The sequence below is a fragment of the Danaus plexippus genome, chromosome 7 (assembly GCF_018135715.1).
Source record: "Danaus plexippus chromosome 7, MEX_DaPlex, whole genome shotgun sequence".
Lineage (NCBI taxonomy): Eukaryota > Metazoa > Arthropoda > Insecta > Lepidoptera > Nymphalidae > Danaus > Danaus plexippus.
Genome location: NC_083541.1, coordinates 7,644,154 through 7,869,874, shown reverse-complemented (window position 1 = coordinate 7,869,874; position 225,721 = coordinate 7,644,154). Strand labels below are relative to the sequence as shown.

Here is a 225,721-nt window from a genome sequence, read left to right as displayed (position 1 = left end):
AGACATCGAGATAATTAAAGTTTACTTAGTGAGATTTTAATTTAAGTAACATGTCGTGGCCGCCGTCTAAAATTTAATCGAACAATAACTTAATATATAGCAAATCGGTCTGTCTGTTGTATTGTTACATTATATATTACATACTTGTAAACTCCGTGACGTCATAACAGCACTCCGCATTCATTACGACCGATACATGAATCAACATTTCGAAACGTGAAAGTCTTGAATTCCAACAATCACGCCATTAAATTAACATTCCTCAGGAAATAACTAATTCTTATATATTATTATTTACATTTAGTTTTCGTAGTCCTGGGGTTAACATGATGTATTGTATTAACGTACCGACTTGTGACTGCTATAATTAAGACATACAAAGCGACGTGAGCCACGCGCTGCTACTGGAAGAAATTGGTCTTTAGTGATGCTCTCTTAAATCATCACGTAAGTTATTTATTTCTTGGAAAAATCTAAATATCTTTTTCCATAAGACACACCCACGTATTTAACATGCGTTGCATGCATTTAACATGAATGTAAGACATATAACATCTGAATGGTTTGTTTAAGCTGTAACTACGTAAGGATTATTCAAAATTTGTAATCACTGTCTCATACACACGGGCAGGTAAAGGTATTCTCTAATAAAGGGTCCTTCATCAGGATCCTAGCCGTTCCATATAACGTTAGCTGATTAATGTTTGTATATTAGTAGTATATGTCTGGTTCACGTCTCTAAAGTTTTCACCAGAAGACAATACAAATGACAGAGATATTATAAAACCTACTCCGTGACGACACCGCTCAGTTGACACTAGTGTACTAGACGACGATGGTGAGTAACAAACAACAGTTTTATACAACGTTTATATTAACAACAGATTCATTAACTCATAAACAACATCCAACAACAGCTAGGAACGTTATAGCGTTATTCTGGATTATGAACACTCATCGAGTCTATACAATAACAGTAAAATCTAAATAAAATCGTTTTAATACGAAATAAGATCAAGTAACATTTAAGGTCGGAGCTAACCGTCTCTATGACGTCGTGATGTTACAACGTGTAACTTCTTAACAGACTGTTTGCACTTTATTTGATGTCAGACCTTCGTTTTACGTTTATTTTTATTATTTCTAAGCGAAATGTATTCAATTTTATTGATACTTAATGGTTTAAATCTAATTTAATGTCTGTGTACGTTTCGTAATACTCACGAGAAGCTTCTTCGTGTCAGTTAAAAGGTGATACAGTTTATTGCTGTCTGTTCTGTTTCAATTATTTTTCTCTATGAAGTTATGGAGGAAGTTGTGGTCAAAATATAATACAAATAAATGGAAATTTGAACAATAATAACACAATAAACTGATATATTTTTTGTTTTAAAGTATTTGTCAGTAAGATCACGAGTGGGACGAGACTCTCATCCCACTCCATGGACGGCCCGTGTGTTCGCTATGATCAATATCTGTGAAGGGTCTCCATGTTAACGTAGATGGAATGCCGTCAGTCAGAGCCGCCTCGTCTCGTATCGATAACTAATCTTACGTAACAATGGTGTCTCTTGTACTCAGCAACACTTTCTCCGCCTCACACCTGCAGGCTGTACTCGCGGTTACAACACACAGTTCATTCTCATCAAACTTACCATAACTTTATTTAAATCTCTTCTTTCTTATTATAACTAAAAGTAATGTGATTTTAATCATCCTGTCAACTTCTATTATGTTAATCATTCTATAATAATACAGTGATATATTAGAAAAGGTCAAAAGAATCTTTTTTTATAGTTTTTTTCTTAAAAACACATTAATCTATATACAGCTATGGGTTATATGTAGACATATTTGTTTATAAAATACGAGTACATGACTTTTTTCATCTTAATTAATGATTGTTGTTTACTCTGTGACAAGAGTTAGTTACACAGCTTATTTTAACACCTTTTTTAATATTAATTTCTAAACATACACATTGTTTAACATTTCACTTAAGTAAATATCACATAAAGATTCTAGTCGTCAAATAATCCTCTTAATTTGACCGTAATCAATTGTTTTCTTTTCAAACACATGTAGCCTAATCTCTATTTGGATAATTAAACCTTTTTTAGTGAATTTTGGTCGGTATTGAAACTGTTGTCATGCTTCTAAATGTTCCTAAACAACTCGATGACAGAAGTAACAAATTTCATAATAAATTTGACTTGCGACGCCGCCTTGTCTGCCGGAGGACTGAGGGCACGGGAACCGGAATCGTCTCAAATTCCACAAGTCATTTCACTTCTGACCGTTCGTAACACGTTTCCACGTAGCATCCGACAGTTTAACATACATAATATGTACTTTTAAACTCAGCCGAGCCGCGGATCCTTGGTTGGGAGTTGTTTTGCAATAACACGCTATAAAAATTACAATTAACTTTATCGGTACTCGTGATGTGCATCTTAAATTTAACGCCAACGACGTGAACCTTGAGAGAGCTTAAGACACCGACAATATAAATATAACATTGGATTTGTAATAGTTAAATTTAACTGAAGTTTAGTTTCTACTCTAAAACGTTAAACTTATGAATCAGTTCCACCGAAACTGATATCACTAACTATTAAACAGCTCTCCGCTTTCTACAGATGGCTATCTACGTAACTTAAAAATTCCTGTCTATGAACCGTTACAAACCGATTGTTTAAACCGAATTTTTGAATCTCCGACTTTCAAAAGTATCTCCGATAATGATACAATTATAATAAAATGTTAATTATTATATAAATCGTGATCATTGACCCAAATAATACATATTATAAACACAAGTTATGTATGAACGTGTCGCGAGATGTTGCGCAACGATCACTTTCACTCAAAACAGTAAGTCACTGACCGCGAAACAGGAACCGAACGATTGGGATTATTAATTCATCAATATCTTGTATATAGTATAATATATATATACTCGGTGAAAAAATGTATATGTATTCTTAGAAACAAGGTAAGAATTGACTTTTTAAAAAATAACATTCGATACAATTCCACTGCAAATTTATTAAATTTACACAAAAATAAAAACAATTCTAAATGAATAACTTTCAACTATCTTGATTTAAACTAATCGTTAAATGAAATCCGAATATAATACAATCGAAAGATTTAAACACACTTCGAAAATCTACTAACGACTAAACTATCACACCAACGCGCGTTACGAACGAAAAAAGAGCCCTGATGTCCTCTGACAACGGCTTATATGTCGTTTGAGTCTCTCCTACCCTCTCATATTCCTACATTGATTCTCTTCTACCCTCTCATATTCCTACACGGCCTTTCCTGACATAAGCACGTCCCCGGGCTCCTTTGTGTTTAACTTTCTTGACGTCCAAAACGTAGTATTAGCACCAAGGGCAGGAAATTCTTTTCATTCGCACTAGAAGTATTCAGTTTTGAATGTCTTGACATTCCAGACGGGCTTGATTGCGGCTCAGTCCCCTCCACAGGCAGGTCAACCTCCGGAGGCAAGTTGGCGTCATGACACAACTCTTCTCCCTCATTGTCTACGTCTGAAATTGAGAAATATAACGGCAGAAATCTTTTCGATTTTTGATTTAACTCAACAGTAACATCATGGTTAACGTCAATGTAAAGTGAGCTAAACAAACATAGCCCACACAAAGTGGTTGTAAAACATCCCAATAACCAACCACTTGGGGCGGGACTTGTCGGAAGATCGCCCCCTCACACCTCGTCAGAGACCCACAAGGAATTGCTTGAGGCATGACTTGGTGTGTGTGTGAAGGTTATTATAAAAACATATTCCAAAACATACCATCTGATACAGGCAATGTTGGCCGACCAACATCCCATAAATAAACTCATGATCTTTTACAACCACAGCTCGATAGACAACTCACTATCAAAGTCAAGCTTCCGAACATACTAAATTAATTCCTAACCAAGAGACCAGAACCTCAGGATAACGTATCCGATGCACTCCAAGATAAACAATTATCCCAGGCCTATGGTCCCTCCTGGGATAACCGAACCCGATGCACTCCAAGGTAAACGGCTATCCCAGGCTCAACGTACCTCTTAGGATAACCGGCCCGATGCACTCCAAGGCAAATGGTTATCCCAACCTAAGCGTCCCCCCCTCCGGGATAACCGGCCCGATGCACTCCAAGGCAATCGGTTATCCCAGACACAACACCACTTCTAGGACAACCGGGCCCGATGCACTCCAAGGCAAACGGTTGTCCCAGGCACAGCGCCACTTCTGGCATAGCCTGTCCGATGCACTCCAAGACAGCTATCCCAGACCCAGAGATCTAACCTCTAATACAGCGTGTCCGATACACTCCAAGACAAACGCTCACATCGTAACAAGAAACTCATGTCTCCTCGCTTTAACCCCAATACATTTAGAGATTTGTGTCAAAACAAAATTAAAATAAATAACACAATGGGATTAAGTTTCAATAAAATCTCAAAAGGAGTTTTAGTCAAAATTTCAGGCAGAATAAGGCAAATACCTCACCATCAAAGAAAGCAGAACACACATCGGGAGTCCATTCTCACTTCCACGGGACCATATATTCCGCAGCTGCTCGAGTCGATTTGCCGTATGAGCCAGCTAACATCTGCAGCTCATATCGGCAGTGTGATAGTGTCTTCATAATCCGGTATGGTCCCCGCATACATGAGTCCAGCTTCCTTGTTGACTGAGCCACCTTGGTAACAAAAATTAAGGAATTTAGTTCAAAAGAGTGAGCTGTTTACGTCTTTAGTTAGCATAGGCATCTTGACGAGTTTAGTTGGCACGAAGGAGTTTAGATGCCCTCTGACGACTCATTTGACGAAGGACTTCTCGATTACCACTTGAGCCTTCAACAGTAACGTCTCGTATCAAACTACGTATGAGCGGTGTGGCAGCTTCAGCACCTATAAGCAGGTTTAAAGCAGAATATTGAGTTGTCTTGCGTTTTGTTATGTTTAGGATTAGCTGTAACCTCAACAAAACAGCTGGCCAAGTCCTTGACCCAATTAATAAAATCAGTGCTTTGAAACATTGAAACATGCGTCCCCGATCAGTGACAATTAATTTTGGAATTCCAAAGAGAGACACCATGGTAGTGAAGTGTTGCTTTAGTTCGTCAGTGTCTTGTCGGAACATGGGATACAATAAACAAAATTTTGAAAACGCGTCTATAATAATAAGTACATGACGGTGACCGTCAGTTTCTGGTAGGGGGCCCAAGGTGTCCATATGGACTGCCTCAAATGCTACGTCTGGTTTTCTCCCATGAATGAATGAGCCGTGAAAGAGCACGAGCTACCTTTTTATGAGAAAGGCAAACCAAACAATGGGAAATGTATTTTTTTTTCTTTGCAAATGTTCTCAACCCTGGGAACTAAAAGTGTTTTGTTATCAAGTCTACAGTTTTATCAACCCCTTGATGATCATGTTCGTCGTGAAAATACACATAAGACAGTCTATGGCCTTTTGGAATATAACAACAAAAATTAGGATTTTCACCAATAGGTGAGAGCTTGACTTAAAGGATGTCATAACGACTGAGGTTTAACTGCCCATTCACCAGTTTTTGTCTTAGAGAGTGAGTTTTCTCGTCAGAAGCCTGAGCAACTTGCGCCCAATTTAGCGGTCTTTTAATGGTACATAAGTTAACCGGATTGCGGCTAAGATAATCTGCATGGGACAAAAAACAACCTTTTCTATATTCCAGGTTAGAATCGAATTCTTGGAGGTATACCCACCACCGAGCCACCCTTGGCAACAAGTCTTTCTTACGTTGGGTAAGTTTTAACGTTTTACAGTCAGTAGCCACGATGAAGTGTGCAACCACAAGATAATGCCTGAAATACTCTAATACCTTAATCACTGCCAGCGTCTTCAGTTCGTACGAGTGCTACTTCCTCTCAGCCCCCTGAGTGAGTCTACTACAATAAGGCAGTACTCGTTTACGATTTCCCTTATGCACTCTCATCATGACGACTCCGTAACCAATCAAGCTCGCATCTGTGTAGTATTTCTATTGGCAGCGTAGGATCATAAATGGCGAGTACTGGCTCACTTGTAAGACAATCTATGATGTAGTCACGAGCGGCCTGTTTTTCAGCACCTCAATGAAAGTTAATTTTTAGTAAGTGCCGCTATGCAAGCAGCCCTTTGGGCAAACCCAACTATATACCGCCTAAAATAGCTAGCTAACCCCAGAAATTGCCTTACTTGCTTAAGATTTTTTTTGTTCGGCTGAATCAATTAAGGCCCGCACTTTCTGACGACTTGGCCTATCCTGACCTTTACTAATCGTACGACCCAGGTATTCAATAGTGGTAGCTAAAAACGAGCATTCCTTTATTATTTGCTTTTCAAGCAAATCTGTTATTATGTCACGACCACGGATCGTTTCAGCGTGTGAGAGTTGATATGACCGATTATACACAGGAATGCTGGATTTAAGTTTAATTGACATGCTACCTATGTTTACGGTTGATGTAGCAGTTCCCGTAATCAAGTACCGAGAGAATTCATTAATTATCCTCTTAGTAACCCTCTCTAAATAGTTACCTACCAGAGGTGTATCAATTGTCATCGAAACATCAGACTGAACAATCATCACCATTAATTCATAAAATATGTGCATGATTCGAGCCTAGATAACTTAACGCCCTCACTATTTGATAAACTCCCTGATAACCGTTCGATTTTGGGTCTCTTACTACACAAAGCTTCTTTTTGCCCCAACTGCCCACAGAAAAAGCACCTGATATCACTCAGATTACGTTTACGTGAATACTCCAGAGATCGTCTATCTGTCGTAACGTTTCACAATTCCGAACGCGAGTATAGTTGTCTCGAAACACTAATTGTATTTGGTTTAACATAGATTGAAAAGAATTCGACTAAATCATTCGGAAATAGTTTAGCATTTGTCGCCGTAGCCCTAATATTTGGATCAATGACACTGCGAATAATTATAACCGAAATAAGCTCCTCATCGAGTCCTTGCACTATACGTAAGCAAAGTATCGACCGGCGTACATATTACGCGTACGTTGGATAGTGATCGGAATTCTTAGACATAACTTCAAACAATATTCCAGCAAAATCTGGTACTTCAGGACATAAAGGTTTGAATTCTTTCTTAGAATTGGTCCAACTACGGTAGCTAGACACCCATTTATTGAGCCAAGATTTCGCATCCCCTAACAAACAATTTCCTATTCGTGAAAGGCATTCTAAATCATTCCAATTGTTTAAATCTTTCGCGCAATCAATTTGTATGCACTAATCGTCAAAATTGTGTAGATTTGGGTCAAAGTTCGAAATATAGTAATACCGAGATTTTTCAGCCGTACTAATTGATCTGATGGCACTAGCAATGCAATCGGTAACACTCGCCTGTACTAATTCCAATGGTATACCCGCGTCGCCTACTTGTCGTGATCGAGCGAGGTCTCGGATCCTGATGATGATAACATTCTGAATGATAGCTTCACGTCAAGTCACATGCGTCGAAGAAACCAGATGCCCTATCGACGATAATTCACGCATTCTATAGGGTACACGACGATCGGAAACGCGAGATATATCGCGGACGCGCGTTGGTGTCTGCAACTGTCGTGATGACTGCCTATTACAAACGCTACCGGGCGTCAAACCTTTGTAACGCAATTTCTCATAGTCGTGTGAATTCACCGACGCGCGGTGCGGCATGGACGAAACCCTTGTTTTCGCCTCTAACGTTTTAAGACGAGACATCATTGCCTCCATATCAAGTCTCAACATGTTATTCTCATCAAAGGATTACTCACGGGAACTATTACCCTGACTCTAGCTACGATCACGACGAGGATTACTATCAAGACCCCTGCGGCTACAATTGCGTTCACGTTCAGACATTTTAGTAACAAAATAAAATAATTAAATAAGTATGATCGCTAGAAATTAACGTATCAACAAACTAACGCAATAAAAGCTTACTCACCGCTTAATCAAAGTAATTAACACAAATTAATATTCTCGATAATAACGTAACACGATATTTAAAATAACTCAGTGTCTAAAAAAAGTTATAAAGAAATATTTAATAAAACACAAAAAAAAATAATGTGTGGGTAAATTGAAATAACAAGGCCTTACCAAACGGGGTTCTCAAGGTACGTATCGCACTTCTGATCTTAGAAACAAGGTAAGAATTGACTTTTTAAAAAATAACATTCGATACAATTCCACTGCAAATTTATTAAATTTACACAAAAATAAAAACAATTCTAAATGAATAACTTTCAACTATCTTGATTTAAACTAATCGTTAAATGAAATCCGAATATAATACAATCGAAAGATTTAAACACACTTCGAAAATCTACTAACGACTAAACTATCACACCAACGCGCGTTACGAACGAAAAAAGAGCCCTGATGTCCTCTGACAACGGCTTATATGTCGTTTGAGTCTCTCCTACCCTCTCATATTCCTACATTGATTCTCTTCTACCCTCTCATATTCCTACAGTATGTATATGAATATTTTGGCTATTTATTATTTAAATATTTATAAAAGTTGATTCGAAATTATACTCGCGTTCATACTAGTTACATAAATGATAATTTTCTTTGAAATAAGATCATCGCATGTGGGTTAGTTAATATTATAAAAGCTTCTGGTAATATTTACAGTTAGTGCCTAAATAAAATGTCTTTATCTTATGCGTGCCACGTATACTAGTATATGGTGATTATACTAAATTATGACTAACTTTACTGTTCCATAAACCTCTATAAAGCAAGCGTAATAAGGGTACCCTATGAGGTCTGCCTGTCTGCACGTTAACAGCCGTTCTTAAAGAAAATATAAATATACTAATAATTAATATCTAATATTAACATCAGTTTCTCCTTAAAGCAGTCGAAAAACTAAACTTCCAAGTCAAAGTTAACTAAAAATTAAATGTTACTTAATCTTTATTCATGTCGACTGTGTTTGTTTTATCAAGAGAATGATAAGAAAATATGATCTAGGAGAATAACACCAAGAAAAAATGACATACACAAACAAGTTGCGAGGGAAACAAAATAGGCTAAATGGCTAGCGTCGAACACTGAGATCTGCTACATAACATGAATAGCAGATGATTTGCTTGCCTTGATTTTGTAGAAGAAACCTATACGCCCCACTATTAAAAGATCCCATGTTGTATCTCTCACAGAAAACCTCAGGAAGGTGAGAATTTCATATCCTATACATGCGGCGAAAGGAGGGACTGAGACGTACAAACTTTTCTGCCATTAAATGAGTCCAGAACAAGTGAGTGACAATAATAATCGATCCTAAGGCCTAGAGTAAGGCGGCAGAAGTGGATTGAAGGCACTATGTCTAAAAAACATCATACTATATGTATTTCATATAAGGTCTGTCTTTCATACAGAACTTTTCACAAATACAAAATGAATGTCAAATTTAACAGCTAAAAGAGTGAACAAAGAAATCACATTCGAGAACAGTCACCTCGAATATATCAATACAAAAGATAAGATAGTTTTACATGACTAAGGAATAAATGCTTACAGTTAAAAAGCATTACGGAAACATAAACGATCTGGCTATAGCATACATTAACAATACACAATATAACAGCGGAAAAAATATTCACACCAGTGACTTATGTTGACGCTGAATGAAAAATAAAAATTGCAAATAAGCACGCATTCAAACCCGTTCTATACCCTTAAAAATATAAATTATTTATTTCACTTTTGATAAACAATTCAAGTAAAAATAATAATTGATTATCTCTGGTGTCTTGGTTATTAGTAAAATGATTATTGTATTTAGAGCTGGGTTCAGGTCTTTGTAAGTTGATATCGAGACGGCGATATGACCCTTGCCCTTCACATTTTCACCACTTTCTAGACTCCTTCGGTGGGAACAGAACTTACGATATCATCCAACGAAAACGAAATAATAGTGCTTAATACAAATACGCCTTAAATATCACGAAAATGGAGTGAAACAAAATGGCCTTTTGTAATTTTTACTTTGAATTTTAGTGAACAGACGGATGAACTTAAGATACTGCGACCTATAAAACAATCGCCTCAAACATTAAGCCCACTATTGAAAAGGTTTCGAAATCAAAAGTTCAACATTCTTCCCTCCTGACTAAACTTAATTTTACTTCGTTTCTAAATCTCATAAGTTCAAAACATTTAATCAAAGCTGCTGAACTTTACCAAACAGCGTTTGTTAGTTGTTTCATAACTCAGAAAATATAAAATGTATATAGTGAACTAGACTACAATGAATTCTTCAATGGTATTTTATAAATACGTCGCTCTTCACATCATTTTCTATTGAGTATATTTTCAGAGAGCCATAACCATAATTTGCCTTATAAGTGTGTCATCTGGGGGTGACATCAGCGGAGATGTAGACGTCAAGCATGAAGAACAAAATACAACCACGTTGTATCCAATCCAAGCCCTTCCTAATGATCTAAAGTATGGAGAACCACACGTTTATAATAATAGCGAGACACGAGAGGAAGGTCCCGAAACTAGAGCTACTTCAAGCTCAGATAATTGTTTTCATAACAAGGAATTCATGGAACCAAGTAATACAAACAATGATAAGACTGTTAAGAAATTAAATGACAGCAAAGATGACGGAAACGATGAAGTTATCTCGAATAAAGAAGAAAACAAACAAGCAACAAATAAAGAAAGAACATCGTGGAAAATCAACGCGACCTACGCTCCATCTTCTAAAGATGAAGAAAGCTACCAAACTAAGGAGGTGCTGAAAGACTTCAAGCCCAGTCCCCACCTCGGAAGTTTTTATGATGGAGACAGTCTCTTCTCACCTCCTCAGCCGATTAAAGACTCGTTTAAACCTTACTCGCCTCCACATTTTACAAGGTACCATTTTTATGTTATTATAGATAAATATTATATCTGACACGAAAGTTTTATTTCACTAAAATGTATATACCTATTGAGTATGATATAATAAGTTTCAGATGATGACGATTTTTTTCATTTTATCTTAAAAAAAAACCTGGCACTCTACTTACACAGTGTTATTTTCTTAACAACAGTAATTTAAGTATTTCAATATCAATATTTCATACTAATTTTAAGGAGGACTGAGAAAACTTAGACTGAATAGAAACTTGAAAAATCACTCAAAATGATTACTCAAAGAAAAACTATTTGCCACATAACTAGAGACAAGTAAAGAGCTCTAGAAATAAAGAAGTATTACGACAAAAAAAATTGAATATAACACAAAATATACTTTATTTGATAAATGAAGTTTTATATTTACAATAATAACAACCTAAAATATAACGACATCAAAAAACCTATAACTATTTTCTCTTTTAGTTTTGAAAAAGATTTCTATAGACTTAATTACAAAGCTCCGCTGGACTCGTACCGAAGACCAGTAGACAACCCGTATCCATATGAAGACGTGCTGCCGAGAACCGAAGATATGAAGTTTGACACTGGTCTGGAGCCCAAACCGACCGTGCAGGCGCCGGTGAGAGTACCAGCCGGAGGGTTGTATAAACTCCCGGATGCTTTCCAACGGACACCCAGCTCTGACAGCGGCAACCAAGACTACGGGCTCCAGTTTAAAGAACATAAAGACACCTCCGTTAAGAATCGGTAAAGGAACAAAATATTTATGATAATAATTTCCGTGTTTTTGTAAACAAGCCTGACATGACGTGCCAGCAGCTAGGTTTCCTTTCATTCACTGGACAGAATTAATCACAGGTGGCTTTTGAAAAAATCTCACTGCAGGTTAGACGTTTTCATATTCTAGCGTTATTGTCATTTTATTTCTTAACACATGTTTATTTTCTCTCAAATTTTTAAGAGATTTTAAAATCGGTTTTTATCATTGTGTTGTCGTTTATCACTGTATCTGAAGTAATGAGGACCATTCATCACGTTGATTGCCATTGATACAACCAATGTAATTGTCACACTGAACATTGTTAAATGTCATGAGATTTGATCGATCACACACTGCGTGGCCTCGGAGTGCTCGCCGCCGCTACTGCCTGGCATTTCAATAATATTATCTTTGAATTCATTATGTTGCACTCTCGATGTTAGCTTTCATCTTATCAAGATCGGAATGGCTGGGAACCATTTGTCGCGTTTTGTATGTATTAAAAACAGTTTATACTTAGTATACCTCCATAGTGGATCCTGTGAGTTTAGAGTATTGACAAAGCGTCTTGGAGTTTAGTATTAAAAAAAGTATGTAACATCCTCTTTCTTACGATTTTGCAGAGTACTGTTCCTTAAAGTATCAACACCTTTCTCAGTTAATAAATAAAATACTTCTTCCAGGGTGAATCCCTGGAAAGGTCTGCTGCACTTGGTGACGTCTCTTCTGCCAGTTGGACTCATAGTGTCGGCTCTCACCCCCCAAGTCATCAAACTGGAAACTACGGCCAGCAGTCCACGGTGAGAGAAATACGCAGCATTTATGACGACTTTATTATAATTAATGTAACCATTTACTAACAAACGCTCGAGAGACTCGACAGCAGCTATACTTTAACAAAAATAAAATCCAGGAGTGAGTGTGCCGGCCAAGACAATAATGAAGCTATCGCATCTCTTTTGAATAATCCAGCTTGTCACTGGAAGAAAAAACTATCTGCTTGGAGAAGTAAAGCGAGATGACAAAATGCTAACGATTAAAACATTGAAACATAAATCCGTCAGCAATTAAGAGAGAGTTATATTTTAATAAAAAGATCGATCCGCGAGCTCTCGGTCCTTATGTAACATCATTATTAAATAACCGAAAATATTTTCCCTCCTCAGTTTCTGTCCACTCATTGTAATCTTATTCAGCCACACGCAAGCAAATTAATTTAATTAAACCGTCATCTCGAACTCTAATAGTCAGAAACTATCAAAAACATCCAACAAATAAAAACTTTCTACTAAATATATTGCTGTTAAATTAGTATCTTAATTTTTTTATTATTTTCCTTAATTTCTCGCAATATTTCTTAAACATGTCGTTTCTATATCGAAGTGTCATGCTGATGTGACTTCCAAAGTCATGATCCGACATCTAAAAGCCGTCCAACGCACAGACGGACACCTCGCTAATAGAATATTAATCCGGAGTCCGCGAGCGCTCATTAATGATAAGCGATCACTTTCAGCGAGTTACGTAAGACGCGCGCGCACATCCGCCGCTCGGAATACACTTTATATCGGAGCGAGTTGAAACGCGTGTTTGGAAATAAGGAACTAACAAGTGGTCAGGATATAGAAAAAAACGTATTAATTTTATTTTATTAATAGTAAAATACGAGGAAATTTTTCGTTTGAATTGAACTGTAATTAGCAATACTGTAAGTATTTAACGCTATATATAAAAAAAAATGTCTTCAGTGGACATACAATCATATTTAGATTTTTTGTTTATTTTTCGGACACAATTAATAGTTTATAAAAAAATAACAAATACACTCTATCTTTCATTAATATCTAAATCAGTTTTTTGCTAAGTGTTCTGATTAAAACTAATTCGCCCTCACATTGACGACTCGATGTTTCTACAGCTTCATAGGCTTATCAAATATGCTCATCGTGAGTGTACTAGCATGATATATATTTATTTACATCCGGCGAAGGCAGCTTCAGTGGACCAGGTCGGGAAACGGGCAATGAAGAGTGAAAACGTAACAAATCGAGTTATAACATAAGACAATTTAAAACTCGGTACGTTACAAGTGATATAAACCTACTTACGGTTACGTAGAAATGCGGCGGAAGGACAGACATCCGCGTGTTATACAACCGCGAAAGCAACGGAGTGTGTTTATGAAGAACAGCAAATAAAAAGTTTACCTTGTACCTGGTTTGAGGCCACGGAACAATTGACTCGCGAGTTAATGCGAACAATATTACATGCATATAAATATTATTGATAATGAACGAGAAATGATATTGAAATAAAACATTTCTTAAGAAAAACACAAGCTTTTCTCATTGCAAGTACTTACTGTCTTTAAGTGTATAATGTACACGACATTGAATAGATTTAGACAACTGACGAAACATACGACTAAAATAACTTATTTAAAAACTAACAAACCATAATAGAAGTATTAAGATATTTTATTTGTTGTCGACTTAACGTATTTTTTCTTATAATTCTCATGGAAAAGTATAGTACTTTCATTTTGAACCCTTGTCCGTTAGTATGGTCCTTACAAACTTCTGTAACTTTTATAAAAACACTTTGAAATTATTGGAAATTTAAAAAGTTAGTCAGAAGAGACGTCCGTGACTAGGTACATGGTCTCTTAATAAAAATAGCTAGACGACGAACAAAATGTTCAAAATGGATTCTCAACTACGAGGTGGTTTAGGAAACTTTTCAAGACAATCATTTTATGTTTAGGCTAAATAATGATTGAACTTTTTTCTATCTCTTATAAGTACGTATTTGATAATATTCCAGCTTCCGCGGCCGCATCTCTCGTCACTCGGAGGACGTGTCATCTCTCCCCCACATCAGCGATGGCTGTAAGAGACGGCTCCTGTGTGAAATCCATTCTGATCAGGAGTACATGAGGTCAGACATTAATTTGCCGTAGCTATATATTTATTTAATACAACTTTCCGCTACTCAACCAACTATTTTTATCACCTTTATATGAGTTTTTTTTAACCTCTGTGATCTGACTTCATAGTTCAAACGAGCTTTTCTTCAAATATAAATGAGAATAATAAGGAATTAAATGAGGCAATCTTATATTGGGATAAATCGACCAATGAGCTCGTGGATAAGTTTATGATGAATTCATCGAGGAGGGAACGCGTAGTACGTACTTTACATATTTTTGCAAACCCACAATGTAAAGATAATAAAAGTGCAACTTAATCTACAAAATCCGTTATTTTCCAAACGTCTTTGTAAAACGTTGGAAATGTGACGTTTAGAGGAAGTATTTTTTCCCCTCAAAAACTGTTCTTTCCTTTCTGTCTGCGACTATATGAATCTTTTAAATAAAATAATAGCTTCACCCTAGCTATGTGGACCGCAGACCATGCTACAAGATCCGCTGTGAGGATCCTCGCTCCATGGACCGGCTGCTGCGCTGGTTACTGGACCACCACAGACCCGGCTACCAGCCTGGCGACCACGACCGCCGAGGTTACATTATAACATGAAGATAGCACAATCAATTAATATATTAATTTCACAAACGTTCTCTGCCTCTACATCTATATTGAATGATATACCTCTACTTTAATCTATTTCTTAGCAAACTCTTTTTTTCTCCTGTTATCTCTCGCATACTTACAATGAATGATTTTGGGTTTTATTCCAAATTTAAGAACACTTTAAATAACTCCAAAAAGATATTTTGTAAGTTGAAAATCTTGTAAAGATAATAATTTTTTTGTTAAAGTGAATTTAAGGTTTCCATAAATGAGAATGAATTAAATATACAATCAATAAAGATATTGTTTAAAGAAATAAGACATTTGTAATAAGCATGTCGTAGTTAAATTAAGTAAGCCTTTGGAATAATCATGAAAACAAATACGTTTGTAAAGTGACTGATAATTTTTAATTTAAAATTAGTGTTTTATTTATTTTTTAATATATTTTTTTAACCTGCTTCGTATACGTTCTATTAGAAGGACGGCTACAGAATTTTATGTACTTCGTTTCAATGTATTTCAATGATTCTTCCGATATCCATCAACATCGTTTGAGCATCGATATGAAATTACAATTTCGAAGGGACGTTTCCTTAAAAACCTTGCTATCCTTTCTATTATATGAATAGTTTTCGAAAAAAATCCTGTTTTATTACTAGTTTTTGAAAGATTATTTCTTACTTCTTTCATTTTACTCAACGAGTTGACTATTATATAAAAATATATATAAGTCACAAGACCCTAGCCACCTGAGAGTGTTAGCCACCTAAAGAGAACTCTTCGAAGTATACTCGTGTATTACAGTTGTGCTCATTCTGCTTTCAAACTGCCTTCAAATTTCAATTTCACTGAAAAACAAGATACAAAAAAAAATAACCATTTCAATAGAAATTAAAACAAAACATTTGTTATTAAATTTAATACGCCTGTTGTACGTCAGAGAGAACGCATGCTGCGAACCCCCTTCTGAATATAGCAGACTGTTATTAGATCCATTCGTATCATCATTACGGTCCCGTCCGACTTTAAGAGTCATTCGACAACTTGACATCTCCGCAATAATAGTTGTGTGAGAGAAAGCCAACAGTCATAATTGCGGAAGAATTTGAATTAAGTACCGATCTACTTTCAATGATCCGGCGATTGTCCGCTCTCATTGATAAGAACACAGCCTCCGGACGGTTACGATCTGTTGGTTTTAAATGAGATACTAGATCTTTTAAAGAAATTTCTTTTAAAGAAATTTCTTTTAAAGAAATTGAAAGCAATATTATTGGACTCTGAATTTGTAGAGTTATAATCACTTTAAAATGTGTTTTATTTTCAACTATGTGCGTTGCATTATGTCTTTGTGACACAGTTTTTTCCTTTGAACCAACTTAGTACTTACATATCATCATGATTGACTTAGATCCATTTTATAAAACCCTTCTTTTTTCATCCGCATAGTGAAGTAACGAGAACTGGACTCGCGCCAAATAAGTACAAGCTATTTGAGAACAGTCGTCTATAATGAATTAATATTTTCTGTGACATTTATTTCTAAAACCTTATAAATAATTCATATAGTTTGTAATTCCAATAGTAATTCAGATTCCGCGCGTGTTTTCTTCGATATTATTATATAAATAGTGAGTTTAATTAATGATCGAAGTGCTAAGAGTTTATGACAGTCTCAAATTTCCCTCCCCGTCTCAATGACACGAGACGTTACAGTTTTTAAAGAACATTTATCCAGAACATAGTCTAAGTAAGCGATACACACTAACGCCCGTTACATGTCTATCCGCATTCAACTTTCATTTCCATATATTTTATAAAGAATTAAAATAGAAATATGTAATGTATATGTCGGCAAATATCGCAATAATTAAACTTAATTAATGAGCTTTCAATAAATCAGTCATTCGAGTCACAAACGGACGTAGAAAACGTCGTGTCCGGTGATTATTATACATTAATAATGGCATCATCCTGTCAGCTGAGGCGGTGATGGAGGTGATGGAGGTGATGTAGGCCGCTGTAATTACCGTTCCAGAGTTACATTCAAAGATAAATAACACTACATTGAATCACGAAGTCCAAATAAGGCGGGAGTGCTCAAAAAGTTAAAAGAAAATTGTAAAGAGAATAATGTAATCTGTTTTATGAATGGTTTGTTTAAAAAGTCTACTTTTGACAATTATTACATTTTATAAGTACATTTATAACATGAAATTTATATATTATTATTACCCCTACCAACATCTTCTAGATATTTTCCCGATCGCTCGATTGAGTAATGAAGTTCATTGTTGTTACACTTACCTTTAATTTTCAGTCATCTCGTACGCATGAGATAGCTGAGCGGAGAAGTCCTCCAACATGTTGTATTAAAAATATCATTTGAAAGGTGATGTTTCATTTCATACACGAGTATATGATTTTATGATTGATATTAAATTTAACAAACGAAAGAAAGGCGACGTCTGAAAATTAACGCTAAAGTAATAAAGAACCCGTGTGAAGCTGACCTCCCTGATAACAGAACGTCAAGTGTCATGATGTAACGAGTGTTATATGTGAGGGTGGTTGTATAATATCCGTCAATAAAACAGAGAAATACAGCGCGCGAAATTGCTTAGAAGATTGTATTCTAAACTGAATTGAAAAAACTATGTGGTATGAAAATGAAAAAGAAAAGTTTGATTAAGATTTCATTGACATTATTACGAAGGTGGAAAACTATGATCTGTTTATGTTTATAAAGCTGCGTAAAGGATCTCTGAATACCGACTGTGCCGTTCGTGACGTCATAACAACATAGAAATACTTCATTAACCATCTCGTATTGAAAAGAGTTAGAGCACGTACAGTCAGCAAGTGACGGTGTCTGAGCGATAAGTTTCCCCAGTACCAGCTACCGTGTAACTTTCCTGCAACAGACCAGCTTGACTATGTATGAAGTGTCAATGGAGGTTAGAGAAGCTTTCTTATTTCGCAACATTATCCAATGATACGTTGACTCAAGGAGAGCTTGTTTATTCATGATGCGTTTGTCGATTGGATAGTTTTATAGAAAAAATATATCATAATCACCCCGGAAAGAGGACACCTTCAGGAGACGATAAATATTGTCATCACGACTGACAAAACTGGAAGAGATTCCGATGGATCTGTGTTTTTTGGCAAATACAAAAACATATTGACAATAACTATAAATAATATGAATATCTTTCCCTGGCTGTATCTTCTAAAATAATGGAATTAATTCACTTAAAGCTCAACTATGATATGTACTTCTAAACATATCCGGGACGTCAAGCTGTCTTAACTATTATCTTCAGAAATCAACAGGTGAAAGGCTTCATAAGAGTCACATCTTCATTTTCTCAACTTTTTAAAATAATATTAATAGCAATTTCTCAATTTTTTTTAGTCTGTTGTTTTACATCGGGAATGGGTGTGACTGAAATATAGCTCGGGAACTGAACGTTGGCTTGAAAATAACATTTCTTTAGAAGTCATAAGAAATTTATATCAAGAGAAAAGATTACAAGTAAATAAGTATCATGTTTATTAAGTTTAATTTAAGAGATGATATTTTATATATATGAGACGGGAATGAAACTCTAAAATACTTTTCGAACACTCTACTGTACACAGTCATATAATATAGAAAATATTCAGCCATCGAGTGTAAATAAAAAATCAGCGAAGTAGGTGGTTTAGCCCCACACGTGAACCCGCCACCGTCTCTGCCACCACCAGAGCTCACCGGCAGAACTCTCACCGCGGACCACAGTCAGTTGCACCTGACACGCCGACATCGTCACCACCACGCGAACAGTGAACTATTGTGATTCGACATCGAAATCTCATAAATTTCGATTTCAAGTATTCTGTATTTTTGTTATTCTGTGTGAGTGGCGCGGAGCATGAGACCAGATTCATTCTGAATTACGACCAGGAATACTTTAGACGGTGAGTGAATAGAGTGCAGTTCGTTTCAATACACTCATTAGGTATACCTAGTAACAACCACACAACACTGTCATTATATGAGGCCAAGTGACAAAAAATACCTTTTTCTGTACATGTGTTTCTTGTAATAATAAACAAATGAGCACATGAACAGCGCCGTGTATATTATAGCTGTAAAACAATACTCACTCATTACAACCAACTATCAAGGAAATAATTAATTATCTATTATTCTACGAATGGAATGCATTTACCGGGTTCATGATTTATATTTATATAATATGTATTATATATAACATACATTTTATTATTCATTTTAATAGGTTTATAGATATTAATTAAATGATTTATAAATTGTCATTAAAATTTATTTACCAATATTTTAATGGCAACACTGTAACATAATTTTTAGAATATTTTGTCAAACCGTATCGTACTGTTCACGTGTTAATTAATAATTTATTTAACTCCAGAGAAAGTCGTTCGGAATTAAAAAGATTCCTATTGAATAAAAAAATAGTTCGTAGATTTATATAACTCAGTGTAACGTAGTAAATATAAATGGGAAAGTGATGTCTGAAACTTCCCCGCGGCCACTTCTAAGACGATTACGAAATTTTGCATTTTAACTATCAAGAGATAAGAACTTGCACCCAGTGAGACGCACCTTCGACATACTTTAAATAGGGGAGGAGATTCCCCGATCAGTCTGAATACATACATACATATAATGATCACTATTAATCACACTTGACATTCAGAAAATTAATTAAAGCTGACTAGTTGCGGAAAGTTTCTCAGTCACAGCGAAAGTATTTTACAAAGCTGAGTCCCAAGTAAACAAGTATGCATTTTATATAAATTACTGAAATGTATGTCTTAAAAGTTATAATACAAAACGTGCTTTTTTATTCACATATAAAAATATATTGAACTAATATTTAAATAGCTTTCGAAGAACTAGGCCGACTGCGAGACATGCTCGGAACAAGTTAAATCATTGTCGCAAAAGAATTACGCACCGAAGTACAATTTCTTTGCATTGAAGGTGTTGCCAATGTATAAAAAAGTACTATGACAGTACTTTATGAATATGTTGTACTTTTCTTATTACACAATCTGATCAAAGCGTACTACCAATACTGAATAAGAACTCAGTTACGTTATACTCAGGACAATGTGTCTTATGTAACATTGTTAGGGTTCATTTTGATCTGTTCCGTCGGGTTGTGTAAGCCTCCCAGCCTCTCAGCCTCCCAGCGTACAGTCGTGTAAACTGGAGCATCGATTCTTTCCGAACATTCAACACGTTCATTGTGTCGTATCTTTGTCACACCATGTTTGTTTATTGAATGTCGCATGTCCCACATACGACGGTAATTATATTATGCCTACTATATTGTCTGGTGATTTTACTTTCACACTATTTAAGAGAAGGTATAAAGTTAATGTTATCTTAAGTTAAAACGTACAGGAAGCAGCTGAGCCACAAACATTTTACTTCTTGGTTACGTTCTCAATTTAATATAAAGACGAATTTCTATCATTGAATAATAACGTGATTGAGAGCTCACTGGTCTCTCATTATTTGACGATGTTCGTTCATACTACACTCAAAGACCATCAGTGACTTTATTTTAGTAGGTTTCATTTCTTTTAATTACATAAACCTATATATATATAATACGTTTTAATCAACACTAATAACTGTTTTTGTCATTACACTCATGCATGAGACGGAACCCTCAGCATGCCATGGGTTCACCGTGCGGCTGCCGGGTCCGTCGCGACACAGTAATAGATTTCTACTTTTAAAACGTTTTTGTAGTAAATGAAATTGTGTTTCGATCCCAGTCCAATAAATGCTTTAAACATCCGAACAATTGATATCGTTTTTTTTTAACGAAATAATCAATCAATCTTTTATATAATTTTACCGTCAGCTCTGAGAACTAAAATATAAAATAATGTGCGGAAATTATTATTGAAACGACGAATAAAAGAGTATAATAAGCAATTAATTAACAAAAAATATACGACGGCAAGGCATATTAAAACGTCAAGATTCTAAACTCTCAAATAATAATGACTAACCGTGAGATGGACGCTTCACTCACTGTGCGATACTTTCTTTCTCCATTGTGTGAAGTGAGTTTAGTTCTTGTGACTCCTTAACAAGTTTTTTATATCATATTAAGAGGTGAATTGCTCTCATATAAAATTATAATCTCTGTAAAACCCCTATTTGTAATAATTTTGCATAATTAAAATTCAAAATTCCTCGTCATGTAAACAGTAACACGTAGATTATACACTTAGGTACTCGTCTACAAACAGCAAAGAAAATAAATGAACTATTATCTTATAACATTGAAATAAGCGTTATTATATGTAAGCGGAGACTCATTACATCACGCGGAACGCTGATTGGAAAATACAGCCTTTTATGGCACCACCAAGGTTCATTCTAATAACTTGCGCTTAAGACGGAGTCTCTCAAATATTTTCAAAACTTCTCTAACCAAGAAATATAAATGTACTACACGCATAAGACATAGGCTTTAGTCGCAGTCGGAAGTATTCAATGTAGGCATTTGATTTCATTGCTGTCTTTTATTCATAATAACGTCATGCTCGGCACGCGACGCTCGGCACGCGACGTTCCAATATATGTGGCTTTGTTAATTGAACTGTAACTATAACCGAGGCTCGCTCAAACTATTAATATGACAAAAAGTTAGGAGTTTAAGTTTACAAGTTTGTTAGAAACCAAAGACGAGCTCACTGCTCTCATCTCTGTATCATTTTTAACAAAAATACTACAGTCCGTTTTGAAACGCGAGAAGTATCGAGTAATTTATTTTCCTCGTAGTGTTAATGTTTTAAACGTGCTGTTAGGAGCTGGCGAGTGACGTAAGGCTTTCACTGCGTTCGAATACTGACGCGGCTCTGTAGAATTGGACGCGGTTTGATCGTTGCATAACATCCGTCCGGCCAGACCTCCGGGGACCGCGGACCTTGGCCCGAAAATGACGCCAGATCACACATCATGATATCACATAAGGCTCATCAGGCCGCAGCCTAACATTCAATTAGCAGGAATTGATATTAAAACACGTAATTATTCTTGAATTAACCATTGTCAGTTTATAATCTATAACAAGCTGTTATTATGTCTTAACGACGTGTTAGGCATGTATTCCGCGCGTCAAGTAGTGTGTCAATGGGTGACAAACAGACAGTCAAGACATAGAAGTATTAGTACTCTTTAATGTTAAATCCCGGAGCATTACGAGGGGATGTTGAAACTTAAATGAAATGAAATTAAGATGCAGGGAACGTTGATGTTGAGAAATTAAGTGACGCCTGTACCAGGGATAGATTGTAATGCTGGGTTGATTTTCTACCGACCTTATTCCTCACCGAGTGGTTGGCATCAACTCTCTGACCCTTACCCATATGCTTATTTACAGTGACTTTCGTTTATACACGTGTATTTTTATAAAAAATAAATTCTCAATTTAATTTTCCTCGACGTATTTTAATTTTATAACTTCTCATACTATGTAACGGTTCCTTTAAAATTTATCATGTAAGTTAAAAAGCAATTGTATAAATAAAGGTTTTTTAATTGTATATAATGTAAACACATGTGTGTGTGTGTGTGTGTACAGCACACAGCCTCCGGTTCCGTCGACTGGACGTTCAACTTGAGATTTCACTTTCGTGCTCGGTCATTGAACCCAACATCTCTCCTTATGATTCTCATTCATATATTTGTCCATGAAATGTTATATTTTTTTAAAAATTTTAATTATAATTTATTGTAAATTATCACCTCGTGTCACAATATGAGATATTATAGATCGAAGTTAAGTTAAGGAAATCAATAGGAAACATATCTTGCTTTTAACAATCTCTGTAATTGCGTTTAAAAATCGTTATTATATGTCAGTTGGTGTATAATTTTCTGCAATTTAGTTCAATATATATTTACTCAAATGAATATTATTTAAAAAAACAGACCTTAAAATAGGTCAGGGTTTCTCAACGTAAGTAAACAGTGTAATAATGTATTGTGGTGACGTCGGCAGTGCACGTAGCTAAAGAAAACTGCGTGAAAATAAAGATGGCGCGAAAAGCGGCCTACTTCGATAATTAACGGCTCGGTAACGGTCTCTCTGTTACATTAAACTCGGAAAATATATCGGCGTTTCGTTTTAAGAACGGTTTCGCCACGTTTACGTAATCAGCCTTTAAATTTCATATCTTTTTTGTTTCGTTTTTATCTTTCCAATTTCTGTTGAACATTCAGTTGCGAGTTCGACACAGATCTGGCCGTGTAGATTATATTCAATGACATTTGCAAATATATATTTTTATCTAAATGAGATCTCGACTCATAAATTATTCGCGCTCTAGTAAGTACGCACTCGAACAAATAGCACTAATGAGTTCTTGTAATGTAATTAGCGTTTAATAACACAGGCGTGACGCTCCAGCCTTTGTTAGTTCCTTCTAAGTACACTCGCACAAATATTGTTTGATTCTGTTAGGCAATGTCGCTATTGTTACTACACGTACCTGTGCATTACGCAATGGTGTTAATACGCAGCACGAATAGGACACGTCTACGAGACTATTCCAATTATTTTTTTTATATAATAAATTAATTAAATTTGTCACCAATACAAGAATTCCAATTGATCAGTTATAACCGAGATAGCAATAGATGACCGTCATTACATTTTATTACGAAGCAAATCATTGCATTGCACGACTCCATAATCTAAGACGTTGTTATTTGGTGAAGAACATGTCTTGCGATTTCTACAAATTAATGCAGCTATGTGAAACTGTCCATTCCCCGATACACGCGTGATGTTTTGTAACAATGTTGCTATTTATTTTATTTAAAATCAGCATACGAGACGCGTCGCGAGGAAAACGACAGTTTTATTGACGCCAACACTTGACTAGAAGTAAAGTAGCGTGATACAAATAAGCTTGCGACCGATTTTTTTTTTATAAACATATAAAACTATAAATTGTATAAATGATTTTGGTAGTTTTTCCACAAGAACAACACAGAGCTTACATTGAACTGTAGTACTAGAAATGAAAGTAAATTATAAAACATAATTTAGCCGTCATTGCTCGGAAAACTCTTCGAAGCAATAAATCGATCCTACACGACCCACGGTCCTCGGCCGGCGCCGCATTAGCTGCACTTTCATTTTAATCAATTCTTGTTCTTTTCACTTGTTACACTCATTATGCCATGTAATATAACAGATGTGGAACATTTAAATGATTCACTCGAAACTACCGTGCCAAATGACTGTTGTCGTGGAATTGAAATTAACTGAGAGTAGAATGTGAATCGTATTGGAACAGTTTTTTCTGTTACGTGTGATGGAAGGCTATGAAGCGCGTGCCTCAAGAGATGTCGGTGGCAGAGGTCATCTATAAAGATTACACGCGGTGTTTATCACCGGACTTGTTACCAGCCTCGGGCTACTTGTACAGCGGACAGACAGATGCCCTTAATTGTATCAACATTCCTAACTGTTTTAGTCTTAAAACATTTTTATAAACAAAGTGTGTTACTCTTGTGTGTGATATACTTTACTATATGCACATAAAAAAACTATAATTTTATTTTTAAATCATATAACATCAACATAAAGTCAATAATTTTTAATCTAAACTACTGCTCACACATCTTAGGAACAGGGTGTTTTTATACCACTCAACATAATGTAAAATAACTTAAAAGGGATCTTAAAATTTTCCCTCATTTAAGTTAACCCCAGTGACAAATAATGACAGGAACGCTTTAATCATTATTATTAATAACGTAATCGTGTATCATTCCAGATGGCTCCCGTAAGCCCAATACGGACTTGCGCCATTTTGTGGCTGTTCTGCGCAATAGCCATCAGAGCGGATCATGGCGACAACTCGACCACAACCACGACCAAAACGATCCGAACGACCCTCCTGCCTTCACGGACCACACGCACAGAACTGAAGGTTTCCAGAAGTCTGAACCCTCATGAAACCCAGACCCTAAATGTGAGGTCCAAGTCGGGTCATGTGACACAATTAATTGTCAAGAAAAAAGATGGCAAATCGACGACACAGGGCCCCAGTACGACACCAGTACCTACAACTATGTCGGTCAGAACTACCCTCACAACTTCAAAGGCAAACATAACAAATGAAAATAAAAACAAAACCGAGTCAAGAGATCAAAGAAAACTTAATTTTGGAACAGTCAGTAGCGACCTAGCTGGCTTTGATTATTATCTTAACAGACATAAGCATGACGACTTTGCTGATGTTAAAGCTGAATACGGGAACTGGTCCCCTGTTTCCGTCTACCCTGAATCACATATCCAAGAGGACGGTGGGAAACCAGAGTCCGACCCAGAAACTTATAATTACTATCCAACTTACGATAACGAAAAGCAAACGGAGAACAAAAAAGTTTATATAACATCGAAGAGTTACACGGACTACAGCGGTCCTATTAAGAGCTACAGGTTCGATCCTTACAACCCAGTTATAAAGAATGACAGAAACCCCGTCTACATAGAAGTTGTTAGTACTAAGGTGTCCGACGAAGATACGAAACCGATCAAAGTTCCTGACCCAGTAGTAATAAGCTCTGAGCCCATGTATTTAAAGAAAGCTATCGACAAATACAATAATAAACGCGGCAGATCCATTCTTACTTTGGGTGATGATGGTATTCCAGAAATACAAGGAATAAGAATGCCAGACGATGAATCAGACAAAAAAACATGGAGAAATGCAAGGGTAGTTAACGGGGAATTGATACCCTACCCCGAAGGTTACACACCGCCGCGAGCTATCCCCGAGGCTGACGTTTACCCTGATATAGCGGCAGAAGAACCATCACAAAACTTGGGACCATTTACGAAGGAAGACAATTTTGAACCAGTAGATGGTCCTTTTACAAAGTTTGATAACATGAAATTTGAAAATCAGGACTTTATTCCCAGCTACTCATACAAGCCAAAAGAAGAACATCACTTTGTTAAAACTGGATACGGTCCATTCACGAAAGCTGACAACTCAAAGGTTGCTAATTCCAAACTGATCGAGTACATCAAACAAATAAATGAACAGGAATCTAAACGGGATTACTTTAGTGGAAGAAGCTCAAGAGCTCATAACGGCGACTTGGACTACGCTGAGAGTCACATTCAACGAAGAATGTTACAACACCCAGGAGAAGCCAACTTCCCAAACTCACTCATGTACACTCCGAATGACGCCAAACCTGATTTCGATGAAAGTGTAAGAAATCCTGTACTGCAATATGCTCATCCGGAACTTGGAGTTCAGCCTGCCAAAGCTGGCAGAGATAACGCCGAAAACTACGACAATAAGGAACGAAAAGTAAAGTATTACACGAACGTTCCAAAGAGCGCTCATCCTTATCCGATGGAACCCATCAACGGATACAATCAACAGCGCAGCCAAAACACAGGGATCAGCGCCAACAGGTACTATGAGGATGAATATAATAAGTTTTCATATTACGATCACTCTCACAACAAGTATCCTTACGGTTACGGCTACGTCAAACGTGCTCCTGAACCGTCATTCTGGCAAAGAATTACCGATTCAATGAAAGATACCATCAATACTGCAAGCCAAACGGTGCATCAGTTTACGAGGCCGCTTATCGACCCAATAGCGAGAGTCACGCAGCCCGTTTTGGATCCCATAGTTGAAGCCACCCATAAAATATCTCATAATTTGGGACTTTACCCTTCGAATTCTATTCAAAGTCAAAGATACGCTCAAGATAAAATTGGAGTAGCCGCAGCAGCCGGAGCGCCCGCCATGCTACCGGCTTTAGGTTTAATGGCTGGTGGTGCTGCGCTCGGATTAGGCGCAGTGGCCGTCGGTAAACTTCTCGACGTCAACATCATGCGCAGTGCGGGAGAAGACACACAAGACGATCTCGAGAAAGAACACAAGAGAGCATTCATCAACGCGCCATATGATATCGATAGAAAAATATTAAGCAGACAGAAGTTTTACGACGACAACTACAAAATGCCGAGCGAAAACGTGTATGTGGTGATGTCACCAGAAGACAGTGATGTGAGTCGATCGAAAAGGAACACGGTGACCTATTACAATCCTTATCAAAACTTTGTAAGGAGGAGACGGAGTGTTAAAAGATCTCTAGGAGACGACACGTCGGGTGATTTACAACATTTGGAAAGCATTTCCAGTTCTTCGAGCCTGACCTCCGCAGCCCTGGAGCTGGTCAAACAGACGGACTGGAGGGACTCACAGTGCGCAAAGTTTACGTTCTGTAAAGTGTTAACCTCGCAATCCTCTGACTCCCTGTTTGGTATGGAGAAGAAAATGGAATCTCTTCTCAAAATGTAAGCATTACTTTTTGTATATCGTATAAAATTCTTAGTACAGCGAGAGTGTGCGCATACAAAATATTCAACATTCAATATATAATATAACACAGCCGATGATGAACAAACAACATTCAAGGTTACTCCTCGAGTATTTCCGGATGCGTTCACACAACTTTCTAAAGGTCAATCGACACCGTCCGTAAACAATACACTTGTCTTGTGTTGTGTAACCGTAGACACTTTCTTCACACGAGACAAAACTTAAAACATGTGAGAAGCACTTAATGAATAATGTAAATAATACCTGCATATGTTGCCATATTTAATTACAAATAGGTTTCAAATTCAAAATCTATATTATTAATAATAAAACATTTTGATCTAAACTTTTTTTCTAATAAAAGTAAAAGTCATGTAATGAGGTGGTTAGTATTTTAAAAATTAATAACATATGTACATAATGTGAAAGTTATTCGAGTGTCTCGACATTACATTACAGGTAACAATTTACAACCGGCGTCGTATATTTAAATAGTCGAGAAACTTATGAATCATATCTTTGTTTTTTAATTGCTAATCAAAAATCCTTTACTTACAAAATATAACGTCGTTTGGGTTAAAATTTAGATATTAACTAAATAAAAATATATACAACAAATTCCTATCAAATAATTATCTTAGCGTATGTATGTCAGTAGATCAGTGCGTTCACTTAACAACAATTACTATGAAGATGGTTCTCGTTAACACGTCGATGGCTGCACCTCGTTCCACTGACACTTTAAATAAAACGAACTCTTATTACGACATTATAAAACGAGAGAAGATTCGTAATCACAAATAAATACAGACCGTTTGCCGCCAAAATGAACGTCAAACGGTAACAGTTACGCAACGTTCGGAAACACGCACCAGAGGTGAAAGTGATCGGAGCGCATTCTCCATGTCATACACAAAACGTAAATTATAATTTAGAACTGATATATTCATGCCGAGTTGCCGAGTGAGCCAACTCCGGCACCGGTCATAAATCAATGCGTGTAAATGTTATAATAGTAAAACAAAATACTTAAACAGTTATTGCTTTTTTATGTATTCAGCAGCGCATCATGAGTAGTGCTAAATATGGAATAACGGCTTTAGTCACTTAATTATCAAAAAAACACATTTTAGATAAGTTGGTTGAATTAAAATGAATGAATAAGATGGCTTTCTGTAGTTAAGTTCTAATACAGAGCGTCGCATCGATCTTAAGACGGATAAATATATAAGAAAATTTATGAATAAATGAAATAAATTTAATTTTAATTTATACGGAAAACTAGTCTGGGCCTCTCAAGAACGACCGCTTTATGAGGACCAGACATATTCGTGTCAGTGGAAATATTCATGCATTCACATGCTTTTATGGTCACAGATTACTGAGATGCGGGTCTGTGAAGGAGTCGATTCTCGGCTCTAGCCTTTATTAAAACATTACTTGATACGGCATTGAATCGTTTAAAAACCCTCTATTACAATGTGAATCCGGGAACTATGGAATGCTTTTTTACAACTTAAATCTCAAGTATCATCATAGTCCGTTCTTTATATTGGTCAAAAAGATTTTAACAAATGATTTAATAAAATGAGACACGCATACATGATAGGAGACAAATATTGTGGGTATTGCCGTAACGATAGCAATACGTGCTTCTTAAAGAGTATTTTGTCGGGTAAATTATGTATTATATAAATATATTAAATGTTCCAGGATATCTCGCGGGAACGCGGCGGGAGCGGCCGCAGTGGCCCACCAGCTCGGGGACGTGATGTCGGCCAGCAGAGATCACGACTGTTACAGATTCCATTGCGATTCCATCTGATACTTCACCCTACCAGTCCAGACCAGTCTATAAGTACAAAGTGTCTCGACGGACGCGTCTGAAGGGCCAGAGACAAGTATTAGAGTTAACATGTCAGCAGGATTTGAACGTGCGCGCTTTATCAATATGGTATTTTTGTGATAAAAAATACTCGGCGATAAAGCCGCAGGCACACATTTATTTATCTTAATGACGTAGAAATACTTCGATATTCTAAGTTTTTATGATTTTATTAGGTTTTATCGATATTAAAGTATTAGCTAACATAACACATGATGGTAATTAATAATATTGTGTTTTTGAGATATAGCTCAGACGTTGTAAGAAAAAGATAGTTATATTTTTACAATGTCGTCTCGATGAAGGAAACCGTTGCTTCAACGTCTCATATGACTAAACAATGCGAGTGTTGTGAATCTATTTATTCAACTTATTTATTTAAACCGTTTGTAGATCAAACTATAATTTATTTTAATTATTACTCTCGCGCTGTAAGTTGTAAATACGCTTGGACCAATTGTAAATTATTTATTTATTAATAATAAAAATTGTAATAACAATATTACGGCTTTTACTTATTTTATCACAATTTTTCAAATGATTTTGTTTTAAATTTTCAATAAAAATACTAGGTTTATTTAAAAACACAGTACATATGAGTTGTTTTTCGTGGCATAATAAATGATATTTCTTTCACTTCCGAAAGAAACGGATATTACGATCGAAAACAATATTATTGAATTAGGCCAGAGACAAGGAAAAATAAACGCAAGCCAGTACAACTACCCTCACAGCTAAAAGCCTTTAATATCTTGGACTTAATAAACTGATGATATTAGGATTAAAATTCATCTTCCTACCAGGCTCACCAATCACAATATAGTGTGATAATTATAAAAAGAGGGACATTTCAGCTTCTATATTAAGGATATTTTATAGTGTTTAATTATTTAAAGTATTAAAAAATCATTTTATAGTAACTTTCTCTTAAATTAGGCTTAAAAGAAGAACATAACATTTGAATTTCATATACATGCTCGAGGTCCGTTATTTTGATTATTTCCATATTGTTGAGAATCCTCCTATACACAATAATGAATATTTATAATATGTTGAAATATAAAACAGTACCTTTTAATAATTGAATGCCTTTCACTCAGAGTTGTTAGTAAATAAATCTGTATAGATACGACTATATATTACTCAGTATAACATAAGTCTGTTACATAAAATAAAGTTGTGTACAACTCTAGTCACAAGCGTGTATAAGAGTGTATGTACTATACCATATGGTTACTATTTAAAGGCAAAAAAACAAAGGTCAATAAGATCATTGTATTATATAATTAATAATATTTTTCATAATGCAGATTAAACATCAGCAATTTGTAAATTATTTGATAACATGTTACTCTAAAGATACAATTAATCAAAAATAAACATACACGTGTATATACCGCGTGTGTGTTCGCCCGTCAGTGCGTGTCGCCGGCCTGCGTTCCTTCTGGAGGGACGTCCGTGGTGAGCATGTTGCATTCAACACACGGCTTGAGATCCTCTTCCAACATGTACAGCTTGAAATACGCAACACAGAAATTAGTACAACTCTTATAATCGCAACAAATCATTCACTAGGAGCGAATTTAACTGTAGAGAAGGTGCATATATTTTTTCTTTATTAATTTAAAGTTTACTTAAACTTATTGACAAAAATGAGAATGTATTTCGTATCAAAATAGCTTCCCAAAAATGTCAATTAACATTGGTTGCTAATCCTATTAATATTATAAATGTAACAGTTTACGACAACGTATGGGCGTTTGTTGCTCTTTCACCGAAAATATACTGAAAAGATTCGGACAAAACTCTGCAGTGCAGCAGTTTAGACAGCAAAGTGCAATGGACGTCTAACCCGTCCGTCCGTGCCGTGGCCTGTATACTTCATGGTGCGGATCTCACTGAGGTCCAGACTCGGTGCTCGCTCGTGTGTGGTCGCACTCAACAGCGTGTGGGACCCTCCCGCCCACCGGTGACACACGTGTCTGCTGATGATTTACTTTTAGTATAATTAAGACCTACCACTTGCATTGAACCTGTACAATAAAATTTAATTAGGACAATAAAAAATTACTGTCCTCAGAATAGTATATTTTTTAAATTATTTCGCTTGGTAGTCGATTTTATATTAATAAGAATTTTTCAAATACATTCAAACTGTAGTTATTATATTTTATGTCCGATTTAAATTATAATAATTTCTTTGTTGAAACATCGAGTATCCGCCGCTGTGTTGCGCGGGTAGTCTTACGCTCGGAAGCTGTTCAATAACTCCAAGGCGCGTCTCCATCAAGGAATGTTAAAATCAGTAAACGTATTCTCGGGAAACATAAAATGATCCCCCGATCACATATATTCGAAGATATGAAAGAACAATGAATTGATGTAAAAAGTTATATGTGAGTGAAATGACCTCTCAAGCGGAGGCTCAGCGACGATCCATCGATTGCAGGGCTCCGGCTCGGGCTCCGCTCGGAGCGGCGGCAGGCGAGGCGGAGCACCCGCGTGGGAGTCCCTCGGCTCCATGAGCGCGGAGGCTCCGCAGGCGCCGCACACTGCACCACGAGCTAGTTGGCGAGTAAGCAGCGCCGCCTGCACGTCGGAACAATATACATAACATGGAATAATCATACAGGATTTGCTGGAACAAAGTAACACACAGGAACTGGAACGACACAACTAAGTATCGACTTTTCATTTTGAGGTAATGAGAGATAATCAATTTTAGTTATATTAATTAAATAAATAAAATTGGACATTTGCATAAAAACACAAGCATTGGCAAAAATCTAAATTACCCAAATATATGTAGAGTACCTTTGGCTCTCCCAGTACGACGGCCATCGTGTGCAGCCTGTCTTGTAACTCTTGCAGTTGTTTCTGTGTGGTGTCTCGTAACGATAGCAACTCGATCAGTTCCGCCTTCTGATCCGTCAGACGGGACAGGTCCATGACTGCCGACTGATAGAACAAGTAATATATAAACATTAATATAGTATTAATAATATCCGGCATCGGAAACCTCCTCGTATTATCCTCATTTTGTTTCAGGACAAGTTTGTTTGTCATAATATCCTTTTACCTTTTTTTGTTCGAAGTTTAAAATATAATAAAATCTAAAAACTTTTCCACAAAAACTTTCGCCAAACCTCGACTGCGAAGATCGAAAACGTGGAGATATCTGAGACCTCGCTTCAAACAGAAGTACTTGATGATTATGATATATATATACCGTCCACATTGCATCCTGTCTGTTGAATTTGTCGTGACAGAGGTCTAGCCGCCGCTCGAAGTCAGTCCGCGCCGTCGCGAACTGTACCTCTGACAGCAGACCCGCCAGACGTGATATGTCGGCCTTTAATAGAAATTGGTTTTATTGATTTGTGGTACATAATAGAAAAAAAATGTTGAAGAATATCAACGAATATATTTCTTGGCCGGATTAAGTTCCCCTTTGTAGCATTCAACTTAATCGATATGAACAAAATTCATCGCTCCGATAATACATTTTCGACGTACGCAAACTCCTCACACTTTTATGCATTGCTTACTTGTTTGGACGAACAAATCAAAGGAACTATTGCGATAACGTCGACATTAATTTATCTATATGTGGGGTTTCGGATGGAAATGGAGTGTTTTCCTTCCGAGAACTCTGTTCGCTGAGCGAAAGGTAAATCTTGCAAAGTGGGCTTACTATAAACTCTTGGAAATCATCGTGGACGGGTTAAATGTAAAACCAAACAGTGGTTAAATGTAAAATTCAAGGCATTATCCAGTCTTACATAGCAATTCAGAACATTCCTTTGAGACCACATCCGTTGAATTATCTAGAACCTACGGCCATGTTTGACCTAACCGAAGACCAACAATGCTCAAAGTAAACCTTATCCCGGAGTCCATCCAAGACTTCATCTCTGTCGCATTTCTGTTCGCGCAGCATTTCCACACACTCCACCAAGCTCTATAAAAAAGGAATTATATATTTAAAAAAAATCACAAACAATAATACCCGCTAAATGAATACCCGCTTTAAATAATAAGTCCATCGACAGTTTTAAATTAAAAAAAAGCAATATAAATGGAAAGTGACAAATACTCTTGGCAAATGATATTTTTTTTACAAACTTTGATTGCAACAAGAATGAAACCTTATTGACAAGGAAATAAAACTGTTAATAAATTGTCTGTTATGTTAACGTGTACCTTCACACAACTTTTCATTTTCAAACTTAATTCCGAATGTTTTCAGTGTTTCAGTCATGTATGAATTTATTAATTAAAAACCTTTATTTATTTGGACTGTGCAAGCTTCAGTTACCTTACCAAAATTAGTCAATTAGTTAAAAATCTTTTGATGGCGTTGCTGAAATGGAGTTGCTGAAAAATAGTATTTTTTCCTGAGACCCAATAATGAGCGACGGTTTCGGTCGAAGCGCCGAATATTTGCCACAGAAATTTGATGTGGCGATTCAACTTTGATGTAAACAAAAAATATACATCTTCTATTTTTAAAAAGTCGCGACAGATATGTAAATTGTGATAATGACGAGGACGTGGATCACCTAGACCGAAAAACTGGCCCTTACCAGCGGTGGTCGGCAAACGACAAACACTACCCAAACCTGAAAATTTTGCTGATGTTTATTTGTCTCTTCCTGGGAATACAGTTTATATGAAAGGTTATTGTCTGAACCTGGTTAAATTTACGACGATAAGCGTATCTTTTGTTACCAACATATACTGAAAAATTGTTTTTATTCATCACAGCTTAGCACTGAAAAATTTAGCTTACTTTGCTAAAACATGGAAATTAACATAACATGTGGACTGATTAACACGTTTATATGAATATATATTGCGTTTTTGTCTCTTTCGCTATTTGAAGGAATAGCACGATGAACCAATCGAACATTGACTACCAAAATCGTGATCGAGAAGGCCAAGGCCGAATAGTCGAATATTCGTAACACGGCTATAATCATTAATGACTAACATGCATCTCCCCAGCCAGCTTTGACTGTAGCTGCTGCAGCGCCGTGTGCGCTGTCATAGTGGTGTCCAGGTCTACGACCAGCTCAGTGTAGCGCTCCGTCAGCTCCATCACAGCTAGAAAATACACATTAAAGATAGAGTCCTAAATAACAAAAAAACTAAAAGCGAATCCTTACAATTACTACATTTATGTACTTTCCCTTATTAATTTCAATATTCACCTGTACATATATAGCCTTATTCAACAAACTTACAAATATAATTGTTTAAGTGAGTCTTTATAATGTATTAAGTAATTTCGAACCAAAATGTAGGAAATTTGAAAAAAAAAAAAAAATTAACCAGCTGTTTCGGCGTTATTGTTAACATTGTCCAACTGTTGAAGTCCTTTCTTGAGATCCGAACGCATTTGGGCGATTTGATCTTTGAAACCTTGCATCTGTTGAAAATCTCATAAACGGTCGGACAAACATTCCAGACAACAACAATAAAACAGTTAGGTGTCCTCATAAAACAGAGTCGACAGGCTTTTAAAGAACAAATTTTATTAATTTCTAATTCTTTACTATCTTGTATCATCGAACGAGAGTGCACTAGTTTGGTTACATTTATACATACAATAATATAAATACTTGTGTCGTGAGCCCGGCGTCGAATCCACTCAACTGATCTGAGTAGTCACCGACGATGGCGTACAGCGCTGATATACGACTATCCAGTTTTAGAGCTACGTCTAGTTTATTTGCTGGAAAAATAAAACTAGAAGGTGAGGCAGACCAAATTACCAAAACATGTATTAAAGTTGTAAATGATCTGACCGACATTGACAGCAGTGTGGAGGGCCGTCTCCGCAGCAGTCGCGGCACGACTCACGGCCGCGTTAAGAGACTTGGATATTTCGTCATGCAAACCTCTCAGGGCTGACCTGTTATGTAAGTTTCATTGATATAACAAAATATAAGGTACTACTAGTGCTAGCAATAGAGTAAAGAACATTACTAAATACTGACGTCAAAATACGTACTTTTTCAATTTAAGGAGATAATATTTAATTTAGACAGATTTTTTATGTCCCAGGAATTTTATTCAAGACAAAATTTATCGGCTTAATATAAATTTATATTAAAAATGTTTACTCCATTTCTTCTTGGGTGACACTCGGGCCCATAGTCACGGAAGAAGCTTTGGACAACACCGACGGTTTGACCGAAACTTGTGAGGGTCTGGGAGCGGCCACTGACGAGGCCGACGAAGGGCCGGTGTCTACATAGGAGGCTACTGACGGCTTCGTACTTATATGTGACACTTGAGAAACCTTCGGATCGATCATTACAGACTTCCTCGGAGCGACAGAAACTCGAGATTTGATGGTCTATAGTGAAAGCAATAAAAACTTACTGTCCTGGGTGTGATTAAGTGACACTATTTGTTTAAAAAATATGAATATTGAAAATTGTAACCACCCACAATACAAGAAAGCCTTACTTATGTCAATTACATGGATCACTACACTAAAACCTGCAAAACCTTCAGAATCAATCAATACCTTTTGAACTCATCCGTTAGAGGTATCAAGATCTCTTTATTTCTGACCTTTAATAATTTATTTGTACATTATCAGATCCGTGAACTGTATGATATTTTCATCGTTATGATTTAAATTCATATTTTCAAACTAAACTTGTGAAAAAGTGTAATTGCTCAATAGTTATTTCGTATTATAAGTATGTATTGAGACCTCTTCAGGGAGTTTCTCTTCCCTCTCATCTGTCACATCTGAGACATCGCCAACATCGGCGAGGTCACTTGCACCTGCCAGATGTGTAATCAGGCCTGACATGCGCTGGATAGCGGCTTCTGCTGCTTTCATACGAGCTACTACCTGCAATAAGCTGAACGAGCTGTAGCTTCTAAATAAAATTAAATTATACATGAAACAAAATGTTCCAAATTTTTAAAACTTGTTCAAATCTAAACCAAATCATGTACCATGATGTATATAAAACTCCATTATATTACCGAGTTAAAATATATCTCAGATCAGATTCAACAAACGTAATCTATAATTATGGGATTATTGCAGTCCATCCTTCTACTATAAACCTAAGTCATCACATCTATTTGTAACCTGCATAGCCTCCATAGCATCAGGCAAAGTCGCAGTGCCTTTGGCGAGATCTTTCCTCAACTTCTCATTTTTTGGCATCGAGAGGGGTTGTGGAGCAGCAACGTCCATGAGGTCTTTTATCGCCGCTTCCAGAATTGCGAATTGTGACTGAGTTACCACATCGATGTTTGTCCGGCCATGGGAATCTAATTATTAATAATTACCAGATCATATCGAAATAACTATAATTAATTATTATATAATTATTTTAAAAAATTCTAAATAATTTCATTTTGAATGAACATACTTACCTGTACGTGTAGTTGGACCTTTTTCCACTGTAAAAAAAAAACAAACATTGACCAAGATATTTTCAACATATATCGCAAAAGAAATGTAAGTAACAATATAGATATATATATATATATATTACTTTTATATAACTATTAAATAATATTCATATTATTAACATAAGTTTTTTACATTGAGTAACATTCCATATGTCATACCTACAATCACATTTTCTTTATCCCGCTTCGTTTCTGTAAAAAATATCATATTTTAATACTTAATTATTGCAATGGATAGTTCATAAACCTTTCCAAGCATTGCTTTAGGACACTTTAGGAACCACATTAACTAAGTATAGGAGATAAGGGTTTGAAACTATCTCTGTGGGAGGCTTGACCTGTCGTTATTTATGTTTAGTGAAAGGCTGTCTAGATTCGCAAACTTTTTACCGAAAATTCAGGCGATGATACACTTTATTCCCTCACTAACTTACCTTTGAGTGGCAAAACTCACCCATGGTTCACAACTGAACCCGGTCAGGCTGAAAGACACAAGATTTTAAGTACTGTTATTGGTACAAGTTCGAAAGTACAAAGTCCCAGAAATTAGTTTCACAGAGGGAATCTTTTAAAAGCCACAAAGTTCTGCAAGAGGCCATTAAATTTGTATTCATTAACCATCATGACGCGAAACTGCTCAACCTACTGGTAGGAGAGCTTTCTGGTCCCTAACCAAAACGTAGATGAAAAATCTCTTTCAGTTCTCACTACCTCCTTTGGCTAAAACTGTTTGGTTATCCAATCATCTTTAGCTATTATCAGCTCATTCGGCAAAGGAGGAAGTAGCACTGTTATCATATATCATATAACACATAATCTCGTTTAAATCGCTGCGGTCTCTGGTTCTCATTTTTGGCACAGAGCCCAGTAAAAAGGCTTATTGTAGAGTACCGTTTGGCTAAAACCAATTTAGTTAGTCTGTCTGTTCAATAATACAGAACACACTTTTGCATAATTGCACAATTCATTTCTTCATTTCATTTTTACCTTTGGACGACCATCCGAAAGATCCATACATCCTTTTTAGGGCTTCCTTCATCAATCAAGGGAACAGAACACTTTAACTGCGTCTGCTCTGCGTTCACTTACAATATTAATGTCTTCAAAGGAAGACTTAGTTTACACATAGCATAGTTCATGTACTGTCTTGGGCTTCATCACATCTACCAGGTGGGATAGTAGTCAAGCACTTATTTACTGCCCAATTAGCATTTATAAAATGATAATTAAATTGTATCCAAAGAATTAACTGATATGTCTTTTATCTACATTTGGATTATTTTATTATAAATATAAACTAGACTGCAAAATTATATCATTAATATAAAATATTACCCGTGACAGTTAAAGTGGTACCAGCTGAGTCATCAGGTTTCTTTCCTTGTTTCTGCAAAATTTAAGCTTAAATTAATAGAAAATGGAATTAATTTTGTAAATAGAAGCTAAAGCACAAGGTTAATGTCCCCGAAAATTAAGGACGTCAGTTAAACTAACTTGTCAATTTCTTTAATACTGATGTATTACATTCACTTACAATTCACAGTACAATTCTTTCTTCAGAATGAGATTTCTCCCATCGTCCAAGAACAACTTTCCCGTAGTGTTGAGTAACATAATGCAGTATTTCACTTACTTTTTCGTTATCTGTTCTTACCTTTTGAGTTTTTCCCATATCCTTCTGAGATTTGCCTTTTGCTGTTCCCTTTTGGCCTTTTCCAGATTCTTTCTGTGGTTTGCTTTTGTCTTCTTCCTCCTTTTGAACTTTTTCAAACTCACTTTGTGACTTAGTTTTGCCCAACTCTTTTTCAGTTGTGTCTCCGTCTTTCTTTGATTTAGCTTTTTCTTTAGCAGATTGTTCCTGTTTACTTTTCTTATCAACTTTTTCCTGATCGTCTTCTCTTTGTTCTTCTTGTTCAGTTCGCTTATCATCGTCCATTTTTTGTTCTTCCTTTATCTTCGCCATGTGAGGCTTCGCAAGAGGACGAGGACTTCTAGAGGATGAACTTTCAGTTGATTCTTCCGAAGACTTTCCCTTAGACTTCTTAATAGGCGTTACTTCAATAAATTCTGAAACCTGGATTTCTACCTTTTGTTGCAGCATTCGCTGTTGACGTGCGAGAATTTGGAGAACCACTTGAATCAATTTGAAGTCCACTACATTCCCCTAAAATGAAATTATTGACATCAAAATAAATTTTTAGCCTTTGTCACATTTTATAAGAAAAAACTTCTTTACTTTTTTTTAAATGAAACTTATATTTTTCGGATATACTACGCGTGCTTTATTTTTGTAAAAAACAACATACTCCTGACGTTTCGGTTACTTTTCAGCAACCGTGATCACGGGCAGACGACATGTGAAAATGGCAATGAAAAAAAAACATGTATCGATCAGCTATCGATCGTAAAAGCTTTACAGTGGATGACTATTTCAATATTTTCTATCGGTTTAGATTCTTTTATTGAGAAAAAATGACGCAACCTTTTAATTTATAAATTGAATTGACATTGTGTGTGTACCAGGAATTTTCATATTTTTGAGTAACTTTTATCGGTGGACATTGAATTTATTCCACCATTTGTTTACCCTGATTCACAAATCATATTGAAATGTTCTATGGGCCATTTGTGAATTATACTATGACAATAAAAAATTCTATCGACTCACACCAGGTGGTCCCATGGCTTGGTTTATAAGATCTTCTACGGTCACCAATAAAGTGGAGTCACTCATATTCGGTTCGTCCGCAATCTTAGCCATTTTTGTTAATAAATAAAATTACAAAATACTGGAATAAAGAGGATTATCTTGTTCTCATCAAAATGTTGCGTTTTGATTACACTTATTTATATGTCAAAAACACTAATTAAAGACTAAACATGGCCAGTCCGAAAAGTAAGAGGAAAGAGCAATTAATAAAAGGCTGATCCTATTCATACGGTTACTGTTCGTATAATTTATATCTATTTGTCCAGTAACTGTATGAATAATTATCAATCCAAATATATTTAATATTTTTTGAATTATAATTTCCTTCAACGATTGGAACATTTTTTTTTTAATTAGAACAGCTTAATATTTGTGATTTCAGTCAAAAGTATATTGTTAAACTTTGTCTAAGCTCGTCCCAGTGAGACGGACGCTTTATGCTACATCTGCGGAGGTAGGGTGCATCCGCCGCAGCCTCCCTTTTCCGCTCAGATGCCTCCTTTGTGTACATGACCGTCTCACAGAAGGAGGACACCACCAGCCAGGACCCGTCACTCTCGAGCATAGCTTCTCCACGATATTCGAAAGCGACAAGTCCACTCCGCCGAAAGCCGACGCGAGGTCTTGGCGCTGCACAGCCCATCTCGTGCAAACCTCGACGGTGGGCTGGGGCGAGTCCAATAAAAAAAAAAAATTAACCTAACCTAACCTAACCTAACTATCCTTACCCATTATAATTTAATGTGTTATATAATATAGATAAGGAAAGATTTTTTAAAATTAAATAACAATTGATCAAACATGTAAATAATTTCAAGTATATTTCAGTTCCGAAAAGTGTGTGTAATATTTATAGTTAAAGGTATTCTAACCGTCCAACAAAACATATCTGGACTAATAATTATATATTATTCATCGGATTGCTGTATGAACAGTCACTGTGTTAATTGTGTTAATAAAATTTAAAGTAACTTTCCAATTCATAGCTGTGTTGTTCTATTCAAACATTTTTTTCTGTGCAAACCATTATTGACATAATTGTTGAGTAAAAATTAAACCAAACCAAAAGAAATTATAGAAACAACTGCCTACAAAAACATCAGTTAGTTATCACTAGTCGCTATAAATTGTTAAGGCATCATAAAAAACGACAATCAGAAGTTGTGAAATGAAAAACTTCATTTTTCAGAATTACAGAATATTTCATTCACACCCTTTGGCAATTTTATGTTAACATACTTTTGGTAAAGTAATACGAAGTTTCAACTAACATGAAAAACATACATAAAAAATATATAGGTCCTAGACATCGACTAGTCACTCACAGAAGATCGGAGGAGTCAGAGGAGTGAGGGTTCCGGCAGCCTTGTCCAAAAATGTTTTCTGCATTATTTTGTATGCAATAGGATTCTGTCCTGTTTCACACTAAGTGGGTTTAGAGAAGTGATATGATTTGACAAATAGATCGCAGGACCAGTAACATCTTTCTTTCCGTCTTTCCTCCATAGAGAAAAAAACATTCAAAATTACATAAATGTCAAAAAAGGTTCACAAAAAAGTAAGGGATTCAAGAAGAGGATGGAGACCAGCTGCACGTTATGTAATGAGACGGTATAATAGCTGATAGAGGAATTAAAGTGTCCAAAGCCTACGCAGCCTGTCTGAAGTATATTCAATGAAATACCGAGAGGTCGACTACTTCACGCATGGACTCAAAGTAGTGGTCACCTATAAGCCTTTCCCACGTCCCTCCACGGAGCATCAAGCAAAAAAATACTTTGTCTTGTTCTGAACAGTTTCGTCACATTTTTATTTCTTTGTTAAGATAGATTGATGAATGATGCTCAAATACTCTTATTTTTTCGGGGGAAAGATACTTCTGTTACAAAATTCAAAATTAATGAGAAAAAAATTAAGATTAAGGGCGAAACACTATGGACTTTCGGAATGTTCACTTTGCGGCCACTAAAGTTCTACATGTGTTAATATTAAAATTCGAAAGGAATTTGACTTTCAGCAGGTTCATGGCAGTTAGGAATTAAAGCTTTCAATTTAACTTTTATAAAGAGTCCATAAGATGGAAGGCACATCCATGGACTTAAGTCAGAGTCCTTCGAATAAGTGACCAAAGCTTCCGAAGAGATCAAATACACGTACATATATCATCCGTTTGGGAAATATCTTGTTACTCTGACGACTCCCTTAAAGCGCCGTAATATATGTGGGAGGTGTGGATAACAAAGAATGGTTGAATATACATAATCTTACTTTTATTTGGCAAACACAACAGTCGTCTTCACATCGTCTTTTATTCTCTATTGACTTTTTTTTTTTGTAAATGTTTTTACGGCTCTGGATACGAGTCCTTTTGAGCCTTTCGTTACATTTAGAGCTAAAGCGTTGCTAGCTCAACAAACCCTAGCCTTTTCTTCTCTATTGACATTTCTTTAGTGTTGCTATAGACAAACTCTGGGTTAACTTACAAAAATACAAAGTGGTAGAAAATAATAAAAAAGACTTAAAAATAGAATCCTCTTCCCATATATATATAGGTATGTATTGTTTAAATACCAGTTAGTAACATCTTATTGAAGATAATGAAACGGCATTTGTCACTTGAGTCAGTTTACGCCTTCACTAGAGTGTATATGTACTGTACTGGATTATACTGGCCGACGCCGGGAGGGGCGCCAGCAGCGGGAGGGGTAACGACAAAAACAGACTTCAATAAAATTAATATTTTATTCATAATAAGTTCATTCTATCAACATCGCGCGGAGACCGCCGGCTGGTAGTAATACTGCGACAAGTTACAAAGGAAACGCCGAAGGAACGAACAGAGCGGATCAGTAAACTAACAATAGGTTGGAATGCACCGGGCTCGAACCGGGACGGCTCCAGATAAATATAATATTATAAATAACAGCTAGGGGCGGCCGGGGATATGTACAGGCGGCCGCCCCGCATCGTAACTAGGACCTCAAGGAGCGAGACTAACAACAACAGCGAATATCATAAGGTGTCATATATCTAATCCTCCAGGTTGCGGAAGGCGGCCGACATGTCCTCCAGCAGCTGGTCGAAGTCCGCCTTGATCTTGGCCTCGCCGTCCTTCACCGGGTCCTGCAACACACACGGGGTTACGACCTCCGACACCGCCGCCGCCGGTCAAGCTTTAGCTGTCCTGTACTCACCTTGAACTTCATGGAGGACAGCGTGTACAGCACCGAGGACATGGCGTCCCTGATGACGTTCCAGGTGACCTTGTTGTCGGACTGCGCCGTGGACTCCACCGCGTGGCGGGACATGTCGTAGAAGGCGATGATGTTCTTCAACATGCCCACCGTCTTATAGAACGGGCAGAAGCGGTCGTACGCCGAGTAGCTGCGGAAGAGCGGCGGTTTAGGAGTTGGGAGCACACCAAACTCATACTCTATCCTTCAACACATTCCCGAGCCGCGGACTGACCTGTTCTGTTGCAGGAAGTCGTCCTTCAGCAGCTTGGCCACCTCGAGCGTGATCTTGTCGGTCTCGGCCAGCGACGCCTTGCCCACCAGCTGCACGATCTCGGACAGGTCCTCCTCCTCCTGCAGGATCTCCTTGACCTTAGTCCGGAGCGGGACGAACTCGGGGTAGTTCTTCTCGTAGAACTCATCCAGCGCGCGCATGTACTTGCTGTAGGAGATGAGCCAGTTGATGGACGGGAAGTGCTTCCTCTGCGCCAGCTTCTTGTCCAGTCCCCAGAACACCTGCACGATACCCAGCGTGGCGGCCGTCACGGGGTCCGAGAAGTCACCTCCGGGGGGAGACACGGCCCCCACGATGGACACGGAGCCCTCGCGGTCGGGGTTGCCGAGGCACTTGACTCGTCCCGCTCGCTCGTAGAAGGAGGCCAACCTCGCCCCCAGGTAGGCCGGGTAGCCGGAGTCGGCGGGCATCTCGGCCAGACGACCGGAGATCTCACGCAGAGCCTCGGCCCAACGGGAGGTGGAGTCGGCCATCATGGACACGTTGTAGCCCATGTCGCGGAAGTACTCGGACAGCGTGATGCCGGTGTAGATGGAAGCCTCACGGGCCGCCACGGGCATGTTGGACGTGTTAGCCACCAGGGCCGTTCGCTTCATGATGGACTCGGTGACTCCCTCGATCTCCACCGTCAGCTCGGGGAAGTCCCGCAGTACTTCAGACATCTCGTTACCTGAGTGCGTCGATCACGGTTAGATATATCGCTTCTAAACTAAACCCGTCACCCCTAAATTTCTACGTAGCCTTGTACATGGACAATATTCAAACAAGTGTAATGAGCCACGTACCACGCTCCCCGCAGCCGACGTAGATGATGACGTCCGAGTTGGAGTACTTGGACAGAGCCTGCGAGATGACCGTCTTGCCGCAACCGAAGGCGCCGGGGATGGCGGTGGTGCCTCCCTGGACGCAGGGGAACAGCGAGTCCAGCACGCGCTGGCCGGTGAGCAGTGGGTGGTTGGCGGGAAGCTTCTCGGTGACGGGGCGCGGCTGCCTCACGGGCCACACCTGCAGCATGGTGTACTGGTTCTTCTCTCCGTCGAACTCCGTCTCCAGCACCACGTCCGTCACCTTGTAGTTGCCGGCGGGCGCGATGTACGTCACAGTCCCCTTGGCGCGGGGCGGGATCAACATCTTGTGCTTTACCAGAGTGTTTTCGTGGACGATACCGTACAGGTCGCCCCCGGTGATGTGAGACCCGACCTAACAAAACATCACTCCAGATTTAGTTGACACTGAATGAAAAAATCCGATGAAAACGGTCTGTACAATAACAGAATAACGTTCCCACCTTAACATTGAGGGGGTTGAATTCCCAGTCGACCTCTCTAGCAAGACATGGGACGTTCACTCCCTTGGGAATGTAGATGGAGTTGGTGAGTTCGTTGATATCTTTAAGGGGACGTTGGATCCCGTCGAAGATGGATCCCAGGATACCCGGACCGAGCTCCACGGACAGAGGTTTGCCAGTACGGAGGACGGGGTCACCTACTGTTACTCCTGAGGTTTCCTCGTATACCTGGCGGGAGTGATGTTTACATTTAAATCGAAAATAAATTAACAATATAAATGTTAAAAAAAATAAGGAAATATATATTTTTGAATAGTCTCAGATTTAAATTTTCCTTTAAAAGAACATGAAGCAAGATTTTAACCATTTTTACAAGAGTCACACTCACTTGTATAGTGGCCATGTCACCCTCGAGACGGATGATCTCTCCGACCAGCTCGTTGTATCCGACACGCACCAACTCGTACATAGCAGATCCAGACATCTTCTCTGCCGTGACGACTGTGAAACAAACACATTGAGACATTTTATCACCTCTTGCACAACAGTAATTACTGTTATATGTAATGTCATTAGAATGTTACTTATAATGACGTACCAGGTCCAGAGACAGCAAACACAAAACCAAATCTTTCTTCATTTTCCTCCCCGGCGATCGTCTTCAAACCGCCCTTGGCCGCCATATTGAACCTTTATTCTTCGTTCCTGTGGAGATATCAACAAAATTATTTATAATCCAATAAAAACAAATCAAATATGCATTAACTGCATGTTGCTAACATGAAAAATATCGTTACAGATAGTTGCAACACTGAAAACAAGCCACCAAACTAAATGTAATACCTCCGGTTAAAAACAATATTTAGGTAGTAATCAATTAGTAAACCACATTAACCCAGAGATCACAAATTTGTACTTGTTGAGACGAGCGATCGAAATGATCACAGAAATAGAGTTGGAAGTCAGCTGACAGTCGCTATCTCACTGATAACCATCATCAATCACTGTCAATTGAGATAGAAAAGTAAAACCAGGAATATCGTTTAACACTTATTTTTTGAAATCAAAAATTTCCCAACATCTAACTCATGGCAGATAATAAACACAAAGGGAGATTCAGTGCAAACCATATTTTAAGATAATAAACAGGGATGAAGCAAGGTTTGCAGATGCTATGCATTTCTTTTCATTTTCTAACTACATAAATCCTACGTTTCAATTCCCTCACAGCAACAGCACTTTTCATCTGCCGGTGATCATGGTTGCGATAAGAGACCGCAGTGTTGGGATACTGTCGTTACAATAATTATCAAAATGTCTAGTATTTGACAAACTTAGTTTTATTAAAGTGTGAACATGCAAAAATCTTAAATACCATTATGTAAACCGGGGATATTAAGTCCTGTATTACATAAGAATTACTCAAATACGCTGGTGCTTAACACATCACACACACACAAGTTGGTATTCTTAATATAGAGATCTACTTCCCCTTAATATATAAAATATAGTAAAAATATATCAACATATTAATTAAAAATTAAAATATGATGGAGAAGGAGTTATTATATATAAGAATTTATTTAAAATAATATTACCAAAATCAATATTATGTACTTTTTTCTTTCTGTTTTTCTAACATAATAAATTTATAATTGTAAGAACAAAAATACTGCTGTACTTAGTGAGTTTGTACATTTTAGTGAAAATATAAAATTACTATATATTTGCTTCATAATAATGCATAAATCTTAAAACTGAAAATTCCTCAAGACCCATATAAAGACAAAAATTTTGATAAAAAAAATAATGAAAGTAATAGAATCTTTTCGGCCTTTCACACGCATTTTAAGTTTATTTTATATGACGTAAGACGCAATGGAATTAACCCTTTTTTTTTGGATGGTTTAGGAACGAAAATTGATTTATTAATCAGTCACATGATGAATGGGTGGTATCAACATGTAAGGGACCCGAATATATCTGGAATGAGATTATTCGAAAACGATTAGTCTTCAAACGTATATTTCACGTATACATAATAATTAAGAAAAAACAAAATATTACAAGAAACTACGTGCCATAATATGTCGCGGTAAATTACTTGAAAAAACTAGACAAATACATTTAAGCTTACCGACAATACAAAATTTTAATCAATACTACACTAGTACTAACACAAACACAAAGAAGGAAAATTAAAAAAAAGCAATATATTCAGCATAAGAGTAAAAATGAACTCACGGGACAACTATGATGGAAAAGACGATCCCAGAATGGCGGAGTAACACAACTTATCACAAGACCAATGATAAAAAATATGTCAGCTGACCTGAGTCTATGACTTTAGTCTAGTGTTTATGGTACGATTATTGATTTTTGCTGTAAGCAGTTTAACAATTCGTGTAAGAAGAAAATATTGTAATGATTGGATCTGATATACAAGATTTATAAAATAAAAAAACACTCTATTGTATTTCTAAATAGAAAAAATATTTATACATATATTTGCATTTTTTCACTTATAGCACTTATTCTAATTATCTTATTTTATCAAATGTATTTAGGTATATAAATTACGATACATAATAATATGAATATTACATACAAAATCATTAAGGAATTCAAAGTTCAGCGATAAAATATGGTCTTAACTAAGAGACTTCAGATGGGTTTTATCAATCTAGCTTAATCGGCCCACATTTCAATGCTTTGTTTCCTCACCATTCTATGACCAACCTTATTATAATACCCGTTAAATTTAATTCAACCCTTCTCCGTCCTAATGTTCAATGAATTTATCTTTAGATGTATAATTGAAGAAAAAAATTAACGTAGAGAAATAAGTGTTGAAACATATATTTAAAACTATTCAAATGAAGTAGAAATAATAATTGAAATTTTTTGGTATATATTCCACGAAATTATTTTTTGTTTATTATTTTCGTTTTTTCATTAGTTATTTTTATAACTAAAGAAATGATAAATAATTTTCCAATTAATATTGATTTTGACATTTGTATTTTTTGTTGCAGATTATAGAGTTAGGGTAGTGCGATACAATTTACAAAATTTTATTTGGCATTTGTTCATTGACATACTGAATTGTATGTGACGTATGCTGTATGTGGTATGTTGTTGCAATTATTTCCACTTTCTATTTCTTATTTAAATAATGTTCATTGATCAGACCAATAAAGGAATAATTAGATAAAATTTATTTTCATCACTATTTCTAAGACATATTTTTTTAAATAACCGATGTTAACGCTAATAGTTCTGCCAATTGCAAGATGTAAAGATTGATAAAATATAAATGATAAAACTGAAAACACGATTAGTAGTTCTTGTCACTAATATCACTCGATTATGAAAACACATTAGTTACTAATCCCATAATCGATTATCAACATTAGTAAGACAAAATAAATCGATTATGCCAATATCTCATAATCGCCCACCTCTAACAGATATGTATATTACAATCTTGCTATTTAAGCATTTTTGAAAAGACATCTCCAAAAGGTGCTAACTTCAAGGTAAATTATTTCTTACTAATACTCCCAAAACTTTATGCAAAACTTTGTTAAAACATATATATTGTTTTATTAACATTTAAGAACCGATACGTTATATTTTAATAATATCGTATAATGCTTTTCATTAACTTTACATTGTAATTTGTATTACGAAAATATCATTTCATTTTACTGAACATTAAAATTAAGACAACATTAAATATAAGAGAATATAAATTGATTTCGGGGATATCCCCTAACATAAAATGGAGTTTTAAATCCTCATTGCGTCAGTGAGTTATTTTGTGTGATATAAAAAGACAATTATTAGAATAAATTAGTTTAAATATTAGTTGATTATTTGTGACAACTTTTTTTCTATCTCGCAATTAAAAAGTACTGAAGGTATGTAGTGGTGATAACATTATTATTTATCAAAACAGGGTAATCTTTATTGGTAATAACTTAATATTGTCTTTTCTGGGGAATTTGTTCTTCGGTTGGTTTTGTGTTCAAGTTACATCATGTAAGTCTTTATAAATGTGTGATGCACATATCATTATATTGATAATGCTTATAGTAATGACGGGAATAAAATAGTTTCACCACTAAAACTGTCAAGGATTTTTAAACAATGAAACCGTCCAAAACAACCATGTTGTAAAAATATCAACAAAACTATGTTTATATGATATTGGAGTCCTTTGGTTCAATTAATTGTACCTATACATTAAGAGCCCATATTACATACAATTACATTTAATTATTTCAATGTATATATTTTTGTTGTCAAGTACTATATCGTTGTTTATAGTTTTGTTATCAGTGGGTTCCGATTCATGATCTGTACTGAATTAACAATCTTGACAATGAAGCAAGCAAAACTAATACACCTTTTCTGAATGCAAACAATTGGATTCTGTTCATATATATCTGTGACAAATGGGTTCCAAGTAACAAGAGAGTATGGCTTATAGATTAACATATAACACTAATTAATATAACGAAAATTCTGCCGATAGATAAGAAGCTCCGGGAATCCGATAAGCTGTAAGCCTGTGAGATATGAAACATTCTGACTGAAGCTGGCATTCTGTAAGAGGATCATGTTTTTGATTTTATAAAGATTATAGTACAGGTGACGGAAGTGTATGTGTTGTTATGGATGTGGTTGTAAATGTTTATAATTTGTATTATTTAAGTTCCTTTTTTAGGAGCTGCCAACATGGATCCCAAGCGCATTTATGTCTCAGGTATTATAAAGCTCAAAGTAATTGACACATTGGAACTTAAAACAATTGATTTTTATTAAAAAAAAAAAATTTTAAATATAAGTTTTCAACATATGCTGTATTAATTGTTGTAAATGAGTACTTTTCAGGGTTCCCCAGCTTTACACAGTCCCAGGATCTTATGCAAGTTTTTAATCAATATGGCACAATCAAAGTAGAAAAAATCAATAAAAAATATGCCGTAGTTTTGTTTCCTGATGAAGAAAGTGTCAAGGAAGTCATTGAAAGATCAGGAAAAATTGTGAACTATGGGGAATTTCTCACCATCAAACCTTACAACAGGAAACTTGAGACGACTGCACCAAAAAGAGAATTCACAAGAAGTAAACAGAAAGGTAAATAAACAATTACCTTTAAATATTGTAGGATGCAATGGATAAATGATCTATCCAATGTTCACCCAAGGAGCCACAGCTCTGATGCTCATGGAACAAGGTAAAAAGACTAAAAAGGGAAGAATAAAAATGGTGGGTTCTACAAGTTTCCATCCATCACAAATAATTTAATTTATCACTTTATTATTGCCGGATCCTATGAATCATTGAAAATAATTTAAATAAAAACAGATTTTCATGTGCCCTTACAGGCGTCTTTGATTAAAAAGAAACTTCTTGGTATGATATGATTGTAACAATAACAACAATTATCTATTAAACTGACTTCACAATTGTAATGATATTTTTTTCCTATAAACAATATTTCAGATCACAATGTCTCTTGTTTGCAGAGTCAATAATCGCACCGCAGATGTTGGACCTGTCTGGTGATTTCTACCAACAGTTGGACAACGTGCTCTCCGCCGTCCGTCTGACCCAGCAGGAGGTGTGCGCCGTCAGCTCGCTCTACAGTGACCTGCAAGATGCGCTCAGGACACTGTGGCCCGGTAGGAAGAGTCCAGGGAAATATTAGCTGGCCAATTGCATTACGTTTCTTACTTTTTCTTCTCCTTTGTACTCTTTGAGATGTCCATGTCTCATATGTCCCATGTTTGTAGGCTGCGTGGCAACACCGTTCGGATCCATCACCACAGGGCTGGGGATCAAGAGCAGTGACGCTGACTGCTTCGTGTCTCTGGGAACAGAGCGCATCACCGATGCCGTGGGTCGAGCCAAGCGCGCGCTGCTCCGGGAGCCGCGACTATTCGCGGAGGTGCTGGCCATTCCTCAGGCCCACACGCCAATCGTAAAATTCTTCCACGTGCCGACGGGTACCAACTGTGACGTGACGTTCAAGACGCCGCTCGGCACTTACAATAGCCGACTGGTGTCGTTCATGTTGCACGCCGACCCTCGCCTCGTGCCGTTGGCGGTCCTGGTCAAGTACTGGGCGAAGGTCCATGGCTTCTCCGGCAGCGGCCGCCTCACCAACTACGCTCTGACGGTGATGATCCTGTTCTACCTGCAGCAGCCGCCCGTGTCCGTGCTGCCGTCCGTCCGCTCGCTGCAGGAGGGCTTCGACCAGATCGTGGACGGATGGAATGTGGCCTTCGACGACCGCCTGGACCGCCTCCCCGCCTCCACCAACACGTCTTCCATCCCGGAACTGCTCGGCGGTTTCTTCCAATATTACTCTACGTTCGATTTCGATCGGCTCGTCATCTGCCCTTACTTGGGTCGGCCAATAACCAAGGAGTCGTTCAAGAGGCTGTCGTCCTTGCCGCCCGAGATGAGTCTCTACAGACGTAACCTAGAGAGCGGCGCCGCGGGGGCCATGAGGTTTACTACCTCCATATGTGTGCAGGACCCCTTCGAACTGTGTCACAACGTAGCCTCGTGCGTGAGCAGCCGACTGTACGAGGAGGTCCAGGCCTACTTCCGGTTCGCCGCTCTCGCTTATGACACGGAGAAACTGAAAGATTGTCGACAGCTCCTGAGAACGATCCTCCTGCGAAAACCGAAGATACCTCGCCTCAAAGCAAAAACGGAATTCAAGGCTACGATATCGTCCTACGTCATACAAAACATCGAGAGTCAGGATCGGCGGAGTGTCATCAGAGACGAGATGCTCAGGATGTTCATGGAAATGTGCAAGATAGAACTGAGCGAGCTGGAAGCTGACGATAAAGGACCGACGAAGAAACGGAAAGACAAATATATGGGGGTCGTCACCGGGGCCATATGGAGGAGGAAGCAATACACGAAGACACACAACGCCGCCCGGCTGGGGCTCGTGGAGAGGCAGGCGCAGATCACGGAGGAGATCATGAACGCGGAAAAGGAAAAAATCAATTTGAAGTTCTGTCTCACTCTCGCTTTCACTTCGGAAAGTCACGCGAACGCTACCGTTAAATTAAAAGAAGGGGACGCGGCGGTGTTTAAGGAGTTCGGGACGTTTTTCCTACATATTATGCAAAATTGGTTCGGTAACTTACTGAAACCTTACCTGAAGCCCAAGGAAAAGAAGAAATTAAAGGAAGATAAAGAGGGCAAGGAGAACAAAGAGACGGAACTGGACGTGACCCTGGGCGGGGAGAGACAGGGCGGAGCTGATCAGGAGACCAGCCCCACCAACGACACGAGCGAGACACACGACGACACGACATAAAGTGTCGAGACCAAAGTGCCATTAACGTAACGCAGAGGTGACATTAAAGGTGATAAACAAATAAGGGAATCATGATTCAGTGCGTGCTATACATATTTAGAAATATCGTGTTTTAGATGTAAGGGATCGTGAATATATTTCTTTTTTACATAACCGAGAGATCCTCGCGTCCAGGCCTTTCATTTACATTTACGCTTTCGGTTTATTTTTTTAAAGGATTAGTCAAAGTTCGTAAACAGTTCAAATGATCTCCTCAAACGAAGATAAATTCATATTGGATTCTAAGAAGTGCTCAGAATGTTTGTTGTTGCTTATAACAAAACATACAAATATGTTATTTTAAATTCAAACAATATAAGATCTAAGATTTTCGCGAGTATTCATTTCAATGAAACTAGTATTATTCGGATTTACTACGCGGATTTTATTATTTAAAAACTACATAATCCCGACGTTTCGGTTACTTTGCAGCTACCGTGATCACGGGCAGACGAGGTGTGAATGTCTGTCAGTTGGTCCTTGTTATTTATCATCTACCGCCATCGATTTCTTAATTTTCTGGCGTACCGCTCTGGATGCCGGCAGAATGCGCTCACGGTGTCTTGATGTCCTGGGGTGTGGTTACGGACATGGGATTTTATATTTTTAAGAACGGGGTCCCAGGTGTTTGATAGATTCCAGCCATCTTCTCTATTGAAATTGGGATGTTTTTTAATTTCAATAGCCTCGCGAATTAATCTCGGTATATACTTGTCTTCCCGAGCGAGGATTTGAGATTTATCAAACCGAATGTAGTGGCCTGGTTTGTCCATTGTGTGTTCACACACTGCTGACTTCTACGCGCGCCTGTTTTTGATGTCTGAGATGTGTTCCTTAACCCTTGTACCGATGCTCCTCTTCGTCTGTCCAATGTATGACAAGCCATAGTCACAATCGAGTTTGTATACACCCGCTTGTTGCAAAGGAATGTTACTCTTGATTGGTCTCAAGAATTGACTCACTTTCTTATGTGGTTTGTAAATAGTTTTAATGGAAACCTTCTTCAAAATGTTGCCTATTCTGTCAGTAACTCCTTTCACATATGGTAGTATCGCAGGTTGTCGTTCAACTGTGGGTGGCTTCAGGTGGTTCTTGCGACGCTGGCGAGGCACGGGCAGGTTGTTGATGGTGAGAGCATGTTTTACATGCTGCAGCTCGGCCTCTAGGTGGTCAGCATCACAAAGGTGTTGGGCTCTCTGTAACAAAGATTTGCCAACGATAGCTAACTGGATAGGGTGGTGGTGTGAGTTACCATTAAGCGCATTCTGCCGGCATCCAGAGCGGTACGCCAGAAAATTAAGAAATCGATGGCCGTAGATGATAAATAACAAGGACCAACTGACAGACATTCACACCTCGTCTGCCCGTGATCACGGTTGCTGTAAAGTAACCGAAACGTAGGGATTATGTAGTTTTTAAATAATAAAATCCGCGTAGTAAATCCGAATAATACTAGTTTCATTTCAATATAAGATCGTTTGATTGTTGAGGCGGGAATGGCGCGCTGTTAACGTACGACAGAGGGCATTTGCAAGAGTCACTTTAACCCATTGAAATATAAATAAAACACTCTAATATTATTTAAGAACATTAAAGACCATCCCTTAGTGTGAATTAAAGATGTTGAGCGTCCTTGATACAAGTGCATATAACGAAAATATGTCAAGAGTGCTTCAGATTTCGGTCAGCCGTAATAGGTCGCATCTCACAAGTTTGCTACCAATCGTAAATAACTTTAATGGTCACTACGAGTGATTTTTATCCTATTTTGCCTCTGAACAGACTTCATTTTGTGGAAGTAACACTTTTAGCAAAAGTATCCCTTAAGAATATGACAAAAGTTATAATTAGTCTATCTTTAGTTGTAAATAATATCTTTAAATTTTTAATTGTTCAAAATGACCTAAGAATTAACATGACATTGAAAATGATTTTATAAATAAACTGACTGGCTGACCACGGTCGTTTGACTTTGGTTATGATAACTGCAAAAATATAATTTAAGGAGCATCGTGATATCCTTCCTCCAAAGTCCTACCGTTTGTCACCCATTAAAAGTTGAACGCTACTGTGTAATCTGTATGACCTTTAGTATATAATAGTATATACTGATTTTATAGTAAACATGAAAGCTTGTTAAAAATACATAATTTTTTTTATTAATAATGTTTATGTATATTTTAATACAGATACTTATAGCCTCCATGTTATTACAATGAATACGATTGAATAACCGAGACATGAGTTAAACCGATACTTACTATACCCGACCACAATCCATGCTTTCCCGAACCATCTCCACTACATTCACAAAAAATATAATTCAAGATTAATAACAAACAAAATTTATAACAAGAGATAAAAAACGGAACAGAACCTATATTATATCTAAATATACTACATCCAAAGAGATAATTTAATGTAATGTGAGAATACTTCTTAAAGACCACATAGAGTAGCATTAATATATTATAAGGAGGCATCGTCACGCTAATTACGGAGTGTTAACAGTTGTCCAATCATAAATCCTCGCACAGTATAGTAATAACGTAGGCTATTGAAGTAATCATACTTAAACACAAAAATTTTCATATAACATTGATGTTTATCAACATGCAGGTCCATAGAGTCAGCTTTCACAATAATAGAATACGACATTATATTAGTTCAGAGTTCACTTTTACTCCATCCTTCGGCCTCACGACATCTCACAATTAAAATAATAAATCCTTAAATTTAATTATATATAAGTTTTTCCACTACAAGGCTTTACATCCTTATAATCGTCAACCTCTACAGAATCATATTCAACTCTATGGCAAGTATTAACCTGTGGAATCTGTTATGACATTGAACGTTCGGTTATGAGTCTTAACACCGATGAACATTTGTAAACAAGAAAATATAGAAACATTCATTATGAATATATGATATTAAAATATCTTATAAATTTGTTAACTGAAACCCAAGCAAACATAAACTAAATGGAGGCCCAAGGTAATTAATTTTTAACTTATATTTTACTGCTGACATACTGAGATATTAACAATATATATTAATTCAGATATTCTCGACACATCAAAATTAACTTTTGAGGGCGACTTTGAACAGCAAGTAGAAGAAATTTTATTACACGTAAGACTTACTAAAGAAGAGGTGCTGAGATTGCAAACGTTATTTGACGATGTCTACAATGCTCTGAACAAAGTTTGGGATGGTCAGTATTCATTAAGATTCATACGTAGACTTACAGACCAATAACCATTCAAGTTAGCAATATTATGTATCATTTATTGTAGGAATCAAAGTTCATGCATTCGGATCAATTGTAACAGGATTGGGAATTAAAGTGAGTGATTTAGACTGTTATGTGGAGCTTCCGAGTTGGCTCAGTCCTCCAGAAAAATCGTTCGTATTCAAAGCTAAGAATATATTTAAACAAGAACCCTGGAAATTTCAACAGCTGCTTGCAATATCCTATGCAAAAGTACCCATTCTCAAATTTTACCATACCCCCACTCAGTGCAACTGCGATCTTAGTTTTAGTAATCCTACAGGAATTCAAAACAGCAAATTAATAAGTTACTTTTTAAATTTAGATGTAAGAGTTTTGAAACTAGCAGTTCTCATCAAATATTGGTCCAAGATACATGATTTAACAGGCACCAATCTGATGCCTAGCTACTGCTTGACTTTGATGCTTATATTTTATTTGCAACAGATAGGTCTTGTGCCGCCTGTTATAACACTACAGCAAAACTCTACCGAGCTCCTGATAAATAATTGGAATCTTGCATTTAATGAATTAGAACATCAAATCTCCACTGACCAAACATTATTCCAGTTATTGGAGGGGTTTTTTAAGTTTTACCACACTTTTAAATTTGACAAATATGTAATTTCTTTATATTTAGGTTGTGCTATTGAAAGGGAATTATTTGTCGATGTGAAAACAGTCCCATTAGAATTTTCCTTTTATCATAGAAATATATCTCAGAATCTCTGTCAGCAGCTCAGACTGGACACGGCCATGTGTGTTCAGGATCCCTTCGAGCAAAGCAGGAACTGTGCTGTACGCGTACATCCTAAACTGTTCCAACATGTTATGAATAAATTTAGAAATGCCGTTTCAGATTTTGATAACAATCATGAGAAAGCTGTCCTGAAAAAATTGTTATTTAGAACAATTGATAACCCTCCTCCCGTCAGTAGAGACGGTCACAGAGTGCGTCTCAAGGGGGTGCAGAAGAGATTCAATAATAATAAAAATAAATTTCAACTCAATCAGAGAAATAAACAAAATGTACAACATCTTAAAAGTCAGCTCCAGAAGAAACAACAGACTCAAACATAAAATGTTGCCGTTTGAGTTTGGACATCCTTTCAGAGAATATAACTTGACATGTCACTAAAGCTATTCACGAAAAAACTTATAATAAGTTTTAATTACAAAGTCGGATCTTACTCTTACAAGCTCTGTATTTATATTTTACTGGCTGTTGTGATTTTGTGTTGGTTCAGTTACTTTGGCGTAATGTCACTCAAAATATGAATTGCTTCAAGTTAGTTGTATGATCGTAATCATTACACACAATTAAGACAGCAACACTAAACCATATAATGCGTGTAGCAACATGAGCCTCTGTCTGTTTTTCTATTGGTTCTACAAAAATTTAATTAATTCAACGGTTATCGTAACGTTACTACGCTACTTTAATATTAATGTCTATGACTTTGAGGTGAAGTCGTGTGAACAATATTCAATTGTAAATACATGTTACAAACATAAAACAGAACATTAATAGTGTAAGGAAATACAAATTATATTGATCATAAATCATAATTTATTGAGAATAAATAATTGAGTTGTGTAAAGCTTGTTATTTACCTACGTTTTAACTTTTACTATGTTATATTACATATTACAACACTACTCCGACAACCTTTACGCTATGGTTCCCGAAACTTTAATTTGTAAAATAAAACTTTATAATTTATACATTCAAATATAAATGTTGGTTAAAATTTGTGACGTATTTATATTTTTTATTTAACTATTTATATTTAGGTTTTAGAGCGACATAATATCTTAATTGAAATATCACAAAGAAGTCATGACAGAAAGCTTTCGTTTATTAATGTTGGGATATTAAAAATATATTTAATTCAGCTACTAAGTATATGTACGCGAGAGGCAGTTATTCTGTACTTCTAAAATTATTTTGATCACACCACAACATATGTAAAAGAGCCAATACTACTAATTGTAAGTACTAATACTAATAGAGTATCTATTAATTATATTAGAATGAATAAAGTAATTATTCATAAAAACGTTGTGTTGTTTGTCTTTATTAACCAGAAGGCGTCTATTACTTGTCCATTCAAATCCACGGATACCTGTAAAGACAAAACCGTAAGTAGATAAAAGAATCTTATATAAAATTTCCATAATCTGTATTAAAAATAAAATTTAAGTGTCTGTTGGAGATTTCAATTTTTCATTCATAACAATTAAAGTATATTCATCTCCGTCCTTTAAATACCGAGTCTTTGCTGTTGTTTGTGTGTGATCCCTAAGTTAATCCCGGATCGTGTCTCCACCACTCTAGACGACATTGGCAGAATATACTGTGCACGTCTTTGCACGGATGAAGGCCATATTTAAAACATTCAACCAAAGTACATTCATTACCTATGTAAAAAATACAATTTGACAAAATATGTCCGCTTGTTGTTACGCTATTATTTCTTCGATTAAAGGCCGTTTTGCGAAATTATTGTTCTAATCGTAATGCAAGCTGACGTAGTTCCATGGACACAAAAAACCCGATGATGATGATACGAGTATTTCACAAAGGGTTACGAACAGAGCCGCGGGCGACGCCTACTTGTGGTAATTCTTAAACTAATTTTACTCGTGAGTCGTGTCATTGTTTTAATTGTGTCCGAGTGTTTTACCTGTTCGATATGAACATGCGTCTTGTTGTAAACTTTGAGTCTCGTGTAGCCGTAGTCCTGCGAGCGGAACGCGGACCACGGGGCCGGATCGTCTGGAAAATGTCGCATTATTGCCGCACTCACGCTAACTGGGTATTGTAACAGATTTATATTTGTCTAAATGCTAGAGTTCAGGTTGGTGACGGATTGTTATAATATTGGGGGAGATTTAAACAGCCATATGAGGCGTCCGGTCTTGACAATCGACACATACGTTTGAAGTGATCTCTTCCCTCCTGGCAGCCCGCGGAGCCGGTCACCAGGTGTGTGGGCGCGCTGCAACACATACATCACACTGATCTCAATTCTATTATGACAGTCCACGAGCTGAGGAAGACTCTCGGAGAAGGGCGACTGAGCCGCCACCGGGTCCGGTGATATCGTTAGAGCAATTATTGCATGCATGTTAACTAACATTGTGAGGATTACTTTATACGAAACGATTACGGCTCTTCCATAAGTAAGATTTAAACGCCTCGCTTTGATAATTTTAGCGGTAAAATTTTACTAGGAATAATTAAGATAATGGCGGACCTTCAATGAAAAATAAAACACTCATCAGTTTAAAATCTTTATTTGTATACGATATGTGACGCACACCTTCACAATTAACATTGTTAGAACTGTGTTAGACATTAAGACCTAAATACTTATTGATATATCACGCTCTTTGGAAATAGTTGAGATTCAGTAGAGATATAAAACGACTGGAGACATCACAGGCCGCGTGACCTATTCAATTCGTTTTCAATATGTCACACATCAAAGGGCACGTGTCGGTCCTTCACGATGGTGAAGGAGTCTATGACCTGGCCCCTCAGGTCCACGTCCACCTGTAATCAATATTCTCCTTACACAAATGTTAGTGTATCGGACGACTGTCGAAGGCCGCGTTCCCCACCTGCTGTATGTGTATGGCGGTGCGGTCGGCCGCCAGTCTGGTGTAGCCGTAGTCGCTGGACCTGAAGGCGGACCACTCCGGGGGGACTCCTGGTAAAGCAGTCCTCACCGATTAGACACAGCCCGACCCTCTACACCGACAACACTACCCTGGCTCAACATGCTGGCTGTATACAAACTGCACTTACGTTGGAATTTATCAGTGTCCTCCTGACATCCGGCGGAACCTGTCACCACGTGGACCGGGGCCCTAGAGGAGGGGAGGGAGAGATTGAACATAGAAAAACAGCAATCATAGAAGAGAAAAACAACTAAAAGAAGCCGAGTGAGCAAATGTCAATTGATAATATTAACTTCAAACAACGTGCCACGGAAAGAGTGTACAGAGTTAGTATAGTGTGTTTGACTTACCGCGAGTCATGGAAGCTGAGAATAATTTTTAAGCACTCCAGAGATCTCGAGAGGTAACTCTCGATCTCAAATTTCGATGAAGGATTCGATTTAAGGTAATTTTGAGATTAAGTAAGATAGTTCCGTCCTGCTGATTTATCTTTCGTACGCAACAAAAGGGTTCTCGATATACACAGGCCACAAAGTTCGGTCGATCCTCACCGCGGGTTGACGTACGCTCCTTCCGTCCCGTTGTAGACTCGTCCGTCATACAGCGGCCACGACCGCTCGTAGCTGTGCTCGTGGGCCCACACCACCAGGTCCACGTGGTACTCCTTCAGCAGGGGCTCCAGACCTTACATAGCAAATATATATCTGTCAGTGCTTTAGAATAGATGTGGAGGAAAAGGTGTGTGGTGAGTAAATAAAATATGAGATAGTTAGTGTTGGGTTCCGTCCCCTCGGGTGGTGTAGAAACGTAGTCATCAAGGATTAGTGCATTCACATAAAGCTTGTTCAGTCTTTTCTTGAAGACCAAATTATAAGTGGGAGCAACACGGATGGTGGCAAACTGTTCAATTCTAAATATGCTCTACGTGTGATGGGAGGAAGTGTATCTCTCACATCGTAAGGTGAACGACCTACACCGTTGTTCTCTAAGGCTTTCCCGCGCAAGTTTGTAATGTCCACCAGAAGATCCTCAACCGTCCGATTACAAAGAAAGCAGCCTTGTTATTATTCTATACAAAGCACAGACTGGTCTGGTGTGGAATACTGCTGTCAGGTGACCAGGCATTGTCAAATATCGTCGCACTGATTAAAACTACGTTAAGAAACATACAAAAAGGCTCATCGATGATCACAGCTCGGTTAGATGAAATGCAACAGGCCTTTCGGATTTCTATAGGATATTCTTTGGAGTGTGCATTGGATTTTTTTTACGACCTCTTTTATTATCGCAGACCACTAGCCGCTAAGGTAAGGACTAATTACTTGCCGCTGAAAGCAAGCGGAGGACCTCACCGCTCTCTTTGACCGGGTACCCAATACGACAACAGTTTGGGCGTGTCGTACTTGGCCCAAATTTCAAGGAAACATTTAAAAACTTGCTCCCTAAGACTTCTCCGGACAACAAACTCGAACCCGACGAAAGAAAAAAACTTTGTAAGGCGCGTAATGAACAGTAGCTATGACGCGGCGGATGTCACGGCCTCCTGCTGATACAGCTTTATAATTAACAATGAAAGAAAATTGAATACGACACGGATTGAGAATCGTTATTGGGAAGGACCTGTGGTGCCGGCAGAGAGATAGTTAAAGAGGCGTCTTAGAACGATGCTCAGAGGATGAGAACTCACTGTACAGGCCCAGGAAGGGCAGGCCCTTGCGTGTGTACTCCACGCTGCAGTCCACGTCGTCCGAGTTGCTGCAGTACATGGGCCGGTGACCGAACATCACGAGCCAAGGCCGGGCCCGCCTGAAACACCATACACGCTCACCACACGCCACACGCCAAACTCACCACAACCTAGGAAGGGCAGCCCTACGCGGTTGGGGAGCCAGCGGTCGTAGCAGACCAGTCTCCTGTCGCTGCAGTACATGGGCCGGTGACCGAGCATCACGACCCACGGCCGAAGGGATCTGACAGTTATTGTATTTTAACAGGAAGCTGAGCATTTAGACTATGTTCACGACAGTAACAGAACCGAAGCTACACCGAACCGATCACAGGATGTCTTGCCTATTTTCCGGTTCGTTGGCCTTCCTGAGATCTTCCTCGAGCCAGTAGAACTGGTTGGCGACCATCTTGAAGCCGTAGTTGAGGAAGTAGTAGAACTCCGTGGAGATGGACACGAAGTGGACCGGGCCCAGGTCGAAGGAGTAGAACATACTCTCAGAGTCGCCCGGCATCGAGAATCTGTTGCGGTAGTTACTGAAGTTGCTGCAAGTTAGGAAGAAGGGGTTACTTCAACCTTCTTATGATGTCCCCGCCGGTAAAGCCTAGTTAATCTATGTATGGCATTCAGTAGTCCGGATGGCTGTCCCAAGCAAGGTCATATATTGGATTAATAAAAGAATATGAACAATGAATCATGAGATTTGATAGCAAAATACTATTGACAAATTTAAAATATACTGACTATTTCAATATTTTCTTTTCTGCAATAGTTTTTTACGAGAACATTCAAAAATATTAAAAAAAGATTAGGGAGTGGATTAACGAGTCCATTGTATCAGTGTCTGAATGCAGCTTACAGACAAGTATCATAAAACTATTTGGATAACTCCTTAAGTAATGAAAAACTTTTCAATGTTCAAAGAAATAAAAAAATTCAAAGAAATAAACCAAAAGCGAGTAAAAAAGTTCGTTTTGGTCAACATCTTTTAAATGTTGGCTATCCATAAATAATAAATAAATAAATAAATGTGTGTTATGTCTAGAAAGTATCTGTGCTATAACGCTACTGCCACTCATTCCGTCGTTGCGCGCGTGATGTTGTTTATACCGAGTCTTAATAGTTTCCTTCATTACGCTACCCAGAGCGCGTCTCCAGTTTCCATTCTGAATATATCTTATCAGCCTCTGGTCTCCTGCTAGTTTGAGTAACCGTAGGTACTAACTACTTGGACTCGTGGTTCCCCGGACAGGTCATGTAGGGCAGGCCGGCCGCCAGCGGTTGTATCTGCCTCATGAACTCGTCTCCCACGAGCGCGTCGTCTGTGTCCATGTCGTAGGCGAAGTCTCCCACGTGCAGGATCAGATCGAAGTGGCCGCGCTCGGCCTCGTCCTGGAGGTACGACAGCGACTGCAACCAGCCAACATGAACCTTGAGCTTTATTCCACGTATACATACGTGTCTGCTCTTTAATTTGTACTATGTTTTCTTGGAACCTTGGTCCGCACACAAGTCAACTGTTTTGTAGTGTTATGAAAGTCGTAAAATCAATTTCCTATTTTCTATTTATCTAGGTTCAGTTTCTATTACAGCAAAATTTTAACCGATTGATTCCCTTTCTGTTTTAATTATAAAGAGTGTAGTGTATGTTATTTATTTTATGAACTAATGTTCACTGATCTCGTGTATAAGTCTTTACTCGCAGTTGTGATTATTTCTCTTGGTGATGAATATAACTTAGGGAGTGAGTGTATGTCTGTGTCCTCACATGCGCGTTCTTGCTGCCCATGTCTCCGTAGACGGCGGCCCTCACCACCCAGTCTTCGCCCTGGGGCGGAGTCTTGAACGACAACTGCTCCGACCAACCGTACACCGACCCCGCGTGATATACTGAACAGGATATTAATCAAACGGATCAGTTCAACACACCTAATATGAACAGGAAGTGATTATAGTAAAGAGATGAGTCAAAGGTAATGCATAACGTAACGAAATTACTAACGAATTATGTAAGATACTAGATGTTACACGCGACTTAGTCTGCATGGCCTGTGGAATAGGGCTCAGACTAAATATATCTATTATGACCTGTCCTTCCGGTACAGGTTACAGTCAATGTCTCATTCTGATCTCTACGCTACATACTTTTAAACAATTCATGAGAATCCGTCGAGTAGTTTTCTCGTATAAGAGAAACAAAGGTCCGTTCATCATCTTAAAGTTTCGTCATTATGACACAAGAGGCCTAGTAGGATAAAGTATTCAACATACGTATTCACTATACATAACATATACATCGTATTTTAAAATATCCAGAAGGAAATTTTTCTTGGCTGTTTCGATTCCCCAGCCATCACCAAACCCAGCGACTCCCGGCAGCCACCGTCTGACTGCCGTCCAAACATTGTTACAATTGATACATGCTATGTTTTGCAGAAATTTATCAGCCACGTGCCAACTATTACTCATTGTTCATTAGTATTCACTTATAGCGCAAATTACCTTATAAATGTTCCCTACCAAAAATTTTATATTAAAAATTTAAAGTAAAAAGTATCTCATAATTAAAAGCTCCACTTATAACGGAATGAATCAATGACACAGTTTTGACATGAGATAAAACAGCCGCCACATTCAATCCATTAAATCAGGATGTTTACTCATGATGGACACATGTCAAATAATGTGTATTGATAAACAAGTATTTAGACAAGTTATTGAACCTCTCGCATTTAAATGGTATTTATTTTGTGCCTCTCTATGTAGGTGACCACACTTTGGCCCGACCGTGTACATTAAATATGAACGTTTTTAGAATTTTTAAATGATACCTTCCTTAAAACCAGAAAAAAAATATATTTTTTTGTGACGGCGTCTGGATTCATATTGACTGAATGAATTGAGATACTATTGATCAGCGTGTTTTATTCAAAACGTAACCACTCAATTCACTCCTCACATTACACTTAATTGTAAAAAAAAGTATTTTTGTTTTAGTATTATCAGATCGCCCAGGAGTATATCGAGTGAGTAAACTTGTTATAAAATGATGAAGTTTACGAGGTGTAGTAATTTACACCTGATGATATTCTCTTCAACAATATACAATATAATAAACACATTGAATATTTAGAAACACCTCATGTAATGCAGAGCTAAATATTACTAGAGACGTCATGACAGAAACACCTACTACACTCAGGACTTGAACGAGTCGATACAAAATATATTGTGGATGGAAAAATATTTAATAACTTCTTATAACTTTCAACATAACTTCATTAATAGGAACATTATTAACTAAATGGAAGTATTTTTTTTTTCAGAAAAAACATATTTACAATTAATTTAAATAATGGCTAATTAAAAAGTCAACTATTATACTTTAAAGAAACCATTGTTACGCAGACATGCTTTGTAAGACGTATGACATACACATATTGTATGTTAAAACGGGACTTTGGTATCATTTAAATACTATACTATGCACTGCAACCAGTCACATACCATATCTAGTATTAAAGTTGAGGTCTTTCAACAGGACGCGATGTATCCACATGGTCCTCTTCCTCCTTCCTCCGTCAGTGAACACGGTGCTGGAGCCCACGGCCTCCTGGTCCATGACCCCCACCCCATACTGTACTCGTGACTCTTGAGTGTCATTGAATGTTGTCCATGTTACCACTATGTCGTTGGTTTTGGCTGTTGGATGAAGACATATTTAATGTACCTTCAACGATAGCTAGTTTTCTTTGTGTTCGTAAATCTCCTAATAAGTAAAAAAATGTGTAGTTGGTTCTGCTGCATTTGGCTTCATACTACTATATTTGAAATGTTTTTCCACAAAAATTATTCTCAAATTATTTGAAAATCATTTAAAAATTAGGATCTGTTGTTTTTATTTCAGTTTGAATGGAAAATAATCATATAATATATTTAAAAAATTGTTGCATATTGATTTGAATTTTTTAATTCTAGTAACAATGAGACTTGAAATGTTTAGTGTGAGTTATATGTTGTGGGTTAGAACTGTGTTATCTGTAGAGGTCACTCGGGATGTCACAGTCGGATCAACTGAATATGTTTACAGCGGCTTAAATGTTTTTCAATTTTATCAGGAAAGGAATTAATGTAACAAAGAAAGACATGATATGTCTTGACTTAGCTTAAAATATTAGTCACACTTAACTAAAAAATATTAAAAACACTATGTCATTGGAGATATAAGCTGCACGAACTTCTCAAACTTGATATATTTACCTAAACATTACAGAATTGTGTCTTCTATATACTAATTTATATAGAATTATCAACATATATCACATGCAGAGTAAGATATATATATGTATATATATATATGAGTTTAAAATTTTATATAAAAACAACCGCAATACTTATACCTATACTGAACACATGTCTGCTAGATATTTAAATAAATTTTCATAAAAAAATATTATTTTTATTAAATAAAATACATTTCTCTTAAATAAATATTAATTTATATTATATAATATTGTGTTATTTTTTCCTGTTGATGTCTCTTTGTTTAGATATAAATAAAAAAATATATACACTTACAAATAATTGGTGGACTATTATTAGTAGGTAAAATAAATTAAAAACAGGAAATATAAATATATTTTTTTAATTAATATACTTTATTAACTTTAGAAATAATTCTACAAATCTTTTGTTAGACGACACAGTTTCATTGTTCAAATCATAACACATTTACAACAATTGAAACGGTTCAAATAAAAAAGATACTTACATCCAAAGGAAATATGAATCTGTTCTGGTTGGCAATAATCACAATCGTATCCGGGACTAACGCGGGGAGTTTTATTGGCTTTCGATAAAGTTATAACAACAACAAAAATTAACAATTTCATTTTGTTCAATTTAATCGATGCAAGAGATAAATCATTGATGAGATCCTGGAATTGTAGAAAACAAAATAAAACAGAATTCGCCCGCACCGTATTAACACTAATTTAATATTGTTTCATGTTCGTTCAATGTTTGCACAGGCACAGATCGCAGTTAAAGTCGTTATTCGCTAATCATCCTACAAATTACAATGAAAACAATTGTCAGAAGTCAACTGCCAAGTGTCAAATGTCATTGGCACGAATATTTGTTTGTATGAAGATTACAGTGACGAATATGTACCTAATAGATAAAAATATATTTTGTTATTTATTTTAAAGACAGATGAATTGTTATAATAATAATTTTTAATTAGCAACCTTTATAATTCAAAAAGCCAAATATTTTCTTAAGCAAATTTTAGTTTGATGAGATAGCATTCAAATCAGAAAATTTGATAGGAATACGTATATGATAATATAGCAACATAGCTATTTAAGTAACATATGTTGATTTCAACAAACACATATTTACAAACTCTCTAGGTTATGGCTTGAATTGTACTCAATTATTGCTAAATTATTTCTTTGTCCGTGAAATTCATAACAGCTGGTATAATTCTTTTGCGATTTGATCACTTTACAAAGTAGAACATTATTTTAATCTTGATAAATAATTTGCAATTTTATTTGAACACCAATGAAAAAAAAATAGTTATTCAAATGGTCTGATTATCTTTGAAATGTATATGCGGTTTAATATATAACTACTAAACTTGTTCATCACTCTGGTCTACCTACGTTAAGCGTCGATAGTTTACAATCAGTAGAAAACTTAGATCTATACTTAGTGTTTAAGAGTAAGCCGGCAGTGGAATAGAAATCGGATCAACAAAGCTGAATGAGGTCCACGGATTAAAGTAGGTATTCATAAAAAATTGCTTTAAAATTATTTATTTGTATATAATATGCAAATGTATGTTTATTTAAACATTTCAAGTGATGCGTAGATTAGATTTACAGAATACGTTAAGAGTTTGTCATTAGCAAATTAACCCGGTATCTGGTAAGCGTGCATTTATATAATGACCACTTTAGTTTAAGTTCGCAGTATTCTTACAACCAATGTGCTTTTTCGGTATTGTGTAATCAGGTTGTGTTCTTGGTACTGATGGAAAAGGCCTCATGTTATAGGTTCAACAAAAACTTAGACAAGTTACTGTAACTGCTTTGTATTCGATACTCAGGGCGATGTATGGAGTCGATGTTTAATTCAACTGACGTCATTCTTCCTCCACAGACGCAGCATCTGTGAAGGTTCTTATGATCGGATGTGTATAAGAATATCCGAGATGTAACCATTTAGATTTGGTAGGCGTTTCGTTGCGGGGCCGCAGCTCGAAGACGCGGAGTGTAACCATATTCATATTATTTGTTGATCTTTAATGTATGTGTAGATTACACAGCCAAGGAAGCCTACTCCACGACAAACCAAATATTTTATGGAATGAGAATGGATAGGAGTCGGTTGATTTCTCACTGACTACGAAAATAAAATTAATAATTTTCATCCAGCAATTATTGATAATTATAATAGGAAAATATAAACGACAAACGGACGCACGAGGCAAGGAGAAACAACATCTGTAACAGTTATTTAATTCAGTCATACAGCAAAATATTCTCCTAAACGTTACGTGCTACATGGCATATTAAAATATCGTTATCCGGCTACGCTATCCTTAAATATACTTTATAATTATGTATCACAAGCAAAACTGCGAAACCGATTTGTACTTGAGGTGAGTCAGCAGCGACGACGCACGAGGGTCTATTCGCTAAGCAAATAAATAAGGCACCGAAAATTAGAAGTAGGTCAACGTTCAACAACAACCAAGCATCGGCTAGAGTCGTCCCAGACTCATTTCCCCTTCGCTTCTGCTGTTCTTTCCTTTTCTTTTTATGATTTGTCCAAGACTAAGCTCTCCCTCGCTCCTGAGAGGCGGCGCCGCCGAGCTGCGGCTCGACATCGAAGAAGCCGAACTCATTTCCGATATCGAAGGAATCCTGCTTTTCCTGAGCCTTCGTTTAAACTTGTGGCTTATTTCACCAAAGCTAGACACGTCCGACGAGTAGTCTTCGATCGCCGAACTGGAGCTGCTGGGAATATTTTTCTTGGCATATATTTTCTCGGGTTCCTTTTCGTTTCGTTCAGTGTTTGGGAGCGACTCCGTCGAGGGCCGCGGCAGCCGCAGACTAAACCGAGGCGACGACAGGTTCACTGAGATATCGAGCTCCTCGTCACCCATCTGCAGCTTGAGGTGTTCTTCTCGACACACGACGGCCAAAGGACTGGTGTGCTGATCCACTTTCAATGAGAGTGCGAACGGTGAAGTGGTTCTTGTCTTAGTCCTGGTCGGCGAAGTCATCACACTCTTGACGTGCGTTGGAGACGTCTGTGTGATCTTGGTGGAGGCAGCAGTGTTCCTATCATCGTCAGGTTCGCGTCGAGAAGTCGACGGGTTGTTCGTGTTCTTTGTAAACAAGTCGCTGTATTCCTCTAGAATGACCTTTTTGATGAAGTCTTTCTCTAGGTCGAACAACCTTCCGACCTCGTTGTGAGGGTCGATCGTGGGCCACAGGTCGTTGTGGATGGGCCGCAGGTCCGCCCGGGCGGTCCGCGGCGAGGTCTGGGTTTCTTTGGGCGCTATCTTGCCCGAGCCGTTGCTCTGCGTGCCGATGTCCTGCGTATCGACGGAATGAACGTACTCGAGCACGTCCACCGAACTCTTGAATGATAAGTTAATAGTTTTCGTGTATGTTTTGTTGTGCGACGTTTCATCGGAGTTGTTGAGCTCCTCGTCCTTGGTCTTGTTGTTGGACGCCTGTTCCTGCGCTGAAGCCGGTTCGTTTGCTTCACTCCTTTCTTCTTCTGTTTTATCTTCAAAATCTTCTTCATAAACATCACTGTCCATGTTATCCTTCGCTATATTTTCCCCATTTTCTGATTTTTGAGTATTTATTTCTTTGGAAAGTGTGCTTGTGACCTGACTTTCGATATCAATAACTTCTTGCAGTAAGTTTTCATCCGAGGAAGTAAGGATTTTGTTGGTTTTGATCACCCGAGGACTCTCGTTATGAAATGAGTTCTCCCGACTTAGAATTTTGTCCAAAATTGGGCTTATGATAATATTTTTGTCGGGAACGTTACATATTTTCTTTTCGATGTCGCGGACGTTGACTCCGCCCAGTGTGAGTTTTGAGTAGGGTATATATTCCGTCTTCAGGGATCCCCTCGGCGACACGCTCTCGTTAGCGACGTTTTTGTCGCAGGCCTGAGGTTTCTTAGCTTTGTAGGCACCTTTCGTTTTACCATAAACAGCATTAAGTTTCGTCTTCCACTCATCTAAGCGCGTGTCTCTTCTTCTCGATGCCTTTTTTAGGTTATTATTTTTACTTTTTTCCTGTGCGTCGGTTTCTGTTTCAGGCGTTGTCTGAACCTGTCTCCGGCGAGCTTCTCTACGTCGTAAATAAGTGTTTATATTATTCGTAGAGTCACCGCTCTCGTGAGGCGACATTTTGGACACTTTTCTTACAGCGGGTTGATCGTATATTTGTTGTGTTGCAGTTGATGTTCGGGGAACGTGAACAAAAGTATTTTTCCTATCACATCTCAGAGTTGGCTCCGGCTCGTGTTGCATTGTTACGACCAAAGCATTATTTTGGCGAGCGTGGCTTGGGATTTCTTCAGTGTCAGGGTAAATATCTAATTGTAAAACTTTTTGCGTTGTTAGCTCGCTTCTAATATTGATGCTGGGCATTTCTTGTATTTGTAAAGCTTTTTGTGATGATGAAGTCGTTATCTTCGGTTCGACGTGATGTGTTAATTCATTGTAGGCGACCGATGAAAGGCTATTTCTAAGTGTCCTGTTTTGTTTAAAGCTGCTTTTAATTTCGTCTTTAGGCTTCCCGTCAATTTGAAGAGTTTCCGTCCGTGATATTCCTAATTTCTTTTTAACTGTCTGCTTTTTGAGAGTCGGCGTAAATTTGACTTGAACACTGGTGTCCACAAGTTTCGTTTTAGATTTACTAGCATTTGCTTCGATAGCTTCCTTTAGAAGATCTTTTTGCAAAATTTTAGGAGCAGACGGTGTGCTATTTACTAATTTGTACCCATGAAATTTGGCATTCACTATTTCTTGTATCCGAATTCTTTCATTATATTCTTCATCCAGCGGAGTGGGCAGCGAGTTGACCAGTCTGTCCCCGGGCTCGTGATGTTTGGCCAGTTCCCCGGAGAGCGACTTGAGGTCGTCCGCGGTGGTCCGCAGCATGTCGTGCAGCTTTCTGAGTATCAGTTCATCTTCGGGCCTCATCATGGGTTCCGGGTTCCAAATGTCGTTGTCTATAATGCTAACCTTTTCAATTGTTTTGCTGCTTTCAACCTGGAAGTTGATGTCGGTATCGTTAATGATCGTCCGTCAAGGGTCTGGTCTCCGTCACTCACTCTCTGGAGGTCACTCACCAAATATCGATCGACTGGGTAGTTGTCGCGGGCGGACCTCACCTGTTGGTGAGACACAGCGGCTCGGGGGTCCTCCTCGACGCTCCGCGCTCTGAGGACAACCACGATGTATTGTTAACGAACTGTAGGCATATCTCTGCTAGCAGGGAGGGAATGGTAGGCGTTAATGTAGATATAAGAAAATTCGTTAAAAATGATCCATGACTTTAAAATAATATACTGGCTATTTTGTTTTATTTCAACGCCTTTCTTATTGAATAAAAACATAGACTTATAACAAATACATATAAAGGCTTTTGGAATACGGCTTCATGCATCGTAATCTGTTATTGTGTTTGTTTGCGACACACACATCAATAACAAATAAACAACGATTTCCATTACGTTTTCAGAGTACAGGCAGTCCGTCACGGAAAAACAGTGCAATCAAATATATATGAATATTATAGTCCGCAGACTTTTTAAACTAAATCTGGTTATGTTGTACACAGGCACATGTTCTGTTGGAATATAATAATAGTTGCGTATTTCTCAATGTCTCCCGAACATGTCCTAGCGAAGGCGGAGGCGAGGGCGGGGTTTGTGGAAATAAAAGTTCAGTTACAAAATCACATCAATTGTATTTCACCAACATTTACAATAACGTCTTAATCGAAGCATTTCGCTCGTCGAAAGATACAAGTCTCGTATTTCAGACAAATGTTCGTGGACATCTAACAAGCCTATCGACTGAGGCGGACTACGACCCTCCGAGACGTTGGACGGGCGACGACGCGACACCGACACGACTCACAGTCGGGGCGGCTCTCGATTTATACAAAAAATATCACCAAGTCGGGGTCGCCGTCCAACATTTCGAAGGAAATAAAATAATACGCACACTCTGTGCTTACAATCGTTTACAAGGCGCCATGTTCATGGCGAAACTTTATCGACACCCGAAACGCGGGCGGCTCCTGGAAATGTCGATTTCGAAATCTATCAGAAAAACATCGAGTGGCTCCAAACACAAAACATAGTGTAGACGACGCTCGTCAGCGGCAGACGCGATCGAGAGATCTCACGAAGAGAACGAACGGCGAGAGGACGAGGGAACGAGGGAGCGGCCTCGGACACCGACGACTACAGAGCGACTCGTATGTACAACACCACGGAATATATACAACACAGATATGTACAGAATAAATAAAAACATGGCGGACAGGCGCCGCGACACACTGGCGCCTCCTCGACTGATAGCCTTCGAAACGGACACCGCGGGCGGGATAACGTTATGACGTACGAGAATAATAATAATAATAATATAATGATAATTAGTTCACTTTATACAAATACAGCAGCGAGTTTTAGAGTTCCTATAAGGTCTGACGATTGACATTCACACAATGACTAGCGCGGCCCCGGGCCGGGCGCCGCCTCGACTCACCACTACTTGAATGACTCCCAATCGTCGAACGGCGCCGAGGGTCCGGGCCGAGCGACCGCGGAACTCGGGCACTCCTCACACCAAACGAAAGATACGAATATACGAAACGACCTCTACTACTGTACAACACTACGCGCGAGAGCGCCCGGGGAGAGGTAACTGACAGAATGGCATCCGAGGATGGCGCTCGATCACGAGACGAATCGAAAAATCTTCCAAAACGGATATGTAGCGTATTCAGAACGTCGCGCGGATCTGCGGCTCCGACCTCATCGGCCCGAGCGTTATGTACACGTATATACAGAGCGACGCCGCGCGGCGCGCGCCGGACGAGCCGGCCTCCTCCGGGGAGGGGCGAGGACTGACTGCGGCCCGCCGGCGCTGCTCTACGTCTCGCGCTCCTTCTTCGGCTTGAAGTCGTCGCCCAGGATGGTGGCGATCTCGCCCTGCATGAACGCCCACGGCACGGCCGAGTTGGCCAGCGGACACTTCTCACCGCTGGGACAGTACACCTGCGAACGGACAGCGGCATCAGAACACTGCGAGAGGACACGACGAGATACGAGGAGACGGGGCGGAGAGGAACTCACCTCGGAGCCGGCTTGGCGCTTGATGGAGTCGCGCGAGCACGGGAAGCAGAACTTGTGGTGGGGCTGGCTCGGGCACTGCACGAAGTGCGTGTCCTCGAGGCGCTCCTGGCAGAGGGTGCATTTGAGGAGCGGCGCGGGGGCCGGCGCCGCAGCGTCCGCGCCCTCACCCGCCTCCGACGACGAGACTGACGTCGTGGAGGACACGTGCCGCGACCCCGACGACCGCCGCCCGCCGTTCGACCCTGTCGGACCGCAGCCTGTCAGTTACGTTCTGGTTAGGATCGAGGGAGCGCCGCCGTCGGCGAGGGCGCGAGCGGTCGTCGGGCGCCGCGCCGCACGGGAGAAGGCTCTTACCCGAGGAGTTGGGCGAGTGCTGGCTGGACCGGCTCGCGGAGCGCTGGGGCGGAGGTTGCGGGGGTGAGCCGCCGGCGGAGCGCGGGGAGCCCGGCGGCAGGGTGTCCGTCACCGACATCAGGGCCGCCATGGGCGAGGGGCCCGCCGCGCCCGTCACGGGAGGAGACCCCGCGGTGCGACCCAGAGGAGACCCTGCCGAGCCGTTGGTCAACGGAGCGCCGCTACCGTACCCTGAAGAAGAGTAATCGACACATTGAACACTGACACACAACAAGCTAACATTACTTCAAAGACGCCGTCGACTCGCATCAGATCAGGCTTCGAGTCAGACACCAGACGCACCTCGTATTTTATCTAAGCTGACATTGTACCCGTGTCGGTCCAGTGGAATAAAGTAAACAGACGCAGACCGCGTGTCCGTTTCTGTGACGTCATCGAGTCATCGTAATTTGGCAACGTTATGTATAACGGTCGGCGCGCTGCGAGTAGAGGCGACCGTCCATCACCTGTGACCCATCTCGTATAGAAACCGATTCCTCGGATGAGTCGTCGGCGAGATCGTTTAAATTCGTCCAAATAATCTCACACACATTCAATGTTTGATGACACACCGTCGATAGTAAACACACACACACACGACGTGTTTTATAAATACATAGTACAGTGTGGTAAGAGTGGCTGACGTAGCGCGCGATGTGTCACCGGGTCCTCGGGGCCTCGGGGGTCCAGTCGGGAGTCGGCGGAACGCGACGTTGCCAAAGGTATGCCATGTGTGTAGTGGAGACGGTCGCCGGCCGTGCAATTAACAGCGCAACTCTCTAACGTGTGTACAGGAGCGAGCGCCGCCTGTGCCGTCCATGTCACGTTTCGTTTAAATTATTGTTTACTTTCGGTCGCATCAGAATTAATACGAGTGTACGGTGAGTCACACTGGTCGTTCCGTTTCGACTTGGAACAGATCGTCCGTCCGTTCTTTCGCGTATCATAACAAATGTATGCGAGGTCCGTGTGTGACGTCACGCGGCCTCCTCTCCCCGGTGATCGGGTCCCTCGGGCCTCCGGAATGCGGTGCGGCAGGTCCGCGGCGGTCCAAGGCAGCCCGCGCCGTACATTATTTTCCCGCTGGCCGACTCGCCTTCGAACGTACGCGAGCGAAAATGTCGTCACACGAGTTGCGAGGTTGCCGCTCGGGCCGGTGTCGTGCGCGCGTTCACATTACGTGGGCGTCGCTTTCGAGAACGCAGAACACTCCACGGAGCACAAGTACAGACCGCGGGCGGCCGCCGGTCGGACCGGTTTTATATTTATGGAGCCAGTTAATGCACCTCCGCCTCCACCTCATACACCTACCTACGCCGCTGTGCCTACATCTGAATTCCCTCGACCGAACGCTTGCGCAAAACCCCGACACGTACACACAACACTATCGGAGTCGTTATCGCTCGGAGCGTGATCATTTGACTATTTTTAAATTAATAATGATAACGGTCGTTCGTAAACACCGCGTAACGCGTTCCATCTATTAGATCATACTTATTTTACAACACAAAACACCTCACGGCATACCGACGCAAGCGGCAAGACGCGGGATACGATAGGTTCTCTGTGCCGTTACAGAAACTATATCAATTGATCAGTTTAAGGAACAGAAACAACCATTCCTATTGATTTTGACGAGCACTTTTACCGAATAATTATATTTACATGAGACTCAGTAGTATATTAAACGAATATGAACAATTACGTAGCATTTAAAAAAAATCACGAGAATAACTAATTCCTTTCCCGCGCTTTATACGGCAGTCATTTATTTGTAAACAGTAAAAGAATACCAGTCATAATTTAAAACGTATTATTCGAGAAAGAGGACGTCTTTGAAGTAATATATTATAAAGAAACAATTCCATCGTAATATACGAAAAGTGAAACAACTCACCGTTAGATTTAAAAGAGGACGCATCGAATGATGGTGTGCGGAGAGGATGTTTCTCCTGTTTGAAGACTCTGTCCGGCGCGAACGGAGCGGCCAGGGACACGGCCGGGAGCGAGTCACCCCGGGTCAGCGGCGGCCGGGAGTGCTCCTCCAGTAGCCTCTTCGTCGGCTCGTGGTGTGTCTGATGGTCATCTTCGTCCAACGGTCGCTTTAGGGTCAATCCTGGCGCCAGGCGAGCCCCGTGCGTCTGGAGGTGGGCTAGAGGTACGTGAGCCATCCTCCTACCCTCGTGCTCCTCCCTGCGGCTCCCGTACTCGGCCAAGAGTCCCGCGTTCGTGGCCGGCCTCGAATGATGCAAGGGGAACCCGGCAGCGGGAGCGTGGTGAGCCGGAGGGGCCGGCTGTCCTCTTGCGTTGGATTCCCCTCCGTTCTGATGAGGCTCCATGGACGCCCTGTGGGCTCCCTTCACGTGGGTCGGAGCGCGTCCCTCCTGGAAACCGTGGGCGCGTTTCAACTGTCTCGCGGTCTCGAGGACCACCTCGATCCTGTCGGCGCCCTCGTAGTTAACGCAGCCCCGACATACCGCCTCGGAGAAGTCGTGCAGCATCGCCCACGGCATGCGCGGCAGATCGCACAGGTAGCAGTGCTGTCGCTTCTGCATCACCGACATCTCGCCGCCGGATAGAAAGCGGTGCGCGAGAGATCGGCCTTCTTCGCTTCCTTTATAAATCGTCACTGATTCCGTATACTCCTAACGAAAAACACTGTCACCATGGTACACTGGAACACCGAGTATCACATGTATCGGGGGACGTTGTCCGTTGTATAAGCACGCGTGTCGTCGTCCGGTCCGAGAGAGACTGAGCCGAGCGACGACGGGCGCGGCAGTGCGGGCGGGGGGCTCCGGGGGGTCGGAGGGGTGGAGCGGGGTGCGGGTCGGGCGGTGGCGGCATTATCGAGCGGTGACGTCAGCGCGCGCACCGACGCGCCGAGGACGAGCCGTTAGCCCGACGCGGATGCTCGCCCTCCCCCCTCCACCCTGCGACTCCTCCGGCCCCGCCGCACGGCGCGCACTTAATGCACGATAACGACCCCACTGTACACAAATATGTACAGAGAACGGGGACCGTGCTACATTATTACGGTCCTGGGAATTATAACGTACAGCCTATGGACATGTAAAATCTTAAATTGTATGAGTGACATTTATACTCCGATGAATGTGACGTTCGAGACCGACACTCAGCTTCGTTCCATTTCGACATCGAAAACGGACACGAGAAGTCATCGCCGCGTAAAAAATAAAAGTATCCGAGAGCGGGAACCGGTCCGACGCTAGGTTCCGCTAACAGAACTGATATTATTCATCGAAAGTAAACGGCCGCCTCTATGGAATAACAATTAGTGTGGACGCGTACGACCGCCGCCGACCGCCGCCGACGTGAGCCATGCATCAAATTTCAATCTATTCTCAGAGAGTTTCCTTTCGAGCGGCCGCCTTCCAAATTATTATTATTATGATGATGGCGCGGGGCGAGGCGGTGCGGGACCGGGGCGGAGGGGGGACCGGTGCGGCGGCCATCTTGAGACGTGACGTCACGTGACGAGTCAGCCGACCGGCGGAGCGGCAACGTGGCGGAGCTGCGCCGTTGCCGCTCATATCTGTTGTGATTTAATAATAATAGGGCAAGTTTTTGTATGCGTAGGATTCGGAGAAAACGGTTTGAACAGTTAGTCGTCAGGTAATGACGGACACACGGATGACCCTCGAGACTGCGGGACGGCTGGACGTGACGCCCTCGTTCCTGTACTCAACACTGGACACAAATACGAGTATATTCAAAAGCTAAATCTCCGATCACCCCTTATCATACAGTCACCGTAAGTCTAATTAGATTCCTCGATGGTGAAGTCGGCTTAAATCTCTCCATATTATATTTGCCTGACGCCGAGCGATCCCTGGGATGTAATCTACCTTAACGATTTAGGTATTCGTTGTAAGACAAATATTAGAATGTCATGTAGTCAACAGAACAGTGTCTGTAGGAAGGAAAACGGCCGACATTATTAATCATCGTTTGCCAAAAACATGTGTGATTATCAGAAAAGATTTTTATCAGTAGTAGTGTGTAGTGAGGTGTGTTGTGTTACCTGTACAGCGCTCCCGCCCATTGAGCTCGCATCGTAAACATGATTAGAATATAGTCTCTTTGTTTCTAATCAATGAGACCATGTTGATATTATAAGCTATGCGATTAGAGGAGCTATGGGAACTTATAACGGGAGTGCTATTCAAAGTCGACTACGGCTTGATCCGACTTGCTGGCTGACGGATGTGTACGGCGTTACGTTCCGTTAAATAATCAGACTGAGGTATAGAGTTCGCCTTTTTATTGTACAAAAGGGGTCCACCACCAGCGGTATAGACGTTCCTCACAGACGAGCAATTCCTAGCGACTGTCAGCTCGTGACCCGTGTGGATGAAGCGTCTGTGTTGAAGAGGAACACAAAGACACTGGCGAGCGACTGTTAACAGACGGTACACTATCGGCTGGGTCATGTTACACTGGCTGTATTGTAAACAGCGACTTACTAAGTAATTCGTGTTAGTCATTATGATCGTGGAGGTGACGTCAGCGCATTCCGTTAACGACACTAGTTTCCAATTATTAAACTGGTGAGTGGTGGGTGACGGGAGACGGGTGGTGGGTAGTGGGTAGTAGGTGGTGGTGGCCGACGCTATGCGCTGACAGTGACAATATCGATCCGTCCCCGGCGTCCCCTGGCGAGTGGTTCTCTCCGTCCCGAGCACGTATCGGTTCCCGCTAGTATTTCTGATCTCTAAGCTGCATCTCCATCGATGTCAATCAGCCGTTCTAGCGTACAATGCTGTCCGTATCCCCGTATATATATCTATATACTTATACAGTACGTGTATGTTCTAATGCAGCAACCTTTGTCCGCCGTCGCGTCGGTGGATCGATACGTGTCCGCGGAGGGCGCATGCCCCGGTCCCCTCCTGCGACACGTGTCAATGTTTATTTACGTTATGACCCGACTCCCTCTGGCCACGTTCAGGTGCGACGTTCCTACGTTACAAGGTTCCTACCGCCCGTCTTTTAACTAGTACATAGCACTAAAACCCCTGACAGTTCCACATGCCCTGTTCCGACTGACTTTATGATTATGGGCGTTTGTGAACCTCTATACCATGAGCCGGTCACCAGAATATGATGGAACACGACATCCAGCGATCATTAATGTTAATTTATGTTGTAAATAATTATTGATAACTAAGAGCCCCATTAGAGAACGTGTTACATCACCCGGGGACGAGGGGTTGCGACCGGGGGTAGAGAAGGCAGGCAGGGGGGCGGGGGAAGGGAGCGCGGGATATTGATCCGTGACGTCACATCCTAGCGGGAGTCAAAAAACGTGAGGCGATACAGAGAATAAATAAACAAACGCGATCTGAATGTCATTAATGTAAAGTGCAATTTCCTAATTATACCACTATGCGGTGCTATTGAAGAAAATACATTAATTACATAACATGTACCTATTTAGTAATAACAAACAATGTACATATTAAGTGTACATATGTATGTGTAATGTCAATATGTATCATGGCTCTATAGATCTGTATTGGAGCTGCTATATGTGTAGTGTCTGCTTAACAGTGCTTGAAGTCTCTTAGAGCTTCACCTGACGTATAAAACAAACGAAAACTAAAGCTACTAAAAACATAAGTCATATTAACATAGCTGTATGATGTCGGAGAATACGGACACGCTCAATATATACAAGATACACACTTCAAACATATATTGGAAGCGATTTTCATTTTGCAAAATAATTCTTTATTTACTGATGAAAATAAGCACATACGTGTGAGAAATGATGCCGTAGTTCTAGACCTATCGTAACGTCGCGGAGTCGTTTACCCCGAATTGTGTTAGGGGTCTGGGGTTGGGGGTTGGAGAGGAGAGGGGGGGGGAAGCAGTGCGCATGTGTCGATCGATGAATCGGGCTGGGGCTGGTGATAGATAGGAACAGAGAGAGAGGGGCTGCTCCATGGCTTTAAGACGATTTCGCGTTGACAAGTTACATTACTTAGATGAATAGGGATCAGAGCGATGTGCGTAATGTGTAACATCGTAAGAATATGTTCCAGTTGCATCGACAAGGAAAAACGTTTACGACACTTCTGGTGCTTGGGAAAACCCTCGGGTTACATACCCACCACCAGCGACCGGCTAGCTACACGTGCATACACTACACTACAGTACACAGTTATTAGATACAATTTCACATAGACGTCAAGTCTTACCAGGTTAACCGATACAGCGCAAATGTGAGTTAACTAGAACCATGACAAGATATACATTCATAGAATTTATTAAAATAATTCATACTATCAATAAGTTATTCATAGATTGGTAAGGCATAATGACAAAAGGAAGAAAAGAAACCAACACAACAAACAACGTGGCGAACTCCCTCACGATGTTAACGAAATAGTTGGCTGGAACATACATACATACATACACTGAAAACATCATCGGCGAAGGTCAGAGGTCACGGCTAATGACATGTATCGGGAATGAATCTCGCGCTGTCACATTTACATCTCAACGTGCCGCCGCTTCAGACTCCGGGACAGTGTTTGTTATCGTCAATCTTACACGTGTGTTCAGAGGAGCCGATCCCAAACTCCTCAGATGGACCAAGTCTATCATGTCAATGTATATGTCAGGATCGATTCCCCGAGCTGTCATCCTTGGCCCAATTGTGTGAGGCGACCCGGCGAGCACCCTTCTCCCGGTTCACACGGCATTCTAAGTAACAGTCGCTCACACACACGTTCAACCAATGATTCATATGAACTCGGCTCCCTCAAACGAAGAGGCATTAATTATTTGTCTTCAAAAATAGGCTATTGTACCTGAGATCAAAGACTTTTCGATTACTTACAAAAGTAACACAAACGTCGGGAGTATGTAGTTTTTTAAAATAATAAAATACGCGGAGTAATCTGAAAAATATTTATTTTTTTTATTGTACCTATTGTGTTTTTTTATTTGCATTATAATTTTGTGTAATATGTTGTTTAATTGTTATTGGGATGGAGTCTCGTGGGCACGGTAACGAGTGTCATCCGACAGACACGGATCAGGTACTGTGCTAAGATCACCGTACTCCCTAACACTGTTTCTCTTCATATAAACATGACTTAAAATAACTTGATAGTTAACGCCAACTCAGACAGGACGTTGAGAAATCTTGAAACGTAGGACGATGCTTTGTGAAACACAAAAGACGTGTTTGTGAGCTCACAGAAGTCAGGATGTTTATGAGGGGGGCCAGACGGTCGCTACACCTGGAACGGTGGGGTCTGGTTTATAGGGAACTACTTTTGTTAGGGGCAGCTGTTACTGTCTCTGGTAATATGATAATTTTAAATATATATTTCGATATTTTCCGCTGATGAAGGTTTGAAAATTAAAGCGGAACAAATGATTTGATTTATTGGTACATAATAATATAATTATAATGGGGATTGGAAAATACAAGACGATAATTTATTTGTCTCTAATGGTGACGTGATGGGCCGTAGATCACACGGTTAGTATTCCAGATTGTTCTTCGGCTCATCACTCGCTCGCCGTAACCGAGGGTAACCCAGCATCCCGGGCGGGATCGATACCCTCGCGGGTCGTATCCTTGGCCCGGTTGCTCGGCCCGGTCATGTCCCGGCCCGTCTCCGGGTCACGGTGCCTCCTCGACACACATTCCTCATCATCCTGGACTAACTCGTACTGAACACCCCGCGATGATATTACAATGGTACCTTTTGTATATTTTTTTCGGTGCACACGCTGCATCATGTGATGTATTGTTTATCGAGATGACGGAGTTGTATATATGAAATACATGTATTGTCAGACCGTATTTACGTATGTGGCGGTGTCTGTTACATGCTAGATAAGAAATACTTAAATCTTAAACAAATAAACACGTCTCATTAATATATGCATTTGAAGTAACGAAAGCAATCCCGTCTTTTAAAGGTTTGTGTGTCCTAAAATTATGAATATTTTGACAGAAGGCACGTCACGTCCTGTCAGTGGTCGGGTCATGTTTGTCTGTGTACTTGTTGGCGTGTACAATAAACTGCTGATCCAACTGAGGGCGTTGTTGACGGTCGATCGGCACTTAATATATGTAATATTTCATTAATATACAAAGACAAAGTTTTAATGAACATTTTTATTACGACACGGGGATCATTGCACGTTTAACATTCACAGTATTCTTATAAAACATTAATAGATTACATTTAACAACAAAATAAAACATTCGGTGTTTCAACATTATAATTTCAAATCATAGTTTATTATGCGTGTTAGTCATCGTCGATTGATCGTTTGGATTCTCACGTATTTTAAATAGAAATCGATTATCGGTGGTCGAGAATTGACGGTTAAAGGTCAGAGGTCGAAGGGTCCATGTGATCCCCGTCAAAAATAGAAAAGCTTTATGTAAGTGTGTACGGTCGCATTAAATATATATTTATACACACGTGTGGAGCGAATATGATATGATAAGGCGGCCCTTGAACAGTCCGCGACCGGACAGTTAGCCGCTTATGAACGGCTCCACTGTATTGGAGTGACTGTTACAGAGAACAGCAGACACGGCGGGGCCGCAGCTTGCAGGGAACAACGATAACAACCAACAAACATACATATAATATAAAAAAAATCTCGCCATGCACACCGGGTTCAAGAAATAACTAGCTTGTGTGTTCGACTGCCGTATGTATTTCAGTATTCATTCAACGTAAACGATTTAATTCGATAGTTTTATAAAGTAATTAATTTAATGTTAAGGAGACAGACAACTGTCAGCTCGCTCACACTCACGAGGAACGAGACAAAGGAATTGGAGACTACGAATAGTGATGGAAGCAGTTTCATTTCACAAACCCCATGACACGCATAGTACTATAAATAACAAAGCGTCGGTAGTATAGATAACAAAAAAGAGAGAAAGGCTTTGTCTTCCAAGTTACCATGAAGTACAGGAAATACGTTAAGCTATTAAAGTACATTGTATAAGCTACTTCACCATGGACTTGCTATACATATAACGTAATGACTTGCTATAAAATATCACAGAGGCATACAACAATGTAGGACTAGTTACTAGATAGCCGCACACACGTACAGGCCAGGAGCGTTGCTGATAAGAGATAAGGAGTTTCCTTTGTGACGAATCCGTCCTTTATATTGACGTTAAAGTTGTCTGACATATAGGAACTTGCATAGATTAAATATAACTTGATTTACATTTATATATTAAAATGGTACATTTTTTATAGCTTAGAAATCATGAAAAAATATTAAGGACGATATAAATGGTTTTGTGTAAAGCCTAGAAAAGTGATTCGGTTCAATGATATGGCCAAATATGTATTTATTATTATATAAATAAAATATTAATTTACTTTTGTCAACAGCCCTACTGTCTGCCGTCATTTCGTCATTAAGAAGCAAATATCATATAATTAGTATAGCCAAAGAACTTTTAAGATCACAAGCAATGAGATACCTTTCCTCAGGAAATCCCACCATGACATCAGTCAGTAGCGTCTGGTGGTTTTTTATGTTAATGAAGCAAATCATATTGTCCAATGTGTTGTGTTAAAGTTTATCGCAACAGAATGACATTTTGTTAGTAACACTTGGTAATATTATTTTAAGACCTTTCGCTTGGGACTTCAACGACAAATAATTTGTGTGTTGGATGGAATGAACGAGAGAATGTCCAGAGACCGATAGCAACTGGTGGGACTTGGGAGCTAGCGGTGCATCTTCCACCGGTGTCCATCCTCCGGAGCCCGCTCCCGTCGCTATGAAGTCGTCTCATGTGACGCGCCATGCCAATGGAAAGTTTCCCTGCGATACGTTATCAGCCAGGCGTCTCCGGCGTGCGCGCTCGACACTCGTGCTACATCGCGCTATACGACCTACACATATAATATTCGGTAGGTCGATCACGTCTCATCCTATGAACGACTCCTTATTGTCTGATAGCCGTCACGTTGTGTTATAAATTTCTTTATCACTGATTATAATCATTTGGCTCCATCTCCTATTCTTACGTATGACGGTATATAAGAGACTCGTCAGTTATATGAACACGTTGTTTATATCGGCTTTATATATTGTAAATCAATCTCCTTTTCCAAGTCTTTCGCCTTCTTCATTAAATACGTAATTGCGTTAAGTAAGTGTCATCAATAGGTATTTCAAATAATTCATAATGTATAATATACTTATTTTCCTCGAGTGTTACTATGGGTTTTTTATACCACAAGCTCCTCTCCGACTCGGTTCGTCTGCTTCCTGGCCCTCATAGCTTCTAGTATACACCTCATATAATCCCAGTGTTATCCATCTCATACGTATCAGTGAGTTGTTCTTGAATGTTCGCATGTGACGATGCAATCTCATGTCATAAGGTTAACGTTGGACGATATCGTGCCATGTGAGCGGAGACAGGAGCGGGCCTTATCGCCACACTACACTACACTACGCTACACCACTACAGCTACAGTTAAACGATGATAACAGGCGGAGACATCGCATTACGACTGCTATCACCTTAACTGACTGACCCCCGAGTCGACACCGCGTATTACGTTACGAGATCCGTAAACAACTCGACATTTATTACAGATGGAATATTTAATCAAACATAAAGAAAAACAAGACTTTATTTATAAAGATAAGTGTTCAGAGAGCGGCGGTTCAATGAAGTTATCGCTGTGCATTGAGATAAGTTTCATGTTATAATTGGAAGAGCGTCATACAACATGTGATCCAAAGCTAGATCTGGTCATCTTCGGTTGGTGCCGACGCTTCTGATGGACCGCGGCCGGTCCTGGTGCCCGATCGTCGAGATAAGATAAGTCGTTTTGCGTCAATCGCCTTCACAACATGTCGATCCGTCTTATCCGACCTGTATCGGACTGATCTCTATCAGCGGGTAGCAGCAATAGGAACGGAACCCGCCGGCGGATCCTCGACTCGATTCTAATATATCGTTTGTTTATACATCAGGCGGCGCGGCCACGACGCCGGTGACGTCACCCACACGAACGTGACCTCCAAACGTTGCGGCCGGAGTCGCGGGGAGACACGTGATCCACTCACACTTCAACTTTTCTATTATTTAATAATATTTTTGTGTTTACAATAGGTACTAGAAGCAGATGAGTAACGGGGAGCTAGATCGTCATTATGTAGATGTATGAACTATGATTTCTCGAGATGCTGCTATGTACGTATAGTATGTAATATAGTCACTTAATATGTATTTCCTTTCATAAGGCTATTACAAAAACAATATATTATTCCGTCGATTGGTCAAGGTTCACGTTTGATCGAATATTTTCCAAGCTCCTTTCAATAGCGTGGGTTATTCAAGTCCAAGGTCGAATTCTGTCGTTATCGCGGTGAAAGGTTTTTATTGAACGCAATTAAAATCGGAATTCCCATTTAGTAATAATAATGATTGTACAGCGGCGCCCTCTCGATGATGGAGACACCCCGGGTCAATTGATATTCAGTATATTGAGGGTTCACACCTCACTGGACTTCTGGAGCCAGAGGTTTCGGTCCACTATCCATCTCTATGTATGTAGGCAACCTGATCTCGGTCCGAGATGTGTTCAGTGACGTCACGGTGCGTTTCCTCTCGCGGCGCCTTCACCTTGACATTTGTATTGGTTTGTCGAACGTGTCGCCACTCGCCAGCGTAGCGAGCAGTGAGCCACACAGGAGGGGCGCGGAGAACACGATCCATGTAGCTATACCTGTTCAGTGTTCTGGTATTACTTATATTCACCGACGTTTGTTATGGTATATAGAACAGGAAGACTACCATTCCACAGTATATCATCTTGTATTAAATTTCGCATGAACCAGATCCGAAGTAAGTGTATGTATGTATGTATTGTGTCGTGAGAGTATTCCGTGCACCTCGCTCGTCGCTGCACGCTCGTCGACAGTCGGACCGCCATTGTACTGAATGTTAAATAGTTCCCGTGCCATTGTGCGGAAAACGCCGACTGGGAAATCTCACTCCGATTAGAGCCTGACACGAAACAGACTCACGAGGCGATGAGAGCTAACATTCAAATAGAAGAATGGTCTCCGAGAGGTCAGAGGCCGCCGGGCGAGCGAGGTGCGCACAGGCCGTGACGGACGTGTTTAGGGCACTGGCTGTTTCTTAATATAAAGTAGTCCTTGTTCTACTATACTGTATATTGATTTGGTGGGTTGAGGCCTAAGAGAATTCTTCTATTAATGTGAGTTCGGTCTCGAGAGGTCCGTGTCACCCAACCGATATGTAACCGTTGTATGTGAGTTGTAGTCGGCGGCAGTATGTTTCATCACATGACTCGTTGCCGGTCGGCTGGGTCCGTGGGAGCGCTCCCACAGTCTCCACGGCACTTTCTCACCACCTTTTTTGTGCCGACCGGTCTTACGACAGCTTTACTGAATATATTTGTCGGAGCACATCCATAACCTGTTATTATTATTAGGAAAACTATGAGAATTATTCCATGTCAGAGAATACATTTAATACTTTTAATACGATATATATTTTCAGTTCATAAGTTAAATGTTTCTGGACAATTTAACCGACTGTGGCGAATCTAAAGAAGGATGCATATGTTTTTAAGAAAGTATGTTTACGACATCTTTCAAAGATAATGAATGCATTAAACAGCCGACAAGCTGAATCTCGTCATTCCAAAAAAAATGCAAGTTTTCAATGGATCAAAAAAAATAACAAGCAAAATAAAAAAAACTATGAACATGAAAAATAAACGAAAGAATCCGATATAAACAAATCATTAAAAATTAAAAAAAAAAGTTTACACGTTGATGCACACGACTGGAGATATAATAAAGTGATCGGCCGACAAATTTGAAATTTTAAAATTAAATATATATGTACTTGTCAGTTTATAATAAACAATGAATGTGTCTTAGGACTAGAACTACACTCAAACAACTTTGTATACACAATATTTTGGTCGTGAAGTTGGGACAATGGTTTCTTTACACTATTTGAATGATAAACATGTCTCACGACGCTGATGCCGTTTGAACAGTCATAATCATTGTGTTGTTAGTAAACTCTAAGACAGGATAGCTCGACCTACATTTATATGGGTTTGTCGTAATATTAGGGTATTGTTATAATAATCGCTATCCCGCCGCCACAAGTTCCACGGTGGTCCAGTAGTAGTGACCTTTACAACCTCACGGAACACGAACGGATTCCGAAGACCGGTCGGTCGCGGACAGGCTCACCTGACCGGTCGGAGTCGGAGCACGTTCTTATTGACACGAGCTTAAAAATAGCTCAACGATGCTGTGAACAGATCGAACCGATTCCACAACCATGTTGTGTAACTCATCACACTCGTGATACCTACATACAAAAGTATGGGCAAAAGTTATTTTGTAATCGCTTCGAACAAATGTACTAGTATGCCGTGAGCAAAACGGGACGACCATACAGGAGGCAGTAGACGGCAGGAGCGGTGGAGACGGAGTGTCTGTTCGATTGCGCCACATTGAACATGTTATAAATCATAACAATGTTTTACATTAAGTGTCCGCCGGCACTGGCACTGATGATAACACGCGGCCTGATAAACGTACTTACAGATATAAGATACCATCGGCCGCTCCACGCGCACAGACAGACATACATCCATAGACGTGTACGTACTGTTCCGTTACATGAAACTCTGTTATATGCTTGTAACGACGAATTGACGACACATGTCCTGTCAGACACATTGTCTGCAGAGACAAAGTGAATAGCTTCGGATGAGAAGCAGACTCCGGCGGGACAGACCGCCTCGTGTTCAATACAAAGGATGCCGAGACTAAACTATACAGTACACTAGAGGATTACCAGAGACAGATATGGCATGAACTGTATATTATATGTTAAAAACATAACGATAAAACTAAACTAATCACATCAGATAATAGTCTGTTCTTTGTCATGGTATGTGTACAGTGACTTCATGTTGATACCGTGAACTGAGAATACAACACAACGAATCAGTAATAGGTTAATAAATACGAGAAGTTTAAACTGAGGAACAGTTGTAATTAACAAACACGTCCATAAAACAATCCATTAACGAAATTGCCCGCAGGCAGCCATCAGCAGTCACAAGTAGGTGAAAGAAACACCAAATTATACGGCGTTCGTGTCGACAGCTCATCAGAGCGGGACGGAACAGGGTCGGCGTTATCATCAGCACGCGACGGATGGACTGGATCCAGTCACGACATCACGCGACACGCGCGCACACACACGCACACCCACACACGCACACACGCACACACACAACATGACGTTGTATCAAACGGATGTATTATTTATTAGATATGATAAGCAAGCTAACGACGTCTTTGAATTAAAAATCAATTTATTATACATATATTATATAACAATGGAATATAAATGATTCGAGGATTTATTAACATGTGATCTTGAGATTCATTACGTGACTTGCGAACGATTTCAAGGGAAAATTAAATAAATATAAGCATTAAGAAAACGCGATTCACTCTATTCCTTTGACATTTTGTGGTCGTACCAGTGGCTCACGGACAAGAGAAATGAACTCAGACATTTGAAAATGTTAAACGTATTATCGCTATTATTGTTGATTTAACAAAGTTAGCTGATAGTGTTTAAAACCTACATGATATAACAATTTGAATGTAACACGTCTTTGTGTCTTATGCCGACAAACTTCCTGTACGTGGCGACTACCGTTTGACATTAAACGCTCCCGGCCTATAGCACGTAGCCGTGACATTTCGTGTTTCTGAACGTTACCATCACCTACACAGGTAGCGTGAGGATACTCCATTACAGATCGATCCTTGGATACATTTTAGTTCGGGACCAGTCTAGAACTACGGAACATTTTATGGAGACAGTAGCGTTAATCCGATACATAAGAAACGGAGAATGAGAGAGAGATCACATGAGGAATGTTCTCTAGTAAATGTCATGAATATAAAGGACACAGCAGATCTCGTGTCGGATGCTCTGTATCAAATGTCAGAGACACCACCTTGAGCGAGGACCTCGGTCTCATTTCTATCAGCCATCACTGCCGTATCACTTACCGATAACTATCAAAGGATATTCATCCAACATTCTCGTTCCTAATACATCTAATTAAGTCAGATTATAAGTAATCAAGCGAGAAATACATTATAAGTAATCAAGCAAGTGCCAAATAGCATCATAGTTTTTTTTTCTTTTAACTCACAATAACAGAGAATAATATGTTATAATAAGCAAAACATGTGTCATAATTTATCTAATATACTCATTTACTTCGGTTCGTGGTGGACTAAAAAGCGTGTTCAGAGCACGAGGAAAAATATAATGAATCATGGAAATCAAGAATCCGGTAAATGTAGATATTTTATTAATAAATATATTGTAACGATAGGTGGCGAGCATTAACACAGACTTATATTACCATATACGACGTATCAGGTGATTATCTGAATAGGATATTATTGGAAGACGCCAAACATGTGATTGACGAGGTCAGATAAGTGTGAACAGATAGTGTAAAGCACAAAAAACTTGAATTATGATAGACTGCTGGCAGCTGACCCCCTGGAGCAGACACGCTTCATCCTTACACGTTATGTGAGTGTATGAGAGATGACGTCGCTCAGTGATAACGAGGCGGACCCCATCCTCATTACACATAGTGCCTAGCTCTATATTTGTAGAGTATTTATTTTTATTAATATTGTTTATTAATATTCCTGTGTGTGTGTGTGCGTGTGTGCGTGCGTGTGCGTGTGTGTGTGTGCGTGTGTGCGTGCGTGTGCGTGTGTGTGTGTGCGTGTGTGCGTGCGTGTGCGTGTGCGTGTATGTACGCAAGCAGTTTTCGTTAAGTTGCGCAATAAAACTTATCAATATTTTAGGTAAGATAACCTCCTGTGTTATTTTCACGAGTGAGCCACGTGCACTCTTAATGTAAACAATGTCACGTTTTACGAAAGGTATTTATAAAATATTTATATAACATAATGTCAGTGTTGAACCTTCTGTATCCATTATATATTTCTCAACATACCTAGCTGTTATATATATGATTATTTTGATCGTCCTCGTCAATAGTTCTCATGATAACGTTACTGTATCTCGGTGCAGTTTCAAAGCGCACTGTATTTACAGAGGACGACCTTCTAATGCTGGTGGGGTGACCAGGCATTTCGTTCCCGTCGAATCGTTATCTATGAGCTATAGTTCTGCATGTGACCTTGGCAGTCATTGAAAAATACCTAAAGCCAGCGACACGCGCGAGTATCGATCGACACGGCGCCGCGAGTAATGTTACATACTACTTGATTTATTACCGGACTCGTTGTGGAATGCCGTTCAAATTATATACTCTTCATCGCTGCAAGCAACAACACGACTCTCCTCGGGGCTGCAGCATACATGTACACATGTATGGCGTCGTTTACTATAGTATAGTATAGTGTATCACATGTTAGTCGATGAGAGGACTCCTGTCCACATGTGACGGCACACCCATCACCACTGTCACTGGAACTGTGGTCGTGGACTAACCACCACACAACATTAGTACTGTGAACGTGGTTTCGACTGCTATGAACGTCCCTCTAGTATAAATAGACATGAAAAAAATAAGTATTTATATTCGATAGAAGAGAATGATTCCTTCTAACGACGCGTCTGTTGATAATTATATATTACATAAATATATACATGTGTGATGTGAGCCGCGCGAATGTTAATATTTACTCGGAACGGAAAATTTCGATGAGCACTTTAAACTGGTCGAGTCAGTCCACCAGATGAATGGTAATGACTTGTTCTCTTACGTTAAATGTTTGATTGGTTGTTTGGGGTGTGATCAGGCCGTGTGAGCTGTGTCACGAGCCATACAGATATTACTCGTGATATTACTTATTTGTCGTTATGAGTAACTGATAGTTAAGCTGTGTCCAGAACTATTCATTATCTAATACTACTATAATTTTTTGGTCGGTTGTCATGCAGAGATTATTGTGTCGTTTATTTAAGCATAGCCCGCGATGCCACGTGGTGTTGTGGTGGCGGGTGGCGGGTGTTGCACTGACGTCAATCGCGTCTATTTCGGTAATGTTCCTCTGTATCGGAGTGTTATTTACCACGGGATGATGCGTTGTATACATCGTAACTGTTACATTATTTATAATTAATGTATGTAATAACATTCCGCTGTAACTTCCTCAGTACCGTGCGCCAGTACGGAACGGGATAGTGGATATTTGTAGCAAAGGACCAGATAAAATACTTATAGGGTTATCATGAGATGAATGTGGGTGAAGTCCATAGAGAGAAGAGAGAAACTCCTCGCATTGTTACCGATGAAAGGGAGTGCTCGATCCCTCCTGTGATCGGAGAGTGACGTCAAACAACGCTCCGGTGACCATCAATCGATCATCGATCGGTAATCGAACGATTGTTATGATAATCGACTCATTACAGTGACTATTTATTATGTATCCTGTTTACTGTTTATTAAAACATAAGAGACAGCCTCTTATAAACTTTAATAAGTAGGTAATATACCCACAGTCGGAGTTCTTTTTATATATATAATATTCTGTGCACCGTGTGCTGCGTGCCGTGCGCTGAGCGCCGTGTTCCACCCAAGTCTCTCATTGCCGAGTGTGTCAGTTCACTGCCAAGGCTTCCGCGTCACCGCTCGCTCTCACACGCGTTCGTATCAACTGATGTTCTATTAATACGTACTCACTGTATTTATAAAGACACTCATACTTCTCAGCAAGCCGATAGACGACTGTTGATACACTGCGCTTGATCCGTGTCTTTGTTTGTTAATATGCCTTAATTGAGCGTGTGATGGAGTTCTCAATCGTTTAGTCTTCGTTAATTCTCTATATCAAATAGAATTACTTTATTGTCAGTCGATTACCGCTATATGTACGATACATAAAAATACATCTAAATAGGAAATACCTTTCACTTTCATAATTATTTCTCAGTAAACAAAAATCCATCACTACCTGCTACTACCGTTACAGAACTAAAATATAATAGATCTAAGAATGTTCTTTGTATTTAGAGGAGACCGGTCCAGTTACGTGTAATAAACTGGGCGAGACTGCAGTAAAATGTATCGGTGCAACAAAACCTCGGGACGGCGAGTTCTTGGAATCAACAATACATATAATATATAGCTATTATGGACAGACTTGTCCTTAGCTAGCGGGCAGCAGTATCGAGCCATCTCCCCGGTCACTTTCATGTTCGTCTCTCAAACCATTATTTATAACATATAATACAGTTTTTGCAGGACGTCCGTCCGTGTAGTTCGTGTTAATGACGCTTTTACTTTCGCCATTGTTTTTTGTTTATTATTTAAACCGTTTGATGTTCTCGACGTTACTTATTTTATGAATTCATCGCTTCACCCGTCTCGTTCATTATAATAGTCGGTACCTATTCTTACAGGTTCTAGGACGAAAGATGCAACAAAGAACTGCGAGTGTACTATTCAAAACGTGTGGTTAAAGTGAAAACAATACCAGCAGCTGACCGACGAGGAAGATGACTCACGGTTATATAACGACATTACGGAGGAGTCTTGTGTAACGACGGGCTGATATAACGGCTGAGGTGACGGAACGGAACACAGCTTAACGGCACTAAGGAACTTATAAATATGCCGAATATGGAGGACGCGGGTACACAGCCACTGATGATAGATAGGGTGGAGGTAATGATAAATCTCATATCAACTTCATTTTGGATCATAAGCCTACGATCATCTTATAGTTAGACATCACCACAAACCCTAAGAAAATCTCATGTCGTCTCTACAATAAAGCGCAGAAAAAATTAAGCAATTTGAAACTAATAATGAGTAAGGCAGGTTGACGAAAATATTTAGAGCTATCGTAGACGTTTAACACATTAAGCTGTATATGTGTGTATGTATATCACATGGGAAAAAGTCGTAACCGGAGGCCCGGATCCGGCGAGCGGCGATTAGAACTTCAGTTACAACAATTGGAGTTAAACGAACTCCGCAAATATATTGAACATAACAACAGTAAGAAACGACGCGCGTTACGGAGTAAAGCGATCTGTTCGACGCGTTGAACAATAAACAGATAGTTAGTACTGATGTGTTGGAGATAAGGTCGCTGGGGACGGTGCACACACGCTGCGAGCACGGCCCGGCCGCGTGGCGCACATGGACACGATCGCTGAGACTGTTTGAACAGCTAATGTTTACTATAGAACTGATGAGTTACTAGGAGATTACCGATGTCTTCATCACAGAACGTGTTGCCTTTGAACGACGGACCCTGCGGTATCTGTTGGACCAGATCGGCTGGCGACATTACAACTTATCACTCAGATTAATTGTTTATTATTATTGTACGTTTGTACAATTGACTCTCTATATATGAAAAATGTCTAAGGTTTAATGTAACATGTAAGGGGATAGACGTCACTTGCTGAGTGTTCGAGGTGGGGCTGGTGTCCATCAGTATGTGGTCCGAAGCCCGAGGCTCGGACCCCGGAGCCCGGACTTCGTAGGCGAGCCACGTCGCCGCCCTTCGTCATTGATATACAGAGCAAGCACGACACAGGGACGGATTCAAATCACATCTAACAATTCATTGGCTACAATTGAGTTATAATAATCACATAGCAATGAAACAAATAACTTGATGTGAGTGATAAAATAGTTGGTTTAAGTAGTATATATTTTCAAGATTATTAAGAAAATATCAAATATATCAGGTTAATAGAATAATAACAGAGAGAGCAAAGAGAACGAACAAAATATTTTATGAGAAATATAACAAAATATTTATTCATGACATGTAGGGAATTAAAATATATACATTTGTGTGTTTAATAAGTTTATAAAAAAATAAAGAGAACTAAGTATTGAAGCTTTTGTAAACAAAAACAATCACATAAAAATTATAATTACAGTCCGTGTGTCGAGAGCTGACACTCTGATAGTATACTGATAAGAGAACCGCGGTGTAGTGACATTACTTATTAACAGTAGTGACGCACGAGGGGATCCGTGTTTAAGCGAGGGTATTTCACGCTCCGCCGCTAACAGACAAACGAACATCTAGTGACGCACACGCTCACCTACGAGCATATTACGATCTAATAAAATTGAATGCGACTCCAAAATATCACCTGGCTGATGGATATATGAAGCTTCATTTCATAGACGAATATTGAAAGTTCAACGAAAAAAATAAATGAACATATTCTGGTAGCCACCTCCGCCAGTATCCAGCTGATTCTGAAGACGTTATCTCGTGAAATCATCGAATGCTAATTTGCCTGACTATGTTCATTAAAGGTGGAGGCGTTTGTTTATCCTCCAGCCATCAAATCTGCCGTGTGTAATGAACTGCTCGACTACTGTTTCATTTTAGTCCTGTATCATTGCAGAAGATTTTTCTTCGTTTCGTAAAAACCTGCAATTTCTCCTTATTAAGTTCCCTTCTTTTTCTATCCGTTTGTTTGGTCGTGTCTGTCTCCAGTCCCTCCCTGGTAACTAGCATCACATATTCTGTTCGCGTACTATGTGAGGGCGGAGGGGCAGATGCGTTCTAGTAAATCGTGATCCGAAACCTGACCTCCCCCCCTCCCTCCTCCTCCTGTACCGTTAAACGTGACTTCCATTATCATTATAAAGCGTTAATACATATATTTTTATGTGGATCGTACAAGTGTAAGATGTCGAGTGAATCGAAAATATACATTAGGTTTATGACTCAATCTTAGGATTGTATTTATAGAAATAAGAACAGAACGGAGTATCAAACAGATTCAAACTGTTGTCTTAAGCATTTGATCGATCGCTTTACGTATCTTTACTTTTATAAACAAATTATATCTCGGTCTGGATGTGGATTACTGGATGCAAGAATCACTGAATGGATTCCGTTACCATTCATGTGACCTCTGAAAATTTACTACATATTGTATATAAAACAAATTATAAATATATATTACAAGCTGCTGGATATATTATACCGAACTTGTTTGCAGAATTTCCAGCTCAGATAATTTGATAAACATCTAAATTCAGAGAAAGCCGAGATGTGTTTAGACGTATCCCATGTTGTGGGATAATTATATTACGTACAGTTAGTATTGAATCATGAACTGTTAAGGTATGTCCACACTGCACGCGTGAGCGCTCGTCGCGGGCGGGCGCGGGCGACACGCTCCGCGAGTCAAGCGCGAATTATGCGCTTTCTAAAGTCATGCTCGGCGGTGTGACGAGAGGAGCCAGATGGTGTTATCATCATGACAGACATCCAGACATCCCGACTGGAACGTCTTTATTATTGTTAATTACATCCATCATTGTAAGCGCACTACCACGTTCACGATCCCCGGAGCGGGACTCATGGGAACGCGTGCCATTGACCTATTGTTCACATAATGACACGTTTACGGCGTTTAAAGGAGAATAGTAATGAGTTTTTAATTTATTTATAGACTTTTTAGTGTCGGTTGTACGGACTGCTTTGTTAAAAACTAATTTAATTAGCACAAGTTTACGTTTTTTTTAATGTGTATTGTAACACTAATAATGAAAACGATTAATGTGTGAGTCAATTAAAGCGTACCGGTTTAAAAGCGAGTTTCGATGCGTGAAAAAACAAAGGGTAATAAAAACGTGCTCCGAATGAGAGTCACGGTGTCGGCCGTCGGAACAGTCACGCGCGGCGGCCGAGCGGCGGACGAGCGGCGAACGAGCGTCACGCGTCGCTGGACAGTCGGGCGATCTGAACACGCCTTATAATTTGCATAATGCCTCACTTGTAACAGAGTCGGAGCGGAGATCCTGACTTCGACGGGCCTCTTATTTCCATTTCATGGTCTGGCTAAATTGTTTGTAACAAAATTCTTATGTACACTTTCTAAATATCCATATAGAGGTGTTTCAGGAGTGATGTGATCTTTTTCACAGTCAAGGTTCCTCTATACGACTTGTTCAAGATACGTCCCTCGGTTACCGTCAGCTCTTAATATACCCAAACTATGTTGAGCATAAAGTCTTTATAAAGTTTCTCAATATGTTAACTCAGTTTTGTACGTAATAGATACTGGCTCTTCTATAGCTGCATACTTATAACCGGCGACTGAATACACCTTGTAAGATATACTCGAGACTTTACGGGAGTCGGTTTTGACTTATTCAAATAAAGCAGTTTTGGGCTTCAGCTGTATTTTATAGGACTAGAATGATAAAGTTTCCCCGCGTCATGTTTGTTTAAGTGTTCCTGAAGAGATCCTCTTTGTCGTGGCACTTCGGGCGCGGGTCGTGGAATGCGGCGGACAAATATTGGAACTGATAACGCGTATCACTGATAACGTTCATACATTCACTAGTCATGTTCATGTACATAGCACATATAATATACATTATATAACAGAGCACACATCATAACATAGGAGTACATATTCAGCATCGCAATGCCTTTCTAACTTTTTTATTTATTTCATTAATTTTCTCAAAATTCACCCTTTTTAAGCTTATAATATTTTTGTTTATAATCAAACATTTTAATTTATTTATTCATAAATATTAAGAATTTAATGATTTTTATATCTCTTAGTTCTAGTAATGCGTATAATTAATTGGTTCCAGATGTAGGGCAGTGCAGCACCAGCATTAAAGATCTTCTATATAAGTCATGTCTGAACCAAGAGTGCATCATATTTCCAGCACAGTGATTCAGAGTCCAAGGTCTAACATATCAAATCTCTTTCGTTATCATAAAATAAAAGGACTTTTAGAGCACAGCACACGTCTTAACGACGCGTCACCCCGTTTCCTTTAAACAGCAGCGTGGAGACGAAGTGAATAATAAAAAAAAGAAAGTGCCTTTACCGTACGACGGCACACTTACAAACAAACATACATACATACAAACACACAAACAGACCGAACAAGACAAAACTCATTATATGTATTGTCTGTCGCCTCGCTGGACGGGCGATGGGATGTTATCAACAGTTGTATGTGATATTGATTGGATAAATATTATGTTGAATTGATAAGCTGCGAGCTGATAACGGCAACGTCTTCTCATGCAGCTCGGTGACTTGAGTTCTGTACATACACACCTTGTGGACAGTGGTACATGTATAGAACAGTAAGAAATGAACTTCATATAACTCAGGAATGATCTCCTTATACTGACAGGGTGTGTGTGTGTATCTGTCTTCAGTCATCACAGACAATGGCTCGCTTGTCAGCGAATGTGGCGTCTGGCGAGTGGCAGGGTCACAGCGTTGCGTGACACTGCCACACAGATGACTACCCCTCCACCGTCCGCGACAGGGCTGACGGAGTGACGTCATATTGTATACACTAATATAATTGTTCGGCCGAATGAGACGGGTTCCTATAGTGTGATACAAAGAAAATTCCACAGCATGGTATATATATAATAAATTGACATATACCATCGCGTGTGTGTGTGTGTGTGCAAGGAGAGCGAGGGTACATCGACCCCGTAGTGACGCAAGATCGACAACTTTCTAATCGGGCAGCGGCATGCAGCGGCTCCGTACGGGCTACGTCACAGACAGCACAGTTCGGGGACAAGCGAGCAGCATACATAGGATCTCTCGACAGACACCAAGACTGGCGGACTGGTACTCACTGGTGCTAACATACAACAACGCACTGTATAGTGGCCTGTCCATACTTTGATGACGAGTGTCTCGATGAGTATACTTACGTCTTCTCATCACGATAAAGTTTCACAAACTTCAATAGGTCATCCTATTTTTATATTTAAAAAGTAATTTCAATATAATTTTCTGGTAACAACGTCCGTTTCATCTTACATCTAGCACTCATCACGGAAAGGACATTAACAGATAAGTTACGGAAATGATCTCATAAAGTCAAGCAAAACTCTATTCTGACATCGTATTTATATTTATAAATATAAACAGTCAGAGTTACTATTTGTATTTTTTGTGTCTGTTTCAGTCCTAAGAGCAGAGCGGCCTTCAGTGGAACCTTTCTCTTTAAGCACATTGACTTCAAGTACGCCCGAATATTTGTTCAGCACCGACAGACGAATACCTTCCGAGAGCGAGTATGTCTCCGATACTAAATACGCTGTGAAGTAACCGCAGCTGTCATAAGAACCGTTTTATTATTCAACGTGATTCTCAATACAGATCCTGATATTTTATTTAGATTATCTGCAAATAACATACATACGAGTTAACGGAATAATATGTCAGAAATTTTGCTACAAAAATCAATGATAGATCGCTAATCAGTAAGAGTTGTAGTCTTTGTCTTGTAATGTTTCGCGTCATATAAATATCACAGAAAGGCATACGTTAAGGCATGTAGAGCCGAGTGACAGGTCTGGGTTCGACGCCCGGCCTTAGCCCAGTGGAGTGACGTGAAGGGGCTCCGCAATACGCAGCGGCCGCTCACACAGAAGACACGCTCGGTGGACACAACACACAACACATTAAAACACTTTTTGTTACTTTATGTGTGTCAAACGATCTTATTCGCGCGTTATATAACACACTCGTGTGTTCGTCGTTTACTTTCATCAAATGTTTCGGAGCATGTTCGCAGAAAATTTATCGAAAAGGAAATCATTCTGTTTTTGAGGGCACGAGTCCGCTCGCTAATATTTCAATAATTAAAATACTGACGTTAAACAGGGTACTGGTCGTTCTTTGAATTCATTTTTGTTTTAAATTCCAATTATATTCGTTTAATGTTCATGTTTCCGAGAACAACGAATGTGACATCATATTAAACTGTCTAATCAGAGTTTAAATCGTCTATATGTACTGAGTTATCCCCAGAGCCGTTCAGGACGTAGCGGCTGTTTAATTTATGTATTACAACAAACAATCATTTTCCTCAACGTTTAACGATTCGTTCAACGGCACGTTTTCTATATCTCGATTCAAATCACGTATTTACTGTCACAGAAACATTGTCACCATTATTTCTGACAATGCTTCTATCAGCCGGAGGCCAGGAATACTTTGAGCGTGACTCTGCGTTGACTCCGACCTTCGACACATGCAAATTGGAAGATAAACAAATGCAACAGTTTCTTAATATGAACCAACAGCCAACACAGCTATATTTCCCAATCGTTAATTACCGAGAGTGACCGCATGTTTGTTTCTGTCACACAATGTTCATCCAACATTAAGTTCTACTGAAGTGTCGACGGTATGGACAGTCGTTATGAGAGTTTGTTTAATTATTAAAACTAACATATTATTAGTGTGTGTGATCCACGAGGAAGATATATCTTGTGAGTATTTACATCACATTGTTAATTAGTCAACACAGAACATTAGTGATGTGACGACTACGTTACATGACGTACCTATATGACTGTATTATAAACATGTGTATAATATAGCCAGGAGCCAGGAGCCAGGAGCCAGGAACTCGCCGACTACAATATTAACGAAACAATAATGGGCACGAACTTTTGAGTCTCGGCCTCTCAACGTGTTTATCGTCGTGCCCGTTTAAACTGTTGTTTTACGTATCGATGTAATCACTTTGAAAGTTCTAACAAAATATACCTTAACGACGCTTTACAATTATTTTTGTAACATTCTCTTACATCAATACTAGTGAGTAGTATTGAACGTTCTCTAAGTCCAGGTGAAGACTTGTTGTTTAATGTTTTATTAACAAACATCATGCATATGAAATATATCCAAAGATCATTCTGTGATACTCCTAACATATACTACAGCGTGGCCAGGACGTGTGACGTGTGACGTGTGACCTCATCGGTATATGGCAACAGTTGAAGGTCTTCGCTCCATAAACAGAGAACTTGTCTTTATTTAAATCAAACAGCAGTTTTATTTGTATGTAGATTTAGGTGATATATTCGTATGGAGTATTTTGTATAATAGAAGTGAGCGGTGAGTCAGTCAGTCAGTCAGTCAGTGAGTGAGCGAGTCTGACCTTGACAAAGACAAAGAAACACACACCGCGCTATAGGAGCGTGAACACATGGAACCACACAGCGAGGGACGAGCGTATACGATGATATGAGGCGAGTGCAGTGAAACACTATACGTCCAGGACACCGGCGAACAGACCAGCGTGTGTGATTCAATAGTACAGCTTTCAGGGAATGACGGGGGCTGAACGACTGACTGAGAAAATTAAACAAAAATATCGAAAACGACAGATGACAATGATTAGTTTACGAGAAACTAGAGATTATAGCACAAGTACATAGATGTATTTTGTAACTTTTGACTTTTAAAATGATACACGTTGTATGCGGATAAAATAAATGCTTTCTTTATTAATGAATATACTAAAGACAGCAAACTCTATAAGACTAAAATTATATTAACTCACATTTAATGAGTGTTTTATGGCGCGAGGTACTGAGTTAAAAAAGACATCAAATTGATAGTGCCGATAGCGAAATCCCATAGTATAGCAGCAGCGACAAAAGCACACCTTAACAGTCAGCGCGTACCGTGTGGAGCATTCAAATCAGTTAGCGAGCACCGCGACTAACGAGCATTAATAACAGATCAGTATTCAGCCGGCGCTTCATCAATAGTACCACAACCTTGGCGTAGAGGATGATAACATGTGGCCTTGGAGGAAAACGCTCCTCACATACACCACACACAGATTACTTTAAATAAACATTACTATTATATGACCACGCGGGGCTTACACAACTTAATAACTTTGTATTAAAACTCATAATGTCTTCTTAAATAAGACCCGAGTGCGTCGGAACAGAACCCAGAACGTTCACACTCAGTAGTTTTGTCATCTTTTCTATATTAGCCTATGAGTAACTTCAAACAGCGGCTCCTCACGCAACCCATGTTTGACAAGTTTACAAAATAAACACGGACATGCGGTACCCATACTTACTATGTTTAGAGAGACTGTGTGTTTTGGTCATCGGAAATACGAGGAATGTAGGTATTACTCGGAAAATATACATTGATCTTTTTTGATATTAAAATGTATTTACGAGCTCTTTCAATTATAACGTCCTCGTTATGGAATTTAATCGAAACGTCAATTAGCGACGCCATCTACACATAAACGCTCGGCGTGGTGAATTTGAGACACGTTTAATATATGGGTATAATAAACACAGAGAATATAAACAACTGTGTGGTGATCGGTGGACGGTGATCGGTGACGCAGACGACATGCAACCTGCGATACTGTTACATCATATATATTAACATTTAACAATATCTAATTATTTCAGACATCCCATTGAAATGTATTTAATGTAAATAATTATATGAAATTGGTAGCTTCGATTGAATTCATCACAGGCGAAGTCGGGGCCAGAGTGTTGTACATACATACATACAATATGACTTATATTCAACCGCAACTTTTAATGAACCCACGCAAGCGATCTTTAATTATTGTACATACATAATAATGAGCAGTTTTATAAGACTTCCAAGAATCCGCTCATATTTATTGAATATAAGAGTAAGTGATGATGACGACACCGACTCCAGGCACAAGGCTCTCGGCCACCAGGAATGTCCAAATATCTGTCATGGAAACTGTCTCCTTGTACGGTTTCTTTCATATGATCCGTTAAACCGATCATGGAACATACGTTCTGCCTTATCACATGATGCGCAGTTAACATACTCAGTTAGTTAACAATATATTTAGAGCATTCCACGGGAATTTCATTTCAAAGCAATTAAAATACACTTTGTTTGGATTGTTGACACTTTCAGATAGAAACTAAAATAAATAATAATAGTTTTACAATTCTGACATAATGTAAGGTCCGAATGAACATAGGAGTCCGTCAAATGTTACTAAAGACACAGCAGGTCTGAAGAGGTGGCAGCCAGGGAGGGCAGGTTATAAATATGTTTGTGTGATGCCTAACAGTGGTGTTGCAAGCCGTCCGTCACGCATCTGAAGCCGATCGTAACTTCTCCATCGAGGTTGTCGAATGTCAATGCCAAGGTCGCCGGTGGCCGCTGATAAGCTTCATGGAGCATGTTTAATGGCATTCCTATGTTATCGAAGATTGCATCACTCGTACAGACTACAGAGCGAGCCACGTGCTCACACGACACACAGACGACGATCACGCTCTCACTGCACCATACCATACTTGGAAATTTAATACAAATATTGACAAATTAAAAAGACAGAGAATACAGCTTGCCATTTAGAATACGGGTCGATTCTGAGGATGGAGGAAGAAGGAGGAGTAGGCGAGATTAGAATCGTGACCGGAGTGTGAACTGAGGAGGGTAGTAGCGGAGCGGTGGGCTGGACGGACGTGGTCAGTAGGAGATTACGTATTGATGGTAACTTCCTGAACTATACTATGTTTTAGCATAGCTGAATAAACAAATCTAATATTAGAATATTGTCCGCAAAATTCCCTATCTGCTTGGAATACTTTATTCACTTTATGAGTTTTAACACTCCTTTATTAACAGTTCTACACTGTTTTATTACTTAGTGAAATTAATTTGGAACATATTTTAAAAACACGAAACCTGAGTGAAGTCTGCGGGCGACATTGAAGTTTTTAATGTGAATAAAAAAACAATTGTCCCGCTATGTGTCCTCGGACTTGGAAACACTGCCAGCTACGAGGAAAACATCTTTGATATTAAAACGTTACATTATAGCTGAATATATTAACATAATTCATCAGTACGTTGAGGAAACAGAGACGAGGTTACTAAAATGATCATTCTTGGAACAGGAGTGCGGTGAACCACCAAGCTGACGACTGTTGATAAGCTGAGGTTAGAGACATCTGTGCGTTAAAATAATACATATTTCCATTATAAATTTGATCAATTGGCAGTTTTTGAATGTAATGTACAACAACACTTGCAGAACCTTTCGAAGAAGCCATCACTTATATCGCTTGGTCTCGTCCTTATCTCACATCTGCACCGCGTCCGACACTCGGAGCTGGTATCAGTATGCGCACACGCACTCCACCACCGATTACAATTATTTACGCTAAAAGAATATTTCATTGCTATTTTTATTTACACCGCTCGGTAGACATATGAACTATAATCTTTAATAAGAGATAGAGAAATGACTCGTAAACAAATATTAAACTCTCAACTATAGTAATGAATTGGAGAATAAAATTATAAACGTGATTAAAACGACAACCCTCGCTCCTAAAAATTACATCAAAAGTAATAAAATAGCCGTGAAATCCCTAAAATTACTGACTAAAACGTGAAAAACAAGTGGAAACTTGTTTAAGCGAGGTGGCACGTGATGCTGTTTGGACCGTAGTCACGTTTGTGATGGAGGGCGGGGAGGGCGGAGCTTCTGGGGTGTCGGGGGCGCTCGCACAACGTGACCCCGGGCATGACCTCGCACAGTTGGAGATACGGAATGGAATAAAACAGGTTTACAAGATTCCGTACATATAATAAAGGATTTAATTTGCTCAATACTTACACACATCTGATATCTGGAATGACTACTCCAATGCTGATCGTCATTAATGTTGATTGAATGTTTTTTATAAACCGGACACAATGTACGTGTTGCAAAAATATTATATATATGCTGCATCATTATACTGTAACCACAGACGAACAAGTCGGATTATTTATATATAGGTGTGATGTAGTGAATATTTTGTCCAAGATGTAATATTTTGGTCGGAACCCCTTGTCCGAGGTCCGAAGGTCCGTGCCGCCGCATACCTCAACTAGTATTGTACGACCCACAGATTCCAGCGGCATCCCGACGCTCGCAGCTGAATACATTCATGAACGAATGTTCCATTAATATATACATATAAAAATATATATAGCTTACTATGCAGAAAAATGTGTAACATACTATGCTGATTAATTAGTTGTCTTGGCAAAATGATTAACACAAATGTTGACAGAAGTAACAGATCAAAGACCTCCTGGCGATCATTTATTACAGCTGCAGGTGATCGATCGTTTTTTGATAGCTCGTCTACGGTCAGCCCGGTGAAGAAACCTCGTGCACTTAATATAATAGAGCAAATGAAATAAATCCAATCAGAGCCATTGATGTTCAGACAGCACTGAGCACACATGCCGTACCGTACCGTTATAACCTTTATATAAATCTATCACATTCACATTATCACTTTGGCTCTCAATCAAATGCACCATTGACTCATTCCGCCAAATATACTAGCATATCAGCTGTCACTCTGTATCCGTATCGCTGAAGCTGTGTGACGTCAATTTCATTCAGCAGCCTGTATCCCACCGACCTGTCCTTATACGGCTCAGTCGTGGCACAGGTAAATATCCATGTACCCTCAATCAACACTCGCTTCTCACTGCTGATATTGACTATCTGTAGCGTTATAAGTGACTGGTTCAGACCATCCGTCTGCTAACCTTCTCGGAACTTAAGCACTGAATCGATTTTAATAACAATTTTCACGAAACACGAGAACGCAAAAAAATATATCGTACTATCTGTAAGACAGGAAAAGGTATTCAAAAATATTGAAGTCGTGTCCCGGGGTAATAAAGTGACATATTGAGCGAGTTTTAAAACATGTGTCGAGAATATTGTAATAGCAGGAAAATACTTTTAATTGCGATCCATTTAAAAGATAAAAGTATTAAGTATAGTGTAAAGATCCTAGTCATGTAATTTGTTAGTAGGAATGAAGTCTTACTTGTGAGTCAAGCTTTGACTCTGAGTTGGAAAGTCTTTTAAAGCACCTAACTCTGCAATTGTTATTACAACACGATGCGAAGTTTATAAACTTCATTCAATAATAATAAAGAGCGGATATCGAGCGAGAATACACTGGAGGCGAGCCAAACTCACGGAAACGGATGTGACGTCACCAGATAAAGTAAACAACTGCGGCTTATCGACACGCGATTTATATATAGGAATATAAATATAATGATCGCAATTAATTATGATGATGCATGGCCCGTTTGTACTCCTTAACATGTGTTGAAAACAATATTAAGGAACGAAAACAGAGACGTGAATCAGAACTATCCATGACTGACGAGTTGTTTCTACAACCATTACATGTGTACAAAATAAGAAAAAACTATCTCCCTGTAGGTAGACGAACCGGTTCGGTTATTTGAACTAACAGGATATGCCGGAGGCTGAGTAACGGCAGTTCGTTGTTTGACTAAAATACTATATTTAAAAAAAAACAGACGTAGCCAGCTTACGACAGTAGGTAGAAGATACTTTGTATAACGTCAATAATGAAATATCAAGTATAAATATAAAAACATAATTATATGAAAAATTTTATATAAATAAATGTTTAAACACACAAACGTTCAAGTAACAGTACATGTGAGGACACGCCTCATAACGGACACTACGACTATCAGTAATGTTACTTCACATACAAAATGATTAATATTATGGACGAATGTTTTACTAATAATTAAGATTGTTCGAAATGACACTAAAAGAATTCAAATTTAATGGTAGTTACATGATAAAAAAAGACATACAGGAAGATGCCTCCTGTGAGGATTGAACTCACGACCCCTGGTTTACGAGACCAGTGCTCTACCACTGAGCTAAAGAGGCGATGATAGGGCATGCCAAATAGATAATCACATCACACAACCCCTCATAGACAATAGATGGATAACACAGAATATATCAACACGAATAACGAAAAGCGAAACATACGACTCGTTCAGAAACACTTATCTTGTTCTATTGATTAGACTTCGTTAAAAAGTAAGACTCATATATATTAATTAAATAATAAAACATTACTAACCTTACGTCACCGGGATCACCTGGAAAAAATTAAGTTCATATTTGGAATGATGGAGACATTACAGATAACTTAAAAGTATTAAATTACTAAACTGTGAAATAACAAAAAGAATGCCGAAACCCGGGATCGAACCAGGGACCTTTAGATCTTCAGTCTAACGCTCTCCCAACTGAGCTATTTCGGCTACATGAGTTGGGATCAAACTAGACATAAGTATAGTAAACATTTATAATGTTGTGAATCATATTAATAATTGTTCATCGTATATTCCTTCAACACACGAGCCATTTAAATTTTTTATTCAAATCAAATGATTTATGCAATATGTCAATACATAATTAGTTTGATGTGACGTGCCATCTTTTCATTATCCTTGGAACTTCTTACTGTTCTTCGCAAGGTGAAAATATAGCAAAATGTTAAGAGATGGCGCTTTAAAAAATACTTAGCTTGTAATTTAAAATCAACAGGTTTCTTGAGACCCTTTATAAACCTAGTCACTGTACATTATTTAGTGAAATAAATAAAGTAATGCATGTAATCACAAATCCTACCGATATCCTGCACTTGAACAGCCTTGTCTGCCGACACCTGGCCTGCATCATTTAACACAATTCCACACTTTTTATACAAATGGCTCCGAATCTTCAACAACTTCTCCTTCTCTTCAAACTCCTTAATTTCATCCTTAAAGTGATACAGACAATATTATTATTTATTACAATTCCTTCATCAAATGATGTAAACATGTGATTAAATAAATTATTTTCTGACCTTTAACTCCTTTAACTTAGTATGAGACCTACTAGATAGACACTGGCGATAGTGAGAATCCGACCACAAGATTTGATTGGGGTTTACTAAAGACGGAGCAGAGCCGCGGATTCGTCGGCTCCTATTTTGCAAATCGCTTGATTTAATTTTAGAAAGAGGTGATGTAGCGGGGTCTAATGATTCCAACGTTTTCTTTGGTTTGACCCGAACATCCGACTTCCTTGATTTATTAATTGATAACTCAGGAACATAGTCTTTAAGAACTGTAGGTAATTCACGATAAGCACCCCGACTAATATTTGAAGAACTCGGTTTCGCGCCAAGTTGCGTAGCTGTCGGAGCTTCATGTCTTGTTACCGTTGAAACAGCCTTCAAATTTTCCCGAGACCTATTAATAACCCGCGACATAACTCTCCCATAGCTACTGTCTTTCTTATTTCTTTTTTCCATCCTGAATTACAACACAATATGTCTACAACATTAAAATAGCGTCGTGTTTTGACATTTTGCTTGGATTGTTGTGACTTGGACTGCTATACATTTTGAAGTTTTGACAGTTAGCACTGCGAATGCATTCAAATTAATAATATTATATTTTAAATACTATAATAAAATACAAACGTCTGATTTTAGAAATAATTATGCTTTTTATTGAAGGCATGTAAATATATAAACGATATATATAAAAAATTTTTGGTCTTTATTCCTTTACCAAATTTCTGAGACAGCTGAACCCATTTCATTAAAAGATAAATTATATCATAAGGAAAATTGTAGGCATTTTTTTACAAATTTTATATACGTATTTTCATGATTTTGAAATAAAATGGGAATGGGTATATAAAAAAGTATATTATAGTATTCCTAATATCATTATTATTACAAAATAGGAAGAAAGTAACTATAAAGACAAGCAAGTCTTCAAGTATCTACACTCACATCTTTAAAATTTTGTTTTTTTGTGTCGATTTGTTATTAGTTTTTGGAAATACATATGTAGGGTTTATAATTACTGATAATATTAATTTTCAGTAACAGTATTAACTATGCAGTCTTAACAGTTAAGTAAAAATGTGTAGTTATGAAGTATTTATGTATATCATCACAACTTTAAGTGGAAAGCCTCTTCTACTTTTTTGTATTGCATGTTTTAAAAATTGAATTGCCAATCTAACCTTAGAGAAATATTGTGAGGAGATGGATAGAGCAAAGGTATATAGGGAGGTAAATAAATGGAATATATGAAAAAAAAATTAAATAATGCAGTAAGTAAAATATATTTTATCTACAATATAGTTCATGATGCATTTTTAACCTAAATAACTGGAGTGATTCAGTTTCCGACTAGTTCTTTGTGCTTGTGATCATAAAGGGTTTTGGCTTCTACAATGTACCCATCACATAATGCTGATATTTGTTTATTGACACTGAAAACTAAGTCTTCAGATACATCAGTCTGTTTCTTAGTTTTTTTAATATATTCGTTTTGAATGTCCTTTATGCTGTCTCGGCATTTGATAAATAAAATCTTAGCATTTCTAGCCAAAGCCTCTCTGTGTTCTTTCGTCACTTTTGGTACTGGAACATATAGAGTTGTACCATCTTGCTGTGGATTCAGATTGAGACCTGAATTCTGAATTGCTTTCAAAACGTCTGGTATAACTTGTGGAAAAGATGCAAAATTAATAACCAATGTCTTAGGATTCTTTCTAACAATCTGTGCTAGCTCTTGGAGCTCATACTCCTTGCCGTCGTATTTAATTGGCAAAGTATCTATGGCACCAGTGGTCGAACGGAGAGATAAGTTTTTGGTGAAATCTTCCTTCATTTTTTCAATTGAACTTTGACATCTTTCCTTAAGTTTATTAACCGGCACTAATTCTGATATCATGAGAGGGTTGATTTCGACTTTGCCACCTTTTCCCTTCTTGTCTTTTCCTTTATCTTTACTCTTTGCATAGTTTCTAACTGTAGTTAAGTTATATTTATTGAAAATAAACCTCTCAGAGTCACTTAGGAGGTTAGGTATAACATATTTTGAATTTAATAATGATGGCAATAAAAATCGTCCTACAAATCTTGACACCATGTTTTGTAACTCAAGTATATCTTAAATTAGAGTATTCCATTTACGTTCACAACAAAAAGGATTGTTAAAAATTACTCCACCACAGTTTAATCAGTCAAACGTCAAATAAGTTGAAAAATAATTAATTTATTAAATAAGGAATTAAAAAATTTACCTTATAATTATAAGAAACATAATTATTTAAAAGTATTATTTTCTGCCTTATGAGATTTTTTTTATTGTAATAACATATTAGTTAAAAATTGCTGGAGAATAGACTACGTTACCCTTTTGATTCTTTATTTTACCAACATATTAATAATTACTTATAATTTGTATTAATACATTTTCAAAGAAGTTTTAAATACGGTTTTTCTAAAATTTTTAAATATATTGTAAGTATAAATATTTTTATTTTTAAGCGTGGCAATTGTAAAACGTTAATGTGTTGACAATTGTTCTTTGACATATTTCAAAATTTGAAGTCTATGTGACATGTTATTTGAAGTGTTTGTTAAACTAAATATATTCAAAAATGTCTGTATTATTTCAGACAGGAAAATATTGTCTTAGAAAATCTTACAGTTATAGCTTTTGTAAATATGTATTGTTGAGAAAAAAATCAGGTAAGTTATTAAAAAGCTGTACTATTCTGACGAGAAGTTTAGTTATTAATAGGTTATGTTTAACTTGTAGATGTTCCTAGGAAATTCATAACTTTCGACGAGATCGTAACCCAGAGAAGAGCTGAGGCACGACGCAGCCTTGTTGTACAAGTTAACTCTGAATCATCCTTTGACGAGTTGTATGGTTATTGCTCTAAGTATAGCTCAATAAAAGATGTTTACCATTATAAGAATTCAGGAGAAGAGGTACGTAGGTTTACCTATTTATATTTATTTATTCATAAAAGAGCCAAATTGCATGAAATGTATTAAAATAGAACTAAATTCCATTTTCAGCATTTCATGCTAATAGAATTTAGTTCAGAAGAAAATCTTCAGAGTATTCTGCAATCATGTTGTTCTCATCAAAAAGACCTCGAAGTGATGGCGGTGCAATCCCCATTTGTTTGGTTCCGAGCAGCATCAGTTGCCAAACAGAAACTCACTGCCAATGGACTGGAACTGAGAGTAAAAGACGGCAACAACAAACATAGTGAAGATTTGTTATTTGAAGATTTAATGAAATGTCAGACAGTGTCAGAACAAATTCAGATGTTGTATGACAAAACTATACTGAATGATGTAGGAGCTAGGCTGAGGTTCATGGTGGCGAGACAGGTGAGCTTTTCAACACACGGGAGAAAAATTCATGTCAATATATGCTTTCAAATGAAAACTAATATTTTTTTGATATAATGCACATTTTTTTATTATTAAAACATGTTTTTTTTCATCTCATCTGCCTGTGATAACTGTTGCTGCAAAGGAGTGGGACAGTCGCAAGCATGTAGTTTTTAAAATTATAATAGGACACAAAGTTAATCTGAAAATATGTAATACTTTTATTTTAATGAATACTCACAAGTCTTAGATGAAAATGTTATAAAATATATTTCTTCTATAACATGGAAATAACCAATTATACTTTAATTTATTTAAATCTGTTGCTCGCAGAATGTTTTTCACGATACATTTGTCATGTTGCAGTTGGAGGTGATACTGAGCAGCTTGTACACTAATATCCAAGTACTACCATTTGGTTCCTCCGTTAATGGTTTCGGTAAAATGGGCTGTGATTTGGATTTAGTTCTGACAAACTCATTGACTGATGGAATGGTAAATCATTTAACACTGATTTATTACAAATTTAAATTATTCAAAACTGTGCATATAAATTGTTTTATGCTGTTTATACTTGTATATTTTACGCAAAAACAAAATAAGTGTGTGTTTTCATTCTTGAAGCAATTTGTTAAACTGATATAATAACCGTTCATATGTTTTTTAGATGTCACCTTCAAATCGCCTGGTGTACCAGGAGAAGAGGTCGGAGGGGAGTCGTGGTCCGTGGCAGCGTCACATGGAGCTGGTGGGAGCGTTGTTGGAGCTGCGGGTCCCCGGGGCCACGAGGGTGCAGCGGATACTCAACGCACGGGTGCCCATTGTGAAGTACTCACAGGAACTTGTCGATGTCGATGTGGACCTCTGCTTCAAAAACATGTGAGTGATATTAAATGGAATGTCTTCCGTGATAAGTGGAGTGCGTCTGACGGCATATCAGCCTCGGTATAATTTTTGCTCCTTAGTCTTGCGTATTCTCTCACGGTCTTACCACATAAACAGGTTTTAAAGTTGAGATGGATCGTGTTATAGGTCGTAGTCTCCCTTCTCTCCGAGGTGATGGAGACTCTCATTCTGTTTCATGTCAACAACGTGTTGACTCTGGATAGCAGTAATTGTTATGAAGACGACAGCACCGGTGGTATGCCCGGACAACTCGTTCCGATTGAAGCCTCGCAAGTTTGTGCTTTCACCTCTAAGGAAACCCAACTCGCTATTGTTGTATAGTTCCGAGAGGGAGGGAGTGTTCCCTGAACCAACTTTAAGGGTCCGTGGTGATCCGTGGTATTGACTCACAGGTGACGGCGACTCCTTATCACCGATTGTTTGGTGATTGTAACCTTACGTTTGTTGGCCACAGACGTGGTATAAAAAAATTCTCTAAAAATAAGTTACACAAAACCTTTGATCTGTTCTGTGAGGGCACTAAGCTAAAAAGGACGTTTAAGGTTTTAAAAGTTACTACACATAGTCTTTCTCTATTTCTAACGCTCTATTAGTGTGAAAAAGTGGCTTCTCCAGTTTCTGTAGCTAATGCTATACTTTCTCTTTAGTTAGTATAGTGGTCTGTATAAGGAGGAGTTTAGTAATAAATAGCAGGATCGCCTGTAGCCATCATAGGAGTGATGGTACCTGTCGTCCCCAGGTCCGGCGTCTACATGTCGGCCCTGCTGTACTCCCTGGGGGCGCTGGATCCCGCGGGCCCGGCGTTGGCCGTCTCGGTCCGGCGCTGGGCCGCGGCGGTGCAACTCACGCAGCCTCACCCCGGCCGATGGATCACCAACTTCCCGCTCACACTCATGGTGCTGTTCTTCCTCATGACACAGAAGATCCTGCCCACCTTCAGGTGTCTACTAGAATGTGCCGGTCGGTTATATACTGTTCACGACTAATGTTACACTCTACCGACATACACAACTCTCATCCTTATGTTTTTACGTTACGTCATCATAAAATGTTTCCGTTCCCAGGTAAGGAGGACGTCCGGCTCACCGAGGATAACATAAACTGTACGTTTGTCCGCGACCTGTCCCGCCTGCCTCCGCATTCGTACCGACCTTCTTCGGACGACCTCCAAACTCTTCTGCTCAAATTCTTCGAGTTCTACTCCCAGTTCGACTTCCAAGAGCACGCGATATCGGTCATCGAAGGTAAACCGATCAGGAAGCCCAACACCCTACCGCTGTACATAGTCAACCCCCTGGAGCCGGCTCTCAACGTCAGCAGGAACGTCAGCTACGAGGAGTGCGAGAGACTCAAGATGGAGGTGAGGAACGCGGCCTGGCATCTGGAGGCGTGTCTCGACAACAACAGGGGAGACGACTGGGGAATACTGGGCCTCGTGGAGAAGAAAACCACTAGGGGACTCAAGAAGCTGCTGCGGGCGGGGAACCAGCACAGGCTCGTGTCCGTCAAGGATCTGTTCAAGGACGACGAGCAACCCGCGTCCGCCACGAGCCCCAGGAAGACACATACCGACACCGACAGAGAAGGACAGTCCAGCGGGAGACATCACAGACACGGGGCGGACGACAAACACGACAAAGTAAAACTCAAAAACACACAGACGGCGAAGGAAGTGTACCGGATAAGGAGAGACAAACTGATCTGATGAAGGGCGGGAGAGAGAGAGAGAGAGAGAGTGAGTGGTGTGCTGACACGAGCTGGTGTCGTGGGATGTAGGACGAAAAACGTTCGATATTTGTAAATAAAATGTTTATTCAAAATATTCTTTAATTGCGGCTTTCATTCGAAAAGATATGTGCGGCGAGTCACTAAAATAAAATTAATATATATTCACTGTATAGAAGCTATTGATAGCATCATGATGTGTGTGGACGGGGCGGGGCGGGGCGGGGCGGGGACCATGGCGGAACCAATACCCGCAGGTGATACCTTACACAGAACTATCTTCTTGTCAATCGTTTCACGAAAGCCTCTACTTTCTGATTCCCGTCACAGGTGTACTCGTCCGCCTCCACCATCCTCCTATATGTCTCGACGTTGTCGCGGCACAGCGCGCGGAACGTCTGTCTGTAGGAGCGGTCCTCGATGACGTCACACAGTCGTCGTCGTACGTCCGCGTGTGGGTGCATGTCGTTGATGACGTCACCGCAGGCGACCGCCCACACGGTCTCCTCCAGGTGCGTGTTGTATTTCTCGTTGTGGTCGAAAACGCGACTCTGGAACAGGAAAACGGAACTGCCAAAACAACAAGTAGCTGCCGGGGAACACGACGAACAGTTATACACATTATTTGATCGGTTCACGTCGTTGTAGTTCCAAGCTTAATTATTGTTAAAATAAAGTCCGCTTTGTTCTGTCGGGAATAGTCATTTGGCTTATTAGAAGTATCCCTCCTCTCCGACCGTTATTTCGTGTGACGAGTCCTTAACAAAGTTTTTCTTATCGACGTTACGATACCTCATCGGCGAGTTCGTCCGTGTAGGAGACTTCGCAGTGGAAGCTGAGGAGCGCCAGCACGGCCAGCAGGGCGAGGCCGTGCGTCTCGCGGGTCTGTATGTGGTGCAGCAGGAAGTCCCTGGCCCTGGCCGGCAGCACGTGTCTGTGTGTCCGCGTGACGTCACAGTAGCGTGTGAGCGTGTGCGCGGTGAGCGTGCGTGTGCGGGAGTCGTCGTCCTCCAGGAGAGCGACGCACGTGCTCCACACGGTGGCCCTGAGCTCGACTGGAGACAACGTTATTGTTGTATTTAGTGCAGGAGATGTTGGTTTGACTATTTTTTTTTAGTTTCTTTTGGACAATGCTAGAGAGATGGCGGAGGACCCGACTGATACGACGCTGACTTGCCGCTGACGAGGTATTTGTCTTAAACATATCGAAGTAATTGGTAAATTCTATGTATATTTGAAAAAAAAAGATTCCGGTTAAACAAGAATGGGTACTTTACAAATTTAAAAAATATATATGATTAACCTTATTTTTCTTGTGTGATCTATACTGTAGTTGTCGCAGGTTTGAGAAAAAAAATATACATTTTAAATTAAAAATAAAAATATTTGTCACAGTATTGCCGAATCCAACACAGGATATAATATCGTGTGCTTTCAATAACTTACTAGTGCGACTAATTAAAACATGTAACCGTCGCAGCGGCGGGCGGAGGACTGAGTTCCATCACCACGAGTCACGTCCCCCGTCCCGACCGCCACTCCTGACGACGCTACTCACACTGGTCCGCCTCGTCCAGCTCGTCATAATGTTTAGTCATCAGTCGCTCCAGATTCTTCTGTATGAACTCAACGACGACAGCCCGGGTGTCCTCGCTGTTGTCTGATAGACTGCACCTGAACATAATCCTGACCGCCTCGAGTATCTTGGTGTGTTCCGTGGTCTGCAGCTTATCCTCCAGGAACTTGGCGAGTCCCTTCAGATATATATGTATGAAGTTTTCGTGTTCGTTCTCGATGTAATCGAAGTAGCTCGTCAGGATGACGTCATCGCTGACGTCTCCCTCGCCGCTCTTGGTCCGCACTATGTGTCTCTGCGTGTCGGGCTCCAGGGTGAGGGCTGTCAGACACTTCTGTATACATTCCAAGTATCTGCTGTTCTTTAACACTTTACACAACACTCGTATGTACTCCGGATCTGTTCTCAGCGCGTCCAGAACCCTCGTGTTCCGGGTTCGTTGTATATGCTCGTGTAGAGTATTCTCCGGTTCCAGCATCTCGTGTACGATGAGGATGTAGTTCAAGGCGGCCAAGACGACTTCGTAAGTCTGGTGAGTGAGGCAGGCGTACAGCGAGCGCGAGACGTCGCCACAGTCGCCGTGACCGTTCATTATGAGCAGCAAGTGCACCGCGTCCGCGAGGCACAGCTCGCGCCCCGGAGTGATGGTGCATTGGATTTCATCAAATAACAGTTTGGTCAGGCGGCTCTGGATGTAACTCAGATGATTCTTTTCCATCAGTGAGGGGAATCTAGAAATATCAAACACAACCTCATTATGCCCTGTTTTATTGATGGTGGTGCATTTACTTATTCACGGAAACAAAACCAGGCTTACTTCCATAGAACAATGTGAACCAGTTTAATGAATTCATCAATTATAACGTAGCAGGGCGTTTGTGACTCGCTCTGCTCTAAAATCCAAGAACCTCTTTGTATGAGAACCATAAACCTGGCGCCTGCCTCGGCGTCAATGGAGACGGAGTCCGGGAAGCTGTCGAGGAGCTTAATGATCTGGAAAATATCGTTTATACAATATTTCTCATACATTAATAACATTTTCTCTAAATCTTCGTGTGGATGTGTTACCTGCAGTAAGGTGCCGTGAATGAAATTCCTCTTCGCCCTCGGGTCACTCAGTGATGTGAACAGAGCTTCTAATTGTGCTAAGTACCTGAAACGAATTTGTTTACAATGAAATATATATGCAAACATTAAAAATAATGATAGTTAATCAGTTAAAACATAGTCTACGTCAGAACCAACGAAACAAGATAAAACATGTAAACAACTCTTCATGAGCGTCTTTATGAGCTGTGATGTATTCCAGTAGTATACTCACTGTGTGTGCGGTATGAGCGGGGTGAGGGCGCGCGCCGCCAGTTGCCGCACGTGCAGCGCCGGCCCCCGCCCGCACACGAGCACGCCCGGCACGAACGACACCAGCTGACACATCAATAGGATATCAACAATGTTGACCTCGTCGCTACACTACAATACACTCAAACACAACACTACAGCGTGTACACCCGCGCCGGCCGCTCAGTGCACAGCCGTCACAGTTGTCCGAATCCTAACAACTATTTAATGGCTCCAATCCTATTCGTGTCATAATTGTCAATCTGAATGTTTTGTCAAAGCAAGTTTTTCTTAATAGTTTTAAATTGTCAGCAAATGAATGAAATAGTTGTGTTCATGTGGGCCGCAGTTCACTCTGCGAGGAACGAATAGAACAGTATGAAAATTCTATGGACGTGACGTTTCACGACATCATAGGGTGGTCTTTAATATTGTTCTTCTTATGTTTTTCCGATAAACCTTATTAAATTAATAAAAAAACTGATTACACCTAGTGAGCTCTACGAAATATAAGTTCACCTTTAATATGGAGACGGATCCCTCCAGCGCGGACGGGTAGAGTCGCGCTAGCAGCAGTAACACGGGGTACAAGGCCGGGTGCAGCGTGTCCACGGCGCTCGCCTCTTGTAACTTGTTCTGCAGAAGTAACGCTTGATGTAATATCAGCAGGAATATTTTGTGAAATCAAGTCACGAGCATCTACGGCCGTTCCTTGTAGCTATCGTATTTTTGCTCGGCCGCGGTGCGACTCACCAACATGAAGTCATACAGCAGCGGATATCTGAGGAAGAATATTCGTCCGGTCATTCTGTTCCGCAGACACAGGTGCTCGCTGTCTCTGGAGCGCTGCACCCCGAACACGCGCACCATCAGCGCCGAGAACAGCAGGGTCGCGGAGTTACGCTCCTGGGACAGACACACGTCGGAGAGGAAGGAAGATGTGGGAGTGAAGACACTAGCGTCGGTGTTCGAAATAGTAACTCACAATCCACGCATCACTCTCACAGGCCTGTATGGCGAGTTGCAGGGCGGTCCCGGCGCCGCCGCCCGCCGCCTCCGTGGCTCCTCCGAGGGCGGAGCTGCGATACAGCGCGCGGAGGATGTTCATGGCGTGACAGCGAGTGGCCAGCGAAGATGAGCGAGCCGCCCGCAGCAGCGACCAGATGCAGCCCGGGAACGAGCCCGGACACACCTGCAGCTCCGACACCACTAGCGCCTGGGGACGAGACAGGAAACGTATTAGTATAGTGCTGTGCATTCTAGGAACAAAAGCTACGTAGTTCGCGGGACCTGTATCATGAAGGGCAGGCCGGCGCTCCGCCGAGTTTCACAGACCCTACTGGTGCCGTGTCCGCTCTCGATGTCCGTCATGAGCGAAGTCAGCCAGCGCCGCGGCAGCTGGTTCAGGGCCGGCTCCTGGTCGCGCCACAAACTGATCACGAACAGTGTTATAGCGATACATGGACTCATCTTATGTTGTTGTTTTCATTGCTGATGAGGTGTGATCCCTCTCCCACTGAGAGAGACCTCGCTGATATTCAACAATAATAAACATTCACAGACAACAACCGACCAGGAAAACCCACCAGGGAAAATGAAATCTGCTTTCTGGTTGTATTCGCGTCTCACTTGAAATCATAACTATACAGATAATTATATGAGATGATGATGTAATAAAACTACACTACAAGGTATGAACATACTAAGACATGACAAGGGAAGTAAGTTAAATTAACCTGAACAAGATCCAATAGGAATTGGGAACGGCCCCGGAGTACTCTCACTGAATAACTGTTGTTCGTTTAAATGTGGTTACAGTAATTTAAATTTTTTTATTCCTAAACATGAAACCGACCTAAACGGATGAATTCTGGATCCGAGTCCATCCAGTATATGGCGGAGAAAATAAATTGGACATGGCCGAACTTGTATGAATGACATGTCGCAATACACGTATATTGGCTCCTACCAGGACAACACCCTGCTGAACCCGACGTAGACCTGCTCGAAGGCCCCTCGATGCTTGATGTCGGTGAGCAGCTGGAGGAAGGTGTCTCCGATGTTCTGCACCAGCGCCACCTTGCGGCCGACCTCGGGACACGCCGTCATCTTGGCCACTATCAAGCTGAGGATCCAGGACACCTGCACATTGAACGATGTATGATGAATATTTTACGGAGTGGTTCATATCGTTACTCAAAGACTGGGTCCTATGAATCAATGCCAATAAAAAACATCATCAATCCATTGTTCCTACTCTGAGCGGCGCCCGTCCCGATACATTATAAAGTTTTTTTGCCACTAAGGTTGGAAACTAGTTTACATCTCATCGCGGGGTAATGTTGCCGTCGCTCATGGTCACCTGCCAGATAATGGGAACTGCCGACGCATTGCTCTTTGCAGAAGAAACTTGTGCACTTTTGAGGAGCTCTATGTAGTAGCTCTCAGAGAAAAACTTGGGAGTTTCTTGTCCTAAACATCCTATCTAACATAAAGCACGAAAAGTGAGCGAGGGGAGAGGGAAAGAGGCTCCGCTCCTACGTGCCTGCAAGACTTTCGCTTCAGTCTTAAGCTTCGGCACAGCCATCCACCGACAGAAGTTTTCAACAACCAACTGTTGGCTAGCGAAATACCGTTTTGATAGGGTCTCCGGACTTGTCGGCAACGGAACAAAACTTAGACTGATACCACACATAATATCACTAAGACTGTACAATAACATTCAGGGACAGGAGAGAGTGGGACTATAGAAGTGTGGTATCTATCTAGATATACACATGTTTAGTGCCATGATAATATAAAACCCACACCAGTAACGTAAATAAAGCAGTCTTATATCAACATTCGGGCGTTTCATTTCCCTCGTCCTTATAGAAGGTAGGGCAGGACCTCACACATCCGACGACACTCACCATAAAACGATGCTCTACCCTGATCTTGTGAGAGAGTGCTCCTGCCTCGGCCGAGATAACACAAGTATACCCTGTAACGTACCGACTACAGCTGGGCTCTCTCACCAGGAACAGGAGGTAGTGAACCCGGCGACGCAGCTATGAATTATATTGTAAGGTATATTGTGGAATGTCGTCACCTCTTTAACAGACCTCCAAGCACACAGCAGCACCATCTGAGCGGTCACCTCGCTGCCGTCCTCCAGGCGAATCTTACTGGAAGGAGAAAAATATCTGTTAATACTGTACAATAATAATCTGAACGCTCTCTAAATTCAGCGTTGGGAACATGTGGTTTCAGTTTGAAATGAAGATCTTTGGAAATAATTTGTGTGAGTTACTAACCCCCCATCTGCGTGCGGCATATGACCCTCGGGGGCGGCGCTGTTCAGCACGGGGGCGGTGCACGCACACACGGACGCACACACAGCCACCAACGACTCACACATACACGTGAAAGCCGGAGACCACGAGCCTTCATCACTGGAACGACGGAACGAGCAGGACGATTTATATGAGGACTTTTCTCTTATAAAAAATACTTCCTCTATGACCCGTTATAAACGTCGCTTCCGGAGATAACTTACAGTTATATGAAAGAAGTCTTAGTTTATAGGTTGTACAGAAAACAAAAACAGAGAATAACAGAGATTCAGATCACTCAAACAAGGGGGAACAAAAATGTGTGTGAACAGAGAATGCGTTGGCGGACCGGTCACACGCCGACACTCACAGGAGGTGTAAGGCGGTCCCCACACAGTGCAGGAGGCCGTAGAGCGGAGCGTGTCTGGCGCCCAGCGCGAGGTCTGCCTCACACACCGCGAGCTGCTGCTCCACCTGCGCCAGCAGCACCCGCAGGAGCCTGAACGACACCTCGCCTGCCGTTTCACTGAAAACAACATCCCACAGATTTAAATATGTATTGCAATTAACAGTCCGGCGAACACTTCTCAAATCATTTAAGTCGTTACAAACTCTCCCGTGCGATCAATTTAGGATGAAAATATTAATTTTACTATCGTAATGTTGTCACATCAACAGAAAATCAACGGACTCTAGTTTAAACTGTCGGTGTCCGGGAGACGCGTGTTCCGCGTGACGCGTCCATGTGGTGGCACCTGGGCGACACTCACCAGTCCTCGCCGATTTGCTTGGTCGGTTTGGTGGCCAGCAGTCTCAGCTTGTAGGCCGCCGTCACGCATTCAGTAGGCTTCACAGACGAGGCTTGTCTCATGACCGACTCCAGATTAAGGGTCGCCGCGTGCTCGGCGCGCTGAAACGGACGATCGCACCTTGCTTATTACACTCCAGTCAGTAAACAAAGGCAGATTATGGACGGACAGGCTCAGGCGCAGAATGACTAATTCATATACACACGTAAATCACTTCGGAAGGACATCCGTACAGCAGGCGGAGCGCCATATCTTTGTTGCTCTCGTAGCTGTCAGCGAGGGCATCCAGCAGAAGCGACACGCGGTCAGGCGGTGTTCCGGCGTTGGCCTCATTGGATGTCACGAGATGTCTGCAGTTTATGGAGTCAGTTGTGATGCCATATCTTAGTTCTCTCTATTCCTTCAATGGAACTTACATTTTCGGTTCACTACGTGTTATGTTATTATTATTGATAAATATGATGAATAGCGAGACCGACTGACAGACACTCACATCTCGCCTGGCCGTGATCACGGCCGCTGCAAAGTAACCGAAGCGTCGGGAGCATGTAGTTTTTAAAAAATATATAATACGCGAAGTAATCCAAAAATATGAGTTCCATTTAAGTGGATACTCGCGAAAGTGTCAGATCTCTTATTATCCCTCTCCTTTTTTTCTGACCTGAGTGTTCCCTCGAGCTGTAGTTTCTCGATCCAGAGCAGTATCTGTAACGCTGCGTGTCGTCTGTTGTGGTTCCCGCCCGGGATCAAGCTCTCGAAACATTGATCCGTCAGTCTGTCCAGGAACTCCGAGTAGTAATCACCCTGGCGCCCGTCACCTCCTGACAGCGCTTCCTTTAAAAGGGTTTTGTGACTTTGTTCTAAACGCTTGAAAAACTGAAATGGAAAACTGAGATTGAAGTCGTTTAGGTTTAGGAAATATTACAAGAAAACTGAGGGGCGACAAAAAGGACAGGGATCATATACTCACGACGAAGCTAGGTTCACGGGACACGAGACTCACGGACGAGTCGTGGAAATAGAGGTCTCTTAGAATTATATTTAGTTCAGAGTTCAACAAAACCTTAGGTTTAGCCAACAATGTTCATACTCGATAGAGTGCTGGCAGGCAAATACTTCGTTACCTTCTTCATGAGAGACAGGACCAGTTGTTTGAAGTGCGGCGACTGGTCGTTGATGTTGTATGAGAGGAACCACAGGATGATATCCAACTCCCCGGCCGTGAACACCTCCGACGACTTCGGCGACTCCACCATGAGAGACAGGGTCAGGAACCGGATCTGGATCATGCAGAGAATTATTATTGAAGGTGACAGCGGCTTTTAAAGCGGTCTTCTTATTCGACGGATGTAAATAACAAAAATGTGTTTGGGAAAAAACGTCTATAATAGATAAAACTTGCGATCTGTCGGTGACTCTTGACTCATCGTGACGAATGAAGATATACCAGCACTAGACAGGAAATACGACATGACAAAAACAATATGAATTCTCATCTCATGAGACCTGGCGTGACACAAACATCTGATCCAAGTCGTGGGAGAGCTATATACATGGAGGTAACAATGACAGCACATCCACCGACCTCATCGTTAGTATGCACGGCCGTAGTTCTCAGCGCGTCATAACTGATGACCTCCCTCCACAGACCCCCGCCGTCGCCCCCCGGCAGGTGACCCGTCTGTCTCACAACACTCAGTAGCATCAACGCACACACCAACTCGTGGCTATCTGGACTTTCGGATGCTTTTCTTATGTATGGAAGCCTGGAACGATAGGAGACACGTACAAGATTAAATTTTACTATCACGTGATTGTTAGTGTGTGTGTGTGTGTGTGTGTGTGTGTGTGTGTGTGTGTGTGTGCGTGTGCGTGTGCGTGTGCGTGTGCGTGTGCGTGTGCGTGTGCGTGTGCGTGTGCGTGCGCGTGCGCGTGTGCGTGCGCGTGTGTGCGTGTGCGTGTGTGTGTGTGTCATAATAAGGCATGCACTTACATATAGTCGACGACCCCTCCGTCCTTCTTGACGATGAGTATCAGTAGGCTGGTAAGTATGTTGACAGCCCCCGCCCCCCCGCGCACGCACCGCAGCACAGGCTCCACCCACTGCGTGTGTATACCGCGAGTGTCCGTGTGTGTGTGCCGGAGGAGTGTCTCCAGCGAAGTCGTTGCCTGAAAAGACACCGTAAAGTTTATCGTTTGGAACGCGAGGGAACCATTTGTTGGAAGTAAGTTAATAGTTTTTGTATAAGGTCAAAGATTATTTTTTGTTTTTTTTCCTCATAACTTAAGTAAGCTTCGGTGTCGCCATCCTCTCCGTCGTGTTCAGAGCCTCGTGTTACTAATCATTATTCAAATTGATAGTCTTGTTTTATGCAACATTTTTCGAATGTATAAGAGTGTCATCGAGAGAATAGAAATTTCATTATTTCTGTGACCAACAATAAGTTTCAGGAAGAAGTGGGCTATGGACCATATAACTAGTTTTGTTTGAGTCGTCTGAGTGAATACGTCTCTCTGTTGATGATATGTACTTGAACACAGGAGTCATGTGGTACCACACTGTTTACTTCGCTGCATAGCAACAATACCATGCGCATGTGCGTGGTATCTACCGACTGATTCTGTTTCTCTTTCCTACTTTCTACACTTGTGTATTTTTGTTTCTCTCTCCTTCTTGCGTTAGAGTATTGGCCGCTAGTCGTCGCTAACCCCCCCCCCCCATGAGCGTTGAAGGTTTACCGCAAGATGGTTGGAAGTCACATGAGAGGTTCCACTGGAATTATAGATATACTATATACTAACGCTGGCTTGGACGGCTTGCAGGTGAAGCACGTTCAGCGTGTCTTCTATGATGTCCGGCCACACCCCCCGGACACAGTCGAACCCGACCTCGCTGGTGATGGCCGTCAGGCTGAGGTAGAAACTCTTGCGAGTCCTCTCCAGGGACGACAGAGTTGAAAACAGCTTGGTCATCGCCGAATCATTACCTGCAATAGAACAATGATAATATTGGAAATGCTCAAATTATTTCTAAGGCAGTTTTCAATGTTTCGTACTTGTTACGTGTGGACCGGAAGCCCCGAAGTTGTCTCTAAACTAATTCTATATAAAGTCAAAGAATGATTTTTCATCATTATCTCCGATCTAATATCAATAACTTGTGTCTCACCCTGCTTCTTCAGATGAGAGCAAAATTTTATAATATTAGTGAGTATTTGAGCGCTGAGATGTTGTACGCTGTCCGTGCTGTGTTCGAGATGGGACCAGACAAACACGCACAGTTTGTCCAGCAGATGGAGTCCGCTCTCACCGAACACCTCCAGCCCCTTGCTGATTTGGACTATCGTACGAGAGATGCCCAGGGTAAATGTTGATTCAGAAGAATATCTGAAATGTCCAAAAAATTTATTATATATTTGTTTGGAAAGATTTTTAATGATAAATGATGAGAGGCAAATCATATTTTTAATTTTGTTGCCATGAACAAAATAATGTATGCATTAATTTAATTAAGTATCTCGGAGCGTCTTAGCTCTTCAGTATGTGTTACTGATGCGAGGAAATAGGGGATATGAATTCCTATGTCATTATTAAATACGCACATAACCATCAGTCTGGGTGCGGCAATATATATGGAGGTTTAGTTCCATACAACCTGATTGCTAACCGGGAGTAGAGAGTGAGTTCTTATGTTTATATATTATAAAGCCTCCATGTTTATTTTTCCACGTGTTACGTTTTCCATGCTGGGTTCCTCACCTGTCTCCCAGATCCAATATATCGTTAGTCAATGTGATGATCGCCGGCACACCATCGATGTAGACAGTGTGTAGCTCGTCCATTGAGATCACAGTGGCTATAGCGGACAACAGACTGAGCTTGCAGGAATCATTCAATAGAACCTCTTGGAGGTACATGTTTTGGTTATTAGAAGTCAATATCTGAAATGTAAGTTATCGTCCTTGTAAATTATACATCACTATTACTATAGGAAACAACATTATACTGATTATATAAGTGTTTGGGCAAAAAAAATAAAGTAGACAAACTTACATCAACCCAGGAGTTGTCACCGTTCTCCACAATATGCATGGACACTAACAAAATGCCACACACAGATTTTGTGTCCATCGGAGAATCATTAAAAAGAAGCTGTTTCAAACAAGACCTTATTTCCGTGAACATAAGGTTCACATCAATACTATCCATATCAATTTTTTGTATGACATACAATAGCAGTCGAAGGACTGTGTGACTGAGACCAAACACCTCATTTCTGCCGGTAGGAGTCAGTCTGTCGTTGCTGAAAAGTTGGTAGTTCAAAATAGTTGGCGGTTAAAATATATCAATATTTTTTAATGGATTTCAGCATCGCTACCATTTAAATGTCACATGGAATATTTTTGTCAATATACATTTAAAACAATGAATATGTGTATCAAAAATATAACATCGTACCTCAAGGACGTCACACAGCAGATCAAACATTTCTCAAGGAATGTTGCAAGCTTAACTTCAACAGTCTTGAAAGCGACAGCCCCGACCGGGAAATTCTCAATGCAACACGCTATCTTGGATACAACTTTAACATAATCCTTGTAATCTTCCAAGACTTCATTACTAAGTTGTAATAAATGTCTTGTGAGGTGCTCTGTGAAAGATCCTTGGATGAAAGGATTCTTTGTGACAAACCTGTGGATCAGTTGCTTGTTTAGAAAATAGAAAGTTATTGAATTTCTAAACAAAGTGTACCGTTACTAAGTTCATATAATTAATAACATATTTTTTGAATTGTATTTTGGTAATATCTCCAACAGAATATTTGATAAACTTTACTTTTCTAAGAATTTTAACAAAAATTAAACAGTTCTTTTTTTGCAACAATTATGATTCTGTTATTTTCAATATTAAAATATCAACTAAATTAAAAGCTTAACAATATTCATTGCTTTATTTAATGGCTATGTAAGGCAAACCTCATTATCATGCACTTTATGGGGTGTTTATTCTCCGCACATAGGTAAGTAATTACAAGAAATTCCACAACATCATCATGATAAGACTCCTTAACATTATTGAGTAACTTTTTTACTGCTGCGACTTGTTCTTCTGCAGTCAAGTTCCGAAATGATTTACAAAGTTCATGTTTATCAACTGGAACAAGTAGTACATTGAAAGTACAACACATTAAAGTAGATGATAGTATGAAATCATTGGTTATGATATTATTTCTTTTTATATGTATCAGCGAGATCAATGTAAAGTATATTTTATGGTGCACATACATTTGTAAACATATGGTATAGTCACTGGTTTAAAGGACATCCCACTGGAGTTGTTTTTGCTCTCACTAGCCTTTATTCTGAGTCCGTAGGAGTTCATATCGTCTTGTTTCGAATGCTGTTTCTTTTATATTATTAGTAAAATTAATATTTCTTAAACTCATATAGCGAGCTACTCTTATACAAATTAAATACAAGGAAAGAAATGTATTAAATAAAGTTAAGTAGGAATTCCGCTGACGTTTTTGTTGTATTTATTTAAGAATGATATCTATTTAATTCATAACCAATTCGGAATTCATATTTGAACACATTACAAACTCGCACCAGCACCTTGAGGTAGTCAAACATGTCATGCACCGACAGTGACATTGACTGATATTTAGATTTTTGACATATGAAACTTTTTATATTACATTGCTTTTAAGCAGATACAAATGATTTATCCCAGATTTTTGAATTATAAAACAAAACTGAGATTTCAATATTTTTTTTCAAGTTACACTTAAACTAAATATAAATTCTCGGTATGAATAATTTCTTTATTATCCTCTGTATAACAGAAGGAACTTATTCGAATATAAGATTTTCTTCAAAGAAATATATAAATTTAAATTATTCACTTTTAACCAAAAACCCTTGTGTTTGTAGAATTTGATTTATAACATCATTGCATACTAAATACTTTAATAATATTGATTGTACAAACCAAGAATATATACTACTCATTGAATTGTATGGTATGGAATATGGTCGTGTGCAATGTAACAAATACAAGATTAGTTGATTATCAATATTATTAGAGCGAAAACTAAAATTAATGAAATTTGCAAGTTGAATACATTAAACAAAATATCTGTCGTATTATTATACAAAATAATAAAAAACTACTGATGGCACATGATTGGTGAATCCGGCGGTGGTTATAACCCAAGATAAAAATTGCCTTAATGTATTTCATTGCTCTGTTATATAAACTGTTTCTTGTCTCTGAGGAAGGGCACCTATTTTGTGGTTCTTTTTGTAGAACATATATATTTTATGTATTGAAAGTGTCCTACATGTAAATGTAATAGTGACCCCAAAATTCAGTTTCAATGAAAATTTCTCTTGCGAATTTTGCACGATGCTTTTTTACATTAACAGACAGGTAAAAAATATGATTATCTACTTGTCTTCTGGATAATAACCGTCACTAATAAAAATTACAATATACTTTCAATGTACGAATTAATTGATTAATGGTTTTTATTATATCATTCTTGTAAACATATTCTTTATTAAAAAAATTAATTAATTATAATTAAGACGTGATACTATTATCTTGTTTTGAATTTATGTATGAATGTTTATATTTTTATCTAATTATAACACAACGGATTTTGTAAAACTTTATAGTTATGTAGTTCGCTTATTGAAATAACCCTTAAACTTAAATTTTTGATTTGAATAAGAAGTTGAAATTAAAATAATGTAATAAAAAACAACATTAAAAAGTTACTTCATTTATTTCTTTAATAAATGAAATATTATCGGTTTATTTACATAAATACTTAAATAAATAACTTGTTTAAACTAATCAGTTGTATCACACTGCTCAATCAGTCTTATCAGAAATCGATGGGACGTTTTCTTCCGCAACTTTCTCAGCAATTTCCTTCTCATTTTTTGCGGGAATGACTCCTTGTTGGATCCCTTCCGATTCGGGTAATACTCCTACCCTGCCACTGTACTTATTATCGCCTAAAAATAATAATAATTTGATTAAATTATGTTCACTCCAATGTCTGCTGTGTCAGACACGACATAATGTTTTAGTAATACAATACAATCTATCAATAATGTTAAAACATTGACATGTATATAATCTGTTAAACACATAGCCGACAAACACTGATTTGCGTGACACATATTTTTAATAAAGCAACATTTTTCTTCGGTACAAGATGATTATCGATCAAGTTACCTACATATAATTGTCATCGATTAAATCTACAAATTTTTTTGTTATACATGAGACACATACAGGTCTAAGACATTAAATTGTTTTAGTAAAAATCACTCAACGTGAATATGTGTACGTCTAAAACACTGATATAAAACAAAACGCTTCCCGACGCAACACACATGGTTAACCGCACGACGCGACACACTGGTTGTGGCGAGTCGATGCTAATTTATTTGGCACATTGAAAGCGTGTCGGACCCTTTCCAATACCTGAATGTTTGTGCCTAACGTGTTTATGGCGCTGTTAACGGCCGTAGATATGTTGCCAGTCGTGCCGTTTATTACAGCGCCTATGGAACCTACAAGACCGCTTACAAAATTTCCCCAAGCCACGACTATGGAAAAATATTGTATACAATTATATTTATGTGTATTGAAATAAAATTTTCCTACATCTTATAATTATAGATAACATTATACTAACTTTGTTGGTTGCTACCGCCGCCATGGCCTTTGGTTTCAACATTGTTGTCTATCTGATCATCTTTAATTTCTTCATTTCTTGGAGTGTCAGCACTAGGATTCTGTATTCTTTGAACTGCGCTTTGGATTCCTTTAATGATGGGATTATTTTGTACTAGTTGCTGTATGGGTCCTGCAGACGAGACTGCTGGCTGTACGGGTTGTGCTTTAACTGGCTCTGCTGCAGCGGGAGCTGGGTTTACAGGTGCTGGGTTCGCCGGATCTGGGTTTGCTGGAGCGACGTTACTCGCTTCCGGCACGGCGTTCTGTGAACCTTTATTAGGATTTGCAGCTGGAGCTGGCTGCTGGGTTTGCTGTGCATTATTTTGACCAGGCCTGATGAACTGGACTATGTTTTGAATGGCCTGTGTAATCGGTCCAGGGCTTGCTGGTTGTGGTTGGTTCTGCTGCTGGTTTTGTTGTGGGTTTATTAAATTTTGGAATGAATTCTGTACTTGCTGGAATAACGCTCCAGGGCTCCACGGAGCGGGTGTAGGTGCAGGTGGGGCAGGGATGACGTCACTCTGTGCACCAGCTGGTGGAGCCGGTGATCCATTGGCATTCGCTTGATTGGCTGTTGTTTGTCCTTGGGCGACATTAGACCCAGTAATTCCATTCCAGAAATTAACAAAAGGGCCAACAACTGGGGATTGAGAGCTAGAGGGTTGTGAGTTGCCAGACAAGGTATTCTGCACGGCGTTATTTATGTTAGTAAACGCATTAAGGATACCCTGTTGGAACCCTTGTATGAAGTTTAGAACAGGTTGTGTAATTTGTGAAGGATTTGGAGCTGGGCTGCTGGCGGCTGGAACTGCGGGACTCTGAGATGCAGGTGCTTCCGATGCTGGACTCGCGGCTTGTTCCGCAACGGCCTCTTCCCTTGCAGCCTCGTCTTCTTCTCTCAATATCGATAGTACTTCCACTCCTTCAGTTAAAGTATCAACACCTGATTTAAAATTATTTTCCAAATTTCGGAGCCCAGACTCTACAACCTCTAAATTAGGATTAGGGTTTAAATAGGATCTGATGGTCGTGTTAAGTTTTTCGATTTGACTTGTGAAGGTCTGTCTTAAATTCTGGATGTTTTGTTGAATGGCTGGCAAGTCTTCGTTTTCAGCGAACAAAGTTTTGAAGCTATTGGAGACACTTTTGAGTCCCTCGTTGAATATGTTCTGAGTCTCATCCATACTTTGTCTTATTGCGAATATTGCCTTTTCCTTATCGCCGTAACTCTCTGGGTTTTGTGTTTCATGTTCCTGTCGCTGTGGAAGTCCGGGATTTTGGAGGTCGATCTCCAGCCTCTTAATATTAGTGTTGTCATTCTCGCTGGGAATATAATCGTTGGAGTTTTCGTCTAATTTCACATTAGACTCTTGAACAACTTTGACAGGTATGTCGACAGCGTTTTTCCTCAGGTTGTTGTCGAGGTCCAACACGCTGGGCTGCTCCAGGTCCGTGTCAGTGTCGAGATCAACGTTATCTAGATCGTCAAGTTTTTTCTCCGGCACGTTAATGGATGCTGCGCGCGCCTGATGCAGCAACACGCACAGGGCCAATATACACGCGTGTAATCTCATTGCGGCTCGTCTCGGAACACTGGCGTCGCAGGTTAGGCGCTTACCTTTATAGTGAGCCTAACGGTCTCCGATCGGCTGAGTGTGATGTTGACGCTAAATGTTTGTGGCATTATTTATGATCTGAACTGGTGCTTTACCGTGACTTTACTTTCGATGCACATCATTGTTACTATATTTATTTCACTGCCATAGCGCATATTCTGTTTGTTGTATTTTATTATAATATAAATTTAAAATATATTTAAGGAGGAAAATGTATCAAATGTTTGAAGGTTAATATTCTGCTTCTTAGTATTTTTGTATGTTGAATAAATATGAAGGAGAAACATATTTTGAAGAATTTAAATTTATGAACCAATACTAACATCAATTGATGTTTAACCTTTGGAACATGCATTAATTGAAATCGAGCGGGTACATAAAGTTATGTGTTAAATGTTAAGCAGTTAACGGTTATAGGCATTAAAGTTTAATATTAATTATTTTCTAGATTTTGTGTTTTACTTTATACTTTTCAACTTTCCCCCGAAGCCTCGAGGCTCCATAGACTAACAATCGTTTCGGAAACATTTTAATTGTGAAGGTATTTAAAATAGAAGCAAAATAAAATTGTAAACACGATTAACATTATCGTTTAGAAAATGAGTTAATTTAATTTATTTTTAAGTACATAAAATATGTATGTAATATGTGATTGTTCTGTAACCAGCGATGTTTGGGGTCAGTTGTCGCAGGAAAGAGTTCTCGTATTCATTACAAGACAGAGATGTGAAGTGATTCTGGTGAGGTCTGCGGATGCTCTCGGCATGATAAACAGTATATATAGAACATATAGCATCGTAGATTTGACCTTGTTCTTTTCCTATAGAATATTAAAATAATATTGTATTCCAAAAATATAACCAAACAACAACAAATTATATACTTTTGGAGCAAAAAAGTAATTGAAAAAGGAAAAATGGAATAAAGGAAGATAGTAATTTTACACTAAGGTTGACTAAAAAATATATATTTTAACAACTTCTTGAATTTTCGACCACTTTCACCTCGTCTGTCAGTTATCACGATTTGTGAATTATCCTTATAGTAAAACAGGAGAAGTGAATCCGTATAGGATAGTCTTATAAAGTTTCTGGAGATCCTTTAATTGGACATTTGGAAAACCCTAGGACAAGCATTATTTAGCACGTATCTAAGTATATAAAAGCATAAATGTACATTATTAAACGTAACCGTTTATGAGTATTTATTCCAAGAATTAAATTATTCGAGATATGTACTACAACCTGAACTGTTATATTTAAGAACGACACTCAAATCTTTTCTGGACTGCATTAAGGTAAAATTTTATATTCCGAATAAAAAAGATGATAAAAACTCACATTTTTTATGAAACAAGCGAATAAAATACATGATTACGTTTTTATTACAACATTTTACGAACGGTTTATTGAACTTGGCCGATCGCTTCGAGACCGTGTCGACTTTAAGTTAGTCTCCAGCTTTAATAATTTATAAATATTTATTTAAATTAATGTATTGGAACTGTTATCTATGGAAATGTCCGAGGCGCCGCGACCCGACGCGGAGCTCGGACCGTTATGTTAATACTAAGTTATCGTTCTAGCTAATCGTTTCAAATATTTGATCAAGAACTAAGAATTCTTTTAAATAGGTGTCAGTGTCCACGGTTCAAGGTTACCGGACCAGGAATTCTGAGACCAAGCTATTTTGTCTGGAACGCGATGAAACTATCAGAATGATAAGATTTATAACCTGCATCAGATTTTGCGAATATTAATATCAAACTCTGCTGTTATTTGTTAACGACAAATATGCCGACCTTATATAGATAAAATAATAATAATTAAAATGACAGCTTTTACGAGCAATAAGCAAGGTTTTGTTTAGTATTATTACCTGTTATGTAGAGCTATTACAATAAATACGTAAAGGCCTCTTCAAGAAAATATAACAATATTTGTATATACTTAATTTTAAGTGTTTAATATAAAATAGATAAGTGAAACATCTTTAAATAGTGATATAAATAGTTGTGAAAAAAAAAGCCTTAGAAAATCGCTAATTTAACAGTATTAACGAGAAAGCTGTCTGTTTACGAACATAACAGTATATGTCTGTTTCTGTCTGTTGTGTCACTGTGACTTGAATCAATATTTATGTATCCTCTATTAAGATTTGAAGCAAAATAACTTTTTACACAACGGCTCACCATTATACGTGTACACAAATACGATCAAAGAAGTCGCTGCGAGGAAAATTTATAGTTAAATAGTAATAGGTTCAGAGATCGCAATAAATAATATATTATTACAAAAAGCGACGTTTTATGCCATATAATATATGAATATCAAAATAAAATATTAAAATGGATTTGTTTAACAAAGCCTACATGTTGGTATCAGTGCTAGTGGGTTAATCATTTGAATTGAACCGATCCAGATTATTAGGATGTGGTGAGCGTGCGACCCAGACACATGCAGATTCTGCGAGATCCCAGCCGACCTGCTTCATGAGAAATATTACCTTCCACGCGGACATACGCGCAGCGTGCGCACATCACATGATTCCTATTTATTTGTGCTGCTGAGGACGGACATTTAACAATTCAAGAGTTGTTGGCTTCCATTGCCTAGTTTCAATGTAAAAATAGATCCTTAAGCTTTGGACAGCCTTTGGAAACTGACTTGAAATACAACCGGTGGTGAAAGGGTGAAACAGAATTATCATTTTTTTGAACTTAATGTAATCGTTCTGAACTTGCTTATTACATATTAATTAATAAAATATTCTAAGGATAAAACATGAAAATACAGGATTAAATCTTCAAACCTTTCTTTTAATAATTCATCTTTATCTGTCATGGAATGTGTCGTGCTTGTATTTTTGTCTGCGTTTATATTACTAACACATTTATATTTAACTTTCCTAAAACTTCCATCACTTCCCATTAGTCGTCAGGCCAACTTATATGTTATATGTTATTATAAAGTGTACACATTGACATTACATTTGGCAGAAATATTTGGTAAAAAGCTTAAAATTTAAATTATTGATATAGTGATTTTAATTTCAAAGTATTATTTCGTTTGTAAAATATTATCAATTTTTATTTTGTGGCTTCCGGAATTCATTACACCTACATAAAACTTCAAGGGTTAGTTTTTGTAATAGCATAATTTAGAACAAACAGACGGACAGACCGACAGTTGTATATATATTATATGTATTTTAGATTTTTCTTACCCAATTGTCAAGTCGCCGGCGTATTATGATGTGAATATAACATTTTAAAACTATTCAATTCAATGCCTTTGGATTCAAAACTTTGATTTTCATTAAATGAATTGTATGATACATTTACAATACAATTACAGCGTCTTCAAAGCCAAGACTTCAGTGAGGAAGAGTAAAAGCTGCGAGTTCGGGGCGCAGGCCACAGCAGACGTGTGCTTTTATCGGTCGTTGACCCCAACCACTCGTTAAACTTGATTTTACCGTTATCAATAAAATCGGGACAGCTTTTTATTTTTACCTGCTTATTAATAAACACGACACTTAAGTTTGTAATTATATTTGAGTTTCTTATTATTATCGAGCTCTTAAAATTTCTCCTACTGACAGTTCTCATTTCATATTTTTAAAAGAAATGTCATGTCGCTAAGAGTACCTACACTTTGGTTCAATGTTTAATTCATTGTCACGTTCAATTAAAAATAAAGATACAGAAATATCTTTTAACGATTGTCAATTGTTTTTTCAAATGTCACTATAGACGAAATAAAGGAGTTTTTATGTATTTTAAAAGTCTATTTTAAAAGACGATTAATAATTGATTTCAATGATTAATTGATTGATGAAAAACTGTTAAAATAAATAAGCCACTTAACATTTTTTGATTTGAAGGTACCTTCAGGTGAATCTTTTCTTACATTCATTTATTTATTGTTGAACGAGATATAAAAAAAACATCTCAATAAAAACAAGAGAGCTGTAACGTATAACACTATATTAACACAAACACATGACGATGCTCTGACGTCTTTTAATGTAATGCAAAACGTACCTAACCGTTCAAAATAGAACAACAATATTAATTAAAATTACACAGCTCTGTTTGACTATATTCTACAGTGTGTGTGTATTGTGTAGAAATATAAGCTTAAAAATATCTAACCCTGAGATAGCTTTTTATCGATAAAGCTGAGATTCGCGACAAGTACGCAGCCTTGTCTAAACCGGTCCCTCCGGTATGAGATGGGAGGGAGATGTTAAGGGGTAAGGGGAAGGGGTAGGGGGGAGCGGAGGAGACCAGACGGGATACCATAATATTAACAGTACAAAACACATTTAATAACACTTCAAGATTTGAGAGATGTAGTGATATTATGGACATGTAAGTAGTGTGAAGGATGTCGTAAGAATAATAATAATAATAATATTTTTATATACAATTGAGATTAAAGAAAATATACGCCAACAAAGCCTGAGCTTTGATTGCTTGCTTGCTTTGAAAGCTTTGAATTTTGAATTTTGAGCTTTTTAAAATAAAATGTTATTCAGTGTTAGAGACAGTCAGTGAGTAGTCGAAGGGAATATCTTTTTTATAAAGCTAGAAGCGCTTATAATATATGTATATGCTTACCCCAAGTTTGAATCACTACACACGGAGCGTCAACAGTTTTTCGATAATAAATCTTCACACATTATAGTATTGATGGGTATATTGGTTATTGATAGAAAAACAGGAATCGCTTAGTAAGTAGCGCGGCGATGCAAAATATGGTACACGTATTAATCGCTAACGTCTAGAGGGTCGTTATTTTAATTATATATTTAATAACAAATAACTTTATAGTTTTGTGTTTTTCTTTAAGAAAGTTTTTAAGCATTCTTGTATGAATTTGTTCTCACATTTAAGATTAACATGCACATTAGAAAATAAACTTAATGATTATGGTCTAATTAATTATTTGAATTGTCATAAAGGGACTCCTTTAGCTGTCAAATTTCTTATTATATATTTAGAATTGGCTTGAGTAAGTGATATTTTTGAAAAAGATTACTTTCATTGTCATGTTCTTAACAAACAACTGTTAAGTATAATGGGGACTAATGGTTTAAACACTAACTACAAATATACAGTATTGTTAGTTCACGGACCTTCACAAAAGAAATTCATGCTTTCACTCTTTGTGACTTACATCTGGAACAGAGTAAATAAAAAATATCGTCACAACTCACAGTTTGACAGTTTGTGAAAGTTACCTATTTTTGTTGATTTTCTTTTATCCATTCGCAAATGTAAGTTTTTCAATGGATTCAAAAGTTTAAATTTCATTAATGAATACGTTTCTCACTTTAATAAATTACTATTTTACCTCAAGGTATTCTCCTACACGTGGCCATCACTATCATCTCTACTATCTCTATCATCTCTACCATCTCTATCATCACTACCATCTCTACCATCTCTACCATCTTATCTGTTTGATGTGTTCGCTGCACTACTACAGTTTAGGTGTTATACAGTAACTATTAAAACATCAAACCAGTTACTGTATTTTTTTTAAATTTGGTTAGGTAGGGAGAGGAGCTTGGACAGTGGACGTGAGCGTTTAACGCGCGTTAGTTAGGGGCTCCTTAAACCTACACCTGGGTCGCAAGTCCCAGGAACTGTTGAAGCATCTCTCCCTGCAAGGCGATTGACCTGGCACCCGCACGGTGAATCCATGGTATGCTGAGAGGTTTCGTCTCGTCTATAGAGAGACACTAACTATAGTTAAAATTGCGAACTTTCACTGTATTTATAACATTTGTATGATCAAGTAAAGGTATTACTGAAATTTCATTGTCTTTGCTGGAGTTTTTCTCGTCAGGCGTCCGTCTCCATCCAAGTTCTGAAGGTTGCGGTGAAGAATAGAGAGACTCTATGATAGCCTGATGCAGTCTGGAGATCTCATCCCCAGTTAAGCCCCTTTTGCTCTAATCGCAAACGATCGTTGCTGGGAAAGCATGGATGCTTCGATGATAACGCCATAAGACAGTTTATAGAAGGGAGGTGCAACTGCTGTTACGAGCCGATGCATACCCCTCGTTACATCCAGGAGGAAAGTCCTTTATAAGTCCGTCAGTGCGCAGTTCTGGCGGGCGTGGCGGGCGGGAATCTCCGCTTCCGCGCGTAATAAGCACGATAATTGGCATCTAAAGGTGTTGGGTTACAGTGGCCTCCTTCTGCGAGGAGATGGTTGCGGTACAGTGGGACAGTGAGTCAGACTCGTCCGCTCACCTGTTCCGTAAGAGAAGGTTGGGAAGGCGATGGAAGTAAGTCCGTTGCTTGCTTTACTAGCTGCGGTGGGGGGTGGCCTCCAGACATTTCATTGACCTATGTTTGGAGAGAGTTCTCGTCTGACGGGACGCTCTCAAAAGTAATGTAATTAGGTAAACCCACTGTTGCATCGCGGTCAAAAGGTTTGGTTAAAGTGGGTTACGCTTTACTAAATTAAACCAGTGAACTATAAAACAAACACTGTTTATTAAATGCATGTTCTGTTTACACAGAACATATACCGATATCACATTTTTTTTATTATCTTTGTTTGACTGGGGTTAACTTCATATTATCTTTGAAACGGTTGAACCGATTTAAACGGGCCTGGCAAGTGAAAATAGCCCCTGTACTAAGAAATAACATGAGATAGTTTTTTCTAGAAATATAACAAAAAATAAATAATCCTCACTGACGAAGTCGCGGGCACACGTAATCAATAAATTAATTATATTATGAACTTATTATAAAGTAGCAAACTATTCTTGGAATTTAAGTATTTTCGTTTTATCATACTTATACATATGCAGGTGTCTGACACATCAATCTAATACCCTCTTTACAAGAGATTCGATAAAATTTGGCCAATTTTAAATGAAACTTTATAAAGTTAATAACTTCAAGCGACATTGCTTGGCGATAATATTTATGGTGGCAATGTATAGAGTAGGTAGTTGCTCCAATGGTTATAGTTAGTTTTGTCTAGACGGTTCTCCGACGATTGTTCCCGACGGTGCTGCAAAAACTAAATGATAATACCACTGCGAGAACCTGAAACAAAATTTTTGTAAACTTTATATAGTTTTTAGATTTTTCACAGTATTAAGGTTTTGAATAAATTATTAAGACATTTTTCTTGAAACTTAAAGTTATTTTAATGAAAAATCGAGAAATTCCTTAGATGGCACAGATCTAATAATACTTTTATTCTTGTCATCACTTCCCGCCCTGACATCGTTGGTCTGAGCTGTACCAATAGTAAAATACTTTTTTTCTTTACCTCAATGGCTACAATCACAGCTACGATGATTCCGATGACTTCACCGTAGGTCTCAAAGAAGTCGGCTACAACCTTGTTGCAGCCTTCGAAGGCGGATGAAGCTTCACAGGTTTGCACCACAGACGGACAGCAGGACGGAGGCAGAGCCACGTTGTAGGAGTTTGGACCTGTCGTGCCGCAGCATTGGAACTGACAAATAAATACTCATCTTAAAATCGGTCTGTAGTTTAGTGTTTACATATAAAAGACATCCCTAAATATTTCTGCATTTAATAGATATAAACACAATTCACATATATCAAACTTATTTATAAGGTAATTATATAATTATTTATACATGAGTCATACCTTTTTATTTGTTATTTTTTAATTATGTTTTAGAATATTTCACAAAATATTATTGCAAAGTATTATGCAATAGACAGTATTCTGCATTAAAGCTAAAATTACACTACTTATATATGTTTTAGAGAAACATCTATGTATAGGGTTTTCCATTAAGGGCGCTTGATCTTTGAAATGCAAAAAAAAATACATGTAGGAAAGATATTTGCGAAATTTTTTTTTTATTTGGAAGGTCTATCGACCCCATTATGTATGGAATATGACATCATTCAAATGACCGCCACGGCTTCGGTTGGTGGCTTGCACACGAAAGGTCCAATTTTCGATGACTCTGGCGCACAAATCGGGCTGTATTTGATCGATGGCGTGGCGTATGTTGACTTTGAGGGCATCGGTGGTGTGCGGCTTGTTGGCATAGACCTGCGACTTAAGAAAACCCCACAAGAAAAAGTCCAGCGGGGTCAAATCGCACGATCTTGGTGGCCAGTTCACGTCGCCTCCGCGCGAGATGACCATGTCCAGAAATTGCTCGTGCAGAACTTCCATCGTAGCGTGTGCTGTGTGGCACGTAGCGCCGTCCTGTTGAAACCACATGTTGTCCAGATCCATATTCTCGATTTCAGGCCAAAAGAAGTTGGTTATCATCGACCGGTATCGCTCACCATTGACGGTGACGGCCACACCATTATCGTTTTCGAAAAAATACGGACCAATCACGCCTCCGGCCCAAAGTCCGCACCAAACAGTCACTTTCTGCGGGTGCATTGCCACTTGGTGAACCTCGTGTGGATTGGTCTCGTCCCAAATACGGCAATTTTGCTTGTTGACATAGCCATTCATCCAAAAATGCGCCTCGTCGCTGAAGATGATTTTTTTGCCAAAATCGGCGTCAACTTCCAACTGCTCTAATGCCCAGTCAGCGAACACACGGCGCTGTCTATGGTCATTAACCTTGAGCTCTTGGGTCAGCTGGATCTTGTACGGGTGCAGGCTCAAGTCACAACGCAAAATTCGCCAAGTTGTCGTCTGCGAAAGGCCGAGTTCCTGTGCGCGACGCGGAATTGACTGCCGCGGGTTTTCGAGGACACTGTCGCGCACAGCGGCGATATTCTCGGCAGATCTCGCGTTACGTTGACGCACGGGAACCGGCTGATTGTTAACTGACCCGGTTGACTCGAATTTGTCCACCAATCGACGGATAGTCGACTCGGCAGGACGATCATCGCGACCGTAAAACGGGCGAAGTGCGCGGAACGTTGCTCGAACTGAAGACCCATTTTCATAAAACAATTTTATGATTTGCACGTGCTGCTCGACACTGTAACCTGCCATGGTGGTTTGGGAGGACGGAATGAATATAACACACTGCATTTGACAGCTGTCACTCAAACAACATGGCCGCAATCAGCTGTCAAAGTTCAAGCGTCCCTATTGGAAAACCCCATATATTTGAAAAAAGAGGTGAAAACATCCCGAGGTAAATGATAACAAGACTTAAATATACTTTGAGAAAATGTAACTTACCGTGGATTGCATAACATAGAACTGTTCCCTGATCTCCAACCTCAAGAAAGCCTCTTCCAGCCAGTCCTTGACCAGATCCTTGATGTCGCTGAGGTTTCTGAACACCACCACGACCACGTATAGCTTAGCTGCAGCCAGCGCTATCATGCATATAGCGTACTGCAAGGGCATACATTACATAGTATACGAGTGTCCAGTTGTAAGGAATCGAAGGTGAACCATAAACAAAAAAAGAATAATAGAATTAATATTTTAACCAATCTTTCTCTAATTTAAGATAAATTTTAATGCTGGTACTCGGTAGGTCAGTGAGGGCATTAAATTGATTCTCTGCGTTGAACCTAAATCTGCTGTATCTTTTTCAATCAAACTTTTACACAATAAGTGATATTATAATGTTATATTAACAATTGTTATTTAATTTATGTTTATATATTTTTAATACTGTGTTGTCTTGTTTGTGTGTTTGTGTGCTGTGTATAATAATGGATTATATCCTTATCTTGATAAACTTATAGTTTGTTTAAACATTTTGTTTTGTTATCGATAAAATAATTTTATAAGTCACATTTCCGGACAGTGGATTGTAACTATTGATATTGTATAAATTATTTGGCCACGTAAAGCAATTTTTTATTGATAATATCTGTAAAATTTGCTGATTGCTATATTAGTGTAAAATACAGTTTTTACTTAATACAGATGGATGTATACGCGGTATATACAAATGTAAATGTAATTTTTTTTCTACGTCTATTTCTCCGTCTCTAAATATTTGAAACGGCTGAAACGATTTTCGCTGGTCCTATCAAAAAATCGCGGCAAATCTAGTAACTGAACAAATCTAGTAAAATGTTATATAGAAAAATACGGAGCGTTTCACGTTCCTTTATCGTGAACACTCACACACGATACTATCCACGCAGGTTTACGAATGAAAAATTGAAGATGCTCCGTACTAAGTTAGACGTTCCAAACTCCTGTTAAGAGTACATCAGTGTGAAGTCAAATAGGTTTACTAAAGTTATACATGTAGAAAGTGTATTTGTGTATCCATGGCACTAAATAGTAACACGGGGTGTTCTAGGAATTATTGATCCGCCGATAACCGAGGAGCGTCAGCAACACGGAATGAGTCATGATGACGTACGAGTATTTGGATCTCTTACTCATGATTAAGCAATAAGCATTCCTAGTGAAGTAATGAATCTACTACCTTTCTTCCGAGATGACTTTACTTCACGGTGTGCCCACATGGACACATCTTCATTCTTTATGTTTTTTTTTAAAGAATTTGTGAATTTATCTAATGACCATTTTATTGAAACTCGATTGATAGATGCAATTGATAATAATTAATAGCCCAGACAATGTAGACAGAGATATGGTGGTCAAGTAACTTGAATATTCGTGGTTTATATAAACTTTAAGAGAAAATATAATGATAGGAATTTTAAGACTACTTTATAAGATATATTAATAGAGTAGATTTTTGTTTTTTGGATGTATTTGTAAGTTTAAAAGTCTAAACACAACTGACACTTTAAATAGTTAGGTGGATTTGATTAGAGAGAAATTGTTACCATTATTTTAAGTGAATATAAAAATTATTCCAACTATTTTTATATGATAGACCCATTCGGTTATATTTGATAGTTTTGAAACTTTCATTATCACGAATCATATATAAAAAATATTATTTACCAAAGTAAGAAAACATCTGTTCTCCCGTATCGCCCCACAGCATCCCAGGAACGCTATCAGGAATATAAGAGCTCCGAGCACTATGACAGTGATGGGGATGGCGTTCACGTTGGTCGTGACGACCTCCAACACATCGGTTAGCTGCAGCAGTGTCGCAACTCCCAGACCGATGAGGGCCAGGCCGCCGAGCTGTAATATTAACAAGAAAGGATTTCATCTCTCTCCTGAACGTCGAAGGTCCAAATAGAATTTATATTCAATGGTTTTCAAATCTCTTACAAATGAAAAGAAACGAAAGATAGGCCAATGTTGCTTACAGTAAAAATAAGGTTGGAAAAAAATAATCCATATTTGACGAGCAAACAACACATTTTAAAATTAGTTGATTTTATTAAATTTACAACAGAAAGTGTTTGTTGTCTGTATCAACAGCTGGCCGTCAACTCCACAGTCCGCACTCTACTTATATTGTTCTATGCCAGGATGACATTATCTCTGCGATAAACAGATAACACGTACTAATCAAACCATATAGTCATAAATATTACTAACGACCGTCTGTTTATAGCGGCTCATATTATATTTAATGAATTCTTACCAAAAGTTTTGTTGGAAGAATCGAGGATAGTATATATCGCGTGGAAATTGGATGATAGTCTCCAAGAGATCTTTTGTCCCAGAAAAGAGATTTTATTTAGCCTTGAAAGAAATCTCTAATACAATAAAATAATAAAATAAATACAGCTATATTGTTGGTACGATGGTATACTAAATACTTTGAAATCTTCAAAGAGTCCTGTTAAGTTTTTCAAAGTATAAGTATGCATATATTATATTATCTCGTATTCTTGAATCGCCATCAAAGGGAAAACCAGGAAAGATACAAGTATAAAGATAGAAGGATCTATAGGAATCCCCGCAGTAAAACGCTAATCATGAAAATATTCATTTCTGAATCTCACTGCAATGAAACGTTATCGTATGAAAAACACGTTTCTTTTATTTATTTAGCACAATTTGAACGTTATCATTTATAGAAAACCAGAAATTACTCATAATTTATTAATATTTTTTATTTAGAAAACGAGAACAGCAAGAGACAGCAGGGCTTGACTGCACTACAAGGGGTTTTAAAAATATATAATTGATCTGTTTAAAATCATATTTTTCTGCCATTTAGTGCGAAAAGTTTTTTAAGTTTCCTTTACTACAAGAAAGTCGTGGTAGTTTCTGTTGCCTTAGAAGTAGGTAAAGTTTACTTGATTATGAGACGAAACCTCTCGGCATACCATGTATTCACCGTGCGGGTGCCGGGTCCATCGCATTGCATAGAGAGGAGCTTCGACAGTGCCTGGGACTTGCGACCCAGGTGTAGGTTTAAGGGGCCCCTATCTAACGCTTGTTAAACGCTCACCTCCACTTTCCAAGCTCTCCTCTCTACCTAACCAAATATGAAACGAACCTGCAAGGGCTGCCTTCGACGCACGTTCCAAGAATGAACTGATGTTAGTTCTTGGCAGCCCTAAGTCTTTTAGCAGGTTGTAGAGAGATTTGGCTGTTATACCTCTCACTCCTACTTCTACCGCGTACAAATTTATAACAAACATATTCTTAGTGAGTTCGTGAGCGAGCTCGTACTACTTTTTGACCTTGATGGCATGGTCTTTGGGGTTGTTGGTTTCCCAAGGAACCGTGAGCTCTATTACTACAACGCGCTTTAAAATTCGCGAATATAAAAATATGTCCGGTCTGGAGGCCGACGCACAAATTTCCTCTAGGATCTTATATTGCTTCTCATACGTGTATTTCGTGCTTGATTGAGTATTCTTAGTATAGTTACAAAATCAGCTGATTTATGGGACTCATCATCAACGCCTATATTTTCAATGTTAGTAAAGAAGTGGAAGAGATGCAGTTGTTGGAAGCGGTCCAGTTAGTTTGTTTCTGTGGCGTATGGTCCTGCATCACCAGACCACGGCTCCGTAGCCAGTAATATGTCGGATATAAATACCATTTAATGCAGAATTATTATTGATTGACAGCACACTTTCAACAGATATTATCTCGGTTATACCAAAAATTTATTCTCTCGTTTTGGATCTGTTTAAACAGATCATTGCTTCATTAAAATTTTGTCTTGTTCCGAGATCCTTTACACGAGTCTCATGGTCGACTAATTCCAAAGCTGGAACATATGAGTATGACGAATCGTTGATTCGGCTTCCATTACGGATATCATTGGCTGGAGATATTATAAACGTCCCTGTGACTTCAAGACTGTTTTTTTTAAGAAAAGTTATATTGTGCTATTGAAGACCTTTACCTACATTTAACCTTCTCCAATCATTGCTAAAACTTATTTTCGAGTATTATTGTGAATAATTTTGAGTACAATTCTGATGTCTTTTATTTTATTAAGTAAGCTGATGAAAATTATCTCAAAGACTGAGGGTTATAACGAGCCTCTACCATTTTTGTTTATAGACTATTAAAAAGCCTTCAACGCCTTCAAAATCTGTTCTTGTCTAGAATCCTGAAGAGATGCCTTATTCACGTTCGATAGTTTCTCTGTCAGACCGAGTTTCAAATTAGTGGCAACGGACTGCTGCTGATCCACTTTGGAGGAGGTTTATTTTCAGAAGTGGACGGCTAGGTGGATTATATAAAAATTAAAATTCTATCCTCCTCGCTTTATTTATATAAAAAAAGAAAACTCCTTTACCCTCTAATTTATTTCAAATATTTTTCTTTTTGATATCTATTGCCTAAAGGCATTAAAATGCAATTTGTAATTAATTAATAACTCGATTATAAAACAATTGATCTTTTGCTTTTATGATACCTGTACTATTTAGGTACATCGATTTAATAAATTTTTTTTCTTTATACTACCTACTTATTATTTCTGTATACTATCTCTTCTGTTAGACTATATTTTTATAATTTATAGTAAGTTAACAAAGAAAGGAAACATAGTATTTTTCATTTCCTTGTTTTGTAAAACTGTCTCTGTCCATTATTGCGTTATTTTTTGTGTTATTGGCTTTAACTTTATATTCTCAGAGATTAAGTATAGTCATTAGAATTTTATTTATGTCACGGCGTCTAGGTTTCCTTCGGTATTGAATAATCTGAATCTTAATGGAGACCTGTTTACATGAAAAATTATTTGACATGCCTTTGTAGCTTTACGACAATTAATAACATTATGAATTTTATGAAGTTCGTAAGATTTTAATTTTTAATGTTTATCTACCTTTGAGAATGTTGTCTAGATTTGATTTCATTCTGAGCTTTTTTTATATAGTCCTTGCTATATTTGTTTGTTAATTATCAGTTCTTGTGATTGTTTCAGCATATTGTACACTTAATGGCTGTTTTTAAAGTATCGAAAGTGGTTTTATGATAAACAAAGTGACGATGATTAATATTATAATTTAAAATATAAATTGAAGATATGTTATCATAGTTTATAGTTAGCATCGATTACCGATCAACTATTCATTAGAAAATACTTGACGGTATATTTTCCACAATGAATAGCTTTGAGATAAATATAATAAAACATCCGAAGTTGAAGATGAATGCCAAGTATTCAAGTACCTAGTTCTGGTCGTGAGTATCGTAGGAATTATGTGTTCGTTTAAATTATGATGTAAAAAAAAGATATCAAAGAATAAAACTTGTGATTTTACATTTATTTTCAATCAGGCGCTATGATTGTTACTAATACTTTTATTATCTACTTCGAACGAAGTCGTATCTGAAAAATATCCAATTTATTACTTCCACTCTCCTGATTTTCGCTGGCAGACCATTTATGAGTTTGCCACTGTAACCATCAGAGCTTACCACCTCTGATAAGTACCTATTACCTTTGTCAATAGTAGTTTGGGTTGAATTAAACAAAGAAATTAGTATATGTATTGTTGTATTTAACACAACACGAGTCGAAACTTCTTAGCATTCAATGGATTCACCGTGCGGGTGCCGGGTCCATCGCGTTGCAGGGAGAGGAGCTTTAACAGTGCCCGGTACTTGCGACCCAAATATAGGTTTAAGGGATAGGCATCCCTTACTAACGCACGTTAATCGCTCACCTCCACCGTTCAAGCTTCTCTCTCTACCTAACCAAATTTGAAACGAACCTACTGGAGCCGCCTTCGAAGTACGTTCTTAGAAAGAATTAGTGTAAGTTCTGGACAGGCCCAAATCTTCAAGTAGGCTGTAGAGAGATTTAGCTATTATATCTTTCTCTCCCACCTCTGTCGCTTACAAATTTACCACGAACCTATTCTTAGTGAGTTTGTTAGTTAGCTCGTAATATTTGTTGAACTTGATGGTATGGTCTTTGGGGATGTTGGAATCCCAAGGAACCGTAAGCTCTATCATCACAATGCGCTTTAAAATTTGCGAATACGTAAATATGTCTGGTCTGGAGGCCGACGCACAAATATCCTCTGGGATTTTATATCATACGAATCACTGAAGTTATTTAGCTGATGAATCAGCCGTTAGCGCGAGCCCGAGCTACAACTTCAACCCCTTTATGACGCCTATATCTAAATTGACAAAAGGGTTTTATTAAAATCATAGACGAGGAAATTATCGTAGATCCTAACTTTTTTTACCTTACTGTTTGGTGCATAATGTAAAGAAACTTCGTTACATTTTATAAAACGTATTTAGAATTTCTGTATAATCAACTTAATTTTGAATTTCTAAAATAAGGCTGAAACAAAGATTGTATAGGATTGGATAATTAGTATTTGGAATTATTAACTAATGAAAGATTCTTGATAATATCTTTACCTGAAGTTCAGATGCGAGTGTCATCGCATTGGATTCTGTATTTAAAGTCCCAGACGGACAAACCATTAATATATTTCTTTGATATAACAAACGTTATTTATTGCTTAGCAACTAAGGAGGTACATTGTAAACAATTAATGTATTGTAAAACTTAAATCTATGTGTTTCCAATGTTAATAGCGGCTTCTTCTGTTTTTGTTGCGGGCGTGGTTCGCCAGGCAGAGCGAAAACACGACGGCTACGAGCTGTAAAATATACAAGCAAAGCATCATTAAATACTTCTGTACAGTTATTCACGAATTTCATTTCCAACTTTAAGTTAAGTTATTAAGAGTTCATTGATTTTAACGTATATCAAGTATGCGTGTGTGATATACCTCAATAGCTCCGACCACAATCGCCACTGATCCGATGGCGAGTCCGAAAGTTTCGAAGAACTCGGTGACTATATCTCCGCAGCCGCTGTAAGCGTTGATCAGAGTACAGGGGGTGTTGGCGCAGCAGGTAGCTGGCAAGGGGGCCAAGCCGTAGGACAACGCGCCGGCAGGGCCGCAACATGAGAACTGTAGATATACAACAAGATTCAGGTTATTAATTTCCTCTTCACATAATAAAAACAACTTAATGTTCCACAATACTCCAGATTTTAAAGCTAACGATGAACTCTATGTATTCTTCTCAATAGTTATTGTAACGCGGGGTGACTTCATCGACGGACGATACTGGTCTATCTATCTGTGATTGATGTTATAACTATCTATTGATCTATTCTTTGAATTATTGTCTTTTTGCACATACATTTTGACAATCTTAAATGTGATTATTAAACTACGCTATCGATATAAATAGTGATTCATGAATGAGACAGGCAGTGACTAGATACCTACTAAGAATTTCGTTCCTGCTGAGACTGGTCATGAAGATATCACTTTTAAGTCCGAAACTCCATTAAATGACTTTTGGAATAATAGTAAATTTTTATTTACAGATTTTGTAAAATGACAAAGAAGCTTCAAGATCTTATCTTAATTTTATTAGCGACTCGAATCATTACTCGTAATTTTTTCATAGGTATTAGTTATTAAAAGACAAAGCTTACAAGTTCCCCTCCAAAGACTAATGTTAATATCCTTATCGAGCTGTTTCATTCAAATCAGCTTCATAACAATCATCGCATTTTTAAATAAGACATTTAATATATGCTATCTGCGAAAGCCACGATATACTATCTAATCTACTACTTATGACATAAATAAATATTCCAAGGAATAACGATGATGCTATTGTTTGCACCTTTTCAATTGTCAAACATAATTTTGCCATATATATAAAAAGAGGCACCTTTCACACTGTATATGAACATTAAATGTATGATGGAGTAAGTATTATGAGGTAGTAGTGTAGTGTATACTTACGGATTTCTCTATTCCTTGGAAGGCGATCTGATCTCTGGTGAAGGTTTCGTTCAGCCAGACAGGGATGTTGGTCAGAAGCTCGTCTTGTTTAACGAAGATCAAGGTAGCCAGCGTCACTTTGAGGATCATCAGCATAATCATGAATATAGAGTACTGAAATGTAGATGTATGACTCCCTGAGCATATTTGACTGATAGTCATATTAAAAAACAAATATAGCCTAGATAACATCAGAGTCTCTGTAGAAAGAGCTTTGGAAGCTTACCACAATGAGCATGCAATTGCTTTCCCGAATGGCGCCGCAGCAGCCGAAGAAGGCCACGAGGAATATGATGGAGCCGATGACCATGGCCCCGATGGGGGTGAGCTGGAATATCGGGGACTTGTCCAGAATTTCGGCGGCATTGGAGATGCGAAGCTCGACGGCAATACCCAGACCAAGTAGAGCTAACCCTGCGAGCTGTACACGTCATAACGTTAGACACATCCATAATTTTCTCTTTTCTTAGTCTTTTAAAAGTTAGAAATTTTCTGTAAGACTGTTGTTCGAAGTACATTCAATTTGAAGTCTAGAATTACTTTGGCTTATGTAATAAAAACATTAAGGTATATTAAATATAGATTTTATTCAACAGAACTTTAGTAGAATGTGTTCTGGAAGTAAGAAGATAAATTAAAATATGTAGATATGTGTTTGTTAAGTAATTGCGAGTTAATTCGAGATTTAATGTATTAAATGTATGTTTTTATTGTGTATCATCCGGTGTCGGATTATCACGTGTCCTAAAAAGATACCTATATGTTTGTACCGAGCACTATCTTATCAGGTATCGCGGAGGTGCGACGGACGACCGAATCGATTTGTTATTTTAAAATCTGCACCGATAATGTTGTACTTAGTTTGCCTTAAAAATTTTAATTATATATTGAGATTTAATCCTTTCGCGAGTATTCGTTTAAATGAAAATAATATTTTTCGTATCATACTACGCTTATTTTATTATTTTAAAAACTACATACTCCCGACGTTACGGTTACTTTTCAGAAACCGTGATCACGGGCAGACGAGATGTGAATGTCTAAAATATCCGAATCCGAAAAGGATTATTTCATTTTAGATTCATTATAATAATAATCCCATATACTGCGTACAGGACTACACATAACACACTCAACATGTGTTTTGATTAGGAATTAAGATTGTAACACGAAATTCATAAATTACGTAAATGTGATTAAAGATAAATAAATTATAATGTATAGGAGATAGATAAAAATAAATATTAATAAAAAAGTTATTATATCTTTAAAGCGAATGCTTGTTAACTATTTTGTTTAAAACTCAACGATCCTTAAATTTTCATCTAACATCACGTTCTTGGTGATTAAAATTGTTTACGAATTTACTGTCCTCTCTAATGACTATGCTTATTAATGTAATAAAACTGTATTTTAGGAGTTGTATGTATATTTTGAAGTGCAGATATGTATTTCTTTATGACGGCCGCGCCATGAGTGTTTGATAAAATGTTTAAGAAATACAATGAACGGGTATCCCAATAGGTGATTATGATGTGTTCTTTACTCACCGCAAAGAAGAGATTGGCAAAGAATAGCACGTATTTGACCAGGAATTCACCGCAACCCATTTTGATGATATCGATAATGTAGTGTGTCAAGACGAGCGGTGCTCTCGCCGCGTTATATCAGCTCAAACTGAACTGCCTCGCCAACTCCGATAGAGCGGTTACAGCGATAACACATTAGGGAGAAATGTTACCGCGAACACACCTACTGACTAATAATTAAATATACTTGGAATTATTATTGTTTAGCTGGAAAATATTTAAGTTATTTGTTTTATTAATTATACACAAAAACTATCAATGGTATGAGTTGGAAAAATATATTTATTTATATATGTCAATTTGCTTTGACACTATATACATGGCCTTTGGTTGGGTATTCAGATTCTGAGTATAAAGTTGAAAGAGACGGTTATCATTATTGAAGCCTTTGTATAAAAATATGCTTAATAAAATATATTATTACATTTGGTTAAAAACAGTATCCTTAGTCTAAGTTTCCATCGTCACTGCGCGCGGAGCGTTAACGGTTTGCATTCAAATCTTCGCTCATAGTATTAACGTAGGTTATTGAATTGAAACGGGAAAGGCTTCGTGTGTGGTGCGCGATATACGATGCTAGCTTGGATTATGCAAAAAACAGAAAAAAACACTGGTGCTTTGTGTAAGTAATTATACCAATGATAAGTGATTAGATAGAAATTGATTTTATTGAAGTATTTATATTATTAATACGTTACAACGTATACACTCGCAGACTCGCACACGCACAGACGCTCAACACATCTGGAACTACTTTAAGTAACACTATTCATTTTATAGGTTTTTAGACGGTATTTGTTGAAAATTTGATTCGGTAATTTCTCATTTTGTCGGTGAACACATAGGTAATTAATGATACTTCAAAAATTTTCATAAACAACAAGTAAAAGCTAAATTTAATTTGAAATGTATTAGGTAAGCGGAAAAATATTATAATTACTCTATCCTTAGGAAAAGAAACTATGAGCAAAAATATAAATATGTAAAATCGTAGATCAAAAAAATTGTAGGCGCTTTTATGTTTTGTGTAATTATTTTAACTTTCCATTTTTGATTAAATGAAGACATAGACAATATAATATTTTTTTGGCAAGCGAGGATACCCTGGTTCCTCAACAAAAAGAAACTAGAAGTTAACGAACCTGAGTCTATCTCAATGAGTCAAGACTTTGTCGAGAAGACAAAGAAATTCGTTCAAAGTTCATGAGATATTTAATCCATAGCCTGTTAATATATAAAACTTATAATGAAAGAACGGAAAGGCTTTTTCTGACCGTAAATAGTTATTTAAGGAGTTCCTTACGATTAGATCAAACATTTAGTTTGAATTTAATTACAGTAGAAATAAATATAAATATAATAAGTAGCTACCAATAACCACTTATTTGTTAATCGGTCTTACAACACAACAAAAACAGTTCACACGCGAGGTTTTTAATGACACAAAATGGGCAAATTGCACAGCGAACATTAATTAACAGAAATATTATATATATAAGAAATTATAATGCTAAAAAATTAAAAACAATTTACAAAATAACAAGAGTTAAGGAATAATTATGGTTTTATAGGAAATCCTATTTCGAGCTGAATATTGAACCTCTACTGGACTAATCGTAAAAAGACCTTACAGGAAGAAGAACGAGAGAACGATAACGTTTGTTATTTTCTAAGAATATTTTTATAAAGTCATTATGAGGACCTACACTGCTAAGTTTATTGAAAAAAAAGCTTTTGAAATGAGCTAAAATATTCTCAACATTTATATAGCAATGGTTCGACGTAGTGTGAAATATTTGTTATTTGAATGACGTTTATTGCGGTTTTACCCTGGACCTGTACACCTTTGAGTAATTAAACTTTCGGTTGGTGATTCGTCTTGACCTCATATCTTCAGGAAATTATGACTAGGTAAACGCAAACCCACATTTACAAGAGTATTGACGACGAGTGACAGAAGTTTAGAAGAGTCTTAGAATATGTAAATGTTAAAAAGACTTTTGTAGAAAAATCATAGTATTATATTTTAAAATTTTGTACCGTATACACTTCGGAACTGGATAAACTTTCCAAAACTCAATTCAAACGGGCAGCTCCTGTTGAAATAGCTTACACATAGCTGACCGCAATGAAATAAACAAGCGACACACATTTTTTTTAATATAAATTACAGTCATAATTTATTTACAAAATAAATAGTCTACTATAAAACATACTTAAATCGTCTGTATTGGCCTGTATTCGTTATTCCAAGTTATTCCGAAACGTCACAGGTTTTCCCGCGGTGTCAGGTGTGTGTGTAGAGTGTACGACATCAGACATGCCAACTGTATAACAATAATAATTAAATATGGTTCACTAAAAACTCACTTACCTTCATTTTACAGTTAGTTAGTCATATCGTGTATAAACAAGGTAAAAAGACTTCTACAAACAATGCATTATTAGTTGTGTATGTATTCTAGACATTTTACATATATTTAATTTTAGAAATAGAACTAAGTAGAAGGCTTTTAAATAAAAATTATATTTCCGAATGTACTATCACATTTTTAGATGACAAATAACAAGATCAACCGACAGACATTTTCATCTCGCCTGCCCGTGATCACGGTTGCCGTGAAGTAACCGATACGTCAGGAGTATGCAGTTTAAAATAATAAAAATACGTAGTGCATCCGAAAATATTAGTTTTATAGAAATGAATAATCGTGAAAATCTTAGATATTGTTAGAAGGCTTTTATTTAACTAGACTGGTTTGTTATTTGTTTGTGGTAGATGTAAGCGCGTGACATTCAAAATATAGTGGGTCGGTCTGTGTACGTCTGCGTGTCGTGTCGGGTCGGCTTCGTGTCGTTACAGTCCGCGCCAACTCCGGTATTTTTAGAGATCAAGTCATTAAGTCCGTAGAACATAAACCAGTCAGTATCGGCATACCCATGACGCGAACCGCACGTGTTGCAAAATAAATAATACTTCTCGTTTATATAATATAAGAACGAAAAGAATAAAGTCACTTGTCACTTCAACTTGACGTGTAAATAGAAGGACTGTGTTGTTATAATGTCGACCGAAATTAATATGGTCAGTGACGGTTCATCTCCTAAGGATTCGCACAAGGATTTTAAGGCTATAGATCTGAATGATGTAGAGATGGTGTTTGGGACTCCCGCCTCGCCCCGAGGGCAGGCAGGGCATGTGAAGCCAGATGTACATCTTATAGCCAATGAAAAACATCACGACAAGGAAGCTGTAAGCTCGTTTTCATTAACCAATACTGACACACAAATAACTTTTCATTTATAACAGCTCCTTTATCCTTATAAGCGATCCGGACACGACTATTCAGAAATGTGCGTACGTTTCTATCTTCAGAAACCTCGTACCTTTGCATGTTTTGTATCAAACTAATCAAGAATTATTGTAAAAAAAAATATATATATAATTAAATCAATACAATTGACAAACTTAAATTTTTTCCAACCAACACTGTCAGAGTGGTGATTGAATAACAATAAATTTATTAATATAAATAAACAATAATGAGATAACATAAATTAAATCTATTATAATGCAAAATAAAATAAACATTATGATTAACCCCAAACTGACCTACAAACATTCATAATGAACCTATTTTCTTTGAGTACATTTGGTACACTTTAACTTCTTGCACTCAGTGTACGAGTGATACTGATTACAGACAAATAATAAAACTATATTTTATTACTGTTATTTAAATATATTTTATATATACATACTTCCTATGCCATAGCTATGGAATTTTAGTTTCACGGAACAACGTTTTTTATGCTAAAGTTGTCAAAAAAAAAATATATTTGGATAGCGCTTTGATTGATAAGACACCATTAAAATTAAATAACGTAATTAATATACTAACTAACAGTCAGTGAAGACACCGTTTCTTTTATTTTAATTTTTTAATGATCTAAATAACATTGTCCTGTTGGCTTCGTATCACAATTTATAGGTGAATAAATTTATCGTAGTGACGTTAATTTTTAAAGTATTGAAAACTACATTTGTAAATACAATTTGTTATAATGATTTAAATCATTGTAATAAGTATTCGTATTTAAGTTTATCGTGTAATTATTTTAATTCAGTCCGTGCAACTATCCGATCTCTTTAATTCTCGAGAAAGTCGCCATTACTATTCATAATTTTTTCATCATTTAATGGCAGAATGTGTTCGAGAAACTGCGTGTAGATTAGGAATGTTGATATTTATGCATTGTGAAAAAAAATCTGGTTTATTTCAACTTTATTGACAAAACGAGACAGAAGATGGAGTAATTTAAAATTATTACCAAATACATATATGAACGTAAAGACATTTTTTACAAAATTGAGATTTCGTGAATAGTTTCAACAAAGTGGTAAAGAAAAGAGAACAATTAATGACTGTTTCTTCAGAATCGAACGGTCCTAACAAATATTAAGTTTATTCTTAACGGTGGACCTCACTGAAGAACTGAAAAGAAGCTTGTTCCTAAATTACAGGAAAACTTGTAACGCAAATAACAATCATACCATGATATTATTTTAGATACAATTGATAAAAAAAACTATTGCGTTATTAAATAGTTCCCCGTCTCGTCCTTACGCATGAATACCATTTTAATGATAAAATACGGGTAAAATTAAAACAAAAACTTGCTGCAAACAAACTGTCAGAACATTTATATTATTTAAGGATTACAATACTATCTGTTATTATTAGATGTATGACAATTTATATGTTAAATATTTTTGTCCGTCATCCCGGTACATTTTGGGTTATCATTGTGACTGTGTCATTTTCCTGTCAGTGAATCCCCACTTGACAACTGTCGTGGCCTTTATTAATATCGACGGACCCACAGAGACAAATATAAGAATTTGCATTGACCATACCAATATATAACAAAAGGCGATCGATTTTTCGATCGTATTTTGCAATAGGTTTGATCAAAGACTATATTTTTCCGACAGTTGTATAATAAAAATGTTTTCCTAACAAATCTAAAAATCGGTTTAATATGAGAACGTCATCATATATAAATGATTCAGCTATCAGTCAAAATATTATTATGATGCTTGTGAATGCTAAAACACACGTACACATTTCGGAAAATCTGTGTACATTATTTAAACAAATTTTTGCAGGTAATTTCCGTTCTTAAATTATTTAAGGGAGTTCTGAGATAGTTTGCGATAAAGGAAAAGATGTTGTATCCTATTTTTTTTTCAAATGATTCCAGAAAATTCTGTTTTATATATTTTGGCAATGAGGCTGTAATGTTAACACGTCGAGCGTCATCTCGGGTCATCAACCTGTCTCGCCCACGCACCTGATTGCCGAATTCTGACATTGAACTTAGTGCGTTGTACATTACTTGGAAGTGTGAACAATTATTATGAAATAGGTTTAATAAGATTTAGAAGTTTCTGCTTGTGATGAAAATTCCTTTCATTTATTAGCTTTGCATCCCGGCTCCGCCCGTCTAAATAGCCACATATTTGCTGTATTTTAAAACTTATCAACTAATTTTAATATAGATAATATGATATTGATTCGGTATTGCGTTTAGTGTAACAAATAAATTCAAAGTATGTTTAACAGAACCTACATATATGGCGCAACACATCACAGATAATATCTTATGTTGCTCTACGATTAACTAATTGAAAGTCCCAGTAAAACCCACCGGGAAAAACAGAGATTAATAGAAGAATATATATGTCTTGGTGTTATGTCAATAAACTTAAGAAATCAGATTGAAGACATGCCAATATATACTTTAAGTTTATTTGTATCTACCGTGGACCCTCGTAGTTAGCTCTATAGTTAATTAATGCGTTAGGAACCTAGCAAACTTACCAACTTTTACAATTATATCTTTAAAAACTAAGATACATGACACAATGAAGTTGGTCTGAGTTTATTCCTCTAACAGACCGAAAGTTTGTGAAATTTAAAATTATTTTCAAATCGTTCAAACAATGTGTTTGTAGGAAATGAGCTTATATGAAGTACTGAAAGGAAAAATTCCTTGAATTCAAATACTTGACTTGCCAAACGGTATGCTCAACAAGTACATAAGATGTTCTTAGAAACTATACAGATGTGAATGTTGGCAAGGAAGGAGTGTTAGTTTAGTAATAATTAGCGCTATTTTCAACTCATCTCTGGTGATTAATGTACGCATAATTTATTCATGAATAACTTTTATCAAAGAGTTTGGGTAATCACCTCAACAATTCCTCTTCTTTAATAACTGACTAGTTTTAGTAGATATAAATTAATAACATTGGTATTTTTTTTTATCTCGTATTTGTAGGCTTCAATTATGTATGTACGATTCGTTTCTGTTTAACGTATTTAAAGCCTTAAACACTCATTTACAATCAAGGTCTCAGAGCGAGTACATTCAATTCCAATAGTGATTCGTCATTTCAAACTCTTTCATGACATAAGAGGACATTGTTTAGATCAAATGAAGTCAGTGAACAGTGAACAGTGATGTACGAGCAAGTGCTTAACTATTATTATTTGTTTGTTTCATTTAATACGTTGTTTTAGTGTATTAGATTTACGGTATTTGGGCTAATTGCTTTACTCTAAAAGTAGGTACAAAGATTTGACCGTGACCCTAAACCTTATTAAAGTACTTGAGCGACTGCAAACTACAAATGTATCAGTTGACATCTAAACGTCTGTCTGTGTAGTGCAATAACTTAGAAAATATGTTACGGAGAGATTTCTTTGCTGAATTTTATACAGTAAGTAAATATATAGAGAGTTATTATTATTGTAATTCATTTAATGATAGCTGGCGTTATGTAGCATAGTGTCCAGTATATTGTGTACATAGTACGATTAATGTTAATTGATGGTTCTTTAACGGAAAAGAGCAATTATGAGTAATGAAACCTGAATGCATCACGCTGTGCAGTCCCGGAGGTCATAAAAAATGATAGTCTCGTGTTGTAAGTATGTTTGTAGGTTATCTGGGCTGCCCCATTTGACGACTCCCACGCCATTGGGAATCACCCAGTGTATATATATAAGTATATATTCTAAACGTTGTAAACATTTAAAGCTCTTACTGTCATTGAAGTCACAGACTAGGGTTGAACTTGAGGTGATAGTTCATTTATATAGTAAATTAGACGAGAAGAAAGACTGAAGAACGATATATTTTGTAAATAATTTGTCTTCAACCATTTTCGTTAAGTTTCTAACATTATCAAACATTAAAAAAGAAAATTATCAACATTGGCTGAATGCTGATTAACGAACCAGATAACTTACACAGATTATAAAATGTTTTTGTTCTGTCTGACTCACTTTAAATTCCATAAGGAAAAACCTCGCGACATTGTGCGTTTACAGAAATTAGATGCTAAACTAATTGCATATGAGATAAACGAGCATGTTTTATTATCAACGATCTCGTTCCCGCGGACAAAATTATTAAGAGGATCATACACTCATTGAGAGAATTATGTTACTCTAATACTAAATACGGAGCGATTGCAATTTTTTCAACAAGTAACTGTGGCAACACTATAATGAGAGTAGATTGGTGCATGTAAAACTGTTAACTTTTCATTCGTAGGTTGACGATAAAAACTTGGGGTAAGCATAGATGTGGCTTGTATGAAGAGATTATTTTATGTCTATATAAATAACGCTCAGTGCCTTTAACGACTAAACAGGTTTAATTATATAGGAAGGCAATAGGATTGATTTAAAAACATATTTGTTATAGATATTCCAAGGATTTAATAATTATATGTTATAATACGTATATTCCTTTGGGAACCACGTTGGAATTATTTAGTCCTATAATTTTTCTTTCACCACGTCATAACACGAAGAACTGTTTTTATGTATTTTACTATTATTAGTAGATTCTTAACAATCGTGACAATTTCATTATATTCTGATCGGTGTCCATGGCAACACTACAAATAAAAAGTAATAAGAAATAAGAAGAGTGAGCGAAGGTGACTTTAGTAAACACAACTTAGGAGTGTATTCAAAAGATAAAAGAGTTTTTTTTTCTTAAAATTTTATAACAGCCCTCATGAAACACCTTAATGATTTCTTAAATTGCTCATTTCGGTTATTTTATTGTCAAAAGTGGAATAAAGAACTAATTTACTCAATATTCTATCAATAATAACATAAAATGATTTAAGTAAATGTCTATGAAACTTGTGTAAACTATTCCCGGTTCTGTTTCAGAACGGTCATCCTCACAAGAATGAAGATAAGACTGAACAGCCGTCTCTTCAGCCTCTCCTGGAACCAGACAAGGAAAAGCCAAAGCCGCCTCTCGCTGGTAAAATTATAGATTATCTGAACTACTTTATGTGCGTGACCATTTCCTAAAAAAATGATTCTTAACAAAATTTTATTAAAAGAAAACTAATATTTAAATAATGAAGATCTCTTCACAACCATAACCCAACTTACTATTAACTCGTTGCCAGGACCAGAGATCGATGATTTGGATGAACGCCCAGTAGATGCCACTCCTTACCCTGGCATTGACGATGGATTGCTGGAAAATGGTGACAAGAATCCATACGACCCTCATGTAGGTGAGTAACGGTTGCGATGTTTAAGAAATATTAGTTAATTCAATACATCTCACCCGTCAAGGATTGCATCGTGTTAACAAAACATAATAAATTTATAGATGAAGATTAAAATTAAGATCATTTATATTAATAATCAAGAACTAGAATAACGTGGTAAAGATCTTAAGACTTCTCTCAATAGCCGTTAAGGAAAAACTTAAATGAATTAAAGTAATAAAAATGTAAATGATAGGTTAGGTATATACAAATCGGTTAAAAGTAGCCTACATAATCGGTCTAGTTGCTAGTGATTTTAAAAAGAACAAACGGACAAAAATAATTAAAAAAAAAGTTGTAGGCTGGTGTAGGTATCGTATAAGTTTTCATATAAATTTATTGAAGAGCTATTAATTTGATATTACAAACAGGCACTTGAATTCTATTTATTGTGATTAAATATGAATGTTAGGAGAGACTAAAGATACTTTCGATTTTCATTTTCAATCCCCTCACCTCTGGGGAGTCGCACGACAGATTAATCAAAGTAATGAACATATTAATTGTCACCGATAATAATGAATATGTTATAAAACAATTTATTGAAAAACACATTGTATTGTCGTCGTATATTTTAGCGGTTCACTCAACCAACGTGTAGATAAGTTTTTATCGACCGTAGGATGTGGTCTGGAGTGTGGACGGCTGTTCTTGAATAATATTTTACAATGACAACAACACAAATATAACTTGGTTCGACGATAACTAAAAGTCGTCTATTAAACTGACGGATAAAATATCCAAGGAATTTCATGTTACATGTTATGGTACTATAAGATCTAAGTCTGGTCTTGGAACTTTCAAATAAACTTAAAATCGTCATATAGATAATATTTAAAACGTATACGCTTTTCTTGAATGTCTGAAGTGTTGTAGTTGATGCCTCCTGTTTCGCAAGGATACTTATGAAAAGCAGAGGAATCTAAAGTCATACGAGTAGGTATACTTTATAATTACAAATAATGTAACGTAATTGACAAAGCGAACGAAAGGTTTGTATATGTGTGTGTATCAACAGATGTGACTCATTCTGGTTCATGACAATAAACTTTTAATTTTTCTGAAGTCCTAATAAATGCTATATTTGGCAGGCGTGGACACGGACGCGGAGACACACCACTCTCACGAGACGCATCCGACCCGAGATGACGGAGTCGCCACGGACGGTAAATGGCCCTGGCCGCCTGCCGACGAGGCGGATTATCCATACGGTGGTTGGTCGATGCACTTACTCTGACAAAATTCTCTACATCTTCCTTCCAAACATTCAACATTCAACAAATTCGGTCTGAATTGGTCTAGAGGCAGGCTTCTTTATTAAACTTTTAATTAGTCCTTTAATATTTTATTTGAAGTAAATTAATTTAATAGAACAAGGAAACTGTCTTAAGCAGAATCAACTTTGCATGACCAGCCACAAAAATTATGTTAATTTCGTATGACCTTGGAAATAATTCAAGTTCATTTGAATATTTTATCAAATTAATTCATTTATAAGCAAGAAGGTAGTCTCTGGTGGACGGTCATTGTCATTTGGTTTTTATCTAACGTCAATGCATGCATGTGAATGTCTCGCACTGTGTGGAAGAAAACTTAGCGGGAAATAACTCGATTCTTATTATAGAATATGCACTTGTTAATAATCAGTCAACAACCTCGCATGTTTAACTAATTATGGTTTAGAGATGGCACCAGTTTCATTATTGTTGTGTTCACGCCGTCCGGGACCTGCTCGTATATAGCGGCCAATACTTTTTGTTCCATATGTAACTGACATTCTTTGAATATTTTAGTATAATTTGTTTCATTATATTTTGTTTGAGCTTAATTGAATATGAAAGTGTTCTTTTTCCAGATGGATTCAATGGACTGAGCCCGAGATTTGGTATCGATGATAGACCCGGCTCTCCCATGATACCCGGGGTAAGAACAAGGGATAAGTTTTAAGTTTTAGTTAAAATGTCTGAACAGCAACATAATATTTACCACTTACTTACGGTTGAATTATACAAGTTGGTCCTGTGAAATTTTGCACTGTGGAATGTTGACATTCGTATCTCATACAATAATAGAGTACATTTATTTGGTAACTCTCCGAAACGACTCAGATTTTTAAAGAAAGTTTCGCAAGCCTGAGAAAATGTAATATGAAGTTTGAGGTATCTAATGTAATAACAATCTGTAAACCCAGACCTCCATCCCGGACGTGAACACGTACCAACAGAAGAAGAACCTGGCTCAGGGCATGATGGACCTGGCCTTGCTGTCTGCCAACGCCAACCAGCTGAGGTACGTCCTCGAGTCGGCCAGCACGCACCCCTACTACTACCCCAGTCTAGTGTTCATATCTCTCAGTATAGTCCTGCAGGTGAGTCCTGACCAAAAGTATTATTGGGACATACAAAATCATGAGGGACAGGGAATTATCGTTTTTAATAAAAAAAATCTCGCTTTTTGAAATTAATCTCAACTCCAACTTTATTAGAAACAAACATAAGCAAATTTAGATCATTAGAATTTAAAGGAGTAAATGTAGAGATAAAGTAATCGGCTTCAACAAGCGAGTTACGCCTGCTTGTACACTACAGGCACACCTCAAAGCAGTTAGTTATGAGTTGGTTTGGTTCAGATCGCGGTGGGCGTGGGTCTCATCATGAACAGCCGGTACAACGTCAAAGACGAGAAGGACATCTGCAAGGCGGACAAGATCAACAACATGACGGTGCTGGGCGTGTTCCTGGTGACGATCGTGAACGTCTTCATAACCTCGTTTAGTGTCGCTTCACCGACTGCGGTCATCGGGGTCGGGACTCAAGTGACCGCTATACAACAAAGTGGGTGATGAGGAATATGGACGCATAGACCGAGGAGTGTTTGAAAATAACTAAAAGGAAGCCAAGTACACTTTAAAGATATGTACTGTTCAAGTCTATACGTGTTACATGAATGATTCAGTTTGCTGCTGTCAATGTTTTGATTGTTGAATCTCTACAAGTATTTAACGTTCTCCGATTCTGTTTGTGATGCGACGTCTTTGTCGCAGACTTCTTATATTAAACAGGCACTGTTTTAAGAGTTTTTAGCCATAATTCCTTCCGTGTGAAGGTATGTTTAAGCTACCTAGTACTAAGATGTTTAAATAGTATGCGAATGAGACCAAAGGTTGGTTGTAACGAGGCGAGTCCGATGAATCCACCAGTTTCTTCCCTCCTGGCTGATAGTGTAGATGATGATGTAGAAAAAACATATTTATTAGATTTCATAAACTCGTATTATAAGTAAAATTAAAAAATATATATTTAAGAGAGTAACTAACCAATGTAGGTGGTGCTAAATGTTTATATAACGGGTTTTTCATATCTGTACATACGATAAATAACAAGTGTGATTAATTCTAAAGCTCAAAAAAATGTATACGAGTCAAGGTTACTCAAGTCTCTAGACATCCGTAGAACTAAAATATCAAAACTGTTCACGACCTTTCCCGTCTGTTAATTATAATGTTAATAGTACTTATAATAGTTAATTTATTTTCAAAGTCAATCGATATTGTATAAAAGATTTACGTACTTATTATTGTAAATAATGTTTTTTATATATTTAAAGAGCAAAACACGCCTAAGTTTTTTCACTGTATTTTATGATGTCCACAAGTTTATCGCCACACTGAGTGAGAGCGATTTTAGTTATTCCTTTAGATATGAAATTGCTCAACATATATGTACATACCGTATACTGTATGGATCTCGGAAAAATTTTTATAGTCGCCCAAAATAACATTATATTTATTCAACAAGGTTCACGACTGCTTATTGTTGCTAGTTAAGTTATCGAGACGATGTCTCGAAGCATTTATTCTGTAGGTTAACGAACCCAACTGTTTAGAATCTCTACGAATCTCACGTTGTACATTATAATAAATATTTGTATATAAAGACTTCTTAGTTTTATTTTTGACTGTTATAGAATATAATCTTTGGGTCTTATCATGCACAAAAATACTTCTTACAGCTCGTGAACGTGAAAAGATTTCCCATCAAATAATTTCAAACTAACTCCTACGCGTAATAATGTCAGATTTCATACGCCACGCCTTTTTATTATAACATTTTACCCGAAGCGACCCTTAAGTTTCTTGACAGCAGCTACGCAGCAGCAGCACAAGTTAGCTAACAGCTGTTCAAGAATGTCTTGTATGTTATTTTTTAGTGACATCGATATTTATTTCTGCAAAGTGAATTGCTCATCGCCCTGAACAGCAACCGTGATCACGCGAGTTTCTACCAACCGAGATTCCTTTGTGGCCACACCAGAGCTTAACATACCTACAGGCACCATAATCTGCGTTCATCCAACGCGATGCGATTAAATTAAGAAATCGTTGGCTGTTGATGACTAACGACATGATCAAGGTTCTTGTGGAGTACGCGAACCGTCAGGTAAAATATAATACATCGCAGAGTTTGTTAGTAAAACCAGTTCCATTTAACTTTCACGTCACAGGACCTTATTTAGCTCAGCGCAAGCTTTATACTGATCATATTGAACTGACCAAGTGTCATTAGTGAATAGTACTCACACACGCTAGCTCGGGTACGGTGAAGTTGGGGAACAATTAAAATTTTACGACAGACCTTGGAGGCTAGAGGAACATCATCTTTACAGGAAATTCAGATGATTTCAAATCATTATACCAACCTTCTGGATTGTTCTATTGAAGTTAAAAATAGTAATAATCGCAGCCCCATGTACACCACAGCGACATAGTTTTTGAAGACCTAGGTCCACAATCAAAGACATTAAAATACTCTTTACTGTATGCTATTGTTACAAGTGGCGCCCTCCGTACTAATTATAATCCCTATTTTTTTAAGACTGATAATACTGGACCATTTTTATTTTGTAATGGCAACATTTAAGTGTCAACCTGTATTTGAAAACTATGAATACTGGCTTCAGCCATTTTGTAAAACATTACTGGAAGTGACGCCGACCTGACACTATCTTGAACCCTAGTGTATAAAATTTATCACTGTCCCTTCCAGTCGGTCTGCCTCCCTGGACTCTAACCCGGTCCATAAACAGCTGTTGTATCTGGTCATGTACCACATGTATGTACTAGTGCTCAGATTTTAAACGTTCAAACACAATCAACATGTTGCTCCTTATCAGCACCGCTTCACATATTTCCCTCATAATTCTAGTACAAAATGTGGTGACTTAATGCGGTCTGATAAGATAGCACAAAGCAAAAGGGGTTTGTGTGCCAGAGTATAGTTTGTGACGGCCGACCTTGTCTATACGAGGGAGCGCGAAGGCTGTGATTTTTATGCACAATACTGAAGTTAAATAAATATCATTTGACCAGAGGCAGGTTCTCGTTTACGCGTTGCTCAAGGTGGAATCGATAGCGTCAGGAGCGGCCCGCCGCCCGCCTCGGAGCGGGATCCTTGATGTGTCAGGGTGATCAATGAAACGCCGCGAGTAGAATCCAAGTGTGTTAATATAAAACAAATCTAATAAAGTCATCGCCGGGCGGAAGTTTCCGTGTTCCACCAGCCGACAGCCGGGAGCGGACATCTCTCTTCGACCCGTCGGCCGCATCGTGTAGTCGGTTGCTGTTCGCGCGTGCTGCGGTCGCTCCACGGAACGCGCTACTTCGGTGTTTGCGGGCAGTTCATTCGTCGGATGCAGCTCGGGTCGAGTCCCGTGCTTTGGTCCGCGGCGGTTCTCGGCGAGCCACAGCAAACTCCACTCAGAGTGAATAGCGGCCAAGTGGTTTAAAAAATATAGAAAAAAATCTGTATATAGGATAGGAACAAATATTAGCGGTGATTTAAAGAGTCTAGAGTCGAAGCGGGTGGTTCTCTATGGCTAACGCTATGGGTACATGTTTATATTAATATTTTCTACATATTTTTTGCACAGCATCACATCCGGTCCGCCGACTGCGTTCATTGGTTTTTCTTCACAGTACATCGGTTGGAGGTCGGAGGGCTACCGAAGATATCAGCCTCGGAACTGTTCGGAATATTTAGTTGATAAGTCTCCGAGGATGGTCATATGAGCTTCGGTAGCAGCGACTGCTGGTGAGGGGTGGTGAGGGGTGGTGGGTGGCGGCGGTGGTGGGTCGGGTGTCTATATGGCGTCTATGTCGACGTCGATGTCGTCTTCCTCGGGCTTCTGTCGCGGAGCAGAGGGCGCCACCACCGCCTTGATGGGGGTCGCCTTAGCGCGGTCGTCATACTGGATCTAGAAAACAAATCTATTGAGTTTCCTTGCAAATAAAAATATATGACAGTGAATTTAAAAACTATCTTTTATTAGGACCACACTAGCCCACTACTATACGACACTAGAATATTAATTCTATTTTCTAAGGACCCCGACAAGTAGCCAGCGATACAACATAGTATACATCAGGTCACAGTGACTACATCCCCCTAAACCGTGTGTGCCCATCGTTCCTTACATCAATATCAATACAAATTTTAAAAGTTTTTGTATTTACTCGTGTGTACATTAACGATATTCGTTGAAAATGTCGGGAAGACATGAGCCGTTTGAGAGCTTTAACGAAAACGCTGCCTAAGTCATTGAGATATAGCAAAACAATATATGGTGGAATTGTGTATCTTATATAGATCTACAGAAAAGTCCGCGGTGGCATATGTCTATACCTTAAGGATAACATACTATATCCAAATTACAACTGTAAAAATTTTCATTCCTAAAGCGTTTATTGGAAAGCTATTTACATAAATACGGTATTAAGTCTTATCAAAATAAATTACTTCATTTTCAAGCCTACATTAGTCTCTGTAAATTATTTTTTAAATTCTTTAATTCGGGCGTACCATTTGAAAGTTATCATAATATAAGTTTAATAATTCTCTTAATTAAAAAGTCTATTTTATATTTTTTGTAAAGAGCCCAAGCACAGTCGGGGCTGGTACCAAGTGTATGTATAACAATAACACTCGTGCGATACCTCAATGTCCTCCTCCTGCGAGCTGGAGTCCTCCTCGTCGGCCTGCTGCAGCCAGTCAATGAAGGGTTGCGCACGCCTCACCACGTCGGCCACGGTCTCCCGCGGCGCGTATTTCTTGGAGGGCTTCGCGGCCCACTCCAGTATGGTCTTCTCCTCGACCACGTCCAGGTCGTACAGCAGCTTCAGCACGGCGGGCACCCGCTGCAGCAGGGCGGGGCTGGTGTGGGCCAGGGCGGTGAGCGCGTGGAGCGCCGCCCTCGGAGCCTTGGCGTCGGCGCGCGCCAGGCGTATCAGCAGCATGCGGTGCTTCTTCACGTCCGCCGCCAGCGTGTTGGCGCCCACCAGCACCTCGAAAGCGACCAGCAATGCCTTCGACTTCACGTCCAGCCTGTTGCGACAAAAATTTATGTGTTCAGAAATAATTTTACAGTCTGCAAAAAAAGTAGAGATTTACAATCAGCTTATTTACAATCAGCTTATCAGCTTACATACACCGGGGCTGTTGTATGACTTCATACAAAATAATACTGTCATGTAGTGATTTTGCGGAAACTACAAAATTTCGGAATAAATGAAGTCCACTCGTCACTCAAACGTCAAACCCGTCTCCGGGAAAGTGTCAATGAAACCCGTTACCTCTCCACCTCGTGCAGGATGTCGCTGATGGCCCGCGTGCCCTCCACGTCTCCGGCGTCAGCTCGCTGTTTGAGGAACGCGTAGAACAGATCCATCCTCTGCTTCTCGTTTTTCTCGCTGTCCTCCGATAACGTCATGCTCTTGGCGCCTTCGGTCAGATCTGAAGGTATGAAGTTCAGTGTGTAAGCGTCGATCATAATAGAGGCGATTTCATTTTTTACATTATAATACACACATCTACAAAAAAAATCGTTACAAAGCATCGAATACTTTTTAAGCAATACTTAAATATAACAGACACGGAGTGGCGGCAACAGTTAAGTTGCGAAGCATGAAACAAATCGATTTTTAAAACAATTAAGGAGTATTTTTCAGTATCACAACACAATCATGCAACTGTTATTATTTGATCCTCAGCAAGTAACGGATAAAGTCAATCATCAGCCGTGTCACAAGCGATATTCACTCGTGATGCCATCTCCATACGAGTCATTTTTGTCCGTCAAGCTGCAGCACTCCGCATCAAGTAGCGTGTCAGCTGTATCTATCTCCCCACCTTGCATCCTGGCCCTCACAGCCTCCTCGCTGACGTCCACGGTCCAGTTCCCGTCGTCGTCGTCGTCCTCGGCCTTCTTCTTTTCCTTCTTGCTCTTCGGTTGAGGAGCTGTGGGCGTGACGGGAGCTTCTCCCTCCTGAAAGTTTATTGTCATATTAATAATGATATATTTCGTTATCGATTTCAAACAAGCCTGGGCTGACACTACTATTAACACCTATTAAGACCCGTGCGAGCACACCATTAAATAAAACAATTTTTTAGGTCAAGCGTGGCATCTGTCTTCCTCTGGGCCGATTTTAGGTATATACATTTGGAGGTACAGCATATACAATTGGTGTACTGGGAGTTAGGTGAATACATCGATGTCGGAAAAGACAGGCTTTCATTTACAACAAAACCATACCTCACCAAATTAGTCTAGCCACGTGGCGCGAGCGTGCGTGTGTGTGTGTGTATTCGTGTGTGTGGATAGTTCAGACGTTAATTCCTCATATATACATACGTTCTTAGCGTCGTGCTGTTCCCCGTCGTGGTTCCCGTTAGCCGGCCCGCTCCTCTTGGATCTCTTGCCGCGATTGCCCTCCGTCAGAGACGAACCCTGATGCACACACAAACCACATTACACCACACATAGTACCACAGCGACGAGTATTCAAGTGTAGCGCTCGAACTTATACGAGTAGGAATTACATTTCTTCCCCTTTACAATTTACCAGTTATTGCCAGTTACGTAAAATACAATTGTCACACGCTTTCAAATGTATAATATTACTAAAGAGAAGGAAAGGAGCGAGACGTGAAAGAAGTTGTATAAATAAATTTGTTACTTTGTAGATAACATTTTTAGGAGACTGATCACATCACAAACCGAAACGTAGCCTTATAAACAGCGAGGTGAGGAGGATAGACGTCGTGCGCGGGAGCCGGCACGGAACAAGGGAAAGCTTTGACTTAGTGGGGATAAGGTTGCGCATGTACACTTGGTGCAACAAAAAGTGCTCACTTTTGACGCTTGTCAATAACAAACACTCGTAGCAGTAACTAAATAAAATGGATCCAATTTAAGTGGTCTCAAGTGTACTCGGCAGCGAACATCCCCTCCCGCACACGGACTTGTCCCGCTTCTTACCTATGACGCCTGCAGATCGTATGCTGCGCTTCGTTCGTCTCTGCCAAGTTTCGTGAGGTCTACTGTACTACTTTACAGTACTTGGTCTCAAGTATTGTCTCATTGTGTGTATGTACCTGCATGGCCGGATCGGCGGCGGGCGGGTTCTTGAGGATGAAGGTGTTCAGCTTGTGGTTGAAGTCCAGGGTGCCGTGGTAGCCGCACGCCTTGCAGCCCTGGGAGATGGTGTTCCGCTTGGTGGACACGATCAGCTCCGTCTCAGGGTTGTCACACTCCGGGCACAGCACGAACTTGCGGATGAAGCTGGAACACACACCAACAAATGTTACAAGCAACTTGTGAAGTGTATCGTCTCGAGTCTAGAGTGTTCATGTCCGCCGCCCCACCCGTCCAGCAGATCCTGTAGCTTGGCGGAGTCGTGGCTGCCGTTCACTATGAAGCGCTCGTTTTTGAAGTCGAACTGAGTCTGGGCGCCCAGCTCGCAGCCGAAGTACTTGGTCGGATCTGGAATGGAAACGGCGGTAGTGACGTTAACACGGCAGTCGGCACCTCGAGGGATGAGACCGAGACGGTTCGGTCGAGACTGTACCGTACAGAGGGCAACAGTTGTGCACAAATCGATTTCGATAATAATAAGCTTTTGTACAGAGAAATTATTGGGATTATTATGTATGCATTCCCCTACAGACTGCAGGTCGTGAGTGTATACTAACAGGTCGCCGGTCTGCCGAGCGCCTTGGCCACCTCGGGCATGTTGACGATGACCGTCTTGATGCCGTTCCCCTTCCCCTCGACCTTGGCGCAGATGCGCGGCATCTTGTACCGGTAGAAGGCGTCCGCGACGTTGCGGTTCACGTTCACCGACCCCATTATGCTGCGCTTATTTATAATAACTAACTAATTATAACGGGGTTGCCTCTTTTTCTGACACTCGTTCTGGAACAAAAGGGGGGTGCTTTAATAAAAGATACGAGGATATGGATCGACGGTCCAATTTGACCATCCATAGGCGGGGAGTCTGTGGGAGGTTGCCTGGCGCCGTTGTGGTATGGCGGTGGTGGTGACGTCACTCACCAGCAGGCCGCCGGTCGCCAGCTAGTGCGGCATGCGGCCGCGCTCGCGCCAGTCACGTCTGCCGCAGCAGCAGCTTCCGATGTCTGCTGCTGCACAACTTCGATCTTCTGCAACCGAACGATCTGTGTCGACGTTTATACGAAAACGCACAAGTACAGAAAAATCGACACTGCCGCTAGCTGTACGCTGAGCGACTCGTTATGGTAAGCTTCATCTGTCCGCATGTATCTGGTGGGCCACTAACCTGCGGGTGGTATTGTTCGGTGTGTGAAGCGTCATGCACGCTCGTCTACAGTCAGCACCCCTCGCCGCCACGCACCGACCACTCTCCTCGCACTGTACTGATGTCTCTGGAACGAGCACATGGACTATTAGCAAACATACATCTACTAACATGTCCTCGGATACCGCATATGAAAGTACGCTTGGACGGGATACGAATAAAGAAATTAATTCAGCCTAAAATGAAACTAGTATTTTTCGGATGAACTACGCGTGATTTATTTTTGTAAGAAACTACATACTCCCGACGTCTCGGTTACTTTTCAGCAACCGTGATCACGGGCAGACGAGATTAATTCAGCCTGTTTTGCTTCGCTTCTGAATTATAAATACGTAAAATATTTAGGCGTACATAATGCACTTATGTGTTCAGTACAGTCTACACAGTGTAGACTGTAGACTAACAGAAGTGATATGACGACATCAATAACACGTAAAACGTAACGGTTATTTGAGTTAAGAGAAATGTACACCGTAACAGTTATCGCCGTTTGCTGAGGATATACTTTCGATAGTCCTAATCGTTTTATCAAATGTATTCATATTCTTAAAAATAAAATAAACATACGATATCCATCGCTGGCGACGTCAAGCTCTCACGAATAAATATTGCAATTCCATATGGGTCGCAATCTACATTATAACGATAATGGAACCTAAATTTATATATTTAAATAGTATTTCTTGTATATCATTGCTCTAGTCATTTAAAAAACTCGTGTAGAATAACAACGATAAACTCAAGATAACAGAACTTATGCTAGTGTCATTACCGAAATGGTTCGAGTTCCCAAGGCCGCTACGACTCGTGTCGTAAACAACAACCCGTGTAGAGCGAGACGTAAACTATAACCTTCGCGGCAGCCTACTCCCGAAACCCCCATCGGCCAGTTTTAATTTGCCATACTGAGATTGCATTTCTTCGCACACACACTAACAGTAGCGTAGAGCCGCGACGTCCTTGGGCCGCAAGCTCGCCATTGGTCGTGAAACTAGATTTTTCACTCACACATCGGCAGACGTGTCATAAAATTGTTACATACTTTCGACTGCCGCGTTTCGTACATTAAGAGATTTATAGTTTCCTCATCTTTATCGGCGACGCAGACATTGTACTCCGCTATGGGATATTTATACGAACACATAGAGCACACAACTGTTTGCACAACAATCTACACGCTTGGTGTGAAAATCGATTATTTCAGAAATAAAACCGGCCACGACATTTCGTGGAAGTCAAGTCGTACGAAAATATTATGCTGATTCTAGAGGCGAAACGTTATTCCTCGGATTTTAGTCCGACTCCGAAAGATCTCTCGTTTTACAAAGATGAAGGGAATGTAGGAGTCTGGGAGACGGGTCGAGTACCAATTGAGACGCCATTTCCAACACGTAATAGACACTATACTTGATGTGAGAGTAAAAAAATTATAAACTGAAGTAAGAACATGTGAGACGGGTCCATAGGCAGTCACCACGACAACTATACTCAGTAACGTGAAAAACGGAAGCATTATACGATAACCTCTCGTGTGATAACCAATTAGTTAACACTTAGTCCATGATGTGTTTGATAGAAAACATCATACAAGATCATATAGGGACATGCCAATTCACACTATTTGATACACGTAAATCGCAATAAACTGGGTTAGAATACTATCTTAATGGTTTATTGATGTAACCTGCCGTTCACATTTCATGACCTGTCTCAATGTGAACCGGAGACCAGCCGGTATCAGAAATCATTCTGTTTGTAAACAGTGCTCGGTAGATGGTAGGTAGTCAATTTCTATGCACGGCGCAGGGCTTTTTAAAAATAGATTTTATTTAAATATGATGGTTATTTCATTAGAGAACCAATTACTTAGACTGCCTCTTACAGACTGAGCTCAATACTTAAACAATATTTAATTATAACTTTTATGCAACCCGAGAGAGTCTTCTTAGTACAACTATGCTTGTTTATGCCAATTATTAGAAAGACGGCCAACGGTAAAGGTATCGTATATAATTCTTTGGAATATGCTCCTGGGAATGGCTGTGGGCGCCGGGTCAGCGGTATGACGGACGTAACCAGGTGGAGACCTGCGACATGTGTAACGAGAGTGCGCCGGCCGGAACAGCCCGCCGCTGTTTATCCGGTTACAATGCCATTGTTTGGTAATGGACATACATACACACACAATCGTTACAATTAAACTCAACATACGAGACAATGATTTGTGTTCTGTAACTACGTATTTTGTTACAAATCAGTACCGTATAAATTCAACTTAACTTTATAACAACTTATTAAACTACTTGTCGTAGTGGGTAATCTAAACCACATATCGATGGACAAATTTCAATAAAATAATTTGTATTACAAAGCGCTTGTGTCTCCAAATATAAATACTGTTATGATATTTAATCCATCGATACAGACGAACCTATCTTTGGAGGTTAAAAGTTAATCAGGTTTCTAATAAATTGAGATGTAATCTTATGCTTGATTACATCAAACGTCCCTATCAGCCGGGGTTGGTCTCATTTGAGTGTAAAGTCAATTCAACCGTTCGCCGGCTCACAGTGGTGAACCATATCAACCCGGTCCAGACGCGCTGAGACTCCGGATCGATCGATACACGTGGGAGTGATCCAGTGGAAATGACGCGTGCATTCAATAAATAAATTACAAGTATCATCAATGTGCAACTGATAAATGTAATAGTTTTTACGTTAACTACGTAACATAAACGAGTTTCCAATTTATTAACATGACGCGTACACATTACATAGTGATAGTGTAACGTCTTCACAGAGCCAAGTTTATACAGTCGTCATTACACTTACAGTTTACATCGCTAATATTATAATAGCCTACTTGTGTTGTTCACCGTACAGGTCAACCTCACAGCTCAAGGTTGAATTCGTTTGTCGCATGCAAATCGCCGGTGACGTCACACCGATAACTCCAGAACTATTATTTTCGGGTAGACGTGAAATATCGACAGTCGGTGATATTTTTCGTTTTTGCATTTCGTGTCAGCGGATGTGATGTATTGATTTACGAGCGACGACCAATTGCAAAGCATTTCCTTTGATCCACACATAACATCCGGCAGGCGTGGAAATACATAAACAAAGTAACAACAACGAAACAATCGCTTCGTATCTGACCGTCGGATTCCACCTTCATCACTCGACAACTGACCGCATAGAAAAAGTAGCTTTGTCTTTGTGTTGTATAAAATATTATCTAACGACGTTCGCGACGAGGCTGGATCGTTTGCACCCTTCATGACGCAAACGTATTCCCTAAATGTATCACCGATGCAAATATAACATATATTTTGACCGCCACGAGTCAGGCGTACGTCTAGTATGTATGAGGTGTCACGTTACAACACGTGAGGCTACGTATAAGACAATTTACGTCATATATATCGTACAAGGAAATTTTTATATATGAACATTACATCGATCAAGACCGTATTCCGCATTGAGAAACGGGTGGAGGCTTTGTAGGTGGGCTGGGTGGTGAGGGTCGGACGGGGTCGGAGGGGGTCCGAGGGGGCTACTGTAAGGGGAGAGGGTTGTCAGAGGGCTCATGCGCCGTGCTATTGATTAGAAACACCGCACCTACCGAGCATTCGACGATTAAAATTAAAACAGCTATATAATATGTTCTAGGGCGAACCGGATGAAATGAAACCGGATATATACTCGCATGAAAAATATATTCAAACTGTATTAAATATTATAATTATATGTCCGTAACGTTAGTCTGTTGTCTGTAACGACGGGATGGAGATTAAAGAGATGTTCCCACAGAGGTCACCCAGATAAGAAGCGTTCAGTTCGGACGGGACAAGGGCTCGGGCCGGTCATTCAACTTGCCAATTTCAAATTACAAATGCATCGTAACAGTCGGTTACATACCAGCGGTGAAAGTTTTCACGGATACAATTATATTTTTTTCTTATGGCTTTGTAACTATAATAACTAACAAGTATAGTTAACATCGTACAGCTTCCAAAACATACCTTCGGCACAATTTATACTAATGGTTAAACGGCATACAACCATTACACTATGAACACAAAAATATAAGAACATCAACGAAAACTACACTAAACAGCCGCGAGTAGAGCCGAGTGAAGACGTTATCGAGATAAACTCATCCTCACGACCACGACAGTAGTTAGTACAGTACATTTTTTTATCAAGCAATCTTATACTACTTCCTGACTTGAGGTAAAAAGTAGCTGCATTATGTATTTCGAAAGGCAATTTTTTTTTAATAAAATATAAAAACGAACGAAAGCAGGCTTGAAAAAATTAAATTACTAAACAAAGCCGTAACATTAAGAAAATTCTACCGAGAAACTAATATTATAAGATATTAATAGTTATTCTGACAAAAATTAATTGCATAAATCAGGTTACATCTACTGTGATTCATTACTATCACCCGCATCGCAGGAAGCTTGCTGCTGTGTGTCTCACACATTTTCAGCCCTGGACGGATCTAATCAATCATTTTCCTCAATCCATATCATATATAACATCTTTATATTTTTTCCGTCATCGCTCAAACCAGCGAGACGGCTCAGAGTGCGTCGACCCGCGTGACATAACTCGCACTGCGGCCTTTACCTGCTAATGATACTTTCACCGAAATTAAATATTACGCAGACAAACCGACAGACGACGACGATCTCGATGACGACACTACGTTAATAGCAACTTAAATGAAGCGATCATTACAAATCTCATACACCGAGCATAGGTATTTTAAAATTTTATGTATAGACCGAGTGATATAAATCGGAAAATTCCTCGGAATCTAATTGTTATCCCAACCATGTAGCGGGCGAGGGAGCGACGCACGCAAACAATGACAAAAGCAAATAGTCACCTAGTATCACATTCAGCAAGAGATAAATTTGATGCGAGACAAACAAGCAAATTATGTTATATTATATTGAGAAATGGTCCAGAGCTCAGAGGAGCAGGTTGGCCTGTGACCAGCTTGTACAAAAAACTATCTAAAACAGTGTTAAATCACAATCAGATACAAAAATACTGTTCATTTAAAATAATAGTAATGATTTCATAGAACTTGCACAAACTGTATTATGCCCGACCACGCTTAGACCTCATTTGAATGGCTCAAAAGTGCTAATTATATTGAAAAACAAAAAAATATACTTTTAAGTAATACCTCTATAAAATTTATTGTGCCAATAGCAACACAATAACCCTGTAGCCAATGCATTAGTAAGAAACAGTTCAATTATTATGTTAAAAGGATATTATTTTTAATTTAACAGGATTCTTAGAATTTGTTTTAGAGTATAGACTCATGCTGGTCGACCCATGAGGAATAGTTTTTCTATGATGTCGTCAGACAGATATACCTAAAGTTTTGAATTTTCCCCACAACATGACTAATAAATGTGAGATCCCAACGACAAACCATAATCATAATTTGTATATTTCCGATGTAAGACTTACAAGTAACGCAACAACATCTTATATATTGAGTAATGAACATGCAACCATGTGCATTACATATCAGAACCAACATCATTCGGCTCCGGAAACATTGTAATCAAATTTACCAAATCATTCGCTAACTGTTGTGGTTAGTTTTGCGACTAATTGTTTAAAAATAAGCAACATACAATACAAGTCATTACAAAATGTTCTCAATATAACATAAATTATTAAATCCCTAATAAAGTATGTAATTATTTTTTTTATATATAAATTTCGTAGCAAATCTAAGTTCTTAACCATTATGAAGCATTTAAATGGGTCAATGTAAGGAATTTGAATTAAATTATAAGTAGTTAGCATCAAAATGGCACATCCAAACAGTTTGAATAGTCTTTTTTATTGTGCTTTTTCTTATCTGTGCAATTAATTACTATTAAAAAGGTGAATTAGTCTAAACTGATAATATATTGTGTAATAACTTGTCAAGGCGTTGCTTTCCAAAAATATGATGAATATATTATCACAACAGACATTTGGAAATTTAAATCCATTCACTAATCACTAATAGCAAAGAAAAATTTGTGAACTACCAAATATTTTTTGTATAAAATCTCTATAGATTTTTAAAATTATTTAACATATTATCTAAACTCACCCACAGTAGCGTTAAATGAGCAAAAGTTATCTAATTGGAAATTGATAAGGAAGTTATAATTAAGTAATGGTTGAAAGTTTAAAATTATTTGTCATTTTGTAGAATAACCTCATTTTCATGTTAATAGTGAGTTCAATCATTTTGTTTATTATAATGAATTTTCATATATAAAGTTCAGACAGATGATATTGATTTGTAAAGATAACCTAAGAGGTATAATTTTTCGACCGTAGAATGCGTCAATATGTTTTAACGTTTCGTGTAAATCGATGTAAATGTATCATAGTTACCTGTATATCTTGCTAAAGTCATATAAAATGGTAGCGCCCCACTGGACGAGAGCTCACAGATGGGATGAATTGTTGATCCTTCCTCCTAGCTGGCACTGATAACCACGCGAGCCCGGCACACCAACCTGCACCAACCAAATATTACCTTCACTCATACTATTCACTTTAACATTAAATCTCAAGAAAATCTAACTACATATTTAATTTCATAAACCGAAACGTACGCACCAGCTGGCGAAAACGTGGTATCTACTCGCTAGTACCTATCTACCTATATAAGTAAATATGAACTGAAGATATCCGATATTATGTGTATACCTTCCCCCTATGACGACGCGTTGCGACTCTTCAATCCACGCAGCTCAGTTATATAAAAAAATGTAATACTATTCCACAACAACGTTAATCATGAAAGAACATAAAATAAATAGTATTTTACTAAACGCAATCACGAAATCGTGTTTAAAAATGACGACTGAAAATAAATGAAAATGTACACTTTCTTATGTTTCTGGAACCGACTTCACACCGGAAGCGAATGTTTTTTAAATCTTGTAACAATGGGATTAAACATTACATGTTTTAGAAAAAACAATTTATAATCGAAGAAATATTGCATTTCTAAATATTTTGAATGCAGAAGATTTACGAAAATTTTATAGTTTCTAAGAATAATATGTTGACTAAAAATAAATAATAAAATTTAAAAATCGGAAGTATCTAGTCTTGTCTATGGTTCAAGATTGACAACCTCTTGAAGTCCAAAGACAAGTAACTTTGGAATAAAACTGCTTAATAATAAATTGAATTCATTTATTATTATAGGGAAACAATAAGGTTTCTTTTTATTTATTTATAATAAAAACCTTTTATTTTTTCATACTCATATTAAAATTATATTTGACATTCCTTTTTATTACAAATAAGGAATGTCAAATATAATTCAACAGCTTCTTTTCTAACATAGAAATAATTTAATAATTGTTAGTTTGATTAGAGTTAGTTTTATTAGTTTAATAAAAAATTTTGATATTACGTTTTCAATTTTGTAGTTGTCAAAAGAGAAATTTTGACCTGGCAACAAAGTTGTTGTAATAAGTTGAAAAAATGGGCACCCAGTGCCTTCCTTGGATGTCTTAGTACAAAAAAACCGATTTTTCGGTTTCACATAAAAAAAATATATTATAAAATATAAAGATAACAAAATATATGTTATAACAATTGTTTAATATTATAGGCTTTAATATTATTAAAAAAATGGTAAAATACAACCATCTGATTTCATTTCCAAAAGGTTATGTGAATGAAGTGATTTCTTAAAAAGTTGTATCTGTTGCAGCATTCATGTCGACAGTTATTATGTAGTTCTGCACGCTGGAAAAGTGCTCTACCAATACATTTGAAAACACCCGTGTTAACAATTAAACCTGATCAGGTAGACTTATCTGTTAGTCAATTGTTGGTTAGGACTAATGATGGTAGAAACCTTGAATAATATCATTTAGAATTTACATATTACTTAAAATTTGGATTAGAAGTAATGTAACCAACATAACTGTTATTATGTATATCTTAAATTAAAGATTACACACATTATTAGTGATTAGTATCATGAATAGTATTCAGACAGTGTTATGTCATTTAAACATGGTGTGTTTAACTTGATATAAAATCTGATGATAATATATGATGTGAAAGGTTCTTTGTGATTGTTTAACATTTAATGTATATGTCGTATGTATTTCATCACTCAGGGTGTAGTTCAGGAATGTCGTCAGTACTCAGCACGGAAAGGTTTCTTTTCCTCAATCCTGGAAAACATAAAAGAAGATATAGCTAAAAATAAAGAAATGAAAGAAAATATCAAAAAATTCAGGGAAGAGGCGCAGAAACTTGAAAACTCGGATGCATTACAAGCAGCTAGGAAAAAGTTTCTTGCTGTTGAATCAGAGGCATCGAAAGGTTCCGAGGTGTTGAAGGAAACCATTGAGGGTATTAAGGGGAAGGTGGAGCATGTTATAGAGGAAGCCAGCAAAACGGAGATAGCTAAAAGGGCGGGTGAGTGTTGTGAATAAATCTATTGAAATATATATCTTCACTTCATAATAGTTTCTCTGGTAGTGAACTTTTTTCTTCTATTCAACACTGTAAATTTTTTGTAAACTTGTTATCCATTTATAATCCAAAAAAAGTTTTAAATACATTATAAAATATACCAAATAGTTTTTTTTTTTGATTGAAATGAAAAATTATTAAATAAACTTCCAGGAAAAATAACAGAGGACATCTCAAAAACTGCAAAAGATGCTGCGGAGTCTTTAGCTGATAAGAGTCAAAAACTTGGTCAGACATCGGCCTTTAAAACAATATCTCAGGTACTAAATTTATTGGAAGTTTAAAAAAATTTATCTTATTTTAGTATGCAAAGTATTTTTTATATATTTTTAAGTATACACTACAATTTCTAATGAGGTTTTAATCTATGTTCAGGCTACGGAGGTAGTTAAAAACGAAATGGCTCCTAAAGGATTAGAGGGAAGAGTATACACGTCACCGGCGACCTTACGGAAAAGACTCGAGGTGAACAAATACATCTTCATAGACACCATATCTATTAAGATAAATTTTTTAGTTTGATCTCATGTGTTTGACATTTAATGTTATATATAACAATTAATTAAAAAAAAAATTATAGTTGTTCTAAAATCTAAAGGAAAATTGTATTATAATTTAATCAATTATCAATTCAGTTCACATTTATATGGATCCATGGAACTTAGTGTGTTGTGAGATGTTACTTGTGAATAACAGAACTAATTTTCATATTTGTGACACGGAACATAATAAAAATAATAAGCCGTTGTCACCTCACTAGCAAATATGTCAATTCATTAGCAGAGAAATGTAAAACTGGTGGCTATCTGCAGTTAAACCTTACTATTTTATGTCAATGTAGCTGCTACAAGCACTTTCAATAGGGACGTATATGTGATTTTAAAGTAAAATGTATTAATCTTGATGTATGTTTGTCCGTGTGTCAGGTTGCAGCCACCGAACGAACGTTTGAGGCGGACCCGAACGCTACCGGCCTGGAGTTACACAAAGATTCACGATTCTATCAACAGTGGCAGGACTTTAGAGACAACAACCAGTACGTCAACAAGGTAGGCCTCAGGCTTGACACAGTTCATTGACAGCATCAGGTCTTGTATGCAGGTGTTACCCGGGTGGAATAAATATAAGATAAAATGGATACACCAGATTTAAATTAGGATGACTTGAGAGATATAGGGGGACGTTAAGAGATTTGAATTAAAGGTGACACAAAATAATAATAATAAAATATTAAAACATAAGTAATGTAGTAATTTCATAAATTTTTAGTTGATCCGACTTAATGGTTATTTTCCAGGTACTGGATTGGAAAATTAAATATGAGGAATCAGAAAATCCAGTGTTTAAAGCGTCGAGGTTTGTGACGGAGAAGGTGAGCAGCCTGTTCGGGAACCTGTTCGAGAAGACGGAACTGTCACACACCCTCACCGAGATCTGCAAGATAGACCCCAACTTCACGGCGCAGAAGTTCTTAGAAGACTGCGCCAACGACATCATACCGAACATTCTGGAAGCCATGGTCCGGGGAGACATGGACATATTAAAGGACTGGTGCTACGAGGGCGTCTACAACATTCTCTCAGCGCCCATCAAGCAGTGCAGGCAGATGGGTTACAGGCTGGACTCCAAGATCCTGGACATCGAGAATATAGAGCTGGTCATGGGCAAGATGATGGACCAGGGTCCCGTGCTCGTCATCACGTTCCAGTCGCAGCAGATGATGTGCGTGAGGGACGCCAAGAACAACGTGGTGGAAGGAGACCCCAACAAGGTGATGAGGGTCAACTACGTGTGGGTTCTGTGCCGCGACCCCCAGGAGATGAACCCCAAGGCCGCCTGGAGACTGCTGGAGCTGTCCGCCAACAGCGTCGAGCAGCTGATATAGCTTTTAAATGTAGGCAAATAAATATTTTGTGATGTTCTCCGGCGAGTTTCCTTGTTGGCGTCGTGCGTTAGGGTGTTAGGGTGTTCACGTGTTGCTGATTGTGAGCTCTCATGATTCATTTAACACCCTGCAGTGGTTCCGTCGCCTCGTATGTTTCTGTATATAGTCCCATGACCGCCGACGTCATTGATGACGTCACAAATTTCCGTTCCAAAGTCCGAAGCTGAACTCCGTCAATACGGATTGACCGACGCGGAGTCGTTTATATTATTTGTACAATTTTAGTTTGATAACTTTATTATTTGTTATAATAAATTGTTTCACGCAGAGACGTCTCTTAATTCGAGGGCCAAATGAAACAGCGGATCAGTAAACGGTTTTTATTAGAGGCACGTTCAGAGGACAGCGTTCGCATACATTATATATACAGGTAGTTTACAAATAGAGGGGGAGTAAACAGAAAGAACATACGTGACTAGGTTACTAATGATTACGCCTAAAGAATTTTCCCATCTTATAAAAAAATGTGTAGAAAACCGATTTATATATATCGATAGCAGTGTCTTGTGCTACACAATAACTAATCCGACACTCGGGAAGAAAAATAATAATAAGTCTCATTAATCTTGATCAGCACAGATTATAAATATAAAAGTGCAACAAACATCGTTCGTTTTATAAAAACTGGCGCAAAAGCTAAGGTATAGTGTTACAAGTGTATAGAATAAACTAAAATATATCATTGTTGCCATATAAAATAATACTTAGAAGCAGATAATTCGACGGAATGCCTGTTTAAGTTCGTTCAGACCCTTCATTATCACAACCACGCTAACCACATAAATAATTATTATAAATCGAAAATTATAAAAGCCTTAAAACACAACTAAAATATTGGATATTATTAATTTGTCTTAAATAATATTTTTATTTTGTAATCGCTTACATCGAAAAAATACCACAACTTAAAAAAAAATTAAAACTTACATGAATTATATTGTAATAAATGATAAGACATTAGACTAAACCTTAAATAAATTAACTTAATTTTGTACCAAAGAAGACAATTAAGAAAAGACAGTTCATCGAGTCCACACACAGCGGGCGAAGCCTTTATAACTTGGAACGTCGATAAATATGTGAAGTGCAAGCACAGGAAATATATGTTTGCCAGTGTTTTAAATTTTTTATTTAAGGTAAAGACGACACCGACTTGACATCAAAACGCGAGGCGTCGCAGGAGAAGCCTGTGTCGAGAGTAGAATAATTTAAATAAAGATAGAGCTCTAAGTGAGCAGCTTGAAATATATCGTTGATGAATCATCAGGTTCACCATCGCAGACAAGGGTGAAAGATCCCAAGCAGATCGAAGGCACTTCACAAAAACTATCCCCTAGGACTAAAACACTCCGAGAAACATTTGAAAACTGACAGACCTTTTATGGTTAAAAAAAGAACTACACTATACAGATTCACTACGCGGTTTATATCACTTTGACCTGAGAGTGTCTCATAGACACGTGGGATAGAATATTACTTGATCGCGTAGTGAATCTGTAACTATGTGTGCTCGCGAGACTCATACATGTCATTATATTGAAAGCGTCGCGAGGTCAAGGTCACTCGACGGCCCACTGCATCAGCGCGGCGTCGCGGCCGCCCGCCGACAGCACGCGCGTCCCGTCACTCGAGAAGCGCACGCACGACACGTGCGACGAGTGGCCGCCGTACGTGGCGCACACGCTCTGAAGCACAACATCTTATATGAACATGCGTTACAACCAGGATGGCCTTGGCCGAGTGTCACGCTACATGGAAAATAAAAATTGTCTTCATATTAAAATAAAAAATCTCTTAAATACAGGAAGAGACCACATGTACGTGAATCGAACCTAGAATATGTGAACTAACATGCAAAGTGAGTAGGAAGATTAAGTCGATTTAGAGTTACATAAAGAACTCGGAGATATTGTTCAGCTGATGATACTGGTGTTGCATGTGACGTGTGTTCAGGATATGGTATACATTACCTTGGGTTGTGTGACCGGGTACGCGTAGAGTTTCACTTTGCCGAAGTCGTCGCCGGTCACCGCCAGGCGGTTGTCGCTGGACCTACAGTTACACACATACATATATTACAAAACATTCCATAATTTCGACACACACACATATATATACATATATATTTGTCTGTATGTCTCACTTGTCACAGGAGTTGATATCCGTCCCGTCGGCGCCCTCTGGCCACACGCCCACGGTGGTGAACGTGATCGGGCAGTGGTTGCTCGCCCACGTGATATCACGCATTGAAGTCGGTGACGTCACCTGGCGGCACGTGCTGGCGTTCCCTGAAAGCATCAAAATATGTAATAGTAAATATTATATAAAAAAACAACTACTTGAGTTTTACTTCTCAGGCGACCTCCCATAAGGTTGCGTTAAACGTTTTACACTCCTGGAGGGGGGGGGGGGGTAAAAAGATTCGGAGCGACAGGGAATGCGTGGCGCTCGAACGCATGCACGCAATCAGTTATGACTTGTAACTAATGTTAATGAAGTTTTTCTTAAAGAAACATTAAAATTCCTTAAAAATCAATTTCCACCCCTTCCTGTTTTCACCCCAACATTACGAAGTTTCATTTGTCCCGCGCAGAGGGACTCCACACACAGTTAATTATTTGTTCTATAAAGCTGTTTCCTTGTCCCGTCCGTCACGGGTGGGCAGCGGGAACATCGTATCCTGCATATATTGTCATCAAAAATCAATAAATTTTAAGTAAATTAAACTCACAATACAGCAGCTCGTAGTCTCCGGAGTTGCTCCTGAGGTACTGGCTGTCCTCGGACCAGTCCAGGTGTGTTATGAAACTCGAATGACCCTGACACAAAACATGACACGTGTCTTGAAGCATTTATTGAAGTCTCACACTACATACAAGAACTACCACAGTAAGAGTGACACTACACTAAATAAAACTGAACTCTGACAGCCGACTACTGGACTACTGACGTGAACTGATTGAAATAAATTACCACTACAGACAGCAAAACAAGAAGCTTAGGCTCACAACCTCCGTGACATACTATGATAATGAAAAAATAACGAAAAACAAACTACTTCAGCCGCATACCCATAGCTACATATATATATATATATATATTAATATGTTAAGCATGAACTGAATGTAAGTGTGTGTTACCCGTCTACGTTTTCTCTCCGTGCCCTTTGAGGCATGAAAAGTGACATATTTTCACTGGTTGATAGTTTTAAATAATATTATAATGATTCTGGTACAAACAATTTGTTTGGAGCGAGTCGGGCGCGGGAGGTATCACTGTATGTATTTGATCATTAAAATATGCTCTACACTAATGAGATCTTATTGAGATCTTTATGTAATCACAACCATCTATTAACTAATGTGGATGTTTTTGTATTTTAAGTAAATTATGTTTTCTATATTTGATACTCTACATCTATATCTCTATACTCACAACACACTTCCCCAGCCTGGAGTACCTGGCTCCCTGGTCGTCCACCTGGTAGATGTAGATGAAATTATCTCTAGCTCCGAGCGCCACCATTTGGTTGTTGGGGGAATACACGATAGTCTGGATCGGCTCCGACCTTTAATTTATAGGGCACTACTTGTGGTTCACTGTTTCAACGGGAGATCCTTGTAACGCTATATTTTAACTACGCAGCATGTTACAACTAATACACATATCAAATACAACTGTAATTTTCATTATAAGAAGTTGCTTTGGTACGAAAACTCTCAGCATTCCATGGATTCACCGTGCGGGTGCCGGGTCCGTCGTTGCAGGGAGAGGAGCTTCAAGAGTGTAGGTTTAAGAGGCCCCTATCTATCACCGTCCAAGCTCCTCTCACTACCTAACCAAAGATGAAATGAAGCCTCAGGGGCTGCCTTCGAATTACATTCTAAGAATTAATTGATGTCAGTTCTGCTACATACATTAAGATTTTTATTACGAAATAAATTAAATATACAGGCGATGGTCCATCTGTTTGCAAAAAGCACCTCTCACAAACATACACTACGCGGAACATGCCAGCTATGAAGCCGCACTTCGTCCGCTTTCCCTTTATAACTGGTTTTGATAGAAAATTAGTAACGTGTACTTCATTGAAATGGACATGATAACAGACAGCGCCCTCTGTAGTCCGACGCGGAACTTCAACAAAATACAACTTTAGTAATGAGGTAGGCACACGTAATCTTGAACTCATACCCCATTCTATATCTCATCTACATTTTTTGACAGTTTCATCAAGATCCGTTCAGTAGCGGTTCCGTGTCTCCATCCGTGCTAACTATATAAGTAGTATACACTACCCGTCTCTGTGGTCCGCGAGGAGCGCCCTCGTTTGAGGGTCGTACACCATCCACCTCCCGGAACAGCCGCCGACCGCCACTACACCTCCGTCAGACGACCAAGCGCAGCACTGGGCACGCTCCTGGAACATACACGGTGTGTACATTAAGATACAAAAGGTCACAGGTCACGGGTCGGGCGACAAGGATAAGATGTACCAAAATCAAAGTATTGGAAATCGGTAACAGATAGCTTATTTCTGGGAAGATTTAGAAAATATCCGCTAGGGGCAGCACCGCTTTATAATTATTAAACTAAACAAACGTCGAGATAAAAACAATTCTAAAACACAATATTATAATCTATATTTTTGACAATAGAGAATTCAAAACATATGTACCTCCCCCCCCACCAGTGCTGCCCCTAGCGGATCTTTTTTAAATCTTCCAAGGGAAAAAGCTACATTACACACACTACCACTTTTTTGCTATAGTTTTTTGTGACATATGTCTGGAGGACAATGATCCTTAGTGATCCACACACACCCTGTCCTTGCGTATAATTTTCCAAGCCTAGTTCAATCCACGTGTGTTGTGGCTGACGTCTCGTATATCATGTATCGTGTATATCTTTTACAATATATTGCTAACTTTCTTTACTACTATATTTTTTATATTAATTTGAGGTATCTCGTACACCTACATCAATGTCTTTACTCCACACGGTGGAGTGACTCATCCCGTCCCAGAGCTGGAGAAGGCGGTCCCAGCCCGCTGAAACGAACTGCGGCAGACACGGGTGAGTCGCCAGGCCCCAAACCTCGTCCACGTGACCTGCACACACACACAGACACACATACAGAATTGACAGGTTCGCATACATATAAGTTCCTTTGCCATTAAGGATATAAGGAGACAGAGGTTGATGATATACTTCTTGAGCTGGATCCTCACGGGTTCTTGGGTGACATGACTAATTGAAGACTCGGGCATTTTCACATTTTGTACCATGTTAATGAAGTCTGTCCGATGTGGGTCAAATATAAAATGCTTTATTTTACCGAGGTTGTTAGCGCAGATCTCTATATTATGGTCTATGTAAAGCTGTCTCCGTAACCGCTTAGAGTGCGTCCGGTGATAAGGAATCCAGTTACATTTGTATGTCGCGTGTCGTTTCTTACGAGCGCGTGATAGTAATGTGTATATTGTATTAACCGAGCACGGCGGGTGTGAAGCCCAGCTGCAGGTCTCCCACGAGGATGCAGTTCCTGGTGGTGCCCACGAGCAGTCGGCCGCGACCCTCGGACACCACGCGCACGCCGCCGTAGTGACCCTCGATCTGAAATACACGGATTCTCTGATACGCCTCGTGATGGAAACCAATACTACTAGTTACATAGATATGTTGTTATCTTATTCCAGGTCCTTATGGAAGAGGAATTCCGAGTTCAAAATAATAGACATTGTAATGTGATGTTGTTATTCCGTGTGTGTAACTCACGACAGCCTCCGTGCCGGTCGCGTTGAGTTCGTCGTCGAAGAGCACGATCCGCCCATCCTTCCCGCCCGCCGACAGCAGCCCGCCCTCCCTCAGGGCGCACACCGAGAACACGCCGCCCGAGTGAGCGCCGCGGACCGTGCGGGACGCTACGGATGTGCCGCGGGACCACACGGTCAGCGAGCCGGACGAGTCACCAGATATGACGTCACCTGGACCACAGGGGTGGGGGTATTAATACGTCACTAATAACTATATTATGTACATCAAAAGAATGGTTCGAAATATTTTTCTCTACATATTTTGACATTGCAAATAAAGAAGTTCCGTTTCACTAGTTGTACCACAAAGTAAGGCGTAGACCCTGCGCAGCCTACCGTTATGGTTGAATCCGAGGCATGTGACGTATTTGGGTTTGTCCCTGGTGTCGAACACTCCCATACGTTTGTAGAGCACGTTGGAGGCGTCCAGGGTCCAGAAGGCTATGTGTCCCTTGCCGCACGTCACGATCTGGTTCCGGTCTAGAGGGTGGAACTCCGCCGCTATGACCGTGTCCACGGAACACTGCATACAATATGAGACTCTTTGGAAATATACGATTTTTTTTAATTTTATTGATAAAGTCTTAATGTAGCGAAATGATTGGTTTACAAAAGACAGCGATTTTTACGATGGTGTTCTGATCGATCAATTCCTCAAATAATAAGGAGCATCTTCGACCCCATCACAATTCCCATACGCCCCGACCCCAGTCAAATCTTACAGCGTATGTCACCCTACCTTGGTCTCAGCCAGACATCCTCTATCCGCCCTCTGCCAGTCCCACACGGACAGCACTCGGTCCGCGCCCTCGTCCACGACCGCCAGCAGATTCCCTCCGTCAGCCCGGGAGAAGCTGAGGCAGCTCACCGCACGCTCCAGGCTGCCCGCACCCACCACCGCCAGGGTCGCCAGGGACACGGAGTTCCATACGCGGACGTGGGGCTGAAGGAAGCGAGTTCAGAGTCAGATAGTACTCACTAGGATTATGTTTGGCCATTGTTAAGTTACTGATAGCAGATTTTATGTCATGCTCAGAGAGTTTAGCCGATAGATAACCAGCGACAAGTTCGAATCCTGTTCGCGTTCTTAATTATCCTCGTAATATGTTACAATTTAATCGGAGTTTATGGCACATCGTTGTATTTTTCTGTCGATCGAGTTACGTCTGAACCAAGAGTCTGCACCCTCGACGTGAGACATATTAGAGGAATATTGATGTCTCCTTCATTATTTACTCACAGGAAACTTGTTTGAATGAAATAGACGGTGCAAGGAGCAATACATAACGTCTGGTTCTGTTACGGAATTTAACTTTATGTTAATAAACTGTTAAATACGAGTGAAATGCAATCAACATAATCGGTGCAAATAACATTGGGTGATAAGAATCTTGACATTAAAAATATGTAGTTCTGAAGACTCATGGCCAGACAGTTATGTGTCCTATATATAACAACTCTTTCTCTCTCTCACGCTCTCTTTTTCTCTCTCACCCTGGCGTCGAGTCGGTCGTGTCCCGCGCACTGGCCACTCGCTATGACCAGCTTGTTGGGATGTATGGCGATGCTCTTGACGTCGTCGGTGTGTCCCGTGTAATGTCTCTGGCACTGCTCCTCCACATTGAACAGCACCACCACCGCCGCCACGAAGTAAACCATCTCCCCGGTCGGCAGCATGTACAGGTTACTCCTGCAATCCTTGCCTCTGGAAGACGATAGATCCGAACCATTATGCTGTCAGTATAGCATTGTGTTAGGCACATTGTGTTGTGTTTCTGAGCAAATATGTTTGATGTTAATCTGAGAGATCTTTATGCTGTTTTGTAACTGTTGTGAAGTGAAAATGAAAGTTTAAGACACAGTATGGCGAAAAAGAGGCATTAAAAATATTACACAATCGTCGCTCGTAAACCGAGTTTCTCAATGAGTCATTACTGGACTCGTGGATACCTACAAAAACCCGACTTCCTCTGTTTGTGATGGATTATCTTATATCTGTAACTTGTTCGTTCGTGCATAACGCCGTCCTTGACGAGATGAGGAGCGACACGAAACTAAACAAAGCATCGTTGAAACCTCAACTAAAGACCGCAGAAGAACCACTTTAATAAAAACAGAAATAATAGATTACCTCAGATATATACTATGTTCATATTGATGTATATAATGAGACTGTGCTTTGTACCAAATCGATTTTTCAATGTATTTAACCTACATTACATATACGGCTATGTTTTAAGAGTAACACATTATATACAATGCATTATATAATACAAAGTTCAGTATCGATCGAGTCTGGTAATAACACGAGGTCGCGGACTTCATTATTTATTTCAGAGGCGTGACCACATAGTTACAATTGTTTTATTTATCACGAGCAATGTTAATTAAATGAGATTAAATTCATTTATATAACGAGACCGTTGGGATATTAACATAATGGCTTTAGAACTAAACAACAACGCCCATATGCTTTTCAAATATCTGTAGCAGTTTTTTTCTAAACTCGCCCGTCAACTTGAAGCGTTTTTCCAATTGTGTTTATTACTAAATAGCCGTCTCTTATAAGAAACCGCTCGAATCTAGTGATTTGTCCTTGAACATTTTTTAAACTCCTGTATATATTTCCTAAGAAATCAATATTCAGGTAGTCGTTATCTGTCTAGTGTTTTGTTCTAAATTAACGGAATCGATACTCTGTGTAGACTCTGAATTACTCGATAAAATCAAGAAGAAGGCATACAGAATAAATGAAACATATTTTTGGCGTATTCATGGACAAGTCATTGGAAATATTACTATATATTTCTTTAAGCACCGCTTAATATAACACAGAGAGGTCTTAGTCTGTATAGAAGAGCTCTTTCTATGTCCTCACCTGTATCCGTAGACCCACTCTAACTTGAGCTTGCTCTGCGGCGGTGGCGCTACCTTCGCTGGGTCCAGGTTCTCGTGGTCGCTGGGGCCGTACATGACCACCGGGCGACCCCTGATGAACATCCTCATGGAGCCCTCCTCCTCATTGTACTGACAGGTGTGGGTGCTGAAACATTTTCGATGTAACTGATTTTCAAACAGTCGTTGGGACTTGGGGCGTGCGTATTTTGCCCTCAATTCGAGTTTACAAACATTTTATTACTTCGACACCAGGAATCTCAGTTGTTTGTGGTTGACAGAGTCACAACATTTTTTTCAAGGACGTAGATTCGGTTACGAAAATGTTAAATTCCATTAAACGTAACAGATTTTTCAATTTATTTTAGTGTCCTCTTGATATATACATTAAGATTATTACATTAAAATATTACAAAGAAAATCGCGTTATACGGCAATTACTTTGAATAGTTTTTTAAGAAAATAATCAGGATAACAAAAAAATATTATTGTATTATGGCACATCATAAACTAACAATGAATCAGGTTAGTATAAAAATAAGTATGTAGCTATTATATATACTTACATTCCTAAGTCTTATTAGTAAAGGTTACGTAGCGAGTTAATTACTTAGAAGATTACCTTAGAACTACTTAATCTCTATAATATTTTTTCCTCTAATTATTTTATAAAAAAAAACAGTAACAAGCGTCAGCGAGCATCTAAATCTACTTACATCGAGGTGAATGACATACTGCAACTTTAATAATACCAAAATGAAAAGCACCCACGCAGAAAGCACCCAAATTATATGAAAAAAAATCTAAAATATAAAAAAAAAAAGGAATAATTTAACAAATCGTTGTATACAATTGTAATAAGGGTATTACGTGAATTACCTGTCCGCCATATTTGTAATAAAGTGTGTTTTTAAATTTAGCAATTTTAAGATACAAAGAAACTGAATACCGGTTTTTAAATTTAACCGATTAGTATACCGGCTTCCGAGAATAACATTGGCAGACTGCGTGTGCCGCGTGAACAACCCGTATAAGAGCGAGAGCTGTCAAATGACGACAGTTCCACATTACGAGTTAACCATCGACACATTAATATAATAGAAATGTTTTTATATTTAACAAAACGAGCAATGGATAGCATTCATAATAAATCCAACTTTAAATCGCACGATCACGTACTGAATGCAATTCGTTATCTACAAGTACAGTCACAAGCTATTTCAATTGACTTAGCAAATGGCGACGTTTTTGTAATAATCTTTAAAGGATGAGTTCGTACCTATATGTTGTGGGCGCGGCAAGGTCAGTGTCAATTGTTAACATCACTATACGACTAATATAAATAGCCTTACAGGTATAGGGGCCGTCCTCCATAGAAACATTAGAAATACGAAATAATTTGTCCGTTTGTGAACATTGCGCGACTGAAGGTATTGCAATAATGGGACAAAGGCCTACAAAATAGTTAACATCGTACAAGTTGAGCCACCGGCAAAAGCAAGATAACTATGTGTTATTCACAATTCCATGGAATTGTACAGTTTTGGAAAGGTGATGCGAAAAACTTTGACTGAATGAATGACTTTGTTTTATTAAATAAAAATTTGTTACTTAATATTTCCCAAACGTAGTTTTCTGTAACAGCAGATCTGTGTTTCATGGATGATTCACATAAGAAACTTAAATTTATAGGACGTAACTGTGGCTGTTTGACCACCGGCGACTTCAACTGTGTAGTTCTTATAAACGAATCCTACATCATTGTGTATAGGTGCCAGTTATATTCATACACTTAATTAGAACAAATGGCTACACGTAAAACAAACAGTAATGCCTGTACCCTTATCACAAGTTTGTATAGTCACACTACATACGAAGCGTTTTCGCGTGAATAAAACATTGTTGACACTCTGTATGTAGTGTTAGCTTGAACATTATGTGTAAGCATAATCTTTATGGAACTTTTTACTACATTCGTCAATTTAATTTTTTTGAAGTATTTTAAGATACAAAAAGTAGTACTAATGAAGTGTGATTGGAACTAATTCTACGATGTTGTTGCAATATAAGTTTGTCATTTACTTGTCTCATATACAAGTAGCCACGTCTCAATGATGTACCTATATTTTGGGACAATCTGACATAAAGTTCATCAGCTGGTGATTTGGATCGTCATAAGACGCCGAACTCAGACAGTGCAACATAAAAATAATATCCGTATAATAAGGACAAAGACATACAAACATTAATATTTACGTATATTTATAAACCACCAAAAAAAGTAAATTGCTTCGGCTGTGTCACAGTTACTTGTAGTACTGGCGATACTAAAATCAGTTTGACAATAATGACGTTGACACTGACAGTAAGAAAGTAAACAAACAGAGATCATCTGATCTTTAACATTATAATTAGTTAGTGCAGAGAATAAAAGCTATCTTTTTTTAGTTTGAATTTTATAAAAGTATTAAATTCTGTATTATTTGAATGTTAAAAGATCTTTTCCATGTACCTATGTTATAAATACAGCCTTATTCCAGTCTATAAATACGTCTGCCTTGCGGTGGGCGAAATACCACTGCGTGTAACGACCGCACACGCAGCCACTCATACTTATTATACATGTACTTAGATAGTGTGTCAGTGCGTGTATTACCTAATAAATACTTCTATATAAGTACGGAATTGTATAATAATAACCTACTCACTTTATATTCACAGCGAGAGGTTGAATTTAATGGGACCGGCATTTATTTTATATACAAATAAAATATATGCCATTTGCTTATTTTAAAGTGTGGTATAGTTTAATTTTGTTATTGGTGACATATAAAACATTTTGAATTATTTAATAACCCAACAGTGACGTAACTGTCTTAAATCTATTGTCTTGACAGATTTGACATTTATGATTTTATTTCTATATGAAAAAATAAATACTATATGAATATAATGATAAGATAAATGCTGTATTTCAAGTATGAAAATATTCACAGTGTGTAATCTTAGAATGTTAACAATTTTCATATCGATGACGTAATATTTTAAAACCCAGAGTAGCCCCGTGATATCTTACAGATAATAATCTGTTGTCTCTGTTTCATTATGACCGTCTCGCTCTTATCATGTAAATATTGACATCTCAAAAACTGTTCACAAAAATGGGTCATTTAAAAAAATGAAAACATCTTACTGAAAGTACCAAAATAATCTGTATTAAAATGCAATTAAATTAAAAGCTTGCTATGATTCTGAAACAGAGTATAAAATATTAATGTATCCCCTCCTAAAAGCTCCACCACCTAGTACCCCATCACCACCATCACCAGGTAACATATATCACCCATCAATATATCTGACTCACCCGTGTTTCAAGATCGGTCCATTTTGTGATGGCTTAGAATACAAATTTAGCAACGACTTGGTGCTTGTAAACCTGTGCCAATACACAAACATATAAAAAAATAAAATAAAAAAAACTTATAACATCGATTCACACCAACAAAAAACACTTATTGACGTACACATCTCAAGTCATAGCAAAGTATTAAATAAAAAATCCCTAAAGATATTTTAATGTTGCCATAAAAAAATTGTAGAAATCATTTCTTGTTGTTTATTTTTATTTCAATAATTTAATTAATGCACTCTATTGAGGTCTACATATTTTTATGAGTAATTTTAATTCAATGTAACTAAATTTTTATACAACAAAGTATAGTATATCAATTATGTATGGTAAATACTTTTCATTTAGGATGATTAAGGTTTCAACCGGATGTCTTAAGCTCTGTCGTTTAATAGTCTGTGCCATGCCTTATAAAGTTTAAATTTGTGAAAAATATACAAGTTTTATTAATAACGGAAATATATAAAAGATTTCAAATAAAATAATTAAAAAAATAAAAATAATGTGTGGGCTATATCTATTGTTGGTTGTATGACAGGTGCTGTAGACTATAGCTGTGTTAGTATGATAATGAGGACAGCAAACCTGGAGGCCGGCAGCAGTCCCTGGGTGTTGAAGTCTCCTGTGCTGTTCCATCTCTTGGTGAGGCTGGTGGTGGTCGGGTTGCTGCTTGAGGAGTTATTGCGCGATCTACAATACGGCTACTACATGCGAATGATGCACTATTTGGTCCGCGAGAAGACAGGAGAATGATTGAGCACAAACTAGTTTTTGTCCGCGGATTCGTTCGAGTTGTCTTCCTTTTTGTGTTCGGAGAATTAAAGACCATATAACAGATAGACATGTTAACCAAGAGTCAACGAGATTTCTAGTCTGTCGAGTGATTTCAAATTAATGAAAAGATAAATAACGTATGTTATTGGGATGTCGAAGATACTTTATCACAAAACTTTATCAAAATATGTTCAGTAGGTTTTAGGTGAAGGAGCAACAGACGTTTCTACAAACTTTAGCATTTGTTAAGAAGAATTCATTAGAGAATGCTGTCTATTATATTTTGTATTTGATTTTTTTTGAAGAGATAGATAGTTAATATTGTCTCTGGTAATAATTTTCACCTGTCTTCTCGAGTTTAGAAACAAATAACTATGGTAAATGGTAACATTGCATGACCAGTAAATGGACTAAGAAGGAATATATATTAGCACATTCTAAATACAAAATGCAAAAATTAACATATCTATTCAGCAGAGGACGAAGCCAAGTCTGGTGAGCATTCACTAGGGTCGTCAGCAAGTAACGAAAGATTCTTTCATTATGTCTCATGATCAAGATGCACATTGCGTAGTGTACTAACTTAGATATTACTGCTAGTGTTACTTATTTACGTGGAACACAAAATGACAAACTTGATGCTAATAACTTCAATCTAAGTTTGCAGACAATGGATGATGTTTGTATTAATTATGTCTTTAGGTTCTGGGTTCGTCTTATTTTCATGGTACAGAACTCACCTGTAGTTCAGATGTGGTGGTGCGGGGGTGGCCCGGGGCGATGGAGACGGGGCTGGTGATAGGGACGACGAGGACGCGGGCGAGTCGGACTGGAGAGAACCAGTTGACTGATGCTGAGGGCCTCGCCTGGAACAATGTAAGACTCTCAATATATATTTGCAGCATATTTGTGAATATTTAATGGTGTGGCTTACGAGATATTATTTCATAGCAGTGATGTAGAACTACTTATAATTGGTGGTGAATTCAAATTAAATTGATATACATACTAGGTTACCAGCCCCGGCTTAGCACGGGCTCTTTACCAAAAATATAAAATAGACAATTTAATTATGAGAATTATTAAACTTATATTATAATAACTTTCAAATGGTACGCCCTATTTAAAGGATATAAAAAGTAATTTACAGATACTTATGAAAATGAAGTAATTTATTTTAATAAGACTTAATACCGTATTTATGTAAAGAGCTTTCCAATAAACGCTTTAGGAATTCCAATTTTTAAAAGTTGTAATTTGGATGTAGTATGTTATCCTTAAGGTATAGACATATGCCATCGCGGACTTTCCTGTAGCCCTATAATATAAGATACACAATTCCATCATATATTGTTTTCTTATATCTCAGAGATTTAAGGCAGCGTTTTCGTTAAAAGCGCTCAGATGGTTCATGTTTTCCTAACATTTTCAACAAATATCGTTAATCTACATACAAATAAATACAAAAACTAAACAAATTATATACTAAAACCTTCCTCGATAATCAAGGTATCGAGGGGTGATAACTGTTTGATAATCGACGCAGTAGTTTTTCCGTTTATCGCGAACAGACAGACAGACAGACGCGGCGGGCGACTTTGTTGTATAATTTGTATTGATTAATTAATGATATTTAATATATATCTTGGACCTTGCGGAAACTTTGAAGTTTGAAATTGGTTATATTAAAGTAGAAGCAGTACCTCTGTGATAAAGAAGATGTGTTAGAACCGTAGCTCGAAGTACGTTTCACGGATTCTCTGTACGTCGGCTGTCGGATCCTCAGTTCTCTAGTTGGAGTTCCTGTTGGTGCTGTTAATGGAACATGATCATTTTTTTTGTTCTACATTATGGAAAGAATTCATTCATAGACTCTCTAAGAAAAAATCTGATTTAAACAAAGCGAATAAAGTCTATTTTATAAGTTAAATTTAACTTCTGCGTCCAGGAATGTCTAGATCTCAGTGATAATGAACCTATTGAAGGTTGCAACTCTACCTAAACCAGATCCAATTCTTAGGAAGATAGCTTGTTACAAGGGTCTTTACTTACCGGTGTAAGTGCCTCCATTCCTTTGTGTTGTACTGGAAGTGGTAGTAGGTGTCCTGCCCTCGATAGCGTTCAGCCTTCGCAGAGCATCCGCGAGGGTGGATCTCAGACATAACAGCTCCTCGGCTTGTCTTGAACACCTGACTTCAAGTTCTGCAACCCTCGCCGCCAGCCCAGCACCTTCACTTTCTAGCATTTCATCTGGAATAATTAGAGGCAGTTCAATCAGTCAGAAAAAGGTATCATTGTTTTTATATGTTTAATGGTTCAAGGATATGAGAAAATATTTTAAAATATTACAAGATTCAGATGACCAAAATCCATTTTTTTAATGTTTTGTATTTAGGAGAATAAATTAGAAAGGAAAGAAATAATCAACAACAATAGACGGATTTAATTCCAAAATGTTTTTATACGTTTTGGATTTCTTCCGAAATCAGTGAAATATATATCGACATTATACCTTAATAAGAAATTAGGGTCAATAACCTCGCCATATCTAAAATAGTTGGCCACTATCGAGTGTGTAGTCAATAAGTGACTAAAAAGGTCCGTTCAAGTCGACGAGCATGTGTTTTATGTCAGCTGGAGAGACAGATGTCAGGTTCAAATACGTTAAGGCAATATAATATACCTTATCACCTTGCTGTTTGGAATCCATGGCAGCTGTTGGCTTCGTGTTTTATTTATTAATTGTATAAACTTTATTAAAATTTTCAGTCTATGAATTGAAGTTTAAAATTCCGCCAGAAGTGTCTTCATTTATCTGTCCTCGGTACCGATATATGAATTCAAATGAATGATATTTTTTTTTACGAAATCTTCAGTTTTACGGGGAGCTTGTTGGAGTACCACTTTAAACTGTAGATGTAGAATTACTGCATTTTTATATACGGTAATGTGCTTGCTAGTTGCTGTCAGAAGCAATAACGTTTTAGTGAACAAATAATTGAATAACCGTTAAAAGCATGTATATCATTTAAATTTGTCTCTGGTCGTGACGGCAGATGGCGTCTGAATCTGCAGGTTTATTTTGATAGCGAACACAACAGTGCTTTTCTTATATAAAGTATTCAAATGCTTGCGTAACATAATTCGGGTCAGCGACAGTAATGTTTGTTTGAGGTTTAAACAATACAACAATTAATTTTAATGTGTCATTACCGTCTAATGCCTTTATAGTTATTGCTCTGTCTGCGGTTTTGTTTGTGAGCGGGTGTTTTTGGTATGTTTAGTGATAATTTCTCTTTTTATATATTATTTAGAAATGGATAAAAAAATCGCGATATTACAGACGTAGCATTTTAAAATTTTATGCGAGTCTAAGGTAATGGGCGCATCACCTCTAATATTATAGGCATATAAGGCAATTTTCAACTATATTTTTATTTCAATATATAAAAAAATATATTTACCTTTTAAAAAATATTATATAAATTTTGTGTTTAAAAGAGTCAGAATGTACGTGATTTATTGAGAGCTGTCGTTGGTCCAATACATTGTATCTAGAAGTCGTTACTTAAGATCTAAGTAGGTTACATACATCACGTGACACTCGCCAGCCGTGAAGGCTGTACTCTACTGATTACATTGTACGCAACTACATAGATTGAAACAACGTAGTGTCCGCAAACTACGAGAAGAAGTCGCGTCAAGCACATATATTTATACAATTATAATTACGTATATTTCTTTTGTTATATAAATAATTACTCATGAATTAGCTTCTATACAATTTATTGCAAATTAAAGAATAAAATTGCAAATTTCGAAGTTTCAAGATCAACAAAGCAAATTAGTAGTGCAATGATAACTGACGTACTTTTGTTCGAAGTCAGTTAGGGTCTGATTAATATGAACTATGCTTATTTTTCATCGCCACGACTGTCGAGTTAAGTTTTAACATGATCTTATCTTATATAACCAACTCTGACCACAATATCATATTAATTTATATAAATATTAGTTGACTTACGCCACGCCGTGTATACGTCATTCATAGTATCCCCGGGCGAGTCACTAGCCCTGGAGCTCCGGGATTCCCCGCGACTTTCCATCCTTATATTTTATGAACACTTTATACAATAAACGACATATTAGAATTATAAGTTTCTAAAACATTCCCACAGTTCGCTTACACGCGCTATAAGACTGCATATAAATATAATGAATGTGACCGATTTTGGCAGTGTTTTGACATCAGCGATAAATATCTGCGTTTGGCAAAGTAAGCTGTTTTACCCACATTATATTGGTGGAATGCGAAATATATTAATGTATTTTAATGCATCCAATTAGCATATTGGCAAAAACGAATTCTTTGTTTTATTAAAATAAAAATTAGAAGAAACAATATTTTGTTTTGTTTTTTATTAACTAAGTATTTTGATAAAATCACTCGTCAAACAACAGTCCTAACAGAAATGTCTTATGATTTCAGACATCGGTATAGCAGTACATATATGAAACAAATTTTTGAGTGTATTTCTTTTAGACTTCTCATAATCATTGGAATTGAAACCCCATGCGTGCTGCACGTCATGCCACGTGAAAGAGTACCTGTGTTTTAAAAACAAATCTTATGGAATTCGAGTTAACGGTACTGAGGACTGAGGAGAGCTGTTAGTGAATCTTCGCATCTTGAATGTTAAAACGAACTTTTAACAGTATTCTGACCTGACTGACACATTCCGAGACTCGTTTTGATTTCAAACCCAACAAAATATGACGAATTATGACAAGTATTACAGAAATTTACGGTCGTATTTTATGTGAACTCTAAAGCTCCTCTGATAGCGTAGGAATTTACTTTCTGTAAATGAATTTCGGTATAAATACAGCATACTACGAATTCTTTGTTCCGTATAATGAGGCAAGCAATTATATGGAAATACATGAAGCTTATTTGAGGTGATGGTTTTATGATTAAAAGTTCTTTACGTAGTCTTATAAAACGTAACATTGAAGGAAGAATTATATTAGTTTTAAATAAATCCAAACGATTACTATATATTAATATTGATATATAAAAAAATAATATGCTATACAACTTTACAGCTACCTAAACATAATAAGGAAAAAACATTCAAGTATATAATCAATGGCTCTATCCATTGAAATATTAAAGTGTAAGTGACAAATTAAAAGACATAATAATATCCCTAAGCCTTCATTCATTCATAATCCTTTCCTGGTTGGATTAAGTCAGTCAATTAAAAAGTTACAAGCTTTTATCGAGACATGTTCTGTGACACCTAACCAATTGTGACATAACCACACACAGACAGACACCTGTGTATACATAATGTTTCAGTGTTGCTATATTAAATTAAATGTCAATCTCGTACTAATTAAATGTCAGTCCAATTACATCGTTACGCATAAAAATTACGCAATTTATGACAAATAATAAATATTAGATGTATGTCAGCAAGCAAATAAATTTATTGATTATTAACAGCTGATACTGCGAGATATGTTGTTAAAAATAACAAAACTAGTAATAATAAACTATAATAACAAAGGATTACGAAAACCAACATTGACGAAGAAAATGGCGATTTCATAACTAGGACGAATCTAGACCGACCGTAAATAATAACTATAACAATACTCTGCTTAACGTGTGAAAGAGTCACTTTCGAAAATTAAAATATTCATAAGAAAAAGCCAACGTGATATTCATTCACTTATTTTTAATGACTTTGATTTTATTAAGCAGCGATTTGAAATTAGTTATTTTAATTCAATGTTCTAAATATTATTAATGTGAAAGTATGAGAGAATGTATGGCTGTGTTGGACATCACGGGAGATTGAGGAAATCGCTGAGACATGTTTACAGACGTTACTTGATTTAAATGTAATATATGCACGGTCCTCAGACTTGAGAAGAACTAGTATGGAGTTATATTAAATATAAGAAGAGCGTTCAAACCCTCAATCAAACTACAGAGTAATTTCTATCACGCCAAGCTTTTATTTTATTTGGACCTGACGATAAGGTCACGCTATCTCTACTTATCGTGTATAGTTAGAGTAAAACAAAAGGTATCAACATTTCTCACGGTGAGAAAGTTAAAGTTCATGGGAAGGCGGTGAAAATAAAGTAATTTGAAGCATACTGTGTTACGTACCGACTTATTATTGAAGAGATGGAACGAAGTCTTTGGTCGTTTGACAACAGAACCAAAACTCTCACGGGAAGTTAACGAAATGGCAAAATATAAAAGACCGTGTTCTTCACCAACGAATATGAAACAGAATGCTTTACGTCATTCCCCTCATAGTTATGCTGCGCACGCGCAGACCTCTGTCGTCTGTCACATGCATAAACCAAAATGCTACATATTTGGTTAGAAATTCGATGTTACAGGTATTGTTCTGAGAGCGACGACACTTCAGGTCACCCTTAGAATTTTGATCGCTGCTGCAGGTGAAAAGCGAAAGTAATAATTAGTTATAATGACGTCGTTATGGAAAGCGGTTTACAGAAACGGTATGAGAACAATTATGTGTTGATAGCCGATTGAACTTTTATAATATTTTTAACTAACGAAGAGACTTCTTGAAGTATTAAAAATAACTATGATTATAACAAGGCTAGAGGGATAACTATAGTATTTTGAATATTTTTGATTTTCGATGTTTGCGTCGTATTTGTGACTAGGAGTTACTTTAATTTTTCGACTACAATATCTTTAAGTAAGTTTTACCTTCAAAAGTTTTATTTGAATCCTATACCGTAATTGTTATTTTTTGAAAAAATGAACTTTTCTGTTAAAATGTTACTTATTTTAATAGAATAGTTTTAAGTGTCTAGAAAATGATTTTTCGTTAGAACAGACTTAACACTAGTGATGAAACATCATTATTTGTTAATTCATAATGATTATAAAACTCATAAGTCAATATTTTTTACGACAGTTTGATTATTATTTAATAAGAAATAAAATTCAGCTTACATAAATACGTTCATATGAAGGAAATGTTGTGAAACCTTAGAATGTTTGTCTGAAAGCTGTCACGATTGCAACAGGGCCGACCAGATTTGAGGAACACATCACGCAAAACACAATGTAAATTATAATAATGTTTGAATGATGTCCGCGGACAATATGGCCGGTGATGTCACGCCACACGGACTGGACCGAGCTAGCGTTGTTTTATGTACATTTGTAGTATACATGTCACAGCATATAGACATACGGAACAAACATTATACATATGATAATAGATTGGAGAGAAATAAATAAATTTAAAGGTTTTTCTCGACTGTTTTTGACAAAAAAGTTAATATAATAATGAGATCTAAGAAATCGCGAGTATTACCGCGAGAGACGTCGGTAGTGTGTAGTTTTATAAATAATAAAATAACGCGTAGTAATTCGAAAATATTAGTTTCAAGTTAATATAATTTCTGCCATACATTAATATTTGTGTAGCGCGTTGTATACTTAGAAAAGGTTACATTAACAAGTGGAATAACTGTTTGGTTAAGTAACATAGGATCAACAAACAGAAAATGTCTCTTCAAGCGATTTAGAATGGCTCGAAGAGATACGATATGAAATTTATTTAGACCACAGGACTCAGTTGTTAAGACCAAAAACAAAATCAAACAAAAATAAAAATTATTTCATATCAGTCGCGACAAAGTAGCTAAGAATAGATCCACTATAAAAAAGATCAGAAAATATATGTCGGGGAATTCTTTAAGCATTAACGGATTTCCCAAAATTACGACAACAATAACTGACAAAGCAAGTGTATATCACGTAATAACTTGGCACGTACGCTTGACAGTTGACAGTTGACAGTATCCAGTGGGAACCGGTTTATAAGGGGTTCATCGGTTACTTCTCACTTCCAGCGTTTAATACGAGCGACGTTGGCTATTGTGGGACAGAAATCAACTTTTTATGTTACAGTGTCTGGTCTTGGCTCTGAATGATTGCGACAAAACAATGGTGACATTTCGTGACGGATGGAAAATAACTAGAAACCTGTCATATAATATGTATAATATATCCTGAACTATCAAAACGAAGCCTTGAAATTTGTTTGGTGTTTAAATAGAACAAATAATAAGACTGTTTTGGCATACAGTTTAGTATAAATTATACATTCTATGTAACGATATTTTATTCCATTATGAGAAAAAAATATTAGTTGTTAGTTGTTATTAGTTGTTCCTATATTTTGTCTTCAAATGATCAATTGTTCAAACATATTCTAGTTAAATATGAAGGTTTAATTTTTTCCTGTTTTATATTTTATGGAGATGTTATCCACCTTTAACCCCATGAAACTGGCGCAGAGCCAACTTTACAGATATGAGTTTTAACTTAGTCTGCAGTATCTGAACAATAACATTATTTTAAATGAAAATTAACTGAATTCACATTTTGTTTGTGAAAAAAATATTAATATTTTAAAAGTTTAGAATCCAAAAACCTAACTCATTGCATTCGATTGACGTTTTTAAGAAATCTGTTAAACAAATATGATAAAATAAGCACTAAAAATAGCGAACATAAAAAAGCTTGTATTTCTTAATCTGTAGGTAAATAATGCCAAAACACTGCGGAAACCAGTCGCCCTGACAACGAGTCAACTTGAGGCGTCACTTTGTTTGATCACAGTACGCACTACCACTATGGAATTCAAACAGCAGACCAGGAACTGTTCCAGGTAGACCGGCAGACGTGGTATCACAAACTGAATCATCAATTGGGAGCGCACAGCTGATAAAATATTACAACACAGTTGCTAGTGGAGGAAGCCACTTTAATATGAGAGACGGAGAGTCGATTTTGGGAAAATTAATCCATCTAGAACATTGTCCGGTCAAAGGGGATAGAACTGAACGCATGCGTGCGACAAATACGGGGGGGTTTAAAACAGTCCTACAATGGAATTCAGACTCTATTGATCGATAATTACGATATAAAAATGTTTGAATGAATCAACGCGCGTGCGTACAAGACCTCTGAAGCAAACATTTGCGAAGGAATTCTTTTACCATAGAACTAATATAAACAACTTCATATAGTATTCACGACACATTACGGATATTTAAAACAATTAGCAAGTCAAAATAATCTTATTATATGGTAATTAATGAACGACATTACTGAATTAATGATGGTTTGTAAACCGGTCAGCTCAGAGAAAACAGGGAACGTGACTATTTTGTATTCTTAGCACACGTTTGCATAATCATACTACATACGAAGCGTTTTCCGTTTCTCATTCAATTAAATACATTAGAACACAACGTTCGCAGGTTTATGAATGAAAAACTGCAAACGCTCCGTGCGTAGTATTACAATTGAAACTTGGATTAAGCAAGGATGTTAGGAGCCTATTTATGTTTTTGAGTTACCGTATATCAGACTTGATCTTGAATCGCTAAAATGAAAGAAATTAGGTATTCTTACTTACAAAAAATCATTATGTGAATAATTTAGCCACTAAAAACGTCTTTCAGGAAATTTATACAGCGGCGAAATAATAACATATTAGAAATAAGTACGAAGAATATACAATATACAAATACAAAAAACTACGTAATTATTACTTAAAACTCTAAATATGATTTGTTCGTGAGTGTCTGCATCTGGTTTCAAGTGGTATATAAATATTATATACATTTTTATTTTACTATCACAATGACTTCAACAATCAGAAATAAAACCAAGAGCACAGATGTGACACTGAAAATCAAAAGACTGAAATGTAGATGGGCAGGCCATATGATAAGAGGTCATGATAAATGGAGCAAGAGAGTTACAGTGTGGTGCCCAAGGGAAGGGAAAAGAAAGAGAGGAAGACCTCAAAAACGATTGGACGTCGACATCAAAGAGGTGGCAGGTGTGATGTGGAACAGAGCAGCTCAAGTAAGGACTGAGAGGAAACGGTTGGGGGAGGCCTTTGCCGATTGGCAAACAGATCTGCAAAATATTACCAAACAGCAAATACTAGAATAAGTTCTTTACTTTAATTTGCTTGAAAGAGATTTATGTAAGTTAAAGATGTGAATAAAAGGCTATATTATTATTATTATCACATTGAAAAATTTTTAACAGACAAGCTATCCACCAAATAAAGTGAGGCCTGACGACTTCTGGCTCGTGAGACATTGCCGAAATAACATGATGTAATGTGTGCTGAACTTAGTCCGTGCTGATTGCCGAATGTTTAAACATTATTTGTGCTTAAAACGGCGAAGATAACCTTTTGGCTGTTGTACGAATATACTTTGATAAATACGAATAATATCCGGTAAAGAGGATTTCTGCTTCATAGTTTTATTTTTATTATAGAATTATGTTTCTAAACTGTGTTCATAAGATTAAATTAAGTGTGTATAGCTGTGACGTTACATATCCTTGACGGTTAGAGTTGCAGCTGTCTTATTGAGATTCAGCATAATGAAAATATTTCAGATATATATGTATATAAAACGTTGGAACTGTAGGTGTTAAGTATTAAGGATAATCGTACTATGTGCTGCCGTGATCTCAGAAGAGCCAATAAAGACCGATGGTAGATAAAGATATTCCGACAATAATATTTATAGGACTTTGTAATTAGAAAAAATATTAAAATAATATATTTTCCTTCGACAGTTCCGCTTATAATTTATCTATAAAGAAGATTCTGTGGCGACTGTTTCGCTTTTATTGATATAAGATTGCCAGGTTATGGCCACCTAGGTCGGTGATGCAATAACTTTTTGACCTTCAACTCCTATCAATGCAACGGACGTGACTGGAATATTTATCATTACTATCGAGAATGCACAGCGTTAAGTCATGTTAGACAAAAAATCATTAAGCGGGAAAAATATGTGTTTATATTCTGAAGAAACGGTTTTATATATATTAACATAATCGATTTATTTTATTTTTAAATTATTATAATTGATTTTAAATTGTCTCACATTTGATCCTCCGTGAGACAGATTGTGATTTCTCTTAATGTGCAAATTCAACACGGAATTAGCAACTGATTATCTATACTAAATAGATATTGTGCAAAGATTCTTTGGGTTTAAATATTTTAAAAACATTTGTCCTTTTAATATTATGAACGTGAAAGTTTTTTATCATGAAACTTCACAGTACTGTAGCATGGACGTCACAATAAGACAGATAATGATTTATTTCAGTAGGAACACTTCGTGGCAGTTGTATGAAGTCACAAGACAGACAGATGAAGCAACCGATTGGTTACTATATCTATTTCTCGAACACATTATACATTTCTCTCTGACCCCGAAAAATCCACGCAGACGTCGTGGCGTGTAAAAGCGAGTATTATCGACGTTTTATATATATACTGACGGTTGTATTATGTATGAACTATATACATCTTATATGAAAGATCAAGTGATATTGCGAATTTAATGTAAGCACATATTTTTATCAATATCTAAGCGTAACAGAATAACGTTTATTCCCTACTGCCTTGTACACTACTACAGCATCGTATGGACTGGTAATTATAATAGTTTACAGTGAACGAGCGACAGTTTGTGTTGTAATTTAGTAACAATAAAACATTACACGTCCTAGGAACGAGACGGCCCAATAAATGGAACTGATCACTGAAATCTGTCAAGATTTTACATATAAACGATGTTATGAACATATCATTATCAATATTGTTCAGGAGAACTTTTCTTTACTTTCATCACATGTATTAGAAACTATTTATAACACAAGAATAAGCGTCGTAGATTTATCTTTTCAACCGTCTACTTATACACTGAATGATCAAGACTGTGTTTATCCTGAAAGCATAATAACCGTTCCATCGGCCTTGCAGCCAATTATCATCGGAACGCGATTCCATTGTGATTCTGTAACAACTCTTGAACCAGATCACAGCGGCATCAATTTGCATCACCGTTTAGACGTCTCGTTAATTAATCTAAATTGATTTACATCAACTATCTGATACAAATATCGTGCTGGATTAAATTACAGACATGTTAATGTATTTGTCATTTTCTGTTGATATTTTTCTTTCATTCGCCGGTCGCATGTCATTATATCTCCATTCATTCCAGTCTTTCGTCATAATAATTTATTCATTCATTCTCTTTTCATTCGCCATTCGTTCGTATTTATAACTATTAACTTTTTTTCGTGTCTCGTCTGGTGTGTTTAATTCTTCGTTTAACAATTTGGACACAGCGGTATAGATACGGGTTGTGAAACCCTCATTGTGTTTATATGACACTAACACACATCGTTACGTGACTAGATATTTACATGACAATAGTGTTTCACATTTAAATGATCCAGTCTCTAGACCGAGATGAGTATCTGAGTTGGCGCGTCACGGCGCCCTGTCGCGAGCTAGGCGTGGCGAGCCAGGGTCACTAACAATACTATATAACTTATTTATGACATCTACATATAAAAGTTACTCGTTCATTAAAAATTTTAAACAGCTATATAATGTCCGAAGCAGTTACTTTGTATAGAAAGTATTATATTATAATAATTCACTCATATATTCAATTGTTCCAATAAGTGCATATATATATACTTTTTTCTGCAATAATTTTTCGTCTACTTTGGTAATACAGAACAAATATGTATTTCTGGAACACCACCCTCCACCTTCATCTTCCTTCAGTCTCTAAACTTTCTAAATGACCTTGACATTTCACATGACATTGAGAATAATCCACTGTAACTTTCTACAAATCGTGTGTTAGGCTGTCATTCATTTTATTACTTAAATTATCAGCAGCAGTGCATTTGGTTTTAGCCACGAATTTGGTGTTTAGGACGCCCATCACACTTTGTCGGAGTTAATAGTTCATGGACGTCTTAGAAGGCAATTATAATTTTAAAGTAAACTATCGATTAAAGAGAACAAAACGTTTTTACAAGGAATCGGCAACTGTGACCCTACTCAAAAACATACATAAAATAAAATTAAATCGAGTTGGTGAACTTATTTCTAAGAGATTTATTCCATTGGTTTGTGAAAAAAGAATTCAAAAGGAGGAAAATAAGTAAATGTATTTATATTTAAATAATATATGCCACATGTTTAATAATAAAAATGGGTAATAATATATTCAGTCAAATAAATACAATAGTTAATAAAACATAATATGTATAAACAAAGAATACATAACAATAAATTAATATATTGTCTCGTGTTTGTATATATATATATATACAAACACGAGACAATATTATTTGTGTATCTCAATAAACTTTAGTATGAATGTCTGAAGTGATAGTATTTATTGAGCAGTATGTAAAATTTATGAATATAATGTTGTTCGTAACAAGGGCACGGTAGCCATGGTTGAGTCAGCGGAGCGTGTAGCAGGTTCGCTTCCCGAGCACAAAACGCCGGATGTCATTAGCCGGAAGTCAGGTGTGGCTGCGCACGCGCACTTTATATACGGGATAACATACTGCGGTTTATTATGTATTATGATCGTTTTCGACTCACTTCTAATTGAATTGTTCCATAGGTATCGTAATAATACTCGATAAAGGTTTTAAGCGCGTCTCAAACCTTACCTAACTACGAGTATAAGTTGCCTGAAGTTAACGTGATTGTAGAATCATCTTTTATTAAATACTAGAGTGAAATAATCTCAAATCTAACAACGTACATTTGTAACAAAATTTCCATAAAATTTTGAGTTTGTTCCGGAAGTCAAATCTTTCATTTAAAATGAATTCCATCAATAACATTCCCAGGTCGATATTCGAAGATGAGTACCTTCTCAAAATTATTCTTAAATACTCTGTTTTTAAATAAAAATATATATAACTAAATATTCAAACAAATTGAGACAAAGAAAACTGAGAACAGCCTTAAAACCAGATCTTACAGATGAATGTTGTTGATGAAGAACAGTTTGAGTAAAGCAGTGCTGTAGATGTAGTCAAAATTAAGATTGCAAAACATACGCTACAGAGGAAACTAGGACACAAGTGTTTGAATGCCAATACCCTGTTTACTTTTACTTCGACTTCATCTTGAATCAATATTTTTTATATTCGTTTAAAAAAAATATTGTATGAAATATATCTTTATATACAAATATGTATACTGTAAGTGTGCATGTCACTGAACTCCTAAACCGTTGAACTGATTTGACTGTTTTTTTGTATTTATTTGGGTTTCGGCCCAGGTGGTTTAGATTCACGAAACAGCCCGGCAGATGGCGTTGTAGTCGGTATCATGGTTATAAAAAATGAGGAAGCTGCAAGCTAGGTGACTATATGTTGTTTTAACACACTAATTATTGTAAAATAATATGTGAAGTTTGAAGATCAACTTACGTTGTATTACAATGAAATAATTAAAATTGTTTTGCTAAGAACAACTTCTCATCTAGAGGCAGGTTTGTGAAGAACTAACTTATTGGGCAATTATTGTCAGGTGTCTAAGCTAGACACATGCTTACAGTATGCTCTAGAAGTAATTGCATCCTTACTTTATATAAGAAGCTTATCCTCACAGAAAAATCCGTTTACTCCTTAAAATAATTATCCTACTTTCCATGGTATAATTATCCCACATGGATCTCATAATAAGCGTTTCTTTATTACGATCCATCGTAAATATTAACGATTGTCTAATATATTCTTATATTTATTACGTTTAAGGAAGTGCGGTAGGTTCTTTAAAAAATATTTCTTCATGTTTATCATTCGCGGTTGATGTTTTGACAACTTTATAGTAATAGGGCTGAGAAAAGTATAAGAAATTAAACGATAATAGCTGAACGGCGAGGCAATTTGAACGAAATTATAGATTATCTATTCAAGACATCGCGGGAAACAGAAACATGGGTATAGTGCAGTGATGGGGTGACCCGAGAACCTGAGAACTTTAGGATTACATGTATATGTTGAGTCATTGTGTTACAATGGAGCAACGTCTCATTACAGGAATATATTATTTGCATACAGGTGTATATAATGTGGGGCTTCACTTACTTCTACTTGATTGAATTAGGTATAGATGTATATAGATGTATGAATTCATTCCTTTCATTGAATATATTGTCTCTACTATATTGATAGGCCTTCAAAATTCAATTAATTTTAAGATATGTTTCTAAATCCTAACTCTTGGGAGGATTTTATACTCACGTACAAAGCTCACCAGCTATTTGGTTATAGTCGTAAATGTTCTTAGAAGAAATATTTTAACGAATAGAATATTAATACTGTTACTCTTTGATCTTTGTCCACTTGAATTCTTTGAGAAAATAAATATTGTATAGCTATTTTCAAAAAGACTTTAGCGTCGTTACGACATTTAAGAGTCATATAAATGCTACTCTAGAACTGTAGTTTCAATAATTGCCTTTAAACGAGGGCTTCCTTCTTAGGGTACTCCTTACTTGGATGAATTATGGGAATCTGTCAATTGGTTTCCTACAGGAGTTTGATATATGGCAACTAGTTCTCACATGGGATGAATTGCAGCAAATTAGAACCACCAATGTTCAAAGGTATAAAAAATCCGTTTCTCGATTCAACAGTATTAGATAATTTTGTTATGTTTTAAGGCTACTCACTGGCATGGTCGTCATCAAGTAGGTTGTGGTAGCGATGCTGCTTCTCGTCGAGCCGCATCATCACGCCTTGTCAGTGCTGCATCACGAGTAGCTGGAGACAGAAAGAAGTAGTCAAGTTATCGCAAGTTATAATTTATGGTATGAATATTTATGCAATTTATCAGAATGATTCAACCTTCGCAGTTTCTAACGCCATTGAACAGCCTTTAGAGTGATGGCGATGAGATAAGTGGCGTCCAAGGTTTGTGAATGAGGAACATCACTCTATGGTTATGGTGTGTAGCGCCATACGCCTAGCATACCGATTAACACGCCCCCATAAAATATACACAAGAAGCGAGATAAGTAGATACAATACATAATTTCAAGGTATTTGCAATAATTTTTAATTACTTCAACATTTAATATTACCCGCGCTTCTAAAACTGTTTCTAAAGCGTAATTCTTGAGACGTGTGACTAAAATATAAAAAAATCACGAAGATTATATAATTTCCAAGTTACTATTTATTTTTTTATATTGACTTTAAGAAACGAATAGTTTTAAAATCAAATAATTGTAATTGAAATGCGTTTTTATTTTCTATTATGGGGTTTTCCAATAGGGACGCTTGAACTTTGACAGCTGATTGCGGCCATGTTGTTTGAGTGACAGCTGTCAAATGCAGTGTGTTATATTCATTCCGTCCTCCCAAACCACCATGGCAGGTTACAGTGTCGAGCAGCACGTGCAAATCATAAAATTGTTTTATGAAAATGGGTCTTCAGTTCGAGCAACGTTCCGCGCACTTCGCCCGTTTTACGGTCGCGATGATCGTCCTGCCGAGTCGACTATCCGTCGATTGGTGGACAAATTCGAGTCAACCGGGTCAGTTAACAATCAGCCGGTTCCCGTGCGTCAACGTAACGCGAGATCTGCCGAGAATATCGCCGCTGTGCGCGACAGTGTCCTCGAAAACCCGCGGCAGTCAATTCCGCGTCGCGCACAGGAACTCGGCCTTTCGCAGACGACAACTTGGCGAATTTTGCGTTGTGACTTGAGCCTGCACCCGTACAAGATCCAGCTGACCCAAGAGCTCAAGGTTAATGACCATAGACAGCGCCGTGTGTTCGCTGACTGGGCATTAGAGCAGTTGGAAGTTGACGCCGATTTTGGCAAAAAAATCATCTTCAGCGACGAGGCGCATTTTTGGATGAATGGCTATGTCAACAAGCAAAATTGCCGTATTTGGGACGAGACCAATCCACACGAGGTTCACCAAGTGGCAATGCACCCGCAGAAAGTGACTGTTTGGTGCGGATTTTGGGCCGGAGGCGTGATTGGTCCGTATTTTTTCGAAAACGATAATGGTGTGGCCGTCACCGTCAATGGTGAGCGATACCGGTCGATGATAACCAACTTCTTTTGGCCTGAAATCGAGAATATGGATCTGGACAACATGTGGTTTCAACAGGACGGCGCTACGTGCCACACAGCACACGCTACGATGGAAGTTCTGCACGAGCAATTTCTGGACATGGTCATCTCGCGCGGAGGCGACGTGAACTGGCCACCGAGATCGTGCGATTTGACCCCGCTGGACTTTTTCTTGTGGGGTTTTCTTAAGTCGCAGGTCTATGCCAACAAGCCGCAAACCACCGATGCCCTCAAAGTCAACATACGCCACGCCATCGATCAAATACAGCCCGATTTGTGCGCCAGAGTCATCGAAAATTGGACCTTTCGTGTGCGCGCCACCAACCGAAGCCGTGGCGGTCATTTGAATGATGTCATATTCCATACATAATGGGGTCGATAGACCTTCCAAATAAAAAAAAATTTCGCAAATATCTTTCCTACATGTATTTTTTTTTGCATTTCAAAGATCAAGCGCCCTTAATGGAAAACCCTTTATATCAATTAGACAAGTCATTTTTGAGCTATAATTTTGTTCTGTAATAATCTTTACGGTCCTAATTGTAAAGAGCTCTTGTCATTAATAAGGGTGATAAATGATGAGGCGTAACATTTTTATCTTAAGTGATATTTAATTGTGTCGAAATGAGTGTTTAATAAAAAAATTACCGTAATATAACAGACGCTACCTTAACGTTGGGTATCTCGCGGTCGTGTTGATAAGATTTGGATTCGTAATAATAGTGTCTTTCACAATATCAGCTGATAGCAATCGTCCTTGGTTTGGTCTGATATTATTTTAATGTGTTATAGATATAAAAGGAGCCTTGATAATGAATGATAAGATCTCACACGGACTTGTCTGAATAAAATATGTTTATATATTAAATGTGTAACGATAAGTATTGCAAGTAAGTCACCTCAACCGTGATGCGTGCAATTTGAAAAGAATTGCAAAACTTGATATGTATGTTCTAATTATTTTTCACAACAAAAGAAACTAGATCTGTTTCATCTCGATTGTATGCAGATGTTGATGAAAGTAGTGAGAACGGCGGCGCTCTGACGACTCACCTTCACTTAGCGTCCAGGATGAATATAACGGCGAGGTTAAGTGATGCCAGTTGATATATAAAAAATAACCTGTCAAACATATAACACAGATTTCACTTTAAACGCGAGTAATACCCCTAACAGACACTGATTAAATTTAACTCATGTTTAAATTTTTATAATGTAAGCACAAAAAAATAATACGCAATCTATAACCCGTTAACACGATTTCCGTTGACCGCGAGTCTTTCGTTCGATAAATAATGATCATTAACCAAACAAATCAATCATTAATGTGATACAAATTGCGAAAAAACGAAAGTGACTCGGAGTAGGCACGACCCGAGTAGCTTTATGTAATGAATAGTGTAAAAAAAAAATGGACGAATGTCAAGAATTGTTGTAATGCAAAGACGATAGATGGATATGAGAAGCAAGGAAAAACGTGTTAGTAATAATCAATTAACTAACTTTGTTATATCAGAAATAGGATACATTGAAATCTCAGAGTTGGGAGAGAGACGAGAAAACGCTGGACATTCCCGCCTCCAGGAGACAGCTCTTCAAGAGGTTTTATGTTAAACAAATAGCCTAGGACTATCCATTACCCACCATATCAATGTAAACGAGTTTCATCATAACATTAATACTTTTTATAGTTGTGCTGAAGAAATTAAATAAAATTATTTATATTAAAACCATTTATAATAATATTATATATAAATTATTGAAATTGAAATAGTTTTATTATTACCGCTTCTTATATACTAGTATATTTATATATATAATACATAATGTAACACAATTACACAACACAGTTACGTGTTAACGAAATTATAAGCAAGAACTCTAAAGATATACTGAATTAAAAAATATTTAAATCCTTTATCATAAATAATATATAGGCTCGGTCTACATCACTTCCTGGTTTATTTTAAGCATACTATCAGCGATAAATCGATAAATCGCTAAATGGCACTTGAACGTCCTTATCAGGTAAGTAAATTTCTTTTAAGATCATGACAGATGTGGCTTGGACTTCAAAACATGTAACGAAACAAATCGCGTCTCGATGGAACCCAATCGCTTGTTCTGCGTGACCCTAAAATATAGACCAGAAAAGACTTTCACTAAACAATTCGACCCCGAGGCTAGCGCTCGGTCAGCCACCTTGTTCACAGGTCTCCGTGAGAACACAGCTACAAACTGATCTTTACCGTTCATCTCGACAATTGAATTACCTCTCCATGACAATTATATAGTCTAACTTTGAAAAGGCGGTTGTTTAGAAATAGTTTTACTTAATTTTAATTAATAGTGAGTAATATGATAGTTGCAGCTGAATTCGGAAGCATCCAGCATTAAACACAGGTGTTCCAGCCTCGAGAAGACACCACGTGAAGCATCAGAGAGGTTCCAATCACTTCCCAATATAAGGACAATGACCATTATAAAAACACTATTTAAACTATTTCTTCAACGTCTGAAAGAAAATTTCATACTTTAAAGTATTTTATGTAAAATATATTTCTAATCTAAATCAAACATTTTCGATCTATATAATAAATGTAGCGAATCGTGAAACACACGATATGTAGACCAGCATTCACTTTAACTTACTTTTTGTACGGTTATTTGATATATGTTCTAAAAATTTATATTTAAAACTATTTTAAATTGAATTTTAAACGTACGTTTCCGAGGGTAAAATCAACCTGTTTTGAACTAAGTAGTGTATTGTGATTTTATGTAAGAAATCTTTATGGAGTAAAAGCAATATTTTCTTACAATTTATTTCTAGAATCCATTTCTAGAATATGATCACAGATATATTAGCATTTTAATAATAAAAGCTCCTCGGTAAGCGTGGGAATGTTCGTCACATTTCGCAAGTACTGTAACGAGATACTTGCGATAGTGCGGATTAGTGTTTAGTGACCCAGTTACACTAGCGTGGACTGTAATGGATCATTGTGATAAGTTTTATACATTCAAGTAAACAATGTTCGATATTGTATTCTTATATATGGTAATAAATCCTATGTAAACAACTTCTGTCATGATAATAGTAGACAGTTTATATACAGAATGTCGTTGGAGTGTCTTCAAAACATATATATTATGAACTTTCAACATGTAACAGGTGTGTGTTGATACACGTCAGCGACGAGACATGTATCTATTCATCGGAATATCGATATGTCTTGTATATATCGATAATCTACACCTACACTAATGTTGAGCAATTCAGACTTTATTCCTTTGTTGAATCTTACATACTTTCATTCATAGCGTAATTGAAAAACAAATGTTAACTATAGTCATGATGTAGGGATGTAAGTTTCTCTTTTAGGAAAAACTACAGAACAGGTTTTTTTTTTAATTTCTACGATAGCATAGTATACGATGTATCATGTAGTGTTGAATATTGCAATAACGAAGGTACTCGTAATACAAGGCACCCGTGATATCGGCAACAACTTAAACACGATTGAAATAGGGTTAAAAAGTTAGTTTAAAAATAAACATATGGAAGGGAATGCCTAGAGAACTATATATACATATATATCTATCTATGGTTACCACCTCAACTATGAGTAATGCGGTAATGGTGCCAAGGAGAGGTCCATAACATTGCCATCATATTATATGGTGTGCTGAGGTCAGGTCTTCACCTCACACCAAAATGTTGATCACTGATTGAGAATATGTCTTTTTAAGGTAAAACCTCTGGTTATCTGTTCGATGTAAATTATCCTAAACTTGACTGCAGTTTCTTGAATGTTATATGAACGGATGAGACTTTTCGTAGTAAAAAATCAAAGAGAGATTCCATCAAGAAGAAGGTATTGCAGCACAATAAGGTTGACATTTATTTAAGAAGGACATAAGGCTAATATTTCAATGATTTAAATTATCAAACCTTTTGATATCTCTAAATTAATTAAAATAAGATCCAAGTATGCTATCTATAAGTAATCACGTAATCAGGACCCCATCAGCGGGTCACAGTTTACTGAGCCTCAACAGCATTATTATTACGTTTTTCAGCTGTTTCATTACTATCAGGAACATATATTTTTAAAAATATAAATTTTTATGTGTATTGTTTTACATAATAATAATAATAAAAAAATTTCAAACCTTTATTTCAATACCTATAATCATCGCAATTAACTTAGTTTACCTAATCCTGTGGCATACTTTGTTAATTTTACTTGCAGGTTATTAATTTTTATTATGAACCTATGTATAAGTGGAAATACTTAGTCAATTATCAACAAAAGGTGGTCGTAATACTAATAGCCAATAGGTACATAGTTAAAAGTCTAATGATATATTTTTAAAATTGTATATAGCGCCTTTTACAGTATAAATATTTTGAAATATATGTATGTATATAAATATAAAAATTGTAGATAAAATATAATTTAATCGTTGCCCTGCGTAAAGCGACGTCAACAGATGATGTCGGTGGCCTTGAGGTCATAATATTTATATCCGTATGTATTGGTGACGTGGTTTACTTAATTTGATGTTATAAGATAAATTTCATACAATCAAATGGAATCTCCGAGTGGCAATACTGAGAGCGGGAACTCGAAAACGGGGAACAGAATCCAACCGGTCTTAAATTGGTCAACGATTTGTTAACAGCCTAGTTCTAAAAGCGGTTGAATTCCAGAATTTGAAATGGAAACTAATTATATAAAAAACATAATTAATAAAAATTAAACTTACAAAACAACCAATGAAATCCAGACAAATAGGAAAGGTTCCGTTAAAAGTATTGCTCGTAATTTTGACCAGAAAATCACGACAAAACTAAAACACACAAACAGTGTTAGCACAGATTACACTTGTTCACTGATTTACCACTTCATAATTTTAATTAGTTTTATGTACATTAACTTTATACGCAATTTACGTAAATGTGTAATAATAAACTTGAAATGTTAACGTCCAAGCGTCCTCCCGCGGTGAGGTCGTCAGCGATACTAGCGCTCTTGTGTCGTTGTAGCGGTCACGAGATAAAACAATGAAGTAACGACTACATTTAAATATATAAATAATTAAAATATTCATTAAAATAACACACATACAAAACAAACAACAAATATCTGTATAGTTTTTAAATAGCATTATGTCTAATTCTTCTTTTAAGACACGGGTTCTAAGTTTACATTTTGTAATTCAAATCCATTGACGTATGGGGTATTTTCGGAAGGTAGCGTGGACTTTTTGTAAAAAAGTGAGCACAGGTAAAACTTGTAAGGGACAACAGGTAACCTGCAGGGCCGACTATAATGACACCACGGCGTTATTTAAAACATAATACATTCATAGCTTATCTAAAAAAGACTGTTTTAAAAGGTTAAGTGCGAGCACTTTTTAATGTTTAAATTTATTTATTATATCTTTGTCAATTTTAATAGTTTTTCTACAGCTTTAAAAAAACTTATGTCTAAAAGTATTTCAAAATTGTAGTAATTTTAAATACTCTTTCTAAATTATATTAAATTGCAATAGTCTTTAAAATGAGTGATAATCAGTGTCTTTGCATCTGTCATGAACACGTCTATTATAACGGGGGGGGGAGGGGTTGTTAGTTGTTACTCAAGCCACTCAATTAAACATAATATTATAGGTAAGACACTACTTATATTTTAAACTTTACTGTGTCAACTTACGAAATATCAGTTTCAAATTAAGTTGTAACTAAAATAATGTTATAACTGTAAAAATTAAAAATTATATACATTCTTACATATAAATTTGAAATTTCCGTTTTATTTAGATTTCTTTATATTTCTATTTGCTATAAGTATACTTGCACAAGTATTCATACTAAATACGACGCGCTTTCCGAGTCTCATTCAAAAACTTACGATAATATTATATTTATAAATGAAAAACTATTAAAACTAAACGGTCCGTATGTAGTGTGACCACTGACCGTGCACACTCAGAGTAAGCGTGCAGGATGTCATGAACTCAATATAAAGCGTAGTAAGGTGGACAATTTATTATAAGTTACATATTCCTCTTTTTACCTTGCCAAATTCCCGAGACATAGGCTTTGCATTTAATTTTAATTTTTATTCCACCAAAACTTAAGGTCTGGTTTCAACTAAAACAAAATTTAAAACTTTTAGTATTTACTCCATATGTGCTTAACATTCCTATCATTTTAATTCAATACAATATTTTTTTGTATATAAAAACTTTCTAGTATTGTAGATTAGAAATCCGATTGGCAAATGAGTTACACTTCATTATTGTAATTGACAACAGATATTTTTTATGAAGTGACACAGGTTATAAGCACCTATAGATGGCGCTGGCGGTCGATTACATATATATTTTTAAACTTATTTTATTCATAATAACTAGTTTTATGTGATATCATCGCGACAAATCACAAGAGTGAACGTTAAGTCACTTTGAAGTAATGTATCGTTCTGCTTATGGGGTGAAACCTTGACCTATGGCCGGGGTAAGCGTGTTAAATTATCGAAATCACAGCATTGTGCGGCAAGCCCCCGGCCCCCGGCCCCGGCTCGGTCATTACGAATTAAAATATTTCCGGCATAAACCTGACAATTAGCTCAAGGCTGCCAAAATGAATGTCTTGCAAAACTTTACTGACAATGCAATTTTTATGACAAACTTTCTTTCAATTGATACAAATGTTTTATTATCAATATACATTTATTTTAATTGATTCATAGATATTTATAAGATTTGATAATATTCAAGGTTTTCACCAACAGTCCCGATGTTTCCAGCGCACGTTGCGTTGTCGTGACAAGTGACAACTGACAGGTATTGTCTGCAGGCGTGTGGACACAGGTTGACAATTACGCTCTTATTGTTCACGAATGCGATGGGATCATAACTCTGAAGAGTATGTCACATTGTGATAGTCTCACATACATTTTCGCTGTCTGAAGACTAAAATTAAGGAATGAATCAAACAATATGCTAGCATAATATTTGACAGGTATTGATAAATTTGGTAGGTATAACCATTTGTAATTTAATGTTTCAATTGACCAAACGTCAGCCATTAATCTTTTCTTATTTAAATACATTTGTATTATTAATTATTTTACTTAACAGCTATAACTTTTGCGGTTTATTGTTAAGGATAATAAATTTATAATTAACTATACTATGACCGCTGCTTCTTCTGTAAGCGTGTTCAATTGACTTTCTCTCCTTTTCCACACAATATGTGTTTACAATTCGTCCCAAAAGCTTTTCTGATCGTATAAAGACCACAATGTAATACAGACATACATTTACATATATAATATATATGAATTGATTAATATATATTACGTAATGTGACACTTAGTAACATAAATTTATTTAAGTTCTTGTAGGTATTTCAAAACACTTGTACACTAACTGGCTCTGTTTGAACATGTTATCTTTTAGGAATTGTTACATAAAAGATAAGCTGGTGAGGTCGCCGACGTATTCCTTGCACAACGGCGTCCATGGTGTCACGACGTAACTTGTAATATACAGAATACTTTCTATAACAATCCATAGAAAGCGACACACTATTGATTGTTCGCACTGAACATTATCCCATCAATCATAATTATAATATATAAACAGCTTATGTGTAGTAGTCCGTCGTATAAAGAATTTTAACTGCTCGCTAAATGGTAATGTCTTAATAGTTTAAAAAAAATTACCCGAGGTTACAATGACTTGATCAGAAAATCTTCGTTAAGACATTTGTGTATTATATATTTAAATAAAGTTATAGAGGTCTTCAGTATATCGTAACGGCATAATGACGAAACTATTCGATGGATTTGATTTGAATTCTCTAAGATTTATTACTCAGGCACTTGATCTGTATTATTAGCTATACCTGCGTGTAACATATCATATACAGCAGACGTAGTCGCGTGCAGATGTAGTCGTGTAATAAGAACAACATAACACACAGCTACCAGTTTTATTTATGCAGATAGGTAAATAGATGGCTACCTAAAGCATATATATTTCCTATAACTATTGTACAGTTAGTGATCTTATGTTTAAGACGTTTGTTAGCGTTATTTTAAACTGTTTCAATATACTTTCCCGCGGTTAGCGGGTGCTGTTAAACGCGGTGGCCTTCAATCCTGTTAAATATAATAAGTTAATTATAGTATTAATAAATTTACGATAATCGATAAATAATGTTGAATTCGAGAAAATTATATATATGTGTGGGTGTGTGTGTGTATCAATGTGTGTGTGTGTGTGTGTGTATCAATGTGTGTGTGTGTGTGTATCAATGTGTGTGTGTGTATCAATGTGTGTGTGTGTGTATCAATTTGGGTGTGTGTGTGTCAAATTGTAGCTATATATCCATAGGCGTATATGTTGCCATGTGTCACGATGATGGTGATGTAGGAAAGCTACCATTCAATACAGTAAGCCCTCGCAGGTTTGCGAGTTCAATAGAAAATAGCGATCGACGTCGCCGGAGGCTGGGATTGTTTTGTTAGCGAGATGGGAGAAATCAGATACATTATGTGTAATAATTTCTTTACTGTTCTTAACCGTCGTCGAGGAGCCACACCTATATTATAATGGCCAAGTGTATACATATACAACGTTATACATTATAGGTTTGTCTCTTAAATAACTCGCATCCAAAAAGTAGATACCTAACGATTGACGGTTGTTTAGAAGATATTGTTTAAATAATAAATAAATGTGCATTATTATTGATATTATTCATTTAAATTAATTTTAAGGTTATATAGTTAAGGTTGTCAATTAATCGTGTTGTTGTTGAAAATGTCATTAAGAGTTGTATTGTAGTAAAATACAATCAAAAATAGGATAAGTGAATCACTTATTACTGTGGTTTAGGGTATCATTACTTACAGCATTTATATGATAAGAATGAGAAGTACTTACGATTTATTTTAATGTTGAATCTATTATGCTGTCAGAGAAATCATTAGTACAGTAGTTGATTTGACAACGACATCCGAGCGTTGTAAAATTGGTGCTTTGATAGAGTCTAGACTGAAGGCCTCGCAGGCCTGGCAATGAGAAGCGTTTCTCACCTAACATGAGCGACTGTACTCATCATAGCTGCTTATATAGCTGCCTTAAGACTGGAGTCTTTACAGCAAATAGCATAAATCATAGTTGGCTTCCTGGCTCTAACAATATTTCATTGTATAAACAATATATGACATTAGATTTACGGAATAATTTTCATGTTGAAACAAGGAGTAAAAAATTTTGACGCCCAACAAAAGCATATATTTGTACAAGCATTGAATATATATCTGAGATAATACTGCATAAACTAGAGAAGACAATAATAAAAAAAATGTACTTAAATTAAAAATTATTTTCACCAAATTAATACACTAATTGTAAGGAAGTTTTAGTCATGTTTGCATTCTCCTTGCATTCTTTATATCAAATATTGCATAATCAATACGTATAAAGGTTAATTGTAAAGAGTAAACAATAATAACTGAAAATGTTATGGTAGAATGACAACTATTGGTAATTAATATATACATAAGAATACTACAGGAATTTACAAAGAACAAAGATTGTGTAGAAGAAAATTATGAAGTGGTTCCTGTATAGAACCAGGAGGTTTGGCTTCAAACCTATCAATATATATATATATATATATTGGGTTTGTTTGCTTACATTTAAGACGGAGTCATGAAGATCAATTAGTTGCCATAATTATGTATGTTTAATACTAAGTAGGTACATTGAGGAACACTGACACTGTCTCTGTCCTAAGTGCTAGTTATTATTGTGTTAATATTTTTAACTAACATAATATAATCTGGTTCAGTGGAATGCAAGCCAGCGACGTATTCAGTTTCAGTCATGACTAATGAGTCATGATACACACACCCGCCGACCAACACCAACCCGCTCGCCTTGGCCTTCCGCACGAGACGCCATTTTGATATATTTTTATGCAACCAACTTCATTTTATCATTGAAAATAAATCATAGATTGAAACTGTGTTTATATTGAATTGAATTCGGATATTGCTTGGATGTGATTAATTTGGTAATGTGTAATAAAAACTGGTTCGTATTTACCCAAGATGCGCCCGCCACAGTTCACCTTCTGACAAGGCCTTTTCATTCCGTCTAGCGTCGAAGCATTGAATGTTCACCTTTAGATTTTAATCAACATTAATATCTTAATTTCGGTCTCCAATTAAATCGATAAATTCAATCAATAATTTCCTCAATTTGATAAACGTTTTATGACTGTCAGACCTGTAGCCTGTAGGTATGTAAGGTCTACGAAAGGTTGCCTTTTCAATACTATTAGAAGGTATTTTATTTTGTTGACATTAGTAATTGTTTGTTTGTTTAAAACTTGATTTATGTAATATATCTATATCTGATATGATTTTATAATTGGAATGATTAAATAGACAGACACGTAACTTTGCAATATTCCATGGGTTCACCATGCGGGCGCCGGGTCCATCGTTGCAGGGAGAGGAGCTTCAACAGCGCCCGGGACATACGATCCAAGTGTAAGGTTAAGAGGCATCTTTATATAGACATAAAATACGTAAATAAAGTTAATGAGTGACTCTCTAATAAACTAAAACTGTTGGTGAGTTTCTGGAGCCAGGATATTTACATACTTTTTTACCTCTTCTATTAGTGCCCTTAGAAAACTTCAATGTTAAATGTTTTTTATATATAGTTCTAAGTTTCGGTTTGTCTAGTTTATTTAATTTGGTATCGACATTTCAATATAATTTAAAGCCGCTTAAATAATAGACTGAGGTGATATGGCTTTAAGAATGACAAAATCTTTGATACCGACAATGATATCTACTGAGAATCTTTATAGACGTACTTTAAGCAACACGACAAGTTTATGTTAAATAAATTAGATATGTCATAAATATATTTTATGAAACGTTAAAAAATATATATTTAATGAATTCCCAGCCCGCTTTAAATTTTAATACCAATTTTTATATCACGGAGCGGATGTTCCGAATTGAATCTCAGTGAACGGATATCGCCATCTCTAACATGAACTATCACGTTTATATAATTGTAATTAAAATAAAGATTATAATAACTCTCATACTTTTCTTTCCGAAGTAATATCCGCGAATCCTATACGGCGCTACGCTTCACAGAGCTAACGTAACATAAGAGTTGTAATAGGAACCGGTGAGAGCTTACAGTCGGACATACAGACGTGAAAGTCAGTGATTATTTATTATAATAAAAATCAAACAATGTTTATGTGTCAACATACTGGATCTATTCCTAAAATATTGTTTCATTAGTGTGTTTTTACAATAATGAAATAATTTAATTATTTACACATTCAGATGCTAATGCATAGTTTAGGACTGCATTCTTTGTTAGTATCAGAATTAACAGAAACAAACTTTTATATACATTTTGTGGCAGTTGAATTAAGAAGAGAGTTTGAGGTTGAACAAATTTTTATTAAATTCTATATTTGGTACGTTTGTATGGCGGCTTGAATTTATTCTTAATTAAGAAAGTTATTTATAAGGCTTTTTTTTCACCTTTTTTTAGGATAATGAGATGTAATCACTCGGTTTTATTAAAAAAAAATTGCTATAACTAATATAAGTATATGAAGGTATTTTTGTATGATACGGTTTTTCCACATAGAATTATATGAAATGTGAAAGCCCGGATGAAGCTGGACTCGGGGCAGCCAGGGTCGTTGAACCCGCATTCCTAGCCCAGCCAGTTAGGTCCCGGTTCTACAGGTTAGGTTTAGGGCGTGCTCTAGAACGCTTTACGACGCTATTAAAATACTCTTTACACTATAATAATATTACAGATACGTACAAAAAGTACAAGACGTGTAATAAGAAAATCATTCTTTATCAAATTTAATTTCATAATATTCTGTACGAGCAGTGGCCAAGAGCGGACCAATCGCCTTATTTTTTATTCCTAAAAGAAGGACAAATCAAATCAAACTTAAAATCTTATTATATTTTCATACGTAAATACAAATCCACATTCTTATAATATTCTATCATCAGCCTGCGAATTAACAATAAAAACGTGTCCGAGCCTTGTATATATTTATAGGAATTTAAGTAAAGATAAAAAAAAACATAAGTTCATATCGAGACAATGACATCCACAATGTGTTTAAAACCAGTCTAGAAAGCTCGATTTACTTTAAGGCATTTACAAGGCGGGGTTGGGTTCAGAGATATTATCATTGTATCAGGTTGATAAGGAGCGATAGACTTTCTAGTCTCAGGGCGCTCACAACAGACTATTGTTTGAAAAATCGCCTACATCGTGACTTAAGAATGTTACTCGACATTTGAATGACTCATCGAACAGTTCAGGCTAGGTCATCAAGGAAATTTTAGTCATACTCAATGTGAAAAAAAATATTTTGCAAAATTATAATCATATATGTTAGTGTATTTTAATTACTTTTTAAGTTTTGAATAATGTTTTAATAAATAAATGTCAAATGTTTTTAATGACATTGCGGGTGAATGTTTTAATTTGTATCAAATAATAAAATTGATCGAGGATGTATAAATGCCGCAAGTCCTTATAATGAAACCTAGATAGCAGTAGTGGTCACTGGTTAAATATCTTATATTAAAAGCAATGGCAGAATGAATAAACAGCTATGAGGCTATAAAACACGTTGAATGTTGGTCTAATGATGTGTTATCTACATAGGCTGGACGTAACAGGGAAATAAATGCAGCCTCTTGCGGTTCGACTTGTCCAGAGCAAAAACGGCGCACTCGATGTGTCTTGCGGTCGAGGATAGATGGAAACTGTCCTGTAATTATATTATTTCTGCGACCGGTGAGAATGATTAAATATAAATTTATTAATTTTCTATTCTCTATTTAAATATAGGTACGTATATTTGTTTCCGTTAAGGTTTCTTAATTTTCTGTCTGTTAATGTTAAACAAGTTATTTAAAAAAATATCTGGCAAGTTGTTTTCATAAATAAAGTAATTGAACACTTCGCTATCTGTATACGTTTAACTATTCTTAGAAATCCAGAGTATATAATATAACAGAGTATATAATCCAGAGTATATAATATAACAGAGTATATAATCCAGAGTATATAATATGTCCTCACAGTTTCTGTATGCTTTGGAATTTAGAGTATTATAGTTTACATAGCTGCGAAGGTAAGTTAATATTTAAATTAAATTGTTGCAGTTATTTAAGGCGAGTCAAAGTAGATGTAGTATGTTGATCAAAGTTATTTTTTAAATTTACTTACAAATATGATCCTACTCTGAAAAAACTCACAACAAAGATCATAAGATACAAAAGTATTCAAAAATCAGCTGTTATTGTTAAGTTTCTAAGATTATCATCTCTTCGAAATGATATCTTTCAACAAACATTTGAACAAACATCTCATTTAAATATATTTCATGTAACAGAAATTCATAACAATAAACAGATCGCTGTCAATGTGAAAGTACACAGAAGTAATTACTGATGTTATGATACTTGAATATAGATTAAGAACTTTCTTTTTGTTTGCTAAGCACTGTTTATTTGTATTTTATACACTTTCATATTGAATGATAATTTAATTTCAATAATAATGCTGCGTAACACCTCACTTAATTGCATGATAACATATAAGTAGATGGTTTTACCTAAAGAAGATTTCCGGACTTTCAAGTGTCTTGTGCGAGGTGCGCACTGCACGGTTCCTGTTACTGGAATTGCCTCATAAAAACTACGTAACTGTAATATTGCTATATCTTTTTAATGAGGATATTATTTCACACAAGATATAGCTTTAGATTGTTGAGAACTTGTTTAATATTAAACAAACAGTTCTAATTAGTGTTTGAGCAAAGCGCAGGTTACGATGCACAAAGTTTTTAAAATCACTTCATCAGATCATCTGTATCTGATATCGTGTTTGGAATTTGATGTTTAATTTTAACTGCGAATGATTTGAAGTGACGTTACATTGTGTCTGTACAACAAACTACCCGACGTAACTGTTTAGTTAAAACTAAAGATCAAATATTAAGCTTGTTAACATAAATATTAAGGTGACATGGATGTGGTTGTGTAATCCGCGTGTAAGAGATTTTTTCTTACGATAGTAATGTTATTGGATATTGGGAGCTGTTTGTTGTAGGCACTAGGCTGTAAGTCTGTTGCTATGTATTAAGGAAAGAAATAAATAAAATTAAATTATTATCTATAAACTTGTAGTAAATGTAAATCAGCTATTTAAAATTAAAGGACACAGACCAGTAGTTAAAAGTTTGTGTCTTCGGAGACTATTTTGCTATATTAAATAACCACGAAAACAAAGCTTATAATATATAAATCATTAATTTTTATCCCGCTGCGACGGAAGAAGTACATTTAGTTGGTGAAGTTTAAGTAGGAGGGTATGTTTAACACAATTATAAATAATCTATTTCAAAACATTGACATCAAATATAAAACAGCACATGTCGGAGTCGTCTTCGTCGTTCCACAATCTTAACTGGAGAGGAATCTTACCCTGGGAAAGAAAACGGATATATGAAATCAATTTTACTTTAAAAACAACGCAACAGTTAAAAGCACAATAGAAAGATATCAAAGAAATGATTAATTAAAGTTTCCGTGTTTATCTCAGCACAATCAATATCGAAACCGCGACTTGACGGCTACATACTTCATGCATTTTTTGTATTTGAACTTCAGTACTGTATACTACTTAGTACTTACTTCGGACTTGAGCTTAGTACTTACTTCTGACTTCACGTAGTATTCGAAGTCTAACTCAATGATGTTTCTAGTCTTCTTTTCAATGGGACACTTAGTATAGTCACACCCGCTGTGCAACTGCGTCACGGCTCTCGAGAAACTCGTGGAATTGTTGGGATCACTTAGTAACGCCACCTTTAATGACCTTGCATCAAATTCTGGAATTATGTATTTTATGTTTCCATCAATAAATAAAATTTAACACAACAGTAAAGAGAATATTGAAAAGTAATGAAGGCATGAATGTAGATTTTGATGTAAATGTACATTTAATATTATCAGTTTTCTAAAATACTTTGACTTTATTAACAAAATCCTCGGCATTATTTTAATACGTAATATATTTGACCGGGCGAGAAAAGCCAGCGAACTAGAGTATTAAATAAAACATATATACCCGGAGTGAAATCAAATGCTATGGAATAAGGTTCCTCTCGTTTGATGTTGCAGAGCTTTGGACCATCCGGGCAAGGGTCTAACTTAACATTGTGGATCTTACATTTAGTAGGGTCCACTGAAATTAAGATAAGAAATTAAGAAAGCTTTTATAACGATCATAAAAATAAGCTTGAAGATCATTATCATAATTATTATTTAAGAAATATATACATATGTGTATATAAACAAAACTCACCATTATTGCAACTTTTTCTATTAACATATTCAGAACTTACAAGATAAATACAGACAACGAGGTAAAATAACTTCTGTGCCATCTCAGTCAGTGGCTTCTGAACAAATAAATGTACCATTTATGTTACAAATACATCACCAGAAACAATTTTGTAACACAGATAACGAAACAGACAAACATAATTAGTAACATTACACTTTGAAAGTGGGCGTAGTTATAATTAATAAGAGACATTAATTTGTAAATATTTTTTATAATCATATTGACTTGTTTTTAAATACCATTTAGATTTTAGCCTATTATTTATATCTAAATCAAAGTAAAATACTTTGAATGAATTATCATCTCAGCGTACGTATCTATAGTGAAACAAGATAAATTGGGTACTTCAATAATCCTAATGAAATTAAACATAAAAATCAATCATCAAAATTTATTGCTCGTTATTTTATTTATATACAGTTCGTTCATTTCCTCAGAACGACATCAGTTTTGAAGCAACACAACTGCTCGGGATTCTCCTCGTTGAACAGCTTCCACTTGAAGGTGAATTTACCCTGAAATATTAAATATAATTTGAACATTTGAAGAAAATTCACAAATATATGTAAAAACACAGCTTTTGAACATAAATATCAGAAGGACTTAGAACTAATCTCATTAAAACCATATATGTATATGTAATAAAGTTTTCTAGCTAAAGAATTTAATTTTTTGTTATCAAAAGGTCTCATCTATATTATAATCCCTATATACAGCTCTGAAGCTGATGAAAGGTTTTAGAATCCAGCTGTGGTCAAATTACTACAGTTCGAATATAGGCTGGCTCGACCGGTGAAGTACCGCCCTCTCACAGACAGACGTGAAGTAGTCCTAAATTGATGAGTGAGAGAGAGTGTTGCCCTTTTCCTTATTCCACCCTTTCCTGCCCTTTCCGTTTTCCCACCCTTTCCTCTACCTCTTCCTCAAACAAGGGTGGCAACAGACCCGCAAAACTATGTTGCGGATGTCCATGGGCGGGACATCCGCATGTATCCGCATGTATCTATGGGGGAGGTAGTAACGTCTTACTACCTCCATTAGGTAGGCAGTCTGTTCGTTTGTTGCCATTATCGTAAAAAAGCTCGTAAATATATTCATGATAGAACATGTAGTATCTTACACTGGGCAATTTCTTGGACAGTCTTAAGTTGTAGTTCAATTCTTGTTTCTTTCCAGCTTCAACAGGGCAGCTGGTTAGCTGGCAGCCGTCAGCATCCTTCAGCTCGAGGAAGGGAACGTCACCTCCGTCGCTCGCCCAGAAGAGACCAGTCTTCAGCTTAGAGGCTGAGAACTCTAAAACGTGGTGTTGGGTATGAAGTTTTACATTAAAAAAATTAAAACATAATACTGAAGTTTTATTGAAACAAGTCTTTATTGCCTAAAAACAAAGCAGTATTAAAAATAATACTAATATATGACGTGTTTAGTTATAGAATGAACAATTTGAAATCATTGAAATATATTACAACGACATTATAAATAAGAATAATCCTAGTTCTGTGTCTTAGAAAATATCTAAGGAAAGTTCTTGTGAAAGAAAATCCCTAAATCAACGAGGACCTGTTTCGTACTGAAGGATGTTATATTTGTCTACACCAGCTAGGTATTGGCGTGTTGGCTTTATATCTATGAAGGGACCAATTTAATTATATATTTTCAAAACTAGCATTAATGTTCGTGTCTCGTATATTATACATTTGTCCGTTGTTTCAACATACAAGGAAAAATCAGTTTATGTGAAATAATATCTCTTCAAATACTGCACGTGTAATATATTTGTATATTCAAAGGTCTTTTTTATTAAACTTTACGAAAAAAACTAATTTTTCCTAGATAATTTTTAATAACATACTTTATTGATTATGAAAGCCATATAAAGGTATACCTGTGATTAAATAACTTTATAAATTTATTTTAAATGTAGATATGAACTGGAAGAACGGCAACCATTATCTTCACGGAGCCGCAACCAGCAGGAAGGACTAGTTTTAAATTGTATTTGCGATTAATGCTAGAAATCACCTAATTACCTATACCTATACCTATACATACATTGATATTACTAGCTAACCTATTGACCTATCAATGAAGCCAATTCACCTTATCAGTGTAATTGATTTATGAACTCACTTGGCGTAAAGTCAATAGATATTGAGGCGGGGGATCCTTTCTTGAACCTGCAGGCTTTCTTGTCTTTGCAGGGATTTATACGCACTTCATTAATCTCGCAGATGTTACTCGACGCTGAAATAAAAGCATGTTGTTTGAGTGTTATATTTTTTTTTGTTTAGAATTTATAAAAATAATCGTCTAATCGTATGTAATAATGTATTAAAAATTGAAGTCAGTAGTTATCAACGAGTGTCGTGAACTTTGACTTTAGATGGAGTACAATCGCTGGCTGTCTGGTCGATCACCCGGAACTGGGGCTGATAGTTTGTTATATATATTTATAATTATATTGACCATATGATTAATTGTTGTATCTTATTGTCCTGTTATAATATTGGTCAGTTAACAACATGTTACTTGTTCTCGATAGCTAACATTTCAATAGTTGAAATACTATAAATCTTATCAGAGACATATAAAGAGGGTTTTAAATTGTTACTATAATGTTTGGTGAACACCATGATGTGATAAATCAGAATAAGTAACAAGTAATATTTATATGGCAATATTATTTATAAGACAAAGAGAAACGAAACGTGAGTGTCAAGGTCATTGTAATCTTATTTATTTTTATACACATATATATAAGATAGTTGTATTAAAAAAAACATAAAAATTATTGAAATATTATAATACGGAACCACACTTAACTATAAATCTAATATGTAAATATTTTTACTAAAATATTGTAAGTGTTTCAAATAAAGATTATAGCAATTACTTTAGATCCGTATTCTAAGGTCTGACGAAGCGATAGTTGTTTAGTAGTAAATGTCTTAAAACGGTTATTGTGAATTGAATGAAAATTAAAACGGGACCATTAATGAGTTATTTTTTTATCTCAACTTTTTATTGTTTTTATCTACGTTTACCATTGCAACACACTTCACACGCAGCGTTTCCAGTAATTCATTTATAAAGTTGAGACTCATATTCGAAGGTTTATTGACAACCTACAGTCCATTTTAAAAATACTCGGCTCATAAGGACTCGTTTCCAGAGCCGTAAAGTGTTGAAAACAGTTACAAAACAAAATAATCCCAAGTTCTCCTAAACGAATCCTTTTATGCGATTCCTATAAATTGGAATTCTGACACATTTTATTTTATTAACAACATGTTTCTCGATAAATTTTAATTATATGTATCCATCGGTTTTTTGTAATTGATTTACAAATATTACTCAAACACATAAAAAATATTTCAGTTTAAATCAAAACAATAAAAAAAATCGTAATAAAAATATATCGCTTGGCTTCTACTACTCTGTGTTTTATTTCTTTACGATGTCCAATTCTATACTTATGCATGTCAACATTCATAAGCAAAACAAGCCAAAAACATCTAATAACGATAATACCTAAATGATCGAAAAGTAATATTATCACCATCCAGAATTAAGGTAATGTCGAAAAACATTCACAAAAAGAAATCCTAACTCAATCATTAATCGATTAATATAACATAATACTCACTCTCATCACAGAGGTTGTATAAAGGCACTTCAGCCAGCACGCATACCAGTACGGCAGCCAGAACGAGCAGGGTCTTCATTTTGGGAGAGACTGACACCAAGTGGCACCAGAACGAACGCAGACATCGTTTTATCTCACGCGCGGCGACCCCAGATAATGTTATATGTGTACGTCATTATTACTATGTTCTCAATTCTTAGCAATAGATCAGATGTGTCTTTATTTTCGAGGGACATTCATAATAGTAAACAAGTAATATGTTTTCTGTCTACTTTCCTTTGTGCATATCAAGCTCATAGTATATCCGACCAGGGGAATGTGATTAAATATTATATGCATGTTTTAAGAGAAGTTTAGATTTTAAGATGACTTATTCAATTGTACCCAAAAAAATTAAGATTTTGTTATCGAATCTAAATTGCTACAAAACATAATCAAACAAATGAAAGAAAAAAAAATCGTATGTTTTAAAAGAAGCAAGTTTGGGAATATTTTTAAAAACTTATGACAGGGAAAGAAGGTTTTCTTGGTGTAAATAATTTAAGCAATTATTATACAGAAATTAAAGCTACCTCAAAATATTTTGTTCGCGTATACTCGAAACATTGTTT

General features: G+C 37.8%; 21 protein-coding genes, 1 long non-coding RNA gene and 2 other non-coding genes across 65 annotated transcripts; 8 read left to right on the top strand and 16 right to left on the bottom strand.

Moving 5' to 3' along the window:
• The first annotated feature begins 732 nt into the window (after nt 1-732).
• On the top strand, nt 733-15,277 carry LOC116770978 (uncharacterized). 3 transcript variants are annotated; one of them, XM_061521034.1, is made up of 6 exons: nt 733-838; nt 10,392-10,939; nt 11,408-11,692; nt 12,389-12,505; nt 14,529-14,642; nt 15,115-15,277. In XM_061521034.1, the coding sequence occupies exons 1-6, from the start codon at nt 836-838 to the stop codon at nt 15,239-15,241; spliced, it is 1,194 nt and encodes a 397-aa protein (XP_061377018.1). In that variant the 5' UTR covers nt 733-835; the 3' UTR covers nt 15,242-15,277. The 3 variants fall into 3 exon arrangements, with proteins under 3 accessions (XP_061377018.1, XP_061377017.1, XP_061377016.1); XM_061521033.1 differs by having other exon boundaries at nt 15,100-15,277; XM_061521032.1 differs by having other exon boundaries at nt 15,089-15,277.
• A 3,634-nt stretch (nt 15,278-18,911) lies between these two features.
• LOC116770829 (uncharacterized) lies at nt 18,912-30,048 on the top strand. 3 transcript variants are annotated; one of them, XM_032662453.2, is made up of 3 exons: nt 18,912-19,201; nt 25,082-27,636; nt 29,375-30,048. In XM_032662453.2, the coding sequence occupies exons 2-3, from the start codon at nt 25,082-25,084 to the stop codon at nt 29,484-29,486; spliced, it is 2,667 nt and encodes an 888-aa protein (XP_032518344.2). In that variant the 5' UTR covers nt 18,912-19,201; the 3' UTR covers nt 29,487-30,048. The 3 variants fall into 3 exon arrangements, with proteins under 3 accessions (XP_032518344.2, XP_061376893.1, XP_061376892.1); XM_061520909.1 differs by lacking the exon at nt 18,912-19,201 and adding an exon at nt 22,102-22,318; XM_061520908.1 differs by lacking the exon at nt 18,912-19,201 and adding an exon at nt 24,476-24,753.
• Nucleotides 30,049-30,815: 767 nt separating this feature from the next.
• LOC116770958 (uncharacterized) lies at nt 30,816-40,805 on the bottom strand. 2 transcript variants are annotated; one of them, XM_032662612.2, is made up of 18 exons: nt 39,664-40,805; nt 38,650-39,159; nt 38,331-38,382; nt 37,155-37,187; nt 36,957-36,983; nt 36,667-36,851; nt 36,277-36,420; nt 35,675-35,910; nt 35,357-35,463; nt 35,171-35,283; nt 34,881-34,977; nt 34,540-34,652; nt 33,430-33,507; nt 32,776-32,898; nt 32,361-32,504; nt 31,957-32,135; nt 31,399-31,531; nt 30,816-31,060 (listed from the first exon to the last, which is right to left on the bottom strand). In XM_032662612.2, exons 1-18 carry the CDS (start codon nt 39,754-39,756, stop codon nt 30,962-30,964), a joined length of 2,466 nt encoding a protein of 821 aa, XP_032518503.2. In that variant the 5' UTR covers nt 39,757-40,805; the 3' UTR covers nt 30,816-30,961. The 2 variants fall into 2 exon arrangements, with proteins under 2 accessions (XP_032518503.2, XP_032518504.2); XM_032662613.2 differs by having other exon boundaries at nt 31,399-31,528.
• Nucleotides 40,806-42,433: 1,628 nt separating this feature from the next.
• On the bottom strand, nt 42,434-46,903 carry LOC116770850 (V-type proton ATPase catalytic subunit A). Of its 2 annotated transcripts, none has more exons than XM_032662488.2 (8): nt 46,766-46,903; nt 45,120-45,226; nt 44,910-45,022; nt 44,522-44,749; nt 44,019-44,433; nt 43,174-43,903; nt 42,900-43,089; nt 42,434-42,828 (listed from the first exon to the last, which is right to left on the bottom strand). In XM_032662488.2, the coding sequence occupies exons 2-8, from the start codon at nt 45,202-45,204 to the stop codon at nt 42,736-42,738; spliced, it is 1,854 nt and encodes a 617-aa protein (XP_032518379.1). In that variant the 5' UTR covers nt 45,205-45,226; nt 46,766-46,903; the 3' UTR covers nt 42,434-42,735. The 2 variants fall into 2 exon arrangements, with proteins under 2 accessions (XP_032518379.1, XP_032518381.1); XM_032662490.2 differs by having other exon boundaries at nt 46,659-46,773.
• A 708-nt stretch (nt 46,904-47,611) lies between these two features.
• Nucleotides 47,612-52,028, top strand: LOC116770849 (speckle targeted PIP5K1A-regulated poly(A) polymerase-like). 14 transcript variants are annotated; one of them, XM_032662486.2, is made up of 6 exons: nt 47,612-47,651; nt 49,062-49,188; nt 49,254-49,292; nt 49,421-49,666; nt 50,059-50,214; nt 50,326-52,028. In XM_032662486.2, exons 3-6 carry the CDS (start codon nt 49,265-49,267, stop codon nt 51,873-51,875), a joined length of 1,980 nt encoding a protein of 659 aa, XP_032518377.2. In that variant the 5' UTR covers nt 47,612-47,651; nt 49,062-49,188; nt 49,254-49,264; the 3' UTR covers nt 51,876-52,028. The 14 variants fall into 14 exon arrangements, with proteins under 14 accessions (XP_032518377.2, XP_032518372.2, XP_032518378.2 ...); XM_032662481.2 differs by having other exon boundaries at nt 47,616-47,651; nt 49,062-49,177; XM_032662487.2 differs by having other exon boundaries at nt 47,634-47,651; nt 49,062-49,134.
• Nucleotides 52,029-54,193: 2,165 nt separating this feature from the next.
• On the top strand, nt 54,194-57,248 carry LOC116770755 (uncharacterized). 3 transcript variants are annotated; one of them, XM_032662356.2, is made up of 4 exons: nt 54,194-54,911; nt 54,979-55,131; nt 55,214-55,263; nt 55,927-57,248. In XM_032662356.2, the coding sequence occupies exons 1-4, from the start codon at nt 54,899-54,901 to the stop codon at nt 56,266-56,268; spliced, it is 558 nt and encodes a 185-aa protein (XP_032518247.1). In that variant the 5' UTR covers nt 54,194-54,898; the 3' UTR covers nt 56,269-57,248. The 3 variants fall into 3 exon arrangements, with proteins under 3 accessions (XP_032518247.1, XP_032518246.2, XP_061376763.1); XM_032662355.2 differs by having other exon boundaries at nt 54,198-54,911; nt 55,214-57,248; XM_061520779.1 differs by lacking the exon at nt 54,194-54,911 and having other exon boundaries at nt 54,995-55,131; nt 55,189-57,248.
• On the bottom strand, nt 56,736-65,804 carry LOC116770753 (acid phosphatase type 7). 3 transcript variants are annotated; one of them, XM_032662352.2, is made up of 10 exons: nt 65,373-65,804; nt 64,109-64,303; nt 62,370-62,491; nt 61,827-62,011; nt 60,946-61,146; nt 60,563-60,681; nt 59,427-59,559; nt 58,129-58,190; nt 57,876-57,967; nt 56,736-57,314 (listed from the first exon to the last, which is right to left on the bottom strand). In XM_032662352.2, the coding sequence occupies exons 1-10, from the start codon at nt 65,491-65,493 to the stop codon at nt 57,240-57,242; spliced, it is 1,305 nt and encodes a 434-aa protein (XP_032518243.2). In that variant the 5' UTR covers nt 65,494-65,804; the 3' UTR covers nt 56,736-57,239. The 3 variants fall into 3 exon arrangements, with proteins under 3 accessions (XP_032518243.2, XP_032518242.2, XP_032518241.2); XM_032662351.2 differs by lacking the exons at nt 56,736-57,314; nt 57,876-57,967; nt 58,129-58,190; nt 60,563-60,681 and adding exons at nt 58,473-58,747; nt 58,816-58,904; nt 59,003-59,064; nt 60,727-60,845 and having other exon boundaries at nt 65,373-65,802; XM_032662350.2 differs by lacking the exons at nt 56,736-57,314; nt 57,876-57,967; nt 58,129-58,190 and adding exons at nt 58,473-58,747; nt 58,816-58,904; nt 59,003-59,064 and having other exon boundaries at nt 65,373-65,791.
• Nucleotides 65,805-67,112: 1,308 nt separating this feature from the next.
• Nucleotides 67,113-105,553, bottom strand: LOC116770751 (uncharacterized). The gene is made up of 5 exons (XM_032662348.2): nt 105,062-105,553; nt 104,842-104,974; nt 104,288-104,306; nt 69,995-70,085; nt 67,113-69,914 (listed from the first exon to the last, which is right to left on the bottom strand). The coding sequence occupies exons 1-5, from the start codon at nt 105,509-105,511 to the stop codon at nt 67,374-67,376; spliced, it is 3,234 nt and encodes a 1,077-aa protein (XP_032518239.2). The 5' UTR covers nt 105,512-105,553; the 3' UTR covers nt 67,113-67,373.
• On the bottom strand, nt 70,595-75,166 carry LOC116770754 (interferon regulatory factor 2-binding protein 1). 2 transcript variants are annotated; one of them, XM_032662353.2, is made up of 4 exons: nt 74,301-75,166; nt 72,365-72,595; nt 72,011-72,267; nt 70,595-71,932 (listed from the first exon to the last, which is right to left on the bottom strand). In XM_032662353.2, exons 1-4 carry the CDS (start codon nt 74,965-74,967, stop codon nt 71,807-71,809), a joined length of 1,281 nt encoding a protein of 426 aa, XP_032518244.1. In that variant the 5' UTR covers nt 74,968-75,166; the 3' UTR covers nt 70,595-71,806. The 2 variants fall into 2 exon arrangements, with proteins under 2 accessions (XP_032518244.1, XP_032518245.1); XM_032662354.2 differs by having other exon boundaries at nt 72,011-72,252.
• Nucleotides 75,936-101,523, top strand: LOC116770756 (uncharacterized). Of its 6 annotated transcripts, none has more exons than XR_009752513.1 (6): nt 75,936-76,178; nt 90,930-91,194; nt 95,125-96,137; nt 96,481-100,841; nt 101,000-101,291; nt 101,386-101,523. It is a non-coding gene; the product is annotated as an uncharacterized LOC116770756 (long non-coding RNA). The 6 variants fall into 6 exon arrangements; XR_009752511.1 differs by having other exon boundaries at nt 95,125-97,792; nt 97,904-100,841; XR_004353557.2 differs by having other exon boundaries at nt 95,125-100,841; nt 101,249-101,291.
• Trnat-cgu (transfer RNA threonine (anticodon CGU)) lies at nt 104,017-104,088 on the bottom strand. Its single transcript has one exon. It is a non-coding gene; the product is annotated as a tRNA-Thr (tRNA).
• Nucleotides 104,399-104,471, bottom strand: Trnaf-gaa (transfer RNA phenylalanine (anticodon GAA)). The gene has a single exon. It is a non-coding gene; the product is annotated as a tRNA-Phe (tRNA).
• Nucleotides 105,554-106,319: 766 nt separating the features above from the next.
• LOC116771008 (ribosome-recycling factor, mitochondrial) lies at nt 106,320-107,263 on the bottom strand. Its single transcript, XM_032662708.2, has one exon. It carries the CDS (start codon nt 107,148-107,150, stop codon nt 106,395-106,397), a length of 756 nt encoding a protein of 251 aa, XP_032518599.2. The 5' UTR covers nt 107,151-107,263; the 3' UTR covers nt 106,320-106,394.
• Nucleotides 107,264-107,594: 331 nt separating this feature from the next.
• LOC116771009 (poly(A) RNA polymerase, mitochondrial-like) lies at nt 107,595-111,151 on the top strand. Of its 2 annotated transcripts, none has more exons than XM_061520777.1 (7): nt 107,595-107,755; nt 107,826-108,001; nt 108,092-108,412; nt 108,782-108,910; nt 109,083-109,294; nt 110,061-110,281; nt 110,386-111,151. In XM_061520777.1, exons 1-7 carry the CDS (start codon nt 107,665-107,667, stop codon nt 111,024-111,026), a joined length of 1,791 nt encoding a protein of 596 aa, XP_061376761.1. In that variant the 5' UTR covers nt 107,595-107,664; the 3' UTR covers nt 111,027-111,151. The 2 variants fall into 2 exon arrangements, with proteins under 2 accessions (XP_061376761.1, XP_061376762.1); XM_061520778.1 differs by having other exon boundaries at nt 107,620-107,755; nt 107,836-108,001.
• LOC116771007 (tRNA (32-2'-O)-methyltransferase regulator THADA) lies at nt 111,116-123,717 on the bottom strand. 2 transcript variants are annotated; one of them, XM_032662707.2, is made up of 27 exons: nt 123,369-123,717; nt 123,060-123,237; nt 122,542-122,775; nt 122,137-122,386; nt 121,843-122,024; nt 121,253-121,470; nt 120,886-121,070; nt 120,077-120,252; nt 119,669-119,849; nt 119,208-119,363; nt 118,745-118,959; nt 118,289-118,433; nt 118,045-118,184; nt 117,645-117,800; nt 117,257-117,394; nt 117,052-117,127; nt 115,930-116,102; nt 115,251-115,392; nt 114,946-115,176; nt 114,714-114,866; nt 114,480-114,596; nt 113,944-114,047; nt 113,691-113,775; nt 113,440-113,615; nt 112,605-113,353; nt 111,839-112,101; nt 111,116-111,597 (listed from the first exon to the last, which is right to left on the bottom strand). In XM_032662707.2, exons 1-27 carry the CDS (start codon nt 123,463-123,465, stop codon nt 111,322-111,324), a joined length of 5,196 nt encoding a protein of 1,731 aa, XP_032518598.2. In that variant the 5' UTR covers nt 123,466-123,717; the 3' UTR covers nt 111,116-111,321. The 2 variants fall into 2 exon arrangements, with proteins under 2 accessions (XP_032518598.2, XP_061376751.1); XM_061520767.1 differs by having other exon boundaries at nt 118,745-118,917.
• Nucleotides 123,718-124,854: 1,137 nt separating this feature from the next.
• LOC116770853 (CREB-binding protein-like) lies at nt 124,855-127,448 on the bottom strand. Its single transcript, XM_032662493.2, has 2 exons — nt 125,798-127,448; nt 124,855-125,108 (listed from the first exon to the last, which is right to left on the bottom strand). The coding sequence occupies exons 1-2, from the start codon at nt 127,410-127,412 to the stop codon at nt 124,963-124,965; spliced, it is 1,761 nt and encodes a 586-aa protein (XP_032518384.2). The 5' UTR covers nt 127,413-127,448; the 3' UTR covers nt 124,855-124,962.
• Nucleotides 127,449-133,949: 6,501 nt separating this feature from the next.
• On the bottom strand, nt 133,950-138,805 carry LOC116770699 (tetraspanin-9-like). Its single transcript, XM_032662287.2, has 5 exons — nt 138,652-138,805; nt 138,335-138,523; nt 136,631-136,789; nt 134,762-134,950; nt 133,950-134,532 (listed from the first exon to the last, which is right to left on the bottom strand). The coding sequence occupies exons 1-5, from the start codon at nt 138,703-138,705 to the stop codon at nt 134,464-134,466; spliced, it is 660 nt and encodes a 219-aa protein (XP_032518178.2). The 5' UTR covers nt 138,706-138,805; the 3' UTR covers nt 133,950-134,463.
• Nucleotides 138,806-143,219: 4,414 nt separating this feature from the next.
• LOC116770698 (23 kDa integral membrane protein-like) lies at nt 143,220-146,309 on the bottom strand. The gene is made up of 5 exons (XM_032662286.2): nt 146,151-146,309; nt 144,827-145,021; nt 144,562-144,714; nt 143,524-143,709; nt 143,220-143,391 (listed from the first exon to the last, which is right to left on the bottom strand). Exons 1-5 carry the CDS (start codon nt 146,208-146,210, stop codon nt 143,320-143,322), a joined length of 666 nt encoding a protein of 221 aa, XP_032518177.2. The 5' UTR covers nt 146,211-146,309; the 3' UTR covers nt 143,220-143,319.
• A 2,721-nt stretch (nt 146,310-149,030) lies between these two features.
• Nucleotides 149,031-158,779, top strand: LOC116770648 (ninjurin-A). 3 transcript variants are annotated; one of them, XM_032662205.2, is made up of 7 exons: nt 149,031-149,442; nt 154,448-154,544; nt 154,696-154,806; nt 155,934-156,056; nt 156,698-156,765; nt 157,034-157,210; nt 157,472-158,779. In XM_032662205.2, the coding sequence occupies exons 1-7, from the start codon at nt 149,254-149,256 to the stop codon at nt 157,682-157,684; spliced, it is 978 nt and encodes a 325-aa protein (XP_032518096.2). In that variant the 5' UTR covers nt 149,031-149,253; the 3' UTR covers nt 157,685-158,779. The 3 variants fall into 3 exon arrangements, with proteins under 3 accessions (XP_032518096.2, XP_032518097.2, XP_032518098.2); XM_032662206.2 differs by having other exon boundaries at nt 149,032-149,442; nt 155,934-156,008; XM_032662207.2 differs by lacking the exon at nt 149,031-149,442 and adding an exon at nt 152,564-152,976.
• A 1,548-nt stretch (nt 158,780-160,327) lies between these two features.
• LOC116770949 (eukaryotic translation initiation factor 5) lies at nt 160,328-172,589 on the bottom strand. Of its 5 annotated transcripts, none has more exons than XM_032662591.2 (12): nt 172,174-172,588; nt 171,946-172,070; nt 165,476-165,581; nt 165,232-165,338; nt 164,871-165,093; nt 164,544-164,661; nt 164,274-164,460; nt 163,531-163,626; nt 163,026-163,161; nt 162,470-162,629; nt 161,834-162,221; nt 160,328-161,094 (listed from the first exon to the last, which is right to left on the bottom strand). In XM_032662591.2, the coding sequence occupies exons 5-12, from the start codon at nt 165,025-165,027 to the stop codon at nt 160,981-160,983; spliced, it is 1,356 nt and encodes a 451-aa protein (XP_032518482.1). In that variant the 5' UTR covers nt 165,028-165,093; nt 165,232-165,338; nt 165,476-165,581; nt 171,946-172,070; nt 172,174-172,588; the 3' UTR covers nt 160,328-160,980. The 5 variants fall into 5 exon arrangements, with proteins under 5 accessions (XP_032518482.1, XP_032518483.1, XP_032518481.1 ...); XM_032662592.2 differs by having other exon boundaries at nt 165,232-165,353; nt 172,264-172,588; XM_032662590.2 differs by having other exon boundaries at nt 172,264-172,588.
• Nucleotides 172,590-173,043: 454 nt separating this feature from the next.
• On the top strand, nt 173,044-177,316 carry LOC116770950 (mitochondrial import inner membrane translocase subunit TIM44). Its single transcript, XM_032662595.2, has 7 exons — nt 173,044-173,205; nt 173,285-173,380; nt 173,700-174,003; nt 174,214-174,320; nt 174,436-174,525; nt 174,987-175,109; nt 175,358-177,316. The coding sequence occupies exons 1-7, from the start codon at nt 173,203-173,205 to the stop codon at nt 175,943-175,945; spliced, it is 1,311 nt and encodes a 436-aa protein (XP_032518486.1). The 5' UTR covers nt 173,044-173,202; the 3' UTR covers nt 175,946-177,316.
• Nucleotides 176,312-210,961, bottom strand: LOC116770991 (echinoderm microtubule-associated protein-like 2). 5 transcript variants are annotated; one of them, XM_061520809.1, is made up of 21 exons: nt 210,716-210,961; nt 206,996-207,064; nt 204,527-204,617; nt 190,952-191,149; nt 190,603-190,711; nt 189,640-189,765; nt 188,711-188,815; nt 188,081-188,152; nt 184,700-184,864; nt 183,316-183,526; nt 182,561-182,764; nt 182,158-182,344; nt 181,784-181,992; nt 181,498-181,621; nt 180,986-181,116; nt 180,304-180,425; nt 179,441-179,573; nt 178,737-178,824; nt 178,149-178,293; nt 177,976-178,057; nt 176,312-177,690 (listed from the first exon to the last, which is right to left on the bottom strand). In XM_061520809.1, the coding sequence occupies exons 3-21, from the start codon at nt 204,585-204,587 to the stop codon at nt 177,565-177,567; spliced, it is 2,598 nt and encodes an 865-aa protein (XP_061376793.1). In that variant the 5' UTR covers nt 204,588-204,617; nt 206,996-207,064; nt 210,716-210,961; the 3' UTR covers nt 176,312-177,564. The 5 variants fall into 5 exon arrangements, with proteins under 5 accessions (XP_061376793.1, XP_032518568.1, XP_032518565.2 ...); XM_032662677.2 differs by lacking the exon at nt 206,996-207,064; XM_032662674.2 differs by lacking the exons at nt 204,527-204,617; nt 206,996-207,064; nt 210,716-210,961 and adding exons at nt 192,924-193,006; nt 199,036-199,106.
• A 9,323-nt stretch (nt 210,962-220,284) lies between these two features.
• LOC116770656 (MD-2-related lipid-recognition protein-like) lies at nt 220,285-221,714 on the bottom strand. The gene is made up of 4 exons (XM_032662222.2): nt 221,423-221,714; nt 221,186-221,302; nt 220,774-220,946; nt 220,285-220,540 (listed from the first exon to the last, which is right to left on the bottom strand). The coding sequence occupies exons 1-4, from the start codon at nt 221,538-221,540 to the stop codon at nt 220,451-220,453; spliced, it is 498 nt and encodes a 165-aa protein (XP_032518113.2). The 5' UTR covers nt 221,541-221,714; the 3' UTR covers nt 220,285-220,450.
• Nucleotides 221,715-221,841: 127 nt separating this feature from the next.
• LOC116770629 (MD-2-related lipid-recognition protein-like) lies at nt 221,842-225,267 on the bottom strand. Its single transcript, XM_032662178.2, has 4 exons — nt 225,111-225,267; nt 223,595-223,708; nt 222,585-222,757; nt 221,842-221,979 (listed from the first exon to the last, which is right to left on the bottom strand). The coding sequence occupies exons 1-4, from the start codon at nt 225,187-225,189 to the stop codon at nt 221,890-221,892; spliced, it is 456 nt and encodes a 151-aa protein (XP_032518069.2). The 5' UTR covers nt 225,190-225,267; the 3' UTR covers nt 221,842-221,889.
• Nucleotides 225,268-225,721: the final 454 nt, after the last annotated feature.

Bases quoted from the DNA above. Each gene is read 5' to 3' on its own strand.
- LOC116770978 (XM_061521032.1), top strand. The intron at 10,940-11,407 runs GTACCATTTTTA...TTTCTCTTTTAG, and splicing joins TCGCCTCCACATTTTACAAG to TTTTGAAAAAGATTTCTATA. The intron at 14,643-15,088 runs GTCAGACATTAA...ATAAAATAATAG, and splicing joins TCTGATCAGGAGTACATGAG to CTTCACCCTAGCTATGTGGA.
- LOC116770829 (XM_061520908.1), top strand. The intron at 27,637-29,374 runs GTAAGCATTACT...TAAATGTTCCAG, and splicing joins ATGGAATCTCTTCTCAAAAT to GATATCTCGCGGGAACGCGG.
- LOC116770958 (XM_032662612.2), bottom strand. From the start codon at position 39,756: ATGGCTAAGATTGCGGACGAACCGAATATGAGTGACTCCACTTTATTG. The intron at 39,160-39,663 runs GTGAGTCGATAG...ATTTCATTTTAG, and splicing joins AAGCCATGGGACCACCTGGT to GGGAATGTAGTGGACTTCAA. The intron at 34,978-35,170 runs GTATTTATATTA...GATTTTCAACAG, and splicing joins ACGCCGGGCTCACGACACAA to ATGCAAGGTTTCAAAGATCA.
- LOC116770850 (XM_032662488.2), bottom strand. From the start codon at position 45,204: ATGGCGGCCAAGGGCGGTTTGAAGACGATCGCCGGGGAGGAAAATGAA. The intron at 45,023-45,119 runs GTACGTCATTAT...TTTGTTTCACAG, and splicing joins GTTTGCTGTCTCTGGACCTG to TCGTCACGGCAGAGAAGATG. The intron at 43,090-43,173 runs GTCAGTCCGCGG...GCTCTTCCGCAG, and splicing joins GACTTCCTGCAACAGAACAG to CTACTCGGCGTACGACCGCT.
- LOC116770849 (XM_032662486.2), top strand. From the start codon at position 49,265: ATGGATCCCAAGCGCATTTATGTCTCAG. The intron at 49,293-49,420 runs GTATTATAAAGC...AGTACTTTTCAG, and splicing joins CAAGCGCATTTATGTCTCAG to GGTTCCCCAGCTTTACACAG. The intron at 49,667-50,058 runs GTAAATAAACAA...TCTTGTTTGCAG, and splicing joins CACAAGAAGTAAACAGAAAG to AGTCAATAATCGCACCGCAG.
- LOC116770755 (XM_032662355.2), top strand. The intron at 55,132-55,213 runs GTCAGTATTCAT...CATTTATTGTAG, and splicing joins TCTGAACAAAGTTTGGGATG to GAATCAAAGTTCATGCATTC.
- LOC116770753 (XM_032662352.2), bottom strand. From the start codon at position 65,493: ATGAAATTGTTAATTTTTGTTGTTGTTATAACTTTATCGAAAGCCAAT. The intron at 62,492-64,108 runs GTATGTGACTGG...TATCCTGTTCAG, and splicing joins CAACTTTAATACTAGATATG to TATATCACGCGGGGTCGGTG. The intron at 57,968-58,128 runs GTATGTGTCGAT...GACATTTTCCAG, and splicing joins GGGAAGAGATCACTTCAAAC to ACGATCCGGCCCCGTGGTCC.
- LOC116770754 (XM_032662353.2), bottom strand. From the start codon at position 74,967: ATGTCGGTGATGCAGAAGCGACAGCACTGCTACCTGTGCGATCTGCCG. The intron at 72,596-74,300 runs GTGAGTTGTTTC...ACTCTTCTTCAG, and splicing joins GTCCTCTTTTAAATCTAACG to GGTACGGTAGCGGCGCTCCG. The intron at 72,268-72,364 runs GTAAGAGCCTTC...CGTAACTGACAG, and splicing joins GCACTCGCCCAACTCCTCGG to GCTGCGGTCCGACAGGGTCG.
- LOC116770751 (XM_032662348.2), bottom strand. From the start codon at position 105,511: ATGGAAAAAAGAAATAAGAAAGACAGTAGCTATGGGAGAGTTATGTCG. The intron at 104,975-105,061 runs GTCAGAAAATAA...TATCACTTTAAG, and splicing joins CTAAGTTAAAGGAGTTAAAG to GATGAAATTAAGGAGTTTGA. The intron at 69,915-69,994 runs GTGAGTGACCTC...ATCAACTTCCAG, and splicing joins ACCCAGTCGATCGATATTTG to GTTGAAAGCAGCAAAACAAT.
- LOC116771008 (XM_032662708.2), bottom strand. From the start codon at position 107,150: ATGGTGTCAAGATTTGTAGGACGATTTTTATTGCCATCATTATTAAAT.
- LOC116771009 (XM_061520777.1), top strand. From the start codon at position 107,665: ATGTCTGTATTATTTCAGACAGGAAAATATTGTCTTAGAAAATCTTAC. The intron at 108,413-108,781 runs GTGAGCTTTTCA...GTCATGTTGCAG, and splicing joins GGTTCATGGTGGCGAGACAG to TTGGAGGTGATACTGAGCAG. The intron at 108,911-109,082 runs GTAAATCATTTA...TATGTTTTTTAG, and splicing joins ACTCATTGACTGATGGAATG to ATGTCACCTTCAAATCGCCT.
- LOC116771007 (XM_032662707.2), bottom strand. From the start codon at position 123,465: ATGAACTCCTACGGACTCAGAATAAAGGCTAGTGAGAGCAAAAACAAC. The intron at 115,177-115,250 runs GTCCCGCGAACT...TCTCGTCCCCAG, and splicing joins GCCTGCCCTTCATGATACAG to GCGCTAGTGGTGTCGGAGCT. The intron at 114,597-114,713 runs GTGAGTCGCACC...TTACTTCTGCAG, and splicing joins TGCTGTATGACTTCATGTTG to AACAAGTTACAAGAGGCGAG.
- LOC116770853 (XM_032662493.2), bottom strand. From the start codon at position 127,412: ATGAGATTACACGCGTGTATATTGGCCCTGTGCGTGTTGCTGCATCAG. The intron at 125,109-125,797 runs GTTAGTATAATG...TATTATTTTTAG, and splicing joins CGGCGGTAGCAACCAACAAA to GCGATAATAAGTACAGTGGC.
- LOC116770699 (XM_032662287.2), bottom strand. From the start codon at position 138,705: ATGTGTTGTTTGCTCGTCAAATATGGATTATTTTTTTCCAACCTTATT. The intron at 136,790-138,334 runs GTAAATAATATT...ATGCCCTTGCAG, and splicing joins ACAGATGTTTTCTTACTTTG to TACGCTATATGCATGATAGC. The intron at 134,951-136,630 runs GTAAGTTACATT...TTTATTTGTCAG, and splicing joins TCTATGTTATGCAATCCACG to TTCCAATGCTGCGGCACGAC.
- LOC116770698 (XM_032662286.2), bottom strand. From the start codon at position 146,210: ATGGGTTGCGGTGAATTCCTGGTCAAATACGTGCTATTCTTTGCCAAT. The intron at 143,710-144,561 runs GTAAGTATACAC...GTATATCTACAG, and splicing joins TCCAAGGAATAGAGAAATCC to TTCTCATGTTGCGGCCCTGC. The intron at 143,392-143,523 runs GTATATCACACA...TATATTTTACAG, and splicing joins TTGTGGTCGGAGCTATTGAG to CTCGTAGCCGTCGTGTTTTC.
- LOC116770648 (XM_032662205.2), top strand. From the start codon at position 149,254: ATGTCGACCGAAATTAATATGGTCAGTGACGGTTCATCTCCTAAGGAT. The intron at 154,807-155,933 runs GTGAGTAACGGT...TATATTTGGCAG, and splicing joins TCCATACGACCCTCATGTAG to GCGTGGACACGGACGCGGAG. The intron at 157,211-157,471 runs GTGAGTCCTGAC...GGTTTGGTTCAG, and splicing joins CTCTCAGTATAGTCCTGCAG to ATCGCGGTGGGCGTGGGTCT.
- LOC116770949 (XM_032662594.2), bottom strand. From the start codon at position 165,027: ATGGGGTCGGTGAACGTGAACCGCAACGTCGCGGACGCCTTCTACCGG. The intron at 163,627-164,273 runs GTACATACACAC...TGTGTGCATCAG, and splicing joins CCGCCGATCCGGCCATGCAG to GGTTCGTCTCTGACGGAGGG. The intron at 162,222-162,469 runs GTAACGGGTTTC...TTGTCGCAACAG, and splicing joins ATCCTGCACGAGGTGGAGAG to GCTGGACGTGAAGTCGAAGG.
- LOC116770950 (XM_032662595.2), top strand. The intron at 174,526-174,986 runs GTGAACAAATAC...TCCGTGTGTCAG, and splicing joins CCTTACGGAAAAGACTCGAG to GTTGCAGCCACCGAACGAAC. The intron at 175,110-175,357 runs GTAGGCCTCAGG...GTTATTTTCCAG, and splicing joins ACAACCAGTACGTCAACAAG to GTACTGGATTGGAAAATTAA.
- LOC116770991 (XM_032662674.2), bottom strand. From the start codon at position 199,091: ATGTCTCACGAGCCAGAAGTCGTCAGGCCTCACTTTATTTGGTGGATA. The intron at 189,766-190,602 runs GTACTGCTTCTA...ACATTGTTCCAG, and splicing joins ACATCTTCTTTATCACAGAG to GCGAGGCCCTCAGCATCAGT. The intron at 182,765-183,315 runs GTGAGAGAGAAA...CGCTTCCTTCAG, and splicing joins ACGACCGACTCGACGCCAGG to CCCCACGTCCGCGTATGGAA.
- LOC116770656 (XM_032662222.2), bottom strand. From the start codon at position 221,540: ATGGTACATTTATTTGTTCAGAAGCCACTGACTGAGATGGCACAGAAG. The intron at 221,303-221,422 runs GTGAGTTTTGTT...TCTTAATTTCAG, and splicing joins TAGAAAAAGTTGCAATAATG to TGGACCCTACTAAATGTAAG. The intron at 220,947-221,185 runs GTATATATGTTT...ACATAATTCCAG, and splicing joins AGCATTTGATTTCACTCCGG to AATTTGATGCAAGGTCATTA.
- LOC116770629 (XM_032662178.2), bottom strand. From the start codon at position 225,189: ATGAAGACCCTGCTCGTTCTGGCTGCCGTACTGGTATGCGTGCTGGCT. The intron at 223,709-225,110 runs GTGAGTATTATG...CTTTTATTTCAG, and splicing joins ATACAACCTCTGTGATGAGA to CGTCGAGTAACATCTGCGAG. The intron at 221,980-222,584 runs GTAAGATACTAC...TTAATATTTCAG, and splicing joins TGTCCAAGAAATTGCCCAGT to GGTAAATTCACCTTCAAGTG.